This window comes from Capra hircus, chromosome 12 (genome assembly GCF_001704415.2).
Source record: "Capra hircus breed San Clemente chromosome 12, ASM170441v1, whole genome shotgun sequence".
In the NCBI taxonomy this organism is placed as follows: Eukaryota; Metazoa; Chordata; class Mammalia; order Artiodactyla; family Bovidae; genus Capra; species Capra hircus.
The window spans coordinates 35,844,198-36,132,555 of record NC_030819.1 but is presented as its reverse complement, the minus strand read 5'-3'; the positions used below and the strand labels follow the sequence as shown (position 1 = coordinate 36,132,555).

The window sequence follows — 288,358 nt, the reverse complement described above, 5'->3', positions numbered from 1 at the left end:
CTAGGAAAGGAATGGAAAGTGTGCACTTTCTCCTGTGGGTAGCACGGCCACTCATTCCATTTGGTTCTGGAAAATAAGAAAGACAAACTACTCTGGGTGAGAAAGGGGATGTCTGACCATGCTGCTTTGTTCCCCGCCCCCCACCCCCGCATTCAACCGGGGTATTAGGACAGCAGGGAGACAAAAGGTAATTGAGCTGGGATTCTGGGGGAAGCATTTTGTAAGTGAATAAAAGGCCACAGTGATGAGTTCAGTGGCAGAGGGGGTTTCCAAACACATCTCCAGAGAATGTGGAGTGAACCCAAACAGAAAGGCTTTCTTTCTCAACATGCATAAAATACTGGGTTTAATATTTGCCTCCTGCCTGCACAGGTTAACACCGGCTTCAGGCTTGGACAGCAGAGCCCAACGCGGTGCCGCGGCTCCTGGGCGGCTGAGAAGGAACCGAGCGCCACCTAATGGCGGCAGGTGCAAGGCACGCCCCGCATCCTTTTGTCAAGAGGACTTTTGGAACCCGCTGCTCCAAAGTTAGGCGCCAAAGAGAAAAGACGAAGTGCACCCCCTTTCCATCCCTTCCCAGCTCTCCTTCTCCAGATATCCTTGGGAAGAAGCAAAGGAAAGAAACAGACACGTTCCCTTGGAGAAGCAAGGCAGGGCGGGCTTTGGTTTCTCTGGGGAGAGGATAAAAGAGGGCGGATTCCTGTCTCCGTAAAAGAGGCTTAAATTTCCTCCCCAGTCTCATCTCAGAGAGCTAGTAAGGTTGCTGGTTAACTGAGAGAGGGCTCAGGGGTGACCTGGAGCAAAGGGACGGTGGGACAGGGCTGCAGGCAGATGGGCAGGGGGGCTGCATCATGAGCCTTGTCGAACCCTGGACCAGAGGAGTTTTCACTCCCAAGTGGAACAAAAGCCCCACCTTCCTGAGCGTTCCTGATTTCTGCTGGACTGAAGGACAACCCCAGTGTCTACCCTAGACTACCAGGAGCTCACCTGCCCCCAAGAGCGTGTATCTCCGCAGAGGGACCTATTTTCAGACCTTAAAATAGTTTGACCTTCAGGGCATTCCTTGATTCCTTTTCTTATTTTTCTCTAGTTTTTATTTATTTACTTATTTTAGGCTGTGCTAGATCTTCCTTGCTGCCTGTGGCCTTTCTCTAGCTGCAGTGATGGCGGGCTACTCTCTAGGTGCATTGCGCAGGCTTCTCATTGCAGCGGCTTCTCGTTTCAGAGAACAGGGCTCTAGAGCAAGCGGGCTCCGTAGTTGCAGCCCACAGGCTTAGTTGCCCTGTAACTCGTGGAATCTTCCCCAACCGGGGATTGAATCCATGTCTCCTGAGCTGGCAGGTAGATTCCTAACCACTGGACCACCGGGGAAGTCCCAGCTACAGGAGGGGCTGCTCCACCACAAGCAGCCATCCCCCCTACCCCACCCCCGCCCACCCTCATCCTCTGCTCGCTCACCAGCCGGCGCAGGAGACATGGATTCAGTCCCTGGTTGGGGAAGATTCCACGAGCTACAGGGCAATATTTAAGACCCTTTTTTAGGAAACTAAATCTGAGCTATCTGAGCTACCTGTAGTAGCGTTGTTCAGTCGCTCAGTCGTGTCCAACTCTTTGCAACCCCGTGAACTGTCCTTCACTGTCTCCTGGAGTTTGCTCAAACTTATGTCCATTGAGTCAATGATGCAAGTAAGTTCCCTTAATGAAGCAACATGCCACCCCACCACACCCCACCCCACCCCACCCCACCCCCACCCACCAGCTATGACTTGCTCCCATCAGCCCAGCCTATTCACTTCTAAGCAAGTCCATACTTCAGGGGAAGGCATGAAAAGCACCCTGCTGGTTCACGGAGGCACTTAAGTGACCATCTCAGACTCAGAATCAGGTGGCTCATGGCAAGAACAACTGCATTCTCTTAGCTCCTCCTTAGGACCTGGATCCTCAAGCAGTTCTTTCCTGTGGCCCCAGGGCCCCTCTATCACCACCACCTCCCCACAGTGAGCAGGCCACTGATGCACTCCTGCTCTGGTCTTGTCCTAGGTTCTGGCTGGTAACTGCAGCCTGAATCTCTATCACTCCTGAACATGGAGTTTCATCTTGCGCTCCAGGATCACTGAGCTCCATTCTTGAATGTTGATCAGCCATCTGTGTACCTGGACCACTAAACACTAAGTGTCCTTCTCTCTCTGATTGGGACCCCCGGCCACTTTCATCTCATCTTGATTTCCATGTGTGTAAATGACTTGTTGATTTTAACTGATAATGCTATGGTTCTTTGTACAGTGTGCCCAAGTGCCTGGCACACACAAGATACATGCACAGGAAATATGGAAAAACAAATGTACAAATTAATAAATAAATGACAATGGTATCACCCAACTGACATCACCCCATGGGCAGCTCTCCAGAACCAATTCATTCCAATAGGTACATAGTGTGCCCGGACCTGGGGTCCCTGGCCCCTGCCTTCCTCATGTAGATATTGAATTGAGTCTAAGTTAGTGTTCTAAGTCTTCCTCTCCAGAGCCTGTGGTGGATGGTGATCCAAGTTCTGGGTCTTTCAGAAACATCCAGTTACAAGAAGGCAGCCATATCCCTGGTGAGTTCCCAACTTGTGGCAGAGGTGGTGAGAGACAGGTTCAGACCCCGCATCCCTAAAGACCACCACTGTATTTAACTACTACATATAGAGAACTTACTTCTTTGTGCAAGTGAACGGTGAAAGTGTTAGCCACTCAGTCATGTCTGACTCTTTGTGACCCCATGGACTCTAGCCTGCCAAGCTCCTCTGTCCATGGAGTTCTCCAGACAAGAATACTGGAGTGGATAGACATGCCCTCCTCCAGGGGATCTTCCCAATCCAAGGATCAAACCCAAGTCTCCTGCACTGCAGGCACATTCTTTATGGTCTAAGCCACCTGGGAAGTCTCCTTTGTGCAAGACCTTCATTGAATCCTGATAAGATGACTATGGTTATCAGCTCATTTGACCCAGGTGAAAACTGAGATACATCGATATGATTACCTGTCCAAGGCCACACAGTGTCAAGGCTAGGCACTGAACTTTCGCAGACTGACTCTAGAGCCCATGTTTTTATTCTCTGTGCCACCCTGCCTCTCCATCTGTGACTACTCTATGACTATTCTAGAAGCCCTGTCAAGAAGACAAGGATAATCTGACACAAGCCTAATTACAAGAAAACTCAAACCAAGCAACAAGCTGGTCTTTTCATCTATTCTCTGCCCCAACAAAGTACTATTTAACTCAGAAATGGATCTAAGCCATGACCATCTTTTTGCTGAGAGGTAAGTCTAAGGCAGGGGCTAAGTAGGTTAGTCTAAGTAGGGACTCAGAAAAAGAGCTGATGTCCTTCAAGAAATAAAATTTTAAGGATATGATTATTTGCTTGGGGAAGGAGTTAAGAGAGAGAAAGCAAAACCTAGAATGTCTCCAACATTCTTAGTACTGTTGACTGTGTGCATGATGCCACTTTTCATAAAGATTAGGAATGCAGAGAAAAGAGTGGGTTTTGACAGAGCAGGAGTGGAAGTAATGACTTACTTTTATATATTCTGAGAAACCCATAGAAAATTAAGACATGCTTTTCCAAAAAATCACAAAGACTATAAAAATAGAGCCTTTACAGAATTGCAAAACAATCTGAAAACACCTCAGACCCACAGAAATGTCCATTTACTTAAAATTTCATTATGTTCTGCTCACAGTCTTGACCCAATTTATCACTGAACGCACTCATTTGCACACAGTTTCACATGTGACTTCACAATTTCAAACTTCCACATGGACCCGATTACCCCTCCAAAGTCAAGGCCATGCTTCTGGCCAGGGTAGCCCGGGGGGGCAGAGTCCCATCTGCCCTCCAGATTCTGCTCTTCCCCGCAGGAGGCCTCTGGGAAACCAGGCTGTGGCTGGGGAATGCCTGGCAGGCAGGCCCCAGGTGTGGAAAGTAAGCACAGATGCTGTCTGAACCTCGCCCAGGACGGGGAGGGCCAGCTGGGCCAAGCTCAGAGTGACTCAGGAGATCAAAAAATTGATTTAAAGTATGAGTAAAAAATTTGGAGTGAAGGCATCACAAGGTCTAATATTAGATGCCTGTGAATCTCCCCTAAGACTTCAGTTGGTAGTCAGTGAAAGCGACAGTTGGTACAGAAGCACTCTGTGCAACCCCATGGACTGCAACCCACCAGGCTCTCTGTCCGTGGAATTCTCCAGGCAAGAATACTGTAGTGGATTGCCATTGCCTTCTCTAGGAGAATCGTCCAGACTCAAGGATCGAACCCCCATCTGCTGCATCACAGGCAGATTCTTTACTGTCTGAGCCATCAGGGAAACCCAGAAAAATATTAGGGTGGAACAACTCAGAAATCCTCTTCTTGAAGAGATATTTCATTGTACAGTAGATGATACACAACAGACTTACTTCCATGGTTGGTATCATGCAATCACATTTAGCCAGTTTTCCACAGACTCACACTCAACTCTTTGCCATCACGGCCCCCCATCCTTTGCTTTCCAACTCCAGCCTCACTGGAAGCTCACGTGAAGTCTAGACCCACACTTCCTGTTACAGACAACCTGTGGCCATTCCAGCGTGCCATCAGCAGGAGCTACACCACGTTTGCTCTAATTTCAGTGCAGCCAATCAAAGGCGTCTCTGTAATAAGTACAGAGGAGGACAGGGTTGCCAAAAATAAAAATACAGGAAGCCCAGTTAAATCTGAATTTCAAATAAACCATGAATTCTTTTTAGTCTCAGAAGATCTTATGCAATCATTGGATATATGTATACTATGAAATTATTTGTTGTTCATCTTAAATTCAAACTAACTGGGCATTCTATTTTTATCTGGGAACCCAGTGGATCTCCAAATAGTGTGGATTTTGACAGTTTTAGGGCTGGGAAAAAATCCCCTACAATGTACAAGAGTCCACAGGAAAAGCAAAAAATAAAATAACAATAAGCTACTGCTAAATGTAATTTTATAAAGGACTGGGAATCATCTCTCAAACTCCGCCAGAATCTCCTCCTCTTTCTGTTTTCCTCATCTTAATGAAAGGCACTATCAATCACCCAGTCTGAAATTCTGGGAGCCATCCTAGACTCAGTCCTTGCTGTTAACCCCGACTCTCACTAGACTAAAAATCCACCTCCTAACTAGCTTTTGAATTCACCCCTTCCTTCCGTTGCACTGTTCAAGTCTCTTAGACAAAATATTGCCAGTCTTCTAAGTGGATCTCCACCTCCACGTGACCCTATTAAAGTAAGCCTGGAGACAGATTCATCTAAAATCCAAATCTAATTGAGTCGCTTTGCTTAAAGATCTTTGACGACTCCTTGCTCCAATGATGTGCCTCAGCGCTCTGCATGAGCCAGCTCACATGGCTCTGTTTGTCTCAACTCTGCATTCTGTGACACCAGTTGACAGCTTGTAACTGATCCAGGTGGGGATATTCATACCACAGGAAACTGACCAGCGCTACAAATTGAGGGCCTTTTTTTTTTTAATTGGAGAGCCAGTTGTTAAATATTTACATCCCAGTCCTGCCTAGGTCAGTTAGGACATACTTGGCTGCAAGAAATAGAAAACGTGACCGATGACAGATAAACCACCAGTACATCTCAAAACACGGTTCCAGACTAGAAGCATGAACAGCATCTGGGAACATGTTAAAAGTAAAAATTCTCAGGACTTACCTTAGGTAGACCCTTTGAATTCAAAGTGGAAAAGCAGGGGTTGGGCCCAGCATGAATACACGAATACATGTTCATGTATTGGGTTGGCCGAAAAGATCATTTGGATTTTTCTACACCATCTTGTGGAAACCCAAATGAACTTTTTGGCCAACCTAGTGCATTAATGGAAGAGGTTGTAAAAGTACAGAGTCTGATTCAGTGGGTCCAGAATGAAGCTGGAGATTACACATTTTTAACAAGCTGCCTCGCGATGCCAGCACTGCTGGTTTGCCAACCACATTTTTAAAGTAGCAAGGGCTTAACCACAAAAACATTAGTCATTTATCTAACAAGAAGACTAGAAGCAGGCCATGCAGGACTGGGTCAGTGGCTCAGAGAAACCACTGTGCCCCCTTCCTCTCAATTCATTCAACTGGTAGGCTGATAAATGTTAGCAACTAGCTGGGCTGTGGGCACCTGCTGATTTGCAGCATTTTGATTGTAGTATTTGCCACTTTCCATGGTATAAATACTTCCATATTAGTTCATTTCAATCTACCCAATGTGATGTTAACTAGTTTGTAAAGTTCTCGAAAATTTAACAGTCAGATCTCATAAGCCAGTGTAAGCTGGCTCTGGTCCACCACTGGATGTAGAGCTGTGACCCAGGGTAAAGGGATGGGTACTGCTCAACTCATGGGGATAAAAGTGCTCTGAGCGTGGGGGGTCCATGGCTTTTCAGACACATGGCAAGTCAGCAATATTTTATCAAAGGCCTGTGGATGAACAGCAAGCCTTATTACTGGTTTAACTCATCCTAGACAGATGAGGGGGCTTCCCAGTTGTCACTGGTGGTGAACCACCTGCCAATGCAGGAGATGCGGGTTTGATCCCAAGGTCAGGAAGATCCCCTAGAGATGTGGGTTTGATCCCTAGTCCAGGAAGATCCCCTGGAGAAGGGCATGGCAACCCACTCCAGTATTCTTGCCTGGAGAATCCCATGGACAGAGGAGCCTGGCGGGCTGCAGTCCACGGGGTCACCAAGAGTTAGACGCGACTGAAGCGACTGAGCACACACACAGAGACAGATGGGGACTGTCTGACACAGTACGTCCCCTACATGCGAAACTTCAAGTAGCAAACTTCCAAAGACATGAATGAGTGTTTACATGTCAAATCACGTAAATTAGCTCACATGTCTGGCATACACTGTCACATGGGTGCATCCTATACAAGGGGTTGTCCTTTCATGTACTTTACTACAGAGTACTATAGATAGTACTGTCGTGCAATATCTTTATTTCAAGCTCAGGATGTATGCAGACATCACTGGATCATTTTTTCAAGAGGGTGGATAGAACTGAATCCAGCAGGGAACCAGAACCTGTGCCATCAGCATCAGGCATGAGTGAAATTGCAGCTTGCCCTCCATCTCCTATTGCTGATGATCCTTCAGCTGTACCATCTCCCACCTCCTCTCCCTCCTCCAGATAGTAACTCTTCTTGTCTGTCCACTCAATGCCAGCCCCTGTATGCCAGCTGTTGTACTGTCCTATTGTACTTTTCAAGGTACTATATTGTAAGATTCAAAACGTTTTCCTTAAAGTGCGTTTATTTTTTATGTGTTATTTGTGTGAAAAGTATTATAAACCTATTACAGTACAGTACAGTAATAGGCTTATAATACTTTTCACACAAATAATACAGCCAATTGTTTAGGTTGGGTACCTTGGCCAACTTTGTTGCACTCATGAACAAATTGAACTCATGAATGTGCTCTAAGAACAGAACTCGTTTGCATGTAAGGGAGTTTGTATTTAGAAATACTGGATTAATACACGAAGAGTGAGGTATAGAAAACCTATGGAAGGTGAATATTGTTGACGGGGCTTGGGGCCGGCCGCCCCTCAAAATGTATACACAGACAGACAGACAGACAGACAGACAGACAGACACACGTATGTATCTCAATAGCTTCTTAGCTGATCTTCATATATCATGGTGAAAGGCTGAACACTTTCCCCCTAAGTTCTGGAAAAGACAAAGATGTTCACTCTCTCCATTTAATTCTTCTACTCAACATTTTTACTGAAAGTTCCAGTCAGGGTAATTAGGCAAAAAGGGGAAAAAAGCATCCAGATTGCAAAGCAAGAAGTAAAACTATCTCTATTCACAAATGACATGATCTTACACATAAAAATTTCTAAGGAGTCCATGAAATGCTATTAGAGCCAATAAACAGTTTCAGAAAAGCTGTAGGATACAAAAATCAATTATCTTTTAAACACAATTAATTGTCCAAAAATGAAATTAAGAAAAATATTCTATTCACAATAGCATAAAACATAATAAAATACTTAGGAATAAATTTTTTTAAAAAAGCCAGACTTGCACACTGAAAACTAAAACGAGGGGATAGGGAATGACTGTTAATAAGTAAGGAGTTTCTTTTGGGGCTTATGAAAATGTTCTGCAATTTGATACTCTGATAATTGTACAACTTTGTGAATATACTATAAAAACAACCAAAGTGAATACCTGAAAGCTGGAATGTATGGGATGTGGATTATATCTCAATAAAATGTTATTTTTTTAAGTAGGGGCAAAGAAAGCAATAAGACATATATTCATTCTATCTACATTAAGAGCACCTCTTAGATGACAAGGGCCTTCTACATAAGGATATCCCAAGTGCCTGGTAAACATGTAAAGTCCAAAGAAAACAAATACAAAGAGAGACCAGAATCTACATTTTTAACAGACATGCAATTTTTACATATACTGCTATTAGAAAACAATTCATATATTTAAAATCTATAAAACACAAAAGACACTGTCCTTACCCTCAGGAAGGTTATCAAATAATATTGGATAATGTGTCCCCAGTCCTGAGATTCTCTGTCATTAGTTATGGCCTTTGGAGTTACCAGGGGTAATTTAAGCAAAGATCAAGCTGAGAGTATAGACATTTAATTATACTCAAGATGCTTCACAAGAAAAGAAAGCCTAGCTCATAGAGTACATTACTGACCAAAATGTACTTAGGTCATAAGGAACCCTATCCCCCAGCAAAATATTTCACATTGTCTACCAGTTTCTGGCCTCTATGCATAATTATAATTATTGGAAGAATAGGTTATTATCAGAAGAGCTGGAGGATTCAAAACTTCACCTCAAGTTCAAAAAACAATTGTCTTCTACAGTCCTTGACTATCTTCTCTCCATAAGTATTTGGAATCTCATGACCTTTAGTATAAAACACTGAACATCTCAGCTCCAAAGTCATTAACACAAGCTCCTTCTTAAGATACAGGATCAGTGTGCAAGCAGAAATTTCACTTTCCAGCATCTACATATCTACAAGCGTAAGGAATGTACGAATTACCCTGGTGGCCCAGTGGTCCACCTGCAATGCAGGAGATGTGAGTTTGATCTCTGGATCGGGAAGATCCCCTGAAGAAGGAAATGGCAACCAACGGCAATATTCTTACCTGGGAAATCACATGGACAGAGGAGCCTGGCGAGCTAGAATCCATGTGGTCACAAGAGAGTCAGACATGACTTAGCAACTGAACAACAACAGCAAGGAATGTAGATTTTTTTTTTAATTGGAGCATAATTGCTTTACAATGTTGTGTTGGTTTCTGTTGTACAACAAAATGAATCAGCAATATGTATACATATATCCCCTCCCTCTTGAACCTCCCTCCCACCCACCCCCCATCACAGCCCTCTAGGATATCACAGAGCACCAAGCTCAGCTCCCTGTAGATCTTCATCTCACATAAAACTACAGTAAAGGCATACATTCTACGAAAATGGCTCTCTCTGAATGACACAGTTTAACAGAAACAGAGAATTATAACATTGCTTAATGCAAAATCACAAAAACTTACTGAATGCCTAATTTTTGAAGCTAAAGAAAGGGAACTTTTCCTCCAAATCAATCTGATGTCTCTTTATGTGGAAAGTCTGTTACATTTCCCCATTTCAAGAAGATATTTCCTCTGTTTCCTTCTCCCCCACAGATATAGCTTAAGCATAAATACAACGAACAAATAACAGTGCCACCAGAATGCAGAAGTAAAAGTGACAGTCACTCAGTTGTGTCTGACTCTTTGCAACTTCTTGGACGATACAGTCCATGGAATTCTCCAGCCAGAATACTGGAGTGGGCAGCCGTTCCCTTCTCCAGGGGATCTTCCCCACCCAGGGATCAAACCCAGGTCTCCTACATTGCAGGCAGATTCTTTACCAGCTGAGCCACCAAGGAAGCCCCAGAATGCAAAGTCCCTGTCTATCTGCAGGAGCCAAGTCTGTGAGGGACAATTTGGCCTTGTGGTTACAAGAGAGATGGGCCAAGCCATGCACCAGGGTACCGAGCACTGGATGCAGATTCTGAAGTCCTGAACTGGAATTCTAAGTATTATGGTTTGCTGGGTATTTAATGATTATGTAAAAACTGCAAAATTCCCCTAAGGGCCCTGAGCTCCATTTCCTTATCTGTGAAATGGAGCTCCTCTATGGGATCTTCTGAGGATCAGAGGACTGAGTGGATGCTGTGGTGCACTGCCCCCTATCTGCCCCCTTTCCCTCAAGATGAAAGCACTTATTAGTTTCCTTAGGTGCTAAGAGTGTAGGACTGACTTCTCACCCAGAGACTGTCCCGGGATGAAGACAGCTGCTCTGGGACACACCTGGGGTCGGGGGGGCAGGGGGATTGAGGACAGAGGGACTAAGCAACGTGCATCCACTAAGAAGAGATTGCGTGTATGTATGTGTGTGTGTGCACACTGTGTGCGTGCTGAGCGCTAAGGCGCTTCAGTCATGTCCGGCTCTTTGCAACCCTTTGGACTGTAGCCAACCAGGCTTCGCTGTCCATAGCATTCTCCAGGCAAGAATATTGGAGTGGGTGTCCACACCTTCCTCCAAGGGATCTTCCCCACCTAGGGATCAAATCCATATCTCTTACATCTCTTACACTGGCAGTGGCATTTTTTACCACTGAGCCACCTGGGAAATATTCAAGTCCAAATTCCTGCCCCAACTTCCTGCAGCTCTGCAGAACCATCCCACCACCAGAGCTGGGTGGGGAGAGAGGTACGGGGTCCTAACTGCACTGCTACCCAGCTCCTCTTGGCTCCAGATTCCTTCCTCACTCTCTGAATGCCCTGCCTGCCTGCCAGCCTCAGAGTCTACTTCCAGAAATGCTGCAAAAAAGGAGAAACAGTAAGCGCCCTACGAACAACTTGCATTGTGAGATCACATTTGTTAGGCCAATTTGTTCATAAGCCCAACAAAGCTAGCCTAGCTACCCAACCAACACAATCTCGCTACGTAGTATTGTACTGTAATAGGTTTATAATACTTTTCATGCAAAAAATCAAACACAAAAGAGGGGCTGGGGGTGTGGGAGGGAGGTTCAACAGGGAGAGGACATATATATACATATGGCTGATTCATTTTGATATATGGCAGAAACCAACACAATATTGTAAAGCAAACAAAAATAAATTTTAAAAATAAAGACAACATTTTTAATCTTACAGTAGAGTACCTTGAAGGGTACATTAATAAATTACACCAGCTGGAATACTGGGGCTGGCATTGAGTGAACAGGCAAGAAGCGGTACTGATTGGAGGAAAGAGAGGAGGGGGGAGATGGTAGAGCTGAAAGATCGTCAGCAATAGGAAACAGAGGGCAAGATGCAATTTCACCCATGTGTGACACTGATGAAATGCACATTTGCATCTTTGAAAGTTTGCGACTTGAAGCAGATTTACTATAAAGTAAATGAGTTATGTTTTGCGAACCAGAGGTTACTACTTGAATGTGACGTAGTAACCCCACCCTCTGGGTGCATTACAGTAAATCAGTCACAAAATGGCTGCCCTGTACCCCCAAGAGCTAAGAGGATCCAACGCCCACTCTTCACCATCCGGGGCTGCTGCTGCGACTGCTGCCCTTTTATTTACCGACACTTGGAAAACCGCCGCCTGGCTTTGCAATCTGGTCCCACCATTTCTGCAGGAAAAGACTTGAGATCTGCCTATAGACCAATAGCTAGGGTTTCCCAGGTGGCTCAGTGGTAAAAAATCTGCCTGCAATGCAGGAGGCTTTAGGTTCGATCCCTGGATCGGGAAGATCCCCTGGAGGAGGAAATGGCAACCGATTCCAGTACTCCTGCCTGGAGAATCCCACGAACAGAGGAGCTTGGCATGCTATAGTCCATGAGGTTGCAAAAGAGTCAGACATGACTGGGTGACTAAACAACAGCAACGGAGAAGCTAGCCTGCTCTCCTCCGACGACTGTGAAGTTGATTTTCAGTTCCTTTGTTCTCCTGGGTCCTTGGCAAAAGACTTTCCCAGAAAGCCAAGGTGCCTGGGTCTTAGGTATGAACCTAGGCATTGCATGCACAGGGCTTTTTTTCTTTTCTCCATTCCCAGGCTCAACAGTAACCCTTGTTCTCCTCTCCCTCATCTTTGACAAGGACGGGGGCTTCCAAGTTATTCATGATACCAGCCTCTGTGCATTCCACAAAGCTGCTATCCCATTCCTCTGTTAGTCAGCCATATCCCCGTAGAATTGCAAGGACAAGATCAACTCTTTCTGTTCTTTCCTTTTGGGTTTGTATAGTTCCCTTTAATGATGATCAGACTCAAGAAGGTGAGGCAGAATGGGTGCTCTGGGAAAAAGAAATCCCGAAAAGATATGGAGAAATAAAGTGCATAATTTTTTTCTTTACAGGAATGTAATCTAGTGCAGAGGAGGCTTTCCAGGTGGCGCTAGTGGTAAAGAACCCGCCTGCCAATGTAGGAGACATAAGAGACATGGGTTCGATCCATGGGTCAAGAAGATCCTCTGGAGGAGGGCATGGCCACCCACTCGAGTATTCCTGCCTGGAGAATCCCATGGACAGAAGAGCCTGGTTGGGCTACATTCTATGGGGTTGCAAAGAGTCAGATACAACTGAAGCAACTTAGTATGCACACACGCAATCTAGTGTGCAGGATATACGCTAATGGGCTGGGTTGTTCTCTGATGGGCAGATCCTAATCTAGCAGGTCAGATGTAGTCTAGAGTACAAATTTGGTTGCTTGGGAGACAGGCAATGTATCCCACAGACCGAAGGACACTCATGAGGGAGTATAGAGAGGAAAGGCTGGAAAAGGACATGGTGTTTGGATTGTTGAGGGACTTAAAGGCCAGTCCAAGGGGTTAGATTTACACCACAGGCCAGTTGCTTTCAAACTGATACCCCATGGAACTCATCCCATGAGACCCCTGGGGAGAGAAACCTCTAGAGGTGCAGAGAGGAGTGTTCTATGGCCAAATAAAGTATGGAAAACAGAACCAGCAAAACCAACATCTCCTTGAGCATGTTTGAGGCTCACAGAAACTACCAACCCCAAAACTAACCTGTTTGACTTGTTTTCCCCACTGCTTTCACATCTGTGAAACCTTTATATTAGTTAAAGGCAATTACCACATTCTGTGGGAGCATGCTTTGGGAAATGTTGGCCTAAGTTCAGTTCAGTTCAGTCACTCAGCCGTGTCCTACTCTTTGCGACCCCATGAATCGCAGCACGCCAGGCCTCCCTGTCCATCACCAACACCCAGAGTTAACCCAAACTCATGTCCATCAAGTCGGTGATACCATCCAGCCATCTCATCCTCTGTCGTCCCCTTCTCCTCCTGCCCCCAATCCCTCCCAGCATCAGAGTCTTTTCCAATGAGTCAACTCTTCGCATGAGGTGACCAAAGTACTGGAGTTTCAGCTTTAGCATCATTCCTTCCAAAGAAATCCCAGGGCCTAAGTTAGGCATTAGTAACGGAAGATGACTGAAAGAGGAAACTGACATAACTAATCCAACTGCGAAATTAATTTGAAGTTCAAGATGTACTAGAGAAGAGAAGGGAGAAAGAGATCCTTAAAGAGATTTAGGCAAAAGTCGAGATCAAGGAGTACAGATGCAGGCCAAGGGGGCTCTAGTAAGAATGGAAAAGAGTAAAAATTAGTGGAAACTATTGGCTGGAGTTAGCAGAAATTTTTTACTGACTGAATTTATGAAGATGCCAAGGGAAAAGGTAGGAGATATGGTTTAGTGCCTGGTTTCTGGTGAAAAGTTCCATGGCTGAGAGAAACAGGTAGAGCAGAGGGAGAAAGCTAACGGATTGGACCTCAGATATGGAAATTTGCTATTTTCATGTTCACTGGAAACTTGTTTCTCTTCTTTTACTCTGTATTCCCCAAGCCTGAGCCATGATAAGCTCTCAATTAATATGACTGAGTGAGAAGGACTCCAACAGGGAATATTAGTAAAATATGTAAGGGGAAAAAAAAAAAACAAAAACATGGGACTTCTGTGCCCAAGAATAGTACTGAGTCAGTGAAAAAGGCTGCAGATAAAACAAAACTGAATCATCTTAGTCATGCACGTCATTTAACTCTAAATCCACATGCAAAATAGGAAATGAGGGATCCTGAGAGCCATAAAAAGCAATGATGGAGAATGGAGTGTCTCTTTTCAAGCACTAAATGAGTTATATTTTAAAGAAGACAAATGGGAAAATAGACACATCAAAGAGGATAAAAACAGTCATCAGTAGGGTGTAGGAAGGAATAGAAAAAGCTAAGATAGTGACTGAAATTATGTCCAAGAAAGAAGAAAAGAAGTGACTACAGCAAAACCCCTAAATGTAGATTGGATTTTAAAATATATTTGATATGTTTATATGCTTAAAGCTTATTATTTTGTGTGTGAAAAATACTCTCAACCTCAAGAAAGAGGAGGAGAAAAGGGGAGCTTTAAAAATTGCATGCTTCAGGCTCGTGGAAATCTATTGTCTGCCAGCATCAGACATGGTATTTACTTCAAGCCATATTCAGCCATGTACAGTATTTCAAAAGTGCCACCTAGTAATTTAAAATGACAAGAAAAATAATATAATGGATGCATGCCTGATTTCTCCTTCTCCCGTCCCACAATAAGGGTGAGGGGTCTGAAGCCTCTTGATTATTCTCTCAACAGAAGCAGCAAAGACTCTGAAAAGAGCAAAGTTGGATTGGATTTCTACTTGGATATTTCCTTTGATGACCTGGAACTCACTGATTCATTCCTCGAGAAGGGAAGGAACAGGTTCTGAGGGCATGAATATGGGGCAGGCCAATAGCCGTGGGGCTTCTGTTTTACCCTCTGTGTGGAGTCCTTTCGTTTTCAGGAATGTGTGCTTAGGAACTTGTAGAATACTATAACCAAATCCAACCTAGTCACTTACTGAAAGAGGAAGCCTAGGAGAAAGTAAAGCCAAGAATATCTTTTTAAACTCAGGGCTCATCTTCTATTTTTTTTTTTAATCAGTCTAGGTAATGATATGTATCTGTGCTCAGTTGTATCTGACTCTTTGAGACCCCATGGTCTATAGCCCACTGGGTTCCTTTGACCATGGAATTTTTCCAGGTAAGAATACTGGAGTGGGTTGCTCTGTCCATGGAATTTTTCCAGGCAAGAGCACTGGAACGGGTTGCCATTTCCTCCTTCAGGGGATCCTCCCAACCCAGGGACTGAACCCACATCTCCCTCATTGGCAGGCAGATTCTTTATCACTAACACTCCCTGGGCAACCCCTAGGAAGTGATAACCAATGACTAACAGTATCACAAAAACTGAGTCAACCAGATTTGATAGAAGTACACAGGACCACCTTCACAAGGATTCTTGCCAAAAAAAATTCAACCCTTGTCTGATCAATCCCTTAGATCGAAAGCCTATGCTACAGGAAACACACCCAACAACAGCATGAGGGTGTAATCAACAAAAGTCAAGTTATGGGAAAGTCTACAAAAGGAAGGATCACATTTTGTCAACAATGTAATAACGAAGAAATTAAGAGCCATGGCAGGGATGTTTTAAATTAAAAGAGACCTAAAAGACATCTAAACCATCTAAATTGCAATGTATGGACTTTATTTGGAAATTCAAACAAACTGTTTAAAGATATGTAAAACATCAGGAATCTATGAATATTGGATATTTGTTGATATTAAGCAATTGTTATTCATTTTTAAGGGGTGAGTATTGGCGTTATGGGCTTCCTTGTTGGTTCAGCAGTAAAGAATTGACTTGCCAATGCAGTAGACTGGAGTTTGATCCCTGGGTACAGAAGATCCCCTAGAGAAGAAAATGGCAACCTACTTCAATATTCTTGCCTGGAAAATCCCATGGACAGAGGAGACTGGAACGCTACAGGCCATCAGGTCACAAAGAGTTGGACGACTTAGCAACTAAACAACACTACATGTTGTTATGGCTATGTTTAAAAAAAGGACTCTTGGAGTCTCATTTGACTCCTCACTCCACTAAACTCATGCCGCTCCAACAGTGAGACCCTACAGCTTACGGATATCAGTGTAGAACCCAAGAGAAAAGCAATAAATTCTTGACTTCTAAAATCAAAAGGCACAATCCTAGTGTAAGATAGCAAATATTTGAAAGTGGATACAAAAATGTTGTTAAAGGATAGTTCTCAAATTATTTAAAACATGACACAAATCAATGTGTCAAATATTTTATTCAACTAATTCATTAATGAGGGAACCACAAAGATGTTAAAACCAGTTCTAAACAAAATCTGAAGAACAAATATATGTATATTTATACACATATGTGGGTGTCCCCAGTGGTTCAGTGTTAAAGAATCCACTTGATAGGCAGGAGACACAGAAAATGATGGTTTGATCCCTGGGTTGTGAAGACCCCCTGGAGAATGAAATGGCAACCCACTCCAGTATTCTTGCCTGGGAAATCCACGGACAGAGGAGTCTGGCAGGCTACAGTTGGTGGGGTCGCAAAAGAGTTGAACATGACTGAGCGACTAAACAACAGTTCAGTTCAGTTCAGTTCAGTCGCTCAGTCATGTCCGACTCTTTGTGACCTCATGAATCACAGCACACCAGGCCTCCCTGTCCATCACCAACTCCCGGAGTTCACTCAGACTCACGTCCATCGAGTCCGTGATGCCATCCAGCCATCTCATCCTCTGTCATCCCCTTTTCCTCCTGCCCTCAATCCCTCCCAGCATCAGAGTCTTTTCCAATGAGTCAACTCTTCCCATGAGGTGGCCAAAGTACATATGTATAAGTATACAAACACAATCAGGAATGCTGAAATAAATTTGCTCACAGACACAAAACTATTATATTATAGAACAATAAAATATAATATTTGGGGTCATGTTTCCATAAGTGAAGACTAGCAGTTGCTCTAGGTTTGTCTAGTGATAAAAATTCATTTGTATTGCCTTGGACAAGAATAATTCGCATTACTAATAGCTTTCTAACAAGTTAACTTCTTCCCTACAGTGACATAAAAGAGATAAATCAATAGAAAGGCAATCAAGAATCACACCCTATGCATCATGCAGTCCCCATAGGGTCCACCAGACTACAATTTCCAGAACTTGGTGCCATTAATACTTTGGCCCACGCAACTCTTTGTTGTGAGAATCTGTCCTATGCCTTGTATGATGTTTGGCAGGCTGCCTGGCCTCTACCACTGGATGCCAGTAGCACACGCCATGCCCAGCTGTGACAATCACAAATGTCTCCAGGAACAGTATGCACATTTCTTAAAGAACTAGGAATAAATTACTATATAATGCAGCAATACCACTACTGGGCATATACCCTGAGGAAACATAGCAGCACTATTTGCAGTAGCCAGGATATGGAAGTAACCTAGATGTCCACTGACAGATGAATGGACAAAGAAGTTGTGGTACATATATACAGTGAAACATTATTCAGCCATAAAAATGGAATGAATTTGAGGTAGATGAACCTAGAGCCTGTTATACAGAGTGAAGTAAGTTTTAAAGAGAAAAGCAAATATCATATAGTAACACAAATACATATGGCATCTAGGAAAGTTTATCTAGGATACTAATGTATCACTCTGCAGGGCAGGAATAGAGACTGAGACAGAGAACAGACTGTGGACACAGCTGGGGCAGGAGAGGGTGGGACAAATTGAGAAAGCAGCATTGAAATATCTATATTAAAATAAATAAAACAGATTAATGGAAAGTTGCTATCTAACACAAGGAGCTCAACGTGGTGTTCTGCAACAACCTAGAGGGGTGGGATGAGGTAGGAAGTGGGAGGGAGATTCAAGAGGGAGAGAATATGTGTACACCTATGGCTGATTCACCTTGATGTATGGCAGAGACCAACACAACATTGTAAAGCAATCATCCTCCAATTAAAAATAAATGAATTTTTTAAAATGTCTCCAGGTAGATCCTAAGAGTTCTCATCACAAGGAAAAATGCTTTTTTCTTTCTTTTTTTCTCTCTGTGTGTGTTGTATATGTAAGACAATGGATGTTAACAAAACTTATTGTGGTAATCATTTCACTATATACACAAAAATTAAGTCCTTGTTTTGTACACATTGAACTTAATACTGTATGTCAATTATATCTCAGTAAAACTAAGAAACACAAGCTGGAATCAAGATTGCTGGGAGAAATATCAATAACCTCAGATACGCAGATGACACCACCCTTATGGCAGAAAGTGAAGGGGAGCTAAAAAGCCTCCTGATGAAAGCGAAAGAGGAGAGTGAAAAAGTTGGCTTGAAGCTCAACATTCGGAAAACAAAGATCATGGCATCTGGTCCCATCACTTCATGGCAAATAGATGGGGAAACAGTAGAAACAGTGTCAGACTTTATTTTGGGGGGCTCCAAAATCACTGCAGATGGTGACTGCAGCCATGAAATTAAAAGACGCTTACTCCTTGGAAGAAAAGTTATGACCAACCTAGATAGCATATTCAAAAGCAGAGACATTACTTTGCCAACTAAGGTCCGTCTAGTCAAGGCTATGGTTTTTCCAGTGGTCATGTATGGATGTGAGAGTTGGACTGTGAAGAAAGCTGAGCACCGAAGAATTGATGCTTTTGAACTGTGGTGTTGGAGAAGACTCTTGAGAGTCCCTTGGACTGCAAGGAGATCCAACCAGTCCATTCTAAAGGAGATCAGCCCTGGGATTTCTTTGGAAGGAATGAAACTGAGGCTGAAACTCCAGTACTTTGGACACCTTATGAGAAGAGTTGACTCATTGGAAAAGACTCTGAAGCTGGGAGGGATTGGGGGCAGGAGGAGAAGGGGACGACAGAGGATGAGATGGCTGGATGGCATCATGGACTCAATGGATGTGAGTCTGAGTGAACTCCGGGAAATGGTGATGGACAGGGAGGCCTGGCATGCTGCGATTCATGGGTCGCAAAGAGTCGAACACGACTGAGCAACTAAACTGAACTGAACTGAAAACTGAGGGGGAAAATGTCTCCAGATGAGAACCCCTCTTTTAGACAATGCTCCATACTCCATTTAAAATACATGTAGTAGTCTCTCTTGCCAATTCCAAGTCCTAGACAGTGCTTCCTGACAAGTCAAAACCAAATTTTCCCCTGTGTTTTGTACTCACTATCTACACTAGAAGCTACTTTCTAAAGTAGAGAGAGTCCTCAAAGAAAGCCAGAAATATTTTGAATTCCCACTCTCTTGTGTTAAGAACAAGGACTGGAACAAGGGAAAGTGCAATGACCTTTAAGTAAAAGGATTCAGTGCTACATTTAAGTCTTTAATCCATTTTGAGTTTATTTTTGTATATGATATTAAAGAATGTTCTAGTTTCAACAGTTTCAATTTTTTCCAGTTTTCCCACAGCACCATTTATTGAATAGACTGTCTTTTCTCCATTGCATATTCTTGCCTCTTTTGCTGTAGATTAATTGACCATAGAGGTATGGGTTCATTTCTGGGCTTCCTACCCTATTCCATTGACCTATATGTCTGTTTTTGTGGCAGTACCATATTGTTTTGATGACAGTAACTTTATAGTATAGTCTGAAGTCAGGCACCCTATTTGCTCCAGCTCCATTTTTCTTTCTCAAGATTGGTTTGGTTATTCAGGGTCTTTTGTGGCTCCATACAAATTTTAAGATTTTTTTGTTCTAATTCTGTGAAAAAATGCCATAAAGACCTAAATGTAACACTGGATACTATAAAACTCTAAGAAGAAAACACAAGCAGAACACCCTTTGGCATAAATAGCAGTAATATCTTTTTCTATCCTTCTCCCAGAATAATGGAAATAAAAACAAAAATAAACAAATGGACCTAATTAAACTCAAAAGCTTTTGCATGGCAAAGGAAACAGTTTTAAAAAATGAAAAGACAACCCACAGAGTGGGAGAAAAATATTTGTAAACAATGTGACCAACAAGGGAATTATCTCCAAAACTTACAATCAGTTCATGCAGCTCAATATCAAAAAAATAAAAGTAAAACACAATCAAAAAATGTGCAGAAGACCTAAACAGACATCTCTCCAAAGAAGACATACAGATGGACAAGATGCACATGAAAAGATGTTCGGCATCACTAATTATTAGAGAAATGCAAATCAAAACTATGAGATACCACCTCACACCAGTCAGAATAGTCATCAAAAATTTTACAAACAATTAAAGCTACATAGGGTGCAGAAAAAAGGGAACCCTCCTACACTGTTGGTGGGAATGTAAATCAGCTACTATGAAGAACAATACTGAGGGTCCAGAAAAAACTAAAAGTAGAGCTACCATGTGGTCCAGCAATCCCTCTCTGGGACATATGGAAAAAACCATGGCTTGAAAGAATACATGCACCCCATGTTCACTGCAGCACTGTCCACAATAGTCAAGGCATGAAACCAATTTAAATGTTCATTGACAGATGAATGGATAAGGAAGATGTGGGACATAGATACGATGGAATATTACTCAGCCATTAAAAAGAATGAAATGTCACAGCAACATGGATGGACCTGGAGATTATCATATTAAGTAAAGTAAGTCAGACAGAGAAAGACAAATATCATATAATATGACTTATATGTGAAATCTAAAAATGATGTAAATGAATGTATTTATAAAACAGAAACAGACTCACAGATTTAGAGAATGAACTTACAGTTACCAGTAGGGGAAAGGTATTTGGGATTGACATGCACACACTTCTATACTTAAAACAGATAACAAATAGGACCTACTGTATAGCACAGGGAACTCTGCTCAATACTCTGTAATAATCTAAATGGGAAAAGAATTTGAAAAAGAATAGATGCATGTCTATGTATAACTGAATCATTTTGCTGTACACTTGAAATGAATGCAGCATTGTTAATTAGTTATACTCCAAAATAAAATTTTAAAAATTTTAAAGGATTTTGGAGGAGAGAGAACCTGAAGGTTTTCTCACAGGTATAGTTCAGGGAAAGAGACCACCTCTGAGAAAATTTCCCACATATGCCGTGAGCAGTAGAAATACCAGAGGATTCACCTAGGCAAGGGAGAGCTGGAGACAGCCCCTTGAGTCTGATAAGATCTGAGTTCAAACACAGTTTGGGACCTAGCTTTGGTCGAGAGAGATTGAGTCAGAAAGCATAAGTTGAAGTGTTTACCATAGAGGGTAGCCTGAAGTTCATGGGAAAAGATGCCCTGTGACTCGGTCAAGTCTGAACAGACTGAAAAATCACTAAATGTGACTGAAATTCCCAGGAGAATCTGGATTGAGTTCTACTCCACATTCAGACTCGGAGTTCAGGGCACCAAAATAAAATTTTATAGACAATAACGTTTTATTTTTGCACACTCAGGTCGGTGACTATAAAATCTGTACCAGTACAGGCAGAGGAAAGCTAGTCCCTGGACTGATGAGAAACCTGAGTTTTTTCCTCAGATAGACATGAAACTTGCTCAGTTAAGACTGAACAATAACCAGCAGAACAATCTGGCCCCTCTTGGAAATGAACCATCCCCTGAAACTGTAGGAGCCGTTGGCTAATGCTCATTGCATGGTTGTGAACTCTCACAAAATGCCAGCAGCATAGAATGTAAATAACAGCTGGCTATTTTTCTAGATTATTTCTTTCTCATCCTTCTTGGCCACCATATCACAAACAAATGAGTTATTTTCAGAAAATAGGAACATCCAGAAAACATATTCCAAGAGTCCAATCTGCTGATGGAATTCCAATTAGAACTGTAAATCATACATAGAGAGAGTAGCACTAACATATACGCACTACCATGTGTAAAACAGATAGGGAACAGGAAGCTGCTGACTAGCCCATGAAGCTCAGTTCTGTGCCATGTGATGACCTAGAGGGGTGGGATGGGGGCAGGGCAGGATAGGAGGTGAGGTGGGAGGGAGACTTAAGAGGGAGGGGATTTATGTATACTTATAGCTGATTCCCACTGTTGTATAGCAGAACCTAATGCAACACTGTGAAGCAATTATACTCCAAACAATAAATAAATAAATCATACATATACTTAGTGACTGTTCACTGAGCATTTCATGTGCTAGACGCTGATCTAGGCACCAGAGATAGGGAAGTGACAAGTGGGTTAATATCTTGCTTTCCTAATGTTTATGGTCTAGAAAGAGAGACAGACATAACTTCCCCCAAAATAAATGGATATATAATATGATAGGTACTAAAGAAAAATAGAGCAAGGTAAAGGGACACAGAGTAACATATGTTAGGTGAGAATTCTGGGGAAAATTTGAACAGAGTCATGAATAAAAACAAAGGAACAATTTACCAGCTATTGGGGAAAGAGGGTGCTAGATGGAGGGAAGAATGAGTTGGAAAACCCAAAAGTATGAATGTTCTTGGTCTATTTGAAGAGCAGAAAGGAAGCCGCTGGGAGAGGAACAAATGAGCAAGAACAGAGTGTGAAAGGAGCTGAGGACAGAGAGGCAGAAGCAGCAGTTAGGAAGGTCATGGTAAAGACTTTTGGACTTTATTCTGTATGTTTTAGTGGCTCAGTCCTGTCCGACTCTTTGCGAGCCCATAGATTATAGCCCTCCAGGCTCCTCTGTCCATGGAATTCTCCAGGCAAGAATACTGGAGTGAGTTGCCATTTCCTTCTCCAGGGTAACTTCCTGACCCAGGGATCAAACCTGGGCCTCCTGCACTGCAATTCTAAAGAGATGGAACTTGCTGGAGAGAAGCACAGAATGATACGACTTATGGCTGATTGAAAATGAACCACAAAAGTCACAAATGGAAGCAAGGACACTGCCGAGGAATTTTTGCAGGTGATCATCTGGAATTGGTGTGGTAATAAGTGGAGTTGGAGAGAAATGGTCATAGTTAGGATACATTCAAAAGGGAGAGCTGGCAGAATTTGCTGATGGATTGAACATAGGGCGTGATGAAAACAGAGAAGTCAAAATAACTCCCAAATTTTTGGCCTGGAGTTGTCATTTATTAAAGATTAAGAAAAAAGTAGTTTGGCAAGAGAGTCAAGAATTTGGAAATGTTAGGTAGACATTGGATATTTGAGTCTAGAATTTAGGAAAGAGGTTAGAGGTGAACATATTATATTTGTGAAAGTCGTCACCATATGGATGGTATTTAAAATCATATTCTTTGATGAGTTCTCCAAGAATACTTTTGTCTTGAAGGATTTCCAAATGTAGGAGGAAAACATCATCAATTTGCAGACTAAAATTCAAATTCATAGAATACTTTTTAATCTTTAACATCTGCTAAAGAAGAATCTCAACTAGATATGAAAAAAAAAAGTGTTTTTATCATGATAGATGGTGCTCCAGTTAGGTTAGGTCAAAAATCTATATTTATTAAAATTATAAAATAATAGGCTAACATTTCTCATTTTATTACTTTGTTCCATTGTATGATAAATATTGAAAATAGTTGTGCTGGGTTTTCTGAAGCAGACTACACAAAGTAATACATGCAGATTATTAATCATTGTTAGTTAATAGAATTGTTAAACAGAAGGCAAAAGAGTAAATGATCTTGTGTTCTTGGCCAACACTTTTTGAATCATGAAAGCACTTCACAAAAATTACTGTATCCTTAAATCCTATTCAAGATTTTCCTGTTCAAGGCAACACTTGTCAAATATTCAATAATCAAAAACAAAGAGATAATGTGATTTATGGCTCCTCATAGATATCACACTGCATATGAATGAGCTAAATTTGAAGCACCAAGGAAAGGAAAATCTTATTTGTAACCTAACCTAGCTATACAAGTGCCAAAATTTATGGTAAAGTTGAAATGCTTCATACTACATATAAGTAATAATTCTACACATTTTTAACATGAATCAATATGCAGAAGGTTTTAATTGTGATTAGCAGTGTTATGTAAATTTGCTGTGAAAAATACAAGGAAAATTTAAAGAACACTTTGTTGATATTGTTAAATTTAGAGTTGCTTATCAATTTATATAATTTCCTCTTTGAAGTCAATGTTAATAATATTGCACAGACACAAGAATTAACGAATTTATGTAACCTGCACAGATGTCACTTCAAAACTCCTATTTGACTTCAAAGTTAAATTGATACTTCTCTGAACTAGGAACCGCATGAATGATGTAGGCTCGAGTGAACAGTTGTTGCTGAGACCATCTGCATGGTGATGGTGCTGGAGACAGCCCCGTTAAGGCCTCAAATGAAACTCTGAAGATACTGTGAATGGTAGTAGAGATCTTTGCCTTGTGGCTGCCTGGGACAAGCCTGACACGTATGTTCCCTTGCTTATTAAACACGCCACCTACTAACCAGAAGTGGTTTTTCTGCCTCTGTTTCCATCTCTCCTTGCCCTCTGTACAGAATACAGTTTCAAATTTCACCAGAACTCCTGAGGTGGTTGTTATTGTTCACTCACTGACTGTGTCTGACTCTTTGCAACCCCATGGACTGCAGAACACCAGGCTTCCCTGTCCTTCACCATCTCCCGGAGTTTGCTCAAACTCATGTCCGTTGAGTCAGTGATGCCATCTCATCCTCTGTCATCCCCTTCTCCTCCTGCCTTCAATCTTTTCCATCATCAGGGTCTTTTACAATGAGCTGGTTCTTCACATCAGGTGGCTAAAGTATTAGAGCTTTAGATTCAGCATCGGTCCTTCCAATGAACATTCAGGACAGATTTCCTTTAGGATGGACTGGTTGGATCTCCTTGCAGTCCAAAAGATTCTCAAGAGTCTTCTCCAACACCACAGTTCAAAAGCATCAATTCTTCAGTGCTCAGCTTTCCTTATGGTCCAATTCTCACATCCATACATGACTACTGGAAAAGCATAGCTTTCATATGGACTATCCTCAATAGATTTTAAAGGTAAAAGGGCCTGAGAATAAGGTACGAGCCAACTATCACCGATGGATGTTATTTGACCTCTCTTTCCTTCCTTTTCTCATATTATGAAATCAGTGGTTCTCAGCCTGAGGATCCTGTCAGAATCCCCTGAGAAATTTTGCTAAATGCACATTCCCATCTTTGGGGGATCCTTGCCCTCCACGGCTAGGGAGAGACTGAGGGTGGTGAGGAAGAAGAAGTGTGTGGTTCGCAATTGCCACAAAAAATGATTTTGAGAAGAACTTCCTGGCTGAGTCCCACAGGCTCCACCACTTAAGTGCCCCACCCCTCATCGTACTCCCCAGCCAGCTAAAACAATTCCTGATTCTATGGCTTATTGAATCATAAAAGAATCTAACAGATATAGCATAATACAAAGCACCTCTTGCCCACAGAACTCAGTGATATATGACCGCAGGTAGCCTGTGGAGGTCAATGAAGTCCCACTGCCCCCTTCCCTTAAAATATCCTTAACACCCTCCTCTTAACTTATTCAAATCAGTTTCACATGCAAACCAGAGCCAAATTAGAGAATTAAACCTAGCAGACAGAACTGTGCTAAACATTTGCAGAATAAGCACATAGGAAAGTATGAAAATCAGTTTTTATTATGAAATTTGTAAAAACAGCTTGCTTCCAATTTGGACTCTTCTTGCTAATGAAATCATTTTTCTCATCCTCCCAGCTGTGTGGGAGAGTGAGTTGTCACGGTCCCCGCTGTCAAGCTCCAGTCCCTGAACCTAGAGCAGGCGCTGAGGCCTCTCCCCCACCATACTGAATTTAGGGGGTCTGGAATTTTCATCAGCCAGAGCACATTCTGTGTGTGTTGTCTGTCTCAAATGTTTGGACACCAGTCAGCATATATGACAGGGTGCCTGACGAATGGCAGTTCAACCAACAAAGGGTTTAAAGTGTTCCTCTCTTCCACTTAGCATTTATAGAGTCAAGTGTTGCTTCAGGATTATTTTGTTTTGAGGATACATTTTGAGATTACATCTCCAGCTAAAAATTGCATTTCTAAATAATAATGTGTGAAAGAGATTGCCTGAAAGATTTTGCCAGCCTTTCTGAAAAGATGCCAGTGGATGAGCCATCTATGTTAGAAAATTCTAGATTGACAGTAAAATGATATGTAAACACAAATGGAGACAACACTTTTGTTCACTTTCTGCAACAGAAGTTTTGAAATCGCTTTTCGTGTATATGCTTTATAAAACAAATTCCAAAATGGAGGACAAATTATAATTAAAATTTATATTCAGAGTACCATAACAAAAACAATATATAATCCAGTGTCACTAAATTGAATGCATGGCTTGTCACCAGCACCTGCATTTCAGAAAGTAAGCAAGTACTGCAGGTGACTAGAGCGTGCACACTCAGTCGTGTCTGCTTGCTGCGACCCCAGGGACTGTAGCCCTCCATGCTCCTCTGTACATGGAATTTTTGCAGGCAAGAATACTGGAGTGGGTTGCCACTGCCTTCTCTAGGGGATCTTCCCAACCCAGGGATCAAACCTGCATCTCTGGTGTCTCCTGCAATGGCAGGTGGATTCTTTAGCACTGAACCACCTGAATAGATCTTTCTGTAAAGTTACCTGTAATTGAGTTTGAAGTGAAACAGAAGATAAAACATATAGACAAGTCACACTGTTTTTTCAAGGATATTCTAGTTCTGGCATACCTGGTTTATATTTTTATTCTACAGTTACGGATTTATCTTCTTTATACATTTTTATTTTTCTAGTTTAACATTATATTGGGTTCCCTTGATGGCTCAGTGGTAAAGAATCCACCTGCAATGCAGGGGGCATAGGTCCAATCCCTGGTCTGGGAACTAAGATCCTGTGGGGGAGTGGGGTGCTGGGGCTCAAGGCGGGAGGCAGGGGTGTAGGCGTCCCTGGCGGCTCAATTATAGCTAATTCACCTGTCAACGCAAGAGACGTGGGTTCAGTCCAGATGCGGGTTTAATCTCCAGATCCCCTGGAAAAGGAAATGGCAACCCACTCCAGTATTCTTGCCTGGGAAACCCCATGGACAGAAGAGCCTGGTGGGCCACAGTCCATGAGGTCACAAAGAGTTGGACACGACTTAGCAACTAAACAACAACAATGAATTACATGTCATTTTTGAGGAAAATAAGAAAAAATAAAGTCATGCTTTGAAATCTTATTATCTAGAGATAGTTTTTGATAACACTCTCTAAAGTGGACTTTAAGAGTATGGACATGTGTGCACACATGTATGTGTGTTGAGAAGAAATTTTAAAACAGTATTTACTCCAAAAATTCTTGCATCTATAGATGACCATAACAAACTATCTTGGAGTAAATTTTTCTTTTTCAGGAAAGAGTCACTAGACTGACTTCTCAAAGCTACTCAAAAGTAAAGGGTAGCAATCATCTACTGCCTAATGGAGAGATACAGCAGAACCTTCTGGAATCTGACAGTCTTGCCCTCCCCATATTCTTTGATGTGCAGAGTCATAATCTATGGAGAAGGTAGACAAATCTGTGTACAAGTCTAGGAGCCTCCTGGGAGGGAAAGAATGTGAGCGTAGTATTTTCCTGTTTGAAGTTTAAATGTTAGAATATTTGGGATGACTCTGACACTGGCCTGGTGATAGGAAAAGACCAGAGGATTCCAAATGGAGTTCTCCAGACTGGTAGGAAAATTGTGGGGTAACCCAGCCTCTCAAAATGAGAGCCTGAGGTCCAGGGGAAAAGCTTTACTTTCCAGAAGAAAAGCTTGTCCTCAGCATGGCATGTGGTTGAACTTAGAAGAGCCAGGAGACTCAGCAAGTAATCTGATTAGATGCAAAAGAGGCCACCGCGAGATTCTGAGCTTTGAACCCCATGTGACCTACGGAGATATCTGAAGCTACAAACACATGCTGCCTCGCAGGGGACAGAGGCATACAGGAGAGTACAGAGATGTGTGACCTAGAGATGGAACTCACTAAAGGATCAGGAAGGAAGGCAGGCACATGGACCCAGTCAACCAAACCAATGACTGCTAAGACGAAACCCAACACGGAACCAATCAGACTGTGCACAGGCTGTTTTAGACCAAATAAGCCACTGAGGTTCTTGAACAATTTCAGGCGAAATAATCCTCAAGAAACTATGAAACTTCTATCATATCTCTGGAGTCCCAAACTGTCTTAGAAATTAGAAGGATGTGACTCGATCTGTAACCCAAGCTGATAAAGTGACCATGTCAGTAACATGAATGCATTTGTGTGTATGTGTGTGTTTTGAAATAGAGCATCACATGAAACATACTGATTTTCTGTGAGGCTTATTATGCTGCTGCTGCTGCTGCTATGTCGCTTCAGTCGTGTCCGACTCTGTGTGACCCCAGAGGCAACAGCCCACCAGACTCCCCCGTCCCTGGGATTCTCCAGGCAGGAACACTGGAGTGGGTTGCCATTTCCTTCTCCAAAGGCTTATTATATATTGACTCAAATATCCATTCAACAAGCATTTATAAAACATTTATGATATACCAGGCACTGTGTATATTGTGTTGAATAAGGTACTGTCTAGTGAGGGTTTCATAGGCAAGAACAATAAATTATGGCACAATTTGATAAGTGTGCTTTCATTAAGAAATAAACAAAGCATCGTGGAAGGCCAGATTAATAGTATATACAAGTGATTTATATTCCTTTTTCTCTGACTACTCAGAGAAATCTCAGCCCAATCTCCCTTCTTTTCTGATTTGCCCATAAGGAGGGTAGCCAAAGAAGGAATGAAAGCCCAGTAGGATAATTTGCACGTCAAACGGTCAAGTCAGATGAAGACTGATGACTTGATGACATCAATGGATTTGGTACTTAGAAGGTCACTGGCCAATCATTCAAAAAGCCTTTTTTTGAATACTGCAATCTTTGCATCTCAGTGAGTTAGGACCTAAAATAAAGGTGTCTTTTGGTAGAATTTAGTAAAGAAGTGTTGCTAATTCTAGAGATTTACACAAATAGTAGTTTTTATTAGTCTACTTCTATATCTCTTCCACCTTCCCTCTCCATCAGAGCAAAGGGAATTATCTACTCTCTCCTTTTGGAAGGGCTTCCCTCGTGGCTCAGACAGTAAAGAATCTGCCTGCAATGCAGGAGACCTGGGTTCGATCCCTGGCTTGAGAAGATGCCCTGGAGAAGGAAATGGCAACCCACCCCAGTATTCTGGCCTGGAGAATCCCATGGACAGAGGAAGCCTGGTAGGCTGACAAAGGTTGGACATAACTGAGCAACGAACACTTTCACTTTATTCACTGCTTTTGGAAACCTCCTTTGTTTCCCAGGGCTAAGGAAGGGACGGTCTTGCCTCACTCAGAGGACCTCACTCCCCTCTTCCTGGGCAGCCATGGCCCCTCCTCTCTAGTTGATATAGTTTGCATATGTGAAGAAGGTTTTATCTAAGAAGTTTAAGGGGTTAGAGCTCAGCCTTGGGAAAAAACAAAGGGAATTTTTTCTTTTTTCACTCAGTAACCATTACTCCTCTAGACTGTGTTCCTCTGACTTTCCAGATTCAATATGGTACCTGTGTACTGAGGATGATGAAGAGAGAAAAGGATTTACAGTTCTCCCAATTCCATCCTTAGAATTATTCCTTCAGCTTCCCTTAGTGACCTTCCACCTCTTTGCAAGGATACATTATACAAATTTTAAAATGGGAAACTGGCTTCAGGAACTTGGAGCTCTACAAGCTGTTGATATTTCTTTTCTTTTCTTTTTTTTTTTAATTGGAGGCTAATTACAATATTGCTGTGGTTTTTGCCATACATTGACATGAATCAGCCACGGGTGTACATATCCCCCCCTCCCCCCTCTGAGCCCTCCTCCCACCTCCCTCGCCATCCCATCCCTCTGGGTTGTCCCAGTGCATTGGTTTTGACTACCCTGTTTCATGCATCAAACTTGGACTGGTCATCTATTTCACATATGGTAATATACATGTTTCAATGCCATTCTCTCAAATCATCCCATCCTCTTCCCCCACAGAGGATAAGGAGGATATTTCTTTTAAAAATTTACCTGACGGATATGTTCATTTATCTAACTCTACCTGGTTGAAATTGCAGCTGCCCACTCAATTTCTCTTTAAAAATCCACAAATGTGTGTGGCAATAACTGTAGGTCCACTGGAAGCTGATCTGTTTTTACAAAGTGAAAGAGTCGCCATCTAAAACCTATAAACTGTCACAGTCTGTCATCATTGCAAAGTTGCAGTCATTATTTAAATTAGGCTGTGAACGACTTTTTTTTTCCTCTGTGATGGCCTTTCAGATGGTGATGTGCCATAAGCCAGTCACAATAAACTGGCACTAAGCCTTCTCAATCCATTAGTCCTGCCCATAATTTGATGCTTTCAGAAAGCCTATAGATGATATAAAAAAGATTCTGTCCCTGTTTATGCCTGTTAGGGAAAAAAAAATCCAAGAAAATGTTCTTGACATAACTACCTGAATATGAGCTAGACATTAGGGCTGCTGCAGGTGGAAAAAAAAAATCAAAAGCCTCACTTATTACCAGCTTTGATACATCCTTGGTGAGAAATCATGCTTTGAATAGGGTAAAAGTTATCTGTCACCTTTATTTAATATTCAACAGTTCATAAAGCCTTAAAGAGAAATATTGTCATTTAATTTTTACAATATTACGATGCCTTGGTAGAACACGTAGTCACATCCTTATTTTCATTTTACATATGAGAAAAGGGAGATTAGGACATGTTTGGTGACTTACCCGAAGTTACAACAGAGTTGGTAAATAACAGAACAACCTAACTCCAGCTTGTATCTTCAAAGCTCCTCTCTACGAAAGACTGCTCTTGAGTCTTCTCTTGCCTTAACATCTTTTGCATAATAAATTCATTTGGTTCAAAAAGATGAGTAGTCAAGTTCAAGAGGCAGAATCTCAGTGCAGCACTTCACACACTTCTCAAGCTGCATATCAGAATTACCTGGGGAGCTTCTGACAATCCTGATTCCCAGGCCACATCCTATCTCAAATACATCAGAATACCTGGGGGTGGGACCAGAAGTCAGTACTCTTTTAAACTCCCAAGAGATTACAATGGGCAGCCAATTACACTATTTCCAAAAATCACTGAGCTCTGGAAATCTCCTGAGAAGTGTTTCAAACAATAGATAGCCCATCCTGGCCCAGAAGATGTGACTTCACTAGATAGAGGTAGAACTCAACTCAAAATTTAAAACTTGAAATTTTTAAAAAGCTCTTCCAGTGATTCTGATGCATGCAAAGTTTAAGAACAACTGCTTTAGTGGGTAGGAAGTTCAGCTTTTGAGTTAGAACACATGTTTTGACAGCTCTTGTGCTCAATTGCTCAGGGGGGCCTAGTTCTTTTAAACCACATGGACTGTAGTCCATCAGGCTCCTCTGTCAGTGGAATTTTTCAGGCAAAGATACTAGAGCAGGTTGTCCAATTCCTCCTCCAGGGGATTTTCCCTACCCAGGGATGAAACACGTGTCTCTTGTACCTCTTGCACTGGCAGGAGAATTCTTTATTACTGTGCCACCTGGTACACTATAGATAAGTTAGTGAATTTACAACTACAGATAAGTTAGTGAATCTCTCAAAGCTTCAGTTTCCTCATCTATATCCCCTGGAGGAGGGCATGACAACCCACACCAGTATTCTTGCCTGGAAAATTCCATGGACAGAGGGGCCTGGTGGGCTACAGTCCATGGGGTGACAAAGAATAGGACATAACTGAGCACAAAAAGGAGGTGATAGTACCACTTTTCTTTTATAGCTTTTTTGATGATTAAATGAAATAATGCAGCAATTGTCCAAGTGTGATGCCTGGAATAGCAACATCAGCATAATTGAGGATGTTGTCAGAAACACAAAAATCATCATTACACCCACACCTATTGAATCAGAAACTCTGAGAGTAAGGTTTTATCAGCCTTTAACAAGAACCACCCCCCTCCTACTCAGGTGACTATTATGCATTAAAGTCTGCTCATTGACATGATGTTTATAACGTGACTAGCCCAGTTTCCTGTACACAGGATGTGCTAACAAATACTAGACATTCTGGTGTTATTGTCAACATCATGGATGTCATCCACACTTGCGTAAAAGGCTTCCAAACCATAGTAAAATAACTTCCAAAATAATAGCTGGAAATGAAATTACAACCAGCCAGAAAGAGCAAGTTCAATGTCAAGATGACTACTACAATTATCAGGACAAATGGTCTTTGTCCTCATGAACCATTCAACATTCCAAATAAATTGCAAACACCTGACTGTATCATTTCTCTTTTTAAAAACATATCAATTGTTTTAATTACCCATAGTATGGAGTTTGAAATCAGGCTTTTCCTTCCTCACTAAACTGTTATATATAGCCTTCTCCCTCCCCATCTATGCCCCTGTTTTCTTGTCTGAGTTTTGAATAAGCCATGTTTCTGTCAACCTGCTGCCTTTGTAAGAATGATTGTATCTTTGGAAAAAAGAATGCAAAATAAGTCAGAAATCAGTCTACTAATCAAAATAGGCCTATTGAGCTCCTATCATGTGTCTACCGTGTCCCAAGGAAATGGCTGGGGCTTGTGGGTTAAAAAAAAAAAAGACCTTACCTTAACTAATAAGAGGTAGAAAAAAAGTAAAGACACCAAACAAATGGTCGCAAATAATTAGACTACTACGTGGGTGCAAAATTCTACAAGAGAGAAGTGCAAGGTGCTAAGGAGATCAATCTGGGATCCATCACGCAGTTGGCTGCAGCAGCAGATGCTGACAGGGACAGAGCAAGACTGAGAAATGATGATTAGCTTGAGATTGATGATGTGACAAGAGCATGGGGTGGGTATGTTGCGGTCATCTCACATAGAGGGAATAACAAGGTCCAAAGGTGGAAAGGAGTAGGGTGGGTTCGCAGATAGTCAGTCTGGCCAGGACAAATCACAGTTGAAGGCCCAAGGCCACTAGTCTCTATCAGCAACAGGATGGAATAGGGTAACGTAGGTGGCACTAGTGGTAAAGAACACACCTGCCAATGCAGGAGACCTAAGAGACACAGGCTCGCTTCCTGGGTAGGGAAGATCCCCTGGAGGAGGAAATGGCAACCCATTTCAGTATTCTTGACTGGAGAATTCTATGGACAGAGGAGCCTGGCAGACCACAGTCCACTGGACATGACTAAAGCAACTTAGCACTTAAACTAAAATTCGCTTTATTCTCTAAGAACCCAAGAAAATATTTTTAGCTCATACTGCTGAAGCTTTGGAAAACTAACAAGTGATTCAGCCATGAACACAAGTCCAAAGCCCTTGGATTATTTTGGACCCCATTCAGATTCCAAATCTCATCAAAAAAAATTAGGCAGAACAAATGACAAAGAAATGCAATAAAAAAAATTTTTTTTTAATTATTTTTGCCTTAAGGAAATAAAGATGTAAGCCAATCTTTTCTTCTCCTGCAATGTTTGTGGGATCTTAGTTCCCGAACCAGGGACTGAACCCACGCCCTGGCAATGAAAGCAGAGTCTTAACCATTGGATGACGAGGCAGTTCCTCAAAACCAATCTTGTATTGGTCTTCTATATTTGAAAGGCTTTTATATATATGAAGATAATCTGTTTTTCTTCATCTCCACTGAGAACAGAGAAAGAAGAAATGTATTTAAAGAGCAACCTTCAAAATACAGGTCTGGGGTCTTTCCTGATGGTCTAGTGGCTAATACTCTGCGCTCCCAATGCAGGAGGCCCGGGTTCCATCCCTGACCAGGGAACTGGATCCCACATGCCACAACTAAGAGTTTGCATGTCACAACGAAAGAACCTGCACGCTGCAGCTAAGGCCGGGTACTGCCAAGTATATAAATATTTTTAAAAATTCAAAATATATATAGGTCTAATAGAAAAGAAAACTAGGGTCTTTAGCTTTCTTTAGGGAGACTTAAGTGGTGTCCCTGCAGACATTTCTAAATAAGCTAGATTTCCCTATACTGAAGATATTTTACCTGGAAGCAGAAACTACATGATTTCTTGAAGCAGCTTGCCATAAAGTTCATTTCAAAGGAAGTTAAGAGCAATGCAAGTAAAATTGAAACAACAGTGTCATCTAGCGGAAAACTCAGTAATAGCATTCAATATATTCAATACCAATCTATGATGGAAAAATTCCCTATATACTCTGAACTTTCAAACTAATTAATTTTTTAAACCTAAATGCAAACCTGTTTCAAGGTCATATTTTCAAATTCATGCCTCAGCCACATATGCTTAAGGGAAAAACAAGCCCCAGATCCTCTGGCCAATGGATGTCTAAACCCTCCAGAGGGGCTCACAGACAGTAACATAAGTAGTTTGAGAGTTACAGTTTAAAGGCTAAACCCAACAGAAAAGGAATGTTTTAATTAAATTCTTAACAGCTACACTCCTCATGTATGTCTTGAGTTTTCCAGATTTCAAGACGAGTACAAATCTCTGTTGCTGAGATAAAGGGTGACTGCTGATGAGAAGGATCAGAAGCCAAAGTGACTGACAAGATGTTTTGGCGGCCCTTGTCTTTTCCAATGAGTCAACTCTTCACACAAGGTGGCCAAAGTATCGGAGTTTCAGCTTCAGCATCAGTCCTTCCAATGAACACCCAGGACTGATCTCCTTTAGGATGGACTGGTTGGATCTCTTTGCAGTCCAAGTGACTCTCACGAGTCTTCTCCAACACCACAGTTCAAAAGCATCAATACTTCGGGGCTCAGCTTCACAGTCCAACTCTTACATCCATACATGACCACTGGAAAAACCATAGCCTTGACTAGCAGACCTTTGTTGTCAAAGTAATGTCTCTGCTTTTCAATATGCTATCTAGGTTTGTCATAACTTTTCTTCCAAGGAGTAAGCGTCTTTTAATTTCATGGCTGCAATCACCATCTGCAGTGATTTTGGAGCCCCCAAAAATAAAGTCTGACACTGTTTCCACTGTTTCCCCATCCATTTCCCATGAAGTGATGGGACCAGATGCCATGATCTTCATTTTCTGAATGTTGAGCTAAGCCAACTTTTTCACTCTCCTCTTTCACTTTCATCAAGAGGCTTTTCAGTTCCTCTTCACTTTCTGCCATAAGGGTGGTGTCATCTGCATATAAGGAGACGACAGAGGATGAGATGGCTGGATGGCATCACCGACTCGATGGACATGAGTTTGGGTGAACTCCAGGAGTTGGCGATGGACAGGGAGGCCTGGCATGCTGTGATTCATGGGGTCGCAAAGAGTCGGACACGACTGAGTGACCGAACTGAACTGTTAGTCTCTTCCAGGTAACCTCTCTCAGTAAACCTTCTGGGAAATGCCGCATTGTTTTTGGTGGTTTTCCTCACCCCTGCTTTGTTGTCAGTCAGAAAGCTTAGGTTCACAAGACACTACAGATTGAATGTGTCCCGCCAAAATTCCAAGATTGCAACCTAATCCTTAACGTGATGATATTTGGACATTGAGCCCTGGGGATGTGATGAGGTCATAGGCGCAGCTCTCAGAAATAAGACTGTCATTGCTGTTCACTCGCTGAGTCTTTGAGACCCCATGGACTGTAGCACGCCAAGCTTCCCTGTCCTTCACCAACTCCGGAAGTTTGCTCAGATTCATGTCCACTGAGTCAGTAATGCTATCTAAACCATCTCAGCATCTGCACCCTCTTCTTTGCCTTCAATCTTACCCAGCATCAGGGTTTTTTCCAATGAGTCGGCTCTTTGCATCAAATGGCCAAAGTATTAGAGCTTCCACCTCATTCCTTCCAGTGAATATTCAGGATTGATTTCTGTTAGGTTTGACTAGAAATAAGATCACTGCCTTATAAAAGAGACCCCAGGGAATTCCCTGATGGTCCAGTGGTTAGGACTCTGCTTTCACTACTGAGGCATCAGTTCAATCCCTGGTCAGGGAACTAAGATCCCACAAGTTCAGCCAAATTAAATGATTAATTTGAAAACTTTTTTTAAAAAAGAAACCACAGAGCTCCTTTCCCCTCCTGCCATTTGAGGACATAGTACAGCTCATCTATGAACCTGGAGGTGGGTTCTCACCAGACACTGAATCTGCCAACGCTTTGATCTTGGACTTCCCAGCCTCCAGAAGTATGAGAAGTAAATGCTGTTTATATTCCACTCCGTCTGTGATATTTCTGTTACAGCAGCCTAGATAGACTAAGACACAAGCAGTGCCTGATGCCAATAAAACATATGTGGGACATACAAGATCTTATCAAAAGTGAACGAGTTCAGGTATATGTTAAGTCGCTCAATCACGTCTGACTCTCTGTGATCATGGACTGTAGTCTTCCAGGCTCCACTGTCCATGGGATTTCCCAGGCAAGAGTACTGGAGTGGGTTGCCATTCCCTTCTCCAGGGGATCTTCTTGACTTAGGGATCCAACCCAGGTCTCCTGCATGGCAGGCAGATTCTTTACATTCTGAGCCACCAGGGAAGCCCAGAGCCACCTTGCTAATACAGGCAAAAAGGTGCCAGTTATCAGTGGATTGCTTTTGAGATCTATATGTACCCTGTATTCTTTGCTTTGCAAAAATCAAACTGGACCTTATATTCTACCTTTGCAGCTTGCATGATGATAAAATTTTAACTGTCATAGAGGGTGCTGGGAGGACACTAGGGTAGGAAGGGGTTCTGCCTCCTGGTTGCAGGTACCCCTCTGGGTCTGCTCCTGCAGTAGACGAAGCTTTCACAGGCCCTCCTTCTGCAGCACTAGCTGGCCACCAGTACATGACGCCTCCCATGCATGGTCTTCCCCACGCTCCCTAGGAGCGCTTCTCTGTGGAGGGCCACTGGCTTGGCACTTTCCTATAAGAGCCTTCCCTGGGACTCTCTCAGGGAGCTTTGCAGAGAGCTCACCCAGGAAGCCTCAGCCATGCCTTCTCCAATGAAGTTGGGTTTCAGTTCTGAGATGAGGGGGTGATGGCTGCCAACAGGCTTTTCCAGATTTGTTCCTTCCAGGTGCTCTCCCTTAGCCTTCAGTAGGTGCCCCCTGTAACTGCCCTTCTTTTATTCTCAACAATTCTTTTTACCTTTTATTAGTCAATTCCCATTATTCTAATTCCCTGTTGCAGTTAACAAATGTCTATATTGCAAGCATGCATGCTGAGTCCCTTCAGTTGTGTCTGACTGTTCGTGATCCCATGGATCATAGCCCAACAGGTTCCTCTGTCCTTGGGATTCTTCAGGTAAGAATACTGGAGTGGTTTGCCATGCCCTCCTCCAGGGGATCTTTTGGACCCGGGGGTCAAACTGGTGTCTGCCTGTGTCTCCTGCATTGCAGGCAGTTTCTTTACTTACTGAGTCACCTGGGAAGCCCCAAATGTCTGTATTATGTGGTCCCTATTCAAATTACTTGTGGTTTATGTCTCCTGACTGGACCCTGATAGATACACTATTCAATAAATGGTAGCTAGGGACCTATCAGTTTTCTGCAATCTGGAGTTTCTATAACATGGGATTCCCCTTAAAAAGAAATAATATGAAATTACTAATACAAAATTAAGTACATAATTTGGGGGGGATCTCATGCAAATAAGCAGAGATGGCAATGGCAACCCATTCCAGTACTCTTGCCTGGAAAATCCCATGGACAGAGGAGCCTGGTAGGCTGCAGTCCATGGGGTCGCAAAGAGTCAGACATGACTGAGCAACTTCACTTTCACTTTTCACTTTCATGCATTGGAGAATGAAATGGCAACCTACTCCAGTATTCTTGCCTGGAGAATGAAATGGCAACCTACTCCAGTATTCTTGCCTGGAGAATCCCAGGGATGGGGGAGCCTGGTGGGCTGCCGTCTACGGGATCACACAGAGTCGGACACGACTGAAGCAACTTAGCAGCAGCAGCATGCAAATAAGGGACTCTGAAACATGGGCTTCACAGTAAAGACTGTAGCCCGCCAGGCTCCTCTGTCCATGGGGATTCTCCAGGCAAGAATACTAGAGTGAGTTGCCATTCCCTTCTCCAGGGGATCTTCCCAACCCAAGGATCAAACCAGGGTCTCCTGCATTGCAGGCAGATTCTTTAACATCTGAGCCACCAGGGAAGCTCCAGTAAGCCCAGCACTGAGCGGCAATTGTCTTCTTAAAGGAAACATGTGAAATATATGTGTCTCAAGTTACCTTCTTCCTCAGCATCACTATGTTGAAGAAGCAGAATTAGTTACCTCTACCCTTCACATGTAGAGTCAGCTCCCTGGTGGCTCAGACAGTAAAGCATCTGCCTGCAAGGCAGGAGCTCCGGTTTTGATCCCTGGGTCAGGAAGATCCCCTGGAGAAGGAAATGGCAACCCACTCCAGTATTCTTGCCTGGAAAATTTCATGGATGGAGAAACCTGGTGGGCTACAGTCCATGGGGTCACAAAGAGTTGGACACAACCGAGAGACTTCACTTTCACACTTCACATGTAGCGTGTTTTGAGGAATTGCTCATCAAGAAATGCCAAGGCCTGCCCAACAGTCTGTCTGCATGCTTTCACATGTCTTCCCCCCACCGCCCCAGACTGTCTCTGTTGCTCCTTTTCTGACTCTTCAAGGTTTTTCCATTCAACTGCTCTTCTGCCTGCCCTCCCAGGCTCAAGTAATTCTTTCCTTACTTTTGCACAAATAAATCTTAAAACATATATTATGGAACTCACCAAAGTGAAATGTAAGTATCTTCTGTGTCTCTCTCTCTAAGTACAGTGCACACATTAGATATTCAACTAAATGCAAGTTGAACTAAATGATTCCAATTTCAGATGTTAAAAAAAACACCTGAGATTAGTCATCGCTCTTTAAATCAAACCTTGTGGGTGATGATTCCTCCTATTCAAAGTTCTGACAATGAGATTATTAATATGAAGTGAGGTACTGTTTTCCAGTTTCAATTTTATAGACATTAATTCTACATTGCATAATGCATGTGTTAATCTAACAAAATAAATTCCCCCAAAGATGATTTGAACAAACTAGGTATCAAACAATCGAACACGTCAACACAGTGTTTTGAAATGACTTTCTTTAATGATATTAACACAGAAGTTACAGCCACAATCAGTCATTTTCCATCTTGTATTCTCCCAATTAAAAGGAAACCCATTTTGTAGAAAGTTTAGATCATTCTGTTGAGGGAAAATGACCCAACATTTTCTTTTCTTTTCCCTGATATTTTCTAATAATACTGCTTAATTACATAATCAAACACCAGTGAGGCAAAACATTGCCATTTCTTCCATCCACTTAACAAGTCATCCAGCCAGTCAGCTAACAGCACAATGCTAAGCACAGGTCTAATCTCAGAAATCCCACATCTGATCTAATTGGTCCCTTCTTTTTCCACATTGTTTCTTGAAGTAAAGCAAAATTTATTTACTACCTCACACATCCATGTCCCTAGAAATCCCTAAACAGATTCAGATTCGATCAAGTCAGACACGTTTCTTTTCAGTTATACACATAAAATCTGGAATCATGACAGATAAATTTGATTTATGGCCCATCTTGAATCTGTGTATTCAGAATGTTTCCACAGTTTCATTTCCTGTCTATAAGCTCTTTAGAACAAAACACTGGAACCCTGATTCCTTCCTACAATGACCATCTTTTCAAGTCAGAGCCAGAGGGCAAAGCTAGAGAAAGAGATGAGGAGCAGAGCTGGAGAACATGAAGATAGTTCCTCTTCTTGACCTTCCCCCAAAATCCCTAAAGTGGACCACCATGTGGGCTTTTGAATGGGGATGGCACCTGGGAGATACAGATTCCTACCCAGGGATTTTCTTAACACTTAAGGGAAATCCATTAGAACAGAGGTGGATATTTCTTTAATTAATTGTGTAGCTACAAGGAAAAAAACAATCCCTAAGGGTTGTAAGTTAGTTCAGATATAGGAATCCAGTAAGAAGTCAAGAGGAGTTCACAGTCCCTCTCTGGCTTTCTTTAAGGTCCTCTTCACATAACTTTTGAACACTAAGCTCAGAGACCAGAAAAATTAATTATCTCTCCCTGCTTTCCTTATTCACTCCTCACAACTTGACCCCACCCTCCAATCTTTAAATATCCTTTGTTTTAAAGGCACTACGTGGGTTCATCCCTGCCTTGCGGGCATGAGTGCTAAGTTGTTCAGTTATCCTGTCCATCTCTTTGAGACACCGTGGACTACAGCCTACCAGGCTCTTTGTCCCTGCGATTCTCCACTCCAGTGGGTTGCTATGCCCTCCTCCAGGGATCCTCTCGACCCAAGGATTGAACCCACATTTCTTATGTCTCCTCCATTGGCAGATGGGTACTTTACCATTAATGCCACCTGGGAAGCCTGTCTTTGTTCAACGACTCATTCCTAAATTGATTACCTCAGTAAACCAATATAAGAGGCATTCTCGACTTGAACAAGATACCTCACACTGCAAGATTTTCTGAGACTTGAAGATAATGTAATATAAATAAACCTGCAAAGACCGCTAGCTGACCCAAGGAGGTCTACAGCAGATTGTCAAAAAATTGACAGGAAAAATTCTGCAGTCAGAACATGTAGCATTTGAGCCCCAGCTCCATCACTTACTAGATGTGTAATTTTATTTTTTTCTTCTGTAAAATAAAGATAAAATTATACTTTGCTTCATAGAAATATCACAAAAATTAAGTGATAATGCATATGAAGTGCATTGATATGGTTACTTATCAACAGTGATAGTTACTCTTGCTAATGTGCTTGTTGTTCTGTCAGAAGCTTTTCATTCCAGGGAGATGCTCCAAGGTGAGTTTAACTATGATTTTTTTCTTATTTTCACGTGATACTTTTCCATAGTATAACTGTTCATGGATCAGACCATCCTTCAGTGTTCTCTCCCAGTTGTTCAGCGGTCATCTGCTACAAGGGCCAACTGTTTCAGGAGTGGCAGAGACAGCCCCCTGTAGAAACAGGACAAACTAGAAACATCAGATATTTCACAACTGCACTTAATAAAGCTACTTCCCTTGTGGCTCAGCTGGTAAAGAATCCACCTGCAATGTGGGAGACCTGGGTTCAATCCCTGGGTTGGGAAGATCCCCTGGAGAGGGGAAAGGCTACCCACTCCAGTAGTCTGACAGGACTGAGCAACTTTCACTTTCACTCTTTAATAAAGCTGCATTTACAGATCATGAATCTCTTCTCTTTCTGCGCTCTAGGTTACAAAAAGACTATATTTACAGATTTTACTTTTTGTGGCTATGAATATTAATTATTTAAGACAGCACAGTGGGTGGTGAGCGAATTGGTGATTCAGGAAGAAGGGTTCAGAGTAGAAAACACAGCTTCCTAATTTGCAGGTGACATGACTCCTTAGATACAAACAACAAATAACTTCATGATTCCTAACTTTTATGCCTTTGGAGCAGTGAGCGGCGGCTGTGTGGCACTGGAGCAGCCAAGAGGAGATACCCCACATCTAAGGACAGAAGCAGGGGCCATGAGGAGAAGGTCAGAAGCAGCGACTGTGAGGAGATACCCCACATCCAAGGTCAGAGTAACCCCAGTAAGATGGTAGGTGCTGGAGTGACTGTGAGGAGATACCCCACATCCAAGGGCAAAGGAGAAGTCCTAGCAAGATGGTAGGAGGGGCGAATTTACATTTAGACTCAAACCCCATTCCTGCCAGAGATGCTAAGAGGGCTCAAACAAATCTTGTGCACACCAGGCCCCAGGGACTCCACAGAGACTGAGACAGAACTGTGTTTGACCGTCTCCTGTGACGGTATGGCTCAGCAGTGGGCTGCCACAGGGACAGGGGCTCTGGGTGCAGCAGACCTGGGTATGGCATAAGCCCTCTAGGAGGAGGTTGCCATTAACCCCATCATAGAGCTGCCAGAACTTAGACAGATTGGGAAAAAGACTCTTGGAGGGCACAAACAGAACCTTGTGCACCAGGACCCAGGAGAAGGGAGCAGTGACCCCACAGGAGACTGACCCAGACTTGCCTGTGAGTGTCCAGGAGTCTCCAGAGGCATGGCTTGGTGGTGGCCTGCTTCAGGATTAGGGGCACTGAGTATAGCATTACATTCATGGGATTTTTTGAAGGAGGTCGCCATTATCTTCATTACCTCCACCATAGTTTGGCCCCAGGTAAATAGCAGGGAAATTTGGCCTTGGAGTATGAAATGAAGCGGGCAAAGGCTAAAAGAGTTTGCCAAGAGAACACACTGGTCATAGCAAACACCCTCTTCCAACAACACAAGAGAAGACTTTACAGATGAACAACACCAGATGGTCAACACCAAAATCAGATTGATTATATTCTTTGCAGCCAAAGATGGAGAAGCTCCATATAGTCAGCAAAAACAAGACCAGGACCTGACTGTGGCTCAAATCATGAACTCCTTATTGCCAAATTCAGACTGAAATTGAAGAAAGTAGGGAAAACCACTAAACCATTCAGGTATGATCTAATTCAAATCCCTTATGATTATACAGTGGAAGTGAGAAATAGATTTAAGGGACTAGATCTGATAGATAGAGTGCCTGATGAACTATGGACAGAGGTTCGTGACATTGTACAGGAGACAGGAATCAAGACCATCGCCATGGAAAAGAAATGCAAAAAAGCAAATGGCTGTCTGGGGAGGCGTTACAAATATCTGAGAAAAGAAGAAAAGTGAAAAGCAAAGGAGAAAAGAAAAGATATAAGCATCTGAATGCAGAGTTCCAAAGAACAGCAAGGAGAGATGAGAAAGCCTTCCTCAGCAATTAATGCAAAGAAATAGAGGAAAAGAACAGAATGGGAAAGACTAGAGATCTCTTCAAGAAAATCAGAGATACCAAGGGAACATTTCATGCAAAGATGGGCTCGATAAAGGACAGAAATGGTATGGACCTAACAGAAGCAGAAGATATTAAGAAGAGCTGGCAAGAAAACACAGAAGAACTGTACAAAAAAGATCTTACAATCAAGATAATCACGACGGTGTGATCATTCACCTAGAGCCAGACATCCTGGAATGTGAAGTCAAGTGGGCCTTAGGAAGCACCACTACAAACAAAGCTAGCGGAGGTGATGGAATTCCAGTGGAGCTGTTTCAAATCCTGAAAGATGATGCTATGAAAGTGCTGCACTCAAAAAGCCAGCAAATTTGGAAAACTCAGCAGTGGCCACAGGACTGGAAAAGGGCAGTTTTCATTCCAATTCCAAAGAAAGGCAATGCCAAAGAATGCTCAAACTACCGCACTATTGCACTCATCTCACAAGTTAGTAAAGTAATGCTCAAAATTCTCCAAGCCAGGCTTCAGCGATACATGAACCATGAACTTCCAGATGTTCAAGCTGGTTTTAGAAAAGGCAGAGGAACCAGAGATCGAATTGCCAACATCCGCTGGATCATGGAAAAAACAATAGAGTTACAGAAAAACATCTATTTCTGCCTTATTGACTATGCCAAAGCCTTTGACTGTGTAGATCACAATAAACTGTGGAAAATTCCGAGAGAGATGGTAATACCAGACCACCTGACCTGCCTCTTGAGAAATCTGTATGCAGGTCAGGAAGCAACAGTTAAAACTGGACATGGAACAACAGACTGGTTCCAAATAGGAAAAGGAGTATGTCAAGGCTGTGTATTGTCACCCTGCTTATTTAACTTCTATGCAGAGTACATCATGAGAAACGCTGGACTGGACGAAACACAAGCTGGAATCAAGATTGCCAGGAGAAATAGCAATCACCTCAGATATGCAGATGACACCACCCTTATGGCAGAAAGTGAAGAGGAACTAAAAAGCCTCTTGATGAAAGTGAAAGAGGAGAGTGAAAAAGTTGGCTTAAAGCTCAACATTCAGAAAACGAAGATCATGGCATCCGGTCCCATCACTTCATGGGAAATAGATGGGGAAACAGTGGAAACAGTGTCAGACTTTATTTTGGGGGGCTCCAAAATCACTGCAGATGGTGACTGCAGCCATGAAATTAAAAGACGCTTACTCCTTGGAAGAAAAGTTATGACCAACCTAGATAGCATATTCAAAAGCAGAGACATTACTTTGCCAACTAAGGTCCGTCTAGTCAAGGCTATGGTTTTTCCTGTGGTCATGTATGGATGTGAGAGTTGGACTGTGAAGAAGGCTGAGCGCCGAAGAATTGATGCTTTTGAACTGTGGTGTTGGAGAAGACTCTTGAGAGTCCCTTGGACTTCAAGGAGATCCAACCAGTCCATTCTGATGGAGATCAACCCTGGGATTTCTTTGGAAGGAATGATGCTAAAGCTGAAACTCCAGTACTTTGGCCACCTCATGTGAAGAGTTGACTCATTGGAAAAGACTCTGATGCTGGGAGGGATTGAGGGCAGGAGGAGAAGGGGATGATAGAGGATAAGATGGCTGGATGGCATCACTGACTTGATGGACGTGAATCTGAGTGAACTCCAGGAGTTGGTGATGGACAGGGAGGCCTGGCGTGCTGCGATTCATGGGGTCGCAAAGAGTCATACATGACTGAGCGACTGAACTGAACTGAACTGATACCAGCTAAAGGCTTCCCTGGTGGCTCAGACAGTAAAGAATCTGCCTGCAATACATCTCATGATATACTCTGCAGCAGGCCTGGGTTTGATCCCAGTTGGAAGCTTATTGGGAAGATCACCTGGAAAAGGAAATGACAACCCACTCCAGTATTCTTGCCTGGGAAATCCCATTGACAGGAGTCCAGCAGGCTGTAGTTCATGGGATCTCCCAGTACAAGTGACAGGCTGGAACCTGCCATTGTTGTGTTAAGTGGGTAGAGACTTATAGGACTGAAGCCTTGGCCTGGAGAATCAAATACTAACTCCAAGTAAATTGTGTCAGAATGGAATTAAATCATAGGATTCTCAGTTGGTTTTACAGAACTGACTGCTGAATTTGTAGAAAACCCACAAATCTGGCATTAGAAGTGTTAGGAGTTTGGAAATGTTGTGAGTAATGTAGAAACACAGGAGTGCTTTCCTTATGCAAATGGGCCTTTCTCTCTTTGCCATGCTTATTCATTCACAGAATGATGATCATCCACAAGACAGAAGCTGAGCATAGACTCACGAGGGCAACAGTTAAGAGCTAAGCATTTGTGGAAATACACTTGAAGAAACAGCATTTATCTGTTCAGATTATAGACTTTTAAAAAATAAACTAGTATTTTCAAGTGAAATTTATTTTCTTGGTTAAACTAGAAGAAAATATGTAGCATTCTTCTCCGTTCACCATTCCAATGAAAAAAAGGCAAGACTATAGAGAAAATGAAGTCCCTATATGCCAACACCAAGAGTAAAGAGGGGAAAATAACTTATTCATCTTTTTTAAAAAACAAGGCTAACCATGCAGTTTCAGCTACTTCACTTGTAATATTAGTCAAAACAAAATTTTACTAGGGCCATTAGTTTTGTAGTATTTCTTTTAGAAAGCCATCTACGAGATGAAGGGGGATTATGAAAGACTAAAGAGCAAAACTAGGATTCGCTTTCCATGTGCCTTAATTTAGCTGGAGTTTTGGAAAATCAATTACCAAAGAAATCACACAATTGAGCAGACCATTAAGCTCTAGTTTATTGTTGTCTTGTTGCTAAGTTGTGTCCAACTCTTTGTGACCCCATAGACTGTAGCACTCCAGGCTCCTCTGTCTATGGGATTTTGCAGGCAGGAATATGGAGTGGGTTGCTATTCCCTTCTCTAGGGGATCTTCCTGACCTAGGGATAGAACCCACAACTCTTACCACATCTGCATTGCAGGCAGATAGTGTATTGCTGAGCCACTGTGGAAGCCGATTAAGCTTCAGTTGAAATCCATCTTCTACAAACGAGAAAAGTCAGCTCTTAGTGAGTTTGCTCACTGGCCTCAGGTCAACAAATACTCAGTGGAGGAGCCAGAACTCAGCCAGACTTACATGTTGACAAATCCATGCTCCTGACATTGGGTAATTTCATCCTTTTTGTCTAGTCCACACTCATCCTGAACAGTCAAGGCAGACTTAAGTTTCTGGGAAGCCCTGTGGTAGAGAATTCTGGTAATGCTGCTCAATTTCTTGTCTCCCAAACTTACTTGGTCATAGGATCTGTTTACCTTTTAGCAGCTACAAATGTTCTCCAGAAATAAATTTCAGGGAATCCTGAGATAGCCCAAGGATCCCAGCTACAGAACCACAGGGACTAGATCTCACAGATGCTACCAGCAGTTCATGTGGTTACTGATCCCAAAATGCATTGGGGGAACCATTTCTTCTATGTGACTTGCCATGGACACATGTACACTTGGGCTGGTGACAACTCAGCTCAATAAAATACTTACAAAAGCATAACATGGACTGGGGCTATCAGACTGTGCCAGACACAAGAAAAGGCACCCCGCACAACAAAACGGTGCACAGCTGTCATGCCTTCCAACGATCCTTCAGAGCATTGGTGCCCTCTCTCAGGAAGTGGTGTTTTGCTTGTGACAAAGACTTTCTAAGCAGAGGACTCTGCCCATAATAAGTCTTGCCCACTTCCTCCAGGTTTAAGAAGAGCAGAGGAACAGAAAAATACAACTGTAAGCAAGTATATTTTCCAAATTTGTGCTTGTCTTCTGGTCTGCAATCCTTTCATAGAAACAGCATACACAGTGTATTCATTTGATTTTTTTCATATCTAGGACAGTTTATTCAAAGGCATACATGTTTGATAATAAACTTAGCTTCAGAAGAAATGGGAAAAAAAACCAAGCATATTAACCGATTCATGTCACTGATACATCCCTTCCTGCCTTGTCCTGTGACTTTAAAATAAGTGCTATTAAAGTACTAATGAATGCCCTAATTACATAGCTTTAATAGACTTATTAAACAGTAAACGGTGATTTCTTCTCATAAGTACCCAATTTACTACAGAAAAACTAATTAATTTGAGGCCAGAGAGGATTCAGAAAGAGTGATTATTAGCCAGACATAATATAAATGTATAAGGAAAACTGAATGTGCCCAAGTAATTCCCACATTTCATTTTGTAAAGTCCCTGAGATGTTCCTGAGCTTAGACTATAAGATGTGTATTTAACTGAAATGATTATTTCTAAATAATATCATGTTGTAATGAAAATAACATTTGTGAATGTACAAATTAACTCAGATTGAGAAGGGAAACAATGTAAGACTACATAAGAATTTTACTTTGCAAAAGACAGCTTGAATGTTAGCAATATTTGGGTACCTCTTAGAAAAAATACTCTTTCCTTGTATTTAATAAAGCAGTAGAATTTTTAAGAAAACCAATCTGCTCAACATCCAAGCTACACATTCTAGGATTCTTTCTGTATAATGAAAACAATCATCTAAAACAGGTGGGAAGGGGAGGGTGGGATGAACTGGGAGATTAGGACTGGCAATCAGTTCAGTCACTCAGTTGTGTCCAACTCTTTGGGACCCCATGGACTATAGCACACCAGGCCTCCCTGTCCATCACCAACTCCCAGAGTTTACTCAAACTCATGTCCATCGAGTTGGTGATCCATCCAACCATCTCATCCTCTGTTGTCCCCTACTTCTGCCTTCAGTCTTTCCCAGCATCAGGGTCTTTTCCAATGAGTCAGTTCTTCACATTAGGCGGCCAAAGTATTGGAGTTTCAGCTTCAGCATCAGTCCTTCCAATGAATATTCAGGACTGATTTCCTTTAGAATGGACTGGTTGAATCTCCTTGCAGTCCACGGGACTCTCAAGAGTCTTCTCCAACACCACATTCAAAAGCATCAATTCTTCCACGCTCAGCTTTCTTTACAGTCCAACTCTCACATCCATACATGACCACTGGAAAAACCATAGCTTTGACTAGACAGACCTTTGTTGGTAAAGTAATGTCTCTGCTTTTTAATATGCTGTCTAGGTTGGTTATAGCTTTTCTTTCAAGGAATAAGCATCTTTTGATTTCATGGCTGCAGTCACCATCTACAGCAGTTTTGGACCCCAAGAAAATAAAGTGAACTGTTTCCATTGTTTCCCCATCTACTTGCCATGAAGTGATGGGACCGGATGCCATGATCTTAGTTTTTAGATATATACACTTTGTAGATATATACACTACCGTGTGTAAAACTAATAGCTAGTATGAACCATACAGCTAGTATGAATAGCTGTATACCACAGGGAGCTTAGCTTGGTGTTCTCTGATGATCTAGATGGGTGGGATGGAGGTGGGGTGGGATGGGGGTTGGGAGGACTGTCCAAGAGGGACGAGATAAATGTATACATTTAGTTGATTCACTTCATTGTACAGCAGTAACTAACAACATTGTAAAATAATAATATTTCAATATAAAAAACATTTAATGGTTAACACATGTCACTTACCTTAATGAGTTTGCTCTAGTTCAGGGCCCTGAAGGTTCAGCAATTGATTCAGCACACAAAGGTTCAGCACACAAACCACAGATTCACCTCTCATGGATGGACTTCCAAAAGCTCAGTCCTGAGACTGATGTTTAAAATCAGAAACCCGAAGAGAGATTTATACACCCATGTTCGCTGGAGCATTTCTCACAATAGCCAAAGGTAGAAGCAACCCAGGTTGCAATCCACTGACAGGTAAATGGGTAAACAAAATGTAGTGCATGCATACAATGCAATATTAGCCTTAGAAAGGAAGGCGATTCTGATGCATGCTACATATGAAAGATCCTCGGAGACATTATGCTGACTAAAATAAGCCAGTAACAAACAAACAAGCAAAAATACACTGAATCCACTGAAGTGAGGTACTAGAGTAGTTGAAATCGTACAGTCTGAAAGCACAATGGTTGCCAGTGGCTGGGAGGAGGGATGCAAAATTACCATTTCAAAGGTACAGAGTTTCAGATTTGCAAGATGAAAAGATGGATGGATGGTGGTGATGGTGGCAGGAAGTGAATACTTCATGCCACTGAACTATACACTTAAAAATTATTGATGCCAAATTTTATGTTATGTGTATTTTATAATTTAAAAAATTCAGAATTCCTGTTTTTAACTTACATAAAAAAAAACAGACTGGCAGGGGCTCCAGTATCTGTGCTTGTGTAACTAGCCTGGCTTCTGAATCTCTAAATCATAAATGAAAGCCTGCTCTCAGGACATACATTCAAACAAAGGGAGTACAATGAACTGTACGTTTGGGGCCTCTGTCCAACACTGACACATCATTCTCACGTTGGGAACAGACTTGTGAGAGCCAGCCAGAACACTAGGATTCTGGAGGTCAGGACTTGCTGTGTCCATTTTAACAACAAGGACAGCTTTGCCAGGGGTATTGGCTAAGTTCTCTCCTCTGGACTGCCTAAACCTGCCTGGTTTTCTTTCTTCTGTCTTTCCAAGACTAATCAGTCCTCTTCTGATTAATCCTATCATTCTTTAGCTCTATACGTGTGTGTGCTTAGTCACCCAGTCATATCCGACTCTTTGCGACCCCAAAGACTGTAGCCCTCCTGGCTTCTCTGTCCATGGGGATTCTCCAGACAAGAATACTGAAGTGGGTTGCCATGCCCTCCTCCAGGGGATCTTCCCAACCTAGGGATCGAACTCATGTCTCCCGCACTGCAGATGGATTCTTTACCATTTGAACCACCAGGAAAGCCCTCTTTAGCTCTATAAATTATATTCAATTAGATCGCAGTTGAAGCTTTCAGATTCAAGTGCTATTCAATCTAAAGTAACCTTACAGATGAGAGCAAAAACTGTTGATTTCACCTTAAAAGATCTCATGTTTTCTTATATGAGGTTTCAGGGGATATTTCTTTGGAATACCCAGGTATTGACATTTATAGATTTTACCCATGGTTCGGTTCAGTTCAGTTCATTTCAGTCGCTCAGTCATGTCTGACTCTTTGCGACCCCATGAATTGCAGCACACCAGGCCTCCCTGTTCATCACCATCTCCCGGAGTTCACTCAGACTCACATCCATTGAGTCTGTCACGCGTGTCAGGAACGGTGGCGGTAAGGAGATACCCCTCATCCAAGGTAAGGAGCAGCAGCTGTGCTTTGCTGGAGCAGCCATGAAGAGACACCCCCAAGTCCAAGGTAAGAGAAACCCAAGTAAGATGGTAGGTGTTGCAAGAGGGCATCAGAGGGCAGACACACTGAAACCATACTCACAGAAAACTAGTCAATCTAATCACACTAGGACCACAGCCTTGTCTAACTCAATGAAACCAAGCCATGCCTGTGGGGCAACCCAAGAGGGGCAGGTCATGGTGGAGAGGTCTGACAGAACGTGGTACACTGGAGAAGGGAATGGTAAGCCACTTCAGTATTCTTGCCTTGAGAACCGCATGAACAACATGAAAAGGCAATATGATACGATACCAAAAGAGGAACTCCCCAGGTCATTAGGTGCCCAATATGCTACTGGAGATCAGTGGAGAAATAAATACAGAAAAAATGAAGGGATGGAGCCAAAGCAAAAACAATACCCAGTTGTGGATGTGACTGGTGATAGAAGCAAGATCCGATGCTGTAAAGAGCAATATTGCATAGAAACCTGGAATGTCAGGTCCATGAATCAGGGCAAATTGGAAGTGGTCAAACAAGAGATGGCAAGGGTGAATGTCGACATTCTAGGAATCAGCAAACTAAAATGGACTGGAATGGGTGAATTTAACTCAGATGACCATTATATCTACTACTGCAGGCAGGAATCCCTCAGAAGAAATGGAGTAGCCATCATGGTCAACAAAAGAGTCTGAAATGCAGTACTTGGATGCAATCTCAAAAATGACAGAATGATCTCTGTTCGTCTCCAAAGCAAACCATTCAATACCACAGTTATCCAAGTCTATGCCCCAACCAGTAATGCTGAAGAAGCTGAAGTTGAACGGTTCTATGAAGACCTACAAGACCTTTTAGAACTAACACCCAAAAAAGATGTCCTTTTCATTACAGGGGACTGGAATGCAAAAGTAGCAAGTCAAGAAACACCTGGACTAACAGGCAAATTTGGCCTTGGAATGCAGAATGAAGCAGGGCAAAGATGAATAGAGTTTTGCCAAGAAAATGCACTGGTCATAGCAAACACCCTCTTCCAACAACACAAGAGAAGACTCTACACATGGACATCACCAGATGGTCAACACCGAAATCAGATTGATTATATTCCTTGCAGCCAAAGATGGAGAAGCTCTATACAGTCAACAAAAACAAGACCAGGAGCTGACTGTGGCTCAGATCATGAACTCCTTATTGCCAAATTCAGACTTAAATTGAAGAAAGTAGGGAAAACCGCTAGACCATTCAGGTATAACCTAAATCAGATCCCTTACGATTATACAGTGGAAGTGAGAAATAGATTTAAGGGCCTAGATCTGATAGATAGAGTGCCTGATGAACTATGGAATGAGGTTCGTGACATTGTACAGGAGACAGGGATCAAGACCATCCTCATGGAAAAGAAATGCAAAAAAGCAAAATGGCTGTCTGGGAGGCCTTACAAATAGCTGTGAATAGAAGAGAGGCAAAAAGCAAAGGAGAAAAGGAAAGATATAGGCATCTAAATGCAGAGTTCCAAAGAATAGCAAGAAGAGATAAGAAAGCCTTCTTCAGCGATCAGTGCAAAGAAATAGAGGAAAAGAACAGAATGGGAAAGACTAGAGATCTCTTCAAGAAAATTAGAGATACCAAGGGAACATTTCATGCAAAGATGGGCTCGATAAAGGACAGAAATGGTATGGACCTAACAGAAGCAGAAGATATTAAGAAGAGGTGGCAAGAATACATGGAAAAACTGTACAAAAAAGATCTTCTTGACCCAGATAATCATGATGATGTGATCACTAATCTAGAACCAGACATCTTGGAATGTGAAGTCAAGTGGGCCTTAAAAAAGCATCACTACAAACAAAGCTAGTGGAGGTGATGGAATTCCAGTGGAGCTGTTTCAAATCCTGAAAGATGATGCTGTGAAAGTGCTGCACTCAATATGCCAGCAAATTTGGAAAACTCAGCAGTGGCCACAGGACTGGAAAAGGGCAGTTTTCATTCCAATTCCAAAGAAAGGCAATGCCAAAGAATGCTCAAACTACCCCACAATTGCACTCATCTCACATGCTAGTAAAGTAATGCTCAAAATTCCCCAAGCCAGGCTTCAGCAGTACATGAACCGTGAACTTCCAGATGTTCAAGCTGGTTTTAGAAAAGGTAGAGGAACCAGAGATCAAATTGCCAACATCCACTGGATCATGGAAAAAGCAGGAGAGTTCCAGAGAAACATCTATTTCTGCTTTATTGACTATGCCAAAGCCTTTGACTGTGTGGATTACAAGAAACCGTGGAAAATTCTGAAAGGGATGGGAATACCAGACCACCTGACCTGCCTCTTGAGAAATCTGTATGCAGGTCAGGAAGCAACAGTTAAAACTGGACATGGAACAACAGACTGGTTCCAAATAGGAAAAGGAGTACGTCAAGACTGTATATTTTCATGCTGCTTATTTAACTTCTATGCAGAGTACATCATGAGAAACGCTGGACTGGAAGAAACACAAGCTGGAATCAAGATTGCCGGGAGAAACATCAATAACCTCAGATATGCAGATGACACCACCCTTATGGCAGAAAGTGAAAAGGAACTAAAAAGCCTCTTGATGAAAGTGAAAGAGGAGAGTGAAAAAAGTTGGCCTAAAGCTCAGCATTCACAAAATGAAGATCATGGCATCTGGTCCCATCACTTCATGGGAAATAGATGGGGAAACAGTGGAAAGAGTGTCAGACTTTATTTTGGGCGGGGGCAGGGGGGGGGGGCTCCAGAATCACTGCAGATGGTGACTGCAGCCATGAAATTAAAAGACGCTTATTAAAAGTTATGACCAACCTAGATAGCATATTCAAAAGCAGAGACATTACTTTGCCAACAAAGGTCCGTCTAGTCAAGGCTATGGTTTTTCCTGTGGTCATGTATGGATGTGAGAGTCGTACTGTGAAGAAGGCTGAGTGCTGAAGAATTGATGGTTTTGAACTGTGGTGTTGGAGAAGACTCTTGAGAGTCCCTTGGACCGCAGGAGATCCAACCAGTCCATTCTGAAGGAGATCAACCCTGGGATTTCTTTGGAAGGAATGATGCTGAGGCTGAAACTCCAGTACTTTGGACACCTCATGAGAAGAGCTGACTCATTGGAAAAAACTCTGATGCTGGGAGGGATTGGAGGCAGGAGGAGAAGGGGACAACCGAGGATGAGATGGCTGGATGGCATCCAAATATTTAGTTAAAAGCAAACTTTTTCCTCTGTTTTATACTATTGGTACTGAAGGTCAACACTTAGTTCTATTCTCAGGAGCCACCAATTATGGTATGAAATGTTGATGAGAATTACCAGGAAATGAGACAAAACACAGCTTAGGGAAAGGGGGACCAGAGTAAGAAAATAGAAATGAAGCATGAAATACAACACAAAAGAATAGAGAGAAAATAAAAGTGTGTGCATTATGGAGTATATGCGTATAGAACAGATAATATTACCAAATCTCACCAACACAGCCTGTTGATAAATAGAGCTGAGCTTATTATCACAGTAAGGGAGAACACCAACTCTATAGAACTTTGTTTGTATCTCAGAAGCCAAGTTTAGTTTCAGGTAAGTATTTCAATGTAGAACTTGATTAAGATTGATAAAGATCAGGATATAATAGTTTAAGACTGGTGAAAGAGCAAGGTGAGAATTTTGAAGCAAGAAATTCAAAGTGTTTCAGGGTATAAATTTTCTATTGAAATGCTGAAGGGTCTTTTGGGAAGTTCCTGTAATGAAAAATAAATTAATTTGCCTGAATAAGCATCTCCCAGAATAGTAAAATTATGCCAATGAAAACAATGCAATAGTAAAATCATGTTCAGGTAGCCCATAAGCTGTGCAGGGTATATAATCTCAGTTCTCAGTATAATACATACATGTGTAAATATTTAATATGTAATATACTTTATCAACTGCTATATTACACAGCTCCAGGGACCACTGTCCATATCACAGTCTGGTAAATAATGTTCCTGAATTAGGCAACGTGAGATCCCTATTATAGCTGTAGCATGTATTAAAATAAGTTTAAGGTAGAGTCCAATACACTGCATATGACATAAATTATTTATAGCACATACCATTTAGCATATATTTATGATAAACATAAAGCACCAGAGTCCCCTTACAACTTAATGAAATATCATTCCATATATTCAGATTTTTTTTTCATAGGAACTGTGAATTTGTCAGGTAGGAAATTACTCAAAGAAGCTAAGAGAGGCATTTTTGAGGTTCTAACATCTAGCAAAGTACGTGACCCATACTACGCCACCAAGGAACACAAACGCTAAATAATATTAAGCCTACCTGTCAACTGACCGAAAATTCATTAACATGTTTTTTTTAAATAACAGAGTAATGATGATATTAACTTTTAAAAAATATATATACATAATCTCCTCTGGAGGCACTGAGTCCTATGTGAAGGTCAGCAGGACCCTCAGGGTAACCAATGACCTTACACCCTGGTCTACAGTGGGGGAGTTCAGTTCCTCCCACAATACAGTACAGATGGAAACGTGTCCTGAAGGAGTGAGCCAGACAGAGTACAGGGGGAAAGGAGCGCTTCCGGACCACCCAGGACAAGAAGTGGCCAGTGCAAAGCTAAAGGGTGGCTGGTTCGGGAAACGATGGAGCTTAACCATTTGACTAGGGCAGAGGACAAGCTGGACAGGTGACAGGAACACACTCACGGAAGGCCAAGCGTACCACCTCAAAGACTGGATGATCCTGGGAAGAAGGAGGAGCCTTGGAAGGGTTTTAAACTGAGGATAAACTTGGTGAGAGTCACGTTTTAGGAAAGTCCCTCTGCCCGAGGTGAGCGCAGTTCAGGTACGTGGTAACAACCCGTATCCGGACAGGCTCCCTTTGCCATACCCTCTACGTAGGATTTGTGGCATATCTGGTTCCTCATGGATCAAACAAACACCAACAAGCTCAATATCTGTGACTCTGGAGCCCCTCGAAATGGAGGTTGATCTCAGTTTAAACTCTAGCAAGGACATGAACAAGGCACCTACCTGCAAGAGCGATGGGGTTGTCAATGAACCACATTCTTCTTGGATGCACAGCGAGCCAAACGCTGAAACGCCGAAGTTTGCACCAGAGAAAGGGCTTGTCCCTGAGACAGCCAAAAGAGGAGATGGCAGAATAGACCTCAAATGTGCCTCGCAGGTGAGGGGCTCAGGATGAAGCTGAGACATGGGGAGCGTGGAAAGCCAGCTGGAGAGAAGGAAAACGTGCAGTAATTATCATTCTGCGCAGGCGCAGCTAAGCTGCACTCTTCTTAACAGGGCACCGGTGCTCTGCGGGTGGAGTTTTTGGCCCTCTGAAACGTCACTCATCTGATATTGCAGCTGCTGCTGCTAAGTCACTTCAGTCGTGTCCGACTCTGTGCGACCCCATCCCTGGGATTCTCCAGGCAAGAACACTGGAGTGGGTTTCCATTTCCTTCTCCAGTGCCTGAAAGTGAAAAGTGAAAGTGAAGGTGCTCAGTCGTGTCCGACTCTTCACGACCCCGTAGACTGCAGCCTACCAGGTTCCTCCGTCCATGGGATTTGCCAGGCAAGAGTACTGGAGTGGGTTGCCGTTGCCATCTCCCCATCTGATACTAGCACATGCCCAGTTGGAGGAGCACTGATCCAAGCAAGTCCTAAGCAGCTGGAGCTCTAACTGGACACAGCTGATTCAAAGTTCCTGAAAACAAGTTTGCACAAATGTCGTATTGTTTAGGCTACCTGATGCTTGGAGGACATGCAAGTTTTCCTAAAAACAATTAAATTTACCTTGATTAGTGTAGGCAGGTTAAATTTGTTATAAAGTAAGTTGTTTAACCAATCAGGCTTCCCAGGTGGCGCTAGTGGTAAAGAACCCACCTACCAAAGCAGGAGACATAAGAGACATGGTTGATCCCTGGGTGGGGAATATCCCCTGGAGGAGGGCATGGCAACCCCCTCCAGGATTCTTGCCTGGAGAATCCCATGGACAAAGGAGCCTGGTGGGCTACAGTCCTTGGGGTCGCAAAGAGTCAGACACCACTGAAGCAACTCAGCAGACGGGCACAGTATAACAGATCTGTCTGGTGACTACCCTTGGTTTCAGGGATTTCAGGGGGAAATGGACGAATATTTAGCAGACAAAGCTAGCAGATTTCAGTGACCAACTATATCAAAGAGAGGGAGAAGTCTAGGATGACTTTCTTTTCCAAGGTCACTGCCACAGACCAGGCTTTTACTATTTTTTGGCCTAGATTTTGAATGCATTCACCTAACTGCAGTTTCCCAGGGCCCAGCTTCTGTCCAAATATACTAGGTGGATTGGAGCAAATCGAAGCACGTCACTTGCCAGGTTACTGGTCTTCATGGCTCCCATTTCTCAATAGGTGAAGTTCAAACTCTTTTAAAATATCTGTTAGCTATCTAATAGCTACGACCTTCATGATGAGAGCCCTTGCTTGTCAGGAGACTTGTCTCCCACCACCACCCTGCCCCACCTCCATGGGAACACTAACTGTACTTTGAGATTAAGGAATGAGTTGTGATCTCAGAAATATGCCATCCTTTCTCATTTATCTATTGTTCAACAGAGGCCACTCCACTTCCACTGGCTCTTCCAGGCTCAGGGAAGGCATCACCTCCTTTGAGGACTTGCCACCCACTCCAAAGCGCTGTGAGCCCCTTCTGGCAGCTTGCGTGTAGTGAGTCTGGTCTGGATTACCCAGCATATCTGTTATAGTGTAAATTCTCTTGTTTTCTAATTAACTCCTTACAACTACACCACAAGCTCATGGAGGTCAAGGACTGTATCTTCTCCACCTCTGAATACTCAGCATCTAGCTTGGCTTACAAAAACTATTTGTTGAGTGAAAAAATAAAAGGGGTAGAGCCAAGACTCAACCCCCACCTCATATCACAGCAAATAAGAGTGATACATCATGGTAGAGTATTTAAGAGACCATTCTATTAATACTTAATGCCTACACTGACTCCTCAAAATGCTTAATTACATGTAGTGCAAAATATTTCACAGTTTTAGTCCTATAGTTAGCAAGAGGATACAGTATCCATTTATTGAATTATAAACACACTTGAAAATATTCTGATACCTATTTTATATAAACACATTCATATCATATCTATCAACAAATGCCCTTAATCTTTTTATTGAGGAGTTAACTCAATTTTAGTTTTGTATTTTCTTATCCTCTTTCTCTCACTTGCTATCTATGTGGGTAAACAGAAAACAAAAGGGGTAAATGCAGATCTGTCCATATGGTTATCTTTTGTCTTTTTATACCTATCAGCAAAAGTTTCCATTGGGAAAGCAGCTGAAAATTAGCAACGGACAATGTACTTTCATTGTAGCCATGAAATTAAAAGATGCTTGCTCCTTGGAAGAAAAGCTATAACCAACCTAGACAGCATATTAAAACTCAGAGACATTACCAACAAAGGTCTGTCTAGTCAAAGCTATGGTTTTTCCAGTAGTCATGTATGGATGTGAGAGTTGGACTATAAAGAAAGATGAGCACCAAAGAATTGATGCTTTTGAACTGTGGTGTTGGAGAAGACGCTGAAACTCCAATACTTTGGCCACCTGATGCGAAGAACTGACTCATTGGAAAAGACCCTGATGCTGAGAAAGATTGAAGGCAGGAGGAGAAGGGGATGACAGAGGATGAGATGTCTGGATGGCATCACCTACTCGATGGACATGAGTTTGAGTAAACTTCGAGAGTTGGTGATGGACAGGGAAGCCTGGTGTGCTGCAGTCCATGGGGTCCCAAAGAGTCAGACACAACTGAGCAACTGAACTGAACTGAATGTACTTTCATAAATGTTTCTAACAATTATCTTTGTTGTCTCTGATTCAAAGAATTATCAGTGAACAAATTTTAAGTAGCAACAATCCAACCCATGCAGATTTTGTAAAGGACTCTAACCAAGGTCTTCTCTCTTATTACAAAGGTAAAACCAATAAGTCAAGGAAACAGGCAGCAATGTATTTATTGGAAACGAACTAGACATTACATTAACCAAATGAAGATGTAACAATGCATGAAGCATAATTGGTGCAACATTTAAAAGATCACAAAATAAAAAGAAAATTCATTTTCAAAAGAAATATTGCATCCAAGGCAAGCCCTGAACACCATAATAAACTGATAACATTGACTGTGAAGATCCAGAATAAAATTTAAACCAAACAACTGAAAGAAAAAGTTTCTTTTCCCAACTTGAAGGTTCCCTGGCTACCACCTGTGTATCATACACACCAGGTAATTTTCATCACCAGACAGTAACCAGATGATATTTATCATATTCCTCATAAGAAAATACCTCTCCTACAAATAGAGAAATTTGAGGGAAATCCAAGCAACAAAACAGTTGGTGGCCCCAACTGATTAGGTCAGCATTTTCTAGAATCTAGAAATTACATTACCTTTACTAGTAAGACTTCATCTTCTTCTGAGAAACTGCCTGGATGAGAGGGCGTGCTGATTGTAACATTACATTTACTACACTACACTGAGTCACTACATTCCACTGAGTAGCTGGTCGGTCGTGGGGGTGAGAGGGGATGTTCAGATCCTTATCCATTCATCAGACGTTTCTGAAACTTTTAGAGCTTTACCTTTCTACTCTGTAATACATTGTAGCTTGTGTATAACAAACTCCCTTTGAAGAAAATTATCCCAGATAATCCATCTCTGATAATACAAGTGCTGCAAAACGCAGTGATGAAAAATATTGTTTGGAAAGGCAGAACTGCTGCATCCACTTTCCGAGGCACTGTCACAGAGTCATCTCTGAAATGGAGAAATTCCATGTGTAAGTTAAAAATTGCTTTCCTTCCATTCACCCAGCATGCATGAATGTCTTCTTATAATCTCTCTGTAGACTGAGAAAGTCAGGAGTCCCAATGCAGAACTGTAGGTTTTAGAAAGGCTTTCTCCTTCCCTTCCCATGGATTTCAAGTTTGTTTTAAACACTCCACAGTTCTCATAAACGCTCATGTGGAAGGGGAGGATGATTACAACCTTATCAGACCTGTCAACTGACAAAAAAAAAAGTATCTCAACACAGTATCTCATCTTTAGAAAACCAATCATAATTGCATTTCCTTACCCTCCATTTAAGGTAGAGAGAACTAAGACAAGAGTTCCCACATTTTAGTGGGAAATGGCAAATCCTTGTCACTAACTATGGCACCAAGTAGTTCATTCATGAGAAATTTCAATAAAAAGGTAGAAAGTTAATCTTGACAATTTACGTATGCTCAGTCACTCAGCCATGTCCGACTCTTTGTGACCCCATGGACTGTAGTTGGCCAGGCTCCTCAGGCCATGAGATTTTCCAGGCAAGAATACTGGAGTGGGTTGCCATTTCCTACTCCAGGGCTAGACACTTTAGGCCCTAAATTAATTTTTAAGGACTGACATGTTTAGTTTAACAAAACGCTGGTCTAATTTACTAGAAAATTAGTAATGTTCTCTTTCACCTTGAGCTGGATGGGCAGACTCAGCCACTGTCTTGTTTCCTCCTTACATACAACTAAAGTAATGCCTGACCAGACTCAAAATGCATGTAGATGCGACATGCTCATTGGCACAAAGCAGGCAGCAGGGGAAGGCCCCTACTTTCCTGGAAAACTCAGAGGAGATTTACTGGCAATCAGTCATTTTCCTCATATATATATAATGTCAGTAGATTTTAAGACAGATGCACATAAAGTTACACAAATGTTTCCACCTCTCCACCACTGCGTGAAACATGCCATTCTTTGGAGAAAAAAATACATTCATTTTTTTCAAGTATATTTCAATATACAAAGATGTTCTAGCTTTGTTTCACTACAAAGACAAACAGATGTCACATGTGTCCAAGGGGAACTTCATTTTAACTTCCCTTTGTTGTGGATTTCATGAAGTTTTGATTTTTTTAAAAAATTGCTGTAAATATGCATCTACTTTTATCTGAAAGCATGAACTCTTTAAGTCCATTTTATATATATGTACATAGTCAACAAGGACAGCAAAAAACAGTCTACGTATGTACAATGGTTTAGAGCTTGCATGCTCTGAGGACAGCAAGGGCCACTGGCTCTGACGGGCTCACAGCTGATTCAGTGACTGTCAGCTCTGGTGGCCAGTGCTGGGCCAGCAGCATGCAGACTCCTCCAGACTGTAGCATCCTTGAATGGTCACGTCCTGCTGAGGTGGCAAGTCTTCATGGCTTGTTTCCTGTCTTGGCTTTGTTGTTAGGGTTGCAGTTTAAGTCTCTCAGCAGTGGTTCGCAGTTGGCTAGAATATCTGCAGGTAGCAGCTTCCAGATCTGCTCCACTGCCTTCTGATAAGCCATCTTCTCCTGTTCCAGAGTCCGGATCAAAGACTTCATTTTGGTCTCTCTGGTTAAAAGATTTTCCAGGTTGGACTCCAAGGTCTGAATTTTAGCATGAGCTATCTGTTTGGGGCCAAAACAGAAACACAAAATCCGCCAAATCAAAAATCTGAAGGTTTTGGTTCATTATCACAGCAGCAGTCAGAACTTATATATATTAGCTAATCATATCATATTACTTAGTACATCTTAGTATAGGAAGCAAATACTCTGAAACCATCCACGACATGGCGATTTTTTATGGTTCTCAAAAATATAACTAGAGTTCTAACAAAATACATCTCATTTCACTGAATACACCAAAAATGCAATATTAAATCATCATCCCTCAGGAGTGAGGGCACTCACTCCACACACAGGTCTTCTGCTTGAGTGACTGGGATCTGACAGGGAAAAACAGGAGATTCCTGACACTGCCCTAAGGTGTTAAAAGAGGGTATTTTGCCCTCTGAGTGGAAATACAGGGTTTGCTCAACACATACGTGGGATCTTATCAGTTTTTACAGGTGTTGGATGTGCCCACATAACTTGGGGACCAGAGGGGATGACAACATTGAACTGTGAATGAAAAAATTTGTAACCATTAATAAAAATCATTATAACATAAAGTAGGTGCAAACCCACTTTCCCTAAATAAAGATATGTTCAAATAATCATCACTGAAACATCCTAGTAATAAAGGACAATAGCCTGTTTATTTTTCTTTCTGAAAATAGACACTGCTGTCTCTTTTTAAAAAAATTTTTATTGGAGTATAGTTGCTTTACAAGGTTATGTTAGTTTCTGCTGTAAAGTGAATCAGTTATACATATACATAAATCCCCTCTGTTTTTGGATTTCCTTCCCATTTAGGTTACCACAGAGCACTGAGTAGAGTTCCCTGTGCTATACAGTAGGTTCTCAGTAGTTATTTATTTTGTACACAGTACAAAATAGTGTATACATGTCAATCCCAATCTCCCAGTTCATCCCCCTCCCCCTCCTCCACCTTGGTATCCATCACACACACACACACACACACACACACACACACACAAATCTACAAACAATAAATGCCAGAGGGCTTCCCTGGCAGCTAAGCTGGTAAAGAATCCGCCTGCAATGCAGGAGACTCCAGTTCAATTCCTGGGTCTGGAAGATCCCCTGGAGAAGGGACAGGCTACCCACTGCAGTATTCTTGCCTAGAGAATTCCATGGACAGAGGAGCCTGGCAGGCTACAGTCTATGGGGTCACAGAGTCAGACACAACTGAGCAACTTTCACTTTCATATAAGTAACACCTCAAACAAAGATATAATTTGGTAAATAAATGCTGGAGAAGATGTGGAGAAAATGGAACCCTCCCACACTGTTGGTGGGAATGTAAATTGGTACAGGCACTATGGAAAACAGTATACAGGTTCCTTAAAACACTGAAAAATAGAGCCTCCATATGATCCATCAATCCGACTCCTGGGCATATATCCAGTGAAAACCATAATTCAAAAAGATACATACAACCCAATGTTCATTGCACACTATTCACAATAGCCAGAACATGGAAGCAACCTAGATGTCCATCAGCAGAGGAATGGATAAAGAAGATGTGGCACCTATACACAATGCCACAAAAAGGAACGAAATAGTACCATTTGCAGAGATGTGGATGGATCTCGAGACTGTCATACAGAGTGAAGTCAGTGCGAAACAGCAAAAACAAGTATCACATAATATTGCTTATATGTGGAATGTAGAAAAACGGTATGGATGAATTTATTTGCAAATCTTGTTTAAAAAATGATCTTTAGCAATGCACTAATACAACATTGTTGGCATTGTTTTGAATAGAAAAAGGCATGAAATGTTCTATGGGCCACAGCTAATATAGACGAAATGAAGGAGGCCAGTGTTTCTTCTTGGGGAGCAATTACTCTAGGAACCCCTCATTTCTAAACTATTACTCTCCTAGCTATCCTTCAGAGGAGTTACCACACATCAAAACAGGGTTTTAGTGTTCCCTACTTTGGAGACATACTGTGTTGACAAAGTGACAGGTAAGCAGAAACCAAGGAGCCACTGGGTACTTAAGTTGTAACTCAGAATCCCTCTCCCCACACTCCCTACCCCCTACCTCTTGGCTCCCTGGAAGCTTTACTTTCTCACCTCCCCCTCCTCTGATCACATGGAAACTCCACTCCTTGAGGCTTGGATACTTCATATAGGTTACAGATGTGCGATATTGTTGCTACTGCTGCTGCTAAGTTGCTTCAGTCGTGTCCGACTCTGTGCGACCCCATAGACGGCAGCCCACCAGGCTCCCTCATCCCTGGGATTCTCCAGGCAAGAATACTGGAATGAGTTGCCATTTCCTTCTCCAATGCATGAAAGTGAAAAGTCAAAGTGAAGTCGCTCAGTCGTGTCCGACTCTTAGCGACCCCATGGACTGCAGCCTACCAGGCTTCTCCATCCATGGGATTTTCCAGGCAAGAGTACTGGAGTGGGGTGCCATTGCCTTCTCCACCCTTACCTGCAAACGTCATCATTTTCACCACCTGGAGAGGCCCCATATAGGTTACAGATGTGCAATATTACTTTACACTAAATCACTTATCACATTTGTAAGAGTGCACTGATGAATAAATACATAGTTTATATTCTAAAGAGATCTTGAAGAGAAAATTAGAGATACCAAGGGAACATTTCATGCAAAGATGGGCACAATAAAGGACAGAAATGGTATGGACCTAACAGAAGCAGAAGATACTAAGAAGAGGTGGCAAGAATACACAGAAGAACTGTACAAAAAAGATCTTCTTGACCCAGATAATCACGATGGTGTGATCACTCATCTAGAGTCAGACATCCTGGAATGTGAAGTCAAGTGGGCCTTAGAAAGCATCACTGCTAACAAAGCTAGTGGAGGTGATAGAATTTCAGTTGAACTATTTCAAATCCTGAAAGATGATGCTGTGAAAGTGCTGCACTCAATATGCCAGCAAATTTGGAAAACTCAGCAGTGGCCAAAGGACTGGAAAAGGTCAGTTTTCATTCCAGTCCCAAAGAAAGGCAACGTCAAAGAATGCTCAAACTACCGTACAATTGCACTCATCTCACAAGCTAGTAAAGTAATGCTCAAAATTCTCCAAGTCAGGCTTCAGCAATATGTGAACCATGAACTTCCTGATGTTCAAGCTGGCTTTCAAAAAGGCAGAGGAACCAGAGATCAAATTGCCAACATCTGCTGGATCATGGAAAAAGCAAGAGAGTTCCAGAAAAACATCTATTTCTGCTTTATTGACTATGCCAAAGCCTTTGACTGTGTGGATCACAATAAACTGTGGAAAATTCTGAAAGGGATGGGAATACCAGACCACCTGACCTGCCTCTTGAGAAATCTGTATGCAGGTCAGGAAGCAACAGTTAGAACTGGACATGGAACAACAGACTGGTTTCAAATAGGAAAAGGAGTATATCAAGGCTGTATATTGTCACCCTGCTTACTTAACTTCTATGCAGAGTACATCATGAGAAATGCTGGGCTGGAAGAAGCACAAGCTGGAATCAAGATTGCCGGGAGAAATATCAGTAATCTCAGATATGCAGATGACACCACCCTTATGGCAGAAAGTGAAGAGGAACTAAAAAGCCTCTTGATGAAAGTGAAAGAAGAGAGTGAAAAAGTTGGCTTAAAGCTCAACATTCAGAAAACGAAGATTATGGCATCCAGTCCCATTACTCCATGGGAAATAGATGGGGAAACAGTGGAAACAGTGTCAGACTTTATTTTGGGGGGGCTCCAAAATCACTGCAGATGGTGATTGCAGCCATGAAATTAAAAGACGCTTACTCCTTGGAAGAAAAGTTATGACCAACCTAGATAGCATATTCAAAAGCAGAAACATTACTTTGCCGACTAAGGTCCGTCTAGTCAAGGCTATGGTTTTTCCTGTGGTCATGTATGGATGTGAGAGTTGGACTGTGAAGAAGGCTGAGCACCGAAGAATTGATGCGTTTGAACTGTGGTGTTGGAGAAGACTTTTGAGAATCCCTTGGACTGCAAGGAGATCCAACCAGTCCATTCTGAAGGAGATCAGCCCTGGGATTTCTTTGGAGGGAATGATGCTAAAGCTGAAACTCCACTACTTTGGCCACCTCATGTGAAGAGTTGACTCATTGGAAAAGACTCTGATGCTGGGAGGGATTGGGGGCTGGAGGAGAAGGGGACGACAGAGGATGAGATGGCTGGATGGCATCACTGACTTGATGGACGTGAGTCTGAGTGAACTCTGAGAGTTGGTGATGGACAGGGAGGCCTGGCGTGCTGTGATTCATGGGGTCGCAAAGAGTCGAACATGACTGAGCGACTAAACTGAACTGAACTTATATTCTGAAGTAACTGTGAGAGAGCTCATCCTTAGGTAGGTTGATAAGGAGTCCAGGGCCCTTGAGGAAGAAGGGTCCAAGGCCTTAGAGAAGGAGAAAGGGGTCTGAGGCTCTCAAGGAGAAAGGGAGGAACAGGAATGTTTTTTTCTACATTGCTTTGTCTTAGCCAATATAACAATGTATCTTGCTCAGGACATGTTTCTCCTTAACAAGAACGTTCTGACTAATCTTGTTATTTTAAGATGCATATTATGGGAGTGGGTCTGGTAAGACCTTTCTTTCTATTGTTAGCTCCAATCCTGTTATCTTAAAATGTAAATTGTGGGAGTGGATCTGGTAAGACCTTTACAACCTTGAGACATTCTTTTGATTTACTGTAATAACCAATTGAAAAAGTATATAACTCCCTTGCTGAAACTAGTAAGGGGGGCATTCTCAGGCCCCCTTCTGATGTCTATGTCAGAAGCTTTCTCTGTCCCTTTTTCACTTTAATAAAACTCTGGTACACAAAAGCTCTTGAAGGATCAAGCCTGAGCCCTGGCTAAATCTTCTTTGGAGATCAACACATTAAGCTATCAGCTGCAAATTTCTTCATGGCAAGGATTACATGTTACCTGTTTTCATTCACTTTTCTCCTTTCCATTTCTGTGAGTTTTACTCTAGACAGTTCTCATCTTCCCCAATCAGATTTCTACAAATAATTGCTAGCTGGTCTCCCTACCTTCTCTCCCCATTCTAATCTGTCCTCATCAAGGTTTTTCCAGACTGATCTTCCTAAAATATGGTTCAAAAATTTTGAGAGATTTCTCTCTCAACATGATTAAAGCTGTGTTCTTCTTCTTGACCTTGAAAGTTATTTACAAATCCACCTCCATCATGTTTACCCCATTTCTCCCCAATGTAAATCTTAAGAGGATTTAAGTTTCCTCTAAGTTCTCCCATATTATCTAGCTTTCAACACTCCCCACTCCTCACTCATTCCTCCCACCAAGCCTCTAGAGTCCAGATCAAGCCCCAAGACCCCCAGAGCTTTCCCAGTTTCCTCTAGTCAATCCCTCCCAACTTGAACTTAAACCAAACATTCAAAACCCAGTAAGTTTCGAATCAGATTCTGCTCTGAACAGCCATTTAATTATTTTGTGAGAGGAGATTTTCTCTCCCAACTGATACTTAAATCAGCCTGTGCTCTTGTAGCCCCCAGGGCACTTGGACACAATCTGACACACAGGTCAACAGTCAGCAATGGCTCAATCTATACCACAGATCTATCCTTCCTGGGGTGGTTCTATGCAGGAGAGGAGGCACTCAACAGCTTTTATGGTCAAATCGTCATCTCTGTACCTGTAATTTTTCTAGAAGATCCATGTTTTGTCTTTTCAGTTGGCTGTTGGCCCTCTCCAGCTTCTCCATGGGCTCGCTCTCCTCGCAAGCATAGGAAGATTCTTGAAGTTCATCCTGTAGCACGTGATACTCCACCTCATAGGCATGTAACTGTTTAGAAATATCCATCTCAAAAACCTGCAGTGAAAACAGGGGTCAGTCTGACCTTCAGGATGTGCACAAAGATACATCTGTGTATCTAAGGTACTTCATGTAGATTTCCCAATACTTCTTAATGAGGAACAGCATGACATACCAAACAAAGGGAATTGTAACAAGTGTGACTGTCAAATAAGGACAAACAGATGATTTCAATACAATTGAAACATTTTCATGACAAGGCCAAGACACTAGAGAAGTTAAGGTCCAAAGATATTTTGCAACTAAAATATACACAATCTAGGAATGGTCTCCCAAAATGTTGCCTACCAGATACACAAGAGTAACTGAGTAACCCTTATACAAGTTGGAGATCATCTTTGCTGGTTAAGAAGCAAAACTGCATAGGGTAGTTCTATAATAATAAGATCAAAAGCCCTTCTAATTATTTGTCAAGGAGGTAGAAAGGGCTTGTACTAAATATTTTCATCCATTTTCTAATCCATACAAGTCTCTTAGAATTCACTAACGTATCCTACCAGAGACAGAATCTTAAAATTGCACACCATGGGAACTATACATACGTATTCAATCACTCAATTGTGTCCAACTCTGTGACACCATGGACTGTTCCTCTGTCCATGGGATTTCCCAGGCAACAATACTGGAGTGGGTTGCCATTTCCTTCTCCAGGGGATGTTCGCGACGCAGGGATCAAACCCGCATCTCCTGCATCGGCAGGTGCATTCTGTAGCACTGAGCCACTTGGGAATTGGGCACTGTATAGAGCTGTTTAATTGCAGCTGCCTCTGTTCTCCCATATTGTCACCCATTAGGAAGACAGTTTGCTTCAAAGCTAGAGAACAAGTAACTCCTCCTTAGTCTAAACTTGCAAGAGAAAGTGAGTTGCCATTTAAGCATTGGTATCCACACTAACACTGTTGGGAGAGAAGAAACCACAAAAAATCTCACTGACTTACTTGCACTACTACTATTAGAGATACTCAAATCTTAGAATTGAAATGATATTTCGTGACAATATTGTTATTCTTTTTAAATAAGCATCTTTTTTTACCCCTACCCAGTGAGTATGAACACAGTGGACTATACTATACAACCCTTAAAAATGAGAGCATTGAGATATTTATTGGCATGCAAAAATGTCCAATACTCTACAAATATTTTAACAAAAAATCATTACACAACAGCATGTACAGTATAATCAGAGATTGTAAGAGGAAAAAGACTTTCATGCTGGGAGGGATTGGAGGCAGGAGGAGAAGGGGACAACAGAGGATGAGATGGCTGGATGGCATCATTGACTCGATCGACATGACTTTGAGTGAACTCCGGGAGTTGGTGATGGACAGGGAGGCCTGACGTGCTGCAATTCATGGGGTCGCAAAGAGTTGGACACAACTGAGCGACTGAACTGAACTGAACTGAACTCTCTAAGTTCTATCTTCAGTCTTACCACCGATCTAAATTGAAAAACTTATGAATCATCACAGGCAAGGACTGAATCACCTTGCCTGGGCACACCCACACAATGTCACAAGGAGAAATTACATAATAGTTTCATTTCTAGGTAAAATGTATCTGATCAAATTTAAAAATGGTCAAGCAAAACACATGTTTATGCCAAAACATTTAATAATATAATTAGTAGAAAAACTGTTATATAATCTTATACCTTATTATTACCATTTAAATCATACCTGGGTAATTATTTTTTCCATTTCAGATGAATTCATATCAGGGAGAGTGATTTTAAGGAATTCAACAATATTTTCAAAGTTTTCACATTCCATTATGAGTGTCTCTTGGTTGCTCAGCAGGCTTAGGGCAACCTTAAATATAACTTCAGTTCCCTGAAGAAAAATAATATCTGAAAAAAAAGATATATAATTTTCATGATCAAAATGATGCCTCTACTATTGTAAAACGTGACCTCTGTGTTAATGTGGTTTTTTGCATGGTTGTGTGTATGTGTGTGTGTGTGTATGGTGGTTGTTTTAATTACTGCAACAAAACCACAGACTATTTTACAAAATAAAACTGGTCAAAATAACCTAGTTTGAATTAAATAATAATATGACAAAAACAAATAATCAGTTGTTTAACTATTCTTCTTACTTATTTAGGAACCTCAGATAAGGTCAATGTAAAAAGAAAAAGATAAATTATATATTTGTTTGTCCACGTATTTATAATTTTTAGTGCAGCAGCAGCAGTTGCAAATTTAACAGGGACTGATATTTAGATTTTCTTCATGAGGAGAATACAAAAACAAGTCAACCTAATCAATAGTTTAGGATTATTTAAACTCTCATTTCCATAATATAAAACTATAAGAACCAGTTAATATGTAATTAAACCTGTACTAGGGAAAAAATTTAAAGAAAAAAAAACTTTAAAAGAAAAATCAAAATCAGGGTATAACCTAAATCAGAATAGGAAAAAAAAGGCTACCCTAACTCTCAAAGTGAAAGTGAAGGTGCTCTGTCCTGTCCAACTCTTTGTGACCCCATGGACCGTAGCCCACCAGGCTCCTCTGTCCTTGGGATTTTCCCAGGCAAGAGTACTGGAGTGGGTTGCCATGACCTTCTCCAGGGGATCTGCCTGACCCAGGGAACAAACCTGGGTCTCCTGCATTGCAGGCAAATGCTTTACGTCTGAGCCACCAGAGCTTCACCCTAACTCTGAACTTTGCTCCAAACAAATGTAAACACACAATAGTTTTGAAAAGTACTAAGTACTTTTGTATGAGCATTCCTCTCAATCCATGCCATTCTGTAGTCAGTAATAAACAAGAGGGGTTGTTAAAAATGAGGGAACCATGAAACAATCACTTCAAACATGGTCATTCTTCTTGCTCACACATCTTTCCCTTTGCTGACAGTCTCTTCTTCACTCAGTTCTAAGAATGGAGTGGCTACTGCAGAGCTGACAGCATCATTCATATTCTCTGAGCAAAAAACAGATGACTGGGGAGATATGTTTCCTGAATTCAGATATCAAGCGTCCTAGGGTAAGTCAGAGAGAGATACCCTAAATATCATTTTAGATCTGATAAGCTATTTCCTGATAAGGACATATATAAATGAAAGGATTTATAGAAGACCTATAAAGAGAAACCCAAGCTCCAAGGAAAACTTCCCTGGAGGAAAAGCAATCGTGTATGCTCAATAAAAATATGGAAATTTGGTAAATATTTGATTCTGGGCGTCCTTGTTTTACTCTTCTGCTGCACTTTGCCTACAAATTGTATCAGCACTAATGCAGTGTCTAATTTTTAAAGCCACAGCCCCTAGTAAGAAGAACACAGTACACTGTAATCTGGTGGTGCTGCTGCTAAGTCGCTTCAGTCGTGTCCGACTCTGTGCGACCCCATAGACAGCAATCTGGTGTTATGTATACATATTACATGTATTACTATATCTTCAGGCTTCCCTGGTAGCTCAGATGGTAAAGAATCTGGCCACAATGTAGGAGACCTGGGTTCAATCCTTGGGTTGGGAAGATCCCCTGGAAGAGGATATATCCTCAAATTTGAAGTTTCTCCAAATAACTTTTTTTTTCCCTGATATATTCTCTTTATTCTATTTTAGTTCATTTTTTTCAATCCTGGTAATGACCTACAATCAGGCCAATACTTAAAATTTGACCAAAAGCTCCAATTTAGCAAAAGCAAAGATATAAATACTGTCTACTTGCACCACGGGTACCAGATAGATGAGTGGAACAGAAAAACTGGAAGCCTCTTCTGAGGTCATCAAGCTCTTAACATTAGAATAAACCTCTGCTAAAGAGTAGTTTTTTAAAAGATGGTTTGCTTTTTAAATAACAGATTTAGACAAACCTAACTAAAGAGGTGTGATAGATTTAAAAGCCTCATAAGGTAACGTAAGCTGTGTCACACTCTTTTTACTACACTGTGGAGCAAAGCAGCAACTCAACAACTTGCCCTGGGTCCAGCCAGCTGTGCACCCAGTGTTAGAGATGGGCACCACCTCTGTACTGGCATGATAGGAGGGCACTTAAAGCAATAAAACAGGAATTCCAATTACCTTGTTAACAATAAAAAGTCACATTAACAAGTGCCATTAGAAACAACATTGAAAGAGGTTGCTTCCATTAACCCAGTCAGAGAACATGCTGTTTCTCTGTGCTTTGAATCCAGGTTGAAGAGGACAACGGGGAAGGGAAAACAAAAAAGATAGGAAAGATGTGCATAAATATCTGAAAAAATTATACAGTGGAATTCCTTAGTTCTTTTTTTTTTTTTTAATTACACTGTGATTTTTTTAGGTATAAATGAAAATAAGAATTCCATTATAGTTTACTCAAATACAGGAGCTCAACTCTTCTTCTTTCCCTTTGCACTTCAATTTAAGACTAAAATGGTTTCAAATTACTCTCAGAATGGAGCCAGGCACATTTACTAAATTCCATTAGCAATCTGTGATTCTGTGACATGATGCTAGATAAAACAATTGGAGCACCTTATGGCTAGAAGTATACCCCTTGGAATAAATAATGCTGTTCCAATTAATCATTGGCATCTCTTACCAAACACTCTGGCTACAAATCCTAATGGAAATTGAGAGGCAAACAATGTGAGGAACCAGGGGGCAGCATAAAGACTGGGGCTGATTTCATTTTCTTCAAGATGATTGTAGAGATCTCTGTGATAATCATGAAGGAGCCTGGACAGCTGGTACATTTGAATCTAAAGTTAATTTGGAGAAGAAAAATAAAATATTTGAGTACACATAAAATAAATACTGTTTAATTTCATTACTCTAATATTTAATAACTAACTCAGGTATATTAGAGAAACAAAAGCAATATTGTTTTATTATTATGTTAAAGCTGACAGATCCAAGTTCATTTAACTGAGATCACAAAGCAAGTCACTGTAAGTCCATCTATGACTAAAGAGCACATTTCTCTAACACGTGTGTTTTGGTATCGCCGTGTATACATGGAAATGGTAATTATTCCTCCTGTAGGAAGGTATGGCTTTTGGAATTTAGTCAGAACCGTCCTGGCTCAGGACTCTCATGGAAGGTCCATTCTAATTTCAGACCAGTTCCAGAAAAGCTTCCATTCAAGAGAATCTACCACATCTAATTCAGAAGCAAGACCTTGTCTCTCTTTGCTGGGTCCAGCACTGGATTTATGACAGAACCCACCAGGCAATCTGCACTGCTAGGATACTGTCAGGCTTAGAAGGTTAAGGAGCCAGAAACCTGAACTGTGATTTCTAATATCTAAGATATTCCAGCAGCACATTTTCTCTTGACACAGGAGATTAAAGCAAAAAGTGCAGTCCGAATGTTTATAGTACTGAAAGAAATTATTTCACTTAGCTACTGAGCTGATTATTCATATTTAAAAAAATATTATAAAGACAGCTTATAGTAACTTTTAAAGTCTTACATGTGGGTAGTTAAAAGTAAAGCAGTAGCAAATAATAAACAAATCTATGATTTGTGCTTTAATTTAAAATTTTATCTACAGAGTAACAGATTGAGTCATGAGTCCTTGATCAGTTATATCAGCTTAACTTCTTGGTGTGAAATACATTCAACATTTTCCTAAATCTAGCAGAACTTCTTTCTCTAGATATCATCAAAATATCATTCTTAAGTAGTATAAAAATGGCTTAAAATAACCAACTATATTATGAATTCAACTGTTTTTCAGAGCACAGAACTAAAAATCAAAGTACTATACATAAATATAGCAAATGTTTGATCTCTATCTGTGGAAACTAAGGTTCCACACAAGCCGTAAAAGGAAAGAATTAAAGAGCCACTGGAAGTCATAAAATAAGTTTAGCAGCAGTCAAGCAAAGAGGTTTAAAAAATGAGATTATAATCTCATTAAGTCATGTTGAAAAACATCATAAATTTATTTCTATTAGGCCACACACTGTTTAGAAACTAGACATACTGGGCTCTAAGTATTGGTGTTGTTGGTAGTACAAAAAACAAAGACATCTATAGCAGAAGAAAGCCTATCATCAAAAACATTCTGTCCTTGTTCATTCAATATCTTAACACAGAAGCAATATGTTGTGTTTTTTTTTTGTTTGTTTGTTTTTTTAGTAGAACCTTATTTTTTCCCTACATTCTAACCTGGGGGTTAAGACTATTTCTTCCATCAAGGTATATTTACATTAAGTTTCTTTTGACAAATAAAATATAATTCAGTCTTCCTTCCAAGGAAACTTTCATAACAAGATGCCATTTGCTAATAATACACAATTTTTCAATTCTACCTTAGAGATAACATGAAAATCTTCCAATGGAAGAGACAGAACTGGAGGAAGGGAGATGCAGAGAGTCGGGGAGAAGCAGAGACCAAGGACTTCGGATAAAAAGATGCTTTACACTTAGCATAGAAAACAGCAGACACAAATATGATGGGCTGTCCATAGTTAAAAGAGCCCTCAACCTCCTCATTTTACAGATAAGGTGAGTGCCTGCTAGTGAGAAGGAAAGATATACACATTTGAATGCAGAGTTCCAAGGAATAGCAAAGAGAGATAAGAAAGCCTTCCTCCATGATAAATGCAAAGAAATAGAAGAAAACAATACAATGGGAAAGACCAGAGATCTCAAGAAAATTAGAGATACCAAGGGAACATTTCATGCAAAGATGGGCTCAATAAAGGACAGAAATGGTATGATAGAAGCAGAAGATATTAAGAAGAGGTGACAAGAATACACAGAAGAACTGTACAAAAAAGATCTTCATGATCCAGATAATCATGATGCTGTGATCACTCACCTAGAGCCAGACATCCTGTAATGTGAGGTCAAGTGGGCCTTAGGAAGCATCAATATCAACAAAGCTAGTGGAGGTAATAGAATTCCAGTTGAGCTATTTGAAATCCTAAAAGATGATGCTGTGAAAGTGCTGCCCTTAATATGCCAGCAAAATTGGAAAATGCAGCAGTAGCCATAGGACTAGAAAAGGTCAGTTTTCATTCCAATCCCAAAGAAAGGCAATACCAAAGAATGCTCAAACTACCTACCATACAACTGTACTCATCTCACACGCTGGTAAAGTAATGCTCAAAATTCTCTAAGCCAGGCTTCAGCAATACGTGAACGGTGAACTTCCTGATGTTCAAGCTGGTTTTAGAAAAGGCAGAGGAATCAGAGATCAAATTGTCAACATTGATTGAATCACTGAAAAAATGAGAGAGTTCCAGAAAAACATCTACTTCTTCTTTATTGACCATGCCAAAGCCTTTGACTGTGTGGATCACAACAAACTGGAAAATTCTTCAACAGTTGGGAATAGCAGACTACCTGACCTGCCTCCTGAGAAATCTATATGCAGATCAAGAAGCAACAGTTAGAATTGGACATGGAACAACAGACTGGTTCCAAATCTGGAAAGGAGTACATCAAGGTTGTATATTGTCACTCTGCTTATTTAACTTATATGCAGAGTACATCAGGAGAAATGCTGGACTGAATGAAGCACAAGCTGGAATCAAGACTGCTGGAAGAAATATCAATAACCTCAGATATGCAGATGACACCACTTTTATGGCAGGAAGTGAAAAAGAACTAAAGAGCCTCTTTATGAAAATGAAAGGAGAGTGAAAAAGTTGGCTTAAAACTCAACATTCAGAAAATTAAGATCATGGCACCTGGTGCCATCACTTCATGGCAAATGGATGGGGAAACAGTGGAAAGAGTGAGACTTTATTTTGGGGGGCTCTAAAACCACTGCAGATGGTGATTGCAGCCATGAAATTAAAAGACGCTTGCTCCTTGGAAGAAAAATTATGACCAACCTAGACAGCATATTAAAAAGCAGAGACATTCCTTTGCCATCAAAGGTCCATCTAGTCAAAGCTTTGGTTTTTCCAATAGTCATGTATGGATGTGAGAGTTGGACTATAAAGAAAGCTGAATGCTGAAGAATTGATGCTTTTGAACTGTGGTGTCGGAGAAGATTCTTGAGAGTCCCTTGGACTGCAAGGAGATCCAACCAGTCCATCCTAAAGGAAATCAGTCCTGAATATTCATTGGAAGGATTGATGCTGAAGCTGAAACTCCAATAGTTTGTCCACCTGATGGAAAGAATGGACTCATCTGAAAAGACCCTGGTGCTGGGAATGATTGAATGTGGGATAAAGGGGACGACAGAGGATGAGATGATTGGATAGTATCACCGACTCAATGGACATGAGTTTGAGTAAGCTCTGGGAGTTGGTGATGGACAGAGAAGCCTGGCGTACTGTAGTCCATGGGGTTGCAAAGAGTCAGACATGACTGAGCGACTGAACTGAACTGAACTGCTGTGCCCAAGCTCACACCATGCAGGTAATCAGAAGTCCTATCAAGTGATCCTAAGCCTGTTGCCACTTCCAGTTCTGAACATCATGCTGATTGAAAAAGAAACACTTTCTGTTCTAGAAAGTAGGAAAGTGTTGCATCTCACTTTACAGATCAAAAGGCTCTATTTTCCAGTTAAGATTCCCAGTCTCGGCCTCTAAGAACACTGTCCCCAAAGATTCTTAAACATCTTCATTTTCATAACTATGGACAGGAAATATTTCTTGGTAATTGCGGGTCATATTAAATCAACATATAAATCCAGTGTATATGAATTGTTATAATGTCAAATTGATGAGGAATTTCTTCAAATTGGAAGCAGGTTGCATTTTTAAAGTGATGTCTGTATCTACCCTTTTAATTTATGAATCAGGACCATGCGACTCCTTTCTTTGAAATTTTAATGGCAGATTCCAAACTGTTACTTCTGAAAATCAAAGCTACTGAATTCTTACAAGGGTACCAAATGCTTCCTATACAATATGGCACAGTAAACTGTTTAGAAATAAAGTAAAAAATAAAACCTTCCATAGTCATTACTATTTCACTTGCGGAATGTTTATAGACCTACGAATAGTCATCAACTAGGAATCAACTGTCAGATGATAAAGAATCCACCTGCAATTCCAGGAAACCTGGGTTCGATCCCTGGGCTGTGAAGGTCCCCTGGAAAAGGGAAAGGCTACCAACTCCAGTATCCTGGCATGGAGAATTCCACGGACTGTGTAAGTCCATGGGGTCACAGAGTTGGACACGACTGAGAGACGTTCACTTTCATGAATCACTGTATTTGATTTTACTACCCTGAAATCAGGATTTCTGTATACCCTTCATAAGAACTGACAGCTGAAACCCAACATTGAGAGCAAAACCCTATCTCCCTGCCAAAAATTCCATCTTGAAGAAGTATTAAAAAATGGAGCACTCCCTCTGTACTCATCCTCTCAAGAAAACGCCACTTACTAGAACATTCATAGAGTGAAAATAAAGTATCACTTTGCCCAAGGATTGGTAAGATTGAAATACTACATGCAAATACTGATCACTGGGAACCAGTAAAAAAGTATATTTTAAAAGCACTTTAAAATATTTTAGTTCTTATCTAAAGCATAATATTATGACAAACTCAGCATCATGTCTACCTCATTTCACGGGAGGAGAACCCTGACACATTTTTCTCTTTAAAGCCTTTCTTTATATTTTTATGTCTGAAAGCTTTAAATTGCAAGGTAGTGGTTGTTTAAGATATCGTATCTACAGTGAAAATTTGAACTTTTTGTTACAAAACAGCAAGTTAAGGAAAGTGAAGTTTAAACTAGTGAGGAGAAATGTATAAACAGAAAGTTTGAAATGTAATAATGGCAGTGCATACACTACTTAACTGAAAAATCTTAATGTTCTTCTTCAGAACGTAAGAAAAGCAGAGTGAAAAAGCGCCACTGATGCTGAACACTTTTTCCGCTATAAAGCCCTGTCTGCTCTTAAGGTGGAAGGAAACAGAAAGTTTGAGAAGAAACACGATATATATATTTGCCATTGATGCACTCAAAGCAAAAGAATAAGGCATTATAGTTTTAGATTTTAAATAAAATATCTATGATTCTTTTCAACTGATAAGGTGAGGGAAAGTGAGCAAAGATGATACTTTCTCCAGGCAACTGGTATGCTTAGGAAATAGGGACTTGAGGACACATGCAAATGGCTTATTTATCTGCTTCAGAAACTATGGAAAAGTTACTCTGCCTATGGGTGTCATACACTTACCGGTTTAGCAAAATCGCAAATCCCACACTAAAACCATGAAGTAAAACATGCCTCTGCGTTTATCCAAGTTCCAAGACCATGGGCCCAGATTTCTTTAAATCTTCACTGTAAATTAGAAGAGGGCTCTGCTAAGATTTTTACCCATTTCTTGTGAAGACCCACCACTCACCTGCAGTGACATCATGTCAGGTCGGTACTGCTTGCGGAAGCCCAGGTCATACATGAGGAATTTCAGCATTTCAAAGGCTTGCTCTTCACTCATGTGCAGAAGCAAGACCCCAGCCACAAAGCTGATCCCCTGACAGTAACCCACTTCTTTGTCTAGTAATGAGTAGGCTTTCAAGAGATTAAAGAGCGACAGCTGCCCTGCCCCAAGCTGTGCTGAAAAGTAAGGATGAGTAGGAAATGTTCTCCCTGCAGAAGAAAAAAGAAAAATATTTTTGAGATGCCCTGATGCTTTGGAGTCCAGAGTGAAACTGCAATTCAGCAATTTTGAGGAATAAATCAACACTCTTTTCCAATACTGAATACTGCCTGGAGTACCTACCCCTCTAACTGAGTCTTTCTCCCTCTAGAGAGTCCCAAGTCCTCTTATCATATACATGGAGATCACCCCATCTCCATGTATATGATAGAGGAGCAAATAACTGATGCTAATAAGCACTTATTTTTAGGGGAAAAAAGTTCATAAACAAATCAAAGACATATTCAGAAAAGATCTCAGGGAATAGAATATAAAACTTATTCTGATTGTAAATCAAGGTTAATTCTAAGTTCACATAGAAACCATCCACTAACTGAAATCAAACCAGTCAATCCTAAAGGAAATCAATCCTGAATATTCACTGGAAGAACTGAAGCTGAAGCTCTAGTAGTTTAGCCAGCTGATGCAAAGAGCTGACTCATTGGAAAAGACCCTGATGCTGGGAAAGATTGAAGACAAAAGAAGGGGAAGACTGAGGATGAGATGATTTGATAGCATCCCCGACTTAACGGACATGAATTTGAGCAAACTCCAGGAGATACTGGAAGACAGAGGAGTCTGGTGTGCCACAGTCCACGGGGTCACAAAAAATAGAACACAACTTAGCGACTGAACAACAACTGAAATCAGAATTCTACAGATGGTATCATATAATTTAAGAAGAAATCTTAGTAGTCCATAGCAGATTCCTTTCTGCTTTTCTTATATTATGACAGAAGAGGGACTTTTTTGGGTTGTTTTCTTTTACAGTCAGTCTATCATTCAGGAAATACCCCAGTTTTTGTTTGTGGTTTTTTTTTTTTTTTTTCAAGTATTCTTGGCTTTCTGTTTCTTAAACTACCTCCATCCATGAGTCGGACATGACTGAGTGACTGAACTGAACTGAACTGATCCATGAGCCATGCAGACCTCTTTTATTTTCAGTATAATCCAAGAAGGTTAAGGATAATGAAGGGCCAAGCTGATTTAAAATAAATTCCCCTCTAAAATTCACTTCTGTGTACAAAATTACCATAGAGACGCTTCAGCAAGCAAGTTAGTCCTGGATCACTATAAAGTTGGTACTAAACACTGAAACAAACCCATCTTCACCCCTAAAGCTGTATACAGTGGTTTGGGACTTTCCTTGTGTCATGAAAATGAAGGGAGTGTTAGCTTCCTTGTGCAATGATTACTTATGATGGTTAGAACTTGTAAGAAGGCCAGATTTTTTAATGTTTTCCACCAGATTTGCTTAAAAGTGATTCTCCCCCACACACACCCAGGAACTGATAAGATTATTTCTGCAGAGCAAATAAAGGGGAAGATATGAGAAATTAACAAGAACGTGCTGAGGAAACACAGATGACTATGAGCAAAGTCAAATAAGCAATTTTTTAAATTATCATTTTACTTTTTCACTTAAAATGCTTGCTACAGAAAACTATAAATATACTGTCCATCCAAGACATTAATTCTGGTTCCATTTTTTTCTGACCAGGCTTTTTTTTTCCCCTGTAACATGATCTCATCATCTCCTTATCTTTTAGGATATCTTGACTAGCTCTAAATTCGACATCCCAATTTCTAGACTCATTATCCATTTCCAGTCACAGAACCACACATCTGCAGGGATTCACAGTGATTGACTGGTTCATTGTCCTCATTTGAGAGAGAGGATTGAAACTCAGAAGCAAAGTAATTTGCCTAAAACTACTGTTCAGTGGTAACATTAGGACAAAAAATGAAGTTTTCAATTTCTCAGTAAAATTCTCCTTTTCAATTCTACTGGGCTCAAAAAATATTAACTTAATTGGCCTTTTCCCAACAGAAGTTGTTTGTCATCCAAAGGAGCAGAGGTCAGTTTTGCCCTGTGATTTTTATACAACCTGAATTGAAGTGACCTCTCAATGTAAAGTAATCCCTTATTTTCCCATATGGGCTGAAATAACATATCTGGCCACCTTAAATAAATCAACTTTTAGGGATATATATAAGATAATGCAAATGTCAATGTCAATTTAATTCAGTAAGTTGCATATTTTTAAATAATAGAATGTAACATTAATTTAGAGAAAAATTAGAGACAACATTATTTTTTAAATTATTACACCATTTTGCTTTCCATAAGTTATTTGAAACTCAGCTTTTAAAAGGGTGACTTTATAATGCTGCCATAAATGCTGGAAATTCACATAACAGTAGGACAGTTAATTCTTATTTCATCCTCCAAAGATGTATCATGATTTTCCACAACCTAACCACATACTGTATTGCTTTTTAAAGGCTTATTCAAAAGCTTGTTTTCAGCAATATGTCCAGGAATACTTAGTAGACTTTGTTAAATTTTCTGGTGCCCCTTTAAACCTGCTCTAGCCTATTTCAAGACCACTGCTGACGGAAATAATAATTGTCTATCTCAAAGAAAAGTCAGTTGTTCAAAAAATAAGAACTGAGCACCCGAGAACATGACCTTTTTAATGATTCAAATACAAGATGACTCGTTTCAGAGTACAAAGTCGAGGATAAAGACTTCACTCCACATGCAGGCATTCAGGGGATCTCCAACCAGACATAAAGCCGATATGCCCTCAGGAAAGAACAAAGTTAGCAACTTTGCAGACTAACAGATTATCTTTATCAACACCAAGAACAAAATTAAAAAAAAAAAAAAACTCAATGAAAGGACCTATTGTTTACTTTCATAAATTAGAATCAATACGGCAGACATACCTAAATCCACGAGGATAGCATGCTGCTGAGCTGTGAGCTGTTTTAAAAGCTCTTTATAGGATATGTCGGGAGGTTGTTGTTTATTAGGTAATCTGTGTCTCAGACGATATTGCAAAGCTAGGAACTGCCAGATTTCTCCTCGTCGACTTTTGGGAACACCTGCAATCAAAGAGATAAGAAAGCAAGGCCTTGAAGACTGGAGTGATGTTCCTAAATCACAACTGATTAACTATAATGCTTCAAATAGGCAGCCATACTACTACATACACACAGCCATACATACACGTGTCCTGTGTCCCATGCTAACCACACAGTATGCAAGCATATTTTGACAGATTTAATCCTCTAGCTGCTGCCTTACAAAAGAAACCCTCAAATAATGAGGAAAATAATGGTAATATTAACAAGAACACCAGCCACTGCTGATTGAGAGCCTAATACAACATGTATTGAGGAGGTGTAGCTTTTAAGCATTGCAATTACAGAAACTGCACCTCAACTATTCACAGGTGCTTAATGAGACAGGTAATTACTACTATCTATACTTTACAGATGGCAGAGCTGAGGCAGAAAGAGGCTAAGTCACTTCCCAGGTTCTCATAGCTAGTGCAGTTGAGAATCCAAACTCTAGTTTCAGAGGCCAAATTCTAAAATACTGAAATGTATGACTGTTTATTTTCACCTTTTATTTGGTTTGAAGCTAGTAACAAATGCTAATATTCATACTCTGATTTCTAAACATCTGTCATTAAAAAGTAACTTTGTAAAAGAGAATTAAATAGCATTTTTATGGTCCACAAAAAAATGAAATAAAAATGGTAAATACAATACAAAGGGAGTGCTCCAGAATGTCACTTAGCCTTTGAGAAGAAAGTAGCTAGGCTATACAATGCTTCCTTCATTCATATATAATGAAATAGTAACTCCAGTGTGCTTGAAAACCAAAAACAAGCAATTCAAAGTATGTTAAAACTATGTTTTTTATGCTAAGGGACATGAAGTAAAGCACTGGGAGGGACATAATTCAATTCTCTGCAGGAAAGGTAATTTTATTTCACTGCTTTCAGTCCAAAAAGACTAGATATGGGATAGGTTCCTGAGTTCTAGCTGGGTAGACGAAGGTTTAATGGCACTAATCTTTTTGGAATGCAGTGTCACAGTCTGCAGAAGCTGAAAGTATTCTTGTCCAAAAACTACACTCCAGGCTCCTGAACATGAATTATAAGGTCCTCCACAGGGTATCCCTTGAAACTACTATTTTTAGTTCCATTACCTCCCATTCCCTGCCATATTAAGTATACACTAAGTATTCACATACTCAAGAAGCTTATGGTTATTGTCAGACCTCCAGTTTTTTGTTTCTACTGTTACCTTTATGGAATTCCAAGCTCCTCCAGTTGATCGCCTAGTATATCTCCATTTGTCTTTCAGGAACGAGCCTGTATGCCATTCTTCTGCAGAAACTCTCCCTAACATCTCTAGGAATAAGACTCCCTTCTCACATACTATGTGACTCAGACTGTAATATTAGCATATTGGATTACAGTTAGTGCTATACTGTATATCTGTCTAGTTTCCTCACTTAAACGGTGAACTCCCTGAGAATAATCAGCATATTTTCATCTCTGAATGATGAAATCCAAGAATATACCTTGCTACTTATGTATGTGTTGAATGAATGAATGATCTTACATAAAAAGTCATTTTTAGAGGGTAACTTTCATTAGCCCATTAAACAGATCACTGTTAAGGAGAGGGCTGTTATGCTAACCATCCAATAACAATTTCAAAAAGGTAATTCACTTCATTTATTCATTTTTGGCTGTGTTGGGTCTTCATTGCTGCATGCAGGCATTCGCCAGCTGCAGCGAGAAAACAGTTGTGTTCTCTCTGTTGCAGTGTGTGCACTTCTCACTGTGGCTACTACTCTTGCTGCAGAGCATTAGCTCTAAAGCGTGGGCTCAGCAGTTGTGGTGCATGGGCATAGTCGCCCCACAGAATGTAAAATCTTCCCAGACTAGGGACAGATCTGTGCTCCTGCACTGGCAGGCAGATTCTTAACCACTGGACCACCAGAGAAGTCAGGTAATTCACCTTAAATACTTATTGAGCATCTAACATATAGCAGAGAACAGAGCAGGGCATTGAAGAAACCTCATCATTGAGAGCTGAATAAATCCATTCTCAGGAAAATTAGTCTCATTCATTAGTCTCATTCATTCATTCATTTTTAGGGCTTCCCTGGTGGCTCAGAGGTTAAAGCGTCTGCCTCCAATACAGCAGACCCGGGTTCGACCCCTGGGTCAGGAAGATCCCCTGGAGAAGGAAATGGCAATCCACTCCAGTATTCTTGCCTGGAGAATCCCATGGACGGAGAAGCCTAGTAGGTTACAGTCCACGGGATCGCCAAGAGTTGGACACGACTGAGCGACTTCACCATCACCTTTATTCATTTAGTAAATAACATGTAAGATGCTGTCTTAGGTGTTAGGAGTATGGGGGGGGATGGTGAGAAAACATTTAACAGATAAACACATAGATACAAAATTATAAACTATGGGAAGGACAATTAAAGGGAAAAAATCATGAGAAAGAATAACACAGCAAAACTATTTTATTTGGGGGTCGGGTGGGGGGACACTCTGAGGAAATGGTATTTAAACTGAGAGCTGAGGGGGAACAGGATTCTCCAGGCTGGGAGTGTAGGCAGCAATCACTTTGGCAAGAAGAATGTACGGAGGCCCTGAGAGGAGCAGAGAAAGGGGGCATAAAGGAGGAGTGAGAAGATGTGATGGAAAGAAGGGGAGCTGGCAAATGGGGAGAAGGTAGAGAGGACAGAAGAGGGAGGGAACGGAAGCTGGAGCATCTAATCAAGAAAGAGCTGGTGAGATTTCCCTGGTGGTCCAGTGTTAAGAATCCACCTGCCAATGCAGGAGACGTGGGTTGGATCCCTGGTCCGGGAAGACCCCACGTGCTGAGAGGTCACTAAGTCCATATGCCACAACTCCTGATGCCCAGTACCCTAGAACCCATGCTCTGCAATGGGAAACCGTAACAATGAGAAACCCATGCACTACAATTACAGAATAGTCCCTGCTCACCACAACTAGAGAAAGCCTGTGCACAGCAATGAAGACCCAGTGCAACCAAAAATAAATAAATAAAAATTATTTTTTAAAAAGACTAAGGGTTAATACTAAAAGCAAAAACAAAGCTTTTAAAAAATATAGAATATCTTTATTTTTAAAAAAAAAAAGGAAGAAAGAAAGAAATGGCCTGTGCCATACCGGGATGCAAATTAGTTAGCATCTTCGGAGCACAGGCTACAAGGTGGGGAAAGGTAGAAAATGAGATGAGAAATGAAAGAAGGAGAGATCAAGGAGAGCTTTGGGCACAGTGCTAAGAAGTTTCAACTCTGTTTTATAAGAAATGGGAAGATGAGCACCTCTAAAACATCTCTGTAAGTCATACCGAAGAACAGTGTGATCTACATCTCACACACATTTGATTAGCCACTATTTTGTCTCCCAAACAATGCATTCAGTGGAAATCTCTGGGATTTCCATATCTTCAAGGGAAAAGAACAAGTACCAGGTTTGTAAGCACAGTATCTTACAAAATTAATCTTAATTTTAACTTAATTATGCAACAGCTTCACATTATCACAGGCTTTTAAGATTCAAGATCAAGTTACATTGGGATCTTTATTTTATGCCCAGCAGGTCATAGAGATTCTCATTTTAATATATTGAATCTGAGTCACAGAAACTGCAAGTAAGCAATTCACACATTAGTTTTAATTTTAAATTTAAGATGTTTAAATGTCAGTCATTTTATACGACAAAGCAGCAGTGCAATATAAGGCTGAATAAAAGCAATGTTTTAAAAATAAACAAAAGAAAAAATAGATGGTAGGACAACTGATTGCTAACTAATAATATAGATTTGTATAAACACATACATGTAGGTGAACATATATATATAAATAAATACTTCTGAGCAAATAATGGGAATGAGTCAAGTTTATAAGTTCGAGATATTTTTATGGATATGATCAAAGATTTGTACTAATGCACATGCTCTTTCCTTAGGAAATGATAACTCTTCAGTTGAAAACAGCTGACTGAAGAGGCAGGAAACTGTAAAAAAAAAATGTGCCTGCTATCTCCTCAGGGATAGGACTGCCGTTAGCACCATGTTCCTACCAACACAGTCACTAACTACAGGAGGAAACAAACTACTTTCCTTTTTTTTATAGGTAAAGACAAAGAGAAAATTATGCTTACACTGGATGAGTCAAAACAATCTCTGAAACTTTTCAAAAAAAAAAAAAAGATGATTAAGATGATCCAGAATACCTTCTTTAAGAGAAGTATGAATATCTTCCATATCACATCTGATTTTAGCTCTGCAGTTTAACAACTTCTTATCCCAGATTGTTAAGACCTCCTTCTGACATGCACCAACTTCTTCATAATCCAATTTAACTTTTCTGGACTGCAGTTCATCTCTGCTTGCTAAGAAAGAAAGAGTTTGCATTAAGACTAATACGTTTTAAAACACAGAATTTGTAATGTTTTATTGCCTTTGTAAAACCTCAGCATATGACTTTTAGGAATCAACCACTAACATTTTCTCAAAATAAAAATTTTTGTAAAAAATGGAAGATACATGAAAAGTTCTCAAATTTTGAGTCATTTCATGTATCAAAAAAAAAGAAAAACAGGAATAACTTCTAAGGAGGTTTTACTCTATATCTTACAGATGACAAGTGTCCTAGACATAAAAAACAAACCATGTTTTCCAAGCTAGAAATTTCAAATATTTGACAAATGCGATAGATAATTACAAAAGTGACAGTTGGCTGTTTCATTGTTAATACCGTTAAAATGTTAATATTTTATATCCTATATCTATAGAGAATAATGCCTCAGGCTAACCTTGATTTGATAAATATTTGATCATGATAGCCTGATACATTTTTATAATTATTTCCAGAGTTACCCACACTGTCTTTAGCCACACAGACACTAGGTTACACATTCCTGCGTCCATTTTTAATAATCTTTAAGAGGAAAGTCCATTTCACTGAAGTTAACATTTTCATTTTTCAAAATAATACAAAATTTTCTCTGACTTGATTGTCTAAAATCTAAGCCCAGAGTTCATTAAAAGAAATGTTTATAAAAGCAACCAGTATCTACACCTCAGCTTTATCTTGAAGAATTTATTCCAAAAGGGGAGAAGGGTAAAAAAAACATGGAAGCATATTTCTTCTCTCTCATTAGGACCACATGGAATGGAAGCGCTAAGTGTAATCTGTAATCACTGAAGCTTCAGGGCTCAGTCAGCTTACCTCCTGCAACACAAATCTGTGTCAGGCATCCAAAGTCCTCGACAGCACAAAAATAGCAGAATGAGTATTACTCTTTACTTAATGTTGAAGCCATTTCAAAAGAATTAAACCATCTTATAATAGACTACTATTCTGGCAGGGCAGTAAAAATTTCTACTTAAAAGTCAACACATAATCAAAAGATAAATCAAACTAACAAAAATTCCTCCTAGATACCACTAGATGGCTTTCTAGCATAGTTTAGTTTTGCTTTTCAATATCTGCCGAAGAACTGATGCTTTCGAACTCTGATGCTGAAGAAGACTTTTGAGAGTCCCTTGGACAGCAAGGAGATCAAATCAGTCAATCCTAAAGGAAATCAACCCTGAATATTCACTGGAAGGACTGATGCTGAGGCTGAAGCTCCAATGCTTTGGCCACCTGATGCGAACAGCTGACTCACTGGAAAAGACCTTGATGCTGGGAAAGACTGAAGGCAGGAGAAGAGGGCAACAGAGGATGAGATGGTTGGATGGCACCACTGATTCAATGAACATGAACTTGGGCAAATTCTGGGAGACAGTGAAGGACAGGGAAGCCTGGGGTGCTGCAAAGAGTCGGACATGACTTGGCAACTGAACTGCAACAATTTGTTTTATATTTCTCTAGGATTATCATAGAGAAAGCTAATAATTAACATAATCTAACATATAACTTTACAAATTATATTTTTCATAATGGATGAACCATATTATTTCTTCAGATTTTTTTTCTCCAACCTTCTCTGGATCATTATTCACTTACAATAATACTAACCATCATCTACACCCTGAGAATAAAGTGCTAAGTAAGAACAGTTAATATCTGCCCTGGTTACCCAGGAAAGAACAAAGAACTATGAAAGAATGCTTATCCATTGGCTAACATTTGTAATGTGTTAAGCTATTTTTTTTTTGGTCTTTGTTCCTTAAGTACAGAAATAAAAACAGAACTGACAAAGGTTTCTGATCATATATTCTAAATGTCACCTCTTCTCTTATTCTGTCAATTTATACAGCCATATATAACACACAGAATAGGCAGTCATTTATAGTAAAACATTCCATTTCTTTATATTAACTATATATTTGAGAAATACAATATGGTGTACTGGGAAAAAGCCTAAAAACTGTGGTAAATAAACTGGAATTTTCATACTTGTTTGCCAGTATAACACTGTTTGACCTCAGGTTAATTTTCTTAGCATCCCCAAGCCAGTCACTAAATCAGCTGCAGAATGAAAAAAGGAGCTAAATAATCTCCAAGGTCATTTCCAGTTCAAACAGTCTATGATTCTAAAATTATCCATTAATATTTAATATAATACTCTACTGCACATACTCCTGTTAATGAAATACAATTTCATGGTTTAAATGTTTTAAGAAAATAATAACCATCTTTCTTCAACCTCTTCTTCTGTTTATGAGTTAGTTCAAGATATAATCAACTACAAAAAACATAAATTAAATTCCTTTCAAAATCTATGGAAGCTTGAGTGGGCATACTACTTATCACATCAAACTTTTAAAAGCTATGTTAATAACAATTAATTGCTTTTTTAATTTGAAAGAAAAGATTTGTTTCCTAAAGATATATAAAAGTCTTATAAACTTTTCGTTCTGCTAAGAATATAGTGTTAAGCAAAAATAAATTGTGCCCTAGCAAACTAAAAAGTAAAAGATTTAGTGGAACAATAGATATAGTAAGAGGAATCTTTAGATGCTGAACACAGAAATGGGAATACCTGCCTATACTAAAAGAAGCTTCATTGAAAGACAACATAAGAAAAGCAAGTCAGCAAAAAACCTAGATTATAATTTTCCATTAATCTTAAAAGTCAAAGGCCTACATAAGCTAAACCATTCATTTTATAAATGTGAAAAAAAGGCCCTTTAAATTAAGTGATTTGCCCAAGATAAGGGCTTTAAGACATTTTTCAGATTTTGGTACTGTCTACACATCTCCCTGTGTGTGATTCTATCAGCACTAGGGTAAATGTCATCATTATTTCAGAGTCTGGAAAACACATTCTAATGCATTTGGTATTCATAAATTTAATAGTCAAGCACTATGAATAGTACAATAGCTGCTATAAACTGTCCAATTAAAATTTTAATGACTTCAATATGATTTTTAAATAGAAAATTCATAAAACAGTAACAAAACATAGCACTTTTGATTTGTCAAGAGATAATTAGTTGAATTGGATACAATATAATTTATTTGAAATAGGAATATTTCTCATATTATGAATACAGTTGACCTGAAGCTTGAAGAGAATTTACTTTTTCATGTTTAAGTCTTTTTTTAAATTATACACAAAGATGTTAAACTTTAGTCATATTAAAGCCACTGACTTCATATTATATACATTCTATTACCTTCTATTACTCTATCACCCAAATATACTCAAAAGGCATCTGATGTTTTAAATCTATCAAACAGAAATACAGATTTCTTAGGCTAACCTTTCCCCTGTCATGACCACCTCACGAACTAGAAAGAAACAATCTTCATCAGTAGCTATTCTAGTAAAAGTGTGTATACAGATTGAGAATGAGTGTGGGGGAGAGTATTAACAAACTACACCTTTAAATTACAGTATCATATCATGCCCTTTGGCCCCGTTTGAATAGCTAACCTTCAAGTTTCTGGTTTTCTTTTTCCATTCGAAGCAACAGGATCTGCTGGTGTATAGCTTTTCTCCACAAACACCTCAGTTCCTCCGACTTATTTCTCTCTTCACCCTTTTCTGGGTCATCTTCATCAGACATGAATATCATCAGCGGTTCCTCCTCCATGGTTGGAGCAAGAGGGGACAGTGGCAGCAGCTCACTCCGGTCCAGGCCATCTGCAGAGAAGAAAACAGTGAGAGGCATTCCAAAGTCGTAACCCAGACCACACAAGTCCTCTCTGGACTCGACACTCTCTCCTTCTGTGTTCCGCCTTTAAAGCCGTACACAAAGCTGCCCGCCCCCCCGCCCCACCCCCCCCCTCCAAACTCTCCGTTTCTGGAACTAATGATTTGAGTCAATTCACTAGACTGAATTCCCCTTTCAGATTTCCCTCTGCTGAAATGAAAGCATGCATGATGTCACTACTTCTTCTTTCCGCACAAAATGACCTATAAGATAGGTGCTCCAAAATGACCTGGCCTTTCCCAGGGTTCAACACTTCTGCAATTGACAACATCTATGTATATTCTCTGAGTGTGCAAAACAAAACAAAACAAAAAACAACTGAGTGACTCTGGGCACAGCCTGGCTCAGAACTCTCTGCTCACTCCTGAAACAAGGGACTCAGTCATGTCCCACTCTTTGCAACCTCACGGACTATAGCCCTCCAGGCTCCTCTATCCATGAGATTTTCCAGGCAAGAATACCAGAGTTGGTTGCTGTTCCCTTCTCCAGGGGATCTTCCTGACCCAAGGACTGAATCCATGTCTCCTGAGTTGGCAGGTGGATTCTCTATCACTGAGCCACCCAGGAAGCCCCTGCAACACTATTACCCAATTTCCAGAGTTCATTCTCACCCTCCATTCCAGGCCATCTTTTGCACGGTTGCCAATTTATTTTCCTATTAACAAAAATGATTCTGTGTCTTAAAACATTTCAGTGGTTGCATATATGCCAAAGTCCAAACTCCTGGGAATAGCACATTGATCGCTTTAGAGTTTGGCCTCAATCTTTCCAACCTCGTCTCCATCCTCCATTCTCTGCTCTCACGATGCTGATTTTCTCATGACTCCCTGACCCACAAAGTCCTCTGCAATGACTCTAGCGCTTTTCTGGGCCCTCTTTTCAAAAGATGTTTCTCCCAGCAATGAGTTTAAATAAAATACTTAACTTTTTCTGAAAAACATTCTCTGACCACCCCAGCAGAGTTAATTTTGCCTCTAGAAACGTCGTTTTCTTCGGTTGTTTTCTCTATTAATTGACCTCTTCCCTAAATCGCAGCCCACTCCAGTACTCTTGCCTGGAAAATCCCATGGACAGAGGAGCCCGGTAGGCTATAGCCCATGGGGTCGCAAAGAGTTGTATACGACTGAGCAACTTCACTTCACTACTCTTATTATTTACTTCCTTAATAATTTTTTTAAAAAACCTTACTGTATGAAATTAAAACCTAGTACATATGAATTTTGCTTTCTTGGTTTTAGAACTGCCCCCTAAATACCACTCAATTTTGACACATAGGGATCCAATCATATTTTCTAGTTTCTAGGAAAACAGTTTTCAGTTTCTAAACACATGAAATTTTTTAGTTATCCTCTAATTCTTCCTCTTCCTTTCCTCCTTTCCTTTTTTCCTTCTGCGGTGTGATCAGAGAATATAGTATGAATAATCAAGATTATCTGGAATTCATTTAAAAATCTTTACAGCCAAGTACATAAATAATTTTTACAACTATTCCATGTGTGCTGAAAATAAATAAATTTTCTCTACAGGTGACAAGGTTCTATACAAATATCAGATCAAGCTTGTTCAATTGTGTTTCTCAAATATTATCTATGTTTAATTTCTCTAGACTTAATTTTCAGAGAGGAGTATGTTAAAATCTCCCGTGAAAGTTATTTATTCAAAAAAAAAAGTTATTTATTCATTTCTCTCTCAAATTCTCTTTAGTATTATTTTAGTGTTCTCATCATCGTTAAATCTTTCTGTTCTTTGTTACACTTACTTTGCCCCCTTGTATATTTTGCTTTCATTTCTTACAAGTCTAATACGGAAAGAGAGCTGCTGGGTGACGTCTACCGAGCGTACCTACAATCACTTCTATATCGTTCAGTGTTTCTATGTGACTTTGTTTTGTGTGACTCGTAAAAAATGCTGCTTTTCCAAAAATAAAAAGATCTCTGACTTCTTTTCTATCACTACTCTTAGTTCCCTCTGCATGATGAAGTAGGTCCCCAAACAGGTTTTGGAAATTCCTTCCTTCCTTCATTCAACAGCATTCACTGTACGTCTAACAGGTTCTAATGATACATGACTATCTCGATATCCACTAGCTCGGAGGTAACAAAAAGACGTTGCTTCTCTACTGTAATCATTTAATTCTCTTTGTACAAAAAGCATCGCCTTCCACTGCCGAGTCTAGGACAGTAGTGAGAGGTCAGTGACTGGCGAACGAACCCTGCTGCATCGCGGAGGGAGATTTGCTCATGGGCGAGGCAACCCTGAGGAAGATGCGCTGCCGCCAGGAAACTCGGCGAGGAGTGACAGGGGTTCCTCCAGCGTTTAGGGACTCATTGCTGCAGGTGGACGAGGTCCTTTTTCTCCCCTCTCCATCACTGTGGAAAACACAGAAATAGATAACTTGTAAAGGAAACTGCGTAACGTGATCTTTCATAACAAAACGGTAGCACAAGGCATTCACAAGTTCTACCAGGGGCAAGCACAAGCCACAGGCAACATGGAGCGATGCATCGCGAGGCACACGGACCACCCAGGCCACGACATCCCGGGACAGGTGCAGTCCAGGCACAGCCCACCTATCAGAAGCTCACCTGTTTCTACTCTTTCCATAGGAGCCAACCACTCCAAGTTCTATCCTGAGCAATAGAAGCGCTTATACATAGGAGCAAAGGCTGCTTAACTAATGACCTCATCATTTGCTGAAAGAATTTTAATTAGTAGTATATTCTAAACATTGTAAATACTTTGTTAAAAGATCATAAAGAGCTTTTCTTATAGCTATTATAGAACGGACTGATAAGATAGCTTCTAGTTGCCTCTAACTGTTACAATCCATCTCGAAAGTGTTAACCACCAATAGTTGGATCATGATAGAAAATAACCTGAACAAAGACAGGACAGTCAACCTTGGGATTACTGTTAAGTGATATAATAAAGAAAAAAGTGTGGCCAAATCAACTGGATAGGTTGCATTTTAAAATACTAAACAGATTTCTTTAGAGCAGGACTTCTTAGAGACCACAGTATGCAGGCATTCACTGTGACTCACCAAAGGCAAATAGTATACAGAAATTCCCTAACTTGCTTAAATTATTTGATCCCAGAATCACTTGCCGTAACTTTCTTAGCCGGGCAGGGGTGAGGTAGGCAGTTGGGGGATGTCACATCTTTCTACCTTAATGGTTTGTAATATGAACATACAGTAATGCTGGTCTGCTCTAAGAATTTTATTTTCTAGAAAAGAGTACTCTAAATTCTGCTGGGGCTATCTGCAGGAAAAGGTCATTTTTTTTTTTTAAGAAGGTCATTATGACTCAAACTTAACTTTTGAGACCAATTATGTTAGCAGCTGAAACACCATGCAATAACTGTTGCCACTCATGGTGGTGGGAATATTTTGCTTTTTTACATTTTAAAGTCTCTGAGCTTCCTGAGAGAATGATGAACAATATTTGCATGTGGTGATTCCAACAAGTGAAGGTGCGAAATTTCTGATGGAACCAAGCAGTGTTAGTAGTCAGTGCAGAAATGAAACTCAGCTAGAAAAGCCACCACCTCACTCACATACTCAGAGGAACTCCCTAAGGCTGAGACAATCAGAATTCAGAAGAGCCAGTCAGCCCTTGTCTGTCGCATATGTATTTACTTTGCATATCCATACTAACAGTTATCAGGTCACTCAGTTGTTTCTAATCTTGATCTGTCTTTCTAGATTAGGTAAATTAAGGTTAGGAAAAAGACATACTTTTGAGCTACTTCACGGACAACAAGTGACATACTGAACCATGATACTTCAGGAAGTAGCTGATCTTGATGCACATCCCAGTAGAGCAAGCCCATTTTGTTATGTATCCTGGATAATGTTATAACTTTAACATGAGTCCACAGTTCACCACTCTGTAATACTGACTGAATATGTCCACCTTTACTTCCCCTTTGGAAAGCCTTAATTCAATATTTTCCTTTTGAGAACTATAATTAATTCTATATATAATAGCTATATCCTAAGAAACATTCTTAACCGTACCCTGTATCTTCATTTGTATAACACTATTTGTATAACTGTTTGGCAGTTATGTGTTACATGCCCGACTCAAGGATGTATTTCTAGCTCCTAGTATAGCAACTGGTAATTAATGGTAAGCCCTCAACAAAAGGGGTTTCCCTGGTGGCTCAGTGGTAAAGAACCCGCCTGCCAATGCAAGAGATGTGGGTTTGATCTCTGGGGCAGGAAGAAACCCTGGAGAAGGAAATGGCAAACCACTCCTGTATTCTTGCCTGGTACATTTCATGGACAGAGGAGCCTGGAGGGCTATGGTCCACAAGGTCACAAAGAATTGGACTGCTACTGCTAAGCTGCGTCAGTCGTGTCCGACTCTGTGCGACCCCATAGACGGAAGCCCACCAGATTCCCCCATCCCTGGGATTCTCCAGGCAAGAACACTGGAGTGCGTTGCCATTTCCTTCTCCAATGCATGAAAGTGAAAAGTGAAAGGGAAGTCACTCAATTGTGTCCGACTCTTCACGACCCTATGGACTGCAGCCTACCAGGCTGTCCATGGAATTTTCCAGGCAAGAGTACTGGAGTGGGGTGCCATTGCCTTCTCCGAAAGAATTGGACACAACTTAGCAACTGAACAACAAACTCAACAAATATCTGTGGAATACATTGATATTGCTGCTGTTGCTCAGTTACTCGGTGGTCTTCAGTTCTTCGTGACCCCAGGGACTGGTCTTCACTATCTCCCAGAGTTTAATCAAACTCATGTTGGCTTGGCTTGTCAGGAATAAATTCCTTGACAGGTCAGGAATAAATAAGAGATCTACCTTCTTAAAATCTTTTGTTGATAGTCATGATTTTCAAGTTTTTCTGGCAAAAAGTCCTAATAGCTTCATTTCCCAAAAGCACAGACTAAGGTGTCAATGGTAAGTACTAACAATGACAATACATAATAAACAACATAAGGCATCTTTTTTTCCAGATAGTAACACATTGACGTAAGAGTATCCAATTCATAAGTTAATCCTAGGAAGCTAAGTGACTTATGTAAAAGCAACAATTTCAATGCCTCACAGGATAAATGTTCAATAAATAGTAGTTTCTTTTAACGCTTAGTATATCTAACAACAAAATTAGAATAAACCAAAGCAAAGGGATTCTGAAACTTTTGTATTTTAATGCTGGAATTAAAAAGATCTTTTCAAACTCAGTGTTAATAACATAGCAAGTGTCTGGGTAGTACTAAAAGTACAATTGAGAAGAACCCATGTCATTTTAATTACTGTCTGTAAAATATACAATTTTGGGGGAATCGGTTATAAAACTGGTGCATAATGTACCCTTATATCAGCTTGCTGTTACAAATTTGAAAATTTCAAAATATCTAAAACTTAAAATTCTGTAATCTAAACAAACTGCCAAAAAGACACATTTTCCTCATTTGTCTGGAATTTAATGGCCAATAATAAGCCAAAAATTAACCGTCAAAATATAAGATAATGTTATATGAAAAGGAAAAACTTATATAACAGACCATTGACCCTTTAGTACTAGAAAACGACATCCTGAAAAAGCAGTTTGGTGGCCAAGATAAGGCAAAAATTTCCATGCTTCATCTACTAAGAAAAACGTGTATCCAGAAGTCCGGGTCCAGAAAAGGGTTTCAACAGGCAGTGCGTATGTGCAGCTTATGGCACTTTACTTTTTGATTCAGATTTAATCAGCAACCTAACATTCCTAAGGCAGTAATTTTAAGAATCAAAACCGTGTGCATCAGAATTCTTAATCTCCCTATGGTTGATTCTTATTGATGTATGACAGAAAACCAAAAAATTCTATAAAGCAATTATCCTTCAATTAAAAAATGTAAAACAATTATGAAACTCATAGAAGAAAATATATGAGTAAATCTTCAAGATTTTGAGTTAGATTAAGGCTCCTTAAATATGTCACCAAAACCACAAGTAAAAAGAAAATATTTTTTAAAAATTCTTTCTCTCACTTTGGAAACTTCACCGGGCTGAGGGGGTAAGTTTTTGTTTGAAATTTTTAATTTGTGTTTGTTTTTTGCCTTTTTTTTTTTTTTTTACTACAATATTAGTTTTCACTTCAGTTTCTCCTTTAAGTAATCCTAGGTAATGTCCACCTTTGGAGTAAAATTAAGAACAAAATAACATGTATTTTTTAATAGTAATAATAAAGCTAAAACAAATAGACATACCATGCGCCAGGCACTGTTCTAGGCATTTCATAAGTATGAACTCATTTCAACCTCACAGCAACTTTATGGGGTAGATGGTATTACAGTTCCTATTTTTAGTGAGAAAACTGAGGCTGAAAGAAGCTAAGTCATTTGCCAACAGTCTCAGGGATATAGTGGGGGAGTCAGGATTCAAACCCAGGCAATCCAGAATCCAGACACTTAGGCTCTATAGTTTACTATGTCAAGGTAAATACCCTTTGCATTAGTTCAGACAAAGCCCTATTGGTTCATAAAAATAAAGCTGTTAGAACTCCCAGGTTCCCCTGTATTTCTAGGGTAAAAAACCAGTCTGTAATTAGCATTAAGTCTTTAGGTCAGCACTTCTCTTTCCTTTTTTTTTTAATGGAATAATGTCATTTTACATTATTATAGAGTATTACTATATTATGTGTTCATTTATATAAATGTCTCCCTTCGTTTTCTTTTGAAACAACTGGATTTCAAAATGTAAACACTTTTTTATTTTTAAATAGGAGGATCAAATAGAAAACACATTAATATATATACCAACATATATTGGAGAAGGAAATGACAACCTACTCCAGTATTCTTGCCTGAGAAATCCCATAGGCAGAGGATCCTGCTAGGTCCATGGGGTCGCAAAAGAGTCAGACACAACTAATCCACTAAACAATAACAACAAAAAGAAAACCATTTAACAGAAATCTGAAAAGGCTTTCTCTTTGTAAATGCCTCAAGAAAGGCAGTGGAATAACACGGTATTGCAATTTGAGAGTTTTTCCCACAAGGCCCATAGTACGATTTAATTCATAATTACTTTAGGTGGACTAATAGCTTATGTAAGCCCTGGTTTCAACTGGGTACCCATCTATCATCCTATGGAATATCTTTACTAATTAAATAAAACAGAATGAGCTAATCGAGTGGAAATCAATTAAGCTGAATCAAATCAGATAGATTCATCAATGTGTAAAACAAAAAAGAACACGAACAAAGAATTTTATTTCCTAAACTCTAGACTGAATGAAAAAAATTTTTTAATTAAGTTCTTTGCATTGGAATTTTAAATATCTCTAGGGAGCTCATTTGCTTACTCATATTCTTATAACTCAATGTTATATAAACAATATCAAGCAAGATATTAAACATTTCTGGGGTTCAGTATAACCATATATAAAATAATAGGCCACATGACCCCTAAGGTAAAACACAGACCTACTTCCATGCCTATAGTAGAACCTTCTAGAAGGACACAGAAAATCTTAACATTTCCGTCAGGCTTTTGGAAGTAGATAAGAAATATTACTGAAATGGTCTTACATGCAACCATTAAAAAATGTAGGTCAATTACAAGTCTCAGTCACTTTTTATCTTATCAATGTGGCCCCAAATAATTTTTTTCTTTGAACATCTCATGCTAGCCCAATCTTTTATACTGGATTTTAACTCCCATTAGAAAGAAATCTAAATGTCAGTGACCCCAACAGGAAGATACGAATGTCTGTTTTCCACTGGGCTTGTGATATGAGCAAAGCATGGAAACTAGGAAAGAATAATCATTTTCAGTTAAGCTATTCAGCAGTGATACTGGACATTTACCACAAAAAGCATGTGTGTCAGGAGGAAGAAATGTCATCACAGATGTGGTCAGACTTCCATAAAAAGGAAGTAGGTGTTTTCCTGTGTCCAGCCCAGTGGGAGGTCTGGAAGGCCACAGCAGTGTCTCAAAGTAACCCATGTGTCAGCAATTAAGATGAACAGAAACAGACTAGGAATATTTTTCAGTGAAAACCAGATTTGATTTCTTTTAGGATTCTTATTTCTGCATCTACTTGGGATTTGAAATAAACTCCTTAAATGTACATATGTACCTCCAAACTAGCAAATTCACTTACTCCCATTAGTTTCAAATTTGAATTAATCTCTACTGAGGGCCACAGCAGAGTCCTAAGGAAATGTCAATGTGGAATAGAGTAGAAACAGGATTTGGTTACAATCAATCTTTTATATGATCATTCATAATCTTCGATTACACCAGGAGTCATTTTCCCCCTACTATATACCCCTCACATCACCGGAAGGATGGCATGCATGGAGAAGACAGCCAAAACTGATTTTTTAAGTGAATGGTAATAATCAGTTAGAAGAATTAATAAACTTGTAAATGAAAATATTTAGACCTCTAATCACCTTGATTCTGAAGCAGTGTCTTGTCTAGTACCACAGGAAAACAAGGAACGGCATTAGCACAGAAAGAGAGTGATGTCCAAAACCAAGATTTAGGATAAAAAGGCATTCCCATAAGATATCAATAAAGTACAAATAATTTCAATATTGTACCATGAGTAATTACACTATTTTTATCAGATAATATGAGAAAACTATAGAACCAAACTACACCACAAAGTACTTGTCAGCAAAAACCTATTTTGTCACTGAAAAGTTTTAGAAGTAGATGAAATGACTATCATTTGACCAGTGAATTTCAATATAAATTTTTCAAATATAGGCTCAAAAGCTGAGAAGCAACAATAAGGAGGAAACAGATGCTTGTTTATAAAGGATATATTATATTTGCTAAACAGATGTTATGTAAATATACCATCAGATTATGCATAATTATATTTCAGCTACTACACAATGAAATAATATTAAATTTTTAAGAATTAACTTGAAGTAAGGTAAAACAAAACATATATGTACTCCCTTTCCTTTAGCATTTCACTGTTGTACAAATGAACCTACTTCTAAGTAAACCATGATATTAAAAGTATCTTGGCTTCTTTTTCTCAGCCTGCTTAACAACAATAATCTACATGTTTTTAATAATTAAAAGTAGTGGTCCTGGAGAAGGATGCCTAATCTGAATTTCAAATTTCAAATGATCATGCTCTTTAAATAGTATTTGTTAACCTATGTGTTAACCTACTCTATACTTTGAAGTGAAGTCGCTCAGTTGTGTCCCACTCTTTGGGACCCCATGGGCTGTAGCCTACCAGGCTCCTCTGTCCATGGGATTTTCCAGGCAATAGTCCTGGAGTGGATTGCCATTTCCTTCTCCAGGGGATCTTCCCAACCCAGGGATCGAACCCAGGTCTCCCATATTGTAGACAGACGCTTTACCGTCTGAGCCACCAAGGAAGTCTGTAAATATTTACAGATCCACACTGTGCCTCTAATAAGATATGGGCTACTCAAAGGAAAAGTATATTCCATAGTTTTATGGACCTCTCCCTTTCTATTTTGAATAGTTGCAGTTATCATGGTAATTGTGTGCATATGATGTTTTCTCTGAAACCAGTGATAATGAGAGATGTAGAGTTCAGAAATTCCTGGCTTAAAGCCACACTCTTGAATATCTTCATTCTTAGCAAACACACACTGAAGGATTCAGAGTAAAGGGACATGTTATCTGCAATCTACTCACAAATGGCTTAGAATAACAAAATATATATGCATATACGTATGCATGTATACATGGAAACAGACAGAATGGTAAAGCAAATGTGGCAAATGTCAAAAATGGATGAATATGGATAAAGGTTTAGCAGTTCTCCATAATAGTTTTGCAATTTTCCTATAAATCTGAAGCTATTTTATAATACTAATTTTAAAAAAAATCTCTCTCCAAGGCTGTAGTAAATTTATGTCAAAGTGACTGACTAATTGAAATAAACCTCTTAAGAGTGAAGTCTGTCCAACAATTTTGCTACTGTGTAGATAGTTACTAACAATGCACAAGTATGTACCAACGTGGACATGGATAACATCCAGGGAGCGTGCACGCATGCTCAGCCACTCAGTGGTGTCCAACACTCTGTGATCCCATGGATGGTAGCCCACTGGGATCCCCTGTCCATTAAATTCTCCAGGCACAAATACTGGAGTGGGTTGCCGTTTCCTCCTCCAGGATATCTTTTCAACCCAGGGATAGAGCCTGTGTCTCCTGCATCTCCTGCATTTGCAGGTGGACTCTCTACCACAGAATCACCTGGGAAACCCCTATCCAGGGAGAGTACTCTATAAAAAGCAAAAAATAGGTAGAAATAACCTACCTGTCCACTGGAAAAGGAATGAATTGTGATGTAGTAAATGAAATACTATTCAGCAATACAAATGAATAAAGTGAAGTACACATAAAAGAATACATCTCATAAACCATTACTCAGTGAAAAAAGCCAGATATAAAAGAATTTATGTTGTATCATTCCATTTATAGAAAGTCCAAAACCAGGCAAAACTGAACTGTGGTACCTGAGGTCAGGATGAGGAGTAGAGATTGGGTGGGGAAATGGGAGGAGCTGCCAGGGTGCTGGCAGCAAATGTGCTGACTGAGTAGGGGTGATGTGGGATGTTCACTGTGATAATCCATGGAGCCAGATGCTTACACCTGGCATAATCTTTAATGAAATTTTAAGTGTCTTTTTGGCCTATTGATTCTAAGCTGTCAAATTACAAAACACTGTACAAAAAGGAAACAAAAACATACCAGAAAGTGCACTCTGATTTTTTTAGAATTCCTCAGAACCAAGAAAACACTACAAATTTCAGAAGATAGGATGTTTTTAATGACCCTATAAACTTAAAAGTTTTCCATATGTCTAAATATAGCATTTAAAATAAGATCACCACAAAGAGGTACATTTTTTTCATTGCAAAATTAAATATTTGCCCTCTGACTTCAATACGCTCCTATGAGAATGAGGTGTAGTAGGCTAAGGTAAGCTTGGCACAAGAATAATACATACACCTCAGCAGAAATTAACAACTATAATAATCTTTTATAGTCACTGCTTTTTTACTCTAAAACCTATTCACAGCTAATCCTTGACCTTCTTGGTGGCTGTCCCTAATTGTCACCTTCAGACACGGTTCTGTTTCTGTAAGAAAAGAGGAATTCTCTAGATGTTCTCCTTAACATAACAGCAGGAACCTGAAAATGGGTGTCACTGAAAGTGCTATATAGATAGAACTATAGAGCTGAGGTAGACTGAAATTTTTAATGTTATCGTGTAAAATGTTTTATCGGTTCTCAATTATCTAAACTATCAGTTCTCTAAATTCATTGCATATTCCATATACATAATGCAATTGTTATGGTTTTCTTCTTCTCACATAAGGTTGAGCCTGTAAAAACCTTTTAAAATCAATTCTTTGTCAACTTTCTTCAATAGAAATTCAATATTTCAGCATAATTTTGTACTAACTCAAAGGACAGTTCATATTCAAAATTTTATTAATCCAATATTAGTTGCCTGCCTTGGGATGAAAAGAGCTTGACATACATGGACAAAAGACATTCAGAGATAATTCAAGGGTTATTATAATTTAACAAGTTAATGCACATTGCCTAATTATACTAACTTTTTTAATTCCCTATGTCTAAAAGAAAGGAGGCCAAAAGAACACCCAAGAAGATTTTAGTGGCACGCAAGCTGGTTGACAGCATGTATTCCTCTCCTAGACTGCAAGAATTATCAATTATCCAAAAATAGAAACAACCCAAATATCCACTAGCAAGAGAATGATAAATTGTGATGCATTAAATGGAATACTATACAGCAAGAAAAAAGAATGGCTCAAGCTACATGTAAAAATAAAAATGAATCTTAGAAAATTCTAAGCCAACAACAACCCCTTGAGAATTTCTAGCTTAATCCACTGCTTTCCAAAGGCTAGAATATCCCACTGAGAATCTGCAAGATCAGTAAGAATTCAGCATTTCAAAAATTATCTAATGGTAATTCTCAAAAAAAATCACCACACTTAATTTTGTGTAATTATAACAGCAAGGAACAAGATTTAATAGGTTATGCATTTTCAATACTGGGGGACAAAAACAAAATAAAACTGAACGTCTACAGAATTCAAGAGATCCCTCATGCTGTCAGAAAGAGCTGTTATCAATATGATCCTGTAGCCATTATGTGACTAACACTGAGATTCAGAAAAGTAAGTCTATGTCATTGCAAAACCAGTGAAACACCTAGGAAATATTCTATATACTTAAAACTATATAATATCCATTACTTTAGTACAGCTGTTTAAATAAGTGGCTTCATATGTCCAGAGAAGCTAAAAATAAAAAAAGAGAGAGACATGACTGGGGAGGTTTGCTTAGTATATATTTGCATAGGTCTTGCCCCAAACAAAATAAAGCTCAGACTCTGGGGCCCAAGGCAAAGAAACACACAAAGAGTACAAAAATAAAGTCCCCAAAGTAAGATAATCATGTCATCTAAAAACTTTGAAACACTTGTTTGTAAAGGTTTTCTTCAAATTAATTGGAATTGGAACCAATATATTAGAAACTGGTTAGAACAGGCACAACACACAGATGCATTCATGTCACTCAAATCAATTCACCACTTTTTAGTAACATATCAGTATATCACTGCAGAAAGGTTGCTTTGCAAACAGAGGACACTGATCTCACCTGATTTCATTCTCATACTGTGGGGATAGTCTACCTGAATTCTGGTAAAAGCTTTTCAGGAAAGAGGGGGCAGTGAAGGAAGGGGCAGAGAAGGAAGTGTGAAGACTTGGAAGACTGGAGGAAGAATTACACTCCTTGTGCATGCGCCGAGCTGGTGGGAGGATGCTGAGTACAGAAAATACAGCAAATTCGTCTTAAGTTATATTCTGGAACAATCTTCATTCACTATGAAATAGCATATACACAGGTTCTTGCTATCACTGTCATCAAGGCTGAATTTATATGGAAAAAATTTATATGCATGCAGTTCTCTATTAGATGATGATGACCTGGTTCATTGTTTCACAAACTGAATTCCTCATCTATGCAGCGTTTCTCAGCATATGTGTTTGTCTCTAAAATGCTCTTAACAATTTTAGGACAAAAAGTGTTTATTTTGACTTGTAAAATATCCTTCAAGGGGAAAAAGTAGGAAAGCACAAATAATTACAGGAAACAAGCTCCAGAAGGAAAAACTGATTATCAGTAGTTCAAAGACTTAATTATTTTAAAGATATAAACGCTTCTAAAAATTTAAGAACAACATGTTTGGTTGTTGGGAGTCATCATAATATCTTTGGCTTAATGAATGTTAATGACCATGTTCTTTCTTGCAGCCTGTAGAATTGTGCAGCCATAGTTTTATCTGAATCCTTAAGTCACCTACAAAGATTTTTTTCTAGAAGATTCTTTTCATAGCAAATGTTTACCATGATATAAATAGCATCTTCTCATATTGACAGAAATTCTTTGAGTATATACATTACAAAATGTGGAAAACATAAGAAAACATAGACATCATTTGTCCTTCAATAATTTAAATTCTTGAAAATAACTTTTCCTGGAAAAAGATATTTAATGACTTGGTTAAATATAAATGATCATAAAAAATGCTTGCTATATACATGAATACTTAGTTCTTTTTCATAAAAGAAAAATCTGAGGATAATTAGTTCTACTATTTTTATATATCTTAAATATCTTGTTTATAATATGAAATTATTAAAAAAAACAATGAGAATTCAATTATATTTTTAAAAGAAATGCTGGTAAATTTAATAGCAACTAATTTAAAAATTAATCTTCTTTTTTACTTAGAGTTCTGATTTTATTTTTTTCCCTCTGACTGGAATCCCCATCAAACTATTTCCTAAACCAAACTCATAGGTAAAGAAGAGAAACAAAATTAGTCCTAGGATATAAATTCTGATTTGTACTATACAATAAGAAGTATAATCATTCTACAATTGCAAATTTTATTATCTCTTATCAAATGCTAAATTATTTGTTAAAGTATTTCCTAAATATCATGTAAGTTAATTTCTAATGGATGCTCATGTCAATTACGGCATATGCATTCTTCTTTATAAACATCATTTTATTCTAGATAAAATTTTTAACAATTTTCACATTTGGTGATAATTTTTATGAAATTAAATAACAGCCAAATTTTACCCCATGTATAAAGGTAATATGAGTGATTCTTTTTAACCTTTGTGTTTTTCATTGTAAGCTTACAGGAAGCTCAGCTATGTTATTTTCAAATTTGCTGCTTCATGAATGCCTTCATAGGAGACACTGAGTAACATGTATTGTCAGCAGGTTTTTCAGATAAAACAATGGCATGATATCTTGTTTTCTGCATTTTTTCTAGGAAAAAAAAATACTTGCATCCAAAATGTTTAAACCCTGATCTTTGGGGATGCCTTAAAGCTTGCCTCCTTCCCTTAGTGACAAAGGTTTTGATAATTTAATTTACTTTTCTGATCTCCCTGAAAACTAAACACTGGCTACAGCAGGAAGTCACAAAAACTCTTGACTCCACAGTGGTCAGAACACAGGGACAGGAGAATCTGGTTTCAGTTTCTGGAGAGAGGTTTGGACTCACCTGCACTGTTCGCTGGAGCTCTGCCTCAGAAGAGGGGAGCGAACCCCATGGGCCTTCCCATCCTGCAAATTCAGCTTCCTCTTCGTGCTTGAAGGTGGGTGGCTGAATGTGTGGGCCCGTCTTCGAAACTGCGGGGAGTCAGAATCCTCTTCAGGGAACGTATGCCAAGCTGAGGACAGGGGGGATGCTGGCGGGGTCCCTGGCGGAGAGTCTCCTGGCGAGTAGTCCTGAAATGCAAAAAGTCAGGCCTTTCTTTCCTACATGGATCATGGCAGACCTGTTCAGACACAGCTCAAAAGGGACAGAGTGTCTCTTCTGCCTCCTGAGTCATGACAAACTGTTATGTGTTTTTTTTTTTTTTTTACTCAATCCATGCTGAAGCCTAATCACTATCACCACAGCCCATTTCTTCTGATAAGCAGCTGTAAGACAGCATCCTTAAAGATAGGCCAGAAAGTGAAAGGGATGATAAGAAAAGGTATTCTTCCTTGTCACCCCTTCTGGTAAAATGCTACAAAGCTACTGTACTCCTTGTTACCAGAAAGATGAAAAGAGACCCTGACCAAAAGAGGGTGGAGTCTGTATTAACATATCTACTGATTTCCGTGACATCTCTGTTGCACGCTTCCTGTACTGTCAAACAATATAACAATGCTTAAGTGTCCAAGTCTCATGGCAAAGACGTCAGGAAAATAAAGCCTGCTAAGTATCTTTCCTCACAGTGGATGTTTCTAACTACGTGGTCCCTGAGGTAAAAAAATTTTTAAAGATATGAAAAACAGGAAATGAATGAAAAGTGAGCTCTGCCGGAATGCCTCTCATACTGCATGGGTCGGCAACATAAATCTTTCAATTTAGACAAGTATGCTGTTTATACTCTCCAGAACAGGCTCCGCTGTAGAAATCTGTAGCTTGATAAACACGGGTTAGGGCTCATGGACTCATAACTGTCCTCAATTCTACCGACAAAAAGTTTAGTGAAAATATTTTAGTATTTTTCCATTAAAAACAAATAGGTTGCATCTGCCTCAGGTTACATGTTACAGGAAACAGGAAACCAAACCTAGTGAAAATTGTCTATGAGATAAAGAAGAGCCTAATGTTGCAGTTAAAAGGGTTAAACATAGAGGAGGGGGAAGTAATATGAGGAGAGAACAAAGGCTAAAAAGATCGCCCTATAAGTACAGCAATTATATGGTTCCTTTTTCTAGGGCTTTGGATCAATAGTTGTTTAATACTGTTCCCCAAAATATACTATCTCCAAACAGTCAAAAGCCTGAGAGAACAGAGTCAGTCAGCCAATAATGTGTTCTGTCCCACCAAGAGAAAGCTTCAGTTGAATAGATAGAAATGTCGACTAAAAAAAGATGTACAACTTGAGAGTTGTGAATTAAGTTTTATTTGGGGCAAAATGAGGACTGCAGCCCAGGAGGCAGCATCTCAGATGTATGATCTTAAATTCATGGTTAACACCAGACTATGGTTATTTAAGTTTAAAGGCTCCTCTATGTTGGGAATGGTTAAATCATACTAAAAATGATCAGTCTAGTAATTATGAGACAAGGCTGGGTACTTTATGAACTATGCCTGTTATTACCCTTAGAGAGAGTGATTGGTATGGAACTCAGTGGATTTGTGGTACTAATTCATGGCCTTGATATCTACAGGGATGGATACAAAGCTGTAACCTGGGATTCCCATGAATTTAACATCATACATGTTAATAAATTGGAGGTAACCCCAACCAACCTATCACTGGTATGACCCCAGTGGGTCAAAGATCTGTATTCTACTAGTATGACCATTTAGCAGCTTTTGTGTGTGTGTGTGTGCGTGCATGTGCCTTCAATGGAGTTGGAGGATGTAATTGACCATATCTAAGCCTTAACATCACTGCAGATGGTGATTGCAGCCATGAAATTAAAAGATGCTTACTCCCTGGAAGGAAAGTTATGACCAACCCAGATAGCATATTCAAAAGCAGAGACATTACTTTGCCAACAAAGGTCCGTCTAGTCAAGGCAATGGTTTTTCCGGTGGTCATGTATGGATGTGAGAGTTGGACTGTGAAGAAAGCTGAGAGCCGAAGAATTGATGCTTTTGTACTGTGGTGTTGGAGAAGACTCTTGAGAGTCCCTTGGACTGCAAGGAGATCCAACCAGTCCATCCTAAAGGAGATCAGTCCTGGGTGTTCATTGGAAACAGTGTTCATTCACTGCTAAAGCTGAAACTCCAATACTTTGGCCACCTCATGCGAAGAGCTGACTCATTGGAAAAGACCCTCATGCTGGGAGGGATTGGGGGCAGGAGGAGAAGGGGAGAACAGATGGAGATTGAACCCCATGCTGCTATAGCTATTGACCTTCAACAGCCCCTGAGGGAGTCCAGGGTGGAATAAGGCACTCTGTGCTCCAGGGAATCTGGTGGGAGAGTTCTTTAGATAGTGGGATGTTTTTGGAACAGATTTTATTATCTCAATCCTTGCATCTCCTCATATCTAGAGAAGCACTAAATCCCTTCATGGTGACATCAGATCCTCCTGACTAACAAAAACCCTTTTGTAAAATAAGTGCTTATGGTATTGAACTCCCCCTTCACGAAAACCTTATATTGACTTTCCCCACTGCTGCTTTGGAGCAGTCTCTCAGAGCTATCTGAGATACTGCCTCCCAGGCTACAGTTCTCATTTTGCCCCAACTAAAACTTAACTCACAACTCTCAAGTTGTAGATCTTTTTTTAGTTGACAGAAAGGAGCTAATATACAGAATCTTCTTTGAAATAATAAAAGCTCATGAGTTATTTTTTAGAAGTCATAAAGGACTCATAATAAAATAACTAAGCAAGCATAATACCATATTAGTGTTTGTTTTTGCCAAGTTAAAACAGCAGAAAAAAGGAGAGCTCCACTTGCGTACCTTCTCTGAAGCAACACTGTTAGATCGTTCAAAGCTGTCCACACTTCCAAGCCGACCTCTCATTCTGTTAGCTCCCTGTGTGAAGAGTAAAATTAAATCATTCACACGGTTTGAATTTTTACTTTAAAATTATAAAAGGCAGCTGTCAGTTTGTGTTAGTATGAAATCCATCCTTTGGGGGTTCACTCAAATTTGTTGGCAGCGCTGCCCATAGCAAACACCCTCTTCCAACAACACAAGAGAAGACTACACGTGGACATCACCAGATGGTCAATACTGAAATCAGATTAATTATATTCTTTGCAGCCAAAGATGGAGAAGCTCTATACAGTCAGCAGAAACAAAACTGGGAGCTGACTGTGGCTCAGATCATGAACTCCTTATTGCCAAATTCAGACTAAAATTGAAGACAGTAGGGAAAACCACTAGACATTCAGGTATGATCTGAATTAAATCCCTTATGATTATACAGAAGTGACAGATAGATTCAAGGAATTAGATCTGATAGAGTGCCTGAAGAACTATAGACGGAGGTTCCTGACACTGTACAGGAGGCAGGGATCAAGACCATTCCCAAGAAAAAGAAATGCAAAAAGGCAAAATGGTTATCTAAGGAAGACTTACAAATAGCTGAGAAAAGAAGAGAAGTGAAAGGCAAAGCAGAAAAGGAAAAAAAATACTCATTTGAATTCAGAGTTCCAAAGAATAGCAAGGAGAGATAAGAAAGCCTTCCTCAGTGATCAATGCAAAGAAATAGTGGAAAACAATAGAATGGAAAAGACTAGAGATCTCTTCAAGAAAATTAGAGATACCAGGGGAACATTTCATGCAAAAATGGGCACAATACAGGACAGAAATGATATGGACCTAACAGAAGCAGAAGATATTAAGAAGAGCTGGCAAGAATACACAGAAGAACTATAGACAAGATCTTCATGACCCAGATAATCATGATGGTGTGATCACTCACCTAGAGCCAGACATCCTGGAATGAGAGGTCAAGCGGATAGTCGAAGCATCACTATCAACAAAGCTAGTGGAGGTGATGGAATTCCAGTGGAGCTATTTCAAATTCTAAAAGATGATGCTGTGAAAGTACTGCACTCAATATGCCAGCAAATTTGGAAAACTCAGCAGTGGCCACAGGACTGGAAAAGGGCAGTTTCCGTTTCAATCCCAAAGAAAGGCAATGCCAAAGAATGCTCAAACTACTGCACAATTGCACTCATCTCACACACTAGCAAAGTAATGCTCAAAATTCTCCAAGCCAGGCTTCAACAGTATGTGAACCATGAACTTCCAGATGTTCAAGCTGGATTTAGAAAAGGCAGAGGAACCAGTAATCAAATTGCCAATATCCTCTGGATCATTGAAAAAGTAAGAGAGTTCCAGAAAAACATCTACTTCTTCTTTATTGATCATGCCAAAGCCTTTGACTGTGTGGATCACAACAAACTGTAGAAAATTCTTAAAAGAGATGGGAATACCAGACCACCTGACCTGCCTCTTGAGAAATCTGTATGCAGGTCAAGAAGCAATAGTTAGAACTGGCCATGGAACAACAGACTGGTTCCAAATTGGGAAAGGAGTTCGACAAAGCTGTATACTGTCACCTTTCTTATTTAACTTACATACAGAGTATATCATGAGAAATGCTGGACTGGATGAAGCACAAGCTGGAATCAAGATTGCTGGGAGAAATATCAATAACCTCAGATATGCAGATGACACCACCCTTATGGCAGAATGCAAGGAAGAACTAAAGAGCCTCTTGATGAAAGTGAAAAAAGGAGAGTGAATAAGTTGGCTTAAAGCTCAACATTCAGACAACTAAGATCATGGCATCTGGTCCCATCAATTCATGGCAAATAGATGGGGAAACAATGAGAGACTTTATTTTGGGGGGGCTCCAAAATCACTGCAGATGGTGACTGCAGCCAGGAAATTAAAAGATGCTTGCTCCTTGGAAGAAAAGTTATGACCAATCTAGACAGCATATTAAAAAGCAGAGATATTACTTTGCCAACAAAGGTCCGTCTAGTCAAAACTTTGGTTTTTCCAGTAGTCATATGGATGTGAGAGTTGGACTATAAAGAATGCTGAGCGCTGAAGAATTGATGCTTTTGAACTGCGGTATTGGAGAAGACTTTTGAGAATCCCTTGGACTGCAAGGAGATCCAACCAATCAATCCTAAAGGAGATCAATCCTGGGTGTTCATTGGAAGGACTGATGCTGAAGCTGAAACTCCAATACTTTGGCCACTTGATGCAAAGCACTGACTCATTGGCAAAGACCCTGATGCTGGGAAAGATTGAAGGTGGGAGGAGAAGGGGACAACAGAGGATGAGATGGTTGGATGGCATCACTGACTTGATGGACATGAGTTTAGTAAGCTCTGGGAGCTGGTGATGGACAGGAAAGACTGGTGTGCTGCAATCCATGGGGTCGCAAAAGAGTTGGACATGACTGAGCAACTGAGCTGAACTGAACTGAACTGATTAACAGCTGTTCCAGCATGGTAAATAGAACTGTTCACCATCTATTTCCATTATTTCTAAATCAGCCATCAGATAACCAAATACTCAGACCAAGCTACTGAAGTGACTTTGGTTACAAGGTTGAACATTATTCACATATAAGATGAGAGAGTTCCATGAACGTGATGTCACATACAGGTAAACACACGTGGAAAGTAAAGCACAACAAACCACAACAGTTATAAAGAAAATGGCTTATTACATACAGCTACCTATAAGCTAGATCATAACTTACATTATAGGATGATAATAAGCACAGGTTAAAAAAAGAAAATGCATCCTAAAATGTATGGATTTATCTTCATTCATTATTCCATAAAACAAAACTACTTCAGGAAAGCACTTCTCTCAAGAAGACTAGATAAAAGTCTGCTTCGGTATTGGTGAATTGGTTCTTTACTTTCTTTTTACACAGTTCCTTCGTATGGATTTCACAGATGATCTAAGAAAAGAACCAAAGAGATCATCTCATCTATTTCCCCCACTTTACGGAGGAAGAAACTGAAGCCAAGTATTGAAGAAAAGAAGATGGAAAGGCTGGTTGGGAACCACATCACATAGAAGGTCTTAGGAGACAACAGACTAAGAAGTTCTACATAACTTGGGAAAGTTCTGAAAAGAGTAACTAGAAATACATCAGGTCGGTGTGACAGTAACTCTGCACAATGAAAAAACACCCAATATTTTTATAGCGCACTACAACACTAAAGAGTGTCTCCAAACATTCTTGGGTTTCATTTGGTGGGGAGGGAAAAGGCATTAAGCTTCACTTTAATTTTTAATCAAAGTAATACCTGCACAAAGTTTCAAAAGTCAAACTAGGGACTTCCCTGGTGGTCTAGTGGTTAAGAATTCACCTTCCAATGCCAGGGACACAAGTTTGATACCCAGTTGGGGAACTAAGATCCACAATGCCAAGGGGCATCTAAACCCACGTGCCACAATTGTAGAAGCCCTCATGTGCTTCAACGAAGACCCAGCACGGCCAAAAAAAAGTCAAACTGTACTATAAAACTTGTAACGATAAACGACAATCACCAGATCCGTCTCTCACACACTGAATCCCATTCTTCAAAAGTGAGCACTTGAAATTAAATTTATGTTAATGCTTCTGTTGTTCATTTTAATGCTTTTGTTGTTCAGTCATCAAGTTGTGTCCAATTCTTTGCAACCCCATGGACTTGCAACCCCCAAGCACGCTAGGCTTCCCTGTCCCTCACCATTGAATCGGTGGTGCCTTCCAACCACCTCATCCTCTGTCGTCCCCTTCTCCTCCTGTCTTCAATCTTTCCCAGCATCAGGGTTTTTTCCAATGAGTTAGATGTTCGCATCAGGCGGCCAAAGTATTGGAGCTTCAGGCACTATTTATTGACCTCCTACTCTGGAAGATGAGACTTTAGAATTCTAACTTCAGTCAGTCAGTCAGTTCAGTTGCTCAGTCATGTCCAACTCTTTGCAACCGCATGAACCGCAGCATACCAGGCCTCCCTGTCCATCGCCAACTCCCAGAGCTTACCCAAATTCATGTCCATTGAGTCGGTAATGCCATCTAACCATCTCATCCTCTGTAGTCCCCTTCTCCTTCCACCTTCAATCTTTCCCAGCATCAGGGTTTTTTCAAATGATTCAGCTCTTCACATCAGGTGGCCAAAATATTAGAGTTTCAGCTTCAACATCAGTCCTTCATTACCCATCACCATACACAATTCTCTCTTCCCTTCTTTTCCCAGTAGACTTAGATCACAAGTTTCAGTTAAACTAATATTTGGTTCTTAGATTTTTAGACCTTGTAAATATTGTCTGCACCTGAGGTCATATATATTTCACTATTAATACAACTCACATCTCGTACAATTTGTTTTTCAGAAAATCACCTGAAACGAGTGAAAGTGTTAGTCATTCAGTCGTGTCTGACTCTTTGCAATGCCATGGACTGTAGTCCACCAGGCTCTTCCATCCATGGAATTCTCCAGGCAAGAATACTGGAGTGTGCAGCCATTCCCTTCTCCAGGGGATCTTCCCAACCCAGGGACTGAACCCAGGTCTCCTGCATTGCATGAAGATTCTTTACCATCTGAGCCACCAGGGAAGCCCCATAACTACCTGAGTAATCACTAATTTATTACTACTAATTTATTTGTTTATCATTTATTTATCACTGTCAGGGCTTCCCAGGTGGTGCTGGTCATAAATAACTCGGCTGCCAGTGTAGGAGATGCAAAGGACGTGGGTTCAATCCCTGGGTCGGAAAGATCCCCTGGAGGAGGGAATGGTTACAACTCTAGTATTCTTGCCTGGAGAATCCCACAGACAGAGGAGCCTGAAGAGCTATAGTCCATAGGGTCACAGAGATTCAGACACAACTGAGGCAATAGCACTAACAACCACATTATGGGCATCCATCACATAATGCGTCAATTACATTTTTTCCTCTTGCTTTGAGCAAACCATTTTTGAGACTTCTGTCTTCCTGTCCCAGTCTGGACTGGTAGAAATTCAGGTTTGCCAAATAGATGTTTCCAGTATTCTCCTTCACTATCAACCTAGAAATTTCCTCTGATGCTATCTTCTGTTGAAATTTCTGTTTCCCTGGGCCATGTCTTCCGCTTTTTCAGCTTACTTCTTCATTTTAGCAGAACATAGATTCCAGGTGCTTTCTGAGAAAGGGAGACTGGGAAGTATTTTTTTTAATTTATCAACACATGTCTGTAAATGCCATACTACACTAATAGCTGGGCTGAATATACAGTTCTGCTTGGAAACATTCCTTCAGGCTACGTTAGCAGTGCTTAAGTGTTTTCTGGTACAGAAGTCTAATGTCATTGTGACCTGACCCTTATGACCCTGTTATTTCTCTATGGAGGAGAATCTAAGTTTACCCTTGGGCATTATGAAATTTCACAATGAATTGCCTTGGCATAGCTTTGTTCAGTCTTTCTACTGTGTATTTCCTCACTTCATTAAATTTTGAAACATGTCCATTAGCTCTGAGAAATTTTTTCAATGATTTCTATGAAAATTTCTGCATGTATTTTCTTTCTGGAACTCCTACCCCTTGGCTTTTGGACCTCCAGACAGATTCTTTAACTGTTTACATTGTTCTCTTATTTTCCATTTCTTTCTCATTTTGCTTTACTTTCTGGAAGATTTTTTTTCAACTTAGTTTCATTGCCTTCTATTGAATTTCTCTTTTTATGTTCACTATCAGAAAGTTATAAAAGTTCTATCCTTAGAACTGACTCTTTTGTATTTATGGTGGCCCTCTTGTTTCATAGAAGCAATACTTATTCTCATGTGTATATATATCACATATATATATGTGTGTGTATATATATCAATTATAGTTTTCTATCTCTGGTGGCTCTGTCAATACCAACTATATCAATCATAAAACTAATAGCTGCATCTAATATTACCAAATGCTTACCATGTGCCATGTATTATGTAAAGTATTCTATCAGGCATTACCTCATTAATCCCCACAACAGTTCTAATGAAGTAGACACTTAATTTGGCTCAACTTTATAGATAAAGAGACTGAAGCTCTGGTAGCTGAAGTAGCCAACATTTACACAGTTAAAAAACTGAGCAGCAATTTGAATTCAGGGAAGACAACTTTAAAGTGAGGCTCTTGAGCTCAATACTATTTCCTAAAGATAGAGCTTTGTGAAAAGTAAAATTACGAATAAAACCAATTAGCCTACATTAGCTGTGTTATTTTGTAAATGTCCTAGAATTTGATCAAGGCTCTTTCAGTTCTTCAGTTCTATATTATAACATGATAAACTATAAATGTGGCTGATAAATTATGGGGTTCGAGTTTGTGGGCAAGAAAAACGGGCCATGTTGCTTTCTGCTACTTTTTTAGCTGCTACTTATATGCCAACCGGCCTCGTTCTTTCAAACAGGCTATTTGTTCACAATAGAGAAAGCATTCAGATGGATATCAAACCATTTCCATCGTTAAAAAAACACTGCCACACATATTACTTGTAGGAGTGTTTTATCCATATATTTTTCTTAAACACAAAGAAAAATAAACTTACTTTAAAATTTACTCTACCACACTTGTTAACTCACACATCTTAACAAATAAAGACAATGGTTATTACTCTGAAGAAAACATAAAATAAGGTCTTTTTTCCAACTCACACTTTATATTAATAGACAGTTCTCTTTTAGAATCATAATTAATATACTAGTAAATATTCCTCTTTTGAAAAACTTCAATTTGAGAAAAAGCAACAGACAAACAACAAGAATATAAGACTCCATCCTCTCATTTTTGAATAGATAGCTTTTTCAGTTTTACTACATTATGATTTAGTAATAGATGTGTCAAGCCTTTTCCTTTGGACTCACTTTTTAATTGTTTATGAACTGAGCTTTAAAGCATTTTGCAAATGTATCCTATTTCATAAACAGCTATAGTTCATTAAATGAAATATTCCAACATTTAAAAATAGCAGCAATTATGAGCCAAACTATGACTGGAGGGTCAAGTTTCTACTATATCACTCAGAGAGAAAAAAAATAAATAAACTGACAAGTTTTAGAAGTAGGCAAAACCCATTTTCCATGTGTAACCTCTGAAACAACATGATTAGCTGCCAGCCTTTCCAAGAAGTCCATTCTTCTGCATATGTTGCAAGTAAGACCTTGTTAGGTCACATAATTTATGGCATTTGGCAGCACTTTGAGACACAAAAGCTACAGTATCCACCTTGACCAGATTAGACTGGCAGTGCCCTTGCTGGAAATTCATTACAGCTGATCAAGGCTATGGAGCGGCACTTCAAAGTGCGTCACGTAAGTACTGTGCGGAATGCCAAGGTACTTGGTAGGATAATATCCTTGTGTCATTTGTCAGTGACAGGTTCCAGGGCTTACCACTGCTGTATGTACCACCTCATATCCACAGTGTGACATTTTCCTAACATACTGACATTTCATCCTCACGGCAATGGACCCTAATCAGAATGGATGGAAAATGTTTTCCCATTTCACAAGTGGAGAAAAAACTGTTTAGAAAGGTAAATAATTTGTCCAAGGTCATAAATACAAAATGCGCTTGGGCAAGATCTTGAATTCAGAACCCTGACCACCCCATAAATGATCAGTCTACTAAAATTCTCACTCAATACTATGGGAGAGAGGGAGAAAAGGAGAGAGGGAAGGACTGAGAGAGAAACAAAGAACCTAACTGATTTATAAATGTTGACGACAAGGAGATAAGGAAGTTTTATGAGAAGTTACATTAACACACTTCTGCTTAATCTTCTAGAGGCTTTTTCCTAGGTTCTATTTTCTGCTAATAAAATAACAGCATTGTCAGATGACCATGATTGCTGTAGGGCTTTTGTTAAAATTAGAAGACTTCCATCATTAATAGAAATACCCATAAAGGATTTTGAGTTCTAGCAGAGAAATAAAAATAAGAATACCAGACATCAGAAGTCACTGTTTCAATGCACTGCTATGTTGACTTTCCTACCTTTAACACTTTGGAAGATAACAGGTAGTTATTTTGTAGACTGTATCTCAAAGTGGGTTTGTTGATGTTTCCTTATGATTAAAGTATTGCCCCTCTGGCGGGAATACCACAGAAGTGCTTCTGTATTCTTTGTAGCATAGGATTTTAATTTTGTCCATTGTTGATGACGTTCAATTTATCATTTGATAAAGAAGATGCCGGTCAGCCTTTTTCACCATAAAGTTACTATTTTCCCCTTTGTAATTACTAAGTATTCATTCTATCCAGTAAATATCCTGATAATGATCAAATTGTCAATTTATTTTTCACATCTGAATAGACTCCGTTTCCTTTCATACAGGAAATGGATACCCACTCTAGCATTCTTGCCTGGAGAATTCCATGGAGAGAGGAGCCTGGCAGGCTGCAGGCCACGCGGTCACTGAGAGTCGGACACAAGTGGGTGACTAAGCGCCTTAGTACCTTCCTATTATACAACAGGCTACTGTCTGTCACTGTCAATTATTGTGACGCTCAAATTGTCTCAGATGTCACCACTGGAATCCTTCAAGGTGTTTATGTCTTTGTGACATCCTGCCATCTCTCTTTGACAACTTCTTTATTATCTAGAATGCCAAGGTGCTCTGGATTTCTCTCGTAATTTCCATTTAGTCCTGGAACTAGCCATTTCTGCCAGGATCCTGGTTCCCTGTTTGTTTCTGTACAGAAACCGAAATCCAAGTCCTAAATCAAAAATCTGGTCACCCAAACAGACTTTAACCTGGTCACCCAACCAAGCTTAATTTATTATCTGACATGTATAGAAAAGCTGTTCCCAGTGCCTATCAGTGGACTATATACACACATTTACACACATACACATATATTAATACATATATTACATACATATTATATGTATGTGTATAATATATGTATACGTTATCCTATTGCTCAAAACAGAAAAACCAAGATTCCATACTGCTACCTCTGAGCTGAATTCAACAGCAGCAGAATTCATTCTAATTCCCTCTCCCCTTTTAACTTTGTAATTCCCTTCTCCCAGAATCCCACTATCCCTCAACATTTACATACTTGGTCAGTTCCCTGTATGTAACCAATCTGCACAATTGGCACCTCACCCTCTCCTCACCCCACCCAGCTCCAGCAGCCCCACACAAGGCACCATCCTTGTACTGGGCACCTGGAATGCTTTATCCCCTCCACTCTGCCTCTGACACCCCGTGCTGAGCCATCCTGCTCCAGGGCACCCTCTTCACCTGCTCATGCTCCACTTGTAGGAACCAGTTTGCCCCCACAGGCTGACACCCTCCTCATCACACTGGAGTTTCTGCACGCTGCTTTGGGCCACCCACCCCCACCACCACACACAGCACCCATTCAGGCTGTCTCCTTGCCCTGAGCCACTGTGTCTCCTCTGCCTTACAGACCCAAGACATACACCTTGCTATGTCTTGTCTAGTAGCTTCAGGAGTGAACTGCTCAGGAAGACGAAAATGAAGAGGAAAAGAAATCACTATGCTATTTTTAAACAGAATAAATAAATTCACTGAAGAATACACACATTTCTGTTAAACTACAGCTAAATTTTTTTCATTTTATTTTTAAGTGGAGGATAATTATAATATTGGGATGGTTTCTTTCCATAGAAGCAACCTAAATGTCCATCGAAAAAGGAAGGATAAAGAAGTTGTGGTAGATACACACAATGGAGTATTACTCAGCTATAAAGTGAAATGCATTTGAGTCAGTTCTAATGAGGTGGATGAACCATACAGAGTGAAGTAGGTCAGAAAAAGGAAGACAACTATAACGTTTAATGCATATATATGGAATCTAGAAATGCTTAAAGTTTTCAGCATTCCCTCTCAGCTCCTAAGAATCAGTAAAAGAAAGACCCCCATTATAACTCTAAATGGTAAATGATAAAAAGTTCATACAGGATTGGACATCAGTATTCTATTTCCCCTCTACTATACATATATCTCAACTACTAAATGACTACTGTTCAAATTCAGACAGAAGATGCACAAGAATAAATCTAGATCTGAGAATAAAACTTATTTTGAGAGATTATTTTAAATAAGCATTAACTAACTTAAAGTTATCTTAGTAGTGTTTTGTTTTTTTTAAGGAAATCTTCTGTAAGCCAGTTGAGAATGAAGCAGAGTAATTAGACAACACATAATATCTTGAAGAGCCTCAGTTTAATCTTACCCTTGAGAAGATATTTTCCAGGGAGCTAGTTAAGGATCTCTTAGCTTTATTTTTCAGAATGTCAAGTTTGAACCTTCCACTGCTTGTCGCATTTTCCGGGATTGTACTATTTGAAATAGTCTATGGAAAGAAAAACATTAATTTTGGTTTGGAAAAACTCAAGGTTAAATGAAGCTTTAAAGACAGGCTTATGATTAAACCATTAAAAAGCACAAGAATTCTTCTGGAGCTCTATTAAAGAAGTAATAATTTAGGTTCCACATCATAAGCACACAGATTATAAGCAAATGGGTTTAATATTATAAGTAGCAAAAAAGATAGAAATAAGATCTTTCATTTATGCCTTTCCTCTCTGCTAATATATTCTTGCTGCATTTAACAAAAACTAAAGATGTCACTTTTTACTGCTGTTATTTTGATTAATAACTATATTCATGCTTTTCCAAATTGCATACTTTATATCCAAATTACCAAGGAAAACACAAGAAACAGTTTTCAAAGAACAAAGAATCTTTTAGTAAAGCTGGATTCTGCTAATGCCTTTGTTATAATTTGCTTTTCATTTGTGAGCGGGTCATCTATCTTTTCAGTCAACAAGTACTCCCTGATAGTACTAAGCTGTATGAGAACCTACAATATGGCCCACTATATAAATTGAGATTCTCTAAGTATTTTATCCTATACAGACATAGAAAGCTACTATGTATATCACATGGTTCTTCATGCCAGAAAACTTCCAAAAGAGAAAACTTTGTCCTTTGCCTGTGGAGGAAATACCCTCACATGTAACAGTGAAAAGAAGCAACACATAAATATCAAACATGGAACCATGAGCTGTGGCTCTCAATGGTTAGGAAGAAAAAGATACACAGGATTTAATGTGGGCAGGAAAAAAAAAAAAGGGTGAAGACTTTCCCAACACTGGGAATGATGCTGGCAAAATCATAAAGGCTGGGATGCTCACAGGACGGGATGTCAGTACAGATAGTTGACTGCAACAGAAGGAAGTGAGTGGAAAGTGGGAAAGTGAAGCTGGAGATAAAACCTTGATCTTAAATGCTGGGTAATTAGGAAGAATCACTGATTACAATTTATAAGCAGAAGCATATCACTGTGAAAGTAATGTTTGGGGAAGATTTATGTGAAAAGAGTGTTCAAAAGTCACCCGAAGGACTGGGAAATCAGAGACTGGAAGATCAGATGGGAGGCTTCAGCACAGTCTACACAGAAAACAGAGGTCTGTAGTGGAGTTGGTGCCACAGGATGGTCTAAGGAGTTACTGATAAACAGTGGATCGGAACGAGGTCTGGACTGGGTTCTGGCTGTGTATAAGGATTAGGATGACTCATTATTCTAAGGCTTTGGGATGAATGACACAAGTGAAATAGGGAAATCGTATTGTCACTGAGCACAGTGCCTGACAGAGCAGCTACTCAGTGAATTTGCTGTTGTTGGGTCTCTAAGCTGCAGAAGGCAATGGCACCCCACTCCAGTACTCTTGCCTGGAAAATCCCATGGACGGAGGAGCCTGGTAGGCTGCAGTCCATGGGGTCACAAAGAGTGGGACACGACTGAGTGACTTCCCTTTCACTTTTCACTTTCATGCATTGGAGAAGGAAATGGCAACCCACTCCAGTGTTCTTGCCAGGAGAATCCCAGGGGCGGGGGAGCCTGGTGGGCTGCCCATCTATGGGGTCGCACAGAGTCGGACACGGCTGAAGCGACTTAGCAGCAGCAGTAGCAGTAGCAGCAGTCTCTAAGCCATGTCCCACTCTTTGCTACCCCATGGATTGTAGCCTGCCAGGCTTCTCTGTCCATGGGATTCTCCAGACAAGAATACTGGAGTGGGTTGCTATTTCCTTCCCCAGGGGATCTTCCCAACCCAGGGATCAAACTTACATCTCCTATACTGCAGGCAAGTTCTTTACCACTGAACCACCCGGGAAGCCCACTCAGCGAATACTAGTGGAAGGAAGAAAGGAAAAGAAAGAGCAAAGGAGAGCAAGAGGAAGGAATTTAAGTATATTGGCAGGAAAACATACATAAATTGTTAAAACCTCCTCTGTGACCTTGAGTTCTCTCCATCATATAGAAAATTTGTGTCACTACTCACATACTGCCTTTGGCCTTCTGGTCAACATGACTATTACCATCAATGACTGATTTAAGCAAACCCATTAACAGATTTTACTCTTTAAATTTCTTGACCTTCTTGTGTCACTGGACATCACTGATCTTACTTGAACTTTTCTCCTACCTTGGTCATACCATAATAAATCTTTCTACCCTTTCAGTCTATTACTGGCTCCATTTTAATTTACTCATTGCCTAAAATGTGGGTATCCCTCAGAACACCTGCCTTTAACTTCAAACCTGTGCCAAAGCTCACTGTCTTCTGTATTAATAATGTCAACTCAAATTCTATGAGCACCAAATCCATTTTCTAATTATATCTCAAACACACTTGCAAAATTGAATTTTTCTTTCTTATTTCCATCTTCTGCCCTACTCTTGTCTTCTTTGTGTATTTCTTAGCTATTGCACCCAGTTCTTCCAAATCTGAAACCCTGAAGTCTCTCCCAGCAAGACCCTTTCCCATCCTAAACATATCTATCCAATCAGTCACCAAGTCCTAGGGATTATGCTTCCCAAATAGCTCTTGACTCAGTGCCTCCCTTACATCTCCAGGGCTCCAGTTTAGCCTCTAAGACAAAATAAATTTTTCAAGATAGAATCATTCAATCTATTTATGTCCCAGTGCTATCTCTGTCTAGAACATACTTATATATCACCGTGCTAACCACACTGTACTTCCATTTTCACTTCATTTGATTACATGTTGGTTTTTCCTTCTTAACAGTTAGAGGTCAGAAAAGAGCTGTCATTATTCATCTCTATTGCCTAGTACATAGTATGTACTTGATAAATGAATCATTTCTCACATAGTCTATTACCAGAGTCTCCCAATTCAAAAATGTTACTTCAGTCCTGGCACTGGTAACCCCCTCACTCACCAACCAGCCTCACAAACCAACCATCACTATGACAGAAGAGTTATCTCTTTAAAGTACAAATCTGATTTTCTCTTGCTTTTACCTGAAATCCTTCAATGACAAAGTCAGGCATAGCACGTAAGGCTCTTTATCATCTCACCACTGCTTAGCCTCCAGCCTTATCCCCCATCAATCCCCAGTTCAGTTCAGTTCAGTCGCTCAGTCGTGTCCGACTCTTTGCGACCCCATGAATCACAGCACACCAGGCCTCCCTGTCCATCACCAACTCCTGGAATTCACTCAAACTCACGTCCATCGAGTCGGTAAAGCCATCCAGCCATCTCATCCTCTGTCGTCCGCTCCTCCTCCTGCCCCTCAAGCAAACCCTAAAAAGCCAGTATGTCCTTGGAGGGCCTGCAAGGAGTATGTTCACTTACGGTCACAAAGTTACCGCTTAACTGCTCAGTGTTCCTTCTTAAAACACAAATCCTCAACTGTTCTGATTAGAAAATTTTATCTCCCCTAAAATTCCAGCCCCACCCTCCCCCTAAAATCTCTTCCTCTCCAATTCTTTCATGCTTTCCTCTACCCTCACTCCCTGCTCTGGTTCCAAAGCAAACACATAGCCACTTCATGTTCACTGCACATTCTTGTCAAAAGCTATCTTGTTGCCTGTACTACATGTATCTATTAATATTTATGGTTGCAAAGAGTCAGAAAAGACTGAGCAACTAACACTTTTCACTTTTAATATTTAGGTTTGCATTCCCTTTTGGATTATTTGAGCTCCTCTCTGCAGGCTGCATCATCATTGATGTCTTTTTTGTCACATTATCATATAGCTTGGCTCGTAGAAGGTCCTCTAGAAGTACTTGTACAATAAATAATTAAGGAATCACTTATCACATGGCAAGTGATTTGTTCTGAACAAAATGAAATAAAATATAACCTGAATTAGTGTTATTGAGGTAAATATGTCATAATTTCCTTAGATGTCATTGCCAGTGGTCTTGCTTTATCTACATGCAGCTGAGAACACATTCTAAACCATGTGCACAGAAATATCATCCCTTAGTTTGCAATCAGGAGCACTGTTTCCATGACATTACTTCTTCTTTGCATGTTTGCTTAATATTGCTCAAGGCTGTGTAAGTTTTTAATGAAATAAGATGTTCATATGGATTTGAAATAAAATAATGGATTAGTATTACTAAAATACACACATTCATTCTAAATCATGAGCATTTGCTATTACTGGTTTTCTATCAAAATTCACAATTTTTTTACATTTTAAAAGCATCAAAATTTTATCTTCATGTGCCAATGCTTGCTAAAATTTACTATAAAATTTCTGAGATGCTAGGAGGAAAAGAATGATTAGGGCTTAACCCTAAAGATGAGAACACAAAGCAAACAAACTCCTTTTACAACTTTTATGAAATTTTGACTGAATATATGAAAAAAACAAAAATCAGTCAGGGAGCAAACATCTCACCAATGGGCCTTCCCCGATATGAACATGTGTCTTCTGCTTGGCTTCGCATAGCTGCCTCAGATGTAAAATCACAAGTTCATTCTCCTCCTGGTCATTGACTGCCTTCATTTTCTGTTGAAGACAGACCAACAACAGTACATTATGGGAAGATAACATCCACTGTTTTATTCTCATTTAGTTTTACCTGTCTGGTAGACAAACATAAATAAAACTAAGCACTTAGCTGCTCTTAGGAACAAAAGGGGCTTCTAGTAACTATCAGAGAATATAGTGGGATACCTATCTTTCATTTCAGATAGAGAAATGGAAAAAGAAACTCAAAAATCAGGATCCAATTCTCATTCTTTATATCTTATTTGTGAGGACTATGAATCATGTTACCTGAACACGTTCAAAGATGTCAGCTTGCTCGTTATCTGTCAAGGATGAGAGGTGCCTCTGTATTACCAGCTTGGCTCTTGGTGGGTAGAGACCTAAGGGAAATGATGGGGATTCATGTTAAACAGGTTCTAGCCAAAGAGATATATATGTTAATCACTCAGTTGTGTCTGATTCTTTGCGACCCCATGGACTGTAGCTTACCAGGCTTCTCTGTCCATAGGATTTTCCTGGCAAGAATACTGGAATGGGTTGCCATTTCCTTCTCCCGGGGATCTTCCCAACCCAGGGACTGACCCAGGGAATTAGAAAGAAGAAAAAATTCTAGGAACTTCTCAGCTCTGCATTTCTTTGTGCAATATACAACAAAATGCTGGGAAAATCTATGATCATGTCCAAAAACACTAACCCTGGGGTCTGAACCCTGAACTGGCAGGCAGATTCTTCACCACTCATAAATATGTGTGTATATATATATATATATATATATATATATATATATATGTGTGTGTGTGTGTGTGTGTGTGTATATATATATATATATATATATATATATATATATATAAAATGCACTGCAGCTTGTCCCTTCACCAGCAGGCTCTGAAGTTAAACCTTCTCAAGGAGTTGTGTTCCTGCCTACAAAAAACCTTGGAACACTACAATGAAATAATTAAATGGAAAATCTCCTCACCAAAAACAATGACCCCTATGAGTGATCTTGAAGTCAGACTTATTAACAAAAAATGTCTCAGTTCAGTTCAGTTCAGTCGCTCAGTCATGTCTGACTCTTTGAGACCCCATGAACCCCAGCACGCCAGGCCTCCCTGTCCATCACCAACTCCCTGAGTTCACTCAAACTCACGTCCATCGAGTTGGTGATGCCATCCAGCCATTTCATCCTCTGTTGTCCCCTTCTCCTCCTGCCCCCAATCCCTCCCAGCATCAGGTTCTTTTCCAATGAGTCAACTCTTCACATGAGGTGGCCAAAGTATTGGAGTTTCAGCTTTAGCATCAGTCCTTCCAATGAACACCCAGGACTGATCTCCTTTAGGATGGACCGGTTGGATCTCCCTGCAGTCCAAGGGACTCACAAGAGTCTTTTCCAACACCACAGTTCTAAAGCATCCATTCTTCTGCACTCAGCTTTCCTCACAGTCCAACTCTCACATCCATACATGACCACAGGAAAAACCATAGCCTTGACTAGATGGACCTTTGTTGGCAGAGTAATTTCTCTGCTTTTTAATATGCTGTCTAGGTTGGTCATAACTTTCCTTCCAAGGAGTAAGCATCTTTTAATTTCATGGCTGCAATCACCATCTGCAGTGATTTTGGAGCCCAGAAAAATAAAGTCTGACACTGTTTCCACTGTTTCCCCATCTATTTGCCATGAAAAATAGCCGCCATGGTTAGCTGTTGACAGCTAACCAGACACCACTGAAAGTACTAACAAACTTAGCCATCCTAGAAACTCTTAGGATACTATTAGCCTTAGCCAAAATCTCTAAGCTTAAAACTGGACATTCAAAAAAGAAAAAATAACCACTAATATTAAAAAGCAGAGCTGGAGCTTATTAGGTAGGAAGCTCTCCCCTTTATGCAGGTCTTGGTTATGAAACTTCAAGGACATCATTAGTACCTAGGGACATTTTTTAGTGTTACAATTTTCCCAATAAAATGTTTATATTCTTATATCATGTTATTCATATATCCGTTGCACTTCTACACATAATTTAGATTAAATCCTCAAGCAAACATCTTTTCCATAAAAACATTTTGTTTTAATTTTTTTTAAAGGGGAAGTGAAATTCATATTAATAATGATTTGCCTGATCATCCATTTTTAAGAAACAGATCTACATAGTTAGGGGTTACTTATAATATTGCTACTGTACTGTGATTAGAAAGAGGATATCCAGCTATTCATATTTAATGACTCTTAAAGGTAGACTGCACTTTAAAATCCCTAGGAGAGATTTACCACAAAATATGCATTGTTTAAAAAAAAAAACTAGAATTCCTATCATGGTGTGTAGAACATGTATAGGGCCACCACTGGACCTGTTTTAAACCACTGTGTGGTATATAATGAGAACCGGAAAGAAGAAAAGCTTCTAGAAACTTCTCAGCTCTACATTTCTTTGTGCAATATACAACAAAATGCTGTGAAAATCTGTGACCATGTTCGGTTCAGGTCAGTTCAGTCACGCAGTCGTGTCCGACTCTTTGTGAGCCCATGAACTGCAGCATGCCGGGCCTCCCTGTCCATCACCAATAGAATGTATTATTAATATTTAAATTTTAAAATATTTCCATACAAATCTTGAAATTATTTGTTCTAGTTCTGTGAAAAATATCGCTGGTAGCTTGATAGGGATTGCATTGAATTTGTAGATTGCTTTGGGTAGTATACTCATTTTCACTATATTGATTCTTCCAATCCATGAACATGGCATATTTCTCCATCTATTAGTGTCCTCTTTGATTTCTTTCATCAGTGTTTTATAGTTTTCTATATATAGGTCTTTAGTTTCTTTAGGAAGATATATTCCTAAGTATTTTATTCTTTTCGTTGCAATGGTAAATGGATTGTTTGCTTAATTTCTTTTTCTACTTTCTCATTATTAGTGTATAGGAATGCAAGGGATTTCTGTGTGTTGATTTTATATCCTGCAACTTTACTATATTCATTGATTAGCTCTAGTAATTTTCTGGTGGAGTCTTTAGGGTTTTCTATGTAGAGGATCATGTCATCTGCAAACAGTGCGAGTTTTACTTCTTCTTTTCCAATTTGGATTCCTTTTATTTCTTTTTCTGCTCTGATTGCTGTGGCCAAAACTCCCAGAATTATGTTGAATAGTAGCAGTGACAGTGGGCACCCTCGTCTTGTTCCTGACTTTAGAGGAAATGCTTTCAATTTTTCACCATTGAGGATAATGTTTGCTGTGGGTTTGTCATATATAGCTTTTATTATGTTGAGGTATGTTCCTTCTATTCCTGCTTTCTGGAGAGTTTTTATCATAAATGGATGTTGAATTTTGTCAAAGGCCTTCTCTGCATCTATTGAGATAATCATATGGCTTTTATTTTTCAATTTGTTAAAGTGGTGAGTTACATTGATTGATTTGCAGATATTAAATAAATCTGATTGGTGAAAAATGGTATCTCAGTATTATTTTAATATAATTATCTCTTATTTTATATCAAGCTCTACATCTTTTTTATATTTTTAAAAGCCCCTTGCCCATTTGGGTTGGTTTTTTTTTTAAATATTTTGTTGTTTATTTCTGAGAGCTCTTTACTTTTTTAATAAATTAAAAGCTTAGTCTGTGACATGAGTTGCAAATATTTTGCCCAGTTTGGTTTTTAAGTTTTTTTCTATTTTGGTCTTTTGATATTACTAAGGGTTTTTGCTTTGTTGTGTAGAAATTTTAAAAACTTTATTGTTCTATTGTTCAGAAACACTAAAATTCATTTTGATGATGTGATGTCACACACTACCACAGCTTATTATTTGCTGGCAAAGTCTCCTCAGGCAGTATATTAAGAAACTGATTCACATGAGTGGGGTTTTTTTGTTTGTTTGTTTTATGTTGGTTATTATTCCAGTATGTTATTAGCATGTGTAGGAGGATAAAAGATTAAAAAGGAGAAAAGTAAACAGGGTATTTACTTGAAGTAGGTAACTAAATCTATAGCCCAGGAAGTTTCCTCAGTCTTTTATTTCAATGAAAAAATTGCAAACAGCTGTATATTATTTATTTTCAAACTATGCATGCCCCCTACACTGCCTTGAATTTGATTTGGCTTCCAATTTGGAATCATTGATTAGTGAATTAACCAGTCCTGAGAGGTAAGTATATTATTTAGCCCTCACACAAGTTATTGTAGGAAAACAAGATTGAGGATAACTGTTTCATCTCCACAATGCTCAGCATCACTTTGGTTTCACGTGCTGAGGATGGGTCCTAGAGATGGTGCCCTCAGACACTGCTTCCTGGATTCACTCTGGTCCACCAACGTGACTATGCTACTCTTCCTGGTCTATGTCCTTAACATAGGCATAGATGATGTTGGCATACGTATCTATTCCTTTTCTTTCTTTCTTTTTTAGTACAAAAAGAACTCCATATTAATGCAGCCAAATGTATTGACAGGACTCTATAATTCTGAGTAAGCTACCTGAAATACTAATATCTAGATACTCCTAAATACTTATATATACTCCTATCTTTTTCACTTTCTACTCATATTAATTTGTGTTGAATCTGAATACAGTCCTTTTTCCCGCTTTATACTTTGTACATAACACAAGTTCAGAATCCACAGTTATCCTGCCCCGATGAAAAAAGCCTTTGGGGAAACACACTGATGCCATGGCTTCAGGACAGTGTGATCCTGAAAATCCTTGTTTCGTGATATTCTTCCAGAAAGAAGCATCAAGTTGCTGTGGAATCAGATAGAACAAGTTCAAATCCTGATTCTGCCCCTCCTAAGTAGTGAGGATGTGATAGTTATTACCCACTATGCATTTCAGTGCCTGTTCCTTATGAGTAAAATGAGGATTAAAAACAGCACCTATCTTGTGGGATTTCTATATGGACGAAGTGGTCCAAGATATGGAAACCACAATAGTGCTGAGACACAGTAAGACACAGTAAGAATATCTGTCTTACTGTTATTCCTTTCATTTTTACTATCAGAGCACTGCCCTATCTTATGTTCTCTTAGCCTAATGTCAAAGACAAGGGTAAAAAATTGTATCAGAAGGTGTTAGCCAAGGCCTTAGGAAAAGAATCTGTGTGAATCTTTCTCAGTCAATATGAACCCTTCCTTTGCTCCTTTCAGATACACACATACCTTGAAGTTTGGGGACCTTAAATTTCAGTCCATTCAAGATCTTGGGATGGCCCTACTAGTTCTGGATGTATAGTTTGCATTCTCTTTCTTTACAAAGGTCTCTAAAACTAAAATTTTTAAAGGAGCTTTTTTTAAAATATGATTTGCATAATTTCCTACTGGTGGTTTTATCTTTTTCTTACAGATAATAACAGTCCTCACAAATACCAAACAGCAATCTGCTACCTCCTCATTTGTTGCTCATCATTTAACTTCCAAGTAGGCAGTTGTTGTTTTGTAAAAATGTTAAGATTTTATGAAATCAAATCTGTCAATGTCTTCTTTTGGTAGTTTCTGCATTTCTGTGTCTTAATAAAGGCTTTCTTGTTTAGGGACTAAATAATATTTTTATTTTAATGATTTTAGTATTTTGCTTGTTTACATTGAAGACTTTGATCCCTCTAGAATGTATTTTCAGTAGATACATAGAAGGAATCTTTGTCTCTTTGGATGGCAAACTGATCCAACACCATCTCTTGAATCACTCAGATTTTTCTCCCCAGACTTATATTCCCTTTACCATACACCAAAAACTGTTCCATTTTTGTAAAGGTTATATATATGTTTGAAAACAAGGCATGTTCTATAAAATATTATAAATTTTTAAATTTGACTATTACATTTAAATAGTCCTTATTCACACAGGTGAGTGGAAATTCAAAAAATTTTGCCATGTGCCTATGATTTTCCTGCCTACTTAACAGATATCACAATTTACACTTATTATGGCTCATACATTCTCTGCTTTATTCTATAGCTCAACCTCTCTCCATCAACACTAACATCTATCATACTGAATTACATTTACTTGCTCCCAAGCCTGCCTTCCCTTCAGACTATAAACTTCCTGAAGGCACATTCTGCATCTCAATCACCTCTGCATCCCCAGTGCTGAGCACACTACCCAGAACATGATTTTGGGTAGGCCAAAAAGTTTGTTTGGGTTTTTCCATAAGCAGATTTAGAAAAACTTGAATTGGCCAAAAACTTTTTGGCCAACCCAACAGATACTTAACAAGTGTCTATTACATTGTGTGTCCTCTCAGGTGCAGTAGCTTTCAACCTTTTTTATTAGGGGATAAGGAGAAGAAAGGAAAACTGAGTTAGAATCACCTCTTCCTCATGCCCCCTCACTCTTCAAAACCCATTTTTTTTTTTTCAACTTGCTTTATGACATCATGTCTATTATCTGGGTGATTTTCAAATGTCCCTCAAAAGTTAGGAAACTTTCATTCCTGTTCTAAACCTTTAGGGGAAAAAAAAAAACACATCATCAAGTGAGAAGAGAAAAAAATCTATAATCAACATTCTGGGAGGGTTTGCCTCTCTTCATTCACTCAACAAATATTTGGTCAGTTCCCACTGTGCACACAGTAGAGTCTTAAGAACTGTGGGAAATGCAAGTTCCTCCCTGGAGTCTGCCTCTGGAAAAAAAAAGTTAAAAAATAAAAAAAAAGGAAAAAGAGCCAAGCACCTAGGAGAGACTGACTGCACAAATTTGACTGGATGTGAGAAATGATTCTTAGGGCTCTTGGTTCACCTCGAAACAAAGAAGCATTCAACAACAGTAGCAACTTTCTCACTTCCTCAACGCCAAAGCAAACTCCTGTCTGCCAAGGCCAACTTATACTATACCTTCGATCCTTTCACAGAGCTTATGCAAAGAGTGCATGGGGCAGGCCTCACACAGCTTAATCTGGGTCTTGGCACTCTGCAGGGCAGCAGCCGTGCTGAAAGCCTGTTTCAGAGTCAGCATTACCTCATCAACCTACAAGAAAAACAGAGGCCAGGTCTGCAAACGTTTGCCTTCAGGGTAACATATTAAAAGCCCAATAGCAATGTAAGGCTTTGTTGATGCCTACTAAATCTTAATAATGTAATTTGATGATAGAGAGAAAACATTGTCTTAAAGTTAGACCTTCAATTAATTATATATAAAATTGGAAACTGGATGAAATAAGACTATTTTAATATGTATAGTACAACAATACTGACCTGTTACTTGAATGCTGTTTTTGAATCCCATGGAGTACTATGCTATCAGTTAAATGATAGTCAATCAGAACTTTGTTTTCTTTTTTAAATTTTTATAGAATTATAGTTGATTTAGTTTTGTTTCAGGTAGACAGCAAAGTGATTCAGTTATACATATATATATATTCATTCTTCATCAGATTCTTTTCTCATATAGGTTATCACAGAATATTGAGTAGAGTTCCCTGTACTATACAGTAGGTCATTGTTGGTTATCTAAGGTCTTTGTTTAATTAAAGTAGTTTATCAGATGAAGATATCTTTGGAAGTTTTGCCTGCAATGCATAGGGAGCAACAAAATAAACCTAACATTCACTTGTGTTAATAGATATCTTATTGACTTTATCCTTTTGGATCATTTTTAGTGCAACAACTGAGCATGTGTTTAACCAAAGTTCTGGGAGAAACCGGCTCAATAAATAACATGGTAAGTGGGAGGGAGGTTCAAGAGGGAGAAAAGATATTTATCAGTTCAGCTCAGCTCAGTCGCTCAGTCGTGTCCGACTCTTTGAGACCCCATGAATTGCAGCATGCCAGGCCTCCCTGTCCATCACCAACTCCCAGAGTTCACTCAGACTCACGTCCATCGAGTTGGTGATGCCATCCAGCCATCTCATCCTCGGTCGTCCCCTTCTCCTCCTGCCCCCAATCCCTCCCAGCAGCAGAGTCTTTTCCAATGAGTCAAGTCTTCGCATGAGGTGGCCAAAGTACTGGAGTTTCAGCTTTAGCATCATTCCCTCCAAAGAAATCCCAGGGCTGATCTCCTTTAGAATGGACTAGTTGGATCTCCTTGCAGTCCAAGGGACTCTCAAGAGTCTTCTCCAACACTACAGTTCAAAAGCATCAATTCTTCGGTGCTGAGCCTTCTTCACAGTCCATCTCTCAATCCATACATGACCACAGGAAAAACCATAGCCTTGACTAGATGGACCTTTGTTGGCAAAGTAATGTCTCTGCTTTTCAATATGCTATCTAGGTTGGTCATAACTTTTCTTCCAAGGAGTAAGCAGCTAATTCATGTTGATGTATGGCAGAAACCAACACAATATTGTAAAGCAATCTTCCTCCAATTAAAAATAAATATACCTTTTAAAAATTAAAAAAAATAATAATCTTGGGGAAATTCTATGAAGGCTGCTGAAGTTTCTTTTCCTAGAGTTCTACTGAGATATAATCGACATATAGCACTGTATAAGTCTGAGATGTACAATATGATTTGACTTACATGCATCATGAAATAGTTATCACAATAAGTTTAGTGAACATCATCATCTCACATAGATGCAAGATTAAATAAACAGATTTTTTTTTGTCCTTGTGATGAGAACTCCTGTCTTTTATCTATGGCTTCTATTTATTAATATTAACATTTTGCTTCTGATTTGTGACACTAAGAACTTCTGACATCGTCCTGTCTAATAGCTGGGTCTCTCCACTAGGTCAAGACCTTGAAAACTGCCAGCCTGTTTCTTCCTTGCTCTTCCAATGACTTAGTCAAGAAGTTGGACTCTAGCATTCTGATTTCCTGGTTGTTTCTTGGAGGTCAACCAACAGCTCATCCTCCAGGCATTGTTAAGCCAACTTCAGGCCACGTTTCCTCCTCTGCGGCACAATCATCAGAGTAAAGTGTAGTTTTCTCACCCACTGTAGAACTGAGGTCAAAGTCTAAAACCTGCATGGGGAGCTGTAAAGTACCAGGGCCTAATCCACACTACCTCTGATATTCAAAACCATTCACATGCTTTATAAACTATGCTTTGTTTTGTTCTGTTTTTATTGAGGTAACATTTGTTTACAACATTATTTAAGTTTCACGGTACAGCATTTAATTCAACTTCTGTATACACAGTGTGCTTAGCACCAAAGTCTCACTTCCATCTGTCACCATACAGTTGACCCCTTTACCATTCTGCTCTCTCCCACCCCTGGTCCCTCTGGTAACCACCAATCTGTTCTTTGAGTGTATGTGTTTGTTTTTGTTTTATTTTTTATACTCTGCATATGAGGGAAATCATACTTATTTCTCATAGCATAATACCTTCAAGGTCTAGGTCCAGTCATGTTGTCATTAATGGCAAGATTTCATGTTTTTATATGGCTGAATAATAATCCATTATATGTATATTATATATATATATATATATTCCCTGGTGGCTCAGATGGTAAAGAATCTACCTGCAATGGAGGCGACCTGGGTTCAATCTCTGCATTGGGAAGATTCCCTGGAGAAGGAAATGGCAGTATTCTTGCCTGGGAAATCTCATGGAGAGAGGAGCCTAGCAGGCTACAGACCATGGGGTCACAAAGAGTCAGACATGACTGAGCAACTAAACACAGCACATACTTGTGTGTATATATATATACACACACATCACATCTTCTTTATCCATTCATCCATTGGTGGACACTTCCACTGATACCATATCTTGGCTCTTGTAAATAATACCACAATGAACAGAGCAGTGCATATCTTTTTAAATTAGTGTTTTCAGTTTTTTCAGATAAATACCCAGAAATTGCTAGGCCACATGATAATTCTATTCTTAATTTTTTGAGGAATCTCCATATTGTTTTCCATAGTGGCAACACAAGTTTATATTTCTACCAAAACAAAAGGCCAACAGCCACATGAAAAGATGCTTAACATCACTAATTTTTAGGGAAATGCAAATCAAAACCACAACTGAGATATTACCTCACACACATATCAGAATAGCTATTACCCAAAAGATAAGAAATATTTAATAACAAGTATTGGAGAGGATGTTGAGGAAAAAGAACCCTTGTACACATAAGCCCTTTTTAAAAGGCCTTTTTCTCCCTTCCCTTATGAACTGGTTTAAGAAAAAATTATTACTTAAAGGAGTTACTCCACTGTTGCATCTGAGTGTATGAAGAACCTGGAATAAAAAGAAACTTTATCCACAAGTCCATTCTCTGTATCTCTATTTCTGCCCCGCAAATGGGTTCATCAGTACCATTTTCCTAGACTTCATATATATGTATTAATATAAAATACCTGTTTTTCTCTTACTTCACTCTGTATAGCAGGCTCTAGGTTTGTCCACCTCAGTTCAACTAACTCAGATTTGTTCCTTTTTGTGACTGAGTAATAATCCACTGTATATACGTTGCACAACTTCTCTATCCATTCACCTGGACATAGTGGGGGAAGGAGAGGGTAGGACAAACTGAGAGTAGCACTGAAATCTAACGCCTGCATGCATGCTAAGTTGCTTCAGTCATGTCTGACTCTGTGTGACCCTACAGACTGTATGTAGCCTGCCAGGATCCTCTGTCCATGGAATTCTCTAGGCAAGAATACTGGAGTGGGTTGCCTTGCTCTCCTCCAGGGGAATCTGCCTGACCCAGGGATCAAACCTCCTGCATTGGCAGGTGGGTTCTTTATCACTAGTGCCACCTGATATAATACCATGGATAAAATAGAAAGCTAGTGGGAAATTGCTACATAACACAGGGAGCTCAGCCTGGTGCTCTGTGACAACCTAGAGGGGTGGGATGGGGGTGAGATTCAAGAGGGAGGGGATATATGTATGTATATAGTTGATTTACATTATTGTGTGACAGAAATCAATAAAACATCGTAAAGCCATTATTCTCCAATAAAAAATTTTAAAAGACACTTTATTCTTCTGATATTGCTTAAAGGACCAAGTAGCCAGTGATTAGTCAGCTATGTTTTACTATAACTTTTTAAGAAGCTCATAATAATTTTACATCATTCTATGTACAAAAAATTAAGTATTCACAATCTGCTCTTTTATACTATAATTTAAAAAAATAAAGATTTCTAATGCTTAAAAATAAAAGCACTACATGCTTTAGTGACTTTGCATTTTCATTTCATTTGCCTTGCTATGTATTGTATTCAAAAGCAATTTCAATGACTTACATAGATATTTACCATTGTTTTCTTGTTTCTCATTTATTTAAGGCAGTGAAGGGGTTAGTCATCTGTTTAACTTTCAGGTAGATTTATTATTTATTATTTAGTAATAATGTAAAAGGCCTCCAATGGAAATACTGAACTTTCATGATTTTTTAATCCATTTCTAAATGAAACCAGATCATTTCAATGGTGACTGAAATGTGGCTACTGATTTCTCCCAGCCATTAATATTACTAAAATTTTACTTGTAAAATTTTCAGTGTTTTATTTTGTTTTAATCTACTATTTTATAGAGGGTTTATAAATTCTATGATGGTATCAGAGCAACTAAAAGTTAAATTAGTACTATGAAGTTAAATTCAGTTCAGTCGCTCAGTTGTGTCGAACTCTTTGAGAGCCCATGGACTGCAGCAGGTCAGGTTTCCCTGTCCATCACCAACTCCCTGAGTTTGCTCAAACTCCGGGAAATTAAATTAGCACTGTGAATAACTTAATTGTTTTAGTTTAGATTCAGCAACAACAAAAAATCCTAGGAAATGTTAAAAGTTTAACACTAAAGGAATGAGTAAAGAGAAATCAACCATATGGAACAAAAAGAAAGTATTCTTAGTGTGACCATCAGAAATATTAAATTTCCAGAGAAAATTATGAGATGGAACAAAGAAAGCTAATTTATGATATTAAGGGGAAATTCCATAGTGAAAATAGTGCTCATAAACATTTCCCTACCAAGCTTAAGTCCTGTATGGCATTTAAGAATGAGAATCACAGAATATATAAGGACTTCAAAAGATTATCTAGCCTAATTCTCTGGGAAAATCTACACTCTTAACCCCACACAAAGCCTGGGTCTTGGTAATGTGGATTTTTTTTTTGGGGGGGGGGGTTGCTTTGTTTTACTCGTTTTACTTTCCCTGGATACTATTGTGTGGATCTGTGGATCTGAGGAGTTCTACTTTTTCTGTCTATGAACAGTAGTCACTTCCATTTTTTTCATACCTTTTAAACCACTTTTGGAGAAAGCAGAAATTATATTTTCCAGAAATCTCAAATGTGGTTAAACAAGATTAAGCCACCTGCTTTGCGTTAGTTTACAAAAGAAGGAAGGGAGGGAAGGAGGAAGCAAGGGAAGGAGGGAGGGAGGAGCACTGAGCATCTAAATTTCCCGAGTAACCCTCCAGGGCCCATCTGAACTCTGCACAGTAAGCCCCCTCTACAGGAACCCTTCAAGTTGGGAACTTTCAAAGACATGAACGTGCGTTCACATGTCAAATCACATTAAGTTAGCACACATGCCTGGCGTACATTGTCACATGCGTCCATCCTCTACAAGTGGTTGTGCTTTTGTGTACTTTATTGCACAGTACTGTTGTGAGCAACAGGAGGAGCTTACTAATGAAGACCTGATAGAACTGGAGGCCCAGAAAAAAAACAAAGACGAAAGGAAGAAGTAACTGAAGAACCAAAGAGATTCATGACACAGGAAATGGCAAGGATAGTTTCTTTATCTGAGCAGGCACTGTTAGTTTTTGAGACCCAGCACTCAAACATAGACCAGTACACAAAGATTGCAGCAGCCGTTCAGGATGCAATCCAGTGTTACTGTGTCATCTATGGTGAGAAAAAAAAAGAGCTAATACCTGGACATCACTGGATTGTTTTTTCAAGAGGGTAGATGGAATTGAATCCAGCAAGGAAGCAGAACCTGTGCCATCAGCATGAGGCATGAGTGAAATTTGAGATTGCCCTCCATCTCCTATTGTTGATGACCCTTCAGCTCTACCATCTCCCACCTTCTCTCCCTCCTCCAGTCAGTAACTCTTCTTGCTTGTCCACTAGATGCCAGCCCCCATGTCCCAGTTGTTGTACTGTACTACTATACTTTTCAAGGTACTGCACTGTAAGATAAAAAGTGTTTTCTTTATTGTTTTTGTCTGTTTTTTATGTATTATTTGTGTGAAAAGTATTAGAAACCTATCACAGTACAGTACTATATAGCCCATTGTGCCAGCTGGGTACATAGGTTAACTTTGCTGGACTTAGGAACAAACTGGACTTAAAATGAAACTCAAAATGAAACTCGTACATGTGGGACTTACTGTACTGTTTATCAATTCATAACAATCTCTACAAAGAAACAAGAGATAAAGCTAGTTGCATATTCTCTGTGCTCAGAGTAGATAAGTCAGCAGTTTTGCAATATTTTGTCTTTCACAACTACCAAGCCACATCAATCATAACACTGCTTAGACCTATATAATATTTGACTGTTCTATTCTATATGTCAGCTGCTGGAACCATCCTCCTTTATACAGGAAATTTATATTTAATTTTTCCTGTAGCTTGCAATTCTGATGCCTCACCATTCAGTTAAGATGGTTACTGATAAAAAAGAGTGAACAGGATTTCAAAGATTCCAGCATAGGCCCCTTCTTAAGAATAATGATGCCAGCACTAATATTCTGATGCAACTTCAATGTAACATGAAGACATTCTCAGCCAGTCTTGGCTGTTGCCTGAGCCACAGAACTTCTCAAGATGGAAAAATGCAGCATGTTCCTAGACTTTCAGCTCTGACTCCTTGTTCTGAAAACTCATCCAATGTACATGATGGGAAAATAAAAATACTAAAAAAATACAAACAAAACAAAACTTGTAAAAGAAGTTAGAAATCAGAAGGTTTTACAGTTTTCCTCTTGGTGGAGGTTATCCAGTAATCAGAAATTTGTTGTTGTTCTTTTTGTTAGTCACTCAGTTGTGTCCAACTCTTTGCGACCCCATAGACTGTAGCCTAGGAGGCTCCTCTGTCCATGGAATTCTCCAGGCAAGAATACTGGAGTGGGTTGCCATGTCCTCCTCCAGGGGATCTTCCCGACCCAGAGATCAAACCTGGGTCTCCTGCATTGCAGGCAGATTCTTTACCATCTGAGCCACCAGGGAAGCCCTCATCAGAGATTAACCAGCACCTATAAAAAGATTACCTGAAGTTAAGAGTAACACACTCTATCACTGAAAAATACACTTACCAACCCCTGCTCTTCTAGAAACTGCTGGGGGATACAACAGTAAGGACAGCCTAACCTTGTAGGATTCACCATCCAGTGGGGTGGAAAGATATGTGAACAAACACACAAGATAATGGATTTGCAGGAACTGTTAGAGATCTATGAACAAAGCACAGCAAGAGCACTGACAACAAAGCAAGGAAAGGGGTCAATTCCTGGAAAACGGTGTCAGAAAAGGGGTTACTAGGAGTTTATCTTTAAACAGAGTCCTAAAAAGTACACAGTAGAAAAGAAGGGGAAAGGAATTCAAGTCAGAGCTGAGCAAAGGAGGCCTGCTTCCCATCCAGTGAAGCAGGCGAGAAAAGAATGTGAAAATGGATACGGAAAGAACATACACAGTCTCCTTGTATAGTAGCGGGGTGGACCCTCAAGGCTGGCACAGTCTCATTCCCCACCCGATGGTATGAAAGCACTGAGCCCTGGCTCTGCCCTCCTCTCACAGGCAGACCCCTCACTCCACGTAGCCAACAGTTGGCTCAGAATTTCAGCAGCATTTCTGTGAGCTGCACCACCCACGTATCTCCTTGATCTTATGTGTCCTGTGCATGAACCATTTGTGGCTTCAGTAGCAAGCCAAATAAACGCAACCTCACATCAGTCGTCACAGCAGCCTCTGGAGTCTGGCCTAGAGACAGCTGAGCGCAGAGGACAGCACGTGGGAGGACACAGCGGTGAGAGGGAGCGCTTTCAGGGGGACCGGAGAAGCGTGAGGTAGGCCCTTCTGCCATGCTAGACCATGTAGATTTTTTCTCTTAATAAGGAGGCATAAACTGGTCCTTAGTGAGAAAATTTTCTGAGAAAAAAAACTACAACGTAAGGTAGGATATAGACAGATGACAGATTAAACCAGTGGCAGGAAGACTAGGTAGGACACGAAGGCAATTGTCTTTCTAAAGAAGGCCCAGACTTAGATACCAGACAGAGAGAAAAAGGAAAGCCAGATGGGCATAAGGGACACTCTACCTTTGAGTTTATAGCAAGGGCCCCCAGCTGTGGGACCACAGACGGATACCGGTCCATGGCCTGGTAGGAACTGGGCCCCACAGCAGCAGGTGGATGGTGGGCAAGAGAACGAAACTTCATCTGTATTTACAGCTGCTCCCCATCACTCGCATTACCGCCTGAGCTCTGCCTCCTGTCAGATCAGCGTGGCATTAGATTCTCACAGGAGCACAAACCCTACTGTGAAGTACACATGAGGGGTCTAGACTGCATGCTCCTTCCTTTTCTTTAGTTGGACGAAAATTGCTTTACAATGTTGTGTTGGTTTCTGCCATGCAACCATCAAAATCAGTCATAATTATACATATATCTCCCAGTTACAAAGTCCTTAAAGAATTATCCCAAAACCAATCCCAGCCCCCATCCATGAAAAACTGTCTCCCATGAAACCAGTGCCTGATACCAAAAAAGGTTGGGGACTGCTGGTTTGTAGGATTTCGTAAACAGGTGGATATCGATGGTGCAAAAGGATGCATTATGATTTCTAAATATGGAAGTTGTGTAAATGGAACAGTCAAAACAAAATATGACAGGTTTTGGAAGGGTAGGAGAGCAAGGCTCTGCAATGGAGGAAGAATCAGTCTTAGGAGGAGGGACTGAGGGAAGGAAGAGGGGCAAGTGGGGCAGTGGATGGGTGGGGAAAGGGGCAAGATTACCCCACCTTCTCATTTTCTACCTAAGTCTTATTCAGTTGGCATTTTCCAGGATTGTGTCCTTGGCTCTCTTTAGCCTTCTCTCTTTTTCTTCCTCCTGCATACTTCAATCATTCTTTACACAATAACTCCTTAATTTCTATCCCAAGCCCTAAACTAAACCTATATAATACAGTGGCCACTTGGCTATCAACATGTGGTTTTCATTGGTATGGCTAACTGCCTAAAGTGAGAACAAAACTTTAAAAGGATCCCTCTTGGGTAAAAGCTGGTGAATGCTACATTCCCTAGTCAGAAAGTGTCTTGGCACCAATTCATCTCCATTTCTTCATTATTCCTCAACTCAGTGTCCACGCTGGGAACATGGAAGGCAAGAGTTACTAGAGAGGATTTAAAATGGATGACCAACAAGGTCCTATTGTATAGCACAGGGAACTCTGCTCAATGTTATATGGCAGCCTGGATGGGAGGGGAGTTTGGGAGAGCATGGACACACGTATATGTATAGCTGGGTCCCTTCGCTGTTCGCCTGACACTATCACAACGTTGTTAATCAGCTATATCCCAATAGAAAACAAAAAGTTTTACAAATGAGTTAGCAAAGAGGATGGCAACATGCTTTAAGGAGCTGCAGAGAATGCAGCCTGGCTTACTTTGTTCTAAGTGGTGGTATTTCCCTGGGGAAAATCGAGGGGGGAGATGGACGTCTAATAAATGCTGTGCTTCCAAGAATGGTCACGTATACATCTGAAGATTTGTGTTAAATTGGTTAGGAGAGGTAACTCAAGTGGAAGAATACGTAAAAATAATTTAGGGGAAAATACTGACATATTTTTAGTCACTCAGAACCATTTCCAACTTCGTCTTACATATTTCTTCGAAAATTCTAACTGTTCCCATTAAAGAGGGAGTGAGAATGCTGGAGAGAAAAATTAGCTTCCAAATTCCAAAGAAAGAAAATCAAGGCTAAAAAAAGACCATAAAGAAAGTGTTTTTAAAATGAGGACAGGGGCTGATGAAATACAGAGAAAAAAACAAAATCGCTGTCTACCCTATTGAAATAAGCATTATCTACTCTGAGATGTTAGAGCAACTGAGAGAATAAAAGGTCTTCTTTATCTCCTTACACGAGCAATGGAAAAAGTAACCACTCTGCTTCCACGATCAGGCTTTTCCTACCTTTTAAAAAAACAGCCAACTTATTGGAAAAGACCCTGATGCTGGGAAAGGCAAAAGGAGAAGAGGGTGGCAGAGGATGAGATGATTGGATGACATCATCGATTCAATGGACATGAACTTGGGCAAACTCCAGGAGATGGTGAGGGACAGGGAGGCCTGGCATGCTGCAGTCAATGGGGTCTCAAAGAGTTGCACACGACTTAGCGACTGAACAACAAGAACCACCACCTTTGAAAAATACTCCCAGTAATATTTCTGGATTTGTTAAACTGAAGAAAATTATCTAGGCTGAAAAATTGCCAAGATAATCTGGTTTTGTTTTTCTATTGTGGTTCTGCCTCATCTCCGGCTGCCCTCCTCTTTTTCCACTGATGGCCATTCCTTGAGGCTTGGGTCTGTTAGAGACAAGTCTCCCAGGAGTCAGAGGTTTGGGGAGGAGCCTGTGGACAGCAGTCACCCCACTTACCAGAGATTCACTGGCACACTGGAACACGTAGCAGATATACTGGCTCAGTCCAGGCTCTGAGGACTCCCGACAAATAAAGCCGAAGTGATCAACATGCTTTATACCCTAGAGAGGGAAGAAGTGGGGAGTTTATAAGATTATGTCCATTTAACCGACACTATGGAAACAGTTCTGTGCTTTCACACTTTCACGAAATTTCTCCTTCACAGCACTGTGATAGGGGACATAATGTCAGAGCAAACTTATAAGGCAGACTTTTGATACATAAAATGAAGGGTGAAACCAGCTCAGATTGCTTTGTTTCTGGCAAACACTCTAACTCGGGGCCACAGAAGGAAAAACAGGATGGCACGATCCATTGTCTCTTGTAATAAAACCACCACCCAGTGTTTGGCAGTACCAGAGTTTTCAATTTATTGGTCGTCATTGAGCAAGCAGTCTGATGATTCATCATAAACCCTGTTCTTATTTACTTGAGATTAAGAATCATAAAACTGACAATACTCTACTGAAATGGCATGCAATTCCCTAAAGTATGCATTAGAAGTACTAGAACATTTATCTATTTATAGACATTCAAGGAGTCACAACTGTTAGAAGATGAATACATTAAAGAAATTACTGCAGATGTCAATGACTCAAATTCACAAATCTGTACTTTCTGAACACAGACTAAATAACCTCAGCTACACTTTATAAAAAATTCTGAATTATTTGGGAACTTCAATCAGCCTGAATACATACACACCAATTAGCAGCCAGTAGTACCTTGTGTCCTGGCGTGCTGCAGTCCGTGGGGTCGCAAAGAGTCGGACACGGCTGAGCAACTGAACTGAACTGAACTGAGCACCTTGGTACTTTAACAGAAAGCACGGTACTTTGAAAAGTCAGGAAAACCAGAAATTTAAAGTTGTCCTGCAATCACTTAAATTCCAGGGAAAAGGAAACAGGCTTTGGAGTCAGATTTATGCTTCCACCTTGGTTCAAGCAATTTACTAGGTATAAGATATTGTGATGTGTTGATAAAAAGTATCTCAGAAGTTCCACTTCTCGTTATAAAATAGTAGTCATGGCACCTATTCCCCAAAATTTTTGAGATTCAGAACTAAGAAATATCTTAGTTCCTTGCATGTTTGATAAACAGTAACCACAATTCTTGTATTAATAAGCTTCACCTATCCAACGGATATGGAAAAAAGAAATCAACTCTATAAAAAGAAAAAGTTAATAGGAGGAATTAAGTTATACAGTCCATGAGGTGAAAGTAAATTCCATCTGATACAACTCATTCATGATTATAGAATTTCTTTGACTTGGGAGTTCCCAGGAGATCCAGGTTAAGAATCTGTGCTTCTACTGAATGGGGCACGAGTTCAATCCCTGATCGGGGAACTAAGATCCCACATGCCTGCAAAGTGCGGCCAAAAACAAATAAGTAAATAAAATAAAATGGAGAAATAGCATCATCTTAAAAAAAAAATCTTTGACTAACTTGGCATTAAATGGGAAAAATGCATAGTACCTCACCAGCTCACCAAGTTTTCAGGCAGTGGCAATGTTCCAGTAAAGAAAACCAATCCCTTATTCCTCACGCTTGCCAAAAATCCAGTCCTACTGATTTTGAAGAAAGAAACATATGTAGGGGTACATGTGAGGAGCCTAATGGGCTACAGTTCATGGGGTCGCAAAGAGTCACATCATGTCGTGTGTTTAAAAGTATGCCTGGTCCCAAAGGCAGCCACCCTCTATCAGTGCAATTCTGTGGAAAAGTAATAGGAGTTGGCCACGCAGTGAGTGGCAGAGATTAACCTGACAATTATTCTGATCAAAGGCCTTTACACAAAACTTCCTCATATTTCAGTCAATTCTTTTTCTTAATTCTTAATGTCACTACAAAGCTTGCTTTAAAAAAAAAAAAGAAAGGAAAAGGAAAAATCTTGTTTGAACTGCCAGTTTATATATTTGGTTTGGCTGCTTCTTTTTTCCTTCTTTTTCAATTTTTTTTTTCCCTTAAATGTTCAATGAGCATTGCTAGTTTTCTTCCTGCAAGACTTGGGGTGGGGCTAGGGAGAGGCACAACCTTTTCCAATGGCGACTCTTGCTCTGGGAAACAGGAAATACACAGCTTTCCACACAACTCTCTCCTCAACACTGGACATAAGGCCCAATACACAGAAATATTCATTCAACATTTATTGAACACCTAAGCATTAAGCTCTGTCTTAACACATCTTATTCTCTGATGCTCTACAGCATAAGACACCCACCCTCACAGACCTTATGATCATGCAAAGAGCCCAAGGAAACATGTCGTTACAAGAATGCTTCAGTTCAGTTCAGTTCAGTCACTCAGTCGTGTCCGACTCTTTGCGACCCCATTAATCGCAGCACGCCAGGCCTCCCTGTTCATCACCAGCTCCCGGAGTTCACTCAGACTCACATCCATCAAGTCAGTGATGCCATCCAGCCATCTCATCCTCTGTCGTCCCATTCTCCTCCTGCCCCCAGTCCCAGCTTAGTAAATACCATTTTTCAGTTAAAGTGAATCATCTTTCTACCAAGTTTTTGTCCCTTAAATAGGAATTTAGAAATTTTTAATATATTCACCGAGTCAGATGCTGCCTTTCTCAATTATTAGAGTAGAAAGCTTTTATCTTCAGAACATAATTTTAGGTCTCCATATAATAGCACAAATATTAAAATAAAACGCTAGAAGTGAAACTACATTAGCTGAGTCTGAGGAGAATAATTAACAAGATGTACAAAAGGTTGTCATTTTCCAACAGAAGATCTGAACATCCTACCTATGGCAGTGCTAACTTCAAAATTCAAAAAAAATTTTTTTAAATAAGCAGCCTTTCAACATTAAAACACAAGAAAGGGCCTTGGCAAGATCCAAGACCCTGAAGGTACATCTAAGGTACACCTATTAGGAAATAAGTTATTGCTTCTCTATTCCAGGGATCTCCTCAGAGGCATCCTTGCATTTTTAACTTTTCCATATTCAGATTTAGATATTCCCTCCATTCCAACCTCTTCAGAAAATCTTCCTAGGTTTGCCATATAGTTAGGCAGCTCTAACTTTTGGATAGCTGTACTAACTTATTATATTACTATGGTACTTAGAATACTACTTTATGCCTGATATGACCTCAAGGACATATAATTGTATTGATTATTTTTAAAACTTTCATATACACAATATAACAATTAACAACAAGTAAAAGGCCAACGATACATACACAAACCTTCTTTTCAAACTTTAACATTTACAACAACAAACTTGAAAGCACTAGTTCTCCTTTTATTACCTATTACGGTATAAAGAGCAAACCTGACTCAGTGATGCCAAAACCCACTGCCCAAGATTCTGAGGAAAACTGAGAAGATATTTCCAAAAGAACTCACCACCACAAAAACTCCACTCACCCCTTTGATGAACGGATGCTACGAGCAGACAGGGCTGATGACAGTGAGCGCAAAATATTATGATACTGAGAGACCTGGACCCAAACACATGAACACTCTGAAGATAAATCCACTTGGCAAAAAACACCACATTATTGTAAAGTAATTAGCTTCCAACTAAATAAATAAATTTTCAAAAAATAAATAACATTTGAAGGGATTCAATCCCAGTTATTTTATGGTTAATTGAGAAACAAGCCTTAACTGGTTTCCTCAAATACTATAATCTACTTCAATACATACCTGGGAACAAGAAGAGATATCTTTAAAATTCTTCTCAAGCACAACTGATTTAGTGTCCGGACTGATAAGGTTAATCTCAAACCGTCCAACCTTAAAAATAAAGCATTCCAATTAATTTCAACTTACCAAGAACCTAATATCTTAGTTGACAATTAAATATTTGACCAATAATACAGATTCAAATGCTCTATACAAGATATATGGGCTTCCCTGGTAGCTCAGCTGGTAAAGAATCCACCTACAATGCAGGAGATCCCAGTTCGATTCCTGTGTCAGGAAGATCCAGTGGAGAAGGGACAGGCTACCCACTCCAGTATTTTTGGGCTTCCCTTGTGGCTCAGCTGGTAAAGCATCTACCTGCAATGCAGGAGACCTGGGTTGGATCCCTGGGTTGGGAAGATCCCCTGCAGAAGGGAAAGGCTATCCACTCTAAGATTCTGGCCTGGAGAATACCATGGACTGTATAGGAATATACAGAGTCAATACCCAACCGCATCAAATTTACAACCTCAGTTATCAGTCATCTGAAAACATTTCTTCCTTTCATCTAGAATTCATGAAATAAGCGGCTCTTAATTTAAAAGAAACCATTTTTTTCCAAATTAGAAATTATTGTCTTTTCAAAAAATAAGCAACCTTTCCTCGCTTTATGTTTTCTAAAAATACCAATTATTTAATTATAATTCAAAATTTACTTTCTCACAAAGGATCAACAGAAAGATATACTTGCAATTGGGCAGATAATTTTTCTTAGATTTTTAAATAAACAACCATTTAGGAAAAAATTAACAACATGGACTCTGGCTAGCTAAGAAAAAGAACAAATCAAGAGAGGAAACTCAGGGGATTTCCCTGGTGGTCCAGTGGTTAAGACTTCACCTTCTAAAGCAGAAGATGCTGGTTTGCTTCCTGGTTGGGGAACTAAGATATCACACGCCTTGTGGTCAGAAAGCCAAAACATAAAACAGAAGGAATACTGCAGCAAATTCAATAAAAACTTAAAAAATCATTTACACTAAAAAAAAAAGCTTAAAATAAGAGAAGAAACTCGTTAATATATTACCAAAGAAAAGACTGTAGACACTTTAATCACATGCCTCAAGTTATCAAGAACAAAACGGAACAAAACAACCATGAACTTCTGATAAAGCAAATATTACATCCTGGGACTATTTACCAAGGTACACAGTGCGATTTCCTTCTTAAGGACTCTTTGCAATGGGATAAAAGGACCGTCACTCCTTTTTCAAGAAAACTCAAATCTGAGGAAAACTCTTAATCCTCAAAGCTGAGGATTAATTAAAGAACCTCTACAGGGCATTGTTAGGAATTCAGGACTTTTCTTTTTTTCTCTCTAGAAAATTCTCTCTCCTTCAAGAAGATTCACACTCTCCCAGATTCACATCTTCAAACCCTTCTGACTTTCTGCAGTCATTAACAAATAATAATAATAAATAGCAACATTTACTGAAGAATCACCTGTGTGCTGAGTCATGTCCAACTCTTTGCCACACCATGGACTGTATCCTGCCAGGCTCCTCTGTCCATGGGATTTCCAGGCATGAATACTGGAGTGGGTTGCCATTTTCTACTCCAGGGAATCTTCCCACCCAAGGATTGAACCAGCATCTCCTGTGTTTCCTGCACTGCAGGAGGATTCTTTACCACTGAGTCCCCTGGGAGGCCCTAGTGAAGAATCAACCTAAGGCAAACGCTGGTGATGCTAAGATGGCATGCTTGCTAAATTGCTTCAGTAGTTACCAACTCTTTGAGACCCTATGGACTGTAGCCTGCCAGGCTCCTCTGTCCATGGGATTCTCCAGGCAAAACTCCCGGAGTGGGTTGCCATGTGCTCCTCCAGGAGATCTTCCCCACTCGGGGATGGTACCCCGTCTCTTAGGTCTCCTGCGTTGGCAGGCGGGTTGTTTTTTTTGTTTTGTTTTGTTTTGTTACCACTAGCGCCATCTGGGTAATCTCTGCTATTTCCCCAACCAACTTTCCCTGATGCTCCTTCAAGCGCTTTTCTCTCTTTCCCTCCCTGCCCTGCTCCCTTTTCTCTTACATTCCCCGTCTGCCTCTCACCCCTTCACTACTGTCCTTTGCTCTTTCTCCAACCTGCCTTCTCTGCTGCCTGGGAGACATGACAGAAAAGTTGGATGCTTCCAGATTGAGGACCAGGGAGAAGCTAGCCGCTGGGCTGCTTCCGGCTATAGCAAAGGAGGGGGAAACACCGGGAGAGCCGCTGGCCAGGACAGCACCTGAAACAGCATGGTTCTGTTCTTCTCCGAGTCCGAGGGCTGCACGTGGCTGGGCGCGCTGGCGTGCCTCCGCCGCGGCTGCGGCTTCTGGCTGTTCTCGTGAACTTTCCTTTGCAGGACCCCCGTGACGCTGCTGCACCGAGACCGGAACTCCTGCTGCTCATCGAAGCCCGAATCTTCCAAAATCCTCTCAGGGAAGCAGACTCGAGAGCTGGATGGCCCAGGCTGGCTGGGCGCGGCAGGGAAGACCGGGTGGGTGTCGGCGACGCCAGCCCCTTCTTCCGACAGAACGTCGGCGGGGCAGGCAGGCGTTCGAGCCTCGGATCCCGCCTGGTCCTCGCCCGAGTCCCCTGCGCGCGGCTCGCTCTGGAGCCGCAGGCGCTGCTGCTCGTGCAGGCTGAACTTCTCGATGCAGTCGTCGATGAGGCTGGACGGCGCCTTCTTGTGGGTCACGGTCACCCTGCCACAGTACAGGACCTCGAACTTCTGAGAGTTGTAAAAGGCGTCCTCGTTGTCTTTGCTGGGTTTGGCATCCTCTTTCATGGCAGCTTTCGATAACTGCCTTATGCTGCTGATAACATCAGGAACCTGGAAAATAATTCACAACAATTATTATTATCACACGGAATGCATTCTCATGGTAAGTGATAAAATACTGAAAGTAATAGATCCTACATAAGATAAAGCATGGGCTTCCCTGGGGGCTCAGTCAGTAAAGAATCCGCCTGCAGTGCGGGGGAACCTGGGTTCCATTCCTGGGGTGGGAAGATGCCCTGGAGAAGGAAATGGCAACCCACTCCAGTATTCTTGCCTGGAGAATCCCCATGGAGAAAGGAGCCTGATGGGCTACAGTTCATGGGGTCACAAAGAGTCGGTCATGATTGATCAGCTAAGTACACAAGACAAAGCATAAACTTAAATTACACTATCGGGTTAAGTGATATAAAGATGAGATTGAAAATTTTTATCACTTTTATAATTTCCCCTTTTAAATGTATTCATTCCCCCAAAACAAAGCCATGAGACTCCACAAGCCGCTGCAACCTTTAATAAATTACCACAATATAGCCTTTGAGCACTTCTAAAAGGTATTATTATCACTGATTCAATGGACATGAACTTGGGCAAACTCCAGGAGATGGTGAGGGACAGACAGGCCTGGCATGCTGCAGTACACGGGCTTGCAAAGTGTCAGACACTACTTGGCAACTGAACAACAACAAACAGGAGCAAAAGGTTAAAATTAAATTTAAAAAATAAAGTGTAACATGGTTAAAGTACCAACCACCACTGAGATAAACTAAGTAAGTTATTATGAGCTTCAGCTGAAAGGAATGGAAGTTCCAACAATAAGACTAAAATTTACTTTCTGAATGAAGAGATTAAAATACAGACACCCCTCACCAGCATTAGCCATCAGAGAAAATGCACGTTTAAACCATAGAAAGATACTATCTTTTACACACCTATTAGAATGGCTAAAATCAAAAAGACCAAGTACCGACTAGAATATGGAGCAATTGGAACGCCCATACATTGTGCGCAGAAATGTAAAATGGCACAAGCACCTCAGGAATTTGGCAGTTGCTTAGAAGTTAAACAGATCTATCTCACAACCCAGCCATTCCACTCCTAGAGATTTAGGTGAAAGCCCCGAAAATATATGTTCACAGAAAGCCTTGTTCACAAATATTAACAGACGCCTTTGTCACAACATTCCCCAAATCAAAATGACTCAAATATTCATCACCAAGTGAATGATCGCTAATTGCTAAGGAGATATAAAGCAAAACACAATAAAATATCAGCTTATATCTGATAGAAGGATAATTGCCAAAAATATAAATGATAATAAGTGCTGGGGAGTACATGGAAAAAAGGAAACCCTTGAGCACTGTTGGTAGGAATGTAAATCAGTGCAGTCACGATGGAAAACAGTATAGAGATTCCTAAAACATTAAAAATGGAACTATCATATGATCCAGCAATTCCACTTCTGTGTATCTATTCAAAAGAAACAAAATTACCTTCTCAAAAAGATACCTACACCTTCATGTTCATCACAGAAATATTCACAATAGTAAAGACATGGAAACAACCTAAGTTAACCTAGTGAAAGTGAGTGAAAGTCGCTCAGTTGTGTCTGACTCTTTGCAACCCCATGGACTATGCAGTCCATGGAATTCTCCAGGCCGGAATACTGGAGTGGGTAGCTGTTCCCTTCTCCAAGGGATCATCCCAACCCAGGGATCGAACCCAGGTCTCCTGCATTGCAGGCGGATTCTTTACCAGCTGAGCCACAAGGGAAGCCCACGAATACTAGAGTGGGTAGCCTTTAAATAAATAAATAAATAAATAAAGTATATATATATATATATATATATGACTATATGACTTGAACAAGAAGCTAAGTCACTCATCAAATATTGTTTAAATAGCTATGATTAAAAACATCTAAGATGAACAAAATATTTTGAGATATGAAAGCACATAGAAAGCTCAATAGAAAGTTGAAAATATAAAGTACAAACTTCCAGTTACAAGAAAAGTAAGTTCTTGGCAAATTATGTACAGCATGGTGACTAGAGTTAATAATACCATATTGTATATTGAAAGTTGCTAAGAGAGTAGATCTGAAAAGTTCTCACAAGAAAAAAAGATCTGTAACCATTTGAGGTGAGTGGTGTGAACTAAACTTATGTTAATCATTCTGCAGTATATACTGTATCAAATCATTATGTTGTACCCCTTGACCTAAATACAATGCTATATGTCAATTATATCTCAATAAAACTGAAAGGAAAAAAGTGAACAGATAAACTAAAGGTGGTACTGTTGCTGTTTAATCACTCTGTCGTGTCTGACTTTTTTTCCACCCCATCGACTGTAGCCCGCCAGGCTCCTCTGTCCATGGGACTTCCCAAGCAGGAATACTGGGATGGGTTGCCATTTCCTTCTCCAGAGGATCTTCCCAGCCCAAGGATTGAATCTGCATCTCCTGTATTCACAGGCCGATTCTTTATCACTGAGCTAATTGAATTGAAGTGAATTGAAAGTCGCTCAGTCAGACTCTTTGTGACCCCATGAACTCACTACACAGTCCATGGAATTCTCCAGGCCAGAATACTGGAGTAGGTAGCCTTTCCCTTCTCCAGGGCATCTTCCCAACCCAGGGATCGAACCCAGGTCAATCCACATTGCAGGTGGATTCTTTACCAGCTGAGCCACAAGGGAAGCCCAAAGGTGGTACATTCACATAAAATGGAATACAGCTCATTATCTCCCATCTGGTTTTCTGCAGTAGTCTTTTAACTGGTATCCCTTGCCCCCTTTAATGTACTCTCAAAAGTAAAAAGAATCCTTTTTAAACTTGTCGTGGTGCTCATCTGCAAATCCTCCAAGCTCCCCATTTCTTGAGTAAAAGACAAAATCCTTACAGTGTCCTACAGGGCTCTCACTCTCTGCACATGACAAACAAACAGATTAAATGTGCACTGTGGCTACACATCCTCCGTGTGACCTTTAGATGGTCAACTTGCATTTCATCTTTTCATCCTCACCCATTTCCTCTGACCTTACTCCTCCCAGCCCTCTCCCTCACTGGCCTCCTGGCTACTGTTTGGACATGCCAGGCACACTCTTCCCTGAAGGTCTCTGAACTCCAAGCTCCTCCCCTAGATAACTGGACAGTTCACTCCTCACCTCCTTTAAATCCATATCTAGTGTCACCTCGAGGTGGCATCTGTCCCCTACCCCAAAAGACACATACACATGCTCTGACAGCCAGCATTCCCCTGGATTCCACCCCCTCTCCTGCATTTTATTACTCTCTATAGCACTTACCCCTTTGAACATTCCGTGTAATTGATTTGCTAGAATGTAAGCCGTTAGGAGGGTGGTGATTTCTGGGTTTTTTTCCCACATTTTTCCTTGTATCCCCATAGCCCAGAATAAGTTTCAATATAAAGTAGATCCTCAGTATGTGGACTTGGGACAGGGGAAACCTTTTCTGGTAATTTTTACCTTTGGGAAACAGAGATCATTTTATATGCAGGGTTGCTTCACCTTCAGACACACATGGTATTTCTTTAAATCTACCAGCAACCATTCTAAAACCAGAATTTCTTCTTTTTCACATAATTATTCAGGATATATGGCCACAGTATTCACAGTTTAAAATTACAAGACTTTCCATTTGCTAGCAGAATATTTCCTAGGAAAGAATAAAGTCCAAATGCTATAGTTTCAGTGACTCACCCTGAACACTTGACATATCTCCAGGGAAGTCAGATGCTTTATACTAACACATGATCAGCAACCTTGGCCCTCTGTCATTTTCTTTTTGTTTTAGTATTTGACAAGGGCCAAAGCTATGGAGACTGACCTAGACATTCAACCCTGTAGAATGTCTATACAGTGATTCTAGTGGGTTAGGCAAAACCCTTCCTTCCTCACTAACCATATTTTATCTAATACTTTTCATCCGATTTTGCAACTCTGCTGCTGCTGCTGCTAAGTCGCTTCAGTCGTGTCCAACTCTGTGCGACCCCATAGACGGCAGCCCATGAGTCTCCCCCGTCCCTGGGATTCTCCAGGCAAGAACCCTGGAGTGGGTTGCCATTTCCTTCTCCTTTTGCAACTCTAGTGCACTTAAATTTCCAAAGTCTCTCTATGGAGTGCATAATAAGAAAAATATTATCTGTAGGATGTTTTTGAACCTGTAGAATTTTTATCTTGTGACAAATATTTTAATGATGATTAGAGTTATATCCTATCACTGAGACTGAAAATATAGTCAGTTTGACCTTAGTTATATCAGTTCTTCAATATTATATGTTTGTACTTTTTCTCTACTATTATGTTGAGAGATATTATGTGAAGAACTGATTAGTGCTTGAATTTCTATAGTCCCACAGGACACTTCCCCGTGACCGCAAGTAAAAGCTCAACGTCTAAATATAATCCAGTTAATGACTCAGTTGATAGAAGCAAAGCTTATCACTTTGACTAAGCTGAGTAAGTAATTTAATCCTCCAATAATTTGAATTATTAATTGCACCATAAGACATAGATTCTAGTTGCCTTTAATATCCTCTCTGAGGTCATGACTAAATGCAGCTTTCAATGACCTGGGCTGCAAAGAGGCTCTAACTATGAAACTGATCTAACAACATTCCACTCTATTTTTTCTTCTAAGTGTAATCACACATGTAAGTTATCATTATACAGCCCCTGCCTACACAATCAGCACCCATACCAAAGGGACACTGATAAAGTTAGGACACTAAAATGTCCTTGGTGAGGAAAAGAGTTATCAGAGGACCACGAAAACTTTCTGCTGAGACATTTATTTAAGAGATCAATCAGAAGCAACACAAGAGAAAAAAATCTCTATCCAGTACTTGCACGTACCCAAGACATTTTGGGAAAACAGTATTCTTCTATGTTGCATGAGTGCTCAGTAATGTCCAACTCTTTGTGACTCCGTGGACTGTAGCCTGCCAGGCTCCTCTGTCCATGGACTTTTTCAGGCAAGAATATTGGAGTAGGTTGCCATTTCCTTCTCCAAGGGATCTTCCTGACCCAGGGATTGAACTGATGTCTCCTGCATTAGCAGGAGGATTTTCTTTACCACCGAGTGTTAACTGACGTATATTTAGATTTATATGTTCTTTTCAATGAATTTGACTCCTTGCATGTATTGCATCTTACAACATCTCTTTTTCTCTCTAACATTATACTATAAGCCCTTAAGTGAAAGACTGATTTGGGATGACTTTGTGTCTCACCTAGAGTTTTTTCCCATGTGACCACTGGGAGAGAATTTCGTGCTCAGAAGAAACTGATTGACAGCTGTCAGCAAACAGAAGCATACAAATAGTGAACAACTACCAAGAACCCTGATGAAAGTTCTCCAGGACTGAGATAGGTTTAGCAAATTCCTGTTGCTAATTCATGAGAAACCTGGCACTCCCCAAAATGAAGAGCTGACGCTTTCTACTCTCCTCAATGCTCGCTCCAGCGAGGAAGTGAATGTGTGTGGCAGGAATGTCTCCAGATGCTGAGACACCTCGTTAAAAGAATAACTCTAGGTATTCTTACTCTTGTCATGGACAAACCACTGCTCAGAATCTGTCTACATGTCACAGAGTCTGATGCAGATTCAATGCCAATTCAAGGCGAAAGTTCTATTTTATGCCAGCACATAATTTTAACACACAAATACAATATTTAAAAGGGAATTAATAATCCCTCTACTCAGGAATTAAAAGATTTATGGGCTTCCCTGGTGGCTCAGATGGTAAAGAATCTGCCTGTAATGCAGAAGACCCAGCTTCAATCCCAGGGTCAGGAAGATCCCTTAGAGAAGGGAATGGCTACCCACTCCAGTGTTCTTACCCTGAGAATTCCATGATCAGAGGAGCCTGGCAGGCTACAGTCCACGGGGTTGCAAAGAGTCTGATGCAGATTCAGTGCCAATTCATGGCAAAATGTTATTCATGTTATTGTATGGCAGCGCACAATAACAATATTTTTAAAAGAATGAATAACCCCTCTACCCAGGAATTAAGAGATTTATACTCTATCCCAGATCTGCCAGGAATTTGTGTCATTCTGCACCTGAATTTCCTCCCCAGTAAAATGGAAGACTAGATAGATGCTCAATAAGATCTCATCTAAATCCAGATTTCTATGGGCTCATTTTTGCATTGATGCCATATAGAAACAAAATAATATACATTAAAAGGAGATGGAAAATCATCTCTGTCATTAAGCCAGAAATATTGTAATTTATTGACATTATTCATTTCCATTAACAGACAGTAAGCAATTCAACAGGTGATAAAATAAATTGGGCTTTTTTCAAATGCCTCATGACATTTAGAAAAAGCACGGTGCCACCTTTAGCCAGTGTTTTGTCCTTACACTTTCAGTGATATCATGTTGATGTGTGGCAAAAACCATGACAATACTGTAATTATCCTCAATTAAAATAAATTAATTTTAAAAAGAAAATAGAAATTTATTAGAAGTATAATTTCTAAGAGAAAAAAAGGATATAACCTCAAATATCAAAATTCAGACATTAAAGCAATTCCTCACTCTAGAGAAAAAAAATTGCCACTAGGTCCCTGGATGTCAGACTGTTGTTTCTCATTAATTAATTACCATAATTAGTTATCATACTCCAAGAAATCCAATGGTATGGTTAAAGTAACTCTCCAATTAATTTCAAAATAAAATAAATTCTACAGCCACCCAATGCTGATGTCTAATGGCCTAAGCAAACCCAGGGGTGGGAAAAATCATCTGGATACTGAAAAACACAAAGGAAAAGATACCTCTGGTCAGGAAGCCAGCAGAAAATTGGAGCAGTTCTCCAAGAGCTGCGAATATGCCAAACTGATATAATCCTCAGTAGTAGCACTCTGTCACACTTAAGAAGTTCTCTTTCATTCTAGATAAGCCAGCAGTAATTTTGCTGTATTTGTTCAAGTCCACGTTATCACTGTGCAGCCAATTATAAAACTTCCCAGGAAAAACCGTTATTGCTTCAAAAGTAAAGCATTTCCTGACTGTGCAGTCAGGAAACACACTGATTGTTCAGGGCTAAAGAATAGACTCTCTAGCTTTCTTTAAAAAGAAGCATTTAAAATTTGAGTACCATTGTCTTTCTTATGCTATTTAAATAACCATAAGTGTCCAAGGCTTTTTAATTATGAAAGTAAGAGAAAATTAATCTACAGTGTCTTCTTTCCTCATAGAATTCACTGATAAACAGATGAACTTCAGCAAACATTTAAAAAGTGGATACAAATATGAATATGAAAATAAGCTTCTCAAAGTAAAAAAATATTCAAAGTAAAGAAAATAACTGGGTAAATTCTTTCACAACTAAAATGATCTTAGCTGTTTGATTCATTATTATAATAATTATAGTAGGCACAGCAAGATTTCTGTCAGCACAAAAAAGAGGTGTGTGCTAAGTTTCTTCAGTCATATCTGACTCTTTATGACCCCATGAACTGTAGCCCACCAGACTCCTCTGTCCGTGAAATTCTCCAGGCAAGAATACTAGAGTGGGTTGCCATTCCCTTCCCCAGGGGATCTTCCCGATCCAGGGACTGAACCCATGTCTCTCCTGTATTGGCAGGTGAGTTCTTTACCTCTAGCACCACACGGGAAGCCCTCACAAAAAATAGGGGAAGGGTATTTAAGAAAAGATGAGGAAGAATACGAGGAAACATTTCAAGTAAACTGCAAAAACCTGACAAATGAGAAGAACTGATCATTTAAACTAGTCCCAATCAAAGAGAGACAGTAAGGAAAAGAAAATGCATTTGCTTTGAAACTAGTATATGCCATTAGGGAACAGGTAGATTTCCTTTCTAATTCTGTTTTACTTAAGAAGCTATTAAGATTAGTTCAGCATTTTAAGAAAAGACTAATTTGGTCATTAAATATCATAATTTCTGTTTGGCTTTTAAAACTTCATCTTCAACCAATGGAAAGTAATTTTGGAAGCTATATATGTGCCCTGAAATAGCTTACTTACATCAAGGGGAAAAAATCACCATTATTGAAGAACCCATGAAGATGTTCCAGCTCCAGTTACTTGGGAAGGCTGCTCAGTCTGTGTTATCATTCTTAAGGTGAGGTTGTCTGATAATCTCACTAAGAAATAAAATTGATTTTTAAACCATTTTAATTTTTATCCAAAAGTATTTCAGTGATTCTTCGTATTTGGTTAAATATATGTTATTATTCTATGGTAAATTTGGCACAGTAAAAAAGGTATCTGATTATCACTAGGTCTAGAATCAAAATTGAATAGAAAAATGCAGTAATTTTAAAATCACAGAATTTTAAACTTAAAGGGTCCCTTATGGAATCACTAGTCCCTACTATCTTGTTTTACAGATGTGGAAACAAACGGTTTATATTAAAAGTTAAACCAAGAAAGAAGAAAATAATGAGATTACAAGTAACGAGACTCTTTGGAGCCAAAGAAAGCAAGAATATCTCTACCATTTACACAGCAGTCAGACAAGTTGCTTGAATTGGAATCTTGGGCTTCAGCCAAGGCAGTTTCCTCTCAGACTAGACTTTGGTTCTTAGATATTCTCAGTTCCTTTGCTCCAAATGGAATTTTTGGCTCATCTCTTCTCTGCTGCTTTCCTGGCGGCCTCTGCATTAGCTCAAGCATCAGAGACAGAAAGTCCTTAAACTTCCTACCAAAGGCTCCCCTTCCATTCTGTCTCATTGCATATCTTTGAATTCCTTCCCCAAAAGATATGACTTGTGCCTCTATGACCATTCAAAATTTGAAAAAGTGATCAGATGTAAAATAAGGGTAACTCACAGGAAATCCAAGGACTCATGTTTTATACAGATATATTTTTTAATTTATTTTTAATTGAAGGATAATTAACAATATTGTGTTGGTTTCTGCCATACACCAACATGAATTAGCCATAAGTATATATATATATATATATATATGTCCCCTCCTTCTTGAACCTCCTTCCCACCTCCCACCCCATCCCACTACTCTAGGTTGTCACAGAGCACCAGTTTGAGCTCCCTACAGGGACTCATAATTTTGATTAAGAGAATGGAATATCCTTAGTAGTGGCTGACTTTAGGGAAATAAGACAGGGAATAAATAAACAGGGAAATAAGACAGAAGATGGGATGGGTGAGAAGTTAGATGGCAAAGGATAGACAAGGACAGTCCTTTTCAAATTCCATTTCAAAAACAACATCACTCTTTTAAAAGTAGATTAGTCCGTAGCACAGCATATTAGAAAAGCATATAACAGGCAGTTAGAGGTCTAGCGTTTAAAGCTCATTCCAGTAGCTATGACTGTCTGTAGAAAAGATGCCATATCTTTCATAGTCTCTTGGTTTTTCATCTGAAAAATGAGAATCACAATGTTTATTTCAAAGGTAAACTGGGAAAATTAAACTAAATGTGCAAAGTGCCTGACACAGTGCTGAGACAGTGAAAGCATTCAACAATGTTTAATTAAATCTAACATGTAAGTCTGACGTGCTGTGCAAGGAGATGGAGGAAGTGAGAAGCTGCTGCTGCAAAAAAAAAAAAAAAATCCCTTTATGAAAGTTAAATTGTAGTAGGGGGTATAGAATAAATAAGTGAAACATAAAGGATCTGAGATAGTGAAAATTGCCAATGAGAAAAATAATGCAAGGAAAAGGGTACAGAAAATTTGGAGGAGATATCAGAATAGCTGCAACTTTAAAGAAAAGAATCTGTATAACACATTTGAGTAAAAAGCTGAAGTCAGCAAGAAGGTGAGCCTCACAGGTATCTGGGGGAGGAACATTCCAGGCAGATAGAACACCAAGTACAAAGGCCATGAAGCAGAGATTCGTCTGGTGTGTTCAGGGAAGAGTGAGGAGTCAATGTGGCTGGATGTGGGTGAGGGAGCAGAAGATTACTGAAAGCCCTTGTGGGGAGCAGGGGGCATCTACATCCTGCAGGGCCTTGAAAGGACTTTGGCTTTGACCCCTTGGTGAGACAGAAAGCCATTGCAGAGTGCTGAGTTGCATGTTTAAAGAATCCCTTTGCCGGACTCAGATGATAAAGAATCCACCTGCCAATGCAGGAGACCAGGGTATGATCCCTGGGTCAGAAAGATCTCCTGGAGAAAAGAATGGCAACTGTCTCCAGTATTCTTGCTTGGAGAATTTCATGGACAGAGGAGCCTAGTGGGGTACAGTCCATGGGGTCACAGAGTCAGACATGACTGAGAGATTAACATTTTTTTATTTTTTGCCTGCTGTATGGAGAATAGATGGCAAGGATGTGGGGGGGGGGGGGGAGGGGGGATGCAGAAGCCTACCACTCTCAGGGTGAGCCAGGGGTGGTTCAAGGGAAGGGGTAAGAAGGTACAGGCTTCTAAAGATCATTTTAAAGCCATGGTCTACATGATCTGTTGATGGATCTAAGATGGACTATAAAAGAAGAGGAGGCATGAATGAACTTTATGGGTTTTGGCCAGAGGACTTAGAAAAATGGAGCTGCCATGAAACAGGATGAGGGATGGGGGTGGCTTAAGAAGTAGGAGCTTCATTTTGGATTGTTAATTTTGGAAAAGCTTACAGACATCCAAGGGGTGATGCCAGTAGGCAGTTGAATATACATGTCTGGAGCTCAGGGGTGTGGACAGAACTGAGAAAGAAAAACTGGAATGCATATAAATGGCAATTAAAGCCATGAGATTAGAGGAGTTAATCAAAAAAGTGAGCACAGATGACACAGAGAGACAGAGCAAGAGGGAGAGAGACATGATGAGCTAGACATAAGAGTAATATCTCCAGGAACCAAGCTGTGAGACGCACAATGTCTATAGTTTGGGAGACGGAGAAATATAAGTAAAGAAAATACAGCAAGAGCCTGGGATAAAACCACAAAAGAATGGTACTGTAATCAGAAGCCAAGTAGGAAAAGTTTCCCAGAAAGAAAGAGTAAGCGCTAGGAGATCATTGGTGATTTTGACAAGAAAAGTTTTGGTGAGGCTTAAGACTCTACACATTGACATCACCAGATGGTCAACACCAAAATCAGATTGATTATATTCCTTGCAGCCAAAGATGGAGAAGCTCTATACAGTCAACAAAAACAAGACCAGGAGCTGACTGTGGCTCAGATCATGAACTCCTTATTAACAAATTCAGACTTAAATTGAAGAAAGTAGGGAAAACCGCTAGACAATTCAGGTATGACCTAAATCAAATTCCTTATGATTATACAGTGCAAATGAGACACAGATTTAAGGGCCTAGATCTGATTGATAGAGTGCCTGATGAACTATGGAATGAGGTTCGTGACATTGTACAGGAGACAGGGATCAAGACCATTCCCATGGAAAAGAAATGCAAAAAAGCAAAATGGCTGTCTGGGAGGCCTTACAAATAGCTGTGAAAAGAAGAGAGGCGAAAAGCAAAGGAGAGAAGGAAAGATATAAGCATCTGAATGCAGAGTTCCAGAGAATAGCAAGAAGAGATAAGAAAGCCTTCTTCAGCGATCAATGCAAAGAAATAGAGGAAAACAACAGAATGGGAAAGACTAGAGATCTCTTCAAGAACATTAGAGACACCAAGGGAACATTTCATGCAAAGATGAGCTTGATAAAGGACAGAAATGCTATGGACCTAACAGAAGCAGAAGATATTAAGAAGAGGTGGCAAGAATACACAGAAGAACTGTACAAAAAAGATTTTCACAACCCAGATAATCACAATGGTGTGAACACTCATCTAGAGCCAGACATCCTGGAATGTGAAGTCAAGTGGGCCTTAGAAAGCATCACTATGAACAAAGCTAGTGGAGGTGATGGAATTCCTTTGAGCTATTTCAAATCCTGAAAGATGATGCTGTGAAAGTGCTGCACTCAATATGCCAGCAAATTTGGAAAACTCAGCAGTGGTCATAGGACTGGAAAAGGTCAGTTTTCATTCCAATCCCAAAGAAAGGCAACTCCAAAGAATGCTCAAACTACCCCACAATTGCACTCATCTCACATGCTAGTAAAGTAATGCTCAAAATTCTCCAAGCCAGGCTTCAGCAATACGTGAACCATGAACTTCCTGATGTTCAAGCTGGTTTTAGAAAAAGCAGAGGAACCAGAGATCAAATTGCCAACATCCACTGGATCATGGAAAAAGCAAGAGAGTTCCAGAAAAACATCTATTTCTGCTTTATTGACTATGCCAAAGCCTTTGACTGTGTGGATCACAATAAACTGTGGAAAATTCTGAAAGGGATGGGAATACCAGACCACCTGACCTGCCTCTTGAGAAATCTGTATGCAGGTCAGGAAGCAGCAGTTAGAACTGGACATGGAACAGACTGGTTCCAAATAGGAAAAGGAGTACGTCAAGGCTGTATATTGTCACCCTGCTTATTTAACTTCTATGCAGAGTACATCATGAGAAACGCTGGAGTGGAAGAAGCACAAGCTGGAATCAAGATTGCCAGGAGAAATATCAATAACCTCAGATATGCAGATGACACCACCCTTATGGCAAAAAGTGAAGAGGAACTAAAAAGCTTCTTGATGAAAGTGAAAGAGGAGAGTGAAAAAGTTGGCTTAAAGCTCAACATTCAGAAAATGAAGATCATGGCATTTGGTCCCATCACTTCATGGGAAATAGATGGGGAAACAGTGGAAACAGTGTCAGACTTTATTTTGGGGGGCTCCAAAATCACTGCAGGTGGTGACTTCAGCCAGGAAATTAAAAGACACTTACTCCTTGGAAGAAAAATTATGACCAACCTAGATAGCATATTCAAAAGCAGAGACATTACTTTGCCGCCTAAGATCCGTCTAGGCAAGGCTATGGTTTTTCCTGTGGTCATGTATGGATGTGAGAGTTGGACTGTGATGAAGGCTGAGCGCCGAAGAATTGACGCTTTTGAACTGTGGTGTTGGAGAAGACTCTTGAGAGTCCCTTGGACTGCAAGGAGATCCAACCAGTCCATTCTGAAGGAGATCAGCCCTGGGATTTCTTTGGAAGGACTGATGCTAAAGCTGAAACTCCAGTACTTTGGCCACCTCATGCAAAGAGTTGACTCATTGGAAAAGACTCTGATGCCGGGAGGGATTGGGGGCAGGAGGAGAAGGGGACGACCGAGGATGAGATGGCTGGATGGCATCACGGACTTGATGAACATGAGTCTGAGTGAACTCCGGGAGTTGGTGATGGACAGGGAGGCCTGGCGTGCTGCGATTCATGGGGTTGCAAAGAGTCGGACATGACTGAGCGACTGAACTGAACTGAACTGAGGGCAAAAGCCTTCCTGGAGTAGGTTCAAAAGAAAATTTCAGGAACAAAATCCAAACATTAGGTACAGGCAACCTTTTAGGGATGTAGCTGGAGGTACAAGTGAGTCCAAAGAGGGTTCTCTTATAGATGGGAGAAACGACAATATTCAGTACAGAATTTCCAGTGTGTGTTAGTTACTCAGTCGTGCCTGACTCTTTGAGACCCCATGAACTGTAGCCCGCCAGTCCCTCTGTCCACGGGACTCTCCAGGCAAGCATACTGGAATGGTTAGCCATTCCCTTCTCCAGGGGATCTTCCCAACACAGGGATTGAACTTGGGTCTCTTGCACTAGCAGGCAGATTCTTTAGTGTGTGAGCCTTGAGGGAAGCTTTCAATTTTCAATAGTGAAGGAGAAATGGATGATGTGGAGAATGAGAGTAGAATTGCTAGCAACATCTTTAAGTAAGCAAGAAGGGACTGAATCTAGGGAATCAGCGGAAGAATTTGAACTGACCCAAGGAATGGCTAGTTCATCACAAAAGGTGCCGACAGAGGAAGACATAGAGGTCAGAGTTTGGAGAATTTCACCTCTGAACGCTTTAATTTCTTAGGAAAATTGAAAGCATGATCATCAGCTGAGGTAAGGAGGAGAAGAAGATCAAATAAGTATTGATCAGTAATCATTTAATTCAAGGCTTACTGTGGGCAAAACTGTGAAGTGATGTTATCTTTAGAACTCTCAGGCTACCCTTTCTGTATTGTGATGATATAGAAACGTGACTCCTACAGCTCTTTCACGGAGAAATTTGCATTTAACTGAAGGTTTAACTTGAGAACTCAAGCATCTTAGATGAAATTCAGGAATCAACCAGAAATTAGAAGAGAGGGTTTTGTACCCTGAAGTGAAATAATACAGGTTAACTATTTATTCTGCCTAGGATGAGATGAGGAGCTAACCCATACAAGTAACAGTTGTATAAAGACAGGGGGCTTCCCAGGTGACTCAGTGGTAAAGAATTCACCTGCCAGTGCAGGAGATGCATATTTGATCCCTGGGTTGGCAAGATCCCCTGTAGGAGGACATGGCAACCCATTCCAAAATTCTTGCCTGGAAAATCCCATGGACAGAGGATCCCAGTGGGCTACAGTCCATGTCTGGCTCCAAAGAGTTAGACATGACTGAAGCAACTGAGCAGGCATGTATACATGTATAAGAAATAAATTTTGGAAAAGGTTTGCATGTGGTAGAGGAAAAAAATGTTCTATACCTTACCAAAATAAGAATAACACAGTGTGAATATAGAATATTTGTATCACTTATGAAAAATAACTTAATATTTCTTTTTTTCAGATATGGATATTTATACAGATACGACCAAAAAAGGTGAAACAAGCAAAGGCATCAATGAAAGAAAATCAAACTTATTAAAACCATGTCATCAAGAAAGTTAATCTTTCATTTTTAAACTGTAGAAAAACAGAATGAGGCCTCTAGGAAACAATCCTGGAAAGTTGCTATTTATTTACTTATGCCGGCATTATGAAATCCACTTTCAAATGCAGCATAACCTTCCACCCAATCACAAAACACTTTCAAGGTAAGATTGACCCACTATGTGTTTATTCAGCAGAAGATTTTCTACTCATCAAGCCAGTCCTATTATTTGCTTAATGCTGACACTTTTAAAAATATACAGCTCATAATCAATCAGTCTCTAGCAAGGCTAAGATCAGAGAGAGGACACAAATTACTAATATGAGAAATGAAAGAGGGAACAGCACTCCAGATCTTATGGAAAATAAAAGCATAATAAAAGAATACTATGAACCACTCCATGACCAGAAATTTGATATCCTAGATGAAAGGGGAAATTTCTTTAAATGACATAATCTGCCAAAACACAAGAATAAATAATCTGAATAAGCCTAAATGGAATAACTAGTTACTAATCTTCTAAAACAGAAAGCACATGGCTCAGATGGATACACTGGTGAATTCTGTCAAACCCTTAAGAAAGAAAAAGTGATACCAATCCTCCATAATCTCTTTCAGAAGATAGAAGCAGAGAAAATACTCCCTAACTCATTCTATGAGGCCAGCATTACCCTAATATCAAAACCAGGCACAAACATCATAAGAAAATTACAAACAATATCTCTCATGAATATAGATGTAAAATTTAACAAAATACTAGCATAACAAAAAAATGTATAATAAGAATTATGCACCAAGACCAAGTAGGTAGGTGGTTCAACATTAAAAAATCAATTAATGTCACATCACATCAACAGACTAAAAAAGAAAAATCGCATGATCATATCAATAGAAGCAGAAAAAGCATTTGATAAAATCCATCACCCATTCATGGTAAAAATTCTCAGCAAATAGGGAATAGAATGAAATTCTTCAAAGATCTAGAAAAAAAACTACAGCTAAGATCATACTTAATGGTAAGAGATTCAAGGCATTTCCACTGAGATCAAGTACACGCAAGGGTGTTCCTCTCACCATTCTTTTCAACATCATATTAGAAGTCCTTGCTAATAGTCAAGAAAAGGAAACTAAAAGTATACAGATTGGAAAGGAAGAAATAAAACTGTTCTGAGATGACATGATTGTCTGCAGAAAATATGAAATAAAAATTTACCAAAAAAAAAAAAAAACCCTCCTGGAACTAATAAGTGATTATAGCAAGGTTGCACAAGGGGCTTCCCTGGCATCCAGTGATTGAGACTCAGCAGTTCCACCTTAGGGATGCAAGTTCTATCCCTGGCTGGGGAACTAGGATCCCACTGGCCAGGTGGTACAGTCAAAAAAAAAGTTGCATGATACACGGTTAATGTAAAAAAGTCAACTGCTTTCTATATGTGAGCAATGAGTAAGTGAATTTTGAAATATTAGCTACCCAACAATGAATACTTAGGTATAAATCTAACAAAATATGTATAAGATGTATATGAGATTTACAAAACTCTGATAAAGATGATCAATGAAAAACTACATAAATGGAAAAATATTCCATATTCATGAGTAGGAAGACTGTCTGTTGTCCAGATATCAACTTGATCTATAAATTCAATGCAATCAAAATCAAATCCCAGCAGGTTATTTTACAGATATTGAAAACTTATTTTAAGTTTATATCTAGAGGCAAGCAACTCCAAATAGCTAACAAAAAGTTGAAAGAAAAGAACAAAGTTGGAGGACTGGTGCTATCTGGCTTCAAGACTTACTGTAAAGCTATGATATTCAAGACAGTGTGGAATTGGAAAAAGAGTAGAAAAATAGGTTCATGAAACAAAATAGACAGCCCAGAAATAGGTTCACATAAATATAGTCAACTGAACCTTGACAGAGGACAGAACAACAGAGCAAAGATAGTCTCTTCATCAAATGGTTCTGGAACAACTGGACATCTACATGCCAAATTAATCTAGACACAGACCTTACACTCTTTACAAAATTAACTCAAATCTAGAAAACTCAGATGACCTTGGGTAGGGTGATGCTTTTTTAGATACAAAACCAAAGATGCAATCTATGAAAAAATTGATAAGGTGGACATCATTCAAATTAAAACTTCTGCTCTATAAAAGACAGCATCAAGAGAATTGGAAGACTAGCCACCGGTTGGGAGAAAACATTTTGCCAAAGACACAGCTGATAAAGTCTTGTTATCCACAATACACAGTTCAGTTCAGTTCAGTCGCTCAGTCATGTCTCTTTGCGACACCATGAACCGCAGCACACCAGGCCTCCATGTCCATCACCAACTCCCAGAGTCTACCCAAACTTATGTCCATTGAGTCAGTGATGCCATCCAACCATCTCATCCTCTGTCGTCCCCTTCTCCTCCCCACCCTCAATCTTTCCCAGCATCAGGGTCTTTTCAAATCAGTCAGCTCTTTGCATCAGGTGGCCAAAGTATTGGAGTTTCAGCTTCAACATCAGTCCCTCCAATGAACACCCAGGACTGATTTCCTTTAGGATGGACTGGTTGGATCTCCTTGCAGTCCAAGGGACTTTCAAGAGTCTTCTCCAACACCACAGTTCAAAAGCATCAATTCTTTGGCACTCAGCTTTCTTTATAGTCCAACTCTCACATCCATACATGACTACTGGAAAAACCATAACCTTGATTAGATGGACCTTTGTCGACAATACACAAAGGACTCTTAAAACTCAACAATAAAAGAAGACCTGATTAAAACATAAACTAAAGACCTTGACAGACATCTCCCTCCAAAAGATATTCAGATGTCAAATACGCATTATGAAAAGATACTCCACAGCATCTGTCATCAGAGAAATGCAAATGAAAACAAGATACCACTACACACCTAATAGAATGGCCAAAATCTGGAACACTAACAACACCAAATGCTATGAGGATATGGAGCAAAAGGAACTTTCCATACACTGGTGGTGGGAGTGAAAAATGGTTCACTCACTTTGGAAGAGAGTTTGGTGATTTCTTGCAAAACGAAACATACTTTTTTAAAAAATAATTTTACTTATTTATTGGCTGCCCTGGGTCTTTGTTGCTGTGCAGGCTTTTCTCTAGCTGCAGCAAGCAGGGGCTAATCTCTAGTTGCAAAGTGCTGGCTTCTCTTGTTGTGGAGCACAGGCTCCAGGCAGGGTGCGGACTTCAGTAGCTGCAGGTCCTCAGCTCTAGAGAACAGGCTCGATAATTGTGGCACGTGAGCTTAGTTGCTCCAGGGCATGTTGGATCTTCATGAACCAGGGATCGAAGCCAGGTCTCCTGCATTGGCAGGCAGATTCTTTACCAGTGAGCCACCAGGGAAATCCAATATATTGGGTTTCTTTTTACAAGACTACTCTTACTATACAATCCAGCAACCTTGCTCCTTGGTATTTAGGAATTGAAAACTTACACCAACACAAAAACTGGCACACTGATGTTTTAAGTGGGTGTATTCAAAATTACCAGAACTTGGAAGCAACCAAGATGTCCTTAAGTAGGTGAATGAATAAATTAAACTGTCGTACATTCAGACAATGAAATGTTATTCAGGGCTAAAAAGAAATGAGCCATCAGGCTATGAAAAGACATGGAAGAAACTTAAAAGCATATTGCTAAGTGAAAGAAGCCAATCTGAAAAGGCTACCTGTTGCATGATTTCAATTATATGATGCTTTAGAAAAGGCAAAGACTATGGGGGCAATACAAAGTCTCAATGGTTGCAGGAATGGAGATAATGGAGACAAAGCACAGAGAGTTTTACAACAGTGAAAATACTCTGTGTGAGACCGTAATGGTGGGTGTATGTCATTATAAATGCATCGAAACCTGAAATGTACAACACCAAGAGTGAGGCCTAAGGTAAACTGGGGACTTGGGGGACTATGATGTGTCAGTGTAGGCACAAATGGACAGTTCTGATAAGTGATGCTGACAGGGAGGAGCCTATGAATGTGGTGAGGCAGGGGCGTACAGGAATCTCTGGACCTTACATTGCAAATCTTTAAATTACCCTAAAGAAATAAAATCTGTTTTCAAAAAGTACACAGTTCAACATCATTTGTATTTACTACAATAAACACTAGAGGGAGCTTTCCCTCATGAACTAGTTTACCTAAGCCAAAAACAAAGGAAAAAATTTTAAGTTTTTTATAATACTGGAAAATATCACTGTTTATGAAATACCATTTATTACCACTGCTCTCATTTTAGTCTTAGAATATTAACCACTGGCTAGTAAATTAACTGGAATTTTAACTGATTAGATATATTAATAAGTTAATAAACTGAAAAAATTAGAGTATGTCAATATCAACCCTTCAAAACATTTAATCTGTTAGATATTTTCAAACAGGACATAATAAACCTAATAAGAAAGATATGTCTTGGTTCTTTATCGTAACATATGAAAGTATAGTCATCGAAACAAAACGCTAAAACTGGACACTTGATAAGCAGTTTTAACTTATGAAACGTCTGAACTCTTGAGAAGAGAGCTTTTCTGAGCAATGCTGGGTTGTGAAACAGAACGAACTCTGGAAAAGAGGCCAGAGACAAGAGGTTAAACCCAGAGGGACCTGGACGGGACCAGCTCCAGCTGAGATTAAACGATAAAGCTGTAATGTTATCAAAAAGCAAAAAGTGTCATGAGTTTCTCAGAAACCTATTTTTGTCCTGGCCTTCCTTATTACTTCAGATATTTATACCCCACAGCAGTGATGAATGAGCATCTTGCGAAGGAGAATAATCCAACATTCTTGAACTTGTGTTCAGAGGCATCGGTGACTTGTAGACCTTATCATTAACCCCTAAATGTGCGAATTTCTTCCTTACACAAAGAAGAAAAAGTCCTAGACACCTGCTATTCAAGGACAAAAAGGAAAATGTATGTTTGCTACTCTCCAAAATTAGGCTGGAAGGAAAGGCAATCACAAGCATCCAGGGGACCTCCCTGGTGGCCCAGTGGCTAAAGTTCCACGTTCCCCATACAGAGGGCCCAGGTTCTATCCCTGGTCAGGGAACTATGATCCTACATGCTGCAACTGAGTTCACAGACAGCAACTAAGCCTGTGCACAGTGAGGAAGACCCAGCACAGTCAAAAACAACAAGCAACCAGATGCTGGATCTCTGATCTGACTTGTCCTCTCCGTGGATGAAAGGAAAAGCATGTCTCCACATAGCAACTGTCTCTCCGCATAGCAACTGTACATCTTGGAACGCTCCCTTTGCTCTCCAACCCTCCCAGTGGAGGCAAACTCCTGAAAATAGAGTGTCATCAGGCACTCTTTCTCTCGGAGAAATGAAAAATTAGTACAATAAAATCTTGCATCAAGACTTGCCTTTGGGACCGTCATTCCTTCTTCCTCTGTTAAGGACATGGTGATTGTACCTAGAAAAGTTTTTTACCAGAAAAAAAATTTTTTTCAGAGCTGATATAAGCTGTTTAAAGATACGCTTCTTTGTTCAGTAAATATCAAAGATCTCCCCCTTGCCCTTCTTTGTGTGATCTGCCTAAACAATACCAAAGGAAACCATATGATGATTGCTGTTGTTCTGCCGCTAAGTCATGTCCAACTTTTGGTGACCCCGTGGACTGCAGCAAGCCAGGCTTCCCTGTCCTTCACTGTCTCCCCAAGTTTGCTCAAATTCATGTAATGATTAAGGGGATGCAAACCACTCCAGCGTCCTGCCATCTTTGATTGCAGAAAACAATGAAAAGCTTGAGTCTTTCAGACCTAGAGAAGGAACACTTTCTAACTATGCACCTTACAGGCATCTGACTTAAAATCAGATTAACAAATATAGTACTCCCCAAACATAACCGTTTACCTTTGAGGTCTCTGAAATGTCACCAGATTACTTGAAACCACGTGGATGAGTGCACTGTGACATGATTAGCCTTTACCCAGCGGAAGCACAGTCCTACCCACCCCTGGACATGACCTGTGGACAGTTATCTCCTCTCCCCTTCAGAACTCAATCACATGACACTGTTACCTTTCAATTAATTGATCTTTCATAAATTTGTTACGATTTCAAGTAAACATTGGTAACTCAAAGCCTCTACACCCAAAATTATTTTCACTTACCAGATTTCATGTATGTAAAACATTTAACTGGTAAATTGTAATTCTTTGAAGGAAACCCTCATTTGAGAATTCTAAATAGAAGGTTTGGCACTGAAATATTCTTCATGTGATAATAGTCTTAATTTTTTTAATATCCCAAATGCATTTTCATATCTATTTCAAAAAGATTAATACTTACAGCAATGCTTCGTGGCTGACATTATAATCAACTTGACTGCAGATAAAAGAAATTAAAGAAATCTGTTTGGTGGCAACTAATAATTAGCTTGTATACTGTGATAATTGGCCAGAATTATTTTTCATTAAAATTTTCCATGGGATCTACCTTGCAAAAATTCACAACTTCAAAGTCAGAAAGCAAACTCAAAGCAAACTAGCAGTCCTCATACTATCAGTCCTCATTTTTCATACATGTGATGGCTTTCAAAAAAAAGATGATTCTTATCATTTATCAGCTGAAATAGGCACTGTTTTATCTAAATAGCACCCACCTCAATTTAGAACAAATGGTTCTAGTGGATGCTGTCAATGTTTGCACCCTTCCCGAGTCCAATCTCCAAACCCCCCACAAAGCAGACCACAGTGAAGAGCATTTAATCTCAGTGGATCCAGTGACAGATATAGGGTTGGGCACGTGACCCAAGTCAGGTCAATCTGAGTAACTCCCTAGTATTTCTCAAACAGGAGGTGAGATATTCATACAACTGTTTTCCATGTAAGTTCTTGAGCTGTTGAGGAAGTTAGTCTGGTAAAACAGGTGGCCATATCACTTCACTGGAGAAAATTAGTCTAGAGTAACACAAAATGCCAACATCTGCTGGATTATGGAAAAAGAGAGTTCCAGAAAAACATCTATTTCTGCTTTATTGACTATGCCAAAGCCTTTGACTGTGTGGATCACAATAAACTGTGGAAAATTCTGAAAGAGATGGGGATACCAGATCACCTGACCTGCCTCTTGAGAAACCTATATGCAGGTCAGGAAGCAACAGTTGGAACTGGACATGGAACAACAGACTGGTTCCAAATAGGAAAAGGAGTACATCAAGGCTGTATATTGTCACCCTTATTGAACTTATATGCAGAGTACATCATGAGAAACGCTGGGCTGGAAGAAGCACAAGCTAGAATCAAGTTTGCCAGAAGAAATATCAATAACCTAAGATATGCAGATGACACCACCCTTATGGCAGAAAGTGAAGAGGAACTAAAAAGCCTCTTGATGAAAGTGAAATTGGAGAGTGAAAAAGTTGGCTTAAAGCTCAACATTCAGAAAATGAAGATCATGGCATCTGGTCCCATCACTTCATGGGAAATAGATGGGGAAACAGTGGAAACAGTGTCAGACTTTATTTTGGGGGGCTCCAAAATCACTGCAGATAGTGATTTCAGCCTGAAATTAAAAGACACTTACTCCTTGGAAGAAAAGTTATGACCAACCTAGACAACATATTGAAAAGCAGAAACATTACTTTGCCAACAAAGGTCCATCTAGTCAAGGCTATGGTTTTTCCTGTGGTCATGTATGGATGTGAGACTTGGACTGTGAAGAAGGCTGAGTGCCGAAGAATTCATGCGTTTGAACTGTGGTGTTGGAGAAGACTCTTGAGAGTCCCTTGGACTGCAAGGAGATCTAACCAGTCCATTCTGAAGGATATCAGCCCTGGGATTTCTTTGGAAGGAATGATGCTAAAGCTGAAGCTCCAGTACTTTGGCCACCTCATGCGAAGAGTTGACTCACTGGAAAAGACTCTGATGCTGGGAGGGATTGGGGACAGGAGGAGAAGGGGACAACAGAGGATGAGATGGCTGGATGGCATCACTAACTCGATGGGTGTGAGTTTGAGTTCACTCCGGGAGTTGGTGATGGACAGGGAGGCCTGGCGGGCTGCGATTCAGGGGGTCGCAAAGAGGCTGACACGACTGAGCGACTGAACTGAACTGAACTGAACACAAAATGAAACCTAGAGAAAAACAGAATTAAAGCTAAGACTTAGAGAGAGTCCTGGGGTCTCAGGCTGTAGACATCCTTGGAGATGTGACTAAAGTGTTGTTGCATGCATGCTAAGTCGCTTTGGTCATGTCTGACTCTGCAACCCTATGGATGGAAGCCTGCCAGGCTCCTCTGTCCAGGGTATTCTCCAGGCAAGAATACTGGAGTGGGTTGCCATGCCCTCCTCCAGGAGATCTTCCTGACCCAGGGATTGAATCCACGTCTCTTATATCTCCTGCATTGGTGGGTTCTTTACCACTTAGCGCCACTTGGGAAAGTGAAAAGCAAAAGTCACTCAGTTGTGTCTGACTCTTTGTGACTCCATGGACTATACAGTCCATGGAATTCACCCTTGTCTCTAGGAGTCCTGACTAGTATATAAGTCTATGAGAATATACATTAACATAGATATTAAAAAGCTGTTAATATTACATATAACCTGTTGAACCCAATTGTTGGGATGGGGTTCATCTGCTATGACTGAAACACAAAGCAACAGTTGATTACACAAAACAGAAATTTTTTTCTCTCTCATAAAAAGTCAGTTGACAGTACAAGGCTGTTTTGTTTTGACGTTGTGTCATTAAATATCGAAGACTCAGGTTCCTTCTAGCTTCTTATTATGCCCTGGGGGACTCAACCCCATTGTCCAAGACAGTGGCAACTGTATTGCAAGCAGAAGTAAGGAGTAAATAACAGAAAAAGAGAGCAAGAGGTATGTACACACACACACACACAAATATAATGGACACTCTTAAGGTTTCTTAAGGAAGTTGCCCCCTCGAAATAATCTACTTACACCCCACTGGCCAAAACTAGAGAAAGTTATAGCAGTAAGGAAAGCTAAGAAATGTAGTCCTGCTTCTGGATGGCCACATACCTAGTTAAAAATTCTATTTATTAAAAGAGAAGAGAACAGAAATCAGGAACAATCTGCATTCTTGTCATAATCGTCAATGATTCATCAGGAAAAAAGGCATCAGTCAGAGCTGATCAAAAAAGAAAAGTGGAGGTTAGCTAGGTCAGAGTGTTTAAATCATGGGACAGTTCTGAAAAGAAGGATCTTATGTCAAAACTGAAGAAATGCATACTTAAGAGTGGACGAGGTGTTTCAAAAACTTTTCCAAAGGGAAGAAGCAGAAAATCTTCTGAACAACCCTCCAAGACAATCATGAGATTACAGCTTTTCACTCAAAGATAACAGAGCACTTCTGATGTCCATGACAGTAAATCCTATTCAAAGCCAACACTGAAATTTATAAATATTTTTTCCAAATAGAACCATGTTGGCTGGTGGTTTAAAAGTCAACTTTTACAGTTCTTAAGAGGGAGGAATGGGGGCACCAATGCACAAAATAACCATATAAATCTTATTCCAACCTGAACCTACCCCTTTCATATTATACTGGTGCAGTCACATAGCAACATTTCAAGTACACAGTAAAGAAATGTAATAGAACTCATTAATAATTTTTATACAGATTATGTGCTGAAATTACAATATTTTAGATATACTAAAGTATACTACTAAAACTAACTTCATCTATTTCTTTTTACTTCTTTTTTAAAATCCCTTGACTCAGCAAAATTTTATTGAACAAATGTTATGAGCAAGGAGGTATTGATATATTAACATATTATATTAGTTTCAGGTATATAAACATAAGCAATAACCTCAGATAGGCAGATAACACCACCCTTATGGCAGAAAGTGAAGAAGAATTAAAGAGCCTCTTGATGAAAGTGAAAGAGGAGAGTAAAAAAGTTGGCTTAAAGCTCAACATTCAGAAAACAAAGATCATGGCATCCAGTCCCATCACTTCATGGGAAATAGATGGGGAAACAGTGGAAACAGTGGCTGACTTTATTTTGGGAGGCTCCAAAATCACTGCAGATGGTGACTGCAGCCATGAAATTTAGATGCTTGCTCCCTAGAAGGAACGTTATGACCAACCTAGACAGCATATTAAAAAGCTGAGAAATTACTTTGTCAACAAAGGTCCATCTAGTCAAGGTTATGGTTTTTCCAGTAGTCATGTATGGATATGAGAGTTGGACTATAAAGAAAGCTGAGCACCAATGAATTGATGCTTTTGAACTATGGTGTTGGAGAAGACTCTTGAGAGTCCCTTGGACTGCAAGGAGATCCAACCAGTCCATCCTAAAGGAGATCAGTCCTGGGTGTTCCTAGGAAGGACTGATCCTGAAGCTGAAACTCCAATACTTTGGCCACCTGATGCAAAGAGCTGACTCATTTTATTTCAATTAAACAGCACTGCCTTAGAATTCTGTCCTCTGTATACCATTCAAGTTAAATTTTACGAACTCTATCAAAAGCTTATCCTGAATCCTTCAAATAGAAATTATCTCCCTCCCACTCATGGCATACAGTAGTCACTCAATAAATACCTACTGAATAAACTGCATGAACACTTTGTTTTACCCTCATGGTACCTAACATTAAGACTCGTATGTAATCTGTCTTCTTCCATGTGTCTCCTACAAGATTCTGAAATTCCTTGCTTAAAACTCTCTCTTGTCTCATAATCTACTTCCTGGACACACCATCTGTCCACTTCCCTGAACTGTTCTTTCTCCTGCTGTCCAGCTCTTAAGTCACTTCTAAACTTATCTCCAGTGAGATATATTCCTTCCTGGACACCTCTGAAGCACTGCTTCAAACCAACGTAGCAGGAAGTCTCCAGTTTCTTGAAAATTTTACTTCAGCTTGTCAACATGAAAAGATGAAAGGGGAAAAAAAAAACAGTAAAAAGACATACAATTGCGAAAGATAAGAATATGAGCCCATGTTTATGAAAATTCAATTATAGTAAAAAATATTTTCTTATACTGATGCCAGTTGAATGGTTTTCTTGTGATTCATCTATGAGTTTGTGGACTGATTGAGGGAAAATAAAATATTTTAAGAGAGGCATTTCTTCAACATTTCTGAAATACAATTAATCTCTAAGTTATATATTTTTTTAAAAACCCTCAAGTTATGGTATGATTAAAAGAACCTAAGGAAAAATCTTTCAGAAACCTCCTTGCCCTTCTGAAATACTCCTAAAGATTTTGATGACCTACAAATATTGGATAAACACAAATGCTGACTTTTAGCCCAGTGAACAGAATGTGAAGAACACAGCAGCATCACAAATAAATCTTCCCTGCACATTGCCTCTAGGTCATAACTGCCATATCAGCAAAGATAAGGTGTCCTCAGAGAATTGGAACAAGTGAGACCAAGAACAAAGCTATGCTGCTCTTCAGCCTGGGAGGTCCTTTGCCTACATTCCCCTTTGACTAACACAATCGGCCTGGAGAAAAGTTCCCTTCAGAGCCCTTTCCAATGGGTGCCTGGCCCAAGAGCCCAGTAGCCATAACACAGCCCTTCAAATTGCCCACAGCATCCACTGTGTCCCCCTTGAAAGACACTTAATGTATCGTTTTTAGTTACCAATGGCTTCTGCCCAGATGTGTCTCATGCCTTTTTCTCTGTCTCTAGCACAAACCCTATGGGTCACATTCAATGTATATTTGCAAAAGTGAGTGTACAAATGAATGAACAAACAAAGAAAAAATGGTGGTTGTGCCCACCTTCCTAAATCAGAATACTAAATAAGTTCTTGCTCAAAACCAGAGTGTCTTCACTTGGGGAAACAGTACTAATCAAATTATGAATGCCACCTACTCTAAAAGCAGGTGCACACTCTAAAAGGAAAAGCTGATAAGAGGCTTTGCATAGCCATCACTAAAGTAAACACTGGAATAACTTGCAAATGAATATTGGGAGAAGTCAGCTCTTTGTAAGTACTATTTGCTTCCTACTTATTTTGTGCACTTTCTAGAAAACAGTAGCTTTTATCAAGTACTTGTTATGTGCCAGGCACTGTTCTAAATGCTTTACATATTTTATCCCTTTAATCCTCACAACCATCTTGGAGGTAATTCTATTATTATCCTCATTTTACTGATAAGAAACTGTCCTAGATTCTGTAGATTTACATAACCCACACTCTAAATCATGCTAACTGGATCAAGACAGTGAAGATAACAATTTCCAACCTTGAGAGAAGGATAAGATCAAAGGTGATTTCATGATAACACTAAGTTGATATCAAACACTGGGTTTCTTATGATTAACTGTGTACACTACAAAGTCGCTGCAACCCGCCATGATCTTAAACAATCTGCAGTGTTTTTATAAACATCATCAGTCTAATTCCCTCTTGCAAGGATTATCCACAAATACTAGACAGAAAACAAAAAGGTTAGTAAAATTGCTAATGTACAATCACATTACCAAATATCTAATATCAGTATCTACTAGGTCAAGCTACCAATAATACCACCTTAATTAAACATGTAGATTCAAATGACTACATTAAAGTTTAGGGCAATAAATTTGGACCACAAACCACAACCACTGTTTAGCATGTCTAAAAAGAATGCACTATAAGAACAGTTTTTGCAAACACACTATACATGCTTTATATGGTTTTCCTATTGGGCGTCCCTCGTGGCTCAGATGGTAAAGAATCCTTCTGCAATGTAGAAAACCCAGGATTGATCCCTGGGTCAGGAATATGGTTTTATAAAACATCTGCTGTAAAATAATAAAATGTGGGTTTATATAGCTTTGTTGTTTTTTGAATGATACATGCTCACTGTAAAATAATAAAATAATTAAGATAAGTACAAATGAGAAAAAACTCATCCAAAAATGAATGAAATTTTAGTGAACATCCTCCAGATCTCTTTTATGCACATATAATTAAGGAATAATATTTTGAATAAATAGGATGGTTCAAAGCATCAGTTTTGTGACCTCCTTTGTGCTTGAAAACATGCCCTAAGCATTTTCCATGTCAATAATTATAGATCTCTAGAACAGCAATTCTCATTCTTTAAAATGAGAGACTTCAAAGAACTTTTGTGCTTGTGGTTATGTTAATATTTGTCATTTAAAAAATTACAGTTGAGAAAATTTTAAATATTTTTAATTCATTTAAAATACATCTAAAATTACATTTGAATTAGATACATTTAAATAAAGTACATCTAAAATAAAAACAAATCATTTGCACATGAACTTAAATGATGTAATTTCACTAAAAATAATGAATAATCCCACTCCTTGGCTTGTGGCTCCTTCCTCCACCTACAAAGCCAACAACAGGGATCCAGTCCCTCTTATATCACATCTTTGTAAGCCGTTCTTCTGCCTTCCTCATCTGCTTTTAGGGACACATGTGATTACACTGGGCCCACCTGTATAATTGAGGATAAGCTCCCCATCTCAAGATCCTTAACCTTAACCACATCTGCAAAATCAGTTTTTCAACCTAAGGTGATATATTCAGAGGCCCCGAGGACTAGGGCACCAAAATATTTGGGGTCATTATTCTGCGCACCATACAACCCATACAAATGCACAAATGCTTTCCTCTGGACAACCACGGTATTTGTGTATGCAGTTCCTTGGTGTCACATATATTAAAAAGATGCGTTCTCAATGGACAAAATTCAATAAATTGAGTAATTTCTACTGATCCATCAAGGATATTCTCAAATGACCTGGCCTTTTTTTTTACTGTGAATTCTTGGTGGTGACAAATAAAATGACTACTAGTAAAGTTTGGTGCCACTACACTGATTCATGCTAAGTCATCTGTAGTTTTATCTACCATTGCTTTCAGACAAGCGGTACAAATGGTAACATAGTGAAAGGACACATTACATTTTAACGTTATGATGAAAACAGTTTTGCTGACCCACTGAAAGCATCTCAGGGAACCCAGAGATCCACAACCACATTTGAGAATCACGGTTAATATTCTACCATGCCCACAGCAATAAAGTAAGTTAAAACATTAAACCTAAGTTATCTCCACTGAATTCAATTATCTGTTAAACTTAAGGACATATAGGTTATAATCAAATTTTAATGCCTTCCAAAATTGTTCAAACAGGCTCCAATACCAGCTCTCTGATTTATGGCTCTGTGCTCTTATACAAATGTATTACTAACTTCTCTAGAACTTTAATCTTTTTTCATGTATAAAATTGCTTAATGAGACCTGCTTCAAATGATTATTGTAAGGATTACATGAGAGAATATATATGGTTGGCACATAAGTGCTCACTAAATGGTAGCCATTGTTTCTCATCATCTATCCTGGGTTCAAATATTTTGGCTTTTTAATGGACAGATTCCAATATTACAGATTTTTTTTCTCATACTTAAAACAGGAAAGTGATATGCCTACTTGAATCCTGTCTTTCTGACAGCTGAAACCATAAGAAGTATTTCCAGGATATATTCCTCAAGGAAGTCAAGGCTTGGAATGAAAGTTTAAGGATGCTGTATGTAAACTTCAAAGAGATTTACAAAGAGATCAGAAAATTACAGCAGATCTTACAGTATTAATATATGAGTCAGCAGTTATCAAAAGACAAAGCCTCATCTTTCTCTATAACTTGTTTTGTCGGAATCATTGTATATGTGTATGTGAGTGTGTGTGAGTGTGTGTGTGTGTGTAGATAGATGAATAGATAAATAGGCAAAATACATATTATTTTTGTATATATATCCAAAAAAAGCTTTCACTAGTTCCTCTTTCCACATCTAATCACCTATCTGTATGTTTGCACCTTTATATTCTGCCTTGCCACGCATACTGTGAATGAACACATTGCTGGTGAAGGCAGAAACACACACATACACACACACCTTGGACATCAGAGGCCATCACCTCTTGCTTACTCCTGAAACCTGTGCCTTCTGAGTTTCTGACCCACTACACTTAACCACCCGTTAACTACAGCAATTAAGGTTTTCAATATTTATATAATAAAAAGTATATAAGGCTTATTGTGTGCCAGGCCCTGTTTCAAACATTTTGACAAATATCAACTGAGGGACAGGCTTAGCTTATCAGATCCACCAGATAATATAATGCCCACTACCACCCATTTGGTTGCTATGAACAGGCCAAGTCTACAAAATGTAGACATTCCAATACCTTATAAAGTGCTTTTCAATTAATTCTAAGTTGACTTGTAAAATTACCTTATAAGGACAACACGTTATAATTAACTTTCAGAAGCAAACACAAGTTTACCATCATCTCAGACCAACTTATTTTGAGCTCAAATTCATACCACCATATTATTTTCTTACTCATTAACCTAGCTTTAGCAGAATCATCATCTAGATTACACAGATTTTAGATCTTGCCATGGTCTTTATCAACTCTGAAAAATAAACATCATCCTCAAACACAGAAGGTCATCAAAACCACTGACATTCATGAAAAGAACAATGGTAATTTTGGCTGTTTATGAAATCAGTTTGTTAGATGTTTCAAGTGTAATAGTTTAGAAAATCAAAAAAGAAAAAATGAGTGCTCAGCAAGAATCACCTATATGTCAAATACTTGCTGGAGTATTACTAAATAATACAAATAATTATGTTTCATATTTCAAATACAATAGAAGCCAGATTTGCCAGCCAATCTTTTTAAGAAAATTAAAAAGAGTGTAGCTAGCTGTTTTGTCTAGTTCCTATTTTATTTCTCAGTATAAGTCAAATCAAATATGTTTTTGCCAGTGACTCTGAACCCTGGAAGCAACACTACTGTGCTTTTACTTCACAAACATAATGTAGACTTTGAATTGAAGAGAAACAACAATAGAAATAGGACTATATCTAGTTAATTTCATTCAACAAACAGTATCAAGCAGTTGCTGTGTGCAAAACTCTTGTTAGATTTGGCAAAGTGTACAGTGGGTGGAAATATCACCATACTCAAAAAGATTGCATCCAGTTATAAACAAATGTTACCTCGATTTTAAAGAATAAGTTTTAAAAGATGATTATCTCAGGTTGAAAAAAAATGATTGTGTTATTAGATTCAGTATAAAGCTTGCCAAGTACACAAAAAACCATTTACAGAGGAGAGGTACTAAACTCGGAGATTTTGCACACAGAAGTGTGTGAATTAAAAAATGAATTTATCAAATTTTAATATATTTTCTGAAAAAATATTGTCATTCCTTTATGTATTAAAGTAGTCCTGTGAGGGAAGTTAAAGGACAAAGAATAAATTTCCTAAAATCCAAAGAGAGCTTCTTTGGTGGCTTAGTGGTAAAGAATCTGCCTGCCAATGCAGGAGACACGGGTTCAATCCCTAATCCGGGAAGATCCCACGTGCAGTGGAGCAACTAAGCCTGTGCGCCACAACTATTGAGCCTGTTCTCTGCAACAAGAGAAGCCACCGCAATGAGAAGCCTGTGCAGTGCAACCAGCCCTCACTCGCCACAAGGAGAGAAATGCCCGCGCAGCAACGAAGACCCACACAGTCAAAAATAAATAAATACAGATTTTAAAATAAATGAATACAATCCAAAGAGACGGGAACCCAGGAGGTACACATACCAGTTGGTGTCAATCAGGCAGGGGGTAAGGTTAGGCCAGAAAGGGATTCATCTACTGCTATTTCTCCCCAGTGCCTGCTTCCCATCTCTGCAGAATATTTAACCAGGAATGATGTGTAAAAAGCTAACTCTTCACTATAAAGCACTTCCCAGGTAGATCAGCCAGCAAAGAATCTGCCTGTAATGCAGGAGACCCCAGTTGGATTCCTGGGTCAGGCAGTTCCCCTGGAGAAGGGATAGACTACCCACTCCAGTATTCTTGGGATTCCCTGGTGACTCAGATCGTAAAGAAACTGCATGTAATGCCAGAGATCTGGGTTTGATCCCTAATTTGGGAAGATGCCCTGGAGGAAGGCATGGGAACCCACTCCATTACTCTTGCCTGGAGAATCCCCATGAAGAGAAGAGCCCAGCAGGCTACAGTCCATGGGGTCACAAAAAGCTGGACAACTGAGCAACTAAGCAAAGCACACTATAAGACTTCTTTCACACTTGTGAGTAGTGAAGTTCAGAAGTCATAATATGAAATGCATTCCTCCAACATTATAATAAAAATAGCTTTATCCTATCAAGTGTTAGCTGCTCAGTCCTGTCCAACTCTGCAACCCCATGGTCTGTAACCCACCAGGCTCTTTTGTTCACAGAATTCTCCAGGCAAGAATACTGAAGTGGGTGGCCATTCCCTTCTCCAGGGGGTCTTCCTGACTCAGGGACCAAACCTGGGTCTACTGCATTGCAGGCAGATTCTTTACCATCTGAGCCACCAGGGAAGCCCCTTATCCTGTTAAAGGCTATGTATATAAAGAGTCTTTGTATTATATGATGAGTTACTAGAAATAGCAAACCTACAAACAGTTAAAGCAGTTCACAATCCACTAAAGAAAAAAAAAAAATAACACCTTGGTATGTATCCTGGATCGCTCCAGATCCAATTAATTTTTGTGTTACTTCCATTTTCATTGGTTGGCCTCTTTAAGTTTCCTCATTTGTGTACAGGATCAGATTGTTTTTGCAACGCACTGGCTCTGCACTTTCCGACGGGGCACCTTGTTTGTCTCATGACCTGCTATTAATGTAGTTCCTGCTTTCAGGCAATGTTTTCCACAGGGTTATTTCCCATGCTGATAACCTAGGTAAAGGGTAAATGCTTAATCCAGTCTCTTTCATTATAAATCACAAGCTTCAAATCTCACACCTCCACAGGTGCAGAAAAAATTCAGTACAGACAGTTCCAGTCACTATACTAAAACAATAAAATGCATTTTTCTTGCAGGCATGAATGCTGTTAATGGAGTTTATATCTCAACCTTTTACTATCTGAACAGCTGTTTTCAAAGGAGGGATAATGGAATTGACCCAAGAGCAGCACCACTACCACCGCTCAGAAACCTTTTCAGATCTTGTCAACTGTGTTTTAAAAAGATAAAGTTCAAGTTCATCTACAGAAACAAACTGTTTTGAAACAAGCTCTGAACAATGTGCCTTTATCTCACCAGGGAAAAAAGTAAAGAGATTCTTAAATAAAGACTGAAAAAGGATACTTCAAACCTTTTGACATTTCCCCCCCTAAAGGAGGCTTATCTATTTGCTTCACAAGAATGATTTCCATACAGGAAAAATTTTTACAACTTTGTCATCTAACAGAATTAATTATCAATACATAAACACAACAACGAATGTCTGAATGCAATTCCTACAATTCAAAAATATGAATACCAAAAAGAAAAATTAAACAATGATGAAATAGACAAACAATTATAACATGGAGTTTGGGGGGAAAACACAAAACCAAGCAGCATATCCTTTATATTTATTAAGAGCATAACTGCAAGGCATTTAGAGCATAGAGTGTTCTGAGTACTTAGATATTTCTTTTTCTATAGTGTCGAAAAAATATTCTTGTCAAAGAATAGATACATTTTCAGATGAGAAAAGAGTTGGGTTTTCAGCAACTGTGAATCTGGAAAGATCCCAGCTTTGGAGGACATCGGATCTCATTGTCTTCCTGGTCCTTCAACCCTCCCCCAAAGCCCCTCAATCATATGTCTTGATCCCCACCCACCCAAAAAAGATTCAGAAGGTTCACCCATACAAATGTTTTGGAGAAGCTATTTTAAAATATGGTTGAACAAAACAACACAGTAAAATAAGAAACAGGAAGTCACGGGATGAAGGAAGCAGTGACTCCAACCTCAAGGGCTGTGCCACAGGCACCCGTGCCATCAGTCCCACTGAACAGGATAGCAGAGGGCTATACTGGCTGAGAAGTACCTAGGAAAGGAAGGGCTTTCAGGCTGGCTAGCAGGCTTGAAATGTTAGAAGAATTTAAGGATATAAACTACGGCAGAGAGGGCAAGAAAAAATTGGTAGAGATTCTGGGAAAACAAAAGCAAACAAAAAAAAGCTAGAAAACAAAAGACGTATAATCATGGCACACTGATGCTTTGGTGAATGTTTACAGAGTTACAACAGCATGACCTATTACTAATGATCAAATCTTAGAATCAATCTAAAAACAAAGCATGAAATTAACTATGGGCACATCATACTGTAATGATATCAATTTTATCAACATAAAAAAGTACAGACACCAGAAACTAGAAAGTGGAAGTAGAAGACAAGAGATTTTTAAAAGGTAAAGGTTGTAGAATTGACATAGAAATTTTAATAAATACCATTAAAGAAACACTAATTTGAAAATATACACGTACCCTAATGCGCATAGAACATTAATTACAAATGCCAACATATGGAAGCAACCTGAGTCCATCAACAGATGAATGGATAAAGAAATGCTTTAAAAAGATGAAGTTCACAGCTTTCTTATCCATTCATCTGCCAACAGACATCTAGATTGCTTCCGTGTCCTGGCTATTATAAACAGTGCTGTGATGAACATTGGGGTACATGTGTCTCTTTCAATTCTGGTTTCCTCGGTGTGTATGCCCAGCAATGGCATTGCTGGGTCGTACAGCAGTTCTATTTCCAGTTTTTTAAGGAATCTCCACACTGTTCTCCATAGTTAGCATTCATACACCAACAGTGTATAGAGGGTTCCCTTCTCTCTGTGCCCTCTCCAATGGAATATTACTCAGCTATTAAAAAGAATGCATTTGAATCAGTTCTCATGAGGTGGATGAAACTGGAGCCTATTACACAGAATTAAGTAAGTCAGAAAGAAAAACACTAATACAGTGTATTAACATATATATGGAATTTAGAAAGATGGTAATGATGACCCTATATGCAAGACAGCAAAAGAGACACAGATATAAAGAAAAGACTTTTGGACTCCGTGGGAGAAGGCAAGGATGGGATGATTTGAGAGAACAGCACTGAAACATATATATTACCATATGTGAAACAGATCGCCAGTCCAGGTTCGATGCATGAGACAGGGTACTCGAGGCTGGTGCACTGGGATGACCCTGAGGGATGGGATGAGGAGGGAGGTGGGAGAGGGGTTCAGGATGGGGAACACATGTACACCCATGGCTGATTCATGTCAATGTATGGCAAAAAACACTACAATATTGTAAAGTAATTAGCCTCCAATTAAAATAAATTAATCAATTTTTTTTTAAAAAGATAAAGTTCAGAGACAAACTGTCTTGAAACAAGCTATGAACAATTTCCCTTTATCTCACCAGGGTAAAAAACAAAGAGATTCTTATAGACAAAGGGGATACTTCAAACATTTTTGCATTTTATTTCCTATGAGTGCAACATATATATAAAAAAGAATGAATGAATATATTAAAAAAGAACAAAATTTTCCCATTTGCAACGACATGGGTGGACTTGGAAGGTTTCATGCTAAGTGAAATAAGACTTACAAAGAAAGACAAATACTATATGATATCACTTATAAGTCAAATTCATTTTATATTGGAGAAGAAGACCAGGTAACTTCTCTTAGTTCACAGCTTTCTGCATCTGAGAAATCATACCCAACACACTTCATCTGCACCTAGACATGATTTAGCAAATAAGATTCTGCTATTTGAGTCTGAATCACAACATTCTATCTATTGTGATAGAATGAGACTGTTGGGCATCTTGGAAATGGGTGAGTATATTTTTCCTGTCAAAGGATGTAAATAATTTGTGAACAGAATTCAGACTGTGGTGGATTAAATATATGTCCATAAATTATTTCATGGGGCTATTTCCCAAGTCTTAAATCTGGACCTGTGACTGCTCTAACCAATGGAATGCAGTAGAAATAACGTTCTGAGATTTCTAAACCCATGCATTAACCCATGCATTAGAAAGCCTTCAGCTTCTATTTTTGTACGCTGATGAAAAAATAGTTGCCATATAAGAAGTCAGACTACCATGAGGCTGACACGCTATGAGGAAGCTAAAACTGTCCATGCGGAGACACCACAGAGAGATTCCTGGCCAACTCCAAGTTGACAGTGACCTCAGCTGAGGCACCAGACAGGGAAGAAGCCATGCTGAAGATTCCAACTCTGTCAGACGCCACATGGAGTAGCGAGAGCTATCTTTACGAAGTCCTGCCCAAACTGCGCAACAGCGACAACTAAATAATAGGTATCGGCTTAAGCCAATTTTAAGGTGACCTGTTATGCGCTCAAGAAAGTAAAAAACGTCTAATTTTTCCCTCTCCCTTCACTCTGCAGTTCATGGGGTTGCAAAGCTGGACACGACTTACTGACTGAACAGCAACAACCACCAACAATACACAAAATATCATTAATTTCTCTCTCTCTACCTCCCCAATATTGCTCTAACAAGTTCACCCTCCTCTTTACTCCCACTATTTATATTCAGTCTAAGCACTCTGAATGAATTACTCCAGCAACTTTCTAATATCCCTTTATCACTCACCACCACCCTAGACATTAATCATTCTGCAAATTACAGTCAAAGTTGTCTTTCTAGATGCAAATCTAATGTCACACCTGAGCTTAAAATCATCACTAGCTCTCCCGCACACATAAGAGACATCTCAGCATGCATACAAAACCTTCCACAATTTGGATTCAGACCACCTCTTCAGCTCCACGGCCCATTGTCTCCCACAGGCAATGAGCACTCCAGAAACAGAATAAGTCAAGTGTGAAAAATCCAAGCATAGGTTCTGGAATCTGGAGGCATATATGTTGTTGTTCAGTCACCAAGTCATGTCTGATTCTGCAACCCCATGGACTGTAGCCCACCAGGTTCCCCTGTCCATGGGTTGCCATGTCCCTCTCCAGGGGATCTTCTTGACCCAGGGATCAAACCCATGTCTCCTGCATTGGCAGGTGGATTCTTTATCATAAGCCACCAGGGAAGCCACAGATGTTATATAGGCTGCCACCAATTAACCCTATGAACTTGGCAATCACTTGAAATAGACTTTAGCTTCTTTTACATACACAGTAAAAGTGAAAAAGGAGAGGGAAAAAGTTGGCTTAAAACTCAACATTCAAAAAACTAAGATCATGCCATCTGGTCCCATCACTTCATGGCAAATAGATGGGGAATTAGTGGAAACAGTGAGAGACTTTATTTTCTTGGGCTCCAAAATCACTGCAGATGATGACTGTAGCCATAAAATTAAAAGACACTTGCTCCTTGGAAGAAAAGCTATGACCAACCTAAACAGCATATTAAAAAGTAGAGACGTTACTTTGCCAACAAAGGTCCATCTAGTCAAAGCTATGGTTTTTCCGGTAGTTATGCATGGAGTGAGACTTGGATATAAAGAAAGCTGAGGACAGAAGAATGGATGCTTTTGAACTGTGGTACTGGAGAAGACTCTTGAGAGTCACTTGGACTGTAAGGAGATCAAACCAGTCAATCCTAAAGGAAATCAGTCTTGAATATTCACTGGAAGGACGGATGCTGAAGCTGAAACTCCAATACTTTGGCCACCTGATGCAAAGAACTCACTCACTGGAAAAGACTTGATGCTGGGAGGGATTGGGGGCAGGAGGAGAAGGGGACAACAGAGGATAAGATGGTTGGATGGCATCACCAAATTGATGAACATGAGTTTGAGCAAGTTCCAGGAGTTGGTGATGGACAGAGAAGCGTAGCATGCTTCAGTCCATGGGGTCGCAAAGAGTCAGACACAACTGAGCCACTGAACTGAACTGACATACACATTAGTGTTAGACAAGAACTAGATAATTTCTCCTTCACTTTCCATCTCTGTATGCTGTAATTCCCCCAATTCTTTTGCAGTTGTTGCTATCAGTCGCTCAGTTGTGTCCAACTCTTTACAACCCCATGGACTTTAATTTTGGAAATTAGAAAGAAAGAAAATGGGGAGCTTATACATACCATCCTTCTCCTTGGCCCCAAGCCCTACCCTCCTGCCTGCTTGTCTCCAGGATCAGCTCTCCTTATCTGTTCTTAATTCCCCCTTTACTTTGTCCTGTTATCTTCACAAAGCCCATGCTTCCTTCTCATGGTCGCCCTCATGATGATCCGGTGAGCAGAGTAGGGGAGGGTACCTGCTGGAATTTGCACACATGACTGTTTATGAGTCACATACCTCACAGGTAAGAATCACCTCTAGAAATATTTCCAAGTCAGTACATGACATTGAGTGATCTTGACATTAGGCAGTATTTCAATAGCTGAAAGTGAAGTACAATCAGAAAAAACACAATATTCTAACTTCAGAGACATAATCAATTCTTTTCCATCAAAAGTTATGTATAAAGTTTAAAAATATAATACTCTGGCAAGGACACATTCTCTTCTTAAAAATAGTTAGTAGCATTTGCAGATTAATCTACAATTTCTCACCCACAGAATGTAGTATATTTATTGGCCAGATTAAGGAAGATGTTTTTATACATTACTGTTTTTTTAAAGTCCTAGAAAGTAAAGGCAAGAAATTCAAACTACTTTTAGAATGTGTCTATAAAACTTGAAGTCATAAATAAAACTACATTGTAAGCTCCATGAAGATGGATGCTTTTTCAGTCCTGGAGACTAGACTATTTGTGAAATTAATGAATGAGTTAATAAAAGGGAATATGAAGCAATGAGGTATTACTCAAATTATGCGAATCTGTGGACTTTTGCTCAAAAGTACACTTCACATAAAAATTCAGACTAGCACCTCCGAAAACATGTAGATCTTGAACTGTTCTCTCTCTTATAAAGTTACTTAAACAAAGCTATGCATATTCTGTAGGATGTCTAACAGATGTCTAACAATGTCAGTTCAGTTCAGTTCAGTCGCTCAGTCATGTCCGACTCTTTGTGACCCCATGAATTGCAGCATGCCAGGCCTCCCTGTCCATCACCAACTCCTGGAGTTTACCCAAACCCATGTCCATCAAGTCAGTGATGCCATCCAGCCATCTCATCCTCTGTCTTCCCCTTCTCCTCCTGCCCCCAATCCCTCCCAGCATCAGGGTCTTTTCCAATGAGTCAACTCTTTGCATGAGGTGGCCAAAGTATTAGAGTTTCAGCTTCAGGATCAGTCCTTCCAATGAACACCCAGGACTGATCTCCTTTAGGATGGATGATGTCAGTCAAGGGGTGCCCAAAGTCAAGGATATACATGACATGAATTCTAGCAGAATGTTTCCTACCTATAGATTGGAGGGAAGGGGTTGAATAATTTTATTAGCAAGCAATTTAAAACATTTTTATATGAAAATAAATAGGATGTATTAAAAAAAATAGACTAAAATCTGCATTAATTCTTGACATAAGCAAAGCTTCAAAAATATTTAGAGCTTGTAGGAGACTGCAAAGTTGTCACCCCCATTCTCTCCACATGTACAGCTATACTTTCCTCTGACCTTAAGCTTTGGTTGAAAAGTTCAAATTGAATAGAACGTTTTAGCATTCTTTCAATGTAAGAAAGATCCATTACATAATAATGACTCTACTCGAATAAAATGCTTCCATTCTCAGGTAATGGCAGCAAAGAAAAGGATAAAATATTTAAAGGTAAACTTCTAACATTGGAGAAGGAAATGGAAACCCACTCCTGTACTCTTGCCTGGAAAACCCCATGGGGTCGCAAAGAGTCGGACACAACTTCACTTAACTTTTCTCATCACGTTCTCTATTTTAAAGGTCATCTGCCTACCTGATTCTATATATTTTATTTGGTACCTAAAACTTAAAAAAACATTTTCCGTGTGGTCTTCCACTCTTTCGTAAATGCACGCGTGCTCACTCGCTTAGTTGGGTCCGACTCTTTTTAACCCTATGGACTGTAGCTTGCCAAGCTCCTCTGTCCATGGGATTCTACAGGCAAGTCATTTTACATCGCAATTTTAATTCAGATGAGCACAGAATAAAGGTACCCCAATAAACTGACCCAAAAAATGTAAAAGTGAGAGAGATACAGGATACTTTTATACCTAAAAACATACACTGCCTAAGAACAAAAAAGAAAAACAGAACTCACAGAGAGGTAAAGTTACACACACAAGATGTCTGAACTTCTGTCTCCAGCCAAAAGCAGAGGAAGTGTGAAGCATGCCAGCCACTGGGCCTTGGGTGAATGGAATGCACAGTCCAGTGTCACAGAATTTCTGGCATTTGCAGTCATGAGGAAAGAACACACAGCTCCCATGCTCCAGGGCCCCTCTCTTCAGGGCTGCTCCAGGAATGCAGGTCCAAAATAAACCAAACCAGAACACTGAACTGCCTTTCACCCATGGATGACGACCTACTCCTGTACCTGGCCAGGTATCACAGATCCAAAATCAACAGTTTTAATTCCTCCCTGTCCACCACATCCTCAGCTTCACATCATCACTATTTTTCAGAGAAAAATGTGTGAATTCTTTTGGTGGGGAAACAGCATGAAAATAATTATTAGTTCTAATTTCACAGGTAGTAATAAAAATGTTCACTAATGACTGGCTTTTATCATTGCTAAACAAAATGTTTTTATTATGATATCCATTACTTATATTGCTTAAAATACATTCTGAAAGACAGTGAGGGTTGTGTGGGGTTTTTTATTTTTTGCACATTACCATGTTCACAATCTATTAAGTTTTTACTAATTTTGATCTGGTAGATACCTTAATGAATAAAGACAAGTGTAAATAATTTTGCTAAATATGCCAACATTTTCAAAATTCACATGTTGTTGCAAAAATATTAATATATACAAAGAAAGTAATTTACTACTTACTACTATTTGCTTTTTACTTAGTTTTGTTGAGATATAATTGATATACAATACTGTTTTAGATTTATAACATGATTTGATTACTATCATTTCTATTTTCTTATGATACCAATTTCAATTGCATTAGATTTTATCATTGGAATTTATACTTTTTCCTCTTCCTAGGTGTACTATGACATTATAAAAGAACCTAATACTTCATCTTTCTGTGTTTTCTGTTAAATTTGTTGTGTTTACCATTTAAAGAACTCAAATTGAGAAGAAAAACACATATTCAAGTAGGACAAAGGACATGAACATATAATCCTTTTTTTACTGGTGTATAGTTGCTTTACTTTATATTAGTTTCAGGTGTATAACATTGTGATTCAATATTTTTATAGATCATACTCCATTTAAATTGTTATAAAATATTGACATTTCCCTGTGCTGTACAATATATCCCTGCAGCTTATTTTTCTATACCTAGTAGTTTGTGCCTCTACCCCTACTCCTATCTTGCCTCTTCCCCTTTCTCTCTTCCAACTGGTAACCACTGGTTTGTTCTCTGTGAGTCTGTTTTGGTTTTGTTATATTCATTCATTTGCTTTATGTTTTAGATTCCACATCTAAGTGATAACAAACAGTATTTCTCTTTCCCTGCATGACTGACTTCACTAAACATAATACCCTCTAGGTCCATCCATGTTGCTGCAAATGGAAGAATTTCATTCTCTTTTACAACTGAGTCGTACTCCACTATGTATATCACCATATTTTCTTTATCCATTCATCTGCTGATAGACATTCAGGTTGTTTCCATATCTTAGCTATTGTAAGCAAATGCTGCTATGAACATTGCGGTGCATGTATATTTTGAAGTAATGTTTTCATTTTCTTCAGACATACCCAATCACAGAATTGTTAGATCATATAGTTGCTCTATTTTTAATTTTTTGAGAAACATCCATAATGTTTTCCAGAGTGATGGCACCAATTTACAGTCTTACCAACAGAATACTAAGGTTCTCTTTCCACACAACCTTGCCAATATTTGTTATTTGTGGTCTTTTGGATGATAGACATTCTGACAGGTGCAAGGCGCTATCTTATTGTGGTTTTGATTTGCATTTCTCTGATGATTAGTGATGTTGAGCATCTTTTCATGTGCCTGTTGGCCATCTGATGTCTTCTTTGAAAAAATGTCTATTCAGGTCTTCTGCCAATTTTCTAATCATGAGCAGATTATTCTTAGGAGAAGTGGTAAAATAAAGATAATTGAAAGATAAAGAAATATAGATTAAATCAAGAAGATGTTAGTTTTGGAAAAGATTATTAAAAAAAATTATATACAGTGCTGGAGAAGATCCAGTAAAATGAGCCCTTGATGGTATAACTATAAATAAGAATAGACTTTCATAAAACAATTGGGCAAAATATTTAATACCTTCATACAACTTGACTTTTTTAACTTTTTAACTCCACTTTTAGGAATCGAGCCACCACCACCTCAAATTAAATATAGAAATATTTCTGAAAATTATTAAATTTGTCTTAAAAATAAATTATTTTTTCAAAAATCCTTTTAGAACAAGGTATAAACAAATGATACAGCCATTCATCAGAGCATTACTAATTATTAGAAACAATTTATATGATATATATATCCCACATGAAAGAAATAGGTGAATTACAGTGTATTCATTCTGAGTAATAAAAACAATCATTAGTTTTTGAAAAGATGACACAGTAAGAAAAAGTAGAAAACAAAACTGTATACATGGTACCATTACAATATAATTCTTTTTTTTTGTTTTATTCTAGAATAGTTTTAGATTTACAGAAAAAATGTCAAGGTAATATGAAGGCTTTCCATATAATTTAAAAACAATTCCTCCTGTGGTTAACATCTTCCTCTAGCATGGTGAGTTTATCACTATTAATCAGCCCATTATGATACATTTTTATTAACCAAAGTCCATGCTTTATTTGGGGACTTCCCTGGTGGCTCAGATGGTAAAGAATCTGCCTGCAATGTGGGACACCTTGGTATAATCCCTGGGTTGGGAAGATTCCATGGAGAGGGCACGGCAACCCACTCTAGTATTCTTGCCTGGAGAATCCCATAGACAGAGGAGTCTGGCGGGCTACAGTCCATGGGGTCACAAAGAGTTGGACACAACTGAGCGACTAACACTACATGCTTTATTCAGATGTCCTTAGCTTTTCCCAAATGTCCTTTTCTGTTCCAGGATCTCACATCACATTAGTAGTCATATTTTCTTAAGCACCCCTTGGTTGTGACAGTATCTCATATTTTCCTTGTTATTTATAGTTTTCAGACATACAAGGCATTTTGTAAAATATTCCTTAACTGGGACTTTCCTTATTTTTTTGTCATGGTTATGATGGGTTTTGAGGAGAAAGGTCACAGAAGGAAAGTACTGTTTCCAACAACACATTTAAGAGACAACATGGGAAAAAAGAAATATAACAAAATGTTAACCAGAATGTTTAACAATAATTAAGTTGAGTAATGAGGGTCTATGAGTAATTTTTTTCTTCCATCATTGACCTAAATCACTTTTTAAATGCTTCACTAAAACCATTTTTATTATTATAAAATGAAATACCTAAAAAGAAATCATATAGTTAAAAATGGTACAATAGCAGAAATATGTCATCTGCTGTCCCTCCTCCCATGCTCAGAAATGGGTGGCTACACTTGTCTACCAGCTGCTGTTTCTCCTCTTGTCACCAGAAGCCGTGTAATTGATTTGACAGCTGTTGAATGACTTCTAGGTACTGGTGCATCTATTCAGGCTAGAGACAGAGAAGGGCAAACTGTTTGGGTAGGGCTGTCATTCTTTCTGACATCTTCTTATATACAGAGCAACATGCAATATACCATTATGTATATGAAAAGGGAGAACTCAGCCCATTAAATTCTAATCTATGTGGAGAAAAGATCATGAACTATTAGGTGAAAAAAATCAAGTTGCAGAACAGTGTAAATGGTAGGCACAATTATTATAAATAGAATATATAAATGTCAAATCAATTTCATATATGTATTTTTTAAGCCTAGAAGGGTGTGCATCAGTCTGCAACTTCCTGAAGGAAAAGAGAATTAAAAGGGAAGTTGATTTTTGGCTTTCTTACTGCTGATACATTGATATATTATATAAACTTCACCATAAAGCTTCTCTATATTTTAAAATGCTATTTAAAAATGATAAAAGATGCTTATGGAAAGTTTATATAATATGAAAAATTGAAATGATTAACACTTTCATTTCACTTTTTCATATTACATCAACTTTACTATAAGCATCTTTTATCATTTTAAAAACCACTTTAAAATATAGGGAAGCTTTAAGCCAAAAATTCACCAGTTTAAAGAGTTAAACTAACCACCATATACAAAATTGGGCAGAGTTGCAAAGAGTAAACCAAAAGAAGGAAGCTTCAAAAAGTTTCAGAAATGGCATACCAAGATTACAATTCTTCACTCAACTTCCAAGAATGTAAATGGCATTTTTGTGTGTTTAGATCCTTTTTCAAATTGAAAATAAATGCAGCTGTCTGTATTCTTTGCACATCTTTCTCTCCCCAACCACCAGTATTTTAAGAAGGGTGTTCATGGCAAGTACTAGCCATAATTTAATTAGTTCACTCAGGCCTTTCCAACAGCTGCAGTGTCTAAAGGCAGCCAACTGTTAAGGCAATATGCCCGCATGTTCCTTCATTTTTTAATAAGCTGATTTGATACACATATCTCAAGAGAATCTGTGAAGAAACCTATTCAAGAGTCCAACTCAGAGATGTAACAGTAATCATCTTCACAGCTACTCACAGTGAATGCTGTGCTCCTTGTAATTGTATTTTTTACATTTTTTATTATGTCGAAGATCATCAGACATCATCTGGACTTGAAAAATGGCAAAGGTATCCATGTTTCTACTCAACTCAACTTCTCTGAGTTAAAGTATTGCACGTCTTTGTAAAAACACAAATAACAGACAGCACATTTTATGCCTTGAAACTCCATTTCTATCTCAGCATAATTTCATCAAACTAAATGTAGTGAAACACAGAGTACCAAGAAAATGGAACCCTGGGAAGTAAGTGGTGATGAGGCTAAGAGATTCGGGAAAGACGTGGCATGGCCAGCCCAAGGCAACTCAGAAATTTCAGAAGAATGATGGGACCGGAGGAAATTCTTCTTTTTAAGATATATAGCTCTATTTACTAAGTTTTCAAAGTTCCTAGGAGAATAAAATAAATAACAGTGATTTATTAGAGAAGCAGAGAGCTCAGGAAAAATCAGGCAGTTTTCCCCTGTATCAGATTGAAAAGATTCTGCATGGCAAGACACTATCTCATACATGTGGTTTATTTACCCACAAGAAAGGTTAGTTAGGGTAAAGTGTCTGCCTCCAATGTGGGAGACCCAGGTTCAATCCCTGGGTCGGGAAGATCCCCTGGAGAAGGAAATGGTAACCCACTCCAGTATTCTTGCCTGGAGAATCCCATGGACGGAGAAGCCTGGTAGGCTACAGTCCACGGGGTCACAAAGAGTCGGACACGACTGAGCGGCTTCACTTACTAGGGTTAGAAAATGAATCTAAGGCTATGAAGGACCTAAGGGAATCTAAGACTTCTGGGACAGAGACCCAACACCTCGGGGGCAATGAAGGATCTAACACCTTCATTCAGGTATCTCTAGAACTCAGGCAACCTAGATCATCAACACCGTAAGAATATTGAAAACTTACAATTCTTATCATTTCTCAATAGTTCTTGATAAACTGAAGCAGGTAATGCAGTTGAATAGCTGCCCAAAGCTTCAGACATGTTTCTGATCTACACGTGTAAGGAGAGGAAGCCATCCAAACAGGCTCCCATTTGTCAGCACTGGTAAGAGGGTGCTGGCTACGAATTCTAGCGTGCTCTCCTTCAAGAAGCCGTTCATCGCTCTGCACTTCTATTCACTCAACACATGTTTATCTGGGTGTTATCCTATGCCATGGCCTGTGCTAGGTGCTGGATTTAGAAGGCCAATGAGCCACAGGCTCTTCCTTCAAGGATATTTAAATCTCCAGGAAGATGTCCTGTTTCTGCCAGACTAATTCTTTCCAAATCTCTTCCTCAAGTAGTCAAAAAGGTTACATTTCTGAATTCTAAAAAAATGTTAGTCATGGCAATGGAAGCAAAGCTTTGAATCTTGCCAAATCTCCACATGAAAACAGAACAACTGATACCAAAACCAAAACCCCTGGACAACGTCCACAACAAAACCAGGTGAGAGAGTATCTCCTTGAATCCCCAAATACAAATCATTTGGTAGGAATCACATGCAACTACAAGACTTGCACAGTCCCAGATTCTTGAAAGAAAGAAAGTGAAGCAGTAAGGTGACTAAGGAGCCTGAGAACCAGAGGAACCAACAGGTACTTACTACAAAGCCTGGCTGGCCAACGTCAGAGCAGCAGCTGAAACTGGAAGGCTTTTGGCTACTCCAAAAACAGATGAATGAGAAAGCCAATGGCCCAGTCTAAGAGGCTAAACTCTGGAAACTGCTCCCCTCAGCACTCACACTCAAGATGGGGACTCAGACTGACAAGAAACTGCTAGACATGAAACGAAACTTGAGTAGAACAGGAAAAGGAAAGAGAAAGTCCAGAGAAAAGAAGAGAATAAGCCAGGAAATCTCACAAAATAAGCTACTGCATTTTTTAACAGTCTTATGAATATATAATTTACATATCCCAAAGTTTGCCTTTTTAAACATACAATTCATACATTTTTAGTGTATTTACAAAGTTATGCAGTCATCAGGTCAGTGCAGTTCAGTGGTTCAGTCGTGTCTGACTCTTTGAAGCCCCAGGGACTACAGCATGCCAGACTTCCCAGTCCATCACCAACTCCGAGAGCCTGCTCAAACTCATGTCCATCGAGTTGCTGATGCTATCCAACCATCTCATCCTCTGTCGTCCCCTTCTCCTCCTCCTTTCCCAGCATCAGGGTCTTTTCCAATGAGTCAGTTCTTTGCATCAGGTGGCCAAAGCTTTAGAACTTCAGCTTTACCATCAGTCCTTCTGATGAATATTCAGGACTAATTTCCGTTAGGATTGACTGGTTGGATCTCCTTGCAGTCCAAGGGACTCTCAAGAGTCTTCTACTATACCACAGTTCAAAAGCATCAATTCTTTGGCACTCAGCTTTCTTTATGGTCGAACTCTCACATCCATACATGACTACTGGAAAAACCATTGCTTTGACTAGATGGACCTTTTTCAGCGAAGTAATGTCTCTGATTTTATACATGCTGTCTAGGTTAGTCACAGCTTTTCTTCCAAGGAGTAAGCATCTTTTAATTTCTTGGCTGCAGTCACCATCTGCAGTGATTTGGGAGCCCAAGAAAATAAAGTCTCTCACTGTTTCCATTGTTTCCCCGTCTATTTGCAATGAAGTGATGGGACTGGATGCCATGATCTTAGTTTTCTGAATATTGAGTTTTAAGCCAGCTTTTCACTCTCTTCTTTCACTGCAGTCATCACCATTACCCAATTTTAGAACATTTTCAACACCCCAGAAAGAAACCTTGTACCTGTTACCAGTCACACTTCCAAATCCTCAGCCTTCCTCCTCTCACCCAACTCCTAGAAACCACTGTTTTCTCTATTCACAGTTTTGATTATTTTACATAAATGGTTATTACACAATATGGTCTTTTATGACTGGTTCCTTTCACTTTGCATTTTTTGAGATCCATCTCTGTTGTAGCATGTATTAGTTTTTCATAAACTTCATTCCTTTTTATTGCCAAATAATATTCCATTGTATAAGCATACCACTCTTGTTTCTCTGTTCATCACTTAAAGGGCATTTAAGGGGTTTACACTTTTTGGCTGCTATGAACAATGCTGTTGTGAACATTCATCTTTAAGTTTTGCATACACTATGTTTTCATTTCTGTTGGAACAGTTGAGTAATATGGTAACTCTATCTTTAACCTTTTGAGCAATTCCAGACTATTTCCCATAGTGGCTGGTTGATTAATGTTTTGCATTCCTGTCAACAGTGTATGAAGGTTCCAATGACTACTTCTTTGTCAACACTTGTTACTGTCTGTCTTTTTTGTCATTGCTGTTCAGGTAGGTGTCAAGTAATAATCTGTGGGTTTGATTTGCATTTCAATAATGGCAAAAGACACTGAGCATTTGACCATTTGCATATCTGCTTGGGGAAAATGCCATTGACATACTTTGCCCATTTTTAATTGGATGATTTGTCTTTATTATTGAGTGGTAATAGTTCTTTATATATTCTGGTTATAAGTCCCTTTAGACATATGATTTGCAAATATTTTCTCTCATTTTATGCATTGTCCTTTCATTTTCTTGAAGGTAAAAGTGTACAAACTTTTAATTTTGACAAAGTCCAGCTTAGTCTTCTCTTTTGACCTTTATATTTTGGAGGCCATATCTAAAAAAACATTGATTAAATCCAAGGTCATGAAGATTTGCTCCCACATTTATTCTAGGAGTTTTACAGTTTTACCTCTTACATTTAGATCTATGATCCACTTTAAGTTAATTTTTGGATAGTGTGTGAAATAGGCTGCAAGTTCATCCTCGTGGCTACAGTCCATGGGGTCACTAAAGAGTTGGACATGACTTAGCAACTAAAACAACAACAACAATATAGCTTTTCCAGCGTGACTTGTTGGAAAGATAATTTATTTCCCCACTGAATTCTTTTAGCACTCTAGCCAAAAGTTAATTTACAATCAATGTAAGAGTTTATTTCTTGTCTTGGAATTCTGTTCTATAGATCCATGTCTATCTTGATGTGAGCACCACACTGTCTTGGTTACTATAACTTTGTATTCTGAAACTGATAAATGTGAGTCCTCCAACTTTGTAATTTTTTTTAATGCTTTGAGTATCCTAGGTCTCCTGAATTTCAGGATAAGTTTGCCAATTTCTGCAAAAAAAAAAAAAAAAAAAAAAAAAAGCCCTCAGGATTCCAAACATGATTGCATTGAATATGTTGATCAACTTGAGGATGCCATTTTAGCCATGTTAATTTTTCCAATCCACGAACAAAGATGGATTGCCCTTTAGTAGATTTCATTGTTTTTCAATAACATTTTGTAGTTTTTAATGAACAAGTCTTGTACTTCTTTTCCTAAATTTATTTCTATTTTGTTCTTTTTCATGCTAGTGTAAATGTAATTGTTTTTTTTAACATCATTTTTGGCTTGTTTATTGCCAGATAGAAATTTCTGGTCTTAATCATTTCACCCAGAGCAAACTCTAGATTCTCTCTCTCCATTTCTCACTCCCTTGCATCCAAATATATTAAAATTCCAGTTTTTCAGAAACAGCTACTGGTAAATTATCAGTCTTACCCTCAAGAAAACTTTTATTAGACGTTTTATTTTGAATACATGCATGTGTGTGTACATAATTATACACATATGTGGTTTTTTTTTTACAGTTAATGAATCTACAAACAGAATCTTACCAACATTCATATTACAATAATGGTAGATTATGGGAAATTTTTTCATCATTGCTAAATTTGTTTCCAAATTTTTTCTATAGTTAATATGTATAATTTGTTTCTATTTTTTTAATTCATTTTTTAAAGTGTTTTTTCACTTCTGTCAGGCAAGTTTGTCAACTGCCCCAATTTAAGACTAAGAAAATGACTATAATTTCAGTTAGTATAAATTGATTTCAGTAGTCTTAGAAAACATTTGATTCTTTTCCAGTGTGGATTCATTCAAAAATACTCATTAGACTTTTTTTTCCTTCAAAATACTCTAGCTGATAGATAATTTAAAGTATTTGAGCCCTTCTTGAATTTTTACAAGTTGGTTAGTTCACTCCACCTTGAGGTACAGTTTGATTGAGACTAATCCTTGGTGAAGTTTCACAGTAAAATAAACAAACTCCTAAATATAGCTTTAAGGGACAAAACCATAAATCTCTTCAACAAACTAATATTCTGCTGCCTAGAAACATCTTCAAAAAGGGCATAAATGTTCTCTGTAATCCATCTTTTAGATATCTGTATAACATCAATTAATGAATTTTACAACCCCCTTTTCCAGATAGCTATAAAAGTCCCTTCTAATCTTAGGATGTTAAGTTACTACTGTCAGTTTATCCTTATCCTGTTCTGTCACCGCTGGGGGAAATGAATCTGATGCAAAACTTTTAAATGTTCCAATCTACTTCACAGAATTTATTAAAGATTTCCTCAGTTTCAGGATTTTGATATTTGTTCTCCAAATTCATTCTTGTTTACTTTATCCCTATTTGCCACAGTCCTAAACTTCAGTTGGAGAAGGCAACAGCAACCCACTCCAGTACTCTTGCCTGGAAAATCCCATGGACGGAGGAGCCCGGTAGGCTGCAGTCCATGGGGTCGTGAAGAGTCGGACACGACTGAGCGACTTCCCTTTTATTTTTCACTTTCATGCGTTGTAGAAGGAAATGGCAACCCACTCCAGTGTTCTTGCCTGGAGAACCCCAGGGACGGCAGAGCCTGGTGGGCTGCCGTCTGTGGGGTCGCACGGAGTCGGACACGACTGAAGCGACTTAGCAGCAGCAGCTAAACATCAGTTGCCTATTTTGTTCAAAGGAAATCAATACTGGGAATACTGCTGGGAGCTTTAAATAAGCTGATATACATAAAGCCCTTAACACAGTGTATGCTGGTGATAATCACTCAATAAATGGTAGCTCCAATTAGCTCTATTTAATACATTTTCAAAACTTTTCTATATTCTATACCCCTTTCATACTCAAAGTTGTTCAGTCTGTCTTCCTCTACGGTCTGCTGAAGCCACACCCTCCCTTAATGTGTACAGTAATCTAAGGGTGGACACACCTCAGTGTTATACACAGTAGGACAATGTGCCTTCTGTCTCCTTCTCCTCAGCTGACTCCTTAACAACTGCAACCCATAGCCCTAGTGAATTACACCCCAAATAAACTAGGAGCCAATGAAGACTAGAGGGCAAAACTATAAATAAACTCCACACGTGCTATATTTGCTTAAGAAGATGGGTCATGGCAGACCGCGAAGAATGCTATTACATGATGTGCAGTCGAAAAATTAAACCCCTGTTTTGTTTCAGAACAACCATATGGAAATTAACAGTGAAATCAACTGCCTTGAAAGTACTGAAAGGGGAAGTTCACAACCTATATTTTAAGCATAGATATAAAATATTTTCACCAATCTCAAATGCCAGACACTTCACACAGACCATGACTCCAAGTGGCAAAGGCTATATAAGTCCACAGAGATAAAGAAGCCAAAAGTACCCTAATGTTGTGCAGTGTATTTTGCAAGTGTTTCAAATATTCTTCTTCAAAGCTGTTCTTTACTTTGCTTTACTGAGCCCCAAAGGCAAGGAGATGGTAAACATGACAACAACTCAAATTTTAATGCAGATAATTAGAGTAAATAAAATACACACTATCATTCTTCCCACCTTTACAATGTAATGTAACAAAATGAAACAGTTACCACTTGGTAGGAAATGTGAGGTCTTCTGTAAAACCCAATTAACATTACCAGTATTATAGCTGATATAATTATATATCAATGCACTCAATATTCCAGCAAATTTGGAAAACTCAGCAGTGGCCACAGGACTGGAAAAGGTCAGTTTTCATTCCAATCCCAAAGAAAGGCAATGCCAAAGAATACTCAAACTATCACACAATTGCACTCAACTCACATGCTAGTAAAGTAATGCTCAAAATTCTCCAAGCCAGGCTTCAGCAATACGTGAACCGTGAACTTCCAGATGTTCAAGCTGGTTTTAGAAAAGGACGAGGAACCAGAGATCAACTTGCCAACATCTGCTGGATCATGGAAAAAGCAAGAGAGTTCCAGAAAAACATCTATTTCTGCTTTATTGACTATGCCAAAGCCTTTGACTGTGTGGATCACAACAAACTGTGGAAAATTCTGAAAGAGATGGGAATACCAGACCACCCGACCTGCCTCTTGAGAAATCTGTATGCAGGTCAGGAAGCAATAGTTAGAACTGGACATGGAACAACAGACTGGTTCCAAATAGGAAAAGGAGTACGTCAAGGCTGTATATTGTCACCCTGCTTATTTAACTTCTATGCAGAGTACATCATGAGAAACGCTGGACTGGAAGAAACACAAGCTGGAATCAAGGCTGCCGGGAGAAATATCAATCACCTCAGATATGCAGATGACACCACCCTTATGGCAGAAAGTGAAGAGGAGCTAAAAAGCCTCTTGATGAAAGTGAAAGTGGAGAGTGAAAAAGTTGGCTTAAAGCTCAACATTCAGAAAACGAAGATCATGGCATTTGGTCCCATCACTTCATGGGAAATAGATGGGGAAACAGTGGAAACAGTGTCTGACTTTATTTGGGGGGACTCTAAAGTCACTGCAGATGGTGACTGCAGCCATGAAATTAAAAGACGCTTACTCCTTGGAAGAAAAGTTATGACCAACCTAGATAGCATATTCAAAAGCAAAGACATTACTTTGCTGACGAAGGTCTGTCTAGTCAAGGCTATGGTTTTTCCAGTAGTCATGTATGGATGTGAGAGTTGGACTGTGAAGAAGGCTGAGCACCAAAGACTGATGCTTTTGAACTGTGGTGTTGGAGAAGACTCTTGAGAATTCCTTGGACTGCAAGGAGATCCAACCAGTCCATTCTGAAGGAGATCAGCCCTGGGATTTCTTTGGAAGGAATGATGCTAAAGCTGAAACTCCAGTACTTTGGCCACCTCATGCAAAGAGTTGACTCATTGGAAAAGACTCTGATGCTGGGAGGGATTGGGGGCAGGAGGAGAAGGGGACAACTGAGGATGAGATGGCTGGATGGCATCACAGACTTGACGGACTTGAGTCTGAGTGAACTCCGGGAGTTAGTGATGGACAGGGAGGCCTGGCATGCTGCGATTCATAGCGTCGCAAGGAGTCAGACACGACTGAGTGACTGAACTGAACTGATATGATATACCAACAAAAGCCTTTGCCCTATGAGGCCTTTAGGATCCCTCTCAAGCTTACAAACATTTGAGGGAAAGGACTTTTCCAAAAATGCTTCAGAGGCTGGGACATTTTGAACAAAAAAAGTGTTTAGAAAGAACAATACTGGAATTGTTGTATAATACTGTAGTAATTGTCCCAAGCACAGGATGTTAACAGTGTCTCTTAAGACCCTAGGGCTCAAAAAGTATTACCTCTACTGGCAATATTAACTTTACTTAATCCTAAAAATTTTCAGAAGACTAAGGGTGGTTTCCCAGATAGCTCAGTGGGTAAAGAATCTGCATGAAATACAGGAAACAAAAGAGACCTGTATTCATTCCCTGGGTCAGGAAGATCCTCTGGAGAAGGGCATGGCAACCCACTCCAGTATTCTTGCCTGGAGAATCCTGTGGACAGAGAAGCCTAGAGGGTTACAGTTGGGATTGCAAAGAGTCAGGCAAAATTAAAGTGACTAAGCACAGCACAGCAAGGATAAATCAGTCAGCTTGCCTGAGTATATTCTCAGGTTTTTATGTGAGACAAGGAGGATTCTACACCTAAGCCAGTGAATAATTCCAACTGAGTCCTGGATGATGCTGTTAAAAGAGTTGACTTTATTAAACAAACACTAGTTCATTGTAGAAAGTCTCAATAAACAGCACTGAAATCTCCTTCTACATATGAAAAAACTCAGGGGCATGGCAAAAGAAGAGATCTCAATAAAGTGGACTAAGAGGTGAACTGCCTACAAAATCAGACTGAGAAGCCCATATCACATTCTAGAAGAAGGAAGAAGCATCCACTGAAAGATTTTAAGTATGTTGAAATGATGGAAGTACTTAGAGAAAATAGACACAATTAGACTAGTTAGGATGCTATGTCAATAATCCAGATATGAGGTGATCCAGCTCTCGACTAAGGATTTGGAAGTAGAAAGGAAGAAATGCATACAAATACTATTCAAAGTCAAAATGTGAAGAATGTTTGAATGAAAGGGTGGAAAGAAAGAAAATCATGGTAAAGTATGAGGTTTGAGGAGAGGTCACTGAATTCCTACCTTAGATTAAAGAGGGATGTCAGAAGAAATAATCAAGACTTTAAGAGATGAATTCATTTTAGACATATTGAGTTTGGAGAGACATAAGACATTCAGTCACAGTCAGTCACCAGCACTGGTAGCAGTTATGATGTAAGAGACCCAGTGACTACCACACTGCTGAGAATGGCTAACACTGGGAAAAGTATTCGATTGATGAAATTTCCCTCAGAGGTCACTACATTCTGCAAAAACAAGTTTATCAAGCCATTTTTACATAGACATACCATTTGAAAGTACTTCTAACCTTGGCACTCTTTTCCTTAATGCTTTAAACTGTGTGAACACACAAAAAATAAAATAACAGATAACCAAATGCAGTCCTGGCAAACAGCAAAGTGTGTATCACATTATAAATACAAAATTCATTCTGTTGCTTGAATTTATTTTAGACTTTGGTTTTTCAAACATTTTTCTTACATTAAATGACTTTTTCTTTCCAATTATCTTGTGAGGAAGATCACACAATTTGTTTGGATCAAAAATATTAAGGCTGGTTTACAAGGAGGAAAATTTCTTAGGTTAAAGAGTTTTACTTGATCATCTCCTGATATTTTTGGTTTGGTATATAACCACCTGAACCAAAAATAATCTTAACTTTTAATTCATGTTATTTCTGGCAGCAACAGGAAGCAATCCATCATGGAATAAAGAAAATGACAGCTCAAATAAATATCAAGTTCCTCCTTAACCATTTTAAAGAAAAGCATAACTACTTTGTGAAATTCAAGGGTCAAGGGACTGAGTGATATGACTTGCTAGGAATTTTGCAATATATTCTGATTTATAACTGAAATTAGGAAGCACATTACTTATATAAAGCAAACTCATGAAGAAGTTTAACAAATTCTTGGTATAAACCCTTGATCCACAAATCAAAATGACTACTCTTTGCAATAAATACTATGGCATGTTTTCCTTTATTTCCTCCCACTGTAAGAAGTAGAATTTGCACATATAAAAAGCAATCACTCATTCATCAGTAGTGACAAATATATCATACTAAAATCATAAAATGTTAACAAAAGGAGAAGGTGAGCATGAGGAATATATGAACTCTATGTGCTCTCTCTGTAATTTTTCTGTAAATCTAGAACAATTCTAAAATTTAAAATTCTTTTTAAAAAATCACTGTACTTTTATGCTTTTTAAAGGTCATGTTTTGCTTTAGTCTCACAACCAAATATTCATTCGATACATACATATTGAACAAATGGGTACATTAAGCTTTGCATAATATATAAAGATGACTAAGACCTGGGGACTAAGACATCAGGACATGCATGCTCAGTCACTCAGTTGTGTTCAACTCTTTGCAACCCCACAGACTACAGCCTGCCAGGCTCCTCTGTCCTTGGGATTTTCCAGGCAAGAATACTGGAGTGGGTTGCCATTTCCTTCTCCAAAAAGACATCAACTCTCTAATTTCCAAGGTCTCACCCTCAAGGACTTTAATGTCAGGAGAAGAGATAAGACTGAGGACACAAGCTACAATACACAAAAGTCATAAAGCAACTTTTCCTCCCTCTGGTGGTTCAGTGATAAAGAATCCGCCTGCCAATGCAGGAGCCACAGGAGACGTGGGTTCAATCCCTGGGTTGAGAAGATCTCCTGGAGAAGGAAATGCAACCCACTCCAGTAGTCTTGCCTGGAGAATCCCATGGTCAGAGGAGCCCTGCAAATCTATTCAGGCAGGCTGAATCTTCCTTAAATCTAAGGCCTCACAGCTGTGTGCCAGGTGTTGTTGGATAATGAAAAGTCTCTAAAAGAGTCTCAATTCACATAGAAACCAAATTCCGTACTTCATTCAAAAGTAGGGTGTCGCCCTCCCCTGGCTCAGACCTGCTGTTTTCTCTTCCTCTGACTAGCAGCTTTCCTTGGCTGGCTCCTATGCAGCTGCCTGCGACCCCCTTGGGGAAGGCAGAGAAAGTCTTAATGTGTTGGTCATTCAGTCCTGTCTGACTCTCTGCGACCGTATGGACTATAGCTTGCCAGGCTCCTTTGTCCATGGAGAAAGTCCAGCCATTCACTTCTCCAGGGATCTTCCTGACCCAGGGATCAAGCCCAGGTCTCCTGCATTGCAGGAAGACTCTTTACCATCTGAGCCACCAGAGAAATTCTTAACTGCCCTACAAATACCTATATTGCTTTGCCATTCAGATGCCCAGAGATGTCTCCTCCACCTACATATGGGCTCCCTGACCCATCTGTGACCAACGCCAGCATACCTTCTCTGGATGGTCACTTACAATTCCATGGAATATCTCCAGCCCACTGTCAGTGGGAAAACAGACTCCCCACCCACTGTTCTCTACTCTCTGCCACTATCTCCATCAGCCAGCTTCTTCCCTTGAGATTCCTCTGGCATAAATGTTACATGGTCCTCTCCGTTCCCCAAGCTCCAGAGAACACAATCAGGCTCCCCTTTCTTTCTTTCTCTCTCCCTCCCTCCTCCCACCCTGACTCTCTCTCAGAAGCACAAATGGATATAATAAGTATAAATAACTCAAGGCACTTTTATAGTAATTCAAATTTGAATATGAACCTTACCCAAGGAACCCCTTTACTATACAACTGACTTTATAATTCCCTCAGATAATTGCTTCAGAAAGTTTGGATGGAACTTATTCTGCTAGTCAAGTTCTGCTGCAATCTAAGAGGTGTTTTTAAGCAATCATCTGGCCTCTTTACAGTTCTGACCTCTTCCAATTCCAGCACTGGATTAAAAAAAAAAGTTGTTGAAGTTGTTGCAACATTCTTACCCCCCTAATTCCTTGGACTGCTACCTAAAAATGCATCTATCCAGTTTTAATCTGATCTTAAATCACAGATTCTACCAAATTTGAAGTCTTATAGCCTATTATCAGCTTTAAGAAAAAAACAGACCAGAAGAAGACAAACATCTTAGTTCAGATTAAGTACCCCCTGATGTTGGTGATGGACAGGGAGGCCTGGCGAGCTGCGATTCGTGGGGTCGCAAAGAGTCGGACATGACTGAGCAACTGAACTGAACTGAACCGATGTTATATGGGAAAAGATATTTAAAATAATATTAAATGAGGAAAAGTATTTTTCCAAATATTCTAACAGATGTTGTTTCTTACATTACAGAAGGAAATGAGGGGGACTTCCCAGTGGTCCAGTGGTTAAGAATCTGCCTGCCAATGCAGGGAACATGGGTTTGATCCCTGGTCTGAGAGCATCCCACATGCCGCTGGGCAACTACGCCCGTGCACCCTAGATCCCGCGCTCCCCAACAAGAGAAGCCACTGCAATGAGAAGCCCATGCACCGCGACTAGAGTACCCCCTGCTGGCTGCAACTAGAGAAGGCCCACATGCAGCAACGAAGACCCAGCACAGTCAAAAATAAATTGAAAAACTTTTTTTAAAGGAAATGAGGGACTTCCTGGTGGTCCAGTGGCAAAAACTCCCCACTCCCAGTGAAGGGGGCTCGGTATCGATCCCTGGTCAGGAAACTAGATCCCACATGCCACAACTAAAGAACTGGCATGCCCATTGAAGATCAAAGATCTGCGTGCTGAAACTGATACCCAGTGCAGTCAAATAAACAAATAAAGGAAATGAATGAGAACCACATGGTGGTAAATGGGTGAATAACAATTTACAATCTGCTGAAGGATGAGACTGGCAGGCATCATATATTAACTGGCCTCCCAGCCATCGCTGCTTTACGGGTGGTGGTACATTTGGGATTCACAAATTGCATTAAATTCAAAAATCTTTACTGAGTGCTTGGCTTGATACCAGGCTATATGCTATAAAGATTATTTTAAAAATTATATGATACAGTGGCTGTCCTCAGGGGTGATAAGATATATACAAATAACCACTGAATACCACATAAGATAAGCACTCAAAGAATATGCCATTACGAGATTACATTTTCTGAAAGGATTAGAAGACCTCATATAGGAGGAGGCTTTTTGCTAGATTTTAAAGGAAAGAGCAGGATTTCATGGGGGCAGAAATGGGAAGACTGCATTAATAAACACAAAGGAAGAGGGGGAAAACAAAGAATGGCTTGTAAAACATTTTAGAAGAAAGGATAGCACCAGAGAATGACAGCTTGGATCTGGAGAATTCCTCCAAAAAGAGTGAGAGATGAGTACTGGGTGGAGCAGCAAGAAACAAAACGGAAAAGGGACTCGTCTTATTTCGAAAACACTTGATCCCAGAGAAGGAAGTTCCACTGACTGACGGCTGCCAGCCACTCCTCACCAGCTGCAGCCAGCCCTGCAACCACAAGGCCCTATCTATAACACGTAAATCCTAAGCATGGAGTTTTCGATTTTAAATTCTTGGTTTTGAGCATAAGTTTTGAATTTTAAAAGGTCTGAATTTCTTTTCAAAGTGCTGCTGCAGTACATACATAGTCACCAAATCTACATGTGCAGCCTTCCTTCTGTAGTTTGAAACTACCCAAGTCTCAAGGGGGATTTGATGAGCTAAGTAAATGAGAAATTTACAAGTGCTAAAAACAATCTGAAATGCAGATCTCTCTAGTTTCAAGAAGATAAGCGGGAATCTTAACCAGACGGCTATTAAAGCTCCCTGGAACATAATCAGAAATAAGGAAAGTTTCAAATAACCCCATACAATTTTGCCTTGTGAGATCCTTGTGAATTCTATCCAATGACAAAGTAACAAGTCACGTCTAATAGACTGAAGTACCCAGATGCCATGGGAACAGGAAGAAAGCAAGAAATCTTTCAGGAAGGAGTGAACAACTTCTAGCGAAGAAACCTAGCACAAGCAGGAGCTGAACAAGGCCATTAGTTATTAATAGAACACGGAACTTGAGGGAATAGAAAATGCCAAGAAGTTAATCAAAGTACGAATGATTTAAGCAGGCTTACACACTTGGCTATTATTAAGAGCCCAACCTCAGGTATTCAGACAGTCAACAAATAAAACTCTCTCTTCATTCAAAATTTAGATGTTTACCTCTCAACAGAAACCCTACCCACTTACCCCAAATGAGGCACGAAGAACATCTTGGCAGCCATGTCACACTGGCTTTCCAAGTTTCTTTCAGAGAAATGATGAGCTACAGGAACAGCTGGGCACCACAGCACAGCAGAAGCATCAGAGATGTTTCTGCAAATCTTTCAAGGGCACAAATGATGCCTCAGAACACTGACAATAAAACAAACCCTTGACTTCACAAAGTTTTTTTCTGGCCATTTTATTTGGCCACATACAATCTCTCCATCCTTGGATTCATCATCGGTTTTAGTCTGTGATTGTCATTGGTTTTGGTCTCTCTGACCCTATTTCCAGTCTCCCTAACTGTGGGGTCTTATCCCCAAATAAGCTGACCAAAGTCCTTGAGGATAGGCATTGAGTTCCACTCATCTTTGCAACCCCCGAGGGTCTGGTATAGAGTCTTCAGGGATTTCTTGTAGAATTGGAAGCCCTGTTGCTAAATATTTCTTTGGAGTATATTTATACATACTTTCCCATTACAAAATGTTCTATAACAAGGATTGTAGAATAATTGTTTTTCCTAGGAACAATTACACTTCAAAGGAGCACAGCTATTCCATTGGTTGTGTGTAGTGTCAAGGAAGAAAAACATGATATAAATCAGCATATCATAGACTAGACAAATAGAACTTCTCTAATAAATCTTGTTTTCAATGCAGCAATTGTGGGCTTTAGAAATGTGCCTCATTTCCTTTATTATTAAAAACAAGTAAAACATTTTTTTAAATGAAAACAAATAAGGAAGTATTTTGACAACATTTTTAGCAAAAGAGAAGATGAAAGTATCAGTGGCTCAGTCGTGTCCGACTCATTGCGAACTGCTCCTCTGTCCACGGGATTTCCCAGGCAAGAATACTAGAGTGGGCTGCCTTTTCCTTCTCCAGGGAACCTTCCTGACTCAGAGATTGAACCCCCATCTACTGCATTGGCAGGTGGATGCTTTACCACTAGGCCACTAGGGAAGCCCCAAGCATAGGTTCATGGGTTATAAAGACTGTGTACTAAAATGCACAGTTAGTAAACAAAGGACTATTTTTTTTTTAACTTTTTGTTTTGAGTTGGGGTATAACTGATTAACAATCGTTGTGATAGCTTCAGGTGAACACTGAGGGACTCAGCCCTACATATATTTGTATACTAAGGGCTGTTTTTAATGACACCTATTGTGTTTCCCTGGTGGCTCAGCTGGTAGAGAATCCATCTGCAATGTGGGAGTCCTGGGTTCCATCCCTGGGTTGAGAAGATCCCCTGGAGAAGGGAACAGCTACCCCCTCCAGTATTCTGGCCTGGAGATTTCCAAGGACTGTATATTCCATGGGGTCTCAAAGAATCGGACATGATTGAGCTACATTCACCTTCACTTTCACTGTAATACTTCTCTGGTGGCTCAGACAGTAAACAATCTGCCTATAATGCAGGAGCACAGGTGTGTACTAAGTCTGACTCTTTGCAACTCACTGGACTGCAGCCCACCAGGCTCCTGTATCCATGGGATTCTCCAGGCAAGAATACTTGAGCGAGCTGCTGGGCCCTCCTCCAGCGGATCTTCTCAATCCAGGGATCGAACCAATGTAACTGGCAGGCGGTTCTTTACCACTAGTGCCACCTGGGAAGTCCGTAATGCAGGAGATCTAGGTTCAATCCCTGGGTCAGGGAGATACCCTGGAGAAGGGAACGGCAACCCACTCCAGCATTCTTGCTGGAGAATTCCGTGGACAGAGAAGCCTGGTGGGCTACAGTCGGTGGGGTTGCAAAGAGTCGGACACAACTGAGCCACTAAAACACATTGTAATACACAAAGACCTTATTAACACTTCAGTTCAGTTCACTTCAGTCTCTCAGTCATGTCTGACTCTTTGCGACTCCATGAATCGCAGCACACCAGGCCTCCCTGTCCATCACCAACTCCCGCAGTTCACTCAGACTCACATCCACCGAGTCAGTGATGCCATCCAACCATCTTATCCTCTGTCGTCCCCTTCTCCTCCTGCCCCCAATCCCTCCCTGCATCAGAGTCTTTTCCAATGAGTCAACTCTTCGCATGAGGTGGCCAAAGTACTGGAGTTTCAGCTTTAGCATCATTCCCTCCAAAGAAATCCCAGGGCTGATCTCCTTTAGAATGGACTGGTTGGATCTCCTTGCAGTCCAGGGGACTCTCAAGAGTCTTCTCCAACACCACAGTTCAAAAGCATCAATTCTTCGGCACTCAGCTTTCTTCACAGTCCAACTCTTACATCCATACGTGACTACTGGAAAAACCATAGCCTTGACTAGATGGACCTTTGCTGGCAAAGTAATGTCTCTGCTTTTGAATATGCTATCTAGGTTGGTCATAACTTTTCTTCCAAGGAGTAAGCATCTTTTAATTTCATGGCTGCAGTCACCATCTGCAGTCATTTTGGAGCCCAAAAAATAAAGTCTGACACTGTTTCCACTGTTAACACTTAGGGGGTTAATATTGCTGATCTACATCCATTGTGAACTACTGAGCAAAGATGAGTCCATCTGTCCCTGACCTCACAGAGTTCCTTGGGATGCTGTCTGAAAAATACAGTATTAAGGAGGAAAAAGTCAAAATAATTCAGGCCTGAAATCAGAAAGCCACTGCTTCTGGGACAACTACAGGATAATATTAGAGCATCCTTTTTCTTTCATAACCAAGATGAGAAGCTGTAACAAACAACGCCAGATAACAATTTCCTTTATCTCCATCTTAAAATACCCTTTGATAGTATGTTATCTATCATCTATTTATAAAGCCAAGATCCATTAATCATTTCAAATGGAAAATTAATTACTTTTGGATCAGGAGAAAAATCAGAAGTTCCTTTGAAAATATTGAGAATTTCTACTGTATATTTTTCATTATCAAAGAAAATTCTTTCAAAAGTTCAATCTTTTCCAATATTTAAATCCATCTTTTAAAAATTGCTATACTTCTATTACACATTTATTCAGTTATCTTTCTTAACTGTCCAGGAAGACAGTGAAAAGGACCTTTTCTGGGCGTTTATGTTAAAGCTAACATCAATGTAATGTGTCTTCTAAGAAAAATAGTCTTTTCTAATAAAAATAAGGATGGAGGGATCTTCAATGCATTTCTAAATGTCACAGAATAGGAGATATTTAATGTGATACTTTGTCTATAAAGGAAAATACAGAATTCGGTCAAATATTTTTAGCTTTTAAAATAATTTTTGCTTTAGTGTTCCACCAGTTTGTAGGTCTAGCCACCATCTGTTTACCAGTTTTCCTTTAATTTACCTTATAGTTTTAACTCAAATTATATTTTCAAAAAGTCAGGCCAATTTTAGAGCTGCAATCTCTACTAGTTAGACTAAATGACCTAATTGACAGAGAAAATGTATTATAATGGCATTATACCAAAGCTAATCTTGGGAGGGAAAGTTTCAAAAACCAATAATATTCTAAATTAGAAACTAAAAACATTAGCCCCAAGTAATAATCACAAACTAGATCTACACAGGCAGCTGGTATTTGTCTTCAGTCAAGAGAAAGTTGCTACCATTTTATTGTAATTTTACCTATATTAATGCTTAATTTATATGGATATCTATATATTTAAGGGTCTCTTCTCTGTTTAAAGCTAACTGGTAAGTTTTAGGGAAATATCTCAGTAAATTTCCATATAGTTGATTTCCAAAAGAAAGGGACACAATAACATGTATATTTTCCCTGGTTAATACAGCAGTAAGAACACAAGGAAGCACTGTTTTAAACAAGAGGTGATTTGTTAGGACTAGTAACTTGCTACAATTTCTGAAAGAGAGAGGGTTTTCTTTTCAAATTGAAAAAATAAATATATAAAAAGGCAATAAAACTGTAAAAAAGAAAAGTGAAGTCGCTCAGTCGTGTCCGACTCTTTGCGACCCCATGGACTGTAGCCTACCAGGCTCCTCTGTCCATGGGATTTTCCAGGCAATAGTCCTGGAGTGGATTGCCATTTCCTTCTCCAGGGGATCTTCCCAACCCAGGGATCGAACTCAGGTCTCCCACATTGTAGACAGGCGCTTTACTGTCTGAGCCACCAGGGAAGTCAAGGAGGAGATTGAATAACTAAGTTGGAGGGGGAATAAACCCAAGCAGGTGAAGACATCAATCAATTCCAGACACTATTTACTCTACAGTTCTAGGTACTGAAGGCTGGGGAAGGAAGGTTTCTCTGTGAAACCATAAACAAAAACTTACATGATCTAGTAACACCATAGCTACTTCTGTTCAGTCTCCATTTTAAGACTTTTCTAGTATAATTCCTTTGGGAGCAGGTCTTTACTTAATTTTTATACCACAGGTTTTATTCTCTGTCAACATAAATTAATTTTTTTTAATTACAAAACATTGATCCAAGAACATAGTCATTTAATGAATTTTAAATCTTTTAATTATATTGGCTTTTTCGCAATGACCTTTTAAAAATTATTTTAGATCATGCTTAAGGCAAGTCATTTTTTCAAAACTAACACAGGATTGATTCCTGTCACTAAATGATTTCACAAGAAGCATCAGGCATACAGCTAACAACTGAGTGGAGGTTAAGCTTTTTTGTTTGTTATGTTTGGCTACTGCTAACCCTGTGATTCTAGACATATTAGAATAAACACATATAAATCAAATAATGCTTTCCTTTGTCACCTCAAATTTAAATCTATTTCCGAGCAACACTAGCTGAGATTCTAGGAACTACTCAGCCACTGGCTCAAGTTCTTACCTCATGGAACAAATGTCTACACAGGCTTGAAAGCAGTCTTGCTCAACTCCATGTCTGGTAATAACCACAAAAGGCTTTTGATTGTCCAAAAACTACATGAAAGGGGAAACATCCCCAAATCAAAAATCTTTAAACAAAAGGAGAAAGAGTGAACATCGGCAAACACTAACTTTGAAGTACCATGTATATCAACATTATTAAGACAAATCTTTCAAAGTAGCCCATCAACCTCACACTGCTGTCGCCCACTCTTGAGGCTTGAGCCTGGCCCCTGCTGCAGAGAGACCTCATGGGCACTTGCCCTTACTCCCACATTCATCTTCTCAAATTGTTCACAAACATCACTCTCCTCCAGACTTGATGATCACATAAGGGGTGGGACCACTGGTCTCATTCATCTTTGCATCTACTACAGCATTTACAACAGTGCTTTATTCACAATTTAAATAACTCTCTGTTGCTTAGAAGAGTAAAAAGAAAATGCTAAATTATGCTTCTCCTAATAATTCATTTTGTGAACTGTTCATCAATTGCTGATGCACTTTGGTAAACACTCCCCTAATAGTTTTGAAGTAACTTAGAATACACCCCTAATAGTGTGTGTGTGTGTGTGTGTGTGTGTGTGTGTGTGTGTGTGTGTGCGTTAGTCACTTAGTCGTATCTGACTCTTTGTGATCACATGGACTGTAGCCCACCAGGCTCCTCCATCCATGGGATTTTCCACGCAAGAATAATGGAGTGGGTTGCCATTTCCTTTTTAGCAATAGGAAAAAGATCTGAACAAAAGTATGAACCACAAAAATAAAGTCACAAAGCAAATAACATAAAACTTGGTTTTTAATACTTGGTATTCTCTATAGGTATAAAACCCAAAGATTGTTAAAATGCAGCCTTTATTAAAGGAGTACCTCAGTACTGTTTATTATAGTTTGGGAGGGTTTGGGGTGGGGGAGGACAAGAAGGAAAACAAGCTAAGCTCACACGTTACAGTGTAAAAGCTTCACCCCCAGAGACAGATCTCAAACATACATCTGTTTTGTACCATTCTACACTAAGGTCTGATGTTAACTACCAAATCAGACTTTTTAAGGAGGAAATTTTGAAAATTTACTTAGGAATCTGTCATGTATTTTGCATACCCCTCCAGCACATTTCTGCTCTACCCTTACTTTTTAAAATCATATATATAATAACAACTATTGGAAAACTGGAATGGTGTTTACTGATCTGAATCTATAAGAGAGTTTTCTTAAAAAAAAAAAGGTCAAGAATTAATGTGTAACCATTTCATTCAACTAAAGCTGAAGCTCCAGTACTTTGGCCACCTCATGCGAAGACTTGACTCATTGGAAAAGACTCTGATGCTGGGAGGGATTGGGGACAGGAGAAGAAGGGGATGACTGAGGATGAGATAGTTGGATGGCATCACGGACTCGATGGATGTGAGTCTGAGTGGACTCCGGGAGATGGTGATGGACAGGGAGGCCTGGGGTGCTGCGATTCATGGGGTCACAAAGAGTCAGACACGACTGAGCGACTGAACTGAAAGAACACTAATATTCTTAGACGCTAAGTCACTCTGTGTATAGAATCAAAGACTGAACAGCACAGAAACAAAAACATAATAGGCAAATGAGAAACAATTCTATTCCAGAGTAATTTTGGAGACACAGTTCCCTGAATGAGTTCATTGGTTCACTCTGAAACGGAATCATACAGCACATGAGGCAGTATTACAATGTCTTTGCCTTCTTGGAACAGAGCCTGTCACAAACATACACAGGGCAGATGGAGAGAGAAGTAAATAGGAGAACACAAGTTGTCACTGAGACCCTTTTCATCACACACTTCCTATGGCTCCTATATTTCCAACCATTACAGCTTTGGTGTTTAGTTGCTAACTTTAAGAAAAATAATGATGATTGGTGCCCTACTAGCTAAAACCAAAGCATCCTAAAGATAAGAATACATTAACTGTGGAAACTGCCACTGCTGAATCACCTATCATCAAATCTCTCATCCTACACGTCCAGATTACCGTTACGTGGAGTCAAAGTGGTGACAGTCCTAGCTTTGTGTGAGAAAGTTTTTGGATCTCATTCTTAAGCATCAATGAGAAAGCAAAACTACCACACCATGCCTTCATGTCATAAAATCACCCACTAGAAAAAGGAACTCAAGGAAGCTTAAGGAGGCTGAAGTCTTTTTCCTACAAATAAAAAGTGGGACACAGAAAGGATTTGTACCTGAAGAGTCCCACAAGATCTCACTCTGTTTCATTTCCACCCCAATTCTCAGAGCTTTGGGGAGAACTGGCAGAAAGAAAAGGGTGAAGTCATATTCTGAGGGGTTTACACAATTTGCTTGCCAATGGAAAGACTAAGAGGAGGCCAGATATCTTCTCCTGTGAGAAGTCCGAAATTACAACTGACCGCTGAACAACCTTCAACAGGAGAATGTTGGATCCCACCAAAAAAAGATACCCCACATCCAAGGGCACAGGAGAAACCCCAGCAAGATGGTAGAAGGGGCAAAATTGTGCTTAAAATCAAACACCATACTTGCCAGAGATGCTCAGAGGGCTCAAACAAAACCTTGTATGCACAGGAGACCCGACAGAGACTGAGCCAGACCTGCCTTTGAGTGCTTGAGTGTCTCTTGTGGAGGTATGGGTCAGAAGTGGCCTGCTGCAGGGGCAGGGACTCTGGGTGCAGCAGTCCTGGGTGTGGCATGAGCCCTCGTGGAGGAGGTCGCCATTAATCCCACCATAGAGCTACCGAGCAGATGACCCACCAACTGCAGAACAATTATACCAAACAAATTCTTGCACTGTTAAGAAAGTTCTAGGACCCACAACAGATTTCCCAACCTGGGGGTCTGGCAAAGGGACTGAGAACCTCCAGGGAATTTGACTTTGGAGGCCAGTGGGATTTGATTACAGAACTTCTACAGGACTGGGGAAACAGACTCTTGGAGGGCACAAACAAAACCTTGTGCACGCTAGGACCCAGGAGAAGTGATGCCACAAGAGACTGACCCAGACTTGCCCGTGAGTGTCCCAGAGTCTCCGGTGGAGGCGTGGGTCTGCAGTGGCCTGCTGCAGGGTCAGAGGCACCGAGTGTGGCAGTGCACACATACACCTTTTGAAGGAGGTCACCACTATCTTCATTACCTCCACCATACTTCGGTCTCTGGTCAAACAGCAGGGAGGGAATACAGCCCCGCTCATCAACAGAAAATTGGATTAAAGATTTACTGAGCATGGCCCTGCCCATCAGAACAGGACCCAGCTTCCCCCTCAGTCAGTCTCTCCCATCAGGAAGCTTCCATTAGCCTCTTATCCTGATCCCTCAGAGGGCAGGCATAATGAAAACCACAATCACAGAAAACTCATCAAAGTGAACACATGGACCACAGCATTGCCTAATTCAATGAAACTATGAGCCACGCAATGTAGGGGCCACCCAAGATGGACAGATCATGGCAGACAGTTCTGACAAAATGTGGTCCACTGGAGAAAGGAATGGCAAACCACTGCAGTATTCTTGCCTTGAGAACCCCATGAACACTATGAACAGGCAAAAAGAGATGACACTAAAAGATGAACACCCCAGACTGGTAGGTACCCAATATGCTACTGGACAAGAGTGGAGAAATAACATCAGAAAGAATGAAGAGATGGAGCCAAAGCAAAAACAATGCCTAGTTGTGGATGTGACTGGTGATAGAAGTAAAACCCAATGCTGTAAAGAACAATATTGCATAGGAACCTAGAATGTTAGGTCCATGAATCAAGGTAAATTGGACATGGTCAAACAGGAGATGGCAAGAGTGAACATCAACATTTTAGGAATCAGTGAACTAAAATGGACTGGAATGGGTGAATTTAACTCAGATGACCATTATATCTACTACTGGGGGAAGAATCCCTTAGAAGAAATGGAGTAGCCATCATAGTCAACAAGAGTCCGAAATGTAGTACTTGGGTACAATCTTAAAAATGACAGACTGATCTCTGTTTGTTTCCAAGGCAAACCATTCAATGTCACAGTAATCCAAGTCTATGCCCCAACCAGGAATGCTGAAGAAGCTGAAGTTGAACAGTTCTATGAAGACCTACAAGACCTGCTAGAACTAACATCCAAAAAAGATGTCCTCTTTGTTATAGGGGACTGAAATGCAAAAGTAGGAAGTCAAGAGCTACCTGGAGTAACAGGCAAATTTGGCCTTGGAGTACAAAACGAAGTAGGTCAAAGACTAACAGAGTTTTGCCAAGAGAATGCACTGGTCATAGTAAACACCCTCTTCCAACAACACAGGAGGACTCTACACATGGACATCACCAGATGGTCAATACTGAAATCAGATTGATTATATTCTTTGCAGCCAAAGATGGAGAAGCTCTATACAGTCAGCAGAAACAAGACCGGGAGCTGACTGTGGCTCAGATCATGAACTACTTACTGTGAAATTCAGACTTAAATTGAAGAAAGTGGGGGAAATCACCATACCATTCAGGTATGACCTAAATCAAATGTATAATCTTATGATTATACGAGGAGGTGACTAATAGATTCAAGGGGTTAGATCTGACAGACAGAGTGCCTGAAGAACTATGGACGGAGGTTCCTGACACTGTACAGGAGGCAGGGATCAAGACCATCCCCAAGAAAAAGAAATGCAAAAAGACAGAATGATTGTCTAAGGAGGCCTTACAAACAGCTGAGAAAAGAAGAGAAGCGAAAAGCAAAGGAGAAAAGGAAAGATATAGCCATTTCAATGCAGAGTTCAAAAGAAGAGCAAGAAGAGATAAGAAAGCCTTACTTAGTGTTCGATGCAGAGAAATAGAGGAAAACAATAGAATGGGAAAGACCAAAGATCTCTTCAAGAAAATTAGTGATAACAAGGGAACATTTCATGCAAAGATGAGCACAATAAAGGGCAGAAATGGTATAGACCTCACAGAAGTAGAAGATATTAAGAAGAGGTGGCAAGAATACACAGAAGAACTGTACAAAAAAGATCTTCACAACCCAGATAACCAGGATGCTGTGATCACTCACTTAGAGCCGGGCATCCTGGAATACAAAATCACTGGGCCTTAGGAAGCATCACTATGAACAAAGCTAGTGGAGGCGACGGAATTCCAGTTGAGCTATTTCAAATCCTAAAAGATGATGCTGTGAAAGTGCTGCACTCAATATGCCAGCAAATTTGGAAAACTCAGCAGTGGCCATAGGACTGGAAAAGGTCAGTTTTCACTCCAATCCCGAAGAAAGGCAATGCCAAAGAATACTCAAACTATCACACAATTGCACTCATCTCATGTACTAGAAAAATAATGCTCAAAATTCTCCAAGCCAGACTTCAACAGTATGTGAACTGTGAAATTCCAGATGTTCAAGCTGGATTTAGAAAAGGCAGAGGAACCAGAAGTCAAACTGCCAACATCCTTTGGATCATTGAAAAAGTGAGAGAGTTCCAGAAAAATATCTACTTCAGCTTTATTGACTACACCAAAGCCTCTGACTGTGTGGATCACAACAAACGGTGGAAATTTCTTAAAGAGATGGGAATACGAGACCACCTGACCTGCCTCCTGAGAAATCTGTATGCAGGCCAAGAAGCAACAGTTAGAACTGGACATGGAACAGCAAACTGGTTTCAAATCAGGAAATGAGTACATCAAGGTTGTATATTGTCACCCTTCTTATTTAAATTATATGCAGAGTATATCATGCAAAATGCCAGGCTGAATGAACCACAAGCTGGAATCAAGATTGCTGGGAGAAATATCAATGACCTCAGATGTGCAGATGACACTACCCTTATGGCAGAAAGCAAAGAGGAACTAAAAAGTCTCTTGATGAAAGTGACAGAGGAGAGAAAAAATGTTGGCTTAAAACTCAACATTCAGAAAACTAAGATCATGGCATCTGGTCCCATCACTTCATGGGAAATAGACGGGGAAACAACAGAAACAGTGAAAGACTTCATTTGCAGGGGGGGTGGGTGCTCGAAAATCACTGTAGATGGTGACTACAGCCATGAAATTAAAAGACACTTGCTTCTTGGAAGAAAAGTTATGACCAACCTAGACAGCATATTAAAAAGCAGAGATATTACTTTGCCAACAAAGGTACATCTAATCAAAGCTATGGTTTTTCCAGTAGTCATGTATGGATGTGAGGGCTGGACCATAAAGAAAGCTGAGAGCAAAAGAATAGATGCCTTTGAACTGTGGTGTTGGAGAAGACTCTTGAGAGTCCCTTGGACTGAAAGGAGACCAAATCAGTCAATCCTAAAGGAAATCAGTTCTGAATATTCATTGGAAGGACTGATGCTGAAGCTGAAACTCCAATACTTTGGCCACCTGATGCAAAGAAATGACTCATTGGAAAAGACCCTGATGCTGGAAAAGATTGAAGGCAGGAGGAGAAGGGGATGACAGAGGTTGAGATGGTTGGATGGCACCCCCGACTCAATGGACATGAGTTTAAGCAAGCTCTGGGAGTTGGTGATGGACAGCGAAGCCTGGCGTGCTGCAGTCCATGGGGTTGCAAAGAGTCAGACATATGAGTGACTGAACTGAACTGAGAAAAAGGATCAAGCCTACGACAGACATGAAGTCCCTATTCATAGTTTGTGAATATCAAAAATATCACAGCAGTGATTTTCTCAACCTTAGCATTTGTGTGCCTTTGCACGTGTGTGGATGCATGCTCAGGAACAGGAATACACATATAAATGCATAAACATAGAGGAAAACAACGCAAAGAGGCATGACATTTACTCTATTATAATGTCCACTATCAAAGGTCATGCATGAAAAAGAGCAGATATGCATACATCTTTATATCATTTCACCATTTCATCATGTACCATCACATGGAATAAAGAATACATACAGCAAATGTTGGTGAGCATGTGGAGAATTGAAAACCCTCCTACACTGTGGGAATGTAAACTGGTGCAACCACTGTGTCTAACAGCATGGAGGCTTCTCAAAAAACTAAAAATAGAAGTACCATATGATCCAGCAATTCTACTCTTGCACATATATCCATAAAACACAAAAATACTATTTCAAAAATAGTTCATAGAAGCCAAGGTATAAGAGCAACCTAAGTGTCAATCAACAGATGAATGGATAAAGATTAAGTACATATATGCAGTAGAATATTAAAACAGAATGAAATATTGCCATTTGCAGTAACATGGATGAAATTGATGGTATTATTCTAAGTGAAATAAATCAGACAGAGAAAGATAAATATGTATGATATCACTTATATGTGGAATTAAAAAAAAACAATAAACTAGTGGCTAGATCTAAAAACAAGCAAACTCAGAGATATAGAGAACAAACCAGTAGTTACCAGTGGGGAGAGGCAGGAGAGGAGGGGCAAAATAGGGGTAAGAGATTAAGAAGTACAAACTACTACGCATAAATAAAACAAGCTACAGGATATATTGTACAGCAATGGGAATATAGCCAACATTTTATAATAACTATAAATGGAGTATAACCTTTAAAAACTGCAAATCACTATACTGCATTCCTATAATCTATATAATGCTGTGCTGTGCTAAGTCGCCTCAGTCACGTTGGACTTTTTGTGACCCTATGGACTGGAGCCCACCAGGCTCCTCTGTCCATGACATTCTCCAGGCAAGAGTACTGGAGTGGGTTCCCATGCCCTCCTCCAGGGTATCTTTCACACTCAGGGATCAAACCCACGCCTCTTATGTCTCCTGTACTTGTTGGCAGATTCTTTACCACTAGTGCCACCTAGTAAGCTAGAGCCACTAGCTTCCCTATAAATTAGGAAGCCAATTTATATAATACTAATTATCAATTAGGGCTTCCCTCGTGGTTCAGATAGTAAAGAATCCTCCTGCAATGTGGGAGACCTGGATTTGATTCCAGACAGCTGAATAAAGATGCGTCCTCTTCAAATGCCAGCTCTCCACTGGCAGGTTCCCTTTTGTTACTGGCTATAAATGTCTTTTTTTTTTTTTTCACCTTTTGACCAATGAAGAATTGGTTCCATTTCACTGTGCCCAAGAATTTAGTCTGGTTTCTACAAAAACTGTACACAAGACATAAAATCTAATCATTCTTATTCTGTTCAATGGCCAATGCTCATTTTCTAATACCATTTTTCATCTTAATAAAACATATATAGAATATATCAGAAACTGTAACAGTGCAAAATTAAAGCAAACTAAAATGTTTGAGGACAATAAAATTTTGATACATATTCTTAAGTATTACTTTTGTTTAAATTATCTGTCTGGTGATAAAAATTCAGTTCTTGAAACTGAGATATTTTGTGACTTTTCCAGGAGGGCTCACTAACCATAAGTATGACATTCATGGTTGTAAAATTTAATTAATAGTAATCTAAGAGTATTCTGAGCAACCTAAAATATTAATTATTGTTTTACATACTCTGAAGAGGAACTCTATGATAACTAGAAAGGACAGTCTCAAGAGAAAATTACCATACTAAAGAAGAAACTGAGATTATCATACTAAGCGAAGTAAGTCAGAAAGACAAATACCACATGATAGCATTTATACGTGGAATCTAAAACATGCCACAGCTGAACTTATCTATGAGACAGACTCACGGACATAGAGAACAGACTTGCAGCTGCCAAGGGGAGAAGGGTGGGGAAGGGATGGATTGGGAGCTTGAGATTAGCAGACACAAACTATTATATACAGAATGGATAAACAACAAGGTCTTATTGTATCACACAGGGAGCTGTATTCAATATCCTGTGATGAACCATAATGGAAAAGAATATGAAAAAGAATACACACACACACACACACACACACACATATATATAACTGAACCACCCCGCTATACAGCAGAAATGAACACAACATTGTAAATCAACGATGCCCAAATAACATAAAAATTTTAAAAAGAAACTAAGAAAGTTCCCCACCCCCTTTTTTTTTTTTTTTTTACAAATAAGCCTAAGAGAAAATACAAAATTGATTAGAGGAATTACCAGATTAAAAAAATTAAATGTCTTTCAAAGTGATCAATAAATGAACAAATGAGGTGGTCAAGGGACAGATCTCAGAGACAACTCTTTTAAGGTGGAACAATGCAATTCTAAAGCTATACAATTACAGATGCCACACCAGAATTCCACAATCCTGCATCAGGATTCCTACCACCATCCCCCGATTACTTCATTCATTAGGTAAAAATCTTAAAAGCCAGATTGAGTGGGATGCCCTACTTAAGAGAGGGTACACATTTTCACTATCATGCTATCAACACTGCCTTTAAAACTCCAATGTGAAAATAATTCATCACCCTGTTAATCAAACATCAATAAATCAAGTTATCAACGTTTATGGGAATTGGTTATTTAAAGAAATCCTACATAGCAATTTACGGTGACCTTGAATATCTTTCTATAAAATGAATAGTCTCCATTGTAGAGGGAACATCAGTGATTGAAAGATAAAAATCAAGCCAAGCAAGAAATCTGTGTTCTCATCTCAACTCTATCACTGAAGCTGCTGTGTGATCTCCAGCATGAAATTTAACTCTCAGACAAAATCTATTTTCCTATCTATAAAACTGAGATAAAGACATTCGTCATGACTACTTACCTGGCAGTTGAAAGATTCATATGACATGACTTATAAAAAGGTGCTTTAAAAATCATATCCAAATATATTAGCTACTACTTTCATTTCTTTCTAGAGTCAAAGCAGATTAAGACAGACTGTCAAAGAGAAATACTCCAATTTTGATGCCTGAGCAACTACTAAATTGTTATCCCGTGCCAATGTCTAAAGAAAACATATAAAAGTAGAGCAAACAGATTCAGGGAAACCACACTGTGCAGTAAGAATCTATAAAGTCAGTGAAGTATCATAATAAAAAGAATCAATATCTTTTAACATTTTATACGGGATGTCTAAGTCATCATTACTATTTCTTGTCTATGATATCCTTAGGTTTGATGATGTTTTCTTTCAAGTAGCATAGCACACAAAGTTAAAAGTTTATAAATGTCTTATAAACTTATAAATGTCCCTACTCTTTAAAGTAAGTCAGTATGGAAATCAACAGCCCAGAGAAGATAAAGGAAACCTCCCCTTCCATAAGGTATCTTATCTCTTATCTTATGGAAGATATCTTCCACAAGAAGATAGAGCAAACCTCCCTTTCCATCACTGAAAGCAAACCTTACTTCCACCTGATCACAAAAAAGAATCCAGTTGCACAGCTCAGTTAGTAAACCCAAGGTCCTGCCATGGAACAGAACTTCTGGGCTGTGTTTATAAAACAATGATCCAGACTTAACCCAGCACTTTCAGGATCTTCTGGTCTGACCTTGCAAATCCAAGGCTTCAAGGCGAAACAACTGAGGTGCAATGTGCCAGGACTTACATGCGCAGGAGTTTATAGTTCTGTCAGATAATAAAGTCTGGACAATTTTTCTTCAGAAGAAACCCCTGGTAAAATAAAGTTATCAATTTAAATGATCCCCAAATCTATTTATGGTTAACTGCTCTCAAAATGAAAAAGGAAAATCTCTGGGCCAAACCAGAAAAAATGGTGGGGTGGGGGGGAGGAACCTTAATATACTTGCTATAAAACTGAATGCTGGTGACCTCTCCAAATTCATATGTTGAAACCTGCTCCTTCAACATGATGGTATCAGGGAAGTGATTAGCCCTCATGAGGCTCTGCCTTCATGTGTGAAGATACCCCGGAGAGGTCCCTTACCCCTTCTGCCATGGGAGGTTATAGTAAGAAGACAGACACCTATGAGCCAGGAAATGGCAACAATGAATCTGTCACCACCTTGATCTTGGACTTAACAGGGACCAGATTGCAAGCAAAAGGTTTGTTATTTCTAAGCTACCCAGTCTATGAGATTTTTGTTAAAGCATCCTGAGTGCACTAAGACAACTGTGAAATGCAAAGACAACCCCTGAAAAACCAAAGGGTGAGAACCAAGAGAATGGAGTAGTCCTGAAGAACTTGTAATCTATACAATAAACTTTCCCGAAATGGGGCTTTCCTGGCGGCTGAGATAGTAATACCAGAATCTGCCTGCAATAATGCAGGAGACCCAAGTTCAATCCCTGGGTAAGGAAGATCCCCTGGAGAAGGGAATGGCAACCCACTCCAGTATTCTTGCCTGGAGAATCCCATGGACAGAGGAGCCTGGTGGGCTACAGTTCTTGGGGTCACAAAGAGTTGGACACCATGAAGCGACTAACACATCCACTTTTACTTTCATTCTCCCAAAATACCCTTGTGGAGAAGGAGGAGAACTAAAATTAGTCTTAGTTCATATTGGCTTCCCTGGTGGCTGAGATGGTAGAGCGTCTGCCTGCAATGCAGGAGACCCGGGTTCGACCCCTGGGTTGGGAAGATCCCCTGGAGAAGGAAATGGCAACCCACTCCAGTACTCTTGCCTGGAGAATCCCATGGACTGAGGAGCCTGGTAGGCTACAGCCCATGGGATCGCAAAGAGTCGGACACGACTGAGCGACTTCAGTTTCAGTTTCATATTGGCTAAAGGTACTTAGTTCAATATTGGCTAAAGGTACTTCACTCTAAATCTCCAGACAAAGATTGAGCAAAACAATTTATTCATTATTCTATGAGTAAGCACCCTGGTGAAAATAAAATTAGAACAAAGGCATGTGACAGTGGAGAATCTGAGTTTACAGGGAACATTCTCACAGTATCTGTAGTTATATCTTATCACAGATTTACTCTGTAACTGGAAATTACAACATTTTATTACCTGGATGACGAGATGACAAAAATTACACTTTAAGTTAGAAGACATTCCTTTCTCACTGTGAAACACACATGTCTTTAAAGACTGAACACTTCCTAGTCTGCAAATGGAGTTTAATTTAGCGTGGTTTCATTGCTTCAAAATGAAATAAATGGGATTTTGTGAATTCTAAACTAAAGAAGCCATTTCTCTACTTTGTTCCCTCACCTCACCTAAGCACACACTTCAAATCTCTTTTATTTCTTATAGCTCCATCTTTTTTCCAGGTAGAATCAGAGTCACCACGTGAATTCAGGAAAGAGGTCATTACAAGGGCTTTTCTGATGAAGTGTTGTTGTCTTACACCAGCCTAGTACCCCAGCTCATCAGGAGGCAGATGGAGAAATCACAACTTACCAAATGTTTATCATACACACAGATGGCTGTTTCTGTTTCGAATCTTGCATTCCTTTATGATCCCATTTGATCTGAGTGGATGCGAACACATGCTCCCTCAAGGCATAGCAACCCCATCTCTGTCCACCCACGCCTCCCTTTAATACGGCCAACTGGGTTCCTTCCCTGGGTGTGTTTGCTCAAACTTGCCTTCCCACACTACTCCCCACAATTCTGTTGATGTAACTGAGAAAATCCTTGCTGATTCTCATTCAAAAACAAGGTGTAGCAAAGCCTTGTGGCTTAAAATGGGCTGGACTCAAAGTCAGGTCCTAGGGAACACTGGCAAACAAACACCCACAGCAAGCTTAAGCTGAGCTAATTCTGGGGGTGTTCCAGGCAGAATAAAAGGGAAATGAGGTTGCAATGGGCTTTGAACAGCTTTCCTAAACACTTCTAAACAATCAATTATAAAAGATGGCCTAGAAATTATAACTGATAGAATTTTCTAGTTGATTTGTAGAAGCAAGTAACATGTACCAATTATTATGAGCAATCTGGATGTTGGTTTTGTTATGCAATTTTCAGCCTTGAGAACTCTGAGGAAACACATGTCATAAGACTATCAAGCATACGGGTGGTAGGATTATAGGAAGATTTTTGGTACATTTTCTAAATGATCATCATTACTTTAATGCTCAGAGTTAGGCAACAACTGTAAAGATAAAAACAAAAGGCATTTTAAGTTTCATTCTTGTTACCAAAGATCTTTATTAAGGAATTATCTGCATAAAATCCAATTGTCTGCTGATGAGTGGGGCTGTGCTCCCTCCTGGTTAGTTGTTTGGCCTGAGGTGACCCAGTCCAGGAGCCTATAAGCTCTACGGTAGGGCTACTGACGATCTCCAAAAAGGACTTATGACAACACACGATGCCCAGAACTGCTGCTGGCTGTGCCCCCCGTCTCCATGGCAGGCTACTGCCGACCCACGCCTCTGCAGAAGACCCTCAAACACTCACGGGTAGGCCTGGCTCAGTCTCTTGCGGGGTCACTGCTTCTTTCCCCTGGGTCCTGGTGCACACCAGATTTTGTTTGTTCCCTCCAAGAGTCTCTGTTTCCCCCAGTCCTGTGGGAGTTCTGCAATCAAATCCCACATATAATTAGCAGTCAGCAAACCCTTCCCTTGTCATTCAGTGAATTAAAAAAAAAATTTTTTTTAAGAATTTACAGCGTACCTGAATGTGAATTGGTATTAAAGGTTTCAGACTATGTTCCAGGAACAGAATACAGTGGAAAACATAAACTTGTACACATATAAATTCCAAAATAATATGCAAAACATTAAGAAAGCAGTACTGAGAGGAACTATGAAAAGAGAAAGGCAACTTGGTTCAGTCTCAGGGTTAAGAGTGGACTTTTTCGAAGATCTGAATTAGCCTGAAGTGAGCCTACTGCATGAGTAAAATGTCGTCGACTGGAGTGGGAGAGAGAAAGATTCCAGGCAAATATTCTCCAGTGAAAAGTGGCAGAAACCCAATTTAAACTGGCTTAAGCAAATAAAGAGAACTCATTTTCTTTGTTTAACCAGAAAGGGTCAGTGAAGAACTGGCTTTATAGACAGCTGAAACCAGGGATCCTCCATTCTCTTGCCATCCTTGGCTTCCTTCCCTCTTGGCTGCAGAAGCCCCTTCCAGTCCTGTCACAGAAAAGCATGCACTCGCATGTGAAATATCCAGAGAAGAGTTCTATCTGGTCTGGCCCATGCCCAGAGCTAGAGCTGTGGGCAAGATGTAAGTGAGCCATCTGCACAGAAGAGGCTCTCCAGTCTGGGAGCCAGGAGAAACCATGACTGCAAGTTTCACTAAAACCACATGTTCTGAGGCATGGGTTTCTGTAGTGGACTGCAGCCCTGTACAGAGAAAACAATGCCCACAACACAACAGGACTGTCAACAACCACCCAGTGAAATGGAACATCACGGATGAGGCAGAGAAGAGCATTAGGGAAGACAAAGAAGACAGAGGTACCAGCACTCAGTTAGCACTATATGGGAAGCTGAAGTTTGGACTGGGGAGGTGTGGACATTTACAGCCACTCTCAGATAAAAACGAAAATGGCACAGAGAAAACAATTCAAAAGATGACACTAATATATAAACTGTTTAAGAGGGTAACTGATGCTTTGGAGTTGGACATACTTTCTACCTCCTCATAAACATAGCATATGGTTGGTATTATCATCTTCCATTTATGGACAAGTAAACTGAGATGGGTTATCAGTAAATGGAAAATGATAATACCAACCACATGCTAGGTAAACTGAGATTGTGGAGAAGGAAATGGCAATCCACTCCAGTATTCTTGTCTGGGAAATCCCCTGGACAGAGTAGTCTGGCGGGCTACAGTCCCTGGGACAGCAAAGAGTCCACACGACTGAGTGACTAAACAACAACAAAACTGAGATTGAAGACTTAACCTGTAACAGGAGTCCACAGCCTCTGGGCCACAGACCGGTACCTCCTGTCAGGTCAATGCAGACATTAGATAAGAAGTAAAGTGCAAAATAGAATTTTTAAAGAACTTATAGATTTTGTCCACAATCTGTTCCCACTTCTGTGTTAATATTTTCATCATTGCATGCACACACAGTATGTCATAAAATAAAAGCAATCAACTTTCCTTGTTAAGAAATGAAAATGCCAAGATTTTTTTCCTCTTTTACAAACGTTGAGGTGTATGAGTGTAACATAAAAGCAAAGAACATTCTTTAATCTAGTAAATAAATTAAGAGAGATAGATCTTTCCTAACAGATTTGACTCATTTGTATACCATATATAATACTATCTTACACAGAAGCATACTAAAAGGTAAAAAAGACTCACTGGCAAATTACAAAGCTTCAAACAGACAACTAAAAGATATTTAATATACAAGATTGCAAAACCCTTTAATAATGCAGATTCAATCTAAGAAAGGATATGAGACACTGTACACTTTTTAATCAGTAGAATGAAAAAGTTCAGAGAACTTCACAGACCTATAAACGGTTACTTTCAACACTTGTAATTACATTTACCACATAAAGAGGAGAGAGAAAACATACACAATTACAACACCTAAAAAAAATAGTCTGATATCACTGATATAATCAAAACCTCTTCAAATACAGACATGATTCCTTTATGTTAACTTCAAAAGAAGATTTCATCAATAAAAACTCTAACAGGGGTTTCTAATTTGGTCTTTACAACCTTTAAATATGAGATTAAAATGTTAAGGCAAGCAATAAACCATATCACAAGGGTATCATGTTATTTCTGTTGCTTACTTTTAAAATATGAGATTAAGTTTCTCAATGCAACAAGTTTAAACTTGCCACAGAAAACAGAGATAATACCTTATTACTAATGCTTTGCCTATCCATGCGAAGTTGCCAGGATGATCATCTACTTGGCTGGCATATCTGACATGTTCATTGAGGCTGAAGCTTCAGCCGGTCTGGTTGTGGCCAAAGACGTATTACATCTGATCAGGGGACTACATGGTAAAGATGAAGAAAGCAGCCAACTCAATTGGAAGGTTTGTTACATACAGGGAGATTAAGCAAATATATAAATATTTGAGAATATTAACAGTTGTGGATAAGGAAAGACAAGGTTCCCACTGATGAAAAAGGGAGTAACAAATTAAAGCAGGGTATAGAATAATCTGCAGTGTTGGCTTGGAATTGGAAGTATTTGTGTGACTACATGGTTTTAATATTAGTAAATATCTTTAATAATGTTAAAAACTCAAAGTTTTTAACAGACAAAAAATATGTAGCCACAGAAATTGTTGTTTAGTCGCTAAGTCGTGTCCAACTCTTTGAGATCCCATGGACTGTAGTATACCAGGCTTCTCCGTCCAAGGGATTTTCCAGGTAAGAATACTGGAATGGGTTGCCATTTCCTTCTCCAAGAGATCTTCCCAACTTAGGGGTTGAACTTGCATCTCCTGCATTGGCAGGAGGATTCTTTACCACTGAGCTACGATGGAAGTCCAGTCACAGAAACAGATGTATATAAATGTATATGCATGTTATGGACAGAATTTGCATCTCCTGAAACTTCCTATGTTGACGCCCTGATTTCCAAAGTGATGGTATTTGGAGATATGACCTTTCAGTTCAGTTCAGTTGCTCAGTCATGTCCGACTCTTTTGAGACCCCACGAATCGCAGCACGCCGGGCCTCCCTGTCCATCGCCAAAATCCAGAGTTCACTCAGACTCACGTCCATCGAGTCAGTGATGCCATCCAGCCATCTCATCCTCTGTCGTCCCCTTCTCCTCCTGCCCCCAATCCCTCCCAGCATCAGAGTCTTTTCCAATGAGTCAACTCTTCTCATGAGGTGGCCAAAGTACTGGAGTTTCAGCTTTAGCATCATTCCTGCCAAAGAAATCCCAGGGCTGATCTCCTTTAGAATGGACTGGTTGGATCTCCTTGCAGTCCAAGGGACTCTCAAGAGTCTTCTCCAACACCACAGTTCAAAAACATCAGTTCTTTGGCACTCAGCCTTCTTCACAGTCCAACTCTCACATCCATACATGACTACTGGAAAAACCATAGCCTTGACTAGATGGACCTTAGTCGGCCAAGTAATGTCTCTGCTTTTGAATATGCTATCTAGGTTGGTCATAACTTTTCTTCCAAGGAGGAAGCGTCTTTTAATTTCATGGCTGCAGTCACCATCTGCAGTGATTTTGGAGCCCCCAAAAATAAAGTCTGACACTGTTTCCACTGTTTCCCCATCTATTTCCCATGAAGGGATGGGACCAGATGCCATGATCTTTGTTTTCTGAATGTTGAGCTTTAGGCCAACTTTTTCACTCTCCACTTTCACTTTCATCAAGAGGCTTTTTAGTTCCTCTTCACTTTCTGCCATAAGGGTGGTGTCATCTGCATATCTGAGGTTACTGAGATTTCTCCCAGCAATCTTGATTCCAGCTTGTGCTTCCTCCAGCCCAGCGTTTCTCATGATGTACTCTGCATAGAAGTTAAATAAGCAGGGTGACAATATACAGCCTTGACGTACTCCTTTTCCTATTTGGAACCAGTCTGTTGTTCCATGTCCAGTTCTAACTGTTGCTTCCTGACCTGCATACAGATTTCTCAAGAGGCAGGTCAGGTGGTCTGGTATTCCCATCTCTCTCAGAATTTTCCACAGTTTATTGTGATCCACACAGTCAAAGGCTTCAGCATAGTCAATACAGCGGAAATAGATGTTTTTCTGGAACTCTCTTGCTTTTTCTATGATCCAGCAGATGTTGGCAATTTGATCTCTGGTTCCTCGGCCTTTTCTAAAACCAGCTTGAACATCAGGAAGTTCATGGTTCACGTATTGCTGAAGCCTGGCTTGGAGAATTTTGAGCATTACTTTACTAGCATGTGAGATGAGTGCAATTGGGCGGCAGTTTGAGCATTCTTTGGCATTGCCTTTCTTTGGGATTGGAATGAAAACTGACCTTTTCCAGATGTGACCTTTAGTAGGTTGTTAAGTGCCGATGAGGTCATGAGGGTAAAGTCCTCATGATGGGATCTGTGCCCTTAAAAGAAAAGAGAAAACCCTCTCTTGTGCTCCCTCTCTCCTCATCCACTGTGTGAGGATATAACAAACCAGGAAGAGGGCTCTCACCAGACACCAAATCTACCAGCCCCTGGGATCCTGGACTTCCCAGCCTCCAGAACTCTGAGAAACAAATGCTTGTTGTTTAAGTCATCCAGTCAGTGGTATTTTGTCATAATAGCCCAGCTTAACTAAGACAACACATACATACATATAATTTATAAGTCTGTAGGCTGAGAGATCCTAGAAGCTAAGACGCCCAGGAGCAATGAGCACACCAAGTGTCCAGGTCTTGATTTCTGAACACCATCCTCCACTACAGGAATCTGGGGCTCCTTGAAGAAATGGCTGATTTTCAGGGTAAATGAGCCTGAAATGTGCTTCCGTATCAGAATAAAACATTCAAAGAATGATGAGGGCATCGAAAACGAGATAGAAGTCAGTGTGAAGGAGCTGTAACGGTCAAATCTGAGACAAGTCGATCTCCAAAACAATAATGTCAGTAACAGATTATAGCCCCTTGTCCAAAATAGGAATCCATGAATTTCCGCCAGTAGAAAAATAGAAAGATAGAAAGGTACAGATAGATAGATAGACAGACAGACAAACAGATAGAGTATAGCTCAACTTGATACAGAATGCCAACTAACTCCAGAAGATAGAATAATGGAATTTAAAAAATACCATTTCTCAACCATCATGGTAGTGATGGATTCAGGTGAGAACATCAATAAAAATTAATTTAATTTTTAAAAAGAGTTATCAATGAAAGCTAAGGCATAACAACCTAGAAAGTATCTCCTCACAAAATTTGTTGTTGTTCAGTTGCTCAGTCATGTCCAACTCTTCGCGACCCCATGGACTGCAGCCCACCAGGCTTCCCTGTTCTTCACCATCTCCCAGAGTTTGCTCAAACTCATGTCCTCACAAAATACTAACGATTAACTGACAAGCACAAATTCTTAACAAAATTCTCTTTCTGGAGAAATATGGCAGGCACTATCCTGACCAAGTGATAAAAGCTATCATCACCAAATCTACAGGACAAATCAACATCCTGTGTCTCTGGGTAAGGACACATCTTTGTGGTATTCCTTCCAAAAATGCAAAAATTGAATCTAATCAGGAGGAAATATCAAGTCCAAATTGAGAGACATCCTACAAAATAACTGGACTCTTCAAAAAGTAAGCAATGCTGTGCAAAAATGTCAAGAGAAGAAAAGAGAAGAAAAGATTAAGGAACTACTTCAGATTGAAGGAAACTAGAGAGATATTAGATCTGGATCCTAGACCTGTGAAGGGTATTATGGAGATCATTGATGAAATGTGAATGAAGTCTGTGGATTAAATGGAAATAATAGATCAATGGTTTTTCCTGAGAGTGATGCTAGTACTTCTGTTATATCAGCATGTCTGTTTTTAGGAAAAACACACAAGTATTAACTGGGTAGGGCAACTTGCTCTCAAATAGTTCAAAAGTCATAAAAAACGGTTAAAATATATAAAGAGAGAATTATAAGGCAAACTTGGCAAAAAGTTAGTAAGTGGAAAATCTGAGCGAAATAGGAAAGTTCTTTGCAATTTTTTAATGTTCCCATAAGTTTGAAATTATTTCAGAACAAACAAAAAACTTTTTAAAAGTAGTTTTTAAAAGTTCTCCTTCACTTGGCTGAAGTACACACATTCCTTAAGTCCACAGGAATATTACTCCCTTCAAGCAAACTCCTTGAAGTTATACTCTCATTAGAGTCAATAAAAAATGTGGAGTTATTTCTAACTCTTCCACAAAACATCAATATGCAACTTTTCAGACCTGATGCACTAAAAAGTAACTGGTGTCTTTAAAAGTTCTCCAGTGGATAACAGAAGCCCAGAAAATAGCTAATTCACTAGTAGCAGCTAACTCCTCTACAAACCAAGCAGGCTGTCATGGATCCTGACCTAATCACTGAGAAATCACTATTATTCCCTGTAAACTATTGGAAGACACTGTAACTTTGGTTGCAGGCAGAGGTCTGCCTAAAGAGTCTCTACTGGTGCTACAAATCATTTATAAACCTGATTTTTAAAATCATTTCTAAATAATTTTAGAGAAAATATATCTTCAGTTTTTGCAATTTGTGGGAAATGGTGTTAGCCTAGAAGATACTCAAAAAAGCTAAACTGATATGCAAAAGGCTTCCCCAGTGGCTCAGTGGTAAAGAATCCACCTGCAATGCAGAAGACCCAGGAGACGTGGGTTCAATCCCTGGTTCGGGAAGATCCCTTGAAGAACGAAATGACAGCCCACTTCAGTATTCTTGCCCGGAAAATCCCATGGACAGAGGAGCCGGGTGGGCTACAGCCCATAGGGTTGCAAAGAGTCAGACACAGCTGAACACAGCATAGCAAGGCAAAAAGAAAACCGGTAGACTTTCCCATCACATTCCAATTTACCATCATAAACTTTTTGTCAGTCTGCTTTATTCAATAGTTAAAATGATGGTGAACTGCTCTTTCAAAAGATAACTTCCACCTTCTGAATTTTCATAGTCAGACTTTTCTCTTGAAGTTGTATATATTCTGTTCATTAAAATTTCCTGGGAACTACTGGAAACTTACAACTGATAAAGAATAAAGCAGATAAGCACCTCTATTAATTTGACCATTAAAGAAAAACACATTCCAATTTCTTTGAGCAATGCTTACATTCTGTTTTCTCTAGAAACATGTCTTTGAATATTAGCTGCTCCTAAAATACCCACCTTAAGAAAGCCTAGTCACTTGTCACTGCCTAAAGGTGGGGAAATGAAAGTGCCCCACCCCAGTAAATAAAATGGGGCAAACCCAACAACATCCTCCCTGGCACCTAACGTTTTAGGAAGCACAGCCATCAAACTTGTAACTGAATTCTATAACAATGGTAGATCTAAAAGCACATGGAAAGCCACATAACTCAATATCCAAGTTATAATCAGTAAAATATTCCAGAACATTTTTACAATGTTATGATTTTCATCCAAAAGCATGTAAGTCTCTTCACTTACTCTTTGTAGCAGTTTATACTGATTTCATCTACTATAGATAAACAGTGGCTAATCCAATTCCCTTAGATTCATATTTTAGAAAATGTAGAAATAGTTTCCCACAGTTATGTGCCTGTCTAGTAAAGAAGGGCATAGGATGAGATAAAAATATTTATGGTTTGAGGTAATTTAGGTGGAGAGCTACATTTTTTAGTACCAAATATTTAACATGCTATAGCATTCTGTGCACCATACATTTTGAGAGCAAAGAGTTTAGCTTCTGCCGCTATAGATGAGCTAAAGTAACATAACAATCAATGCTTCTCTTTGAACGTTCTATAAATATATTTCCCAAAGAGAAAATCTCTAGAAAAATTGTCTTGTTCCTCACCCAAGAGCTAATTCCAGTTTCTTGATGGAAACTTCAAGTGAAATTTGCCATCTTCATGCTAAATTTACACATAAATTTTAGCTCTTAGAGTATCTTATGCTGATTTGTATTCATTTAAGGCGAAGTATTGTGATAAAAATTTATGTTTTTTACTTTTAACAGTTCATATTTAATATGGTGTCATCAGCCTGAATATGCTACTTGGAACTCTGAAAACCAATAAGCTTGATTGTTCCAATAAACAAATTATACTACTTACTCACTCAAAGATAATATATATACAAAATAATGAGGTTGTCTAACATGGAGAATGTTTAACAGAAATTATAAACCGCTGACTATATCTAAATCTCAGCATAAAGACTTCACATGTGGTTGCTTAGAATCCACCTCTGAATCTAGTCTTCTTTCTGTCAATTACTATTTCTGCTTTATTGCCTGTTTAGGAAAACTAGTTTTTAAGAGAATTTAACCAGTGATAGACAGAATAATGCCTCTTCTCAAAGATGTTCATGTTGTAATCCTCATTAATTTACAAAGCAAAAGGGACTTTGCAGGTGTGATTAAATTAAGGATCTTGAGATAGATTATCCTGGATTATCCCAGTGAGACTAATGTAATCACAAGGGTCCTTATAAGGGAAGGAGACAGGCAAGGGAGTCAGAGAAGAGATAGAAGGGTGGAAACAGATGTGGAAATGATGCAATGGCTGGAAGGGAGCCACAAGCCAAGGAATGCAGGCAGCCTCCAGAAGCTGGAAAAGGCAAGGGACAGATACTTCCTTCCAGATTCTTCTACCTCCAGAAGGAAAGCAGCCCTGTCAACACTTTCGTCTCTTAGACCTATTTCAGACTTCTGACTTCCAGAAGTATAATTCAATAAATTTGTGCTGTTTTAAGCCTCTAAGTTTTCATTAATTGGTAACAATAGCAATAGGAAACAGAATCATTTTTTTAATTACCTACAAATAGTTAGTATGAAATAAACTTGTATGTATACAACATTCAAAACTACTTAGAAAATAATATGCTAAATGTTCAGATTAATGTCTGATTTTATGAGGAATTCTGAGGACAGTTCACTATCTTTAGACAAGCATTTTTTTGATCCGCTACTTGCCAAACTCTGGTATTTAGAAGATGTACAATATAAATGTATTAAGGCAGAAATTCTCACCTTCAAGTACTTCCAAAAAGTCACACAAGTGAATGAACATTTACAATAAGATTATAAGCACTTTGGAAACAAGAGAAGGACATTTCCATTGAGGGTGGGGAGTACACAAATGAAATGGCTCTGGGATTTCTTTGGAAGGAATGATGCTAAAGCTGAAGCTCCAGTACTTTGGCCATCTCATGCAAAGAGTTGTCTCATTGGAAAAGACTCTGATGCTGGGAGGGATTGGGGGCAGGAGGAGAAGGGGACGACCGAGGATGAGATGGCTGGATGGCATCACTGACTCGATGGAGGTGAGTCTGAGTGAACTCCGGGAGTTGGTGATGGACAGGGAGGTCTGGCGTGCTGCGATTCATGGGGTCGCAAAGAGTCAGACACGACTGAGCGACTGAACTGAACTGAAATCTCCAAGAAGGAGTAGGTCCCTTGAGAAAGTCTGAGGCTACACTGAGCCAGGTCCCATGTGAAGTGGGCTGTAACCCATGCATAAACTTGGACTTACATTTCAGGTAATGAGAAACTAGATAGGGGGGTTAAGTAGCAGAGTGACTGGCAGAATTAAATTTTAGAAGGAAAAAAAAGAACACAACGTGTGCTCTGAAAGTGTAAAGTCTAGCCTAAAAGCAAGAAATGTACAATGAAGCCTGAACCTATGTTTGTAACTACCATATTTTAATATTCATTCACAAACATTCAGTGATCAAATGATTACCTTCTATCAACCATGTGCTTTGCTAAGTGCTAGGTGATTAAAAAAAAAAAAGGGACTAGGACATAATCAGTGCTTTTAAGAAAAAAAAAAAAACTATACCTCTGTATACACAACAATACACAAAATGGATACAGCGGAAGTATCTCTGGGGACTCATCTAGAAATCATATTTTCAAGAGTAGGCACCAAATTCATTCCACAGGAACCACAAATTAATATGAAGAAATGATTATAATGTGCTTACTTTTCAAAAGTCAAAAGCTAATCAATCTCAAGGTGCTTCCCAGTACTCTTTCCTAGGAAACCCCATGGACAAGGGAGCCTGGCAGGCTACCGTCCATAGGGTTGCAAAGAGTAGGACACGACTGAAGTGACTTCACTCACACACACAATAAATCTCAAAAACGGAGGTAACTGCTTTCTCACAAAAAAATTTAAATAGCTCCCCACACACACAGCAGTACCTTAAAAGCATTATATTTTTTAATCTCTCTGAAGGGATTAAAAATAAACCTTCTTCTTTGCCATAACTCAAGAAGGCCTGTGTAACACAGTGCACAGATAGCGTTCAACATCGACTTTGCTGGAAAATTACAGTCGTGACAATTTGAACTAATTTAAAATCACCAGCTTTAACAAGATCAGTTAAATACAGAGACAGACTCTACAGCCTTCCCCCATCCTGCCAGTAAAAATCAATCATCACATTCTCTCTGTTGCCACCGCAATTTCCATACACCCCCCTCCCCAAACTACAGCAACCATCACAATCTGATCTTGATACAGTTTATGTGTCTGTTCCACTCACAGAAAGATAAACAAGACTCCATTACACAGCATGTACCTAATGGTGCAGTGTAGCTACACTCAATCTTTAAGGTCAATCAACGTGACAAAGAGAACGGAACTAAATATAGCTAATAATTATTAAAATTTCCATCTTAAGGCTACCCAAATAATGATTTCAGAAAACATTTGAATACTTCATAAACATCACAATATACACTATACCTGGATACTTTTGGAACTTCCTCAATGAAATAATGAGTAACCTCAAAACAAAAATGTCAGGTCTCGAAGAAGAGGAAGTGGTATTTGGCTTTTACCAAATGCCACTTCACATTCAACCTTTTAAAACTTCAGTTTTTTCATCTGTAAAACAGTGCTAATAATAAAACCCATCCACAGAATAGTCTTAGAACGAAATAAAATGTTTAGTAGAGAATCTAGCATGTAATCAATGTTAATAAATGTTAGTCATTGTGGTTGTTAGAACTAATGTTTTTATAATGAAAATCCTAATGTACTGTTACTATAATGAAGAGTCTAATGATCATCACTAGCAAAATACAACAATACTAGAATACCTCAAAATAGAAAACAACTGTAAAATCACTGTATTTTTGGTTTGAGAATATAATGTAAAACTAACATTTAGATTTAAGTATGACTGATTTGGGAGGGGGGTGGAAATGTGAAAGGTGACAGAAAAAAAAAAAGAAACACAGAAAACAGTGCAGACTCCCTATTCTGCCAAAGCTGAAAACTGTTTCCTGGGGTCTTATACAAGCGTTAGTCTCTCAGTCGTGTCTGACTCTTTGCAACCCTATGAACTGCAGCCCACCAGGCTCCTCTGTCCATGGGATTCTCCAAGCAAGAATACTGGAGTGAGTGGATAGACATTCCCTTCTCCAGGGGATCTTCCCGACCCAGAGACAGAACCCGGGTCTCCTGCACTGCAGGCAGACTCTTTATCATCTGAGCCACCAGGGAGGCCCCTTTGCTGGTGTCCTGATCTCTGCTAAAAACAGCAGCAACACTCAGCCTGATGGAGAGCACCTTTGCAGATAAACTGCTACAGGTAATTACTTCTCTGTTTATTTTATAAATATCATCATAACTTCTCTGGGCTTATGTAAATAACTAGTTACTTAGGCTTAGAGGCCCCTAGTTGAATGTGGGCAGATGAAAAAGAAAATACAGCGGCCACAATTTGTCACTTACAAATAACTTTGTAACAGCTTTGTTTCCTGTTAAGTTTAACCATCAAGAAATTAAAAGGCAAGTTCTGCCAGAGTTTCTAAAGTTTACTAAAAGAATATGAAAATTAGAATAACAGACACAAAGGCAGTTAGATTTGGCAGATGTCTGGTTTTTAACAAGATAATGTTTGTACTTCCATATGAATTCACAAAATGTTTCAGTATTTTGGTTAGAATCATTTGAAAGTAGTAACATGAAACAAAAACATAATTATATATAAATCAAAGCACACTACCAAGTGTAAGCAAGATCAAGGAAATGGTTGGAAAAGTTCTCATCACAGCATTTCCAGATTATGGGAGAGCTGGGTTTCCCTATTAGAGGTCAACCAAGCACTTATGAAGCTCTGCCTTTCAACCACCATTCTAGAGGTGAAGTCATAACTGAACCAGCAGAAGCACTTGTTGCTCTTTCTTTTTTCTACATTGGTGATTCTCATCTAAGGTGAAAGAAAGACAGCTCATCAGAAGCCCCAGGGAGCCTCCATCTCTCACAGAGCAGAGAGACGCCGCCTTCTTCTACTTCATCCCTGAAACTACTTTGTATTTGCCAAGGAGTCTTGCCCTATCAGAACAAGACCCAATTTCCCTCAAAGTCAGTCTCTCCCAAAAGATATTAAGAAGAGGTAACAAGAATACACTGAAGAACTATACAAAAAAGATCTTCATGACCCAGATAATCATGATGGTGTGATCACTCACCTAGAGCCAGAAATATTAGAGTACAAAGTCAAGTGGGCCTTAGAAAGCATCACTATGAACAAAGCTAGTAGAGGTAATGGAATTCCAGTTGAGCTATTTCAAATCCTAAAAGATGATGCTGTGAGGTGTTGCACTCAATATGCCAGCAAATTAGAAAAACTCAGCAGTGGTCACAGGACTGGAAAAGGTCAGTTTTCATTCCAATCCCAAAGAAAGGCAATGCCAAAGAATGTGCAAACCACCACAGAGTTGACCTCATCTCACACACTAGCAAAGTAATGCTCAAAATTCTCCAAGCCAGGCTTCAACAATACCTGAACCATGAACTTCCAGATGTTCAAGCTGGATTTAGAAAAGGCGGAGGAACCAGAGATCAAATTGCCAACATCCACTGGATCATCAAAAAAAGCAAAAGAGTTCCAGAAAAACATCTACTTCTGCTTTATTGACTATGCCTAAAGCCTTTGACTATGTGGATCACAACAAACTGGAAAATTCTTAAAGAGATGAGAATACCAGACCACCTTATCTGCCTCCTGAGAAATCTGTATGCAGGTCAAGAAGCAACAGTTAGAACTGGACATGGAATAACAGACTGGTTCCAATGGGGAAAGGAGTTCGTCAAGGCTGAATACTGTCACCCTGCTTATTTAACTTACATGCACAGTACATCATGTGAAATGCCGGGATGGACGAAGCACAAGCTGGAATCAAGATTGCCAGGAGAAAGATCAATAACCTCAGATACCCAGATGACACCACCCTTATGGCAAAAAAGTGAAGAAATAAAGAGCCTCTTGACGAAAGTGAAAGAGGAGAGTGAAAAAGCTGGTTTAAAACTCAACATTCAGAAAGCCAAGATCATGTCATCCAGTCCCATCACTTCATGACAAATAGATGGGGAAACAATGGAAACAGTGAGAGACTTTATTTTTCTGAGCTCCAAAATCACTGCAGATAGTGACTTCAGCCATGAAATTAAAAGGCACTTGCTCCTTGGAAGAAAAGCTATGACCAACCTAGACAGCATATTATAAAGCAGAGACATTGCTTTGCCAACAAAGGTCCATCTAGTCAAAGCTATGTTTTTCCAGTAGTCATGTATAGATGTGAGAGTTGGACTATAAAGAAGGCTGAGCACCGAAGAATTGATGCTTTTTGAACTGTGGTGTTGGAGAATCTCTTGGGAGTTCCTTGGACTGCAAGGAGATCCAACCTGTCCATCCTAAAAGAAATCAGTCCTGAATATTCATTGGAAGGACTGATGCTGAAGCTGAAACTCCAATACTTTGGCAACCTGGTGTGAAGAACTGACTCATTGGAAAAGACCCTGATGCTGGGAAAGATTGAAGGTGGGAGGAGAAGGGGATCACAGAGGATGAGATGGTTGGATGGCATCACCATGTCAATGAACATAAGTTTGAGTAAACTCCAGGAGTTAGTGAGGGACAGAGAGGCCTGGCATGCTGCAGTCCATGGGGTCACAAAGTGTTGGACATGACTGAGCAACTAAACTGAACTGAACTTGCCCTACTTAGAATCACGTGTGTGAAAGTGTTAGTTTTTCAGTCATGTCTGACTCTTTGCGACCCCATGGACTGTAGCCCACCAGGCTTCTCTGCCCATGGGATTCTCCAGGCAAGAATGCTAGAGTGCCATTTTCTCCTCCAGGGTATCTTCCTGACCCAGGGATCAAACCCAGGTCTCCTGCATTGCATAGCCATCAGCAATCACAGAGACCAGGAAAAATGAATCTAAAGGTAAGACATGTATTCACCTGGTGAGTCAAGCACTTCAGGCCACTAACTCTGAAATCCAGGTGGAGGGAATTAGGACATAAGGCATGACAGGGCTTCCAAGACAGCGCTGGTAGTAAAAAAAAAAAAAAAAAAAAAAAACAAAAAACCTGCCTGCCATCTCAGGTAGACCTAAGAGACTTGGGTCGATCCGGTCAAGAAGATCCCCTGGAGGAGGGCATGGCAACCCACTCCACTATTCTTGCCTGGAGAATCCCATGGACAGAGGAGCCTCATAGACTACAGTCCATAGGGTCACACAGAGTCAAAAATAACTGAAGTGACTTAGCACACACATAGAAGCATGAAGGGGTAACTTTTGAATTTTGTGTAAAGCATTTATAAGCAGATAAACTAGGAAAAAAACGAACACCTGAAAAAAGCACTAGCTGTTAGAGTAACAAAGAACAAAGGCAAAGTAATCACAGATTTTAGGCACTCCCAAATGCTCAAGGAAGTAAAATAATATTTAGTTGCTAATAAAATAATATTTAGCTGCTATATCAATGGTTCTCCTTAGTAAATAAAGAAATACTGTGATCATCAATTTATAAGAGAATAATAAAGTACAAAAGAATATGAGAAAAGGCTTTAAAAGTTTAATAATTTCACACTGTAAATAAGAAGTCAAGTTTTGTGCATGTTTCATTTATTTCATGAATACCTTGATGGAACATGGAATCTTGGGTTTAAAAAAAAAACTATAGTGTATTCCACAGCTTTTCTAAAAGCCTTCTAAAGACCTGTAACACAACTCAGAGGAGAAAAAAATAAAATAAAATGTATCTTGTTCTAGGGTTGATCATTTTATCCCTGCAGTCTGTATGTTTGTTTATAAACCTAATTTTAAGTTTTGTGTTAGTATTGTGTTATTATATTAATTTATAATGTGAATTAATTATGACTTTTAATATTTCATTACTGGAAGGAAATTATATTAATGACAACCACTTACTGATTCCTTCCTATGAAATGAACCAGAAAATTTTGCAGTTCCTTTTTGTACATGATCTCATTTAATCCTCACAAAATCTGTGAATAGATACAATCTTCTCTATTTTTCAAACAACACTCAGAAAGAAGTCACTTGCTCAAGGTCAGAGACGTTTAACCAATGAAAGAGCTAAATGTCGGCAACAAAGTTCTGTGAATCCATGCTTTTTCCTCATACTATATTGAAGCTACAATTTTTGAATGATATTTCTTTGATATAACCACACAGATAATGCTATTTCTCACTTTTACATCTTTACGGAATTTGAAAGAATCTTCAGGTATATGCTATAGTTCTCTGTGTCCCATACAGCACATAGAACACACCACTGTTCTGGAAAATATTCTGGAAAATGCTCAAGTTGTTACTGAGTAATTTTATTTTTACTCAAAATGGCAACAATCTTAGTTTTGTTATCTTTTTTATTAATTTTCATTGGAGTATAGTTGCTTTACAATATTGTTTCAGTTTCTGTGGTAGACTGATACAGAATAATTAACATCTTGAAATGTGCAGAACAGACCACTTCCTGGTCCACGTGGCCCAGTGGACTTCTTGTAGAGACGTATGAACTAGATATGGACCTTGAGCATGTTATTGCCTCATTTGTACCAAAAGGCATAACAACATCTAGTCACTATTGTATTTTTCCCAGAAACCACTGCGAGCATCCAATGACATAATATATGCATAACGCTTTCTAAACTGTTAAACCATCAGTGAACATGAGCACTAAAACCAGCAGGCTCACAGCAGCTACTCACCCAGAGTAATATCCAATACTGCCAATATTCATTTCATCTAATTTTGGATTTATGATTGGTACAAAAACAAAGAAAAAAGTCTGGATTGGCAAATTTACAATTTATTAACATACAACATGCAAGGGCATGTTGATTGATGGCACAAAAGTTTTCAAGCCTTGAAAAAGTGCCATCAAGTAGTAAATGGAACTTACCACTGCTTCCCAGAAAGTTCTCAAATATTGCTGCCATCTTACTATCATACTTGCAGTTTAGTTCAATGACTGCTCATTCAATAAGCTTGATTGAAAGTCTAGAAACTTCCATTTCTGAAGAGTTATTTCAGGTAATCCTGAGTCATGGTTGCTTTGAAAATCATTTCAATAATCTCACCTTCCTATAATTATTATCCTTAATAATAAGCCTGTCCTTAACCAGGCTTCCCTGGTGGCTCAGATGATAAAGAATCTGCCTGCAACATTAGAGACCCAGGTTCAATCCCTGGGTCGGGAAGATCTCCTGGAGAAGTGAATGGCTACCCACTCTAGTATTCTTGCCTAGAAAACTCCATGGACAGGGGAGCCTGGCAGGCTGCAGTCCATGGGGTCTCAAAGAGTCGGACACAACTGAGCGACTAACACATACAATCAAATCTAAGATGCCACAGACAGTAAGACACATCCAGATTGCAGAGATATTAAAGTGGGGAGAACATAGGTATCTTAGAATTAATGAATATACTTAGGTCAAAGACTAGTGTCTTTATTTTAGAACAAACCAGAACACTAAAGGTCATCCAGTGTAGTAGCACCATGGACATACTTGTATAATCTAAACAGCAACAGGGCATTACTATATCACCAGTCATTTAGTTAAAATTACAAATTATTTATGATACATATATATATTAATATCAGGGCTTCCCTGGTGGCTCAGACAGTAAAGAATCTGTCTGCAATGTAGGAGACCCAGATTTGATCCCTGGATTGGGAAGATCCCCTGGAGAAGGGAATGGCTATCCACTCCAGTATTCTGGCCTGGAGAACTCCACAGACAGAGGAGCCTGGCAGGCTACGGCCCATGGGGTTAAAATTAAAAATTATTTATGATATAATATATAGGTTAATATTATATGTGTTAATTTTATATAATATCAATGAACTTGGTACCTAATTATAATCAGATAGTATATACAATTGTATGTATTTAGTTGAAATATGCCAATGCATATGCAAAATTCTTATGAAAGATAGGAATTTCACAAGTTGTGATATGAGTGACATTTTCACATTTTAGGAGTCATAATTGGAGCACCTTGTGCTAAAATTTACATAATATGTTGCATCTTTAAAAACTGGTTTAGTTTGTTTTTAAAAGACGAGGTGGTAGCTTGATAAAGTTTATTAGATACTAATCATGACCTGGGAAAGTGTTTTAGCTCACTGGAGAAAACTGCCTGTTTATTATCTTATTTTCCCATTACCAAAACACTGGGCTTCTCTACAAAAAGCCTATTCATTTCACAGGCTTTATGATTTACATTTTAGGACTTCATCTATTTAGCCAAGAACCATAAATCAAATACTTATTTTAATTAATATGTTCAATATAAAGTAAAAAGTGTTTTTTAAAAACTAAGAAATCAAACTAATAAATGAATTCAGTAAAGTTTCCAGAAATATAAATCAGTTGTATTTACATACACTAACAAACTATCTGGAAGAGAAATTAAGAAAAAAACCTCATTTACAATTGCATCTGTAAATGATCTGGCAATACTCCCTAACTTAGTAATCAAAGGCAGCGACACCAAAAACAGAACAAAAGACATTGAATGTCTCTGTGGTGCGATGAAATGGAAAGAACACAGTCTCACTTATACAACATTCTAGTCATAATGTTTAATCTGACTCTAACAGGAAACACAATCTGACAAAACCAAACTGGAGGCATTCTATATGAAAACTAGCCTGTACTCTTCAACACCATCAATATTATGAAAGATAAAAGGCAGCAGGGGCTTTTCTAGATTAAAGGAGACTAAAAAGGCATGACAACCAAATGCCAGGTATGCTCCTTACTTGAATTTGGCTTGGGGAAAACTGGAAAAGGACATTTCTGGGACAACTGAAAGAATTAGAAGACAAACTGTATACAGTTAACTTTATTATATTAGTGTTAAATGTCTTAGCTATAATGACAATAGGGTGGTTGTGCAATGACTAAAAATGTCTTTGTTTTTAAAAAATACATGCTGACATACCATGTCTACATTTTACTTTCAAATGGTTCAGCATTTAGTAAAGGAAGTAATATGAAGGTCCCCAAATGTTAAAAACTGGTGACTTTACATGAAGGGATACTGTGTCAATGGTATTATTTCTTCCACATTTTATAGACTTAATTTTTTAAATAAAATTGAAGTAAAAAATGTATAGCTTATGTCTGATGTCACTTTGTTACCATGGCCTTTAGTTTCCTCCTCTAAATCTTTTTTTTTTGGTATTAAATTAGAAAAAAGTCTTAATGATCATACTTGGTGCTTACAAAAATATTCAGTGAAACTGGATTCAAACTCCTAGTTGCACTATAAATTAGCAAAACTTTAGGAAAAGCAACTTAAAAGTAGGTGTATAGAACCAATCAAAACTACTCTAATTCTTTCATGCTTACACTGCTAGTGATAAATTTAAATTTACCAAATGTAAATAAGGAAATTTTTGCCTGTAATATCTCCCAGTTACTTGTAGGTTTGCCACGCACCACATCCATTGGCTAAAACAAGTAACCTCTGGAACCATGTGCAGTAATAGTATAAATTTGTGCACAGCATGGTTTATACTTTATATCATCTGTGCCTCATTTAAAAAAAAAGACTTTAGCTTTGAAACTATATTTTACTACTCACTTAACACCTACCTCTGGGCTTCCCTGGTGGTCTCGTGGTTAAGAATCTGCCTGCCAATGCAGAGGACATGGGTTCAATGCCTGGTCTAGGAAGATTCCACATGCTGCGGGGAAACTAAGCCCGTGGGGCGCAACTACTGAGCCAGCATCCTAGAGCCCCGGAGCCTGGACTAGCGAAACCCATGTCTCTAGAGCCAGTGCTCCTCAACAAGAGAAGCTCCGCAGTGAGAAACCCACGCACCACAACCAAGAGTAGCCCCCACTCGCCACAACTAGAGAAAGTCTACACACAGCAACAAAGACCCAGGGCAACAAACAATAGATAAACAAATGCATCTCCAAAAGAGAAAGCGACAAAAATACTCCTGGCCCAACCAGGCTCCCATCCCTCTGGACCTACTGACAGAGATCTTCTTAAGGCCTCACATTTGGCCTTTTTCTAGTTTTTTTTTTTTTTTTTTTTTTTTTTTTTTTAAGTATCTGAACTAATTGGAGATCAAGCAAGTAGAAGCCAAATACATGTGATTCTGCTATACCTAAATTCCTACCATCATCTCACAGAATAACAATGTGCCCTTAGCTTTTACTGAAGGTGATTTCACAAAAAGTCATATTTAAAATGCTTCCGTATCCATTGTAAAACTGCAGTCGTTCCAGTGTCACATGAAGTCTCAAATGACAAATTCATTTAGAACCCAGTGTTGAGAAAAACTGTTTCCACTGAGAAGCTGTCATTTTTCTCTGCTTTTAGGTTACTTATCAGATGTTCCTTATTGCTCTGCTGCTGGGAAGCCTAAGAATCAACCCTGACACTGAATAAACATGACATTAACACCTGTAAATTACATATTAGCCTCCGTCTCCTTTCCTTGGTTCCAACTGTCCACTTCTGTTTTATTAACAGTCTTTACTAGATGTCATTTCCTAGCACTTTTAAGAAAGAAAGTGCAAGTCGCTCAGTCATGTCCAACTCTGTGACCCCATGGACTACACAGTCCATGGAATTCTCTAGGCCAGAATACTGGAGAGGGTAGCCTTTCCTTTCTCCAGGGAATCTTCCCAACCCAGGGATAGAACCCAGGTCTCCTGCACTGCAGGCATTCTTTACCAGCTGAGCCACCAGGGATGCTCAGTAAGAAGGAAGAAAGTTTTAAGAAGGAAGATCAGTATAAATAAAATTTTAATATACAACACAGTGATGAAAACAGAGGTGATAGTTGCACCACATTATAAATGTACTAAATGCTACTGAATTATACATTTTATTTAAAATAGTTCACTTTATTTTCTGCAAATTTTATCTTAACTAAAAAGGAGTACAGCATAATCCCAGCAAGTAGCATATGGTTGGCTGCCAAATAATCACACTACCTTCTTCCCATTTTCACTGCGGTGTGTGGAGAGAAAACTAACCTGTTGTCTGCCCTGAGTATTGTTTCTCCCTCTCTCTACTCTGTTATGCTCCACTACAATTCTCAGTTGCTCAGTCTATGTTAAGCCTTAAACATTCTCTTGGACCTGCAATTTCTGAATGAGCCTGCTTTGGGGGCTCAAATGAATTCTTTTTTTTTCAAAGATTTTTTCATAGAATACCAGTACATAAATCAAATGAAACCAGCTGCTCCAGTTGAAGATAATTAGTGAGGGGTCTAAGACCTCCAGACAGTATAGCCCTGTGGGTCCTCCTCGAGTTAAAACCACAGGCCACATAGAAAACTTGAAGCAGACACTTTATGAGCAGAAAAAGGACTTTCATATGACACTTCTGGAAAACCACAACTAAAATGTTATCTCCTGTGATCCAGATAATTACTTCTCTCCACCTTACACACATATGAAGGACTGAAGCATTTTAAGATATAGTTTAACCTCCACCAGTTTTGCTGGTGAAAATTACTTGTTGGCAATTTGCAACAACTTTTATAGACAGGTTAGGCAATGGAATGTAGATTAATATTTAATCAGAAAAAATTAATTAATAGTTCTTCAGTTCAGCTCAGTCATTCAGTCATGTCCAACTCTTTGCGACCTCATGGACTACAGCACACCAGGCCTCCCTGTCTATCACCAACTCCCGGAGCTTGCTCAAACTCATGTCCATCGAGTTGGTGATGCCATCCAACCATCTCAACCTCTGCGGTCCCCTTCTCCTCCTGCATTCAATCTTTCCCAGCATCAGGGTCCTTTCCAAGGAGTCAGTTTCTTTGCATCAAGTGGCCAAAGTATTGGAGCTTCAGCTTCAGCTTCAGCATCAGTCCTTCCAATAAATATTCAGGACTGTTTTCCTAATAGTTCTTAGAAAAATATGAAACAAAGATGATTTTTCTATAAATCACCAATTGTTATTATTTTTACTGCTACAGATAATAAGATTTGAAATGATAGTTCATTTTTAAATTGGTATTTTAACTCAGCTTTGCCAATCAATGTGACAAGTTTTAGAAAGGTATGCTCACAGTTTCCTAAATATATGCTCATATCATATGCTCATAGTTTGAACATGTGGAGCTTTCCTATATTAATTTGGGTATTTTGGTCATAAACTTCAAATATTCTACGAAAGAGGTACAAAAGGTAATCAGATCACCCACTTCTGAGCAGACAATAGTACATTCCGAGTAACTCCAGACATTCTAAGTTGCATTCCAGTATATATTCCTTGGTGGTTCTGATGGTAAAGAGACTGCCTGCAATGCAGGACACCCAAGTTCGATCCCTGGGTCGGCAAGATCCCCTGAAGAAGGGAATGGCAACCCGCCCAGTATTCTTGCCTGGAGAATTCCATGGACAGAGGAGCCTGGTGGGCTACAGTCCATGGGGTCACAGACATGACTGAGTGACTAACACTTTCACTTCACTTTCATATGTATTTCTAACTATATGTTTACATTATAATATAAAACATGCTGCATAAGTATTAATATATTTACATATTTAATATAGCATGTAAAATATATAATAACATAGATTATATATATATATATTACAAATAGGAAACAAATTACACAAAGACAGACCTAGCTGTATGTTTACACATAGCAATTAAAAATTATCTATTGATTCTTAAAAAGAGCACTTGATTACAGTGCAAATGTGCACATAATAATGATTATAATTTTATAGAGTACCTCTTGTTTGTAGACACTGTAAGGCAATTTGCTTCTTCTCTAATAACAGTCCTATTACCTCCATTATACAGACAAGAAAACTGAGACTCAAACAAGTTAAGTGATTTACTCATATACTTTCAGGGGGAATCGAAAAGTCTGTAATAAGAATTTGTCTGGCTTCTAAATCCCTGGAGTTTCCCAAGTGATAGGAGTATCCTTGTTATTCACAGTGGGTCCTTCAGTATTTACTTGATAGTTTACACTTCTAAGGTGATGGGTGGTAAACCCAACAAGAAGACTCATGAGAAGGACCAGTCACATAATTAGAGGGTGGGGCTTTGTGATAACCTGAGAGGGGAGGGGGCTGGAGACTGAGTTCAGTTATTCATGCCTATATAGTGAAGACTCAAGTAAAACTCTAGACAACTGGGTAAGCTTCCCTGGCTCACCCCAATACACAATCCTCTGTGTATTGCCACATAACTATGTTTCAGGATGTAAATCAGAGTTCTGAACACCTATCAGAAGAAGGTAAAGTTACCAATATTATCCTTTTCATTTGCAATTTCCCAGGAGGAAAAAATATAACATATATAAATGTTAAAAATGACAGAAATAGCCAAGGGGTGTTATCAAAAGGTTTAGCACTAAAGGGCTTGACAATTCTTTCTGAAATTATAAAGGAATGTATGGATGTGAGAATTGGACTGTGAAGAAAGCTGAGTGCCAAAGAATTGATGCTTTTGAACTGTGGCATTAGAAAAGACTCTTGAGAGTTCCCTGGACTGCAAGGAGATCCAACCAGTCCATTCTGAAGGAGATCAGCCCTGGGATTTCTTTGGAAGGAATGATGCTGAAGCTGAAACTCCAGTACTTTGGCCACCTCATGCAAAGAGTTGACTCATTGGAAAAGACTCTGATGAAGATGAGATGGCTGGATGGCATCACTGACTCGATGGACGTGAGTCTGAGTGAACTCCGGGAGTTGGTGATGGACAGGGAGGCCTGGCGTGCTGCGATTCACGGGGTCGCAAAGAGTCGGACACGACTGAGCGACTGAACTGAACTGAATATTAAAATATGTTACACGCAGAGTCTTAGGAACATTGTTATTGCATTAAATGAAGTACACCTCTAGAGGAAAGATGGCAAATCTGACAGCACAAAACAATGAAGAAAAAAGAAAGGGAAAAGGCACAAGAAATGAATGGCAACTGTGACCACTATGATGTAAAAGTACCAGTTCAATACACACAGGTTTAATGAACACATAAAATGAGAATTATGAAAATACTGGCATTAGTAAATTACAGTCTCCTCTATTAAAAAAGCAAAATTTCAAGAAAATTATTTTCAAATGTATTAAAACTCTTACCAGTTGCACAAGTTTTATTATTCATATCTCCAATGTACCTGCCACAAATTGGTCACAGTGAAAGACTTCTGAATTAAATCTGATATAACATTGCTTTATGAATAATATAAATAAGATTTTTAGGGAGACCAGTTTTTGTTTCCAAGTATCCTTAAGCATAGAGAGGCATACTTAAGAGTTAAGCTGGCTACAAGATTTTGTTGGTTATTCAAATCCGAATTCCCTAAGAATCTCTAATAAGTAATACATTTCATATATCATAACTTTTGTTTTCAACACAATAAATTATACAATTAAAACTCAATTTGGATTGTGCACAAATTCCTGTTTTCCCACCCAAATACTGCCAAATAATTCAGTTCCACTCAGACATATTTAAACCAAGTTATTCAATTTTCTTACAACAATACTAATTATAAATATAGTAATGCCTATGCTTCCACTAGGGAGAAAAAAATTTTTTCTGAATTAAAAGATGCTCATTTAATGATGTGAATAAAAAAAAATCATAAGGGGATTCTGATACTTGGAATTGCCAGCAATAAATAATGCAAAAACAAAAACAAAAGGAATATTTTGTGAAATACAGTTATTTCTAAAAGTGAATCATAAAATAAATCTCAATGGGATTTTTTAAACTATACAATCTACTATTCTAAAGTGTAGCTTACACCATCTACTTATTTAATATGGTACTTTCTAGTTTTTAAAATTGATATCAACGTTAGCAACAGTTCAGTTCAGTCCTTCAGTCGTGTCCAACTCTTTGCGACCCCATGAATCGCAGCACGCCAGGCCTTCCTGTCCATCACCAAAACCCAGAGTTCACTCAGACTCACGTCCATCGAGTCAGTGATGCCATCCAGCCATCTCATCCTCTGTCGTCCCCTCTCCTCCTGCCCTCAATCCCTCCCAGCATCAGAGTCTTTTCCAATGAGTCAACTCTTCTCATGAGGTGGCCAAAGTACTGGAGTTTCAGCTTTAGCATCATTTCTTCCAAAGAAATCCCAGGGTTGATCTCCTTCAGAATGGACTGGTTGGATCTCCTTGCAGTTCAAGGAATTCTCAAGAGTCTTCTCCAACACGACAGTTCAAAAACATCAATTCTTCGGCACTCAGCCTTCTTCACAGTCCAACTCTCACATCCATACATGACCACTGGAAAAACCATAGCCTTGACTAGACAGACCTTAGTCGGCAAAGTAATGTCTCTGCTTTTGAATATACTATCTAGGTTGGTCATAATTTTTCTTCCAAGGAGTAAGCGTCTTTTAATTTCACAGCTGCAGTCACCATCTGCAGTGATTTTGGAGCCCCCCAAAATTAAGTCTGAAACTGTTTCCACTGTTTCCCCATCTATTCCCCATGCAGTGATGGGACCAAATGCCATGATCTTCATATTCTGAATGTTGAGCTTTAAGCCAACTTTTTCGCTCTCTTCTTTCACTTTCATCAAGAGGCTTTTTAGCTCCTCTTCACTTTCTGCCATAAGGGTGGTGTCATCTGCATATCTGAGGTTATTGATATTTCTCCCGGCAATCTTGATTCTAGCTTGTGTTTCTTCCAGTCCAGTATTTCTCATGATGTACTCTGCATATAAGTTAAATAAGCAGGGTGACAATATACAGCCTTGACATACTCCTTTTCCTATTTGGAACCAGTCTGTTGTTCCATGTCCAGTTCTAACTGTTGCTTCCTGACCTGCAGACAGATTTCTCAAGAGGCAGGTCAGGTGATCTGGTATTCCCGTCTCTTTCAGAATTTTCCATAGTTTATTGTGATCCACACAGTCAAAGGCTTTGGCATAGTCAATAAAGCAGAAACAGATGTTTTTCTGGAACTCTCTTGCTTTTTCCATGATCCAGTGCATGTTGGCAATTTGATCTCTGATTCCTCTGCCTTTTCAAAAACCAGCTTGAACATCAGGGAGTTCACGGTTCATGTATTGCTGAAGCCTGGCTTGGAGAATTTTGAGCATTACTTTACTAGCATGTGAGATGAGTGCAATTGTGCGGTAGTTTGAGCATTCTTTGGCATTGCCTTTCTTTGGGATTGGAATGAAAACTGACCTTTTCCAGTCCTGTGGCCACTGTTGAGTTTTCCAAATTTGCTGGCATATTGAGTGCAGCACTTTCACAGCATCATCTTTCAGGATTTGAAATAGCTAAACTGGAATTCCATCACCTCCACTAGCTTTGTTCATAGTGATGCTTTCTAAGGCCCACTTGACTTCACATTCCAAGATGTCTGGCTCTTGATTAGTGATCACATCATCATGATTATCTGGGTCAAGAAGATCTTTTTTGTACAGTTCTTCCGTGTATTGCCACCTCTTCTTAATATATCTTCTGCTTCTGTTAGGTCCATACCATTTCTGTTCTTTATCGAGCCCATCTTTGCATGAAATGTTCCCTTGGTATCTCTAATGTTCTTGAAGAGATCTCTAGTCTTTCCCATTCTGTTCTTTTCCTCTATTTCTTTGCATTGATCACTGAAGAAGGCTTTCTTATCTCTTCTTGCTATTGTTTGGAACTCTGCATTCAGATGCTTATATCTTTCCTTTTTCCCTTTGCTTTTCACTTCTCTTCTTTTCACAGCTATTTGTAAGGCCTCCCCAGACAGCCATTTTGCTTTTTTGCATTTCTTTTCCATGGGGATGGTCTTGATCCCTGTCTCCTGTACAATGTCATGAACCTCATTCCATAGTTCATCAGACACTCTATCTCTAGGCCCTTAAATCTATTTCTCACTTCCACTGTATAATCATAAGGGATTTGACTTAGGTCATACCTGAATGGTCTAGCAGTTTTCCCTACTTTCTTCAATTTAAGTCTGAATTTGGTAATAAGGAGTTCATGATCTGAGCCACAGTCAGCTCCCTGTCTTGTTTGTGTTGACTGTATAGAGCTTCTCCATCTTTGGCTGCTTAGAATATAATCAATCTGATTTCGGTGTTGACCATCTGGTGATGTCCATGCGTAGAGTCTTCTCTTGTGTTGTTGGAAGAGGGTGTTTGCTATGACCAGTGCATTTTCTTGGCAAAACTCTATTAGTCTTTGCCCTGCTTCATTCCGCATTCCAAAGCCAAATTTTCCTGTTACTCCAGGTGTTTCTTGACTTCCTACTTTGTATTCCAGTCCCCTATAATGAAAAGGACATATTTTCTGGGAGTTAGTCTGTGCAGGCACAGGAGGGCCTAGAGGAGCCATCCCACGTTGAAGGTCAGGAACAGCGATGGTAAGGAGATACCTCTCATCCAAAGTAAGGAGTAGAGGCTGTGTTTTGCTGGAGCAGCCGTGAAGAGATAGCCCACACCCAAGGTAAGAGAAACCCAAGTAAGATGGTAGGTGTTGCAAGAGGGCATCAGAGGGCAGACACACTGAAACCATACTCACAGAAAACTAGTCAATCCAATCACACTAGGACCACAGCCTTGTCTAACTCAATGAAACCAAGCCATGCCTGCGGGGCAACGCAAGATGGGAGGGTCATGGTGGAGAGGTCTGACAGAATATGATCTACTGGAGAAGGGAATGGCAAACCACTTCAGTATTCTTGCCTTGAGAACCCGATGAACAGTATGAAAAGGCAAAATGATAGGATACCAGAAGAGGAACTCCCCAGGTCATTAGGTGCCCAATATGCTACTGGAGATCAGTGGAGAAATAACTCCAGAAAGAACGAAGGGATGGAGCCAAAGCAAAAACAATACCCAGTTGTGGATATGACTTGTGATAGAAGTAAGATCCGATGCTGTAAAGAGCAATATTGCATAGGAACCTGGAATGTCAGGTCCATGAATCAAGGCAAACTGAAAGTGGTCAAACGAGATGGCAAGGGTGAACGTCGACATTCTAGGAATCAGTGAACTAAAATGGACTGGAATGGGTGAATTTAACTCAGATGACCATTATATCTACTACTACGGGCAGGAATCCCTCAGGAGAAATGAGTAGCCATCATGGTCAACAAAAGAGTCCAAAATACAGTACTTGGATGCAATCTCAAAAACGACAGAATGATCTCTGTTCGTCTCCAAGGTAAACCATTCAATACCACAGTTATCCAAGTCTATGCCCCAACCAGTAAAGCTGAAGAAACCACTGAAGAAACTGAATGTTAGCATAGATATTCCATTTAAAAATTTTATAAGACTTCTACAATATACAAAAACATTGTTCATGTGGACTTAAAACTTCATGCAAAAATTGCTTCCAACTTTTAACTTAAGGATTTTAAGTAAAAGATACTATCATTTCCAAAATTAAACAGACTTTTATCTTGCTATATGTATTCAGCTTCTATAGAAAACATATAGAAAGAAGCTGCTAGACACTATTAAGCAACAGGCAGCTTCAAATTGGCAGACCACTTTTCAATAGAATTTATGGGTGGAATCTGGCATGTTGGTACAAGGCTAACTCCAAATACAGACAAGCAAGACCTGACAAGAGGCTGCAAGTCCCTGGTCCTTTTTCCCAGGGTTTACAACAATTTGACCTAAAGGCACACATATTTAAAAGATATATTTTGCTTTTGAAATATATCTGCAAGGTACTTTACATAATTACACTGAAAACGTACTCAAATATAGTCTTTTACATTTGTCAGATTCATCTATCTAATCCCAAACTATTCCTTCTACTTTGAAAATTAAGTACTATCTAGGAAAAATGCAAACATGAACACCTGTTTTTCCTAATTAAATATACGGTTACTTTTTTCATCTACTTCTGATTCTTTTCAGAAAATATGAACTGGTGAAAAATCCAAATTTAAATTTTAATTGTCTAATTTAGAGAAATTAGAGAAAGTAAAGACTGTTTCTATGTAATTAATCAAAAAGATCAAAATATCTGGTTTTCTCTCTCTCCCATCCTGTCTTTCAAACTACATAACTCACTGAAAACTGAAGGACCTTTCTCAATCAACCTTCCCGTAAATAAGTTAATGAATTAACCCTTACCTTCAGTGCCTCTGTAAAACATGCAAGTCCCATGCGCCCACAGCCCCAGCCAACTAGTATTTAGAGGCCCATCTTCCACGCAGGAAAACTTACCCATTTGCTAAGTCGCTTCAGTCGTGTCCTACTCTGTGCGACCCTGTAGACGGCAGCCCACCAGGCTCCCCCATCCCTGGGATTCTCTAGGCAAGAACACTGGAGTGGATTACCATTACCTTCTCCAATGCATGAAAGCGAAAAGTGAAAGTGAAGTCGCTCAGTCGTGTCTGACTCTTAGTGACCCCATGGACTACCAGGCTCCTAGTCCATAGGATTTTCCAGGCAAGAGTACTGGAGTGGGGTGCCATTGCCTTCTCTGTGAGAGATTTAACCCATGCCCCTAGTTAAATCTTGTAAGTCTGTTGTGTTTGTCCCCAGTCCTGTTTGTACTCACTATACAGCTATTCAATAGCTGCAACTGTAATCATATTCAAGTAATTACAATAAAAACTGATAAAATGTTTTCTAAATGAAAAAAAAAAAAAGATGTCTTACAGGACTGAGGCAAGTCTCTGAAACAAAAAACTGCTATCAAATCAAGTACAGAAGAAACACCCATAAAGGCAAATAAGAAAAATTATAAAATTTTAGGATGACTCGACAGTCAAACCAATTCATAAGTGCTTTTACATTCTGATTCCATTTTAAAGGAATCTTTGAAGTATGATTTAGTAAAAAAGAAGTAGAAAAAAGACTCCACTACTATTAACATATCCATTTACACGGCAAGGACCTTGAGGTGGACCTACCTCAAAGTCTAGCAAGTGTTCAGCTTTACTCTTACTTGACATAGTCTTTTATGGAGAAATGTTCTACATCTTAATATGGATGGTGATCAAAGAAGATATATATTATACCCCAACTTAAGACTTAAATTAATTGACTTTAATTAAATTAAGTTTAATTTAATTTAATTAATACAGACAGACCTTAAGAGAGTCTCGACCTTAGCACTACGGATATTTTCAATGAGACAATTCTTTGTGGGAGGAGGTTTTGTTCACTGTAGATTGCGGGTGTCTAGAGAATCCCATGGACAGAGGAGCCTAGTGGGCTACAATCCAAGGGGTCAAAGAAGTGATGTAACACACACACACACACACACACACACACACACAGACAGTACCCACAGCCCCAGTATAACAAACAAAAATGCCTCTGTGCCACGCGTGCTCACTCGTGTCTAACTGTTTGTAACCCCATGGATTATAGCCCACCAGGCTCCTCTATCCATGGAATTTTCCAGGCAAGAATACCGGAGAGGGTTGCCGTTTCCTCCTCCAGAGGATCAAACCTGCGTCTCCCATATTGGCAGGTGGATTTTTTTTACCACTGAGCTACCTGCCTCCAGACATCACCAAATGCTGCCTGGGGGATAAAAATCCACTACCCTCCCCAGTTAAGAAGCATTTTGTTTAATTCCTTGTCTAACTAGAAGAATATAGTAAACCTTTCTTATGACTTCTCAAAGCCTGAATCAGAGTACAATCAGACTATGACTTAAAAATGAAAACTAGAATCCCTGACCTACAAGGACAGGGGAATTCAAAGGACTTCCACTTGTCACAAGCAATATTTATCCAAATTGCCTGATCAGAAGAAATATTTGGGATGCTTATCAACATGCATCCCAAGATGCTTTCACTAGAAATAAGGTAGGTCTGGGATGAGGCTTAGAAATCAAATTGTGTGACAAGCACCTCAGGTGATTTTTTATAAACATGCAAGTTGGAAACATACTCTAAGACTTCTGTATACACCTTAGGTAGAAAATGTTTTGGTTATACTGCATGACAAAAATCCTCAACATTTCCACAAGCATAATAAATAAGGCTTTCTCTTTTTTAGCTCATACTTAAAAACATAAAGTAAAGTAAAATAAAATAATATAAAGATCTACTAAAGCTGAAAAGAATCTGCATGCAATGCAGGAGACCTGGGTTTGGTTCCTGGGTCGGGAAGATCCCCTCGAGAAGGAAATGGCAACCCACTCCAGTATTCTTGCCTGGAGAATCCCATGGACAGAGAGAGGAGCCTGGCAGGCTTCAGCTCATGGGGTCACAAGAGTCGGACATGACTTAGCGACTAAACCGCCACCACAAAGCTGAAACACCATACATAGGAGCTGTCTAATATTTTGAGAGAGACCAAACCAATGGCTGAGGTCTCCCCTGGGCCCAGGAGATAGATGGCATCTCTGGATTGCAAGACCTTGCCTTTCAAACCTAGAGCAGCAGAAAGAAAAAGCCCTGGGTTGCTGGCCAGTTGCTCAGTCACGTCTCTTTGCAACCCCATGAACTGTAGCCCACCAGGCTCCTCTGTCCATGGGATTTTTTAGGCAAGAACAGTAGAGTGGGTTGCCATTTCTTTCTCCAGGGGGGTCTTTCCAACCCAGGGATCAAACCTGCATCTCTTGCATTGGCAGGCAGATTCTTTACCGCTGAGCCACCAGGGAAGCTCTAGAGAAAGCCCTACGTAAACTTAAACTGGGATCCCGTATCCAACAAACCTTTTGGCCAATCTTTTGTCTCAACAAACCACTATCTCTTGTCACAATCTGCCCTTACAGCAACTCCCCACTGTCCACAAGTGCCCCTAATGACCTGTTCGCTCCTTTGGGACACTTACTCCTACCATCAGGCCCTCTGGCTGGGCACGCTCAGTGATGGGCTCCCATCCCAGCAGGAAGTAGATCTTTTTTTATTTTAACCAGCCTGGGGCAAGCACTGCTTAGCTTCAAGGTTGTCTTCTTTACACCGGTTCTTTGTGTTCCCTTCTCATCTGCCCTTCACATTTCTCTGCCTTCTCTTCCCCACGCCAGACAGTGTGTTCATTCTTCTTGCATCTGATCCCTGACCTGTTATCTTGCCTTTATTTCTCTAACTGCATTTCTGACAGATTGTCTGGCTTAGTTTTCTACGGTTCCCTCATAAAGGTGTGCTTTTATGCCTGGCCACTCCAAAATAATCATCACAACTATAATCACAATCATAATAACGGATTACTATCATGAGAACCTTTCCTCTGTTGCAGGCATTTTGCTGCTTGCTTTACAAGAATCATTTCTTTTTCATAATTCTGAGACAGAGGGACAAATATTATTCCTACTTTATAGAAAGGGAAAAGACTTGAAAGAATTTGCTAGCTCTCCTCATTCCCTGTGGTCTCTGGGCTCTGGCACTGCCTTTTTTCCTTGCTTTTCTTCCTCCAAAATACATGCACACTCTCTATTTCACTTCCCTATACCTTTCCTCTTCTGTATAAAATATAACATCTTTTACCCAGTTCTCTATGGAGGACCTATATGCTTTCTCCATGTTCTTTGTGTAAAATAAAAGTAGTACTATTCGCTGTCTTTAATTATTTAATGTTTTTTCCTTTGTGTCTTTTCTCGTCCAATTACAACATAAACCCCTAAGGCCCTGGTCAACTGTCACACTTCTTAGATACATGGATACACAGCACAGTTCTACTCAGGAAAGAACCACTCCGAACAACAACAAAAAGTATATATGTTGTTGAAATCATTTCAACAAAGCATACAGTGAGTGCAAAATACAGATGAGTCATTGTGTCAGATGCTAAAGGTAGGAAAATGGCATTGTCTCCACCTTCAATGCCTTTACAAACTAGCAGTGGAGAAGGGCTTGCAAATGAACACTGAGGACGTAAGATAACTTTCATCATACAGAAGGGTGGGAGCCAGAGAGGGAGAAGAAACCTTGACCTGGGGGCTGGGGGTTGACTGCAAAGATTTTATAGCAGAAATGAGTAGCATTTGTGATGATTAGGACACCACACTACCAGGAGAGTGGATAAGTGGACATTCCCAACAAAAAGACCAGTCTGTGAACATAGAGATGTGAAAGGGCAGGTGGGCAAGAGGAATAGTAAAAAATTTCAAGAGGCTGGAAGACAGAGCTGAGGTATAGGATGGGAGCCGGGAGAAGGGGCAGAAGGGAAGCCGCATTAAGGAGTGTGGGTATTCTCAGAGTAACTGGGTTAAGCATCAAAAAGGAGAGAAACAAGGACTGAAGTCAACAGTCAGACCAAATTTACCCCATCGATGACTAGAGTCTTAGGGACTAGACCCTAGCATTCCAGAAGATGAAGCCACATCCATTCAGTGTTTCCATGAGTAATTAACATGACTTTTCATCATCACCTTCAGTACCATCAGTGATTTCTTAAGTCACTAGCTTACAAAAGAATGCATCTAAAATTCTGCTGTATGGGAATTCCCTGGCAGTCCAGTGGTTAAGACTCTGAGCTTCCACTGCCAGGAGACCAGGTTCAATCGCTGGCTGGGGAACTAAGATTCCACAAAAATAAAACTCTGCTCTCTGTTTGGGGGCCAGTGAGTGTCTGTACCACAAAAAGTAAGCAGTAAAGCAATGAGGAGCTCATTATCACCTTACTATGACTTTTTTTTTTTTATGTTTTTTACACCTCTTGGAATCTACAATACATTATAGCCTAAAAGAAATGCACGTGATAGCTCACAAGAAAAAGGACTTAAAGACAATGTTTATTTGTTCCTCACCACATTCCAGAAAGGACTCCAAGTGAAGGACTGTCTGCGGATTTCTGTTACCATACAGTCTTGAGCTCCCATTTCCATATATAATGAGGCTATCAATCTCTTTAATACTACAGCTTCAAAAAGTACGAGGTGTTATACACTTTATAGCTCTACCAAGCTATGCTTTCAAAGTGGCGTGATTACATTTCTGAGCATGTAAATGCTCTTGGAAATCACCATAAAGCCATTTAAACAAATTTTTTACTTGATTAAACCCATGAATGCCACCTTCTTTATAGAAATTTAAGAATGACAAAAAAAATCACTGTCATTAAAATTTCCTAATCACTGAGTTCTTCATTGCTACATCTACATAGATGTATTGACTTTAAAAAGTCTCAAATTAACAGTCACATTTCATTAGGAACATAAATGCATCAAAAAAAAAAATAAAAACCTCTCTCTTATTATTTGCCATTTTTTAAATTCTAGAACTAGGGCCTGAAATTTCTGCATTCCTGGAGACTAACTGCTCATCTCATATCAGGGGATACAAAGAGGCCCAACAATCGTGTATTCTCTGAGGAGCTTTCCCAGGTAATCAACACAAGCTTATGCTACCATATCTGTTTATCTCTTTCTGCAGAAATCACTTAAAACCTTTTATCCCCAGTGGCTAACTAACCTTACACTTGATTAGCCTCAACCAATATTTGTAAATGGCCTTGCTGGAGCTGATAACAATGGTGGTGGCCAGAAAACTAAAACTCTGACAACTATGAAATTTTCATGGCTTCCACTGTCTAACACATAACCCCAAATCATGCTCTAAAAATCCTTCACCGACACCATTATTGTTTTTGCTCTTCTCCAATGGACGAATGCTTAAATATAAAAGCCAGCTCAACTAGGGAGAGCAAATTGAAGCCAGAGGAACAAACATGTATGTGTCCAATGTTCTAAAGTTTAATATGTCACTTAAGACAATTACCAACATCTCAAATAAGCAAAGAAAACATTATTATATTTACAACCTGTTTTCCTCCTGGGGAAGTTAAAGTAGAAATCTCTCTCTTAGGAGGAAGAAGAGTTAATATGATGCCTCCTTCCAGGATTAAATGTTCTCCTTCTGCCACTCATAATCCTGTGACAGTAGATGTTGGAGGGGGAAAAAAAAGATGTGGCAAACTAGAGCTGAATCGCCCCCAAAATGCCTGAAGCATCGTGTTCCAAAGCTGAGAGAATCATTGCTGCCTTGGGCAAACTGCCTGGCTGCCAGTGCAGCCCCAAATGACCATAAATAAAGCTTTAATTACATTAATTAGAGAAATTGCTTTCTGCAGAGCATCTCTGCATTTGGGGGCCCTATCTCAGCTCTGGAGCCAGCACCCTCTCCATGGGCTCACCCACTCCCAGACATCTCATCCCCCCACTGCTTATAACACAGCACCTAATTGCACTTCAGTGTGTCCTTGACTCATTTCTTCTCCAAGCCCCCCTCTCATTGTTGATAACAGGCATCATCCACTGCTATTCTATCCTCTAACTTGGCCGAGCATGGGTAATAGTGTCCACACAGTGACCATAGAGCACAGCCTGCGGACTGGAGGTTGATCTGCCACCTGATTTCTCATGGAATTGCCCAGCTACTGATACGTGAAGTGATACTGTCACTGCTGTTCAAGTATCAGATGCTCTAATAACCATCAATCAAACACCTAGGCATCTGGCAACTGTTAATATACTCACAACATCGCCAGCAGTCAGACGCAGTGTTTTGACTCTCACTCGAGACAGAAACCATGATAACAAATTGACTAAAGGTAGTATCAAGAAGCAATAGTGTCCTGATGGCAGCTGAGGCATTCTGGGCTGCAGCCACCCCTACAGTACATGCTATTTCCTGGGCTTAAGCTAACTAAAGTTGGTTCCTGGAGTTGTCATCAAAAACCCTGGACAGACTTATGAACACAGTGGGAGAAGACGATGGTATGAACAGAGAGAGTACCACTGAAACATATACACTACCATATTTAAAATAGATAACCTGTGGGAATTTGCTGTACAACACCAGGAGCTCAAACTTGGTGCTCTGTGACAACCTGGAAGAGTGGAATGGGGTGAAAGGTGGAAGGGAGGTTCAAGAGGGAGGGGACATATGTATACCTATGGCTTATTCATGTTGATGTACGGCAGAAACCAACATAACATTGTAAAGCAATTATCTTCCAATTAAAATTTAACTAATTTAAAAATAAAACCCTGTACAGCAATCGTCCCCAATCTTTTTGACACCAGGCGCTGGTTTCATGGAAAACAATTTTTCCAAGGACCAAGGGGAGAAGGGAGAGTTTCAGGATGATTCAAGGGCATTTATTATGTTGCTGCTGGTCTGACAGGAGGCAGAACTGTAATACGAGTGATGAGGAGCAGCTGTAACTACAGATGAAGTTTTACTCATTAGCCCAGCACTCACCTCCTGCTGTGCAGTCCACTTCCTGGTTTGGGACCCCTGCCGTACAGGAAGGGACCTGGCACCCCCTAAAGCAGAGGCTCCCCAAATCCAGGCTGCAGTAAGTGCCAAGCTGTCTGCTCCCCAGTTGCAGTTTTGAAATAGCTTTCCAGCTATTTCACCCTAGAGATTCTGATGCAGTGTTTCTGGAGAGGAGCCTAAGAATCTAGTAGACGGTATAGTTCTCTTAAACACCCCACAAGGTTCCCATGTGCAACTGGGTTGAAAAACATCCTCAGATCACCCTTTATAACCCCTGCTGAGATTCTGATCAGACCCAATGTTGGTCAAAATGGTTGCCAATGGTCTAGAAATCACAAATACTGATGGAAGGATGTCATCTCTCTTAGGAATCTTCGGTCAGAAAAAGAAAAGGTGTGCAAATCACTGCTAACATTCCAGCCTTCTCATTTTACAAATAGGATTTCTGACCTAAAACCTATTTCTCCCCAATTCCTCCAACCAGCCTTCTTCTTATCTGTAAATGGTAACAAACTCACCCATTAGTTAAAAAAAAAGGCAGGGGACAAGCCTGGTGGTCCAAGGGTTAAGACTCTGCCTTCCAAAGCAGGAGGCGTAGCTGTGATCCCTGGTCAGAGAAATAAAGTCCCACAAGCCATGGGTAAGGCCAAAAATTAAAAAAAAAAAAAAAATAGAGTCAGCAAACTTGGAAATCATCCTTAAGTCGGTGGTTATCAGGCTTGTTCCTGTCAGAGTCCAGGGACAGTTTTTCCCAGATGTCTCCAGAGCACTTTCCTCTGTATCACCATCACTCTGGCAGCGAAACAGCAGTTCCAGTTCCAGTTCCAGGCTTTAACTCTGCACACAACAAGTGAGGAGAAGACTTCTCTCATTTTGCCCTGGCACAAATGGGTGCATTCCCTGGGACCACTAGGTCTCCATGTACAAGCTTATAAATTGGCTTTGGACCAGCGTTAGTTGCTTAGTCATGTCTGACTCTTTGTGACCCCATGGACTGTAGCCCATGAAGCTCCTCTGTCCATGGAATTCTCCAGGCAAGAATATTGGGGCGGAGAGCCATTCCCTTCTCCAGGGACCAGATTCCTGGACAAATCCTAGAGCTGCAGAGGAGACCAGTCTTCTGTAGCACATGCGCTGAGTGGCAGAGGGAGCTTAAGAGAATTATAAGATTTGATTAGGAAAAGAGAGCTGGAGAATCTACTTCACAACCCAGTCTAAAGTTTCCTCCTTTTATTCCCTCATAGCACCACAGTCTTTGCCTTCATAGACTCTATCACCTTCAAAATTGGACACTTGTGGACACGTAATGGCACCCCACTCTAGTATTCTTGCCTGGAAAATCCATGGACAGAGGAGCCTGGTAGGCTGCAGTCCATGGGGTCGCTAAGAGCTGGACACTATTGCATGACTTCACTTTCACTTTTCACTTTCATGCATTGGAGAAGCAAATGGCAACCCACTCCAGTGTTCTTGCCTGGAGAATCCCAGGGACAGGGAAGCCTGGTGGGCTGCCATCTATGGGGTCGCACAGAGTTGGACACGACTGAAGCGACTTAGCAGTAGCAGCAGCAGCAGCTAACATTTACAGAGTACTTTGAGGTGGCACTGTTCTAAACAGTTTATATCAATGGACTCATTTAACTTTCACAACAATGCTACGCTTTCCATATTACAGATGAGGAGACCAAGATAGAGAGAGAGGCAGGAACTTCCCCAGAGCATGGAGCCCAATGATGGTAGAGCTTTGAGTCTCAGTGATCAGACTCCAGAGGCCAGGCACTCAGCTACTACAATGTGCTATTCTCTTTATTCACAGTTTTGTCTGACTCCTCCACAAAACTCTAAGAAACATGAAGCAGGGAATGTGTTTATTTTATATAGATCAGTCTCAGTGGAATGCCAGGCACACAGGAAACATTCAATTCCCCTGATAACTGAACAAATGAATAGATGTTGAGAGAAGTAAGTGAATGGGGTGATGGACAAAAGAACAAGTGGTAAAGCCATGATCCAGATTAACAGAGGGCTTCCCTGGTGGCTCAGATGGTAAAGAATCTGCCTACAATGCAGGAGACCTGGGTTCGATCCTTGGGTTGGGAAGATCCTCTGGAGAAGGGAATGGCAACCCACCCTAGTATTCTTGCCTGGAGAATTCCATGGACAGAGGAGCCTGGCAGGCTACAGTCCATGGGGTCACAAGGTGTTGGACATGACTGAGTGACTAACACTAAGTAACTAACTAGATTAACAGAGTGTTCGTGTTACATGATTAATCACAGAAGAGTGGAGCCCAGAGCTTTAATTTCCTGGGTTCAGTCTGCCTTCTCTAGTTGAAGGTCTGTTATCTCTGTTCCACATGGTCAGACCTGAAGAGTCAATAATCTTTTCTTCTTTGCAAAGTCACCAAACAGCAAATGAAAACTCCAGTAGGAGACAGTCACTTCTTTTGAGAGAGATCATATGTGAACATGTCCAAAATAGAGAATGATTTGAGTAAAGGATGGGATTTTCCCCACATTTATCCTACCTGCATTAGACAAACACTTTGTTCATTAAGAGTAAGACCTCTGAACTGAAAACATACACAAAGTCCTTTGTAGTATCAGGTACTGAGGACATTTCAACATTTTTTTAAGTCAATAATTTTAGTAAGCTATTCAAAGTCTCCACTTGATTTAGGGATATCTGAGTATCTGCAGACCACTTGTTTTAACTCCTTTTCATGGTGACAGCGTGACATTTAAAAATAATTCATCTGGAAAATGTAAACAGATAAGAAAAAATTACAGGGCATACACATGTCAGTTCCCACTGTCAATGTCTGGAAATGATTCCACTCTCAAAAAAAAAAAAAAAAATCACTGCCTGATCACAGCAAACAAGGTCTCCAGAGAGACAATAAATTGGAACAACCACATCCACACAGAAGCTATCCATCTTCCTGGTTCCTAAGTAAATAGGGGTAATGTGAACAGGGTGAAAGGAATCCACTGCCAACAAGCACCAGCCTTCAAGCTTAGTATGTACATTACAGCCTCTCCTTCCTCAGAATAGGCTTGTGAGTTTTTCTTCCACTCTGGGAGCAAAGAAAAACAACATGCTAAATAGGCAAACCTGCTATTAAACTATTTACATGTTTGCCTTTTGCCATAATAAGCAGCTACATGTGCTATCTTGAAAAAAAGGCACCATCAGCAACTTCCCTGGTGGTCCAGGGGTTAAGACACTGCACTTCCACCGCTGCTGCTGCTGCTAAGTTACTTCAGTCGTGTCCGACTCTGTGCAACCCCATAGACAGCAGCCCACCAGGCTCCCCCGTCCCTGGGATTCTCCAGGCAAAAACAGTGGAGTGGGTTGCCAATTCCTTCTCCAATGCGTGAAAGTGAAAAGTGAAAGGGAAGCTGCTCTGTTGTGCCCGACTCTTAGTGACCCCATGGACCACAGCCTCCCAGGCTCCTCCATCCATGGGATTTTCCAGGCAAGAGTACTGGAGTGGGGTGCCATCGCCTTCTCCGACTTCGCAGGGGGCATGGTTTCAACCCCTGGTCAGGGAACTAAGATCCCCCAGCTAAAAGAATAGAAACAGAAAAGAAAAATGCACCATCAGCAATACCTACGTCTTCAAGCCACACCTGCTAATGAAGAGTTGGCTTTCAAAGATCATCTCCATCACTTAAAAAAAGGGAAACGACAAAACAGAGATGCTCATTCAGTAAATACACAGGGCTCCATCAATGAAGCAGAGGCATCTCCTACCCCATACAAGGGACCAAACGTTCAAAAAAATGCTCATGGGTGGACAGATTATGCCTGAAGGCAAAGAGGGAATGAGGAGAATACGCCCTTTCTGAGGAAGAGAAGACACGGGCGTCTCTATAAAGGTAAATAACTTTGGCACTTTTAATTTTTCCTGGAAAAATAAGATCATCTTTCCTTGTGTCATTTTTTCCTTTCTTTAAAGTTGACCCCCAATCCATGGAGATACAGCTGCCAAGCATGAATACTACCTTATGCGTTGCTTGGTACATGCCTCAGTAGCCACTGAAAACTAAAGCTAACCTATCAACGGCTCGTATTACAAACATTAGATAAAAAGAATACAAAGGAAGTAAACAGACAGACAAGCCAAAACCACTCTGTCACAAGGACATGCTATTTAAGCAAATAAAGAAATCCAGAATACAAATCATACATTTTATTATTGGTCAACAGCTCACCGTGGACATGGGCCATATTTTTTTTCTTTCCCATCCCTGGTTACCCTGGTGTCTTCTTGTCATTCATTCACTTAACTTTTTTGACTTAAAAGAAGAATTTTTTTTTTGAGACACCTCTTAAGCACTTCCCTGCCCCTTTAAGGATAAGGTTTAAAAGGTCTATTTTAGATTTGGGAGTAAAACACAGAAGCCATTCAAAGTATTTTGAAAATAAATAGCCTTCCAAATGAGACCTTATTTCCATGGAGAAGCCTAAATAACATCTGAACTGAAACTAAAATATATCCAAATCTTGCAAGGGTGTATTCACAACACCACTCTTGCTGATCATCTTCCAGGTGCCTGAAGGTTTGATTCACGTTATTCAAACATTCACGTTTTCTCACGTTGGCAGCCTCACTAAAATTATTGTGTTTTGATGTGGGAGGGGAAAGGTCCATCTCAAATGAGTTTACAATTTTGTTTTCAGAAACTGCATAATTTTACTTATTTTAAAAATATCTGCTTATTTCAAAAATATCTGCTTAAACCACATTTAATACTATAAGCAGTATGATGTCTTTAAAATTATAAGTATTCATAAGAAAAATAATATTGTGCAACCAATAAAATCAACACTTCTTAAAGTTAAGGAAAAGCAACAAGTATGAGAGCACACGCATGTTACTGCCAGGAGACTTTATGTTCTCACCAGTGGATTTAAATTCCTTGAGGGTAGGGGCCAATTCTTACTCTGCTTAATTTCAACTTTTTAGCAATAACTTTTACTATAAGACTAGATCCAAGGATCGGAGAAGGCAATGGCACCCCACTCCAGTATTCTTGCCTAGAAAATCCCATGGACGGAGGAGCCTGGTAGGCTGCAGTCCATGGGGTCGCTAGGAGTTGGACCCAACTGAGGGACTTCCCTTTCACTTTTCACTTTCATGCATTGGAGAAGGAAATGGCAACCCACTCCACTGTTCTTGCCTGGAGAATCCCAGGGACAGGGGAGCCTGGTGAGCTGCCGTCTCTGGGGTCGCACAGAGTCGGACATGACTGAAGTGACTTAGCAGCAGCAGCAGATCTGAGGATACAACCATGACCAGACAAGATTGCTGTCTCTTTGGAGCTTACATTCTAGAGGTGGTGACAGTATTCAGAGAAAATGTTTTTTAAATTAATTTTAAATGTGTGAATGCCAAAAGGAAAACAAATAAAGGGCGGAGATAGAAGTGAAAATTTGAGATATCTACCGACTTTATTAGATAGAGCGTTGTCAGAGGCCAATCTGAGGATGTGTTATTTGCGAGTCAAGCAAAGAACTGAAAGCTGAGAATGGCTAAGAATGGAAAGCACACTTGCAGAGACTCTGCAGTGATCTCAGTTGGACTTGGCTAAGGATGACTGAAATGTAGGGAGCATGTGGAGAGGGGCAGTCCAAGAGGAGACTGAGGGGGCTGCCAGGGACGGGGGAGATGAAGGGGCGGAGCCAGGCAGGATGGCGTGAGAAGAATTTGGATATTACTCTGAGCACAAAGGGAATCTGGTCTGGTTTTTGCTTCCATTGAAGAAGGGACTGATAAGAGAGCAAGAGTAGAGCAGGGAGAATAGTTGAGAGGAGTCTAATAGTCCCAGAAAGACCTGACGAGAATTAGACCCAGGTGGTGGCAGTGGTCTTGGAGAGACATGGACATACTAAAAACCAAGTTTTGGACTTCCCTCACAGTCCAGTGGTTGGCTCTGGGCTTCTACTGCAGAGGACACAGTTCCATCCCTGTTCAGGGAACTAAGATCCCACATGCCCAGTGCAGCCAAAAATTAAAAAAAAAAGTCAGTGTTGAAAGCAGAATCAACATAATGACTTCCTTCAATGAGGACTGTCCTTCATGAGGACTGTCCTTGGGAAGTGAAAACTAGGACTCAAATATAATTCCCAGGTTATAAGTATCAGCAACTACATATTCACAAGCAGATATCAAGTAAGCATGTAAATGCTGAAAGAAGCTGGCACTCTGAGCTATACAGACACATTTAAGGTCCATCAATAAAAAATTTACAAAGTGGGGTTCAGAAAAGGCATGAGGTTCGGAAATCCAGATCGGCTGCTACTGCTGCCTTGCATCCTCAGGAAAATTACTGACTTAGTTTTCTCATCTATTAAATGGAGATAAAAATACCTATTTTTAACAGGATTGCTAGAGAAGGGGTCAGCAAACATTTCCTATAAAAAACCAGATAATAAAAACCTGGGGCTTGGTGGCCATAGGGTCTCTGTCAAAAACACTCAGTACTGTCACTGCAGAACAAAAGCAGCCACAGACAATAAATATATAAATAGATGAGTTGGGGGGGGGGCGGTGTTCACAGAAACTGTGTTTCCAAAAACAAAGGGAAGAGTGTGTCCCCCCTCAGTCTAGAGCTGTGGTTGTCAGAGTGTGGTTCTGCACCAGCAGCATCAGTATCACCGGGAATCGTTAGAAATGCAAATTCTGGCCCCACCTCAGACTTACTGAATCAGAAACTCTGGGGATGGAGATCCAGCAATCAGTATGAAAATGAATCCTCCAGGTAATGCATGCTTAAGTTTGAGACCCTCCAGTCAAGAAAACAAACATATTTTTATCCTGCTGTTGTGTGAAAACTGTCTACATCTTAACGACGTTGAATTGGTTCACAGTACTTTTCAGGTCTACTATACCTTCTCCTTTTCTGTCCATTCTATTAATTTTTTGAGTTTGATATTGAAACTCCAACTAAAAAAAATCTTAATTTGTCTACTTAAAAAAATATTTGTATTATATAGTGGAACTATATGTAACTTGGCTCTGTATTTTCCAAGTCTCCCACTAAATGTGCTATCATACTTTCACAATTTAAAAAATAGAAAAGAAAGGAAAAAAAAGTCAAAGATTGAAAAAGAAACTAAATACATATATACTGCTTAGAGCTAATATTATCATGAATATATATCTATTATTTTTTAACATGGTTCCTAGAAGTTTAGAGCATACTTTCTAAAGATAGAATCAAACACTGGATAATTGTGGTAGATCAAGCAAAAGAGAGATAACAAACTCTGTTAAACTACAAGATGGGCTTAAGTAAGAATAGTTGAGAAATTGAAATTTTTGTTTTAAATATACTTTTATTCCAAAGAATTTCATACTACCTCATATATTAATTAAGCTAGATTTAGTTGGTCATGTTCACACTCCAGTTATTAAAATGAACAATATAATTTCAACATATATTCAACCTAACTTTCAACAGAAATGAAAGTTTAATATCAATTAACTTCCAGATTCCACATGTCATATTAGTTATTGGTTAGTGGTATTGGCTAGTTATATTAGTTATTAGTTATTGCTATAACTAACACACTTTTTCTAAAGGAATATAGAGCAGGCAATTTTATCAAATGCCATTATTATTTTAACAGAACAATTTGGCCATTTGAATTGAGGATCAATGGGGAAAGTTAAAATATAAAGGGCTATCGAAAAATAAAATATACCACCACCCACTTTCATATTGCTTTATCAGTACTATCAGAAACTAGACAAAAATCTAGTTTTCTAAATTCAGCCTACTGAACCTTCCTCAAATTAGATATAGAATTATGGGTGAATATAGAGGGATCGTGCCTACTACCTATCACCACTAGGCTATGCTCCTGCCAATAGATCTTAGCAAAATTCCATATGAAAACCAAAATAAAATCAGTGAATAATGGCTAACAGCTTTGGAGGGAACCAACAGGAAGGGGTAAGGACCAGACAACCAGATGATCCCTCAGAAGGCGTAAGACTAGCTTCCAAAAGTGGAAAGAAATTCAATCAAACAGGCAGTGCACAATGCTAAAGAGTCCGACAGTAGACCCTGGGTAGTCTCCAAAGTGGAAGGCGCAGCGCATGCAACACACAGTACTGGGGAATCCCACCAGGTAGAAAGCACTTGCGTGCGTGCTAAGTTGCTTAAGTCCTGTCCGACTCTGGCTCCTCTGTCCATGGGAGTCTCCAAGCAAGAGACCTTGCCTTGCCTGGAGTGGGTTGCCATGCCCTCCTCCAGGAGGTCTTCCCCACCCCAGAATCGAACCCACATCTCACATCTGCACTGGCAGGCAGGTTGTTTACCACTAGCACCTCTTAGGAAGCCTGGTATTAAGAATACGTTACTGGAAATCTAAGGAACAGAAATACTTGCAGAACCAAGCAGGAAAGCCATCAGTTTAATTTCAGGTAAACTCAAGAAAATCCCTCGAGCTGCCTAGCTAATGAGAATTAAATGGCTGAAGTCAGGGCAAGAGGTGAATTGAAAAAACTGGGAGCTGTCTGAGGCCAGAAGATAGATTTGCTTGTTGCTTTGTAAAACCCTAAGCCATAAATGTATCTGTCTACATTGTATAACCTATTATGGAAAATGTGAGTGAAGATACAATTGTGAGATATAAAATATTAATTGATTTGCTCAACCAGAAACACTGTTTGACTTGCAATCTGAAATTGATTTCAAACTACTCAGAAGTTCTATAATACTGAGAGTACAAAGTTCCATGTTCTAACTTTGACAATTATAGAAATTCCTGTAAGAATTCTCAAAGTTCCAAAGTGAGGACTATCCAACTAGTTAAGGGCATCCACAAAATAAAAGATCTGAAGCAGCAAATTTAGGCTTCTATATTTAACCAGGAAGATCCCATTACTAGGAGATCCTCTTTCCAACCCAACCTCTTACAAGAAATAAAACTTGAAAGGGATCAGTAATTTGGAGAAGAATACTTCTGTATCTTTTTCGTAGAGCTACAAACACCTGTGATAAGATTATCTGAAATTAAACCCACCAAAATTTTAATCTCATACTTTTTTCCCTCTCTGTCATAGGATCATAGATGATTGGAGTCATATGAAATAACACCTGAAAGTTTAAGCCAGGAGTTTTCTGAACTTAACCTTTGGTTGTTAGAATACTTTTGAATATAAATTAAGATGTTAATGTAATTATTGTACTGTTACTTTAAACATGTTCACAAAAATCTAGACATAAACTTTAGACACTTACAGCTCTAGCTTTTAAACAATTTTCAAACCAAAGCCAACTTACAAAATACCCACGAACACAAGTATAAAACCAGTAACAATTACACTAATGAGCTAAATTCAATGTGATGAACGATGTTATTTTCCCAAACGCATGCCTATGGCACTGGCTGCCACAGCATGGGTTCAGCAGGCTGATGTTACTGTGAACCCATGAATGCTGTTTTGAACCACCTTTCCCTACTTGAACTCCTGCAAAACCATATATCAGCCCATCAGATCACTGGGATTAATGTAATCTTAAAATTTACATATTCTTTCCCTTTAACCCAAGGTAATTAAAACTGAACAACTTGATACCAATATTTTTTGCTTTACTGTATATGTTTTACAATGATGGTAAGATGCACTACTTTTATATTTTATAATTTCACACTTTATAATTATATAGCCCACCAGGACTGTAGCCCACCAGGCTCCTCCATCCATGGGATTCTCCAGGCAAGAATACTGGAGTGGGTTGCCATTTCCTTCTCCAGGGGATATTCCAGACCCAGGGATCAAACCCAGGTCTCCTGCATTGCAGGCAGACTATTTTATAACTTCACACTTTATAATCATATACTTTAATATTACATTTTTATAATTTATACTTTCTACTTTGTTATACTTTACAATGTTTATATTCTTTAAGGGTCAATAAAACAAACACATGGTTGTACCCATTCTTAAATACATATCCTAAAGAATCTTTATTCTAAACTAAAGTAGTTATCAGGGCTTCCCTGGTGGCTCAGACCGTAAAGAATCTGCCTGCAGTGCAGGAGACCCAGGTTCAGTTCCTGGGTTGGAAAGATCCCCTGGAGAAGGAAATGGCAACCCACTCCAGTATTCTTGCTTATAGAATTCTAAGGACAGAGGAGCCTGGTGGGCTACAGTCCTGCTACTGCTACTGCTACGTCGCTTCCGTCGTGGGCTACAGTCCTGCTACTGCTACTGCTACGTCGCTTCCGTCGTGGGCTACAGTCCTGCTACTGCTACTGCTACGTCGCTTCCGTCGTATCCGACTCTGTGCAACCCCACAGACGGCCTCCTAATGGGGTCGCAAAGAGTAGTACATGACTGAGCAACTAACACTTCAGGTCAAAGTAGTTACAGGGTTGCAAACAAGACTCTCACAGTTTACTTCCCTGCCACTCCTAAAGACCCAACGTAAAAGACTAGACTTCAGCTTCACCAGTCTAACAAATCACACAACTTTTCACTTTCCATTAAAACAAAAATACACACTGGCAAAGCTATATCCAAGCATGCATTCAGCATTTCATTATTATTTTACAAATTTAATGAATACATTTAAATGTGGAGATTTTTAATTAAAAAGTGGTGGGGGGATGGACAAACTCTGCATGATCTCACTTATACATGGAATTTTAAAAGTCAGACTCATAAATGCAGAGAGTAAAATAGTGGTTGTCAGAGGCTGGGGGATGGGAGACATGGGGAGATGTTGGTCAAAGGAAACAAACTTCGATTATGCAGGATGAGAAAGTTCTGAATATCTAATAGAGAGAATGGTGACTATAGTTAATAATATTATATTGTAGACTTGAAATTTGCCAAAAGAGTAGATCTTAAGTTTTCTCACCATACACACACAGAGAAAACAATACCTATCTGAGTTGATGGATATGTTAACTAGCTTGATGTGGTAATCCTTCCATTTGATATGTATATCAAAACACTACATTATACCTTTAAATATGTACAATTTTTGACGGTAAAGAATCTGCCTCCAATGCAGAAGACCCGGTTTGATCTCTGGGTCTGGAAGATCCCCTAGAGAAGGGAATGGCAACCCACTCACTGCAGTATTCTTGCATGGAGAATTCCATGGACAGAGAAGCCAGGCAGGCTACAGTCCACGGGGTTACAAAGAGTCAGACACAACTAAGCAACTAACACACTTTCACTTTTGCTTGTTAATTATACTTCAATAAAACTGGAAAACAAAATAAAATAAAACAACTGAAAATATTTTTTTAATGGGGAAAAAGTGATAGCATAAAGTTTCCTGTCACTAACAACTAAAATCAGATTTTAGAGTAGCAGATAAGAGAACTATTCACACAGACTGAAAACTGCTTCTACCATTACAAGCTTTGTGTCTTTAGGGAAATATTTAAACTTTCTTTAGCTCAGTTTTCTCATCTGTAAAATAGGAGGGAGACTGATACATACTTTACACTGTTATTGTGAAGATAAAATGTGATAGCCTAGGACAAGCACTAAGGGCAGTAATATCATCCAGCAAGAGCTCAACAAAGGTTAGCTTTTAAGCATTAAAAAGCTATTTAGATAGACATACTATGGTGTATGTTAGTAATCACATTACACCCTTAAAGTAGCAAGCCAATGGCATGCTTAGTTGATGCCTCCCAATGAATTACTAAATTTGTGTTAATATTTTATATAGACCATAATTCAAGCAAAATCCTTTATCTGGTCAATAATTCTGAATGTACTAAAAATTAGTTTATAATTGACCTGTCCCTCATTTTACAGGGGGATATATCTAAGTAAAAACACGGCATGCGGTGGTGCATAGGAAGTTGCTTCAGTCGTGTCCAACTCTGTGCGACTGCATGGACTCTAGCCCACCAGGCTCCTCTGTCCAAGGGGATTCTCCGGGCAAGAATACTGGAGTGGCTTGCCATGCCCTTCCCCAGGGGATCTTCCCAACCCAGGGATTGAACCGGTGTCTCCTACATTGGCTGGCGGGTTCTTTACCACTAGCGCCACCTGGGAAGCCACCACAACATGGCAACACAGCCCAAAAGAAATGGGCGTCTAAAATCACTATCTAGATGATTTTAACAAAACAAACAAAAACCGTGAGATTTAAAAAGGACAAAGGAGGAGGAGGAGGAAGGAGAGAAAAGAAAAGTTTGCAATAATCACTCAGAGTAGTCATAATCTTTTTCACCAAACTGTCAATTCTGTTTCTTCTTGCCTGATTTGTTTTTCTTACTAGACAGTATATTACACATACTGATGTTTTACATGTTAGTTCTGCAGATTCAAATAAATAAAGCTTTGATTTTTGCAAAAATTTATCATAATTGAACATTAGAATATATTCCTTATAAATTGATTATGCCATCTGAAGAACCTAAAACTTTGGCTTGAAAGGTAATGTTTTCAGTTAACATATGGCTAGTCTCATCATGTCTGGCAGAATAATGTCTATCTAGAAATGGCAACCCACTCCAGTATTATTGCCTGGAGAATCCCAGGGATGGGGGAGCCTGGTGGGCTGCCGTCTATGGGGTCGCACAGAGTCAGACACGACTGAAGTGACTTAGCAGCAGCAGCAGCAAAGAAAATATGCAAAGCTATTAAGCTATAAAATGAAGAGTTTCTTAAAAATCTTCTGTAGATATTATTCCTCTCCACACTCACCCTGAACTTGCAAGTTTGAGAATAGCTGCAAAAATAACCAACAGAATAGAAAGGATTATATACCCAACCAGATGAACAGAATCACTGAGGGCAGTGGGTCTCAAACCGTGGTCCCCAGACCAGAGTCTGGACATCATCAGAGAACTTGATAACATCAGAAACTGAGGCTGAGGGCCACCAGTCTGTTCGAACAAGCTCACCAGGTGATTCTGATGCACACTCAAGTTTGAGAACCTCTGGTTTATGATAAACAAGCCTTGATACCAAACACCACCATCTTCACTATAACATGCCATTCACAAGTGGGAGTCTCTGGGTATACATTTTTACCTTTCCCCTAGATATGGTAGTCACAATCCTACCACAAAGCCAAGGCAGATTAGATCCACCTCAGATTAGAAAGGGAGAGAACAACAAAAGTGACTAGAGCAAACACGAGGGAAGAAATCTACCTGTCTAGAATAGCACAAAGTACTTGGAAAGCATAGAGAGAGATGTGAAAATTTCAAGATTTCTATTTCTTTGGTTTCCTTGCTTATATATTCCCAGAGCCACTGATCCTCAACTCTGACAACAATCTTTTGAAAATATATGGGTAAAAATTGGTTATCTGAGCAAAGTTCAGGAAATACTAAATATTTTAAAAGAAGCAACAAACCCATAGGCTTAGAGAACTTAGAGTTGAAAATAAACCATGTCGAGTTCACTTTTTAATTTTAAGAACACAATTTGTAAAATCTCTTTGAAAGTACATTCTTGTGAGCTTCAAGGAATATATACACAAACGAAATCAATGAAAATTACAGCAATCGTGTTTTTGTGTTCTAAATGCCTACTCATCCTATAATCTGAAACACATGCTGTTGAGTCTTATGCAAATGATAACACATGTAATCTCTAACAAGCGTTATGCTGCTGCTAAGTCACTTCAGTCGTGTCCAACTCTGTGTGACCCCATAGACCGCAGCCCACCAGGCTCCCCCGTCCCTGGGATTCTCCAGGCAAGAACACTGGAGTGGGTTGCCATTTCCTTCTCCAGTGCATGAAAGTGAAAAGTGAAAGTGAAGTCGCTTCTTTGCGACCCCATGGACTGCAGCCCACCAGGCTCCTTCGCCCATAGGATTTTCCAGGCAAGAATACTAAACACTAACAATTCTTATTTATAATATAAAAATATATATATAATATAAAACAAGTTCTGCTTTTTCATGGGGAAATGGAGATAATGCTAAATATGTAGTATTTTCTGAATGCTACATTCAGGCTCTTTCTGAAAGTAGATAAAGGCAAGTACTTTGAAGAATATTAGTGACCTTCCAAGATTTTAGGTATAGAATCAGAGATTCTTGGTTTCTCCAACCAGTTTTAAGTCTACGACTCAATTTATGCCAGTGCAACTGTTTTTTAAGTTATGCAGAGTTAAGCACTTTTCAAATACCCAACCTTGGCTGATGCATGCTGACTGACATTCCTCCCGTGCAAGACTACACAGGCTTGAATAAATGGGAAGCAATCTGTATTGGCATATATTTGAACTGGAACTAGTTCACTTGCTCCCAACCCACACCTCTCTTTGCACCTGGGAGAAATAGCTCTGCATCAGAGCATTATGGCAGAGCACTCCTCCAGGCTAAGGTTTAGCATCCTTAGGCTAACTCTTACCCACCAGGAAGGTGTGGAGCCAGAGGGCGCATCACTTTGGCAACTCCCCACAATAGACCGAAGCAACTCGCATACACACAGCACTCCCATCTTTGAGGTCACCCTCAAAAAGAGATCCACCCCCGAAAAGATGTGTGAGTAGATATGCTGCAAAACGTCATCATTTTATACACAGAAACCATATCCTCCATTTCCGTGACTTGGCAGAAACACAAACTTTTCCATTTATTTATGGTCATCTATGTTCCTGTTTGCCCTAAACAAACCAGTTTTATAGTTGTTATGCCAGTGTAAGTTTAACGACACCTCCTTTCTCATAAAATTGTCCTGCATTAAACAATAAGTTATATGGGCATCCAACAGACAGGTCTGTTTCAGAAAAGGGACAGGCAAGAAAGACAAAGCAGAGGCTAGTTTACTTGGGGATGTTTGCAGGACTTCTGCTCCAGGCTACCTTCCATATTTTGTTCAGGGACTGTAGAAAATACTTAGGAGATTTAGCCATAATCTTAAAGTCCAACTAAATAATTCTCTGGGGCTTCCTGATGGCTTAGTGGTAAAGAATTCGCCTGTCAATGCAGGAGATGCAGGTTCAATCCCTGCGTTGGGAAGATCCCCTGGAGAGAGAAATGGCAACCCACTACAGTAGTCTTGCCTGGTAAATCCCATGGACAGAGAAGCCTGGCAGGCTACAGTCCACGGGCTCGCAAAAGAGTCAGATATGATTTAGCGACTAAACAAGAACAAATAAGTCTCTACTTCAAATATAGAATTCAGTGGCAAAGCAAACAGCAAATTTTCTTCCTTCTCACTTCATAGGTGCTCAGAAAAATCCAGAGATTCTACGCTATATGAGGTATACTGCTGGATGGAAATAATGTGATGAATTCATCCTCAAACAAGTTCAACTGTGGAATCATCACTACTGGGAATCTGACTTATAAATTCTGCCTTCCAAATCATTCTAACTCTCCTCACTATTTCAAAAGGAAATGTGACAAAGAGCACACAGTATCTAATGACTGCACTTGGTCACTCAGCAAATATTTATGCCCAAGATCAAAAGTGGCCGCCCTTAGATCTCTGAAGCCAAACTTCAGATGTGTTTTGTTTAGCCCAGATAGGATTCTTAAATGTTTAAAATACTTGCTAATACTTTAAAATGTGGACTCATATGTAAAAATCCAAATTTCCATTTTCTCTTGAGAAATCAGAAGTTTGGTCAACACTGAGCTTATATTCTGTTAATGTAATTTCCATCTGGAGCTGAGCAGCACCTTGAGAAAGAACTTCCCTATTTAGTCCTCCATGGACCTCACTCAACCATCCTCCCAGCCATTGAGGTTTGTAACCCTTGATTTATGGCTGGAGATAATTCTTAAGTAGACAACATCTGGCCTTTCAAATTAATGATCCTCTGCCAGGGGCTCTCTAGGTTTGGGGCAAATAGTAATCTACATCTTTAGATCAAAGACTCAACTAGGAAATGACAATAAACAGGAAAAATTTGTTTCTTCTTTCATCAAAAAGCCATTTGGCTTCCACTGCTCCTACATAGCAGGTACATAAGCTTACACATGCTATTATTTGTAACGTGACAGCACATTCAGCCTCTCAAATCTAAATACAAAAAGGAAGGTAAATAAAATGGGATATTTTAATTGAACTTCAATGAGTCCAAGAAAAACTCAATAGCTACTGTTGAGAATTTAAGGTGCTATAACCCAGAAACAAACTTTGACCATCAGTGAAATTAGCAACGATGTGTCATGCTTCAGACCTGAAGAAAAGAACCATCAAGAATCTTGAAATATTCCTTAAAGTCCTAGAAAAATGCCACTACTTCCATCTTACTCACAGAACCCAAAAATCTTAAAACAATAAAGATAGTGATAAATACAGTACTACAACAGTAGAAATAAAGAACATGCTGCCCTCCAACTTCAACATAACTGACAGCTAAAAATAAATTTTGAACACATAAGTATGAAATGAAATTCATTTTAATCATGGTTAGGATTCTAAGATCATCTGTAATAAGGTATTTTACCATAATGTAAGAGAGGTCCCATCAATCAAAATCACTCTCTTCACACTGGGAGTTCTGAGCATATTAAACTAGCTTACAAAGTAACTGATGGAATCAGAAGATATTGAACTTTTATTTTCTTCAGCTGAACTACAGGCCTTTTGTGGAAAGCTATTAAACAGACAGTCTTTCTGTTACAGATACTGCTGCTGTTGCTGCTAAGTTGCTTGAGTCTGGTCCGACTCTGTATGACCCCATAGAGGGCAGCCCACCAGGCTCCTCTGTCCCTGGGATTCTCCAGGCAAGAATACTGGAGTAGGTTGCCATTTCCTTCTCTGTTACAGATACTAGATGCTTTAATTTTTGAAAATTCATATATTCTAGTATCATATGAATTTTCAAAGCTTAAAGCCTTACTTATAGAATGTTTTTCTCATCTGACTATTAATTGGCCAGCTGCTAAAGAAACTGGCCACAGAGTACAACTGGGACTTTATTGATTTATATTTAGACATCACTATTTTCCCAAAGAATCTAAAGTACTTTGTCCAAACAAATAAATAACTCAAAAATGACAGCATCTCAGGGACTTTTGACTCGGTAAAAAAAAACTCCTTACACATTTGTTTAAAAAGGGGGGGAGGGGGTGCTCTTTTTCAAGACACAACCAAAATGTGGTAAAAACTGTTTAACTATCTCTCTCCAGAAGAAAAAAAGGACTGTGTCCGTTTCTTAAGGAAGTAAAAATGTACTGTTTGGTAACAGGCACCTCAATTTCGTTAACTCTAGAGAAATTATATTAGAAAAGACATTTTTCGCCTCTTCTAAGACACTGATTTTTAAATCACCCAAGTGGGTATTGATTCTGTTTCCAATTAGTGTGTAAAAAACGGCAAAAAGGAAAAAAAAAAGAAGAATAAGCAGCCTTTCCGCTCAACATCTAAACGCAGGTTTGTATTTTGCTGACAATGTGACAACGTCTAGTAACTTCTCCCTAAACCCGGCTCTGAAACATCTTCCCACATCGGAGACCTGCAGGTGTTATTGTGACGAAGGTGTAACCATCAAGGGGCTAAGGTACAGGACTCGACCAAGACCCAGGGTGAGTGCGGGGGCCTTTAGGAACCCAACCCTCTCCCGCGTACACTCAAACACACACCTGCACGCACTCACACACTCGACCAAGGCCGGGCATGCCGTCTCTCCAGTCACACCCCAAGACGTCGGGATCCTGCCAGGACGTGCGCTGCTCCCCGCATCGTCCTAGCTCCTCCGCCGTCTCGAAGCCACTCAGCCTCCCTCTCTCATCCTCGTTCCTGCGGGTCACCTGCTCCCGCCGCCCCATCCGCACCCAAAAGCCAGCTCCCGGACTCGGGGTCCGAGGAGCCGGGACCAGCTGCGCTCAAGTGCGCCACGTGGAGGGCGCGCGCCAGCAGCGGGGCCAGAGCCTGTCAACGTGGGGTACCGGCGCCCGCTGCCCCGCCACTCCTCCCGGGTGTGTCGGACCCTCCCCGGGGCCTCGGAGCCGCGCGGTCTTGCCTGATTGGGGTCTGCAGCGCGGAAAACGTGGCAGGCCATCTGCGACTCCGGGTCGTCGGGCTGCGCCTTGATCAGGTAAGCAAAGTAGGTGAGGTCCTGGCTGTTGTGGATGAAGCGCGAGATGTGTTGCGCCTTGTGCTCGAAGATGAACACGGCCGGGTTGGGCTGCGCCGCCGTCGGGCCGGAGCCCCCAGTGGCCCCGACGCCCGGCGCGGGGACGCAGCGCAGGAAGGGCGCGCTGAGCACCAGGAGCACCTCGCGGGCCGCCGGCGCCCCGCAGCCGCCCGCCTCGGGCTTCTGGCTGCGCCGGCGGATCTCGGCCATGAGCCAGGGCAGCATGGGTAGCGTGGTCCTGCGGTCCAGGCACGACCCCCCTACGTACCACAGCCGGAACCTTTTGTCGTTCGGCTTCCCGGGGCCAGGCTGCGCCGGGGCGCCAGGCTCGGGCTCCAGGGGGTGCGGGAACGGCTCATCCTGAATGCAGCTGGGGGGCTCCATAACTCACTCCTCCCGAGGAGGGCACGGAGGCGGGGGAGAGGCCCGCCGCGCCCCCCACCCCCCCCAGTTCTCGCGCTGAAGGCGCCGCCGAAACTGTGCCAACTGCTGCGCCGGGCCGTGCGCCCTACTCGGCGAGACCCCGAACTCCGCGCCCTAGCGGCCCTGCCCCATGCGGCACTTCTCCGGGCGCGGCTCCCGGGCTTTGGCGGCGGGCACCCGGGCAGCGCCGGGCAGCAGGACTGGCTGAAGAGGGCGAGTTAAATCGCCATCCTCCTTTCTCGGGCTCGCGTGTGGGGTCAGACCTCCCCGTTCCTCGTCCGCGGCTCCGCGGGGTCCGAGGGCCCTCGCCGCCCTCTCCGGCGCTGCAGAGCCGCTGCGGCCGCCGCTTGCCGCGGGCGGGCACGGGGAGGCTGGGCGGGGAACCCGCTGTGGGCGGGCGGGAGGGGGTGACTTGGGGCGGAGCTGATTCCTACCAGGGTGACCGGCTGTCACCTGGAAGGTCGGGGCCCCCGGGCCTCGGCGCGATCTGTCCTCCTGGAGAGCCTGCGAGAACTATTTCGGTGGAAAATAACAAAAACGAAACGTGGCCTCGCCGGGGCCGCTCCTCCTCCGGTCGCTGCAGCCCAGCTCGCTGCTCCTCCTCCTACTGTTCCCGTCCCTCCCTCGCTTCTTCCTTCCTTCCAGGCTGGCTGCTTCTTTAATCGGGCTGCCACCCCGCCTCCGGACGGGCGGGCGGGCGGAGAGCGTCGTCTCTGAAAGCTTATCTGAGAAGTCACCTCTTTGCCTCCTTTTCCGGCCGCGGTCCCCGACCGCTCCTCCAACCCGCCCCTCGGGCAGCAGTTCTGCTCCCAGCGCCGGCCCTGCCCCGACCAACTCGTCCTCTCTCGGGTCGCCGAGATCTTCGTCTTCTTTTGGGCGTCTCTGCTGCCCCCTGGAGAGGGGACCATTCTCAATGGGACCCCAAGACTTTTTTTTTTTTTCAAGTAATCATATTTGCTTGGTTTCAATTCCTTCTAAAGTCTACATGATTTCTGATTCTTATTTCCTAATAATCTCAAAAAAATACTCGTTTTAAATCACGAAATTATGATGAATTTTTTTCCGTTTCAAAAGAAATTTATTTATGATTCTTTTATTAACACATAGGGGCTTTGGTCATCTGAACAAAGAATATTTTTTTTAAAGGAAGGTTTTTTAGGTCTTTGTTTTTCAAAGGAAATGAACCCTTGTTACACCTTTGATTTTGACCTCAAGCCCTAATCAGATCTACTACCCTGGTGACCTAGAAGGAACTTTGTTGGCTCTGATACGCTTTTCCCTTTCTTAAGGCTCTTGGTAGATTCTCTCTTTGATGCTATTCTCTTAACGTCTCTATTGTGCTGAGAATATTACATAAGTAAAGTGTACTCCATCATTCCCTGTTCAAACTGCTTTGTCTTTTAGGGTCAGCGTTGCACTTAGTCACTCAGTTGCATCCGACTCTTCCCAAACCCAACGGTAGCCCGCCTGGTTACTCTATCTATGGGGATTCTTCAGGCAAGAAGAGTGAAGTGGGTTGCTATGTCCTCCTCCAGGGAATCTTCGCAACCCAGGGATCGAACATAGGTCTCCTATATTGTAGGCTCTTTACTGCCTGAGCCACCAAAGAAGGAACTAAGAGAGGGTTATTGTAAGATTATATCTTTGCTGCCTCCTCAACCTACTTCCCCTCACTCAAAATGCTTAAATATTATTACCCCATATCTGTTTGGAATGGGTTGTCTAAATAAACACACCTGACATGTTATACAGTGTGCGCAAGACAATATGCCACAAAACATTGCTCTCTTCCTTTCTCTCACAGAGGTTTTCAAGTTCCAAAATATATTCCCTCCATGTTCCATGTCCATCTGTCTTTTGGTTTTTCCCAGTCTTATCCAAAGCAGTCTCGTTCCTACATTCTTCACCCACTACCTCCAAGTAGTGCCTTCCACTGCACCTCTGAAGTTGGAAGATTGTGATCCCAAGTCTTCAAAATTCCAGAAAACAATCTGGTCACATGGTAACAGCAAAATACAAGGCCTTGCCCAACATTTCAAAACACTGCAAACTTACAAAAATAAACTAGAAAAAGTTTTGATTAAGTCCTGTTTCCCTTGTGAGAGCATTTTCCAAACAAAAGTTATTTTTTATGAACCAAACACATTTGACAATCTACACCCATATCAAGGTCACCAATCACTGACCCTAGGGGAGACTGTGCTCGTGCTTAGTCGCTCAGTCCTGACCAACTCTTTGGGACCCAGTGGACTGTAGCCTGCCAGGCTCCTCTGTCCATGGAATTTTCCAGGCAAGAATACTGGAGTGGGTTACTCCAGGGGATCTTTCCAACCCAAGGAGGGAACCCAGGTCTCCCACATTATGGGTGAATTCTTTACCATCTCAGCCACCAGGGAAGCCCAGGGGAGACTGTTACATGAGCGAAAGAAAAATACATATAAAAACAGAATAGAGAAAATGAGGAGCTGTTTCAGTTTCCTCCAGGTGTCAACCCATTCTTACTAACTGAGTGCAGTCCAACAGCTGTAAACGTCAACCCTCCTTCAGGACAATTTGCTTTTCTCTACCTGCCAGACCCGCTCCACCAACATTCCCTTGGCCTTCTCCTCTCACTTCTGGCAGAGCCCACGCTCTCATCACCTTCCCCACTAGGATGATGATTCAAGACTTTCTCCTCCGAGGTCTCCCCCAACATTTTTATCTGGATGAGTGTATTGTCCATCCGGTGGCTCAGATGGTAAAGAATATGCAGGATACCTGGGTTCAATCCCTGGAGAAGGAAATGGCAACCCACTCCAGTACTCTTGAGAATCCTGTGGACAGAGGAGCCTGGTGGGCTACAGTCCATGGGATTGCAAAGAGTTGGACGTGACTGAGCCACTAACATGCACACTTTATTGTTCATCTTGCAGCTTCCCAGGGGGCTCAGACAGTAAAGAATCTGCCTGCAATGCAGGAGACCCAGGTTTGACCCACCAGAACTTGGTTCTGGTCTTCAGATATGCTCTGGCATGCTCTCAGGTGAAAGCCGTGACATCCTCCAGCAGCCTGTTGATGACAAAGCAGAAAATGCTCCGAATCTTCCTATAGGGCCAGCACTGCCACTTCCACCCATGCTTCTACCTAGCCCTTGTCCAAGGTGAACATAGTTCCTGCCTCCTCTTCAGAACTGCACCCCCCACCTGCCCTAGGATGGCTGATCAACAGTCACTGCTCAAGTCAAAGCCACCTGCACTACTTGTCAATAGTATTTTAGAATTATCTTTTTAAAAATCTCCCTCTACTTATTTTGCTTTACAACTTCTCTGAAAGGAAACAGAGTTGCATGCAAACTGCATGCAAACACAGTCACAATAAAGTATTTTTAACTCCAATTTCACTTTAAGATGTAACATGGTAAGACAAACATGCATCTTCGTAGCTTTTAGTGCAGCCGATTTCTTAAAATATGGAAAAGTTCCATTTTATTCACTGTAATCTACCCAGTTCAGAGCTAGTACAGAGATTTCTCACACTTTTATATGCAGTAATATGTCAATATATTTCCAAGGAACACAAAAAACATTCTAGGGAAAATCTAACCATTCTAATTATTAAAAAAAAAAAAAGAAGGTTCTTTTTTTTTTGAGTCTGGCTATCTTTATTTAATTTTTTAATAGAAATTTACTTATTTTAATTGGAGGCTAATTACTTTACAATATTGTATTGGTTTTGCCATACATTGACATGAATCCACCACGGGTGTACATGTGCTCCCCATCCTGAACCCCCCTCCCACCTTCCTCCCCATCCCATCCCTCAGGGTCAACCCAGTGCACCAGCCCCGAGCATCCTGTATCATGCATCGAACCTGGACTGGCAATTTGTTTCACATATGATAATATACATGTTTCAATGCCATTCTCCCAAATCATCCCACCCTCGCCCTCTCCCACAGAGTCCAAAAGACTGTTCTATACATCTGTGTCTCTTTTGCTGTCTCGCATAGAGGGTTATCGTTACCATCTTTCTAAATTCCATATATATGAAGGTTCTTTTTTTAAAGAAAATTGGACTTTTGTTCTTTTCACTCACTGAATTATAATTAAGAGGTAAAAAGTAAACAAAAGAAGTGGGAAAAACACTGAAAGTTCTCAATTTTCTCCAAAGAACTTACAGGAAAAATGAAAATCTAGGTTTCTCTCTCTCATTATTTTTTTCACTTTAATGGTATTCTCACTTTCTATAAAGTTCTGGAACTATTTTTATCCTTTATATAGGATCACAATGATCAATTATTATTCCTACGCTGAATTTCTGGGTGCACCCTGATAGCTCTCATAAATAAAATTTAAGCTCCAAGATAAAGACATTATTAATGAGTTAGATTTACTCAGCTGGTTTACTCACACCACCATGCCTTTGTGCAAAGTAGAACCATCTCTCAAGAAGCAGAGAAAAGTTCTTGGAATGTGATTAAAACATTCTAGAACCTTATCAGAAACTCTTGTACAGATCCATTTCCCTAGGCCACATATTTGAGATCTATAAAAGAGAAAGAAAAGAACAGAGATCTGGGGAAAGCACAGAAGTCTTGTGGGTTCTATCAAATCAACAAGCTTGGGAGCTAGGATTGAATTTGGAGCAGCCCTGGCAGGCCATTTCCTACTGGTGAAAGAACACGATGCAATAAACAACATCTACTTATTGACAGAAACATAGAAGAACTGTCTTTTATTACCTAACATCCTAAGCGTGATTGCTTCCTTCTCTGGCATGCCCTCAGCCGTTTCTTTGTGACTTTTTTGTGTGATATTTATCTTATCAGGCATTAATGAGCATTATTACTGTTTACCAATATCTGATCCTCTCTGTATCCTGACACATAGGAAGATAGGCAAAATCATAAGACTTGTTTTGGCAGGAAAATGTGATCAGAAGTGGCTTGGATCACATCTTGAGTAGAAGCATTTATGGCCAGTAGTCCAGGCCCCAGCTCACTCTTGCTGTCCAGCCTGACTCTTCCCCTTCAGTGATCATGGCAGAAATGTCCACCATGGAGGTTCCTTGTGATCATAGCATCAGCACATGAAGGACAGCTGTCCTGGAGAACCTCCCAGGCACACAGCACACTTCCTATGAGTGGGAAATAAACTTTTTTCACTTTGTTAAGCCACTGGGATTGAGGAGTTGTTTGTTACCTTGTTGTAATCTAGTCTATCCTATTCAGTAAGATTATTATACTATGATATATAAGATATCTTATCTTATATAACTTGCTTTATTATCGTTTATGGGCTCCCAGGTGGCGCTAGTGGTAAACAACCCATCTGCCATAAGAGACTCCAGTTCCATCCCTGGGTCAGGAAGACCCCCTGGAGGAGGGCATGGCTTCCCACTGCAGTGTTTTTGCCTGGAGAATCCCCATGGACAGAGGAGCCTGGCAGGCTACAGTCCATGGGGTCGCACAGAGTTGGGCACAAGTGAAGCGATGTAAGACACACACACATTATCATTTATACATTTGGTTTATTGCATGAATGAACCACATGGTAAACTATTACTTTCTTACTATCATTGTATCACCTGCAGAAACTTAGAAAATTGTATGCACATTAAAAAGTGTTCAGTTATAGTTTGACCACTGGAATTTAGAAAAGGACAAGAGGAGGAAGATACAATTTAAAATGTTTGGTGGCTATTATACCAAAAATCTGCAGTTATATAATGTTTACTAAATGGTGAGGTAATAAATCATCCTCTGACACCCCAACCCTTCCTCTTCCACTGCTACCCCTCAAAAAGGCCAAAGCATATGTTCATGAGAAGCACATCTGACAATCTGAAGAAGTATCTGCTAAATAGCCCTGTAGGCACTGCTACCAATGTATCTGAAAATGTACTTTATATATATTTTTAAAGTGCTCCTTTAATATCCCAATATTATAATGTTTTCAGCATTGACTAGAAGTTGTAAAATTCAGTCAAATCCTAGTTTAAAAATTGTACTACATGAGAATTATAAGAGCCCAAGCTAGCACATAAGATTGGAAAGATTCATTGCAACCTCTGAGCTTGTTTCCTTTCTTCCAAGCACTAGTGTGCTCTCTTTTTTTCTCTCTGTCTCTCTCTTGCATTCTGTGTCCTCCCCAGACATCTATTTTTTCTTCCCTGCTTAAAAATCTCTAACTGAAGATACATATTTCCTAAAGCTCAAAGCACAAATCTTTCCAGTCTTCTAATTGCTGCCCATGGTCCCCCCATTCCCTCAGCCAAATAATCCTTCGATTCCCAATGTATTACATGCTCAGTTCTTCATGGGGCTTCATAAGCCTCTTTTTCTCCCTGATTGCCCTTGCTTCCTGCAGCCGACAACTTGAATTTCTGTCATCTTTCACAACGGAAATACTCGTCTATTGTTCATGACCCAAGTCAAGAGTCATGTCTTCTGTGAAGTTATTTCTTACTTCCCCAGTCAGAGTTAGTGGCCCACTTTTCTTTTTTTTGTTTGTTTTTACTACGTTTACTACTGTAGCTCTTATTACATTTATAATTACTGGTGATTTGTCTGTGGCCCCCACCCCCATGAAGAGAGCATCTTGAGAGAAAGGATTATTGGTTTGGTGCTGTATTTTATTTCAGCTGAAACTGCAGTAGATGACACTTATTAGGGTCTTAATAAATTCATTCCAATCCCAAAGAAAGGCAATGCCAAAGAATGTTCAAACTACCTCACATTTGCAGTCATCTCACACGCTAGTAAAGTAATGCTCAAAATTCTCCAAGCCAAGCTTCAGCAATACGTGAACCGTGAACATCCAGATGTTCAAACTGGTTTTAGAAAAGGCAGAGGAACCAGAGATCAAATTGCCAACATCTGCTGGATCATTGAAAAAGCAAAAGAGTTCCAGAAAAACATACATTTCTGCTTTATTGACTATGTCAAAAACATACATTTCTGCTTTATTGACTGTGCGGATCACAATAAACTGTGGAAAATTCTGAAAGAGATGGGAATACCAGGCCACCTGACCTGCCTCTTGAGAAACCTGTGTTCAGGTCAGGAAGCAACAGTTAGAACTGGACATGGAACAACAGACTGGTTCCAAATAGGAAAAGGAGTACGTCAAGGCTGTATATTGTCACCCTGCTTATTTAACTTATATGCAGAGTATATCATGAGAAACTCTGGGCTGGAAGAAGCACAAGCTGGAATCAAGATTGCCAGGAGAAATAGCAATAACCTCAGATATGCAGATGACACCACCTTTGTGGCAGAAAGTGAAGAAGAACCAAAGAGCCTCTTGATGAAAGTGAAAGAGGAGAGTGAAAAAGTTGGCTTAAAGCTCAACATTCAGAAAACTAAGATCATGGCATCTGGTCCCATCACTTCATGGGAAGTAGATGGGGAAGCAGTGGAAACAGTGGCTGACTTTGTTTTTTTGGGCTCCAAAATCACTGCAGATGGTGATTGTAGCCATGAAATTAAAAGACGCTTACTCATTGGAAGGAAAGTTATGACCAACCTAGACAACATATTAAAAAGCAGAGACATTACTTTGCCAACAAAGGTCCATCTAGTCAAGACTATGGTTTTTCCAGTAGTCATATATGGATGTGAGAATTGGACTATAAAGAAAGCTGAGCACAGAAGAATTGATGCTTTTGAACTGTGGTGTTGGAGAAGACTCTTGAGAGTCCCTTGAACTGCAAGGAGATCCAACCAGTCTGTCCTAAAGAAGATCAGTCCTGGGTGTTCATGGGAAGGACTGATGTTGAACCTGAAACTCCGATTCTCTGGCCACCTGATGAGAAGAACTGACTCATTTGAAAAGACCCTGATGCTGGGAAAGATTGAGGGCTGGAGGAGAAGGGGACAACAGAGGATGAGTTTGGATGGCATCACCAACTCAATGGACATGAGTTTGGGTAAACTCCAGGAGTTGGTGATGGACAGGGAGGCCTGGTGTGCTGCGGTTCATGAGGTCACAAAGAGCTGGACATAACTGAGCAACCGACCTGAACTGAACTGAAATATTGAGTGAATAAATGACTAAATGGCAGATGAGAATTTAAGAATCTAAAGTTGAAGAGGGGATTTCTAATATCACGGAGGCAATATGCCAAAATGATTTAATTAGCTAATTTCGGGTAAATGTACTAACTATATCCATCAGCTAATTAAAAATACTAGAAAATAACAGAATTCCCCTCCAAAATTGTGGTAGCATTCTGACTGGAAATAGTAAGCAGAGTACAAGTGTTTATGACTGAATAACAATTTCAGATACTATCAGGACTTTCCCCTATTGTTCCCTGTGACCTTTCCCAACCCAGGCAACCTAAGTATTGCTTATTCAGGCAAACGATGACACAGCAGACTACAGATAAGAAAAGAGTCCATTCTTAGCTTTCAGGTTTAGAAAGCTAAGAACCTGGCAAAGGCAAAAGATTTTGAATACTATGTGCTCTCAGAGTCAGTTTCTGCTGCTCTTCATACCGGAAAAAAAAAAAAAAAAGTTTTCCCAAATTTGGGAGATAGAGATGAAGAGAGAGGAAATAAATAAAGGACAGTTACTAGAAAACTAGATATAAAAAGTATGGTTTTCAAGTCAGTAGAATATTGATCTATCTAGTAGGAAAGGAAAGGGAATAAAAAGAGGAAAAGATGAGAAAGGAAACAAAATTAAAATGTGGTAATTAGGAAACTTAAAATAGTTTGGCTACAGTAACTCCATACAGTAACTATAGTAAATGTAAGTTAGTTACTCTGATAGACCAAAAGATAAAGACTTAAAGATCCAGAAATATGTTGTCTACAGAATCACTTTTAAAACAAAAGGATATTCAAACAATTGAAAATAAATAGAAGAAAATATATTAGGCATACATGAATGAAAAGAAAATCAGGGTTGTGGTTTCAGTGTCAGATTAAATAGAATATAATGTAATGAAGGGGGTCATGAAGAAATATTTGCCAAAAAAAAAAAAAAGAAATATTTGCCAGTATGAGGATTAAGAAGGTGATACTATACTTAAACATTTACACCCTAAATTGCTGTCAGATACAAAAAAACAGCATCAAAAATAATGACAGGAAAAAAAATAATGATTTTAACAAATCATTCTCCGATACTATAAAATTAAACTAAATATAATCAAACTTCTAAATTTTAATAATATGATTTACAGTTTAAATATATATAATGAATAAATGAATAGATAATACAAATTTTTTTATAGAACACCTGTGAAAATAGCTAAAAAATGACTGTGAACCACATCACCCAGGAAGCCCATAAATTCCAAAGGATTGCTATTATATACAATATGTTTTCTGATTAGTATTCAAGTTAATTAGAAATTGAGAACATAGGTTTACAAATCCATGTATCTGGAAAGTAAGAAACATGGCATTAAATAATCCTGATTAAAAAGAAAATTTTAAATGTATAGAATTAAGTTTAAAAAAAATTGTCTGTCAAAACTTATAGAATACACATAAATGTATTGATTAAAGTATACTTATCAAAATAAAAAATGAAAATAAATGAACTAGGAATTCAACTTAAAAAAAAAAAAACAAGAAAAATGTTCTGGAAAAACCCAAGGAAATAATAAGTAAAGAAGGAATAAAGTTAAGCCTAGAAATCAGGAATATAAGGAATGGGAAAATAATAGAAAGGAATAGCAAGGAAGAATGTTTACATATCTATTGAGCATCTATGTTCTTTTAGAAGATTTGGTGATCATATTTTTTGCCTATTTTTAAAATTAGGCCCAAATCATAGAATCTCCCCATATTAGGAAGCATAAAATTTTGTTCAACATACATTTTCTATATTTCTCCCAGTTTATCATTATCTTTTTGGAACATAATAAAAAGAATACAGTTGGGTTTTTTTCCAAATGCTCATGGAATAGTCAAAGAAATTAACTGCACCTTGTCTTTTAACATAATTTAAGATGTCTTCACAAAAATTGAGATAATTATTGATTTACTTCAGCCTACACCCTAAATACCAGTGTTACTTCTTAATGCTGTTGATAGATAAATGGATGGCAAGAATTATAAAAGCGATATTTTTAATTAGATAATTGAGGCATCAAATAAGTGAGTAATGAGAATAATGTTGTAGAAAATGAACACAATGCATAGCAAAAGATTGCTAATCAAATGCACAGTGCTCGGCACACAGAAGGTGACTAATGAAGTCTGGTGAAGGAACATGTTTAGAGCTCTCTTGAATGCCAAAGAACAGAATCAGTTTCAGAAGTTAAAAATTTCTGCAGAGGAAACAGTTTTTTCTTCTACCGTAAGGCTGGGATAATTTTACAATACCCATTTTTTGTCTTATTGCATAATTCCGAAGTGCCTCAAGTGGTCTGAAAAACTCTGTTATCATAAAAACCATTTGAGGGATGAAAAGAAAGAAACATAGGGTTAAAATGAACAAATTTTTTTTGTTAAAAAAACAAATGTGCATTTGTTTTAATGCACATTTTCAGACCAGACAGCTCCACACCAGCCAAACATATGAAGTCAAGTTACAAAATACTATTTGAATGACAATACTAGTATGGAGAGATTAATCACTTCCCGCACTATGTACTGTTTAATTATTGAGTGAAATTTCACATTTACGCTCTTCAGAATTACATGGATTTACATGGATGTTATTGATGCTGCAGTATTGATGCTGCAATAAAATTGTCCCCTGTAAAAATGCTTCCTGTTTAATTAGTATTTCTGAAAGTGAAAGTGAAAGTGAAGTTGCTCAGTCGTGTCCGACTCTTTGCGACCCCATGGACTGTAGCCTACGAGGCTCCTCTGTCCATGGAATTTTCCAGGCAAGAGTACTGGAGTGGGTTGCCATATCCTTCTCCAGGGGATCTTCCCAACCCAGGGATCGAACCCAGCTCTCCCGCATGGCAGGCAGACGCTTTACCATCTGAGCCAGCAGGGAAGCCCATTAGTATTTCTAATGGTCCCTAAAAAGCTTAAAAATAAATCTATTTTAAATCTATCATGGGAAATTATTCCACATTTTCCTTGCTGATTTTAAAATGCATCAATCAAGCCACTAATATAGAGATTAAAATGAACAAATATACATGTAATAGTTTTAAAATCAATCTTTATTTTGAGTTGGTAATGTATATAGAGGGTAGAGAGTTCGAAAAGTATAAAAAGATAAATACACCAAAATGTAAGTCTCCCTTCCACTCCCTTCCTCAGATACCCATTTCTTTCTGGAAACAGCCATTGTTACAAGTTTATTATGCATGGATCTAAAAATGAAGTAATAATAATAGCCATCATCTGTTGAATATTCAATTCTGCACCCAGGTTCCTCACAAAAATCATATGAGATAATTATTATTAAACTTACTTTACAAATAAGAAAACTGAGTCATACAAACATTGATTTTTTTTTTTTTTTTTTTAGGGTCATGCTTTGTAAGTAGGAGAATTTTGGTTCAAACAAGGGCCATTACTCATATTTGTACAGGTTGTACTCAAACAGATACTATACTAGAGAAAACAGTTAAGACGCTCACTGAACAAGAGGGCTTCCCTGATGGTCTAGAGGTTAGGATTCTGCCTGCCCATGCAGGGGACGTGGGTTGGACCCCTGGTTCAGGAAGACCCCACATGCTGTGGAGCTACTAAATCCGTGCCCCATAGCTACTGAACCCTCAGTCTAGAGCCCGCGCCCCACAACTAGAGAAGCCCGCCCACTGCAAGGAAGAGTAGCCCCCACTCACTGCACCTAGAGGAAGTCCTCGCACAGCAACAAAGATCCAGCACAGCCAAAAATAAATTAGACAATTAAGTAAATCTTAAAAAAAAAAAAAAAAGAAAAGAAAGAAAGAAAGAAACTAGCTGAACTGATATGAAGGACAGGGAAGCCTAGCATGCTGCAGTCCATGGGGTCGCAAAGAGTCAGACCCGATTTAGCAACTGAAGAATTGGGTAATTGAGATTTGTCACCCCACTCCAGTACGCTTGCCTGGAAAATCCCATGGATGGAGGAGCCTGGTGGGCTACAGTCCATGGGGTCGCTAGGAGTCAGACACGACTGAGCGACTTCACTTTCACTTTTCACTCTCATGCTTTGGGGAAGGAAATGGCAACCCACTCCAGTGTTCCTGCCTGGAGAATCCCAGGGACGGGGGAGCCTGGTGGGCTGCCGTCTATGGGGTCGCACAGAGTTGGACACGACTGAAGCGACTTAGCAGCAGCAGCAGCAGCAGCAAAGATGCCTTTAAAAGGTCTTTAACAATTAAGAATACTTTATTTACTTATTAAGTAATATTTATGGAAAACTTACCATGGTCCAGGCACTGGAAACATAGTTGCCATCTTCACATGAGGAAGGCAGGCAAAGGAAAAGCAACTACAACATTATGCAGTGGACAGAGTTGAGATCATGCCGTAAGAAAACTCTCAAACATGTGACATTGATTCTAGGACCATGAGGCAGATGGGAAGGAAACTGTTAATGGAGGCAGGTATAATAGCAAGAAAACAATTTCAGGAGACTAGGGGGAAAAAAGGCAAGAAACTGCTATAGAAGCTTAAAAACCAGTGACCTATGTTATATAATGCTAAAAGTATCGCTTGCAGTAACTTGAAAGATAGTCCACCCAATAACGTGGTGGACTTCTGGATTTGAGCAGAGGTTTCAAAGAGGAAAACAGAGTGTTCATACTAGCAGAAGTAGAAGGAGCTTCAAGAAGGACACAGGCTCAGGAAACAACTGACCACTTTGTAAGCAGAATTTAAATAGATTGTGGGGGGGGGGCTAGAATTAGTCAAGAGTATAAACTCTTATTTTCAGCTTCTCGAGCAAATAAAAGATTTTCAAATTAAAACATCACCTAAGGATAAAATCAAAGTTATAAGACACTTTTATAAGACTTCTAAGCAATCTAAATTGGTGCTTTCTTGGGCTGAATAAAATGGCTTCTCAAAAGCTTAAAGATGTAGGTCCACAAAAGCCTGATCCCAAGGTAAATTAGTCTAAAATACAGAAGACTGTCTTGAAAACAAGTGTGGCTTTGGCTTCTAGAGCATGGAGTGGATTTTCACCTGGTGTATAGGAAACTCCCAATATTCTTAAGGGAACTGTACTAGCAAAAGTACTGCAAGCTTGGGCTAACAGGAACCATGACTATTCAGATCATAAAGAAGTTTCTGGGTTCCTAACTTTATGCATACAGGAATAGGCTGAGAAAGTTGCTAAAGGGGCATACGGGGAGATGAACTGCAATTGGGCATTTGGAATTTTAAACATCTGTGGGTTATCAGAACAGAGAAATCAGAGGAGTTGAACATCTCGTTCTGAAATTTAGGAGACAGATCTGGGCTAGAGATATAATTTGAGAATCATCAGCCATATGAAGTAACAAATCACAAATCCATGCTTTCAGCTGTGGTTGAAATATAGGCTAAATCTTGGAACCCCCACATCACAAATATTATTCAGTGAGAATCTTTAACAGAAGCAGAAAATCGCTGACACAAATGCTTTTGAGGACACGGAGCACTGGGCTACTTTTACAACACTATCCTATCAGTCAGGTCCTAGAAAGAAAAAAATTCACCCTTGACGGATTCAAATAAGATTTTAGTGAAAGGAGTAACAAGGTGTGGGCAAAACTGAGAACAGGGGATACTGAGGCCCTGAGAGACTTCCAGCAATGGGGAACCCATATCATACCTATGACTGAAAAATCAAGAGTAGCAAATGGTGTTAATGGAACTTGAAGGGAGCACTGCCCAGCAGA

General features: G+C 39.8%; 1 protein-coding gene across 2 annotated transcripts; it reads right to left on the bottom strand.

Moving 5' to 3' along the window:
- On the bottom strand, positions 57,907-274,949 carry TBC1D4 (TBC1 domain family member 4). 2 transcript variants are annotated; one of them, XM_018056506.1, is made up of 20 exons: positions 274,049-274,565; positions 143,574-144,161; positions 141,316-141,405; positions 137,605-137,709; positions 126,931-127,063; positions 120,400-120,491; positions 120,019-120,129; positions 115,531-115,650; positions 105,285-105,359; positions 102,369-102,595; positions 100,442-100,606; positions 89,999-90,156; positions 87,508-87,717; positions 83,851-84,009; positions 79,493-79,651; positions 76,466-76,710; positions 70,739-70,898; positions 67,885-68,054; positions 66,029-66,205; positions 57,907-60,388 (listed from the first exon to the last, which is right to left on the bottom strand). In XM_018056506.1, the coding sequence occupies exons 1-20, from the start codon at positions 274,544-274,546 to the stop codon at positions 60,155-60,157; spliced, it is 3,876 nt and encodes a 1,291-aa protein (XP_017911995.1). In that variant the 5' UTR covers positions 274,547-274,565; the 3' UTR covers positions 57,907-60,154. The 2 variants fall into 2 exon arrangements, with proteins under 2 accessions (XP_017911995.1, XP_017911996.1); XM_018056507.1 differs by lacking the exon at positions 100,442-100,606 and having other exon boundaries at positions 274,049-274,949.

Bases quoted from the DNA above. Each gene is read 5' to 3' on its own strand.
- TBC1D4 (XM_018056506.1), bottom strand. From the start codon at position 274,546: ATGGAGCCCCCCAGCTGCATTCAGGATGAGCCGTTCCCGCACCCCCTG. The intron at 127,064-137,604 runs GTAAGTGGGGTG...TTTTTCTTGTAG, and splicing joins AGTGTGCCAGTGAATCTCTG to GTTGATGAGGTAATGCTGAC. The intron at 60,389-66,028 runs GTACAGAGATGA...GGCCCCAAACAG, and splicing joins ATCTTCTAGAAAAATTACAG to ATAGCTCATGCTAAAATTCA.